General features: G+C 39.6%; 6 protein-coding genes and 2 long non-coding RNA genes across 8 annotated transcripts; 2 read left to right on the top strand and 6 right to left on the bottom strand.

Moving 5' to 3' along the window:
• Window positions 1-38,372: 38,372 nt before the first annotated feature.
• On the top strand, window positions 38,373-52,614 carry LOC134673252 (bromodomain-containing protein DDB_G0280777-like). Its single transcript, XM_063531215.1, has 6 exons — window positions 38,373-38,514; window positions 40,451-40,568; window positions 48,442-48,638; window positions 51,114-51,174; window positions 51,630-51,895; window positions 52,477-52,614. Exons 2-6 carry the CDS (start codon window positions 40,466-40,468, stop codon window positions 52,594-52,596), a joined length of 747 nt encoding a protein of 248 aa, XP_063387285.1. The 5' UTR covers window positions 38,373-38,514; window positions 40,451-40,465; the 3' UTR covers window positions 52,597-52,614.
• A 566-nt stretch (window positions 52,615-53,180) lies between these two features.
• Window positions 53,181-74,754, bottom strand: LOC134673544 (uncharacterized). Its single transcript, XM_063531541.1, has 5 exons — window positions 74,640-74,754; window positions 72,031-74,004; window positions 70,563-70,728; window positions 66,457-66,980; window positions 53,181-53,270 (listed from the first exon to the last, which is right to left on the bottom strand). The coding sequence occupies exons 2-5, from the start codon at window positions 73,837-73,839 to the stop codon at window positions 53,181-53,183; spliced, it is 2,589 nt and encodes an 862-aa protein (XP_063387611.1). The 5' UTR covers window positions 73,840-74,004; window positions 74,640-74,754.
• A 284-nt stretch (window positions 74,755-75,038) lies between these two features.
• On the bottom strand, window positions 75,039-76,009 carry LOC134673083 (uncharacterized). Its single transcript, XR_010099410.1, has 2 exons — window positions 75,621-76,009; window positions 75,039-75,499 (listed from the first exon to the last, which is right to left on the bottom strand). It is a non-coding gene; the product is annotated as an uncharacterized LOC134673083 (long non-coding RNA).
• Window positions 76,010-110,743: 34,734 nt separating this feature from the next.
• Window positions 110,744-121,463, bottom strand: LOC134673660 (probable cleavage and polyadenylation specificity factor subunit 2). Its single transcript, XM_063531669.1, has 14 exons — window positions 121,140-121,463; window positions 120,492-120,757; window positions 119,690-119,935; window positions 118,863-119,050; window positions 118,669-118,767; window positions 117,307-117,431; window positions 116,670-116,816; window positions 116,061-116,274; window positions 115,020-115,110; window positions 114,205-114,391; window positions 113,499-113,589; window positions 112,909-113,029; window positions 112,543-112,730; window positions 110,744-110,882 (listed from the first exon to the last, which is right to left on the bottom strand). The coding sequence occupies exons 1-14, from the start codon at window positions 121,286-121,288 to the stop codon at window positions 110,790-110,792; spliced, it is 2,205 nt and encodes a 734-aa protein (XP_063387739.1). The 5' UTR covers window positions 121,289-121,463; the 3' UTR covers window positions 110,744-110,789.
• A 288-nt stretch (window positions 121,464-121,751) lies between these two features.
• LOC134673264 (structural maintenance of chromosomes protein 2) lies at window positions 121,752-163,224 on the top strand. The gene is made up of 22 exons (XM_063531229.1): window positions 121,752-122,047; window positions 122,365-122,514; window positions 122,976-123,137; window positions 123,389-123,499; window positions 124,721-124,842; window positions 126,295-126,451; window positions 127,581-127,772; window positions 129,951-130,086; window positions 131,177-131,352; window positions 135,910-136,093; window positions 136,503-136,576; window positions 139,741-139,887; window positions 140,466-140,687; window positions 141,030-141,172; window positions 142,194-142,406; window positions 143,759-143,867; window positions 148,871-148,990; window positions 151,119-151,313; window positions 152,429-152,629; window positions 153,911-154,126; window positions 157,089-157,298; window positions 161,483-163,224. The coding sequence occupies exons 1-22, from the start codon at window positions 121,880-121,882 to the stop codon at window positions 161,591-161,593; spliced, it is 3,519 nt and encodes a 1,172-aa protein (XP_063387299.1). The 5' UTR covers window positions 121,752-121,879; the 3' UTR covers window positions 161,594-163,224.
• Window positions 163,225-164,015: 791 nt separating this feature from the next.
• Window positions 164,016-165,670, bottom strand: LOC134673273 (uncharacterized). The gene is made up of 2 exons (XR_010099445.1): window positions 164,642-165,670; window positions 164,016-164,511 (listed from the first exon to the last, which is right to left on the bottom strand). It is a non-coding gene; the product is annotated as an uncharacterized LOC134673273 (long non-coding RNA).
• Window positions 165,671-168,112: 2,442 nt separating this feature from the next.
• On the bottom strand, window positions 168,113-257,371 carry LOC134673271 (uncharacterized). The gene is made up of 5 exons (XM_063531237.1): window positions 257,207-257,371; window positions 190,872-190,976; window positions 190,031-190,211; window positions 171,815-172,048; window positions 168,113-168,439 (listed from the first exon to the last, which is right to left on the bottom strand). Exons 2-5 carry the CDS (start codon window positions 190,956-190,958, stop codon window positions 168,348-168,350), a joined length of 594 nt encoding a protein of 197 aa, XP_063387307.1. The 5' UTR covers window positions 190,959-190,976; window positions 257,207-257,371; the 3' UTR covers window positions 168,113-168,347.
• Window positions 257,372-261,288: 3,917 nt separating this feature from the next.
• LOC134673575 (nuclear pore complex protein Nup133) lies at window positions 261,289-286,357 on the bottom strand. Its single transcript, XM_063531573.1, has 24 exons — window positions 286,162-286,357; window positions 285,976-286,094; window positions 285,028-285,203; window positions 283,922-284,111; window positions 283,088-283,203; window positions 281,988-282,162; window positions 281,486-281,602; window positions 280,436-280,745; window positions 280,116-280,255; window positions 279,501-279,654; window positions 278,466-278,553; window positions 277,839-278,035; window positions 276,758-276,921; window positions 276,202-276,332; window positions 275,769-275,975; window positions 269,731-269,849; window positions 269,174-269,337; window positions 268,914-269,042; window positions 268,481-268,614; window positions 265,111-265,347; window positions 264,314-264,505; window positions 262,899-263,009; window positions 262,369-262,483; window positions 261,289-261,556 (listed from the first exon to the last, which is right to left on the bottom strand). The coding sequence occupies exons 1-24, from the start codon at window positions 286,266-286,268 to the stop codon at window positions 261,402-261,404; spliced, it is 3,747 nt and encodes a 1,248-aa protein (XP_063387643.1). The 5' UTR covers window positions 286,269-286,357; the 3' UTR covers window positions 261,289-261,401.
• Window positions 286,358-288,358: the final 2,001 nt, after the last annotated feature.

Below are 288,358 nucleotides of genomic sequence, written 5' to 3'. Positions count from 1 at the left end.
TGTCAAGTTCTTAAATTAGTCCTATTCTGTTTTCGTCACTCATTCTACATTGAAAGCCACCGAAGATTGTGACGAATGTAGAATGAGTGACGAAAACAGAATAGGACTAATTTAAGAACTTGACGAAAAACGAATGGGACGACCCAAGACGATACCCATTTTTGGCATCATCGGTTGCATGAAATAGTTGCTCTAAACTCGGTCTAGAGGATTTTTAGTCGTATGGTGTATCCCCTCTCACAGAGAACTGAAAATGTAGGCAGTGTACACTCCACATAACATTTAATGAAAGGTTTTACGTGCACAACTCTCGGCTCGCAAATACGGATTGTTTTCGTCTTTCCCCCAATAAGACCTACGACGCTTAACGCTAACGTGTTAAGTACAAAAGCACCATCAAACAATGCCTATAATAACACCTTAAGCATTACACAATAAGGTTAAAAGTTACTTGATTAACATACTTTTGTAGCTTGGTAAGTTTGTACCACGCTAGCAATTTAGGCGAAAGAAATCATTTTATTTTTGCCTCGTGTAGAAAGTTGCTATTTTGCGCTGGTCAGAACCACGTAAGATTTATTAGTGCTTAGGAAATATTTCAAGAATAATTCGAGACTGAGATTCTAACTAGAAATCCTTGGGTGGAAGCTGAGATTAAGTAATATTTCATACAGAACGAACTTACATTATCATTATCAACACGCTCGTCTAATTCGTTTTGTTATCGTCTTGGGTCGTCTCATCATCGTGTTTTGCCAAATTTTTTAATTAGGTAGTCCCATTCTGCTTTGATCCCCCCATTCTATATTAGTCACGTTCGTCGGTGGTCTTTGTTTTCTCTCGTCATGTAATTATTTGGTACAGATTTACATTAAAAACTAAATTTTGACAAAATAACAGATATGTTGTTCCTTTTTCTCGGGCTCATTCCGGTATTCGTGATCATCTTCTTTCGGCATGTTCGATATAAATCTCTTTTTAATCTCATTCGTTATTTGTATGTTTTTTTCTTTACCATCATATATTTAATTACCACCAAACTAAAAAAATTATTAGGCGGGCCGTATGCTTCCTTACCACCAACGTAGTATAAAAAGGCAACGGAATCAGGAGCACATAACCATAACCTTGGCTCACCACCACGGTATAAAATAACCGTCACCCAGCAATAACCCAATCTGTTAAACGCTCAATAGACTTTATATCTTGTTTATGAGCTCCGATCCGTGCGATAACTTTAACTGCGACTCGGAACTTTTCAAGTGTGATTTATCCTTTAGATAAAGATTCTTAAGCGTCTGGTGTAGGGATGTGCAAAGGAATATTGGTATCAGCGAGGGAATATGGGCCCGATTTGGATTATGAAATAGACATCTATTAGACATCTTTTAGACATCACCAAGATACGATTACGATATGTTTAAGATCTAACCTGTCAAATTTGACATTTGCGCGATTCTGGAGATACTCTTGAACGATTTCCAAGGATATGACTTAGAGATCTAATTCACATCTAATAATCTTACTCTATCTAACGTACCTAAAAGTGACATTGGTTGCCCGAATTGCGCTGCAAAAGAGAACTAGTTGATATCTAAACTATAAAGTATCCAGAATGGATCTAGATCTGTACGTGTCGTCTCTTGTGAATATCTTGAAGTTCGAATACAGCAGTATAGATGCCGAGAAGCAAACACGTAGCAACCCACTAACCAAATTGTTCACCAGAGGCGAAAACATTACTTTGAAAAAAAAAAAAAACTTCTCAATACAATTTGACAAAACGGTACATGTGACTGACACTTATCTAAGACATATCACTGTACAGTCACCATCAGAAATATCGGAGCCGCCAAGTTTCTCAAAAATATCTGATAACACACTTTAACACCTTGACAATAGCGGCGTGAAGCGACTGATCTGATGGTGATATCTTGCTTGTGGTTTAATTACCCTGGGGTCATTTTTGACCTCCAGTCTTGAATATTACAAGCTTTGAATATTAGGGCGATTCTCAGAGATGACATTCGGTGCCTGACTTCGGTGCCAAAATTTTTTTTTAACTTATATAATATGCGAGTTTATTTCCTAAAATCTACCCTTAATATAAAAAATATTGGTAGTGGAGGCCTCCATTAGAACCTTATACTTTTCAAGATATTTGAGATTTAAAAAACACCGAAATCATGTGCAGGCACTGAAATCAATTTGCTTCACCGAATTCAATAATGCTTACACCAAAATCACATTTAGGTTTTATATCTCAATTATATAATTATTTTAATCATATTTTTCAATCCTATTTGTTAATAAGCGATGTAACAAGACTAATGATCTCGAAAGCTTACATAAATTTAATAGATAAACTTAAATTTAAATTTAATTTAATAGACTCATGTTTTTAAAATAACCAAATTACGGCTTGTAAATCAACATCTCTAGAAGATATCCCACACTATATGACTGGCCTCATATAATAGGTTGATGTGTGTTCCTGAAACGAGTTTCAGACATGTCGACATTGTCGACCACAAATTCGCACATTATAATCATTTATTCATTGCAATATTATATCCATGAAGGAGAAGATGTTTGTTACACGCAATCCGACCGCACACGCGTCTAAAAAAACTTATGTTACCTGCACCCGATAAACAATACACTCTTGAGTGGTGTTCAATGCTCATTAAATATTTAATATACTTATAAAGCAATGTGATGCAATACGGAAAACAAGTATTTTTTTAATAAAAGAGTTTAAAAGCGTGAACTCCGTCAATTTAAAACTATAATATTTGAAGTAGTCGAGTAATGCTTGAAGATCCAATTACCAATTAATTATGATCTCCAGCACCCTCAAACACCTTAGCTAAATTGTAACAAAGTTGTTGACAAAGACATAAGACATCGAGGATTGTTAAAACATTTGCTGTGTTCAATTTGTGTCTATGGCTATCCTTTAGAAATATCGATCAGTAGGTATGCTCAGTGCCTTTGAAGCGATCTCGACATTAGAATGCTATTTTATTTTTAATCCCTTGTTCTGTACATCCTGTCCCTTGGGTTCACCTTGCATAGTACTTACATACACAAGTTATTTTAAATGAAGTGGGAACTAATTGACTACATTTATTTAACATGGCTGACATGTTTAAAGGTATCGAGGTGTAGGGCCTCCGGTGATACAGAGGACAACGAACATAATTTACTTAATTGGTTGGAAAAGAATATCAAGACAGAGAAAGAAACATTGGGTCTATACGTCTGGTTTAAAAAACTACTCATAGTGAACTAGTGATTTTGTGTACCCACTATGACATAATTTACTTACAAACATAATTTTACGTTTGTACAACGTATCTTTCACTTTTTAGACATGATAAATTAGTACAACAAACTAGTTTACAAAGCAGGATTTGAATTCAGTGATCACTTTTTTGATATCGGTGGTCAAAAAATCCACCGAAACCAGGGAAATCAACACCAGCGATATCAAAATTAATCGCTTTTTAGCAATTACAGAAATAGCATGAACGATACAGAGGAGATGTAATAATGGTGGATTTACGTACTTTCGATGACTTCTTAATCACTTACATAACGATAATTGCACTAAAACTTTCGGAGTAAATTGCACCACCGATCTCAAAAAAAAATAGGACCAAACCCAGCGAAGGACGGAGAAACGTTTAAAAAATCACTTTATTGTACTGTGACTGTACCTCTACTTTATTCAACGGTTAAGGCACAACTAAAGCATACTATGTTTGAGACACTGAGTTCCTGGTCTACAACTTTGAAGGAGTACTGACATGTTTTGCAAATTACACCGATATCAGTCACTAGCCCGGGACACATCGTAAATTTGGTTTTATTCAATGTGTTGAGCAAACACATTATTGTGATATAAAGAATATGATAAGCTAACTAATACCCTATGCGTGAATACCCATAATAACTCCGATCTAATGCCCCATCTTGAGTAACAATTTTTTGTTTCATAAAATCTGGGTGCGGGACACGCCCACCGAACATCATTTTTGGCATTTGAATTTCTTTTTCTTGTATTATATAAATAATAAATAAATAATTTGATAGTGTCCCAGACAGAATATAAGCTGGAGATCATGCCTAAATTAATTCAGATTTATTGAACAGTAAATTCAATCAATTACTGCCCCGGACACGTAAAAACGGCCCTCCTGAGAAATGCCCATTAGATACCTACCCAATGTACAATTTCCCACTATTAAAAATTTGTTGAAATTATTCAATAAAAGTATTATTTGGCCAATATAAAATTCAATATGTCAAAGCATATTCTTAGTGCAAGAGCACATTATAACACTATTGGAAAAAGGAACAATTGGAAATAGTCCCTTTTTTAACAAATTTTATTTAATTTTGGCTCTAACATAACATTCAGCTTTGGCTTTGTTATTTTAGGTTTTTTTTGTAAATACTGTGGCAACACCAAAATCACGGTTTGAATTTAAATATTGCTACGTCATAAGCTGTCAGGATATTCCCGGCAATTTAAAACAATCTGGAGCAAGCACATCACTAAAGATTCTCAAACGCCGCGATTCTATTAGAGTTCACGTTTGAAGCGATTTGGTGATGTTAATTTTATGCATAGGCGATTTGTTGATGGCAGAGATTGGGATACAAAGTTTCCAAGAGTAGAGATTCCTACTCAAAGTCAAAGTTTATTTCAATGTTACGATATGAAGGCTCGGTTTATGTTATGAGTTTCGCCGCTAAAGTAAACTCTTTGGCTGCCGTCAACTCATAGAAGTCGTGAGATAGTCCACAGCGATTAGAGCGTTGTAATTGTAAATGTATTATAAAATTTACAAGCGTATATCGTCGGGTGACAAGCAAAAGTCACTAAGTACTATCAAAAAACTACAGTAACAATGCACTTTATTACACTTGTAACACGGTTTATAGTCCAATAATTTCAATGGTGTTAGTTAGTGACTTTTGCGTGTCACCCGACGATATGTATATACGCTTGTAAATTACAACCCATTCGACATTCCTTTTTAGTCATTCGATTTCTAGCCGTAATATTTATCTAATACCTTTAAATGGGCTAGTCTTGTTTATTGTATATATATATGTCGGGGATCTCGATGAAATTTGCTATATGTGGGTTTTCTTGGGCGATTAGATAAATCGATCTATCTAGGTTTTATCTCTGGGAAAACGCGCATGTTTGAGTTTATAAATGTTTTCCGAGAAAAACTCGGTCTCCCAGATATTACGTTTGAGCCGTTACTTGTTATTGTTAAAAATAGCATTTTGTTCACTCCACTCGGAACCCAACCGTTTCGTAATTAGCTAAAACAAATTGGCGAGCGGGCCACGGTTAATTTCCCACTCCCAGTTAGCGTAATCGTCAAAGTAATTTACCTTACGGACGTTTCTTCGACTTAGTTTGGAAATTAAAAAGAATTTTCACGGGTGCCCGGGCCCGAGTTGAAATTACGTCGTAACGTCGGGTGGGAGTAGAAGAAAATATAAATAAAATTGTGAAAGAAATGATTTGTTACCACAATTAAGGTAATGCTAGGTTTCCACGAATTTAATATTATTTATTAATACCAATCATGGATGAAAAATGCAGAGACCGACGAAAAATTCACCACTGGAGGTGAGATTTGATTGAACTCGTAGCAATGCGACAGGCCCAAGGCTGTCATTTCCCTTTATTTTGAAAATTATCACATCATAGGTATGCAACTAACAAATAATTGGGTCAAACACCTTTCAGAAAAAAATCTTTTCTGTGGACAGTACAACCAAAGTTAACGATTCTGGTAGATATCCCGTTTTTCTTATCTGAGTCTCAAGTACTGAAAAAATGAAACCCGCCTGTATAAATGCCGCGTAAAAATTAGTTTTAGGTTCCCTTAAATTTGCGATATCTACAGGAAAAACGAAAACGAGCTTGCTAAAAAAATGTGTATGACCCAATTACGCCCATGAGAAATTTCGAATTCTCCGAAAAAGTCCGTTAAAATTGTTAAAAAATGACTACAAGCCACTTGAACGCAAAAAAGCGCAAGCCCTCATTAAGCTGAAGACAATAGAAGTGGTTACTAATCGGGCGCCGATCGAGCACCCTTCTCAGTAGGGGGCTCCGCTGGAGAACCCCTTGGCACCTTTTAATGACACGACTATTTACAAATCCTTTACCGTGGCTAAATCCACAGTACCCGTACCACGAGTTTGACACTGTTCGGTAGCGACTGCGTAAACTAAGTCGCAATGTCCCTTATACTGACATTGGTGCTGGTGAGAAACTCATGGTAACAGTACAAAGTTCAAAAATAGAAATATATGATTAAGCGCCACTTGCACCATCCCACTAACCCGGTGTTAAATGGTTAAACCTGGAGTTACCATGCTTACTTGTACACAGGAATAATTTAATTTGTTCTAATACTTGTAATAGTACCCCCAACCCCAAGTGAATGGGACAAGGGCAGGAGAATGATGATGACTTGTAATAGTAATAAATGACACTGGGTTAACGGTTTAACCGGTTAACTCCGGGTTAGTGGGATGGTGCAAGTGGCGAATAATGCCTAATGTTGCTGCTGATGCTCTCTCCTGGGCCACAGCGACAGTGTGCTCTGGAGTAGGCAATTTTTAATTCGTGTTATTTGAGTGTAGCTGATCCACACTACCTCACCTCAAAAACCACCTATGCAATTAAAACTGTACGAGAGGCCATGCGCGGCGTGGCGGGGTCCCTATGGAAGAACCTGGTCTTCAACAGAAGAATATGATGTCACGATCCTCAGTATTGAGGGACCGACTGAAGAAGAGATCCACTCTCTGGTGCGCCCTTAGAATACCTAATAAAAAAAAATATAGCCGTTGCAAAAAAATACTCAAAAATATGCTGCAAAAATAAATGTCTAAGAAGTCTTATTAATAGGGTCCCGTTTTACCTTTTGGGTACGGAACCCTAAAAATAACATTAAATTAGACGCTAAAACTGCCAAAAGGCGGTCTTATCGCAATCCAATCTCTATCACGTAAACAAGATCGAGTAAGATATTGGGACCGTGTACGAATATTCGCTACTACAGGGTGCTCCGGATTCTGCTGACGCTGGCTTCCCTGAGGCTATTCGAGTAGCCGAATAGGCGTTCGTCTCAGAAACAAATTTTAACTGATCTACTTAACCAAGAATTGATATTATTTACTGAAATCAACCGAGAATTGATATTATTTACTGAAAGCTTTAGAACCAAAACATAATTAGAGTCTACGGAAAGAGAAGACATTCCACGTAGGTAGTGGGCCCAATACATTCCACGACTCTTTTGTTTCTGAACAGACATGTCATGGTGCGATACGACTGTAATGGTGTTTTGGCCTTTTATGTTGCCCTAGACCAGCCATTCTCAAAGTGTGCTCCGCGGAGCCGAGCGAGATTTTGAGTTTCCAAAAAGTCCCGTTTGGCGTTCTGTTTAAAATCCCATACAAAATAAGACTTAATGTATGTACCTACGTCCGTGACGCTATCGAATGAAGTTTCTACTAGAGGTTCTGGTCGACCGAAGCGAACCATGGCGTACATCCTGTGACGAGTAGGAATAGGAATACATGATCTGATTAGCCCAAATCGCTCCCGACTTTATTTTTAATAAGATCATGAACGTTACCCGGTTGGAAAAGGACTTGCGTTGTCTATGCGTTTTGTTCATTTTTGTCCGTCTAAGCTAAGAACTCTTTTCCCCTACCCCTCACTCACCAGTTTTATGAATTTATATTTTTCTATTTTAACCTTAAAACTATTTTAACAAGCTCTATTTATTGAGAATTAAGGCCGAGCCACACCGGCTTGCGTGTGCGTGACGTACGCGTGTGCGTGCGCTAAAATGTTGGAGCCGCACACGCACACGTCACGCAAGCGGTGTGCCGTCTCTCATAAGGATCTGTATACTACAACGCCGCACGCGCACGTACACGTCACGCACACGCAGCCGGTGTGCACAGGCCATTAATGGATATATATTTTTATGTAAGAATAATATTTTATTTGGGCGAAGTTCGGCACCACAACGGTGCAGTTAAAGTTCCCTTTGATAGATAGTTTTGCCAAACTTTTCAATGAATAGCAACATTTATAACTGTGTTTGCTGATTTCCGTGGCAATCACTGGATACCAACACGTCGTGAGTATGGTAGCAATCTACATACTCACGACGTGTTGGTATTAGTATGCGTTAAAGTGCAAATGCAACATGCAGTGCCTCGTCGCAGTGAGACGTTAATTTTGCTGACGTTAGAGGCTAACCGCACGGCCTGCGCTTAAGGCCCGCTGTAGCGCTGGAGCGCAACATTGATGCAATTCTAAATTCATTTATTTCGTCATCATGGGTTACGTAATGTATCAGTTTAGGTAATATAGGTCCGTGGTGTGCCCTTCGGCCTCCCTTCGGCGTACGACATAAAATTTAATATACTAAAATAAAAAATACCCAAGTAAAAATAACCAAGAGTACATGTTAAAACAATGTTAAAATGACAATACTACCTACACTTAGATTACAAATCAAAATACAAGGTCAACCTCACATGCATAAAATTAAACTAGGAGTCAGCCCATGAAAAGTCTGCAGCGGATTTGTTAGCCAACGCAGTGCACGTGTTATTTTAAACGTCAAACTTCTATGAAATTATGACGTATAAATGACACTTGCACTACGTGGGTTATCAAATCCGCTGCAGTCTTTTCTTGGTCCAACTCTTTGCTATAAGGTCATATTTTGTAAAAATGAATCTCATTAAAAACATAAATATGAAATGTGAGCCAAGTTCAGAATAATAATATGTGTTGTTGACTTCGTCAAAAAAAATAATTGAGTTCTAAGTATATAAATACGAGTAAGATACCCTCAAAAGTTCTAGTTCGCTTGGGATGTGGTTAATTAAAGTTCAGGATTTGACTTTTACGATAATAAATTATATGCCATTCATTGTGGTGATGTCTGATATCACAAATACGAAATTAAATATTAACATCCACTTTTAAATCTAACAAATTCAAGTCTTTTCGCCTCCACACCGCACCTTAAACCGCATAGTCCAGGAACGGACATCACGTCTGCTAATACGTCTACGTACCCGGACACGTCGCTCTTATTCCAACGATATAAGGCCGATTTTCCCTTGACCGTGGCATTTAGGTATAATCAAGTTTGTGGTCGAAGTGTCGCGAATTTATTTGTTGACCGCTGCACTCGACAGGGAAATTTGTTTGAAGACGTTCCTTTCGTTCATTTATTTACAGTCCATATGGTGTTACTTTACCGCACTAGTGCGATAATCAGCACATTACGTGACAAAGTCGAAAATTTCAAGGACCATTAGTACTGTAAAACGTTGTACGATACACGTGCGAATAGGTAATTCGCAACTCGTATCGATTTAGAAACTATCCGAAATAAACAGTAATATGGCCTCCTAGCAGGGCAAAGTTTCAAATAGAGACAAATTAATATTAAAGACTACATTTGCACCAAATTGTCTTTAATCGTAGAAAATACATTCTGTGGTTTGAAAATAAATAAATAACGGATAATGTATTAGAGACTGAATGCTCATATTATTTCAGTTAGTCAGTCAATTTGTGGTTTTTGTAACACAAACTAGAAACCTTACAGTAAATACTTACCTTATTGTACATAGAGTCGGACCAAGAAAAGTCTGCAGCGGATTTGATAGCCCACGCAGTGCAAGTGTTATTTTAAACGTCCGACTTCTATGAAATTATGACGTATAAATAACACTTACACTGCGTGGGCTATCAAATCCGCTGCAGACTTTTCTTGGTCCAACTTTAGTCTTCGGCGCGCTGAGCACGCTCCAGTGCCGGGCGCCTTCGGCTCTCTCATACGGATGCGCGCTGTATTCCTATATGAAGGTTAACACTTTCGGTGCCAAGCACTCCGTTTCCAGTACAAAATGAACACATGTTTTGGCAGTGAATGTGTTCATATTAAACACGAACCGTGTGCGTCTGTGGTCTTCTTTGTCGGTCAAAGTTTTAAAAGTTTACTCACTTTTACAAAATTTTGCATGTAAAATACCTACTTCAGTCTACAGAGTAGTGAAATAAGTCCTTTTTTGAGATATTAATCATTTATTTTTGTAAAGCGAGACTGTAAAAGACTCGATGGTAATAAAACTCTGTAAACAATGGAATTCAAGTTTTGTGGGAGGCCTGACTCTAGAATTTATCCAAACTCACACATCCCCCATGAATTCCGGTCTATAGTTTCTTTAATTATTTTCCTTCTCTCCTGTCTTCAATTTTCACTTGTCTTTGGTCCCAACTTTGCCCATCGACCCGACTTACGTCAACTTTGCCGGAACATGACACTTTAGTAACTTACTTTCGCGTCAGAATTAGTTCAAATAAGATTATTAGTTGTTGTCAGTTGAGTAAAAATGACGGGTTTATTCTAGTAAGTAACTGATAGAATAAGAATAACTGACAAACTTATGCACGAACTTGTCTGTATCTTTATATAATATGCATATTAACATAAATGTACAAAAACATTTTATACATTTGCCGCTAAGTAGTTATAACATTTATTGGTTAACCAACCAAATACAAAACCGCCTGGGTCAGTCACGGAACGACCAGGCCCCAATTTCACATCGGTGACAGGTGCGACGAATTGTAAAATCACTATTGCTGACGTTGTGACGTCAGCAATAGTGATTTTGCCTGTGGGCATCCATGGGCTACGATTACCACTTACCATCGAGCGGGCCGTATTCCTGTTTGCCACCATCATTGTATTATTTAAAAAAACTTTATAATATCGGAAAAAAACAGATATTTCTCCTGCGAAGTTTCTGACAATTGTCAAAGATTTAGAAGAATTGTGGGTAATTCTTGACAGGTAATGAGTTATATGTCGGAATTTCGTGACAATTGTAGTGTTTCTTGTGACAATTGTCATAAACTTAGCAAGAGAAATATCTGTTTTTTTCCGATATCATAAAGTTTTTTTTAATAATACAATGATGGTGGCAAACAGGAATACGGCCCGCCCGATAGTAAGCGGTAACCGTAGTTCATGGATGCCTGTGACGTCAGCAACAGTGATTTTACAATTCGTCGCACCTGTCACGTTGGTGAAACAGGGGCCTGGCCCCAATTTCACCACGGCTACAATTGTCAGTGACATATGTCGAGCGAAAATTGTCAAGCGACAGGTGACATATTACAATTTTATAAAATATTTTCTATAGAAATACTTACAAACATGACAGGCATTTTGCTACAATTGTATGTATTACAATTATGTTGTGAAACAAGAAGTATTTCTAGTCGACATATTTGTAGAATTGTCGGATTTGTCGGTGATTCTTGACAGGAAATGAGTTATATGTCGGAATTTCGTTACAAATTGTCGTGTTTCTTGTGACAATTGTCATAAACTTAGCAAGAGAAATATCTGTTTTTTCCGATATAATAAAGTTTTTTTTAATAATACAATGATGGTGGCACACAGGAATACGGCTCGCCCGATGATAAGCGGTAACCGTAGCCCATGGATGCCTGTGACGTCAGCAACAGTGATGTTTTACATTTGTCGCACCTGTCACTCTGTGGCGAAATTGGGGCCTGACTTTAACCTACATTATTTGATCATGTAATGTGTTCATCTACCCTCAAATGGCTGGTAGATTTTGTTTACTTTTATTCAAATAGGTACCTAAAGATACAGAGTATAGAGGCAGTCCACGCTAAGTTTACACCGACTTGGAGGTTGATTCCTGATATAAAACGACTTGGCAACTTAGCTAAATTAGCAATGTTTTAATTGCCAATTTTTCCTTTTAGCAACTCATAAATCCTGAGTTGTCAACACTCATGCTGAATTAACTCAAGACAAAGCGCTCGGCATTACTTCACAACCTCTTGCTTGAGGTATTTCACCCGAAAACTATTTTGTGCATATGAAATTCCTTTTAAATGATATTTAATGGCGTAGCTAGCTGCCTTTGATGCGGTTAGTTCTACCAAATTAACTTTGCAGCTGCTTTTATGTTGACGCCTCTTATTGCCTTTAGTGTAAAGGTCACATTAGCGTGATTTTTTAATTCCGCTGATTATATGTCATTTTTAGCAGTGGCTTAATTGTATAGGTTTTGTGAAGGTTAGAGACTGTTATGCAGGTATTCGCGCCTTTATTAACTTTGATATTCGTTCGACTTTAACGTTCATTCTAGCAGGAATAAATGGGTGTAAAGGAAAATTAAAAGCTAATAAAAGACAGCTTCATATTATGTTTTTGTGATGGTTACAGCCGTACAGCGACGGAATATACTCGTATAGACGAATCTCTTTAGAGTAATTACATTTCTGACTTTGAAAAACGAACCACATTGACAAGGTTGACATTATCAAGGTCTAGCGTGAGTCAATCTTGTCATTGTGGTTCATTTTTCAAAGTCAGAAATGTAATTACTCTAAACTCGGTGAGTCGTCATCCTTTACATATCACTGAGAGTTATCCTTTCTAAAATTACTCCACCCGCAGCATTAAATATTCCCACTTTCCCGCTATCAAAACAAGTTGTGATTGGTCAGTAAAAGGCTAAAATAAAATGTCAAATATCTTCGCTGCATCACAATATTTGATGTTGCGCAGTAGGTACCTATGTACAGTCGAGTTGCTCACGCGCTGTGGAAAGAAATACAGTCAGCGATAAAAGCTTATGAACCAACCACCCACCAAACCACCACAATCAAAAATAAAATTTTTGACTAAAACTATTTTTCCTATTATTTTTTTAATCCGTTCCAAACACTAACTTTGCACAAACTGTGCAGTAAGAATGCATAAATATAGCATTTTGTATGAAAACTTAGTGGTCCAACTCTAGAAGAAAAATCTTTGAAATAATCCACAGAATTTCTCAAAAAATTGGCAAGCTCTCGTTTACAAACAGTTGGAGAGACCGCCGGCAGGCTTTACACAGTTTCTGCACATCACCGGCCCACTATTACTCTCGGCACCTGCGGGCACCAAGTCCTGACATTAATCTTCTTTTCTTGTCGTAGAAAAAATAACATGGCCGCTCCGAGTTTCGCGGTTGGTACAAGTTAGAAAATAGTGCCGCATCTTGATAGAGTCAGACTAAGCAGCCATAGCCCACGCAGTGAAAGTGTTATTTTAAACGTCAAACTTCTATGAAATTTTGACGTATAAATGATACTTGCACTGCGTGGGCTATCAAATCCGCTGCAGACTTTTTTTGGTCAGACTCTATCTACATAATTTGAGCTACTAGGCCATTTTTAGGGTTCCGTACCCAAAGAGTAATTACAATTAAAAACTAAAAACGTTTAAAAAAAGAAAAAAATTACTTCAAAAAGGATAAAATAAAATAAATATTAAAGAAAAAGTCAAACCGACTTCAAAACGGATAATAATAATATCCCGTTTTATAAGCAACGTTTGAAATCTAACTACTAAGCAATTATATTTAGCACCATGTATTCTGATGCATCACTGTACTACTGTAGGTACATCTTAGGTACAATAAATACAAATACATCATCAATCATAATATAACTATAAGAAGTAATTAGGTAGGTAAGTTTCCTAATGTTACCGCAAAGTGATGCTCCACAAAAAGTTAACTGCGGTATGGATGCATCATACAAACTTCTGCCACTTGGACCACAATCCCAGTCCGAATCGTTTTCAAAAGGGAATTAATGGGGACTGATTGTGTGGGAGGCGCCACAGGTGTCTAAAATGGACTGGGAACTGACCTTTTAAACTGAAAAGTCTTTAAGCTTCCTTTAATTCGATTGAACTTGCGTTTTGCGAAAAACTTTCAGCAACAAAAAATGAGGTAACTAGCAAAATAAGTGTGTTATAAGTAGGTACAAATTTTTGATATAAGAATTAGCCCAGAGCCCATCCTATTTGGTACCTAGTGATATTGGCTATGAAGCTGGAGGTCTTGGGTTCGAGTTTTTGAAATGCCGCTTAGGGCATTTATTTGTGTGTTTAACACCAATGATTGTTCCTGAATGGATTTTTCTTTGTATCAAATTAAGTGTAAAGTGTTTATGGATGTTACTTGTACTATGAGTAGCTTTATTTAGTTTGAAACTAGGTCGATCTACGTAAGATTTTTTTTTTATTACTGAGGAACGAAATTGAGAATAAATTAATACTTAAGTATTTGGGGGACAATACACAGATCGCCTAGCTAGCCCCAAAAAGCAAAAAGCTTGTATCTACATACATAAGTAGTTAAATATATACATACTTAGATAACACATAACTCAGGAACAAATATTTGTGATGAACACACAAATAAATGCACTTACCAGTCTTCGAACCAGGGACTCCTGCTTGAAAATCTTGAAATGATGCGCCTATAATCTACACATACGATTAGAGTGGTATTTTCTGGATACCGGCACCACTGTCGTGCACATAGCCTATAATTTACCTACACTCAATCATTGTATGCGGACTGTACACTACGAACAAGACGTGGCTCCGATATTCTGAATATTGTAGTAAGTTAACAGTAAACTTTATCAAAACAGTAAGTAAGAAGACTCTGTGGCCGCTCCCTCATGACTGAGGATCGTGGTCATCGGTGGATGTGGATGGCACACCTGATTTTTATGATCTGCCTCCAACGGTGCTTGTTCATCGCGTCTGAGACAACCGAGCAAAAGACAGATGAATTTATTTATTATTATATACGTTGGGTTGGCATAAAATAGTACATTTCGATGCTAGTGCGGAAGGTATGTCATTACCTCACGAGTACCGAGATATCTTGCCACGAGCCGCAGGCGAGTGGCAAGACTCGGGACGAGTGAAGAATGACATTTCCGCACGTGTATCGAACGACGTTTTTTAATACAGTTGCGAAAAAATAAGAAAAACATTGTTAATCGTACACTAAACAAAAGTGGTAACAGTGACAGCTCGGTTAGACGTCGTCTTTAAGTATATTATATCTATGGGCGTTTGGCAGCTATTCCGTTCCATTCAGTCAACTTATTAAGAACGGAATTTTCAATATTGAATATTAAAAAATAAACGTGTTATATTGATGAAGAGGTAAGTAATTAAATATGAAATATGTAATATTTTTCGTATTCTTACATTAACGGTAGGTTTTTATGCTGATTACGACGTTTAAAGGAAACTAATATTAACACTCATCAATAAGTAGTCGTGAATTGGAACAAGTATAAATTAAAAAAAATTGGAAAAGTAAAAAGCATTAGTTCGAGATAACCAACTTTCCGCACGCTAAACAGCTACGTAAAGTAGCACTTTTTGAGCAACTGTATTAAAAAAAAATTAATTCATTCATTGTAACTATCTATGGGTGATTCCTGTTTTGAACGAACATTATGTACCGAAATGCACTGCTGGAAAACGGCCTTCCCCAAAGGACTTTCACAACGAACAATCACGCGCAGCTAGATGTTATCTAATGGCACGGCCACACACTTGAGTCGTATGCGAAATAGTGAGGGAAGTATTGGAATTCCATTCCGATTTTGGTTGCGTTTGTAATTTTTGAGAGGCATTCTTGTACATTCTGGACTTGTGCTGAGTCCCAATGGCAGTTTATTGGGTTTTATGTCTTACGTCTTCCTGTTTGCGATCAAAGCTGTAACTTACCTACTGTTTTCATAATTGACGCTATGAGTTGAAGCAAATTGCCAGTCCATACATTAGTGCGTCCATGAATCAAAGTTAAACACCCTGTATATAGCCCGTAGCGCTCAGCGCAGGTGATAACGCTTTAATTGCCGTTTTAAGAGGTAATTAGTTAATGTGTATAATTGCTTAATATACAGTTAGCATCTATTCCCCCTTTTCCCCTCTAAATTGAGATTACTAGATAGGTACTAGATTAAGATATATGTTAAGTTTTGGTGTTAGGTTGCCGGGCGGACCACAGGCTCCCCAAGTGTGTCCCCGATGTTTGACTCGCCAAAAGTTTTGGCTTGGCTTGTGCTTGCTCGAAATGTACGCATGTCATGCCGAATATTCGGTATTCGGTATTAGGCCAAATTCACTATTCGGGGCATCTCTAACCAAAACACTTCTCTTAAGATAAAGATAGTTTATTATTCAAGTAGGCATATTACAATGAGCTTATGAACGTCAAATAAAGCTACACCTGCTCCAGCCCTACACCTCTGCCTCGAGAAAAATTAAGCCCCCCTCAATTGGAGGAGGGTATCCCAATATGAGACCGGCAACAAACTCGGCGGGCATTTAAAGTCGGGAGTTAAACATTTTTAACACCCGACTTTAAATGCCTTTTAATCCCCAAGCTATTAACTGCAAATAAATGAATGTATTTATAACAGTAAACACATAAATTGAGTGCGGGCCCGTTATGATAATTTTATGTTTAGAACGTGTTTGATTTGTTAAGCGGCAACAGTTTAGTGGAACTCATTTACAGCTTTTGCGATTTGCGACCAGATTTTGGACATTAATTTTAAATATTTAACAAATAGGAAAGAAAGAACATACACAATATTATTTAGAATTAAACCAAGAAAAATTTGCAGTGATTTTGATAGCCCACACCGTGCAAGTGTAATTTACACGTCATAATTTCATAGAAGTTTGACGTTTAAAATAACATTTGCACTGTGTAGGCTATCAAAATCTCTGCCGATTTTTCGTGATCTAACTCTACCTATTTAATCACACCACACAATATTTATATTTGGATTTTGGAATTTGAGTATTTTTTACTATTAGTTGCGCACATAATTATGTAGTTAAAATTGTGACATTTGAGTTCGACCGAACTACAAAATTGTATTTTTCTTGAGAAACGCACAGTTGAGGAATATCGTCCAAGTCTTGAATACCTATGGAAATGTGGTCGCGTAGAGCGATGGCGGAAAGAAGTGGCTGGGATCAATTCAAAATATTACTCGGATTGACATTATCTTTGCATTTCAATCCAATTTCATTTTATTCAAAGACCAACTGAGATCATTATTGTACAAAAATTTATTACATTAAAACAATCATAAGATCATTATTGTTAGTACAAATAAACTATTGATAGTATTTCGTCCGTATTTTCCTCGTAAACCTTACGAAGATCGCATTCGCGTAATCTGAACACACCTTTTGTTAGTAAAATGTTATAATGAATATTATAAGGTCCCCGTCACCCGGCATTATAAGGGTGAGGTGGCCCAATAAATATCACAACAAGACAGTTTTACAACCCACTTTAAACAAACAGCTTAGCCGGCGAAATTAAAAGTTCCCTTATATTCCATAAATCAGGGAAATCTGATTAATGCTACGTGGCCGAATTAACGGTACGCCGGCTGTATGAAAACTGTATTTATTGAAACCCCTTTTTTAACCTGGTTAAATACAAACTGCCGTATTCGAACTTCAAGATATTCACAAGAGATGACACGTACTAGATCCATTCTAGATACGTTATAGTTTAGATATCAACTAGTTCTCTTTTGCAGCGCAATTCGGGCAACCAATCTAACTTTTACGTTAGATAGAGTAAGATTTAAGATATCTATTAGATGTGACTTGGATCTCATACCCTGATGAAATCGTTTAAGATACTCATACTCATCTCCCGAATCGCGCAAATGTCAAATTTGGCAGGTTAGATCTTAAACATATCGTTATTGTATCTTGGTGATGTCTAAAAGATATCTAATAGATGTCTATTTCAAAATCCGAATCGTGCCCAAAGCTACCAGTAACCGGGCAGCAAAATATTATCAGCGCGTGACTTTAACTACAAAAGACTTCCGTTTCGAGTGCCATCGTGATTAATTCCTTTGTTTTTTGCTCATTCATATTGTTTAAAGTATAATATCGATAGCTTATACAGTAAACTAATGTGGTAGTGTGCAGTGAATGGAGAATTAATCTGCGTTTAATCACCATTTTGAAATCAAAGCCTGTGGGCCCGATTCGGATTTTGGAATAGACATCTATTAGATATCTTTTAGACATCACCAAGATACGATAACGATATGTTTAAGATCTAACCTGCCAAATTTGACATTTGCGCAATTCTGGAGATACTCTTGAACGATTTCCACAGGATATGACTTAGAGATCCAATTCATATCTAATAGATATCTTATTTTATCTAACGTAAAAGTGACATTGGTTGCCCGAATTGCGCTGCATAAGAGAACTAGTTGATATCTAAACTATAACGTATCTAGAATGAATCTAGTACGTGTCGTCTCTTGTGAATATCTTGAAGTTCGAGTACGGCAGAATCGCTTTACAAGAGCTAATAAAATCTCCGTACATTGTATATATACCTTGTACTAACCGTACATATTTAGTCGTCGTATTTAGCTCCTAATACCTTGATACTGGCGAAATAGTCCCACTGGACTGAAGCCATAATTTTAAAAGAATGAATGAATGAACTCAAAAAGTTAGCGAATGTGCCGATCCAGTTTAGATAATGTTGTATCGCCGTAGATTAAGGCCCCCCCACATCTAGCGTCTTTCGAGCGTCGGCGTCTGTCGGCGTCTGGTCAGCGCTATGGAAAATGACGTCACTGCGCAGTTGCGTCGACGCTGCGTCGACGTTGCGTCGACGTGTCGGCCATAGAATTGTAGACGCCGACGCTCGAAAGACGCCAGATGTGGGGGGGGTCTAAGGATGACTCCCGCTAGACCGGGCCGGGGCCGGGGCGGAGGTTCCGGCACTTCGTTTTCTATGGAGCACCACGTGATCACCGATCAGCCGTCATAAAATTACATGTCGGGCGCCTCGGGTCGGGCACGGCCCTGTCCAGCGCGAGTCATCCTTTAAGTATACAGTGTGGAAAGATAAGTCGGGCCCTGGAGGGAAACTACCTTAAATCCTTAAGCAGGCTCATTTTACTTAAAGGAGACATTCCTTTATTTTTAAAAGAAACAAAACTGCATTCAAAGTATTTTTCTTCTTTTCTTAAATTTGGCTTGCCTAAAAAATATTGAGTACTAAATATTAGATTTTATGGATATTTTGTAGGACAGGCTGGACAGACGAGTGTAAGACCTAATGTTTCTTGGAGAAATGTTATCATTAACATTAACTGTATCGACTAGTAGAATAAAATTGCGAGTTTTTATTTTTTTGATCTTTTAGTCGGGTCGAGTCCCGGGCAAGGCAAGCGAGTTTCAGAAAATCTTCGAATGCAGTTTGGTTTTTTTTTTTAAATAAAGGAATGTCTCCTTTAAGTAAAATGAGCCAGCTTAAGGATTTAAGGTATACCTTAAACTAGACACTATAGTGTCCCTCCAGGGCCCGACTTATCTTTCCACACTGTATAATTATAGTGATGGCTTCCCTTTCGCACACTCCAATTAGATATCTAAGCGTAAGTGTCATTTATATCTGTATGTCGATAATTTTATAAATGAATTAAGGCTTGTATTCTTGCAAACATGCCTTATCTTTTATGCAAACCATACTTTGCCGTACTGCAACTCGCACTAGTAAAAGCAAGAATTAAATATTAAAATAGTATCATTACGTAGAACTTAGCCCAAGCTTAGTACTAAATACTTAACTACTCTCTCGGACAGTACTTACCTGCGCTTAGCCTTTGTTATGTAGAGCTAAAATTGGGCTGCTTTTCCATGTTGTATGCAAAATTCAAGTGTTTAGCGAAAGCTTAATTTTGCAAGATAGGAAGCTTCAATGGTGTACGAAACCTACCTACTTAACTTAAACATGTATGAAAAGGCGTTCTCACGCCGTCTTCCACTTTCGTCTTAAGACCAAACAGGAGCTGAGTTTTTAATATTTTAGGTAAATATACCCGTCTTGCTAACGGAAGCGGCTCCTAAAACTAGTGCGACAAGGACAAGGCGAAAATCCTGCGTAAAAATCTTAAAAAATCGAGGTTTCGTACTGGACTGTTTCCTCCTCCAAAATTTTTGGAGGAGGAAACAGTCCGGACAAAAAAAATTTTTGAATACTACGCCTCTCATTGTGGCATAGTCAATGAGGTCATTATGGCCATTTTTGAACGGCTCTAGCGCCTTAAGAAAAAAAAAAACGGTCCTACACAGGTATTGACAATATTAATCTGTGTTGAAAAAATCATTGCTCTAGCATCAAAACCCACGGAGGAAACAGTCGAGTACGTTTGTATGGAGAAATGACCACTCCTGTTGGCTCTTAATGTTTTAGTAACATGTAGCAAACTCTAATATAATTCCCAATCAGACTCTCACGTATATACGAACGTGCTGTACTGAAACAGCAATTTCTTTAAGTAGGGTATCCAAGGTTAGGCAATAAAGACCGTGTTTAGCGCTGCTCGGAACAATGTAAGCTAGAGGAGGGTGGGATGAGCGGAGGTGACAATTATTTATCCCCCAGTTGATCTACTCTACAGTATGTAGCATTAAAACTATATCTATATTTTGATTTTAGAACTTCACGTTAATTCCACGAAAACTTTTTTTTCCTAGCCTATTTGAGTGTCCCACTGCTGGGCAAAGGCCTCTCCCGTTAATTTCCACGACTCCCGATTTGGTGCTTCCTCCGGCCAGTTGTTCAGGAATCTGTCCAGGTCATCTCGCCATCTCCGTTTCGGCCTACCGCGGCCACGTCCCTCTACCGGCATCCACTTGGTGGCTAAGCTAGCCCACCTCTCCGGATGCATGCGGTAGATGTGACCGGCCCAGTCCCATTTGAGCCTAGAGGTTTTCTCGCCTACGTCAGCAATGAGGGTTTTTGTTGGGAGGGGAGGGGGAAGGCACGAAAACTTATCCAATGTTTTTGCTGTATCACTTCACAGAAAAGATTTATAAATTCTGTACGGAAGTGATGGTCCTTCTTGTCTACGTGCCAGCGTGATAAAACGGTGTCTGTGACTGTCTATCCCGCGGCGTTAAAAAGTAACAGTTATTTTATCAGGTGGATAAAACCATCCATAATACTCTTGCTGATTCTGTGATCTTCTAGAGCCTAATGTTATGCTATCTGGTATGAAGTCATCATCATCATCATCATATCAGCCAGAGGACGTCCACTGCTGGACATAGGCCTCCCCCAAAGTGCCACAATGACCGGTCTTGCGCCACCCGCATCCAGCGAATCTGGTATGAAGTATACAAAAACAACGGGTTGCACTCCGGGAGTGTCGATAGAAGTGAAAACTCAATGACTAGTCCAAAATGTCTGCAGCACAATTTGACCCATCCTCCTTTCTATTAAAAAACTTTAGTTCCAAAAGTCCAGCTTTAAAGAATTGACCTGATTATGATACGTTATGACCAGGGGTCGGACAAAAAGTGCGGATGACGTAAAAATGACGTAATCTTGCACACAGGATGATGTTTGAGTTTGTATTTAAACTTCCGTGTGACATATAGTAACAAAGTAGTATTAATGAAGTAACAAAATAATCGTTAATAAATCCATGGAATTAATAATACAGGTGGTAGGGTGATGTAGTGAATAAAATAAATTTCACGAATAAATGTCTTTTAATATTGCTTACCTTCGTTGGTATATCTTGATTACAGCAAGAGCAGTATACGTGTTTGTCACGTACCTCCAAAAACGGAAAATTGCCACAATATTCGAGAGACATTAGTAAATATAAATTTTAGCTAAATATAATCGTGAAGATACAATAGCTAAACAATAACGAAGTCAATTTATTGTTCATCTGATTGACAATGTGTCAGTCAAAAACGTACTTACTCATTTCAAGTGGCGATATCGTTTAATAAAGAGGTTGATAAATGATAAGTGATAATTGTTTATGAAAATCAAAAATACTATTTGAAATCATCCTATAAGTGGTTTGACGTCATCCGCACTTTTTGTACGACCCCTGGTTATGACTAAAGTTCTTTCGTGAATAACATTGTCCGTCACACATGACGTCAGTGCGTTACGCTGTCTCGAGTTTATCATTTTTTCCCCACCTCAAAAAGTGCTCAGCACCGCTAAAGAAGTTTTCACTTCAAAAATAATTCGTCCCAGGTCTCTCCACCACCTTACATAGTCTGTGTGTCATGTTACCTAGAGTTACGAGCTGAGGTATTTAGCAACTCCCAGGATTCCTTTGGAGTGGTCTGTGTTAGGAATTGTTCTAGTGGTATGTCGGAAAATTAATTTGATACTGATTTTCTGGAGCTTTTAGGGAAATTAAACAGTATTTATACCTATACATGCAGGTTATACAGGCTGTAACAGACCATCGGGCTTTAAATCCAGGGCTCGATTCTACTCGCTAAACTGAGCTACTTTTATAATGGCACCAGCCCCGAAATCCCGAATTTTTTTTTTACGTTTTCATACATTTTGTCTGATCAGATATCGACGTTTTCTATGGAAAAGCCAAAAAAATTTCCCCGATTTTAGGGTTGGTCCCATAGTAAAAGTAGCTCAGTTCAGCGAGTAAAATCAAGCCCTGGAATTAAAGCCCCATGGTCAGACACATGCTGTATGGCACTGAAGAATGCAATCCCATTTAATACAGAGAAAATAGGGCAAGTAAAGGCGGGATTCCACTAGCGTGCGGCAGTGTAAGGCACAAGCATATACAGTACAAAAATGCTTGTGCCGCACAGTGCCCGACACTGGTTGAATACCGCCTTAAAGGTAGACTACCGAGCACAGCGGCTCCGGCGACACTAACGCAGCGACACTGACGCGGCGACGGAGCGACAGTATTATGCAGTATGGAAATGTATGAACTCACTTCCGAGCGCAGCGTCACTATCGCAGCGACAGTAGCGCCGCGTCAGTATCGCTCGGCGATAGCGGCCGTGATACGTCTGCGCAAGCACTGTCGCGCAGTCGCTGCGATCGTACGTGGTTTTGAGGGTATGTCAATATTTAAAATATCTAAAAAATGAATATTAAACCGACAAAAGCTCCTGAATTTGTCGTTTCTCGTTTAACTGCTTTTTTTTTCAAGATGGTGTAAGTTCCTTCGTCTATTCTACTTTTGAAATTGAATTGGGTAGACTTCGCTCCATACTGTAAAAGTAACGAAGCAAAAGATCGTGATCCTCCTATTCTTCCAAAAATATTTTCATAATTGATCGGTTTATCATAAGTATGTCACGCCTGCACCGTATGGAATAACAGCTGCGACTGTCGCCAGAGTCGCGCCGCTCGGAAGTGAATCTGCGTCAGTTAACGCTGCGACACTGACGCAGCGGCTCTAACGCTGCGGCCGTTGCGTCAGAGCCGCTTTGCTCGGAAGTCCAGCTTAAAAGGTTTTGTAGGCATGTAAAAATTCCACTCGCTCTTATTTGTATGTTTTACAATTTCTAGGGACGAAACCACCAGACCATACACACATATGTATATGTAATAGGTATACATAAATGTTACTTAAATGTGACGTCCCACGGGTAAAGATACCTTTTGTCGTGGAACGTCACAAATGTTCTTGTCAAATTTCATATTAAGTATTTCAAAACCAATATCGTTTTAAAATGCTTGTGCGAAGCAGTGGTGGCCGAGTGGATATGACGCCCGACTTTCAATCCGGAGGTCGCGGGTTCAAATCCCGGCTCGTACCAATGAGTTTTTCGGAACTTATGTACGAAATATCATTTGATATTTACCACTAGCTTTTCGGTGAAGGAAAACATCGTGAGGAAACCTGCATACATCTGTGAAGAAATTCAAAGGTGTATGTGAAGTTCCCAATCCGCATTGGGCTAGCGTGGGGACTATAGCCCAAGCCCTCTCGCGCATGAGAGGAGGCCTGTGCTCAGCAGTGGGACGTATATAGGCTGAAATGATGATGATGATGATCGTTTTAAAATGAGACCGTCAAGCGTATCTTCGACTGTATGGCGGAGGCTAGATTCGTATAAAGGATGACTCACGCTAGACCGGGCCGGGCCCGGGCCAAGGCGTCCGACATGTCATTTTCTATGACGGCTGATCGGTGATCACGTGTTACTTTCCATAGAAAACGAAAGCTCCGGCCCTGTCTATAATCTACTTTTGAAGATGCGATCGCAAGGCCCGCAGTGGAGCTGGCCGGCTGAGTTGTAGGTGTAAGGCTCCTCTTCACGTTGGGCCAACGCCAACGCCAACGAGGGACGCAGCCATGCGGTAGAATGAGATAGCAATATCACTTGCTCCCTCTAACGCATAAATGCGTCCCTTTATGGCGTTGGCGTTGGCCCAACGTGAAGAGGAGCCTGTAGGTATACGAGGGCTTCGGTCGCGTCTGGGTCCTCTACACGTTGTTGGGCAAACGCTCCGCCAACGCTTGGCCCATGAGTTGGCCGTGCCTTGGTCGGAACGCTACTACACGTGGCCACGTATTCGTCATTTTTAATTTAAAAAAACACAAAAAGCATGAACGTCCACCCTCGACCTCGTCCGAGCACGCACTGCCGATTGGGCCACGTGTAGATGCGTACCGCAATCGCTTGGCCAATCCCTTTGATGTGCGGCCGAAAAACCGACACCGCGGCCAACTCATCGCCAACCCGCGCGCCAAAAGCCAACAGACACCAATACCCCCTCTACACGTTGTCCCAATAGGTTGGGCCAACGTGTAGAGGAGCTATTACGGAGATGGCGCTTAGCATCTAGGTCTTCTAAACGCCGCAGCATCGCATCTCCAAAACCAAGTTTGGCTTCGCAAGTCACATTAGAGCGTTCCATCTTCCTAATTAAAACATTTGGAGGAGTCGCCATCGTCGGACACGGCGAGGAGGACTTAATAATCTACTAGCGTGACTCATCCTTAACTGTTCAATTTACAAATACAAAAAAAATAAGAGGATCATATAAAAGACATAACTTCTTGTAACTCTGTAATCCGCTACAGCCCCGGCCTAATTGGCTTTGTAATTACTTAAAAAAAGTTAACGGCCTTTAACTTAAGTTATAAATAACGGGAAAAAATATCCTAGGGACTCCCGCTATTGTTTGTGGAACAAATACAATGGCTAAAACCAAATAATTTGAATTTTTTGGTCGAAATAACTTAATTATTTATTCGTACACAGGGTGTTTGGTACATCGTTTGCCAAATTAAAACGGTAGATAGGTTGAGTCATTTGCTGTTTTCTCATGCCTAGAAAAACAAAATTGGCCATGTTTTTGTTACTACTAAAAAATAAAAAAATCTAGGCCTGAGAAGATAGCAAAAATGACTCAACCTATATGCCGTTTTAATTTGGCAAACGATGTACCAAACACCCTGTATGTATAAGGAATTCAATGAAATCATTTATTTACATACAAGAATATACAGTGGTATTCAACGAAATTATTAACTAGCTTAAATCTAAAATAGGCCCTTGAGGCATTGTCCCAATGATGCTGGCGGCATTTTCTCGCTGTCTCGCAATGCTGATACGTTGTGCCAGGAAGCCTCCAGCTCTTCGGTCGGTTCTGCGAAGAACTTGTGCGTGCTAGGACCCCATGGACCTAATGTTTCAACTAATTAATAAAACTTATTAATATTCCCAAATAAGTAAGTACTAGGTAGGTATTCGCAGTGTCTATCATATTACCGATATTCAAAAACCCTCCCTAAGTGCGTCACCGTCAGAGCCTCTTAGAAAAAGAATCCCTATTCTCCGCATAAACCAAAGATACATTTCACCGAGAGCATAAATCGCCCAAGGGTGATATTAAATATTCGTTAAGAAGACCCCGAATTTCAATGTGCCATTAATAATAATATTGGATACATTCGCGGTTAGGCATACGTTTTACCTCTGGTTTTGATCGCTTACATATGCGAACGATTTAACTCAATTTCTGTAGAAAAGCTTCTTACATTAATGTCTAAACTTTACGTAACACTACTGATATTTGACTGATATATAATATCTAAAGTCCTTTACTGTTTCTACAGATTCAACAGTCAATCGAAATATCAACTTCTTATAATTATGGAGTAAATTTAATTGGGAATAAATTCAACGCTATATTTCATATGAGCAATTTCAATTCATATGAACAACGCTAACATCGCTAACTGGGCTATAAACGCGAAAATCGAAGTTCGCAAATTGCGGGCATTTTTCTCTGTCACTCTAATTACGCCTTCATTGGAGTAAAACAGAAAGATCCCCGCAATTTGCGAATTTCGGTTTTCGCGGTAGCCCCTCTGGCGCACGTTCGTGCGCCCGCTCCGTGCACTCGCGCCACCTAGCGGACGCCCTAACGGCTCGGCCACGACATTAAGCGACTTGCGACGGTGGCAGCGATAACCATAGGTTAGCGAGACACAGCGATCGGACTTTTTGATCCCACCTATGGTTATCGCCGCCGCCGTCGAAACTCGCTGAATGTCGTGGCCGAGCAGTAAACGAAGGGCCCGATTCGGATTTTGAAATAGACATCTATTAGACATCACCAAGATACGATAACGATATGTTTAAGAACTAACTTGTCAAATTTGACATTTGCGCGATTCTGGAGATATTCTTGAACGATTTCCACAGGATACGACATAGAGATCCAATTCACATCTAATAGACATCTTACTCTATCTGACGTAAAAGTGACATTGCTCGCCCGAATTGCGCTGCAAAAGAGAACTAAGGTTGCCTCCAGAATCTCGCGAACTTAATTGACAGGTCAATGTGCACAAATGATACCACAGTTTGGCCAGTGCTGTTCATATCGATATTTTCAAAAAAGTTTGAATTAGAGAATATCGCGAGAATTCACCGCTAGGGGCGCTACTGTTGCGCTGTCAGTTAAATGTGTCTTCGATACCTGACGATGAGATAGCGAACTTGAAGGAGGCCAGGGAGGCCTGGTGTGAGTCATGCCCGAGTGCGGACATCCCAGTTGCCCGTCACTGTCAACGGGACTGGGACTCCCCACGTCTAAAGTTAGCCCACGCCTCACTCATCGAACAAAGCCCGGACGATTCTGAGCGTGCGCGCATCCTGGCCGTTTCGGTCCCCGAGTCAGGCCACTGGTTAAAAGCTCTACCATCTCGACAGGTCGGCACTGTTCTGGATCCAAGTAGCTTAAGGATAGCAATATGCTTGAGGCTTGGATCCAGAATATGTGTTCCCCATACGTGCGTCTGCGGCAAGGATGTGGACCAGTTGGGCCGCCATGGCCTCTCATGTTCAAGAAGCGCCGGCCGAATATTCCGCCACAGCACGATTAATGATCTGGTCCGTCGCGCGCTTGCCACCGTGTCTGTGCCTGCGGTTTTAGAACCCGTGGGCATGGCGAGGGACGACGGCAAGCGTCCCGACGGAGCCACGTTGGTGCCGTGGAAGTTAGGAAGGGCCCTGGTGTGGGACGCAACATGTGTCGACACCTTTGCGCAATCCCACATTCAGGGGACCCGCATTCGGGCCGGCGCTGCGGCTGACCAGGCCCAAGTTCTCAAGCGCCGCAAATACTCGACGTTGCTCAACGACTATGAGTTTGCGGCGCTCGCGGTTGAGACTTTGGGTCCCTGGTCAGCCGACATGAAAACATTTATAGGAGCACTATCGGCGCGGCTGGTTGACACCACAGGGGACCCCAGGGCTGGTGCGTACCTCTCTCAACGTATTTCCCTTGCGATACAGAGAGGTAATGCCGCCAGTGTCATGGGGTCCATGCCGCAGTCCGACCTGTTGGACGGGGTGTTCTTTTTATAGTTTGGTTTTTTGTAGGTAAGTATATTTTGTAGTTTGTATTTTTATTTTATTTCTAGTTTAACTTTAGTTTTAATATTGTATCCAATGTAAGTATTATGTTTATGGTTATAAATAAACAAGATCTTTAAGTAATTTAAGTTATTTTACAAATGTTACTTGGTATTTCGAAAATTGTGCAATTTTATATTAAGTAATAGAGACAAGGATATTGGATAAAAATATTGTAAATATTTTATGTAGAAATATGTCAGTCTCGCATCCGCACCTCCTGATTTGATCGGTAACGTCACATCACGACCTTACAATCGAATCAACCACTTTTCTCGTCACATTCATATAAATCGAAATCGGTTGTGACCCCTTTATAATTATGACTTGGGTAGTAACTGCAATAACTTACCTTCTTATCGATATCATTTTATCGACATATACCCCTGACTATTTTTTCTTTGCTATTCCTGGTATCATTTTATTTGTCAAACTCATGTCAATTTAGTTCGCGAGTTTCTGGAGGCAACTGTAGTTGATATCTAAACTATAACGTATCTAAAATGGATCTAGTACGTGTCGTCTCTTGTGAATATCTTGAAGTTCGCATATGGCAGGAATTCTTTACACCCGCGAACATTCGCCGCTCGCCGCGGCGCGAGCCAGATATTAAGTGGTCATAAATCGTCAAGATGATTCCCGCTTCACTTTACCGTTTTACGTCTACGCAGTGCGTTCGTAATTACGTCTGTTATTTATTGTAACTGACTCTGATGTAATGCTCGGGCTTTTCTTAACTTCTTTTATTTGATTTATTCGGTTGTCAAACAGTTTAAAATACACTACATAATCTATACATAAAATTAATTAAAAACTAAGCCTAAATATAAATATACGCAAACTAATAAGGACAAAAAAAATCGGCCATGTGCGAGTCGGACTCGCGCACGAAGGGTTCCGTACCATAACACAAAAAACGGCTATAAAATCATGTTTGTTGTATGGGAGCCCCACTTGAATATTAATTATATTCTGTTTTTAGTATTTGTTGTTATAGCGGCAACAGAAATACATCATCTGTGAAAATTTCAACTGTCTAGCTATCACGGTTCATGAGATATACCCTGGAGACAGACAGACGGACGGACGGACGGGCAGACGGATGGACAGCGGGGTCTTAGTAATATAGGGGTCCGTTTTCACCCTTTGGGTACGGAACTCTAAAAACAGTCGTAGAGTGGAACCCGAAAAATGTTAAGTGTTTTTAATAGACGGATTTTTCGTTTTTCTTTCATTTCTAAGCATTATAATATCATTTGCAGCAGTTTGTGTTTAATACAACATTAAGCGCCACTCGCACCATCCTACCCGGGGTTAACTGGTTAAACTGTTAACCCAGTGTTAAATCGTACTGGTAACCATGATAACTCCATGTAACCGGTTAACCCCGGGTTAGTGTGACGGTGCTAGTGGCCCTAACCCAGTGACAAATAGTACTTGTAACCACGGTAACTCCATTTAACCGGTTAACCCCAGGTTAGTGGAATGGTGCAGGTGGCCCTAACTTAGTAGGAAGTTGTCACATTGTTAAGAATATTCATTGTATTGCATTAATATGATGTCCCTGCATCAGAACAACTAAAGTTATTATACTAATAATAAGGAAACATAACATCGTCTCGTAGTTTGTCCCCCAACTCACCACAGACATATAATATTAATAGACGCCACATAAGAAACGAATGCGCTAACGTGTTAACTGGGTAATAGCGATGGAGACGTCCTTGAACAACAAAAAGTTCCTTTTGGACGTTTTCTATCAAAATTTCAAAAAAAAAATTGAGTTGAAAAGTACCGAAGGTTGATTTACATTAAAATTTTAGGTACTGAATCAAATCAAAGTCATCGATTTTGAATAAAGTCTATAAACGTAATAACTAACTGCAGTATTCGAACTTCAGGATATTCACAAGATACGACACGTATACTAGATCTATTATACTTTAGATATCAACTAGTTCTCTTTTGCAGCGCAATTCGGGCAACCAATGTCACTTTTACGTTAGATACTCGTAGAGTAAGATATCTATTAGATGTGAATTGGATCTCTAAGTCATATATATCCTGTGGAAATCGTTCAAGAGTATCTCCAGAATCGCGCAAATGTCAAATTTGACAGGTTAAATCTTAAACATATCGTTATCGTATCTTGGTGATGTCTAAAAGATAACTAATAAATGTCTATTTCAAAATCCGAATCGGGCCCTAATTCTTTTATCATACAGATGTCGGAGGTCGGAGGACGCTGCTTGGTCTTTAATACCCATTTATGTAATGATACTAATGATCTCCACAAGCAAAGGAGCAAAACCTTCTTATCCTAAAAAGATTTTGACTCACTTACGTGGTCTAGTCAGTTATGTGTCTGGCAAACACGGCGTAATACAAGACGTCTGCATCAAACTTGCTAAGAGCAACTAAGCACTTACCGAGTTGCCACAGAGTAGAACAGAGAACCCATTCACAAAACTAATATACATGCCGTCTAAATTTAGGCTTTAAAACCCATTTCATAATTTCTATAGGAAAGGCGCAAAACCTTCTCATACTAATAAGTTTTTTGAATGAAATGAAATGAATGAAAAATATTTATTTCGAGCAACTATGGACTCATACAGATTTGTGATTTTTGTGTCATTTGCGTGATCTTTACGGCTACCACCAGTTTTGACACTGACAGATACGCTCGCGTCTACGTAAATTACTTTATATACATCTCGCTTGCACTAATATGCGAGTACGAGCGAGATGCATAGAAAGTAAGTTACTAAGACGCGAGCGTATCTGTCAATCTGCCGTATTCGAACTTCAAGATATTCACAAGAGACGACACGTACTAGATCCATTCTAGATACGTTATAGTTTAGATATCAACTAGTTCTCTTTTGCAGCGCAATTCGGCCAACCAATGTCACTTTTACGTTAGATGTGAATTAGATCCCTAAGTTATATCCAGTGGAAATCGTTCAAGAGTATCTCCAGAATCGCGCAAATGTCAAATTTGGCAGGTTAGATCTTAAACATATCGTTATCGTATCTTGGTGATGTCTAAAAGATGTCTAATAGATGTCTATCACGCGTATTCGGGAAACGATATAGAGATCAACTAGATTTACATTAGATATCGACTAGATGTGACTTGGATATCTAAGTCATAACTTGTCGAAATCGTTCAAGAGGACCTGCAGAATCACGTAAACGTCAAATTTGACATATCTATCTTACAAATATCTTTAAATTATCCATATCGTAACTTGCTGAGGTCTAGTAGAGATCTAATACATTTCAAAATCCGAATCGGGCCCAAAGCCTTATAAAATTAAACTCGTAGCAGACTACGATATCTACGCCGTAGCCGTAGCCATAACCGTAGCTACGCCGTAGATGCTACGTCATTCGGATTAAACAGGAATCGACCACTTTAAAAAGGTCTTACCGCAATGAAACTTTAACTGCACTTACGCCCTTCTTGATACTAGACACAAATAGCAACAATAACGCGACACGTTATTCTTAGAATTTAATCTCGGTGTGTTACCTGGAGGCACATTCGACTTGATCCAACAACAGTTAGTGATATGACGACAATTTCATGATATCCACTAACCTAAAGGGCCACGGAACGTCCACTCTGTAGCTCTACTATGAGTTCCGTGAATGACAGTCGATAGTGAGAAAGTTAAGGAAAATGTATGGAGTAATTGTACAGTGCCTCTACCGGTCACGTAAAGAACTAAAAATTTCAATTTGTACCATGAGTTACAAAATAAGACCTTAAAGAAACGTAAAACGTGACACACGCCACGTTTATTCACTGAAAGTAAGTTAAAAATACTCTGCCAACTGATGGTAGAGGTAATCGTGCTTGCTAGATGCTGACACCGACAGTCATACTTATATACTTATATTTGTTTTATACAATAAGGCCTATTCTAACATACTTGACATCATTAATTACACACCTCAGCATGTCGAGCACTAGTACCACCACCTTACGAGACAAGCTGCCGTATTCGAACTTCAAGATATTCACAAGAGACGACACGTACTAGATCCATTCTAGATACGTTATAGTTTAGATATCAACTAGTTCTCTTTTGCAGCGCTATTCGGGCAACCAATGTCACTTTTACGTTAGATAGATTAAGATATCTATTAGATGTGAATTAGATCTCTAAGTTATTATCCTGTGGAAATCGTTCAAAAGTATCCCCAGAATCACGCAAATGTCAAATTTGACAGGTTAGATCTTAAACATCGTTATCGTATCTTGGTGATCTCTAAAAGATGTCTAATAGTTAGGGAGGCGAGGTAGCTAAATGGCGTAATTCAACGGCGCCGTCGAGACCTATCAAAATCGAAAGATAAAATAATTTCGAAAAGAAAAGCTCGTATGGCAAAAACCATTTTAGCGGTGGGTTTGGCGTGTACGGTTTTTCAAAAATGTTAAAAAAAAAACAGTTACTTGGGCATTCTCGAGCGCGTCAGATATTCATACTACGTATGCCCCGAGTGCCTCTGATAACAACGGTATACTAATCTGCCGGTTTGCGTGGTGGGGGTAGGCATATAAAGTAGTCAAAAATGCAAAAAAAAAAAATTTACTCGAGCGCGTCAGATTTTCGGAAGGGGTGTTAAGTAGGCCCCAAGGAAGCTTCCTTTAAAAAAACTGACGATTTCGGCGTGACGATAAGTTACGATGAATTTTTGAAAATGCAAAAAAAAAAAGTTTTTTTGAAACACTCGAGCGCGTCAGATGTTCATAGGGGAGGTTTATCTGGGTATCCTGAAAGCATATTTTTTTAATCTGACAAAAATGTTGGTGGGTTCTCTTAATCTGACCGAAAAAGGTTTTTTGGTTTCTTTTTTTTTCCTTTCTTTCTCCTTGATAAAACGGGGAATTTAAGAATGACAATAAAGCGATAGATACAATGTTGCGAAATAAAGGAAAAATACTGGTAGGACGGCATATTTCCGCGAAGCGCTCAGTCTGTATTACATGTTTATGGCAAATTCCTCTTTTTTGCTTCAATTCTTCACTTCGTTTTGCTTACGGTACGTCCAAAAAACAATTTGAGGATCAACAGGCTATTGAATAATATACATACATGAAACTGTACATGTTAATAATACTTTTGTATACAGATACTTACGCGTAACTTTTTCCGAGTCCACGAAAATTGTCGAGAAGCTTTAGAAAAAAAAATTGAGATATAATAAAAGTCACATAATTTAATCATCGTTATTTCAAATCAATTTTTTTAACACCCTCAGTTTTCGAGATATACTCAAAAAACCGGGAGTTTGAGTTTTTATGATGCTTCAAGTCAAAAAGTTTTAACTTTGGACAAAAATGTAAAGAGACCTTTTTAGTGTAAAATAAAATTACCTTTTTTGTTTATTTAAACTTTTTTTTTGTAAAATGTATCGTTCGCGACTTATATGCCGCAACGCGTTCTTAGGAAGACGAAATGGCTCCTCCACACTTCCGGTCATGCGGAAACCGGCAGATATTGTATTTTTGGTAAGTTTTAGATTATATTCTTCAAAATAAAAAAATAAAAAATCGCGCTCGAGAATGCCGGATTAACGTTTTTTTTTTACAAGTTCGCGACCCTATAACTCGGCGGCGTCAAGGACTTATCGTCAGATTAGTTAAATTTAGTCTTTAAACACTAAAATCAACCCCCAATATCTTAATCTGACGCGCTCGAGTATTTCAGACTATCCATTTTTTTTTTTACTAATCTGATCGTCTATCCTAGGCGCGCGTCACTACATATAGAGCTAAATACTTTACAAGGTTGTTCTATTAGGTCTAAGGTATCGCTCATATCTTAAACTGCCACGCTCGAGTATTGCCGAAAATTCCCCTATTCGCCTCCCTAACTATAATAGATGTCTAAGTATTTCAAAATCCGAATCGGGCCCAAGTTATCGCAGAAAACTAGTGGAACCGCGCCCCTGTCGTGACTGACTCTTGGAATAACCGTAATAAAACATTGAGAACGTGCATACAAAATAATATATCGTGCAAGCTTTGCATTATTGCACATTTGTATTGCCAGTTAAATCCACTTCTTTATTTTAAATAAGACTGTCACGCTTTTGGATTTACTAGATTCAGACCAAAAAAAGTCTGCTGCGGATTTGATAGCCCACGCAGTGCACGTGTCATTTACATGTCATAATATGATGATGTTGATGATGATGATGATAATTTCATAGAAGTTTGACGTGGGCTATCAAATGATTTGATTCAAATCCGCTGCAGACTATTCTTGGTCTGACTATCGAATTTCACAAAATAAACCTACCCATAAAATGCCTTTTCGATTCCCATACAAAAATATGAAAAGTTTCCGAAACTTTTGCCATGTGAAATTTCGCAATCTAGGAAACTCTCCGAAGCCACATCAGCATTTAGGATAGAAACAGACGCATGTATTATCCCGTCTTTATCAAACACACTTCTCACAGAAGATAATTACAATTTATGATTCTTAGTCTTACTATAGTCTCGGTCGAAAAAGGACGTAGTTAAAGGAAATCTATACGAGTATATGTCATTGTGGTTGAGCGTTGTTAGTACAGAATTGCAAGCCAGTCGAGCATCGTTTGTTATAATTATTAGAAATCTTATATGTATGCATAGCTATATTTGCTATAGCAACGAAAACGAATACTAGACCTATTTATTACGTATATGTTCATGCCAAGTATCATTAAATTTAAGCATATCGTAAAATGAGACGGTCAGGCATATTCTGATTTTAATAACAGGTTATGAATTAGATCTGCCAGCGTATCATAGATAGATTTATATCTTTATCCACGTGATAAAATAACTGTTACTTTTTAACACCGTGGGATAGAAAGTGACGGATACCGCTTTTTATCACGCTGTCACGTAGATAAGAACGACCGTCATATCTGTACAGGATAGTTATGAATCTGATCTGTCAGTGCCAAAAGTGATATTTCTTCAACCAAAAACGTCACTTTTGACACTGACATATCAGATCCATAACTAATTCATCTCTAATTTATAACCTGTTTTAGATTTCGTCTGCGTAACTTAGATTGTATGGGAGCGGCTTTTTGCCGGTTGGTTTGTGTGACTATTAAAAGCCTCCATCTTGTCTTATGGCACATAAAACACAGAGTAATTATATAGAAAAGGTAAACAAATTTCAGTGCAACAGCTGACAATCGCAGTAATTTTCCTGTCTTGTCCCGCCGCGGAACAATGGCCTCTCATTTTGGGCACAATGGGGCCTCGTTCCGAAACACGCCATTAAAAACCTTGCGGCAATCATTTTATAAATAACTATAGTTATATTTAGTTTGTGGGAATAAGATGGCCGGCTCTTTATCATTTGTCACCATGTGACGCATGACATGATAGGTGATAAAAACCCGACTATGATACCACTTATAGTTGGTCAAGCAGATCTTGTCAGTAGAAAAACACGGCAAATTTGAAAAATGTAGGCGCGAAGGGATATCAGCTCATAGAAAATTTGAATTTCGCGCCTTTTTCTACTGACAAGATTTGCTTGACCATCTATATATTATACTTATATTATCTAAACAGCGGTATTCGAACAATGAGATACGTCAAATATTAGATATTGAAATGATATGGATTGGATATGTCAGTGGCAAACAAGCGTCAGAAGTGACGTTTTTGTTTGAAGAAACGTCAATTTTGACACTTGTTTGACACTGACATATCTAATCCATATCGTTTCAATATCTAGTATTTGACGTATCACATTGTTCGAATACGGCTGAAAGTGTCATTCTATAGAACTTGCTAATTATTTAAACAAACCGCCATATTGGAACTATCACTGAATGATGATTTCAGTATGGTGGTTTGTTTACATAGTTAGCATGTTCCATACATATGTAACTACAATTTGGAATAGCCCTCTTAATACGTAGGTACCTAGGTAGATAAGTGTTACACTTTAAATTGTACCTAATAGCTAGGTAGGTAGCTTCATAATTAGATGTCTATCACAACGAAAAACCGGCGTGAGTGAAAAAAGAGTGTGAGCCGGACTCGCCCACCGAGGGTTCCGTACTTCTTAGTATTTGTTATTATAGCGGCAACAGAAATACATTAACTGTGAAAGTTTCAACTCTCTAGCTATCACGGTTCATGATGTGATACAGCCTGGTGACAGACAGACAGACGGACAGACGGACTGACAGACAGACAGACAGACAGACAGACAGACGGACAGTGCGATATATCTGATGGCGACTGTCCAAGAAGAACGTTGATGGAAAAAAGTGTTGCCAGTGACATTTTGGCCACCGACAAAATTAAAATACAATTTAACTTTTTGTTCTTGAACACATCCTATATTGGAGCTCTCAGTTCAAGTTGATAAAGACGGAATACTTGGAAGTATCTGAACTCGAGACTCGGCAACTCGACAAGTTTCGAGATCTTGTCGCGCATGAAATTCATCCTGCAATCAACTATGTCATTAGTTCATGTTCCAAGTTGGTTATTGGACTTAGTTTGAGATTTACGGGCCAATTCGAGTTTTAACTGTGCGATCTGATTCCGATAAGATACTGTTCTGTCAGTGTAAAAACTGACATTTCTTTAAGCAGAAACGACTCTTTTGACACTGACAGTGTCCTATGGGAAACTGATCGAATAACTAATACTCGAATTGGCTTATTAGAATAGGTATGTGGTATGTGCCAGGTTTGTGGTATTAGTTATTACTGTTATTAGATATCAAAGGAGGAGTACCTACTCTAGAGATGGGCAAAATATTCGGTAAATATGACTCTCACGGCCCGATTCGAACTTGAAAATACGTCAATTAATAGATCTGGAAACGATATGGATTAGATATGTCTGTGACAAATGTGACGTTTCTTCAAACAAAAACGACACTTATGACACTGACATATCTAATTCCATATCGTTTCTAGATCTATTAATTGGCGTATCTTAAAATTCGAATCGGGCAGTCAAACAAACAAACACGTGGCTAGATTTGTTGCGTGGAGATTGTTTTTGTCCGCCACGTACGAGTGCCGACTCTCAATACAATCGATACTATGCTTAATTGACAATGAGCCTTATCTCGAAGCAATAAAGCTTACAAATGGTAAGTCAATTGTGAAAACTGTACCAATTACTGTTGAATTAATAGACGATTGATAGATCTTATCTCAAAGCAGTAAGGTTTAAAATGGTCAATTGTGATACAGAGATACGCTTGATCTTTCGCTAGTTTCTAAAGGGTAAATACAGGAAGTAAACGGACCATTAGTTTCCGGTTCACACCGGCTTTATTAACACAGGATTTACTTGTGTTTCATTAGCTGCACTTTTACTCTTTTTCATCGTAATGGTTAGGTTGAAAGACAATTAATTTATATCATTTAATATGTATTGATAATACGGGATTATTCCGTGATTTCCGTGAAATGTATTGGTTTCCATACATTCCACGACTTAGCTCTTTCCGCGCAGACTCTGTCACATACGTCCGTCTATGCTAGGGTTACCAGATCCAAATTTGGAATTTCCTGACAAAATTCCTAATTTGCGATTTTTTTTTCCTGACGCTCATATCGGCGACGGGGAGCCGTAAGCAATATCTATGTATGCTTCATACATTGTTTCAATTAGTTTTGGGTTTATGTACTTAAGTAAATTTGAATAATGTAGGTACATACAAAATAAAAAAAGTCTGTTAATTCACTAAAATTCCTGACATTTTCGTATTCCGGCCGCATTCCTGACAAATGGCCAAAATTCCTGACATACCTATCAGTAAAATTTCTGACGTCTGGTAACCCTAGTCTATGCAGATTGATGTATATACAGGGCGTCCCACGGCGATGCCACATGGAGGGAAAGTACCTTAAATATCATTGATAGCATATTTTGCTGAAAGAAGACTTCATTTTATTTTTAAAACTTAGTAAAGTTGCATTCATACTTTTTTAATAAAAAAAAAAATGTATGGAAAAAAATTATCGCGTCATTGGAGGAAAAGTACCTTAATTATTGTAAATGAACATCTTACTGAAAGAAGACATTATTTCGATTTAAAAAAACAAGTTGAATTGCATTTTAAATAATTTCATGGTTAAACCGGGAATCGAACCCGCTACACGAGAAAAAAAAATACCTTGTACCAAAAAAATAATTCTCACATTGAAGCCTTTCGATCGGTATGACAAAGCTACAAGGTATTTTCTTTTCTCGTGTAGCGGGTTCGATTCCCGGTTTAACCATGAAATTATTTAAAATGCAATTAAACTTGTTTTTTTAAATCGAAATAATGTCTTCTTTCAGTAAGATGTTCATTTACAATAATTAAGGTACTTTTCCTCCAATGACGCGATAATTTTTTTCCATACATTTTTTTTCAAAAAAAATTAAAAAAGTATGAATGCAATTTAACTAAGTTTTAAAAATAAAATGAAGTCTTCTTTCAGCAAAATATGCTATCTATGATATTTAAGGTACTTTCCCTCCATGTGGCATCGCCGTGGGACGCCCTGTATATAATTAACCTTCAGCAACATTAAATAAGTGCTCAACCTTTTTCAAGCTTGAAAAATGACAAATGACACATTTGTCAAAAACTGATGTCAAACCGGGAGGCTGACGTCGGCCGGACCGACGTTATCTTAATGGCCAAAATTTGTCAAAATGTAACGTTTTCTGGATAATAATAGCCGTAAAAACATCTATGGTTTCTAAATTTCAGTGAAACATATTCTTTACACGGTTAGTATACATATAATATTCATTCATTCATTCATTCATTCATTCATTTATTCCTTTATAAAACATAGTTTTACATGTCAATTACAGTATTTCATATTTACAACTATTTACATCGATATTACATAACATAACACATCATATTCATTTCACCTTAGTTCAAACGAGTATGGTTTAAGCAACATTGGAAGACAGAAGGAAGCGAGGCGATCTTTTGCTTAGTCTTATTGTTACATACAATATCTTGTCTACCTAGTTATATGACATTAATTGAAATTGAATTTACAATATATATATACAGTAAGTACTACTAAACGAAATTAATAACTAGCTTAAATCTAAAATAGGCCCCTGAGGCATTGTACCAAGGATGCTGGCGGCATTTCCTCGCTGTATCGCAATGCTGATACGTTGTGCGAGGTAGCTGCCAGCTCTTCGGTCACCAGTTACGTCAACCAGACGCTTCGCGATTTCTGCGAACAACTTATGCGCGCTGGGACCCCATGAACCTAGAGTTTCAACTCCAAATGGTACAAAAATATATCTTGTCTTAACACTACAACGTTCCAAATATTAAAGACCTATATATAAAGTCAGAATGTAAGGTTGAGGACACTCTAAAAAACTTGTCAAACCTCCGTGTGCCCTAGTGTAGTAACCCTGAAGAAAACGGCATAAAAAGACAGAAGTGTAGTACCCTTGGAAACACTTCTTGCCGAATCGTGTGGTAAATGCTTAGAGCATTTAATAACTGGACTAGCCATTGAGAGCTAACCCCTGTGCTGAAAAACTTGCACAATTGTGCAAACTTTTGTATGGACTGACATGGCTATTTGTAGGTTACATACAAATCATGTAGAAATAGCAATACATGTGACGTCCCCTCCCCCGCAAAAATCGGCAGACTTTTTCGTAAAGAAAATGACTGCGTTGACATCTCCAGTTACTAGATAAATGTGTGGAACTCTCTACCAGAAACTGTTGTTAGTGCACCGTCGGTCAACACTTTCAAAAATAGACTAGATACACATTTAAGAACTTAAAAAAGTACAAAAGCCGCAGTGGGAGCATGCAAAGACAGACAGGGGAGCCCTTTGCCCAGCAGTGGGACACATATAGGTGTTCGTAAACTTATTATTTTAATTTAAACATTAACCCCATGTTCAGGCAAGCACATGTTATCAACTACATAAACAAATAACACAGTAGTTACCTGTTGCTAACCGCCTCGTGATGTGATGGAAGCCGGCTCCAATCGTGGTCAGGGGCAGAGCCCCTGCTCTTGTAGATGCTTCAATTTAATGTTCCTAGGTTCCTGACACTTTATACACAAACACAGAACCGTTACAGCAAGTATTTTCACAATAAAACAATTTTATTCACCGCCATAGCAAACGCGTGCCGTCCGTTGTTTGTTTTTCTGATGCGACTAGTTTCCCTTTTCTGCCACGGAGGGAAGGAACCGGCGAGTGGCGTGGCTGTCGCGCGGTTGGCGCAAGCACGGCGATTTCCCGCGCTATTTGAATTACGTAGCCGATAGACATGTTTTTATTATGCCTGAACAATAGGCTACTAAGAAATGTGCAAATTTAAATACAAGTGCTTCGATATATACGCATCAGCTCTAAGAGCTGCTAGTGTATGAAGTGTATCATAATAAATAACAAAGTAATGGTCCGTTAGCCTACCTTTCCACTGAAGCGGAGATGAGCGGAGATAAAAGGAGACATCCGGGAATCCACCTTTTTTGTCCTATAAGGATGAAAAGGGCTCGCGATCCTAACTAGAAATAACGCAAAAGTGGCCAAAAAGGCCACAATATATAAAAATGGCAAAAAATAAACAGGGATTTGAACTCGGGACCTCCAGCTTCGTAGGCAGGGTCACGAACTAGGCTAGGAGGCTACCCGAAATAATTTGCATTGAAAAACGGTTCCAGGTCCCCGTCTGCCCTATGGAATGGTGGCACATCGGGCCCCTGGTCCTCGCGCTGCTGGTCTTCTTATTGGCGGGTACCGTCATCGAACAACATGTGGAGTCTGCCGTGCTGCGCTTCGGTGAGGACCCTAAACCATCGACTTCATCGGCGGGACAGCAATAGGCCCCGTGCATGAACTATAGGAGCCATCAGATTTTTGGCGCGAGGCGTAAATGCGTTATGCTTCCGATTTAGGCCACAAGATGGCAGAACCTACTATGCACAAGGAAACGTATAGAAGAGAACGATAGATGGTAGCACTTGCTTTGGCAATGTACAGTCAGCAGCAGATATACCTGAGCGGGCAAGGTGTCCAAGAAAACATATACACTTCAATCGTCACAAAAATAAGGACATCTAAGATGTCATTTTCACGTAGGCTTTCAGTTCGTCACAAATACCTTAACTTCTGAGTTTTTCTTTAACACATACACCCTTATTTAATCACAATGACAATAACGGTTAAAAAATCAGTGGTAACTAAGCAATCAAATTCAAGCTGCTGTCATTAATACCTACACGCACTGCCAATCACGTACGTCAGCAGCCAGGGTGCCACCAGTTGCTAAGCAGTTGTTATTTCAATGGTAACTAAGCATCAACATTTTATCTGTTTAACTTTAAAATAAATACTGTAGCACTACGAACTGACACCTCCTTTCTTAAAGAAGTATTTTATCGTTAAGTGTCAAACTTATACAATAAATAAGTAGGTTCTACTAGAATGATCGGTTTTTTTTATTTTAACTGTCATATGCAGCTGTTCTTCCAAACCGTTGATCATATTATATACCTATGTTAATATATTTATTTAGCCCACTTATTGTAGTAAAATATACTATACAGGGTGGCCCATTTAGATCGGCCAGTATGGGAAAATCTGATACTATACGATATACACGGTTTACTAACGAATGGGCCAAAATCGTTTCCCAAAGTATCACATCCCAAACTATGTTTCCCAAATTATCATTTCCCAAAAAAATTTTTGGCAAAACAACTTATCGCAAATTTTCAGTTAGCAATAGTCTTTTTTGGCAAGTTATTGTTTAGCAAATAATTACTTGGACAAGTTTCATTTTACCAAATATTATTTAGTCAAATGTATCATTAAGCATAACTTACATGTCCCAAAATATTGCATGGCATACAATTTACATACCAATAAAGTGGAGGCTGCAGAATTTTATTTGTCTAGTATTTAACTGATCATTACATATACATAGTAAAATGTAACGTCAAAAAAAACATTCTTACTGCCAAAAATATGTAGTAAATGATCACTAAAATTAAAACTCCATTTTAATGTAAAATGACAACCAAATTTGTTACATCTTGCTATACTATTAAGAGTGCTATTACATTTCGGGGTTGAGCGAGTTTAGGTATTTTACGCGCTGCGGCAGGCCGTGCGAGCTCAGTATTCCGATCCCTTCTACCACACTCGCACTACAATGATGGATTAAACATTCTTGATCCTTCGCGAAGCATATTGAAATCAACCATAACAACACTAACTGTACTTAACTTATAAAGTCCTAAAACTGTTATTTGGTAAGTACGAAAATACTAAATGCAGTGCAAATGTACATAGGGGCTGTTCATAAATTACGTCATCTATTTTTGACCCCCCCATCCCCCAAATCATCCAAAAATCATGCTTCGGATGACTCTGTTTCCTCCTACGTCATGCTACCATCATCCGATGTCCAGACCCCCCCTCCCCTCCTCCCATTTGAAACGACGTAATTTATGAATAGCCCCATACTCGTACTTAAGAACTTATATTACTCGAAAGAAATTATAGGTACTCGCTTATTTACAAGAAACAAGTTACAAGAAACTGAAGATACACAGGGTCTGATGATGGAGCTGGAAGGTGGCCACGGGTACCAGTCTATCATGTAACTAAACCACTTCGTGTTTGGGCTCGTTTGATTCGTCTCAACAAGATCTTTGACACTGAAGATACACAGGGTCTGATGATGGAGCTGGAAGGAGGCCACGGGTACCAGTCTCTCATGTAACTAAACAATTTCGTGTTTGGGCTCGTTTGATTCGTCTCAATAAGATCTTTGACACAAGACAGTACTCAGGGTCTGATGATGGAGCTGGAAGGTGGTCACCATTACCAATCAACCATACAACTAAACCACATAATAATAATAATAATAAGCCCGCAGGGCAGCTTGTGGCGAGCTGTTGGGGAGTAACGACCCCACGGACCCGAGTGCTCCCGAGAGTCGGTCAGGGTCTCCGTCTCCGGCGTGTCTTCGTCGGTCGGAGTGGACCCCAAGGGGACCCGCAGGACTCTCAGCTCTGGCTTGCCTTCATTGGCCGTCCAGAGAGGAGTCGCTAGAGCTATATGCTCCAGGGGTGCAAGTGAAAGATGCATAAGACGCGAGTTGGCACAGTGGCTGTTAACAGTCACTGGGTAGAAAGCGGCGCACACCTCTCGACACCCCTGAGCCGCTCACACCGATGTTGCTCCTGGTCGTCTTCGCGACGGCAGTTTCAGGGGCCCATCTAGTCAGCGGCGAGTCACCGCCTGCCTCGATGACGGTGTTAACATTGTTATGGCAGGTGTCCGGACCTCTTTTACAATAGCCCAGTCTCATTGTCCACCCAAACATCAATCCATAGCCCGGAATACTGTTCACTTTTTCTACAATAGTCCCAATGCCTGCTGCGACCGGTTCATGGGTGTCTATTGTTGCGCCTGTGAACGGGTTCCAGCAGGCGTTCTACATGACATTCAAGCTCTCCAAAGGGCCTCTACGTGTTGGATCTATATCCCCACGCAAGCCTATCAAAAGACCGGGATTTATAGGCCCGTGAAATCCAAAAGGAGACACAAAATAATAATAAAAGACGTTTATTCAAAAAGTTTGAACATAGGTACATAATAAAAGTACACGATAATGCTTACAAACTAATTGAAAAGGTAAGTGGCTCAGCTTATGTCTGTGCCAGAAGGCTTCGGGGCACAGCGGCCCTAAAGACTTGCAGCAACGGACGCTGTTATTCTGCCACCGCCGTATTTGTATCTAGCTAAGGACAGTAAAAACATTTACACTATTTATTACATGTAGGACAAGATAGCAAAACCGAACAATGTGCAGTGGATAAAACATCGTGTTTAGGCTCGTTTTATTCATCTCAACAAGATCTTTGACACTAGGTGATACTCAGAGTCTGATGATGGAGCTGGAAGTTGGTTACCGGTACCAATCAACCATGCAACTAAACCACTTCATGTTTAGGCTCGTTTGACTAGTCTCAACAAGATCTTTGACACTAGGTGATACTCAGAGTCTGATGATGGAGCCGGAAGGTGGTCACCGGTACCAATCAACCATGCAACTAAACCACTTCGTGTTTAGGCTCGTTTGATTCGTCTCAACAAGATCTTTGACACAAGGTGATAAACCAAACACGAAGCCCAAACACGAAGTGGTTCAGTTATGTGATAGACTGGTACCCGTCGCCACCTTCGAGCTCCATCATCAGACCCTGAGTAGTATCTTGAGTCAAAGATCTTGTTGCGACGAATCAAACGAGCCCAAACACGAAGTGGTTCAGTTACATGGTAGACTGGTACCCGTGGCCACAGTCCAACTCCATCATCAGACCCTGAGTACTATCTTGTGTCAAAGATCTTGTTGAGACGAATAAAACGAGCCTAAACACGAAGTGGTTTAGTTGCATGGTTGATTGGTACCGGTGACCACCTTCCAGCTCCATCATCAGACCCTGAGTACTATCTTGTGTCAAAGATCTTGTTGAGACGAATCAAACGAGCCCAAACACGAAATGGTTTAGTTGCATGGTTGATTAGTACCGGTGACCACATTCTGGCTCTATCATCAGACCCTGAGTACTATCTTGTGTCAAAGATCTTGTCGAGACGAATAAAACGAGCCTAAACACGAAGTGGTTTAGTTGCATGGTTGATTGGTACTGGTGACCACCTTCCGGCTCCATCATCACACCCTGAGTACTATCTTAAGTCAAAGATCTTGTTGAGCCGAATCAAACGAGCCCAAACACGAAGTGTTTTAGTTGCATGGTTGATTGGTACCGGTGACCACCTTCCGGCTCCATCATCAAACCCTGAGTACTATCCTGTGTCAAAGATCTTGTTAAGACGAATCAAACGAGCCTAAACACGAAGTGGTTTAGTTGCATGGTTGACTGGTACTGGTGACCACCTTCCGGCTCCATCATCAGACCCTGAGTACTATCTTAAGTCAAAGATCTTGTTGAGCCGAATCAAACGAGCCCAAACACGAAGTGTTTTAGTTGCATGGTTGATTGGTACCGGTGACCACCTTCCGGCTCCATCATCAGACCCTGAGTACTATCCTGTGTCAAAGATCTTGTTAAGACGAATCAAACGAGCCCAAACACGAAGTAGTTTAGTTGCATGGTTGATTGGTACCGGTGACCACCTTCCGGCTCCATCATCAGACCCTGAGTACTATCTTGTGTCAAAGATCTTGTTGAGACGAATAAAACGAGCCTAAACACGAAGTGGTTTAGTTGCATGGTTGACTGGTACTGGTGACCACCTTCCGGCTCCATCATCAGACCCTGAGTACTATCTTAAGTCAAAGATCTTGTTGAGCCGAATCAAACGTGCCCAAACACGAAGTGGTTTAGTTGCATGGTTGATTGGTACCGGTGACCACCTTCCGGCTCCATCATCAGACCCTGAGTACTATCTTGTGTCAAAGATCTTGTTGAGATGAATAAAACGAGCCTAAACACAAAGTGGTTTAGTTGCATGGTTGATTGGTACCGGTGACCACCTTCCGGCTCCATCATCAGACCCTGAGTACTATCTTGAGTCAAATAAATACATATAGAATGTCAGGTCGTTTCAAATATTTTTAATCCTGTCCGGTAGTTTATTAAACTGTACCATTATAAATTATAATACTATAAAAACAGTGCTAGGATCAAAGTCTCTCGTTGCGGTTTCCACGCACACAGTTATAGCGTTTTACACGGCGTCCGCCGCACACAATGATAAAAAACCTCGTCGTCGCCGTTGAAAATGTGCAGAGCCGACCGACACACGTCCTACCTGTACAAGCTCTGCCGCGGCACTGAGCTGGCGAGCGCGCGTCATCGGTAATATAGAGTAGTTTTCAAAAAATTGCCAAAAAATTATAGTAGAATTTCATAAACACTAATGTATACCAACAGTATAAGCAAACGTTGCAGATTGCTTGAGTATGAAAATGACTTCGATATTAAGTAGATTTTCGTAGAAATTGACACTTGTTTCGGAGAGAAAATTGAGTTCGTTTTACTTTGATTTTCTCTTTTTCAAAGGTATGTAGGAAAAATATCGTTTGATATGCCGAAAGTACAGGGTATTAGTAATACAAAATAGCCAGGTTTAGCAGAGTAAACTTCTCAACATTTCCAAATAAGAGCTTGCCGTTCAGTGCTTCACGGGGTTTTTCGGAAACGACCATCAGAAAAAAATTCATTACTAATTTAATAAGTCCTTTTTCTAATATTTACAACGATATTTAAAAAGATAAGAAGACGCTTTTACTGGAACAAGTACTCATTGTTTCTAATAATGAGCACAAAGTCCTGAATTTCGTCGACTAGTATCATCAATTTTGCATTATTTCGACTTTTCTTGTAAGAGCGCTCTTAAAGCAAATAACACCAAAGTAATCATTGTAACCCAAAAATAGTAAATAACCACCAATATTCAAACCACATTTTAGCTTAAAATGTCATGCAATTTTTTTACATCTCGTTATTCTATTAAATTAATTAATCCTCTTCGATGACCTTTTTTTAGTACATAGAATTTCGTTTCTGTTAGGACCGCAGTTCTAACCTAACCTAACCCACTTTTCTAATAGCATTTCGATTCTGTGAGGGTGACAGTTCTAACCTAACCTAACTCACTTTTCTGATAGCGGTTCCGTTTTGTGAGGATCGCAGTTCAAACCTAACCCAACCCACCCAAATTACGTAGAATTTAACATACCTATTATAACATAACAAAAAGTACTTTAAATAGAGATGCCTAATATTTGTCAAATTTGCGAAGTGACAATTTTGACCAAACATCTTTTTGGAATATAATATTAGACAATAAAAAACGTTTGCTAAATAAGTTTTTGTCCTAATAACATTTGACAAAGTAAAATCATGCCAAATGATAATTTGACCAAATAAATTATATGCGAAGTGTAACTTTGCTAAAGGTTCCTTTGGGAAATGAAACTATTGCGATAAGTTTGTTGGGAAGTGAAATTTGGCGAAATGTATTTGGCCGAAACGAAAGTACACCGATATACACCAATCTCTTCTTAGGAATCATGTCATCGATTTTAGTAACACGAAAAACTGCATTCATACATTAAAAAAAATGTGTACTCAGCTCGGGAATCGAACCCCGAACGTTTTGAAAAATAAAACTAAGACTATTTCTATTTAGATATCGATTGTGTAGGTCTTAAGCAATAAATGTTACTATGAAACATGATGTCTGAAATGAATAAAATGCATTGTTTTCATATCCTTTAATTTAATTTAGTCAGTTTTCGAAGATACCAGCATTTTTAGGGTTCCGTACCCAAAGGGTAAAACGGGACCCTATTACTAAGACTCTGCTGTCCGTCCGTCTGTCCATCGACATCCGTCCGTCCGTCCGTCTGTCACCAGGCTGTATCTCAGGAACCGTGATAGCTAGACAGTTCAAATTTTCACAAATGATGTATTTCTGTTGACGCTATTATAAGTAACAAGAAATACTAAAAACAGAATAAAATAAAGATTTAAGTGGGGCTCCCATACAACAAACGTGATTTTTGAGTAGTAAATATCAAATGGCATTCCGCACAGGAGTAATCTAAGTAACGCCCACTGTGGGTTCAAACCTACAACGTCCTGATAGAAAGTCGTACATACGCTACATGTGACATTATCTTCAAAATTTAATGCGAAATTAACATAAAACCAGAAGACACAAATTAATAATAGAAATGAAATCCAAAAAAAAACAAAAAGCTGCAATCTCTAGGTGCGTACGACTGAGATTTGAACCCGCGGTCTCTGCTTTGAAAAGCAAACGCCTGTTACTGAGACCACGACGTGCCTTGACAATTGGCTCTAAATTCGGCTTCAGTTAGCTTTTGCTATGTGTCATTCGTCTTGACGATTCTGTTAAAAGAAATAGTTTGCAGTAAGTTGACCGAGAGGCTCCTGTCAAATGGTTGAAGGGCAAAACGTGAGATAGATGTATGTGATGACAAGACTGTACTGCTTTCGATGATTGTCAAAACGCTTTACCTGAAATTAGCATGGCTATCTTTTATTCAATATTCGACCATACTTGTATGCTTTAAAGTCTATTTTTCCATATTGTTCAGATATATTTGACACGTTGACCGCTTAGATACCATTGGTTTTTTGACAGCTAAGGTATCAATGACTTGTTGTAAGTGTAGAAATTAATGAATAGCGACTGTTAACATATTTGTGACACGTTGAGCGCTCACAAGTAAATACTACCATGACAGTCAACAACTTTTTGACAGTTTAAACGTTTACCTCTCTTTGAGCACCTGGAGTGTATAGCGACTTCTGCTGCTCACTGTACATGTGCACAACTGCACATATTTTCCGATTTAGGCCACAAGAGTGCAGACCATCTAACCCCCATCGCCATTTTAGTTGTAGAATTTGTTCAATGACGTGTCTAGCTTTCGTTTGTTGCCTTATTTTGCCCCGTGTTACCCGCGTAGCTTCTTTCAATGCTTCTTTGGCATGTCCTGATTTTTTGCATGGTTTTCTTGGTTAAGGATTTTAGTATAAGGTGGCTAGTAATTGAAGGCTGGCCAGTTATAGAAACCTTATACTAAAATGAATTCTGTTTATAGTTGAATAGTAGTTTAGTGTGGCAACTTATTTTCCAGTTAACCACCGCCAGCCCCAGTGCCAGAGCCTGGCCACAGTGGGGGTGGAAGCCTGCGACGGCCAGGAGCTGCGTCAGCAACAAGATGCTTGGCTGCAGCAGCAGCTGCTGAAGCATAAGAAAGAGTTGGAGGAACAGGAACTGTTGCTGCGAAAACAACAACAGGAAGAGTTGAAAAGAGAAGAGCAGATGCAGCAGGTAAATGTATAATACTTTTCCACATATTTTTAGGGCTCCGTACCTCAAAAGGAAAACACGGAACCCTTATAGGATCACTCGTGCATCTGTCTGTCTGTCCGTCTGTCACAGCTCATTTTCTGCAAAAGTACTGGACCAATTAAATTAAAATTTGGTGCACATACGTAAATTTAGAAAAATTATAAAGCAAATGTAATTTATATTTTTACTTTGGGATTATATGTAGTATCAAGTATTTATATATCACATAATATATATCGTTGTCTGAGTACCCACAACACAAGCCTTCTTGAGCTTACTGTGGGGATTAGTACGAATTGCAGCAGAGGTTGTTGCAGAAGACAGAAGAGTTAAAACAGCAGGAACTGCACCAGGAACGGCCGAAGCAGGAGTTACAGAAAAAACCGGGCAAGTGCGAGTCGGACTCGCGCACGAAGGGTTCCGTACCATAATGCAAAAAAAAAAAAAAAAAACGGTCACCCATCCAAGTACTGACCCCTCCCGACGTTGCATAACTTTGGTCAAAAATCACGTTTGTTGTATGGGAGCCCCATTTAAATCTTTATTTTATTCTGTTTTCAGTATTTGTTGTTATAGCGGCAACAGAAATACATCATCTGTGAAAATTTCAACTGTCTAGCTATCACGGTTCGTGAGATACAGGCTGGTGACAGACGGACGGACGGAGGGACAGCGAAGTCTTAGTAATAGGGTCCCGTTTTACCCTTTGGGTACGGAACCCTAAAAATGAGGTAAATGTAGGATAGGTAATGTATGCGTATTAAAATTACTGAGCCCGAATTAAAAGCCCATCAACGTGGTCTAGCGCCACTGCTAAATAATCGTGATTATTTAAATTTAACGGAAGATATTTAAAAAAGGAGACCGCTACCTACTATATTTTGTATTTAAGTACCTTTTCAATACACCAAACTAGTTTTTATGTTGCTGGATTATTCGATCTATGAACTCAAAACCAAAACGGCCGTTTTAACTTTGGACGCAAAGATTGACGATTCCAGCAACATAAAAACTAGTTTGATTTATTAAAATGGTACGTAAATACAAAATACAGTACGTAGCGGCCCCCTTTATTAAATACCTGTCGTAAAATTTAAGTGATCACGATTATTTAGCAGTGGCGCTAGTGTGCACGTTGATGGACTCTTAAATTCCTTGTCCGTGCAATGAGGGTTTCCGCGATCGAGATTTTCACTAGATGGCAGCACCGTGACGACAGGTCTTTTGACAGCTGCTGTCAAAATCCAACAATAAAAACATATGGTTAAACATGATTGGTGGCTTTTGACAGGTAGACTTCTCGCCACAGTGCTGTCATCTATATTTGGTCAAGCAAATCTTGTCAGTAGAAAAGGCGGCAAATTATTAGAAAATTATAGTAGAAAAGGTTATCGTCCCATAGAAAATTTGAATTTCGCGCCTTTTTCTACTGACAAGATTTGCTTGACCATGACCAAGTATAGTGAAAAACTCGATCGCGGAAATCCTCGTTAATGAATCTCTGATAATTCGTGAAGAATAAAATGATAATACGTGAAGAAGTTATTAGCAGGAGGCGCAAGGGCAACAGGAAGTGCTGGACCAACAGCTGCTGCAGAAACAGATGGAGGTCCAGAAACTGGTAGAAGAGCAGGTAATAACATTGCTAAATCTGAATACATATTAGAGTTAGACGTTAGACCAAGAGAAGTCGAGACGACTTTGATGGCACACGCAGTGTCAGTGTTATTTTATTTATACGTCATAATTTCATAGAATATCGTGTACTAGTGCTAATTTAATGCGTGTGCTATCAAAATTGTTGCAGACATTTCTAGGTCTAACTCTAATAATATACTCATGGACAAATTTAGAGGAACGCAAAAAAGGATAAGTTATTGGATTACAGAACCTAAAGTCCTTTCAAAATTAGTAATAAGGACTAATTAGCATGTATGTATTATCCTCCTAAGGCCCAGCCATACATATGCAAAACCAAAAATTTGCCAATGAAATTTGAACCTATAGAACAGGTAATAGGGTTGATTTTTGTTTGATTTAATATTTACCGAAACAAAAGGAATGCAACCCTGTCCCAATTGAATACGGTTTAAATTTCATCAAACTGAAGAAGTCCTATAGGTAGTACCTTGGGCCTTAGGAGGTTATAATTGCGGAAGTAAAAGCCAATAGTTCGAGTCAGAAATGGGTCTTTTCATCCGAGTTAAACAGTCTTCTTTTCATTTCGAATACAAAGTAGAATACCTACTTACATACGTTTATTTTACAAAGTATACACTTGTAGTATTCCTTGAGATAACTTTCACTGAACAATGTAAAATGTTACATTTACACACTTAATCTATGGTTGCCTTAATCAAGGGAAAATTTAACTGTTATAATAATTTATATTGCACCATATAAACAAGTTAATTACTTGTTTTTACGAGTATTAAAACAATTGTTATTTTATAGCACACTGAAACTGTGCAGGAAGTAAAGCCGAGTGAAAAGAAGAGTTTATCTAACACGAGCGGTAAGAAAGTCGTAATAAATGTAAATTATTAACTGAATCAAGAGGAAAGTCATTTCCTTCTCTTCATAGATATTGACATTTTGAAAAATATTTTTACACCCTTTGACTGTATTAACAATATGATTATATGCCCCTTTCCTTGGTTTTTTCGGGTTCAAAGATTCTGAAAATTGTTATTCTAACATTTTGAGTAAGGAGCGAAAACTCCTAGCACAAAGAATTATAATCCAAATATAAAAGTGGGACCAACTAGAAAGCATACCCTTTCCAAAAAACAAGATGGAAACCGGTCTATTAGTCTCCGAGAAATCGATTAATATAAATAAAAAAAATAATTAAATAAAATTCCTAACGAATATAGCCTCTTTCTTTTCTTGAAGCTGGTTAGAAATACATCAACCTTTTTGGCTTATTTTCTACACCTCTCCTTACAATAAATAATTATTTGCTTCCAGTTAACCGTCAGTTATCCGCATCTCAAGCCGCACGGAAGCTCGTAGTAGACCCGTCACAGGTCCTGCAAGAGCCGCTGTTGGTGCAATCTTTACACCAACAAGCAGCGCAGCCTATAAAGCAGCAATCACTGCAGCAGCTGCAATCGCAGCAACTGAAAGAACAAGAACCAGTGCAGCAATCGCTGCAACAGCAGCAATCGGTGCAGCAACAGCAACAGATACAAGTACAGGGGCTGCTGGTGAAACAGCAGTCGCAGCAGCACAGTGTAAGGTCTCCTTAACTTGTTAGATGTTTTACATTTTTGTCCTTTTTTTTCCTAGCCTATTTGAGTGTCCCACTGCTGGGCACAGGCCCTTCCCCTTTCCGCGACTCCCGATTTGGTGTTTCCTCCGGCCAGTTGTTCAGGAAGCTGTCCAGGTCATCCCGCCATCTCCGTCATTTTTGTCATTATCCAATTTATATTCCTAAGACTTTTTATTTGATGGTAAGGAGAAGACCTTAAGTTTTCCGTTTCTAATGGGCAAAAATCTTTCGTATCATTCGAAAGGTAAGGTATCTCTTATTGACAAATCAAAATTTAATTTCTGGTGGCGAGTTGATGGCGATTAATGGCCAAAGGGGCCCACTGATTACCAGTTCGCCGGACGATATAAACCTGTCAGTTAAATGCAAAATTTGATAGCTCCGAACAACTGACAGGCTGATATCGTCCGGCGAGCTGGTAATATGTGGGCCTCTCTAAGCTTCGAGTCTTTCAGTAAAAGTCAAAGACATCCGTTGGAAATACGATATGTCATAGTTAATTTTGAGTTGACGAGCCTCATTAATCCGCTGTTCTTGTTACAGGATATACAGCCAGCATTGCCCTTCGTCGCCGTATCCGAAAAAAGCATCCTGCAACCTACAAGCAAGACGACTGTCGGCAGCAAAATTATGGATATCATGCAGTTCAATCCAAAGACCTAATCTTCCGTATTGCCTTCCTTATATTAAACGTCCTTTGTTGAACATGGTCCCCCCAAAATACCAAGAAAGTACATACCTACATACATTTAGAAATTTAACATATATGTAATAAAAATACAGTAAAAACATATTTCTTCCATTTTTTATTAGGCCCAACCAAAAACGACCAAAATAGGCGCGTTTGCATCACGCAGTCTTGAAGTTTCAAACTTGATGCCATCACTAATATGGGAAAGGTATCGATAGTTGACACTCCTTACCTGTCATTTTAGATTTTGCCCCCTAAAATCCAACTGCCGTATTCGAACTTCAAGATAATCACAAGAGACGACACGTACTAGATCCATTCCAGATACGTTATAGTTTAGATATCAACTAGTTCTCTTTTGCAGCGCAATTCGGGCAACCAATGTCACTTTTACGTTAGATAGAGTAAGATTTCACACAATTCACATCTATTAGATGTGAATTGGATCTCTAAGTCATATCCTGTGGAAATCGTTCAAGAGTATCTCCAGAATCGCGCAAATGTCAAATTTTACAGGTTAGATCTTAAACATATCGTTATCGTATCTTGGCGATGTCTACAAGATATCTATATCAAAATCCGAATCGGGGAATAGATAGTATTCCTCGTCTCTGCCATGACGGAATATTCCGTATTTGCAGACGGTCTGAAATGTCAAAGTCCATTAGCCCCAACATGTAAACGCAAAAAAATAGCATTTGAAATGGTAATATCTGTCTGTGGCATAATTGGATGCAGATTTCTCCGTTCATAGTGGGTTCATAGAAAGAAAGTATTTATGGACGGAAAAAAACAAGAATACTGACAGTATCTTACAAACTGCCGTATTCGAACTTCAAGATATTCTCAACAGACGACACGTACTAGATACGTTATAGTTTAGATATCAACTAGACTCAACTAGTTCTCTTTTGCAGCGCAATTCGGGCATCCAATGTCACTTTTACGTTAGATAGAGTAAGATATCTATTAGATGTGAATTGGATCTCTAAGTCATATCCTGTGGAAATCGTTCCAGCTAGAGTATCTCCAGAATCGCGCAAATGTCAAATTTGACAGGTTAGATCTTAAACATATCGGTATCGTATCTTGGTGATGTCTAAAAGATATCTAATAGATGTCTATTTCGTAATCCGAATCGGGCCTATAGTCTCATTCCTTCGATATTTATTCATCATCAGACATGGCTATTTTGGGATTCAAATGCTTGTCAGTTATAATATACACTTATAACTTTTTTTTTCAGTTCTAAGGCAGTTTTTCGGAAATTTCAAATTTTTACTTGAGAGTAGTAAAAAAAAACCATGGCCATTTTTTTTTTTCTAGACAGATAGCAAATGACTCAACCTGCCTGCCGTTTTAATTTGGCAAACGATGTACCAAACACCCTGTATACAGGATAATATGACTTAATAGACTCAATACCGTGGGAGCACTGTGTACTGTGTACATACAACTAATACATTAATCCATCGATTATATTTGTATTCAATTATCTACTACCTTGATTAAGTAATTATACGATTAATCTGCCGTTGATTGAGATTTAATATTTACGATTAAGGCATTATGACAGCTTCGAAGTGCAAGTCGGGCGCGCGCCCCTAGGATTCCGTACTTAACAAACTTTTTTAAGAGCCAACAGGAGTGGTCATTTCTCCATACAAACGTACTCGACTGTTTTCTCCGTGGGTTTTGATGCTAGATTAATATTGTCAATATCTGTGTCGGACCGTATTGCTTTTTTTTATATTTTTGTTTTTTAAGGCGCCAGGGCCCTTCAAAAATGGCCAAAATTGCCTAATTCACTATGCCGCAATGAGAGGCGTAGTATTCAAAACTGATATCAATTAACCAAAAAAGCAAAACGGTCCGACACAGATCATTTCATAATCATTTAGATTTCCAAGTTTGATTAGAATTGGTTAAGTTTTGGAAGAGGAAACAGTCGAGTACGAAACCTCGATTTTTGAGATTTTTACGCGGCATTTTTCGCTTTGTCCTTATCGCACTAGTTTTAAGAGCCGCTTCCGTTAGCGAGACGGGTATATTTACCTAAAATATTTAAAACTCAGCTCCTGTTTTGTCTTAATATTTTTATTAAGATGGGACTCACGCTTGACTTCTTATTCAGATTTGTCCACAATTATCCGCTCGGCTTAACAAACAAAATGGTTGGTCAAACAACAGGCCCAAGGGCCCGAGAAGCCTCACAAAGGAACCAATTCCATTACTTATTCCAAACAACTTTTTATTTGCAACACGTTAAATGTGTTCGGGCGCGTTTGTTTAGGACTATGGGCCCGATTCGGATTTTGAAATAGACATCTAATTAGATGTCTTTTAGACATCACCAAGATACGTTAACGATATGTTTAAGATCTAACCTATCAAATTTGACATTTGGGCGATTCTGGAGATACTCTTGAACGATTTCCACAGGATATGTCAAATCAAATATATCAAATATATCAACATTTATTCAGCAAATAGGCCACAAGGGCACTTTTACACGTCAACATTGAATTTACATAAAAGCAAAAATAATAACATCAACAATTTTATAAATTAAAACTAACAATTCAATCTAACGTATTACAATTACTAAGAGATGTATATGGTCTCTTAATGTCGAATTACATACAAAATACAGATAAAAAAACACACACAAAAAATCTATAATATTTAGAGGTGTAAATGTCTCTAGGTGTCAGAACTATAAGATTATATAGTTTATCAAGTTATCCTTAGAGATGTATAGGGTCTCCAAGAGTCAATATCCTGTATAATTAATACATTCATTAAAAGAAAAGAAACATACGAGAACAGAATGAGGCGTCTCACTGTAATTAATTAATAAAAGTTACTAAGTATAATAGCTCGTGTTAGCTTAACAGACCAGTCTCCACAAACAGCACCCGTTCACGAGTATGACGCGTATCTCAGCCATCGCCTCCCTCAACCTTCATTCGGGAAAGTGGCGACCCGATCAACAACGCCACCGTAAGCAAAGACTTTTAAGCGAGCATGACATGTTCAAGCTACCGGCCTATATTAATATTAAAATAGTAATAACATGTAGCTGTAAGACACGGCATTTTGTGCTCATATGTTACATAAAAAGACAGTAATATAGCTTCACATAATTACTAGCCTAAGTTGACTTAGAGATGTAAAGGTCTCTAAGTGTCAGAAACTGACTTAGAGATCCAATTCACATCTAATAGATATCTTACACTATCTAACGTAAAAGTGACATTGGTTGCCCGAATTGCGCTGCAAAAGAGAACTAATTGATATCTAAACTATAACGTATCTAGAATGGATCTAGTACGTGTCGTCCATTGTGAATATCTTGAAGTTCGAATACGGCAGTATGATGTTCATATTCATATCGCCTGCCGAGTTTAGGGAGTCGAGCACATGAACACACCAGTGTACAATAGTAACATTACCATACAAGTGCGAAAAGTAGGAAAAACGAGTGGCGATAAATTGAAATACTACCGAAGGGAGTGTTTTAAATCTACACGAGTTGCGAATTACCTTTTCGCACGTGTATTTTACAACGTTTTACAGTATATATGGCCCTTTAAATTTTTGACATAAGCACGTATATTGTCCTTAATCCCGCCCTTTCTCAGTTCGCAGATCTGCGATATCGACTCCACACTCCGGACTCTACATCCGTAATTTTTGTCTTATTTACTAGCTCTCTCTCTCTCATCTTATGCTAATTCAAATAGAGATTCTTCTTCTTCTTCCTCGCGTTATCCCGGCATTTTTGCCACGGCTCATGGGAGCCTGGGGTCCGCTTGACAACTAATCCCATGATTTGACGTAGGCACTAGTTTTTACGAAAGCGACTGCCATCTGACCTTCCAACCCAGAGGAGAAACTAGGCCTTATTGGGATTAGTCTGGTTTCCTCACGATGTTTTCCTTCACCGAAAAGCGACTAGTAAATATCAAATGATATTTCGTACATAAGTTCCGAAAAACTCATTGGTACGAGCCGGGGTTTGAACCCGCGCCCTCCGGATTGCAAGTCGCACGCTCTTACCGCTAGGCCACCAGCGCTTCAGCAATTCAAATAGAGATTATATTTCTTCAAATTTTCTTTTACCGAAAACAAAAAGGAATCTTAACTCTAAGGAACTAGAACAAGGAACAAATAGCATAGTGTTACTTATGTATTTTCTTTATTTGACATTCAGCGTTACATAGTGGAATGCTTCGGATATCCCTTAGGTTATCATGTATTCAGGACTACGAACTGTACTGTCTAGTGTAAAAGTGTAGTGTGTGTCAAAAATGTCATAAAAAGCTACACTACAGGAGAGAGATTCGAACTTCATCTTCATTAAAAAAAATGGATTCTATCAAATTTCGTCAATGTCAAAAGTACGCACGCAGAGCATGATATTGTTCGGTACTTTCGGTAGTCAGACCAAGAAAAATCTACAGCGATTTTGACAGCCCACACGCGGTGCACTGCGTGGGCTAACAAATCCGCTGCAGACTTTTCTTGGTCCGACTCTATCTGTAAAACTACCCCAAACTGACTTAAAAAAACTCCCTAGCCGACCTTAAAGTCACACTAGAACAGATTCCGTTCACTGCACTATAGGCGCACTAAACAAAGTCTGCAGCGGATTTGATAGCCCACGCAGTGTAAGTGTTATGTATACGTCATAATTCTATAGAAGTTTGACGTTTAAAATGACACTTGCACTGCGTGGGCTATCAAAATCGCTACAGACTTTTTATGGATTTGATAGCCCACGCAGTGTAAGTGTTATGTATACTTCACAATTTTATACAAGTTTGACGTTTAAAATGACACTTGCACTGCGTGGGCTATCAAAATCGCTGCAGACTTTTTACGGTCTGACTGTAGAAGCACTTTTAAAAAAAACACTAATCCACAAACAATAAAAAATCATAAATAGAACAACCGCTAACCACGTTATACCCGCGATCCAAAAGTCGATAAAATCAAATCACGGAGCTAATCCGCCGGCGAATCGGGTAATTCTCTCGAATTTTCCAGTCTTCTCGAACTTTCGTCGGCTGTTCGGCAATTAGGGACTTTAGCCATTTCCAAGATCCGATTTGGCGGGAAAATAATGTTCTGATTTTAAATCTTATGGAAATACGGTGGGGCGTCTGTGGAATAGATTTAATCAGTAATAACGACTTAATAATATATCTACTGATATATTATAATGAGTGTAAAAGATTTTTGTGGATATTTTTATTTAATTTAAGACTGTTGGACTGGATAGGATTAGTATGTAACTGAACGAAAAGCAGTTACTCAAACCCGTTAATGCTTAGGTCATACTACTTTTACTATGGGACCAACCCAGATATCACGAAAAAAAACCGGGCAAGTGCGAGTCGGACTCGCGCACGAAGGGTTCCGTACCATAATGTAAATAAAAGGGCAAAAAAACGGTCACCCATCCAAGTACTGACCCCGCCCGACGTTGCTTAACTTCGGTCAAAAGTCACGTTTGTTGTATGGGAGCCCCATTTAAATCTTTATTTTATTCTGTTTTTAGTATTTGTTGTTATAGCGGCAACAGTAATACATCATCTGTGAAAATTTCAACTGTCTAGCTATCACGGTTCGTGAGATACAGCCTGGTGACAGACGGACGGACGGACGGACGGACGGACGGACGGACAGCGAAGTCTTAGTAATAGGGTCCCGTTTTACCCTTTGGGTACGGAACCCTAAAAATTGACTCTCCCATAGGAAATTTCAACATCAGACGAGCAAAATGTATGAAAGGGTCAAACAGATCACTGTGTTATGTCTTTCCTGTAGACATACACAAGAGTTAAGGGCTATAAAGGTTAATTTTCTTATTTAACCCTTATCCACGTTAAAAGGTCCTCCTTTTATTTAGAGATCTATGATAAAATCATTACTTACATGCCCACAAGCTGTTAACTATTGCCCACAGGAGAGAAAAATGTATAGTTCGCGCGAACACACTAGTTTAGTAGTTTTCACATAACACAGTGATCTGTTTGACCCGAAGCAACCAATTTTTTTCCGCGTTTTCGGGGTCGGTCCAATAGTAAAAGTTGTTCAGTATGACCTAAACATTAACGGGTTTGAGTAATTGCTTTTCGTTCAGTTACACTGTATAGGAAAAAAGTCGATTTAAGAAAAATATTGAATAATTTTTAGATTCGAAGGATTTTTGTGCATCTTCGTCAATAACTGACGTCAGTAACTGGCCACCCATAATAGAATTGAAATCGAGTGGTCAATACCAATAGATTCCAAATTTCGAAAATCCGTATTTCAAAAATTAGCATTTCACCGTTTTCCACCGATTTTCGAGTGACAAAATCGAGCGATCGAAATTCAAAAATCGGCCCCCAGTAATCAAAACCAGTTCTAAAGCTAACATGTTGTTAAATCTCAATCAGGCTCATGGTCTCCAGACAAACGTGATTTCCACGTGAATTTGCCGAATACCTAAGACGAGCCTTGACAACTTCAATAAGCTTCACTTTCTCGAGCTGAAATGGGCCCCAGAAAAATATTCACATCAAAATAACTATTACGCGTGTGGCAGACATTTCTATTCCCCAAAAATATACTACAGCAAAAGTACTCAGCAAAAGAAATGGCCCATTAAAGCTAGCTATACATCTTCCCGCGCCCGAACACCGCTTGTAAAGACCGTTATGAAAATAAAATTATACGCAGGCAGGATCGAGTCAATTACATCGCTCGCAACACAGGCCTCATTACACAGAATATATTCCGGGGAATTCAAGTACCCCATTTCGCACTGTACGCCACTTCACGTTTATGTCTCTTTTTATATTTTTAATCTACGGAATTTAATATGACGCACGTAAAAAGTGCGGTAGGTGGGAATAACCGCTATTTATTTTGTTGAAGAGAGAATGTAACACTCATTTGACTATTTATTTCGTTAGCCTAGAAAATTGAGCGAACATAATCCAAATACAACCTTAAGACTTATTCATTAGAGCTCAGTTTTGTAACTGAGAAATTTCGCGATAAGATGTCTTAAAAGTACACGCGTGTTTTAAATTTTGAATGTCGAACGTGAATATCAATGCTTAGTATGAAGCGACATGCAATATTACGCCTTACATTGTTGCATTAAGGTACATTTTCGAAGTTAACAGCGGTAGAAGTTTAACGTTTTATTCACGGTGGTGAGTCGACCGTCAAGCGACTGTCATCGCGGCGTACCTAGCCAGTTTAAAGCGATCTTCATCCAGCAGTTTTGGAGGTTATAACCGAGTTCTTGTTACACTGGTGTACGTGGATTATAATTTTTGATCCTGGGAGTGTACTGCACCATATACGGGGCTCATTAGGTCTTGATCTCTGGCTTAACGAGGCGAGTCTAATTGCGGGCAGGCTCCAGCAAAAATGGAGGCGGCAGAATGTATTACCGTAATTCGAAATTTATGTTTCACACTCTTTTAAACTTTTTTAGGTTCGGAAATTGAGTTGGGTCTCTAGGGGTGGAGTGAAAAATTGGGAATTGTGAAGTTGCATAAATACGTACAGTGTTGAAAACACTTGCATTGAAATGCCCTAATTAAATTGGGTTGGTTTTTGAAATGGAAATCATTTGTTTATTCGTTGTGGTGTCGAGTGTTTTGTTTTAGCGTATAATGAGCACTCGTATTTAATGGCGGGGTTAATTAGAGGACAAAACGTATGTTTTGGGTTAACGGGACTCGGTGATAGAGGATACGACTGTAATCAAAATGAATCATTTATGTCAAATAGGAAAATAAATGCGCAAGTGACTAAAAATACGTTAGTTAAACCGTAAAATTAGCAACCTCCTGAGTCCCTGTGGCCCTTATAAAGGAATTAATCCAAATCGAATTTTGAATTAAAATGGAATACAAGAAGGTTCCAAATTTAGAACTGCAATAATGACAAGGGGGACTCAGGAGGTTAAGGAAAATGTTCGAAAATTTCTAAATAAAATAAAAGGTCTCACGAAGAAACTAATTCGATAGAGAGACCAAGACAAGTCTGCAACGATTTTTATAGCAATAGCACACGCAGTAGTACCAGTGCTATTTAGGTATACGTCATAATTCATAATTTTCCATCGACATCTTAAGTTTTGGCAAATTATTTGACAATAAACGTGCTGAAAAAAATACCGAGAACATTTCATGGAAACTTTGCAATTTATGAAAATTCTCTTTGGCACATTTCTACTATCGCTTGGAGCGTCTCGACGAAACGAACATGTGACGTTCCACGGCTAAAGATACCTTATGGCGGTTGGCACTTATGCTATATATCAACGACGCCCCATAATGCGATGCTACGAGATGTAAGCGCCGACCGCCATAAGGTACCTTTTCCCGTGGAACGTCATATATGAGATTCTCCTGAATTCTCCATTCTTTCCGCTCTTAAAACGAATGTAAATTCCTAATTATGTTGTAAAAACTAAGTACTTTGTTCTGGAGCGCCCGAGGCCGGTAGTTTTATCTAATTTGGAACGAGCACCTGGAATTCACTACTGCATAAAGGACTTAACTTAAACCTAGTTTCACTGTCTTAAGGCGTATCCAGATTAGTCATTTTTTCGCCAATCTGATTAAATTGCCCGATCGAATCAGGAAGTGCGATGCAAACTCCAATTTAGCTCGCCGAATTCAACCGCCGATAATGACTGATATTACCGATAAAATGAGGTGCGAATACAAGAATACTAATTTGTGAGGCCAGTATTTTCGTTCTAGGGCATTTTTTCAATTTATAGGGCTCTAATATCACCATAATTCTAAAATTGGTGATTGAGGCCAATTTCATTTCTGATCAAATCGGTCGGTCCTAGTTTAACAGTCTTACTTGCAGTAAGAGAGGGATGCAGATATGAGATAATACTGACGATAAGCACATAGAAGTGTTTATTTTTTAGGATTCCATACTCAGAGTTTTAAAAACGGGACCCTATTACTAAGACGCCACTGTCTGTCTGTCTGTCTCTCTGTCACCAAGCTGTATCTCATGAACCGTTATAGCTAGTTTCAGTTGAAATTTTCACAGATGATGTAGGTACCTATTTATGTTGGCCGGTATAACAACAAATACTAAAAAGTACGGAACCCTCGGTGGGCGAGTCCGACACGCACTTGTCCGGTATAATATTTTGTTTTGTCGCCATTTTTGACAAACTATTACTAGTTACAAGAATTTGAGTAACCGGTCTACTTATGATCCATATTTTGCTTGTAGGTACTAGGTAAATTTACAAATCATCATTACCTACATCGTGTTAGAAGTTGAGTAAGTTTAGATAATGTTAGAAAATACTGTATACGAGGAGGATATAGATATCCATAAAGTTGGTTTCCTCAATCACAGTGAATATGTATCACTGTCGCAGCGACAGGGCAGCGCTTACGATAGTTCCGTACGCGGTACGAGTTCAGAGTTTAGGCGGTAGACGGGCTTATTCTGAAACATATTTAATTACACAAGCGGGTCTACCGCGATATAATTTCAAGGTGCAGCTGCAGCTGAGCTGTGGTCTTTCCGTGACCACAGCTGGTGCAACCCAGCTGAAACGTCGGAATTGAAGGTATAAAACAATGAAATTATATCGCGGTAGACGCGAGAGTTTAAAGTGTTTTATTCTGAAACACTCGCATTTGTCATCATCATCATCATCAGCCCCTTACAGTCCACTGCTGGACATAGGCATCTCCCAAGGTACGCCACGTAGCCCGGTCTGCCGCTTTACGGCGCTATTCGGGAAATTAATTAGAGATTAACTAGATACGATATAGTAAAGATATGTGACGTACCACGGATAAAGGTACCTTATGGCGGTTGGCGCTTACGCTATTATTAACGTCGCTCCAATATTATTGCGGCGCTATGCGACGTAAGCGCCGGCCGCCATAAGGTACCTTTTTCCATGGAACGTCACATATCTTCACTATTTCATATCTAATGAACCTGTAATTCATTTCCCGAATCGCGGCGCCAGCCGCCATAAGGTACCTTTTTCAGTGGAACATCACATGTCTTTACTATTTCATATCTAGTGAGTCTCTAATTCATTTCCCGAATCGTGCCGTTATGCATCCAGTCGCTGCCGGCCCTCCTGTGCAAGCCATCCCGCCATCTGGCCAGAGCGCGTCCCACTCTACGTTTGCCCAGACGCGGTCTCCACTCCAGAACACGCTTACTCCAGCGATTATCGGACTCGCATTTGTGATTAAAGTTGTATAGACGAGACAATTTTTCGCCAATCCGATGAAATTCTCCGATCGAACAGGGCCGTGCGGACGCAAATACTAATTTGATTCCCCGATCACATCAGCAGGTGCGGACACAAAAATGCCAATTTTCATAACAGAATGCAAATTGGTGATTTAATTTGTGTACGTGTGGACGCTAGATGAGATTGACCAATTATTTTCCTGAACAAATCGACTGATTTCGTCAGTCCAGTCTGGATACCCCTTAGGGCCCCCCCACATCTAGCGTCTTTCGAGCGTCGGCGTCTACAACTCTATGGCCGCTGCTCGACGCAACGTCGACGCAACTGCGCAGCGACGTCATTTTCCATAGCGCTGACCAGACGCCGACAGACGCCGACGCTCGAAAGACGCTAGATGTGGGGGGGCCCTTAAGGTGAATACGGATAAAGTATGGCTGCGGGTTGAGTATAAAAAGATGACTCACCTTAAACTGGTCCGTGTCCGGGCCGGAGTTTCCGGCGCTTAGTTTTGTATGAGGCGATCACGTGATGTTTTCCATAGAAATAGAAAACGATGCGCCGGAGGCTCCGGCCCGGTCTAACATAAGTCATCCTTAACTGGCCTCCGTACCGGGGCCTGTACGGATATGATGGTCTTTCTTGTCTACGTGACAGCGTGATAAAACGGTGTCCGTCACTTTCTATCCCACGGTGTTAAACAGTGACAGTTATTTTATCACGTGGATAAAGATGGATAAAGCTATCCATAATACGCTGGCTGTGCAGTACTGTGAAGGCCAGCCACTTGACGTAATTTTTTTGAATGTTCCGTTTAAATAAATTAAATAAGGTAAACGTGCTGGTGCTCGACGCGGTCCCAGTACATGTCATCTTGAAACTTCAGTTATTATCAATAGAGGTGACAGCAAGGTGTCATCTATTGGACATGAGCATGTCGAGCACTAGTACGTGTACCTTATATGCTCTCCAGAATACCGGCGTTTGCAGTCATTGGCAAGATAGATGGAGAGAAGCGTCCATGAATACACTTCGAGTATAGAACATTCCTACCGACCGTTTCCTTGACGCCCTAACAGTTTCCTGTAGGTACCCCTAAATTTCATTCCATAGCGTGACGTTACGTACGCGCTTGCGTTAAATCTCATTTTGGATTTTGAGTTTCCTAAACGTCCCGCTTCGCCAAGCTTCCCTGATACACGTACGAATAGGTATTTCGCAACTCGTGTCGATTTAAAACACTTCCTTCGATCGTGTCGTTGGTAATTTCCTATTTTTCGCACTTGTATCGTAAATAACTACTTGACTTATTAACTATTATAATACAAAATGAGCTGCCAACCCTCCCACCAGTCCGTAGCTGACTACAAACTACAATAACTTACGAACTACCTCAGTTAAGCGGTAGACCTATACTCCCTCCTCTTTAAGGATGACTCACGTTCCGCGGTCATCTCCGGACCGGAGCTTCCGGCACTTTTCTATGACGTGACAGGCGATCACGTGATGCTTTCCATAGAAAACGATCCGGCGGAAGCTCCGGCCCGGACACGGACCGGGCTAACGTGAGTCATCCTTTATTCTCCCCCTCCCCCCACCCATGTAAATCCCAAACAGGCGATAATCGCTCGCTAAGCACTCCGCAAGTAAAACAAAGTTGCCTCGCCTGCACCTAAGTCAAACGTTTTTCTCGTACAATTCTTTGCACTTTGCCGTATTTGCGTTGGGGGCGACAGACTGTTTACTGGTAAATGTAGATTCCGATATTGATGGTAATATTAATATACTTACTTATAGATTGCATTTTATTAGAGACATACAGTAGAAGTATTTATTAGAATAAATTAAATTATTTTCAGAAAATATTTTAATTTGTTTTTATTTCCAGCCTGCTGCCTGGGGCACTGGAGACCTTGGTCACTTTTTCTTAGTATAAGTATGACATTTATTTTGAGACATACATTATTTATAAGCAGGTATACTACCTTTTGCTCGTGACTTCGTCTGCGTGGAATTCAATCTACTTGTTATTAATTCCCTGTACAAACTCCCTTATTTGAGAGAACTATAATGCCTAGATAAATAGTTATTTGTACAACAAGAGATCAAAGTTTGATATTTCTTCGAGTGCTTATTTTGAGTCCTGTGCAAGCGAAAGATTCTATAATAAATCTAATTTAGAATCTTGAGCGTAGTAAGGGATTCAAAAGCGCACGAGATGTAAATAAATTTGATCTCGTGTAGTACACAAAAAAAAAATGCGATTTTGCTCACTCATTTTGTCTCACTCAGTGAGCGAAATGCGATTTTGCTCACTGAGTGAGACAAAATGACTCAGTGAGCAAAATCGCATTTTGCTCACTGTTTTTAAGAAGCAAAGTACCCTTGTTCGAGCTGCTGAGGTGAAAAAAGAATGGCAATTGAGTATATGCTTACATCAATTATCAGGCGATGCATCGCAATTATTTTTTATTTAGCTAAGCGGCTTGTACATTAGGTACAGTGGCGTTCATGCCTTAATGCCTAAACCGTAATGCCTTACCTAATATTACGGTTGAAACATCTCCATGCACTTTTGAACGCCAGTGTACAGGCAAGTGTAAAAATATGGGTGCATAAAACTTACTCAAAAATATGTCCCTTAATTTTCGTAGTAAATCCTTTATTTTCATAGTCAATCCTGAATTAGTAATGACCGCCCTTTTTAAAAAGTTAGAAGTACATACAGTACGCGTCTAGCGTGTAAATGCCTGTGTGTAGGTTAGGTTTTAATATTTTCCTTACTTTACTATTTTTAACATTTTTCCCTGCAGTGAAAGCGTTCTCCCAGTATTTATGTTAAGCGCTAGTTAAATTTCCTACTAATTACTTTCTCAATTAATCGCGGAGCCTCGAGCTTCTTTCCAATTCGGTCATACTGCCGTATTCGAACTTCAAGATATTCACAAGAGACGACACGTACTACATCCATTCTAGATACGTTATAGTTTAGATATCAACTAGTTTTCTTTTGCAGCGCAATTCGGGCAACCAATGTCACTTTTACGTTAGATAGAGTAAGATATCTATGTGAACGAATTTATTCATATATATGGTACAAAAACAAGTCAAAAAACAATAAATAAAAATAACTTAAAATTAAACTAAATACAAACTATTCTAAAATAAAATAAAACTAATCTAAACTAAATCTAAAAAAGGCCCCTGTGGCAAGGTCCCCAAGATGCTGGCTGCGTTACCCCGCTGAACTGCCAGACTAAGGGCCAGTTGCACCAGCCACATTTGACAGACTGATCAACGTCAGCCCACGCGCCCCGGCGCTTTACTATGAAACTTTCCATACATAAAAATTTAGCGAACTCTTTAACGATACGAACAGTTTGGTGCAACCGACCCTAAAGCGTTGAGCGAGGTAACTGCCAGCTCTCGCGTCCCCAGTTGCGTCCCTGAGTCTCTTTGAAAGGTTTCCAAAGAGACTCAGGGCGCCAGGACCCCACGGACCCAGGGTCTCGACGCCGAAAGGAACGAAAATGTATTCGGCGCCGAGACCGCGATACTTCCCAACCTTTGCGTTTTCGGCCGCCTCCGCAGCAGCTGCCGCCCTCGCAGAGGTTCCGTGGAGATGTGACGGGGCCAGCGTGTCTACGCAGGTTGCGTCCCACACTAGCACCCGCCCCATACTCCACGGAATCAAGGACATCCCGTCAGGTCTCTTGCCGTCACTTCTCAATATGCCGGTCGGCTCCAATAGAGCAGGCACATTGACCGACGCAAGAGACCGACGGATGATGTCGTTAAGGGCGGCATGCCTGGAGAAGCGGCCCGCGCTCCGCTGGCAGGAGAGACCGTGGTGGCCTAACTGGTCTACGTCCGCACCGCAGGGGCAACGATGAGGGGCACACACCGGGATACCCAAACGGAGGCAAATCGAGAGCCGGAGTGTGTTGGGCTCTAAAAAAGTTCCAATTTTAGGAGAAGGATGCGCGCGGAGCCAGTGCCCAGCCTCTCTAGTACCTACTGCCAAGACTCTAGCTCTTTCCGCAGCGCCGCCGCACTGGTCAAGAAGGGTAGCTGAAGCCAATTTGCACACTGGGTCGTCCAGATATCTATTAGATGTGAATTGGATCTCTAAGTCATATCCTGTGGAAATCGTTGAAGAAGTAACAATTTGTGGTACTATAGTGGTCAATAGAACGTTTCCTAAATACCACCTAAGGTCCTATAAAAGACCTAAGAAGGTTGTATAAAGCCGAAATGGCGCATCTTTAGTGCCATTCAGTGGTATAGTAGACCTGTAGCAGTGTCAGTCGTGACGTTTTAGGTCTATAAAAGTGATATAATGATGACTCTTGTGCTAATTTGTTGTCAGTAACGCCATTATAGTGTTAATTTATACTATATAGTAGTATTAGAGATTCCATTATAGTGCTTGTTTTATACTATAGTAGTATTTGAAATTCTATTATAGTGCTTTTTTTTATACTATTGCAGAATTCATAGTTCCTTTACAACGCAATTTGCTACCAAGTTTTCCATCAACTATTGTGAGTGGTTTTGTTGTGTGTTTACTTCACAAAAACGATACTAAGTAAAATGGTGATAAGTAAAGACTTTATATTAATATGCGTTATTTAGATGTCGAATAATTCGGTCCTTAGTGCAAAAAGTATATGGGACGGAAGTTTTACCGTTAGAATAGTATAAGGTTAATAAGGAATTTTAAATGCCCCCTCGATTTATTTATGTTTTTAATAAAATAATTTAATAAAATATTATGATATTCACCATAGTTACTACTATGCAGCCAAGAAGTAAATCCGACGCTTTTATAGGCTAACTATAGAACTTACGACGAAATATTCACCGCCATCATGATTAAAATTAGGGTTCCAAAAGAATTTTGCTGTGACCCAGTTACACTTACAAACTCTTTAGAAAGACATTATGATTTGTTTTAAATTTAGATGTAGTTAATTACTGTTGTTTTCTTTTTCAGTGTGATTGGTAAAAAAATGTGCTAATAATGGATGTCGATAAATATCTAAACCGCCACGATTTTATGCTTGTATTAAATCATTGATGATAAATCTGAACTACAATCACTAATATCACTGGGGTATTTTTTATCAATTCATTAATATTAAAATATTTTGTACGGAACCACATTATGTGGCTTAGGCCTGAACTTATATAAGCAAGATATAAGTAGCCATTACAGATCAAATTTATCATTTACAAGTAGTCGTTTTCTACCTTTGTGTATCTAACTCGGTTTATAAAAGACATAAAAACTCAGCTATAACGCTGTTGTCTTTTAAAAGAAAAAAACAAAACCACTATACAACAGTTTTGTGATATAAAATAGTCATTGTGACGTTTACAGCGATGATATATAATAGGGATTTGAAAACTACTAAAGCGCTTTTTAACGCTATAAATGTCCCAAAAACGCTACTATAGAGCAAAACAGTTCTATAATAGTGTTCATATGACTACTAAAGTATTATGTATTATAGCAGTGATCTCTAAAGCTACTATATCCTGAAATCGTTGTATATTTGGGGTTTTGTCACTGTTAAAAGACAAAACTATAGCGGCTAGCAGGGAACCTTAATAGCACAAACTACTAAAGTATTGTGTACTATAGCAGTGATCTCTAAAGCCACTATATCCTAAAATCGTTGTATAGTTGGGTTTTTGTCACTGTTAAAACACAAAACTATAGCGGCTTCCAGGGAACCTTAATAGCGCAAACTACTAAAGAATGATGTACTATAGCAGTGATCTCTAAAGCCACTTTATCCTAAAATCGTTGTATAGTTGGGTTTTTGTCACTGTTAAAACACAAAACTATAGCGGCTTCCAGGGAACCTTAATAGCGCAAACTACTAAAGAATGATGTACTATAGCAGTGATCTCTAAAGCCACTTTATCCTAAAATCGTTGTATAGTTGGGTTTTTGTCACTGTTAAAACACAAAACCATAGCGGCTTGCAGGGAACCTTAATAGCGCAAACTACTAAAGTATTATGTACTATAGCAGTGATCTCTAAAGCCACTATATCGTAAAATCGTTGTATAGTTGGGTTTTTGTCACTGTTAAAACACAAAACTATAGCGGCTTGCAGGGAACCTTAATAGCGCAAACTGCTAAAGTATTATGTACTATAGCAGTGATCTCTAAAGCCTCTATATCGTAAAATCGTTGTATAGTTGGGTTTTTGTCACTGTTAAAACACTAAAACTATAGTTGCTCGCAGAAAACCTTAATAACGCAAATTAGTTGCATAAAAGTGATTCCATATACTATTATACAGTAATATTGCTCTATAGTGGTTATATTTAACGCTATTATAGTACACGCCTATAAAGGCTCTATAAAATGGTGAAGTAAACCTTTACATCAATTGCTTATAGATTACATTAGCTGTATAAGCCTATAGAGCAAAAAGGTGTTGCCAAACGCTTTTATACAACAGCTGGTCACCTCTGAAACCTTAATACGACGTCTATACAAGCTTTTAGCGATAAAAACTAAAATTATAGGACTAAAATGTTACTTGGGAGGGTATCTCCAGAATCGCACAAATGTCAAATTTGACAGGTTAGATCTTAAACATATCGTTATCGTAGGTATCTTGATGATGTCTAATAGATGTCTATTTCATAATCCGAATCGGGCCCTCGGTCTTAAACAGTTTTTTTTTAGTTATTTCGGCGCACTTAGCTTTAAGACGTTTATCTTAATAATGTCGGGGCTATTAAAGTAGACTTAAAGGTTTTAAAATGATTCTTAAAGTTTTTAACTAGAATTTTTTTAGCTGAAGCCTACTGAAGCTGAACAAGATGAAAGTAAATAAGTTGTTACTTGTATTGCAGCAATAGTAATCATGTACAGTGCCTCTGCTTTGAAAAATGAAATTGGAAATTCTTTATTTCGTTTTAAGGGTGAAGATCGGGCAGCCAAAAGGGCCTATCATTGAATGATTTTACGGTTTAGACTCACTTGTCTAAACCGTAAAATTATTCAACGATAGTATGTCTCACTGTTAAAGGCAAAACCTGGGCCTTGGGGTCCAAATAAGTAAATTAAAAGAATTAAAATACAAAATGTACGTAGGAAACGAAAGATATATTTTCCAAGAAGACAGTTGACAATATTGACACAAACTTTTTAATGTTGGGATAAAAACTCCATTCTGCAACATATTCCGCCAACATAAAATAACATAACTAGGTACAAATTAATACCTTATTAAATATTAAACTACATTTCACATTAGCTCCCTTGTATACTTCAATATCTAGAGCGGACTGTAATCTTTTAAGGTTTGTGAAATTGAAATTAATATAACTCTTACTAATAACTTAATAAGTTTACAAGATTGCTATGAAAGTAGTTATGAAACAGTATGTAACAAACATAAGATAAGACACATTTTATACATATAACTAAATAAACATCTTATACATTAGATGCACCCAGCATCAACACATAGTACATGACTACCTACTTACAGTTATAAATTAAGTATCAATACAATTCAGTAGGATATTAGCCATAATAGTTAACTAAAATATTAAAATACCATATAATAACATTTTGAAACACTACCTATTCATCTAAAGGTAGTATACACACTTTAGTAATAGAAGTTGTATGAACTTTACCATTAGCCTTTTTTACTTCTAAGGCTCTTATCTTTCCATCCTGACCTGGAAAAACCTTAGTAACTCTAGCCATAGGCCAAGTCATAGGCGGAGTATCTATTTCACGCAAGATAACTAGAGCACCTACTTTAATATTAGGCAAGGCGGCCTTCCATTTAGGACGGTTCTGTAAGACATTAAGGTATTGTTTAGACCAATATCGCCAAAAATGCTGCTGCAGAGCAGTACATTTCCTCCAAAACTTCAATCTATTATCAGGTAAGTTTGTGATATCCTGCTCAGGATAGCAAGTTAAGGGCGCACCAGTTAAGAAGTGCCCTGGCGTTAAATAGGAGAGGTCCTCAATGTCTGATGACATTGGCGTTATAGGCCTCGAGTTCAAAATGCTTTCAATTTGAACAAGTGCCGTGTACAACAATTCATATGTTAAAACATGTGAGCCCAACATTCTTTTCAAATGATATTTAACACTTTTTACTGCGGCCTCCCATAGACCACCAAACACCGGAGAGTAACTCGGTATGAAATGGAATGTTGTTCCCAATTTTGCAGTCACATTTTGAACTTGAATTTGATGACATTTATTATTATTCAATTTATATAACTCAGACAACTGAGTACTAGCCGACTTAAAAGTAGCGGCATTATCACAATAGACCTCTGTTGGAACATTACGTCTAGCAATAAATCGTTTGAAGCTAGCCAAGAATGTATCAGTGGTGAGATCTGACACTAACTCTAAATGTATGGCTTTGGTGACAAAGCACACATACACAGCAATATAACCTTTAGTAGTGACAACACTTCTCACTCTTGACTGCTTTATCAGGATTGGTCCCGCAAAGTCTATACCAACCTTAGCAAACACTCGATCTATGCTGACTCTACCAGCGGGCAATGAACCCATCAGCTGTTTTGCTGTTTCACCTTTCAGTCTAAAACATGTGAGACATTTATTCACAAACTTTTTTACCAATCTCAAACCGTTAACTATATAATAGCGTTGACTTAAATTGCTAAGTACTTCTTTCTGACCGGCGTGTAAAAGCTTTAAATGTTCATTTTCAATAATAAGGTAAGTGACCTTAGATTCTTTTGGTAAGATTATCTGATGCTTAAGGCTATAAGGTAAGGAGGAGTGTTGCAAACGTCCACCTACTCTGAGAATACCGTTAGCATCAATGAAGGGGTTGACAGATAGCAAATACGACGAAACTTGCCTACCTGCCCGCAAAGAGGCCAGCTCTTTATCAAAGAACCTTTCCTGCTCATTCTTTATAAACATATACAATGCCTGGGTTGCCTCGCTAAAAGTAATAAAATTAAGCTTTATTTTTTGTGAACCCGGCCTTACATTTTTACAGAATCTTTGTATGTAGGCAAGCACGTTAACTGCCTTATTAATGTTAGAAAACTTATCTAACAAATCATTTGCAAGAGAAACCGATTGATATGATGCCATACACACCGGCTTGGAACCATCAGCATGCTTGATCTCCGGTAAGTTGTCAGGTACATTATTACTATCATCTGTGAATTTATACTCTGGATCAGACATGCTAGTCGGTCCGCACCACCACAGTTGGTTACTAAGTAGTTCACTAGGTTTTACACCTCGACTCAAACAATCAGAAGGATTGAGGTCTGTTTTTATATACAACCATTGAAAACCCTTTGTATATTCGTTGATTAATTTGACTCTATTAGCAACATAAGCATTTAGTTTTGTTGGATCCGTTTTTTGCCATGCCAAAACAACCTGAGAATCACTGAAAAGATGCACACTTTCAATAGATATCTTTTTACTTAAAGTATTGTATGCTCTAAAGCATAATTTTGCCATTAAAAGAGATGCATTTAATTCTAATCGTGGCACAGTCAACTTCTTGTCTTTAGATGCAATGCGACTCTTAGAACAAAGAAGCGACATCGATACTTTGCCATGCTTGTCAGTGACTCTTAAATAAATGGCTGCTCCATATGCAGAAATTGAGGCATCACCAAATGCTACTAATTGAGCAGACTGAATGTTATCAACAGTAACATTTCGTTTTATTTTAATTTCTTTCATTGTCTGCAAATCATTGTAAAATTCAAGCCATTCTTTTAGTAAAATAGGCGAGGGCACTGAGTCCCAGTCGGTACAAGCCTGAGCCAATTTTTGCATAATGATTTTAGCTTGGACAAAAACGGGTCCCGCTAGACCTAAAGGGTCATAGAATTGGCTTATATAACTTAAAATCTGTCTTTTTGTCTTAGGGACATTTTTTGACACTGGACATGAAAGTTTAAAAGAATCAGAGTCAATATCTAACTTTAAACCTAAAGTTTTGATGTCCTTATTCAGTTCCAGTTCTCCAACAACCTGCTTCTCTGCTGGAATATTTGCCAAAATTGAAGAGTCATTAGCTGCCCATTTATGTAGTTTAAAACTACCTTTAGCAAGTAATTCTATCAATTGAGTTTGAGTGTCAACAATCTTTGCCAAACTATCCTCTGTATGAATGATGTCATCTACATAGGTAGAGTTTAGTATTGCAGAACTAGCTAGAGGATATTGCCTCTCGAATTTCGTAGCCAGCTCGTTCAAGCATCTTGTTGAAAGATAACTTGATGACTTCATTCCATAGCAAACTGTGTTTAGTTGAATACATTTTAGTGACTCATTAGGAGTGTCTCGCCAGAGAATATTTTGCAAAGATCGCTGATCTTTCTGTACTAAAATATTTCGGAACATACGCCTGATATCACAAGCAATGAAATATTTGTGCACTCTAAATGACAACAGTATGTCGAACAGTTCCTGTTGAACAGTTGGTCCATTCATTAAAATATTATTCAATGAAATCTTATTACTCGTTAACATAGATCCATCAAAGACTACCCGGAGCTTGGTACTTACTGCATCCGGCCTTAAAACAGCTGAATGTCCCATAAAGTACACAGGATCTTTAGTAACATCATATGAGGAAATGTCAACATATGATCCATGACCTAAATCGAGATATTCATGTATGAAATCCTTATAACCTTCATACAAATTCTGATCCTTCTGAAATCTCTTCTCGAGATTATAAAATCTCTTGAGAGCTAACCCAAATGAATCCCCCAATGTATTGTTCACATCATAGATAGGTATTTTTAATGGCAATGAAACTGTAAATTGATTGTCTTCAAGTTTGACAGTTTCAGTGAACAATTTTTCGCACTGTTGTTGTTCAGATGTATGTTCCGCATATATTTCAGGTACTTTTTCTGTTTGCCAAAAATTAGACATAGTATCGCGTACATCAGTTTGACATTCTTGACAGAAAAGAGAAACAGCAGGTCGTTTAAGAATAGAAGATGGAACATCACCTCCTACTATGTAACCAAACTGTGTGTGAACCAAGCTGGGTGCGGCATCAGGATCGCGCAGCTCCTCAGGCTGCGACAACAGGCACTGAAAAAAGATATTTGCAGCCAATAAAATATCTATCTCACTTGGGATATGGAAGGAGTCATCGGCTAATGTTATATTTTCAGGGATCTCAATTTTTGAAATATCTATTTCTGTTTGTGGCAACATTTCGTTACTAAATTTATCTACCACTAACAGATTTACTTGTGTTTTATATGGATAAACACATGAGCAAATATCCAGTCGCAAACTATGTTTGACCGATTTATCTTCTAGAGTTACACCAGTTACTGTAGTAGAACATGGCAAGAGTGGGTAACCTAGTTGCTTTGCAAGCTTCGTTGTAATAAAGGAATTCTGAGATGCACAGTCAAGCATTGCTTTAACTATGATCTCCTTGCCACATTTAGAAACTACCTTAACTTTAACCGTTGGCAACAACACCAGTGTCTGATTATTAATGTTAGTCAATGACACCGATGAGGATTTCTCTTCATTCACATGTAGTAGCGAGTTGTGGGATTCTTTGCACTCTTTACATTTAAAATGAAACCTGCACTTTCCTGGGTGAATGTTAAGACAAATCTTGCAAAGCTTTGTTTCCTTAACAAAATCTAATCGTTCCGATATGGAAGCTAGAGCAAATTTAGGGCATGCATATAACTTGTGTTCCTTACCACAGTACAGGCAGCCTTGGGATGCTTTGGTAGTGACAAATGATGATGATGCCATCTTCACTGGAGCTACCTTGCCAGCAGCACAGCTTGCTGTATCATCCCGTCCCTCACTGTTCTCTAGGGCAAGGGCCCGACCTTCTACAAATTTCAAAAAATCATTAAAGGTTGGCTGTTTTGAGGAATCCCTTGTAATAGGGGAGGGTGAGCTCTGGGTAAGTGGTCCAGAACCCCCAAGATCTACCTACTTTAAAATTCAAAAATGCTTACGGCTAACTACGAGCATAGATAGGGTCGTGGTTTCTGCCACTATGGAGTGAGAATAGATATCCAAATATTTAAAGTAGGACGCCAGGATACTATACTCATCAAACGTATGACATATCCAAATGAAAATACAAATTTATTTACTAAATACTTTTATTCACTTTACATCACAATAAGACCTGCTGCGGCCTCGAGACTTAACATTTAAATTACGTACCGTAACTATTACTAATTAAATTTAACTTAAGTACATCTCAGGCATATTTGGGCCTGTAATACACACAAAATCCTACATAGGAATTGCAGGTTTCATATTAATAATAGAATTTACCATGTAGAAAGTTCACGTTAAAAAGAAATTCAGACTTAAATATTGTTTATCCTTTCCAGCAAAGGAACACAGTCACTAATGTAAATATAAGTTTTTAACTCACAGTTTTATCGTATAAACACTTCACCTCGAGTCCAAAAATTAAGTGGAGAAGACGGCTTCTCAACTAGCATGGTGCGACACCACCCTAGATCTTCCACAAGCCAAGGGCCAAGCCAAGGCAAGAAGTAGGCCTAGCCAAAGGACTGGCCTAGCCAAAAGGACCCTAGAAACAAAGAGAATGTTCTAGGTTTTAGAGAGGTTATGTTATAAAAAGTTATATTTATATTTAATTGGGACAACGCGCGATTTAGCTTGCGGAAATAATGAGATTAAAAAATCCTTACCGGTTTCTAAGCCGAGTCCCTTATATTAGACACCAGACGTGGCGACGTAGGCCCACGCGGTGAAACAAGATGATGTCTCATCTTTGTCAAGGAATTGCTGGAAAATCACACCAAAACACGACATTAGCTAATTGCAATTGACAATAAACAACTTCGCCTTTCCTTCCGTATATTTAGAAAGTGTGGACAACTCACCAAGTTGGTTTGAAAGAGGTGAAAAGGTTATGCCGCCATTACCGGCGCATAGGAAGCTAGGTTAATCATATTTTGGGCCAAGCTGGAACAAAATATATCAACGATTAAAACATTGAACACCGAATTTAACCGAGTTTTAGGAAATACAATCTTTAAATAAAATACATACCCCATGAATTAATTGCCGACCTGATGTCGAATTACGTCTTACATCTTGTCTCGAAAGATAGTAATGATGAAGCGAAATTGGAAATGGCAAAAGCCACAGACAAAGTGGTGAATGGAAAACCTCCCATTCAATGACATCGCAACTGACCGGATCCAATTTACAGAAAACCGAAGTCACCAAAAATAAAAAGAATTACTAATTTCGAAAGCTAAAAATAAGGACATTATTTATAACTCCGAATTGCAAAATATAAAAGAACACATACCAAATGTTTATTCATAAATACTCTTTATGTATGACTGATTGTTTGTGCCAAACCACAGACAACAAACCGACCGACATTGACAGACGTCAATGTTTACTGCGACAGTAATAAACAACACTGATTCAACCCGTTTTACCAAGTTAAAGCTATTTCCACGTAGTATTTCCATGTTACAATATATTTCAATTGTGAAATGTGTAAACTCCAAAGAAAACAAGGTATTTGTGTCCCAGCACAATGCAGGAACGAACAATGGATGCGCTAAATGCGACGATTTATAGATGATTGATGACCCACCATTCCGGTAAGTTTTATCCTCTAAATATAGCCAAAAGCGTATATGTGAAGATTAAAAACAACATTTCTGGTCTCCGACCTTGACCTATCTACTCTAATACCCGTGTAGAACGTATATTTACCACCAAATTCTTATCAAACAAACATCTACTTTTCTAACCTATAAAGTATCTATCTACAATAACATTCAGACGTTTATAACACTGGGTGGCTACCCTAAAGTGTTACAGTTCATCTTTAGTTGGGTTAAAAAAAAATTTTTTTTTTTTTTGAAAAAAAATTTTTTTTTTTTTTAATTTATACGTCTAATATGAAGTTACACCTTAACTTACCAAACTTAACCACGAGAACACAGATAATCCGTAAAGAAAACACCTTATGACAAAAATTATACCTATGACTTGGTGAATGGCCAATTCAACCAAGGAAAACTAACAACTAATTTTGATCCGGGTCTACTTATTCCTAGTGAACACTTACCTAAATCTAGAAGAGGATGTCAAAGACGGCAACCCGAGAAACAAAAAAACTTTCCCTTTATTAAAGAAATTGCCTATCACCGACAAAGGTGGAACTAAGTAAAGAGCTGCATCATCTAGCCAATACACAATTCCTAAATCGACAAACAAAAGTTTGGACATAGTACAGAGTTTATTGAGAACGTAGTCTCGTTTCACGATTTAATAACGTTTTATGGAGTAGTCCCACTTAAGGGTTTATAAGTAAAGTAAGTTTCTGTAGTTTATTCAGATTATTTACTGTTTTATGTCTTTATAAGGACATATCAAAGATTAAGATTGGTCCGTATGCATCCGGTACCAATATATATAGAATCAAATACATGGAACAATTACCCGGTCTGATGAAAACAAGCTTGCGCCAGGCTGCATTCAGTTCAGTAGGTAAGTTCAGTATTTTGTATCATATAGGATATTTCAAATTTAAATATTGAGCCAACAAGTGAAAAGACGAGTACCGCTACGAAGACGGCTCGGCTTCACCAGGACGTACAATATCTTTTATATGAAAGTTACCTAGAAGTTTTCCTTCTAAGGATTTTAAAGAGTATACAAGAGGACTTAATTTTTTATGAATGACACACTTGTCATAACGGGGCGCTAATTTAGCTGAGAAATGTTTTGCTGCATTTGACAATGGGAAACATCTTTTATAAACGATTTGCCCTTCTTCTAGTTCTACGTGACGCTTCCTCATGTTGTAATACCTAGCATTACGTTCATGGGAGGCGATCAACGAGTTACGCACTTTTTGAAATATAGTTTTGAGCTCTTTAAGTTTTTCAGAAAACTCACCGCTGGTATCTAATTCGAGCGCGTTTTGATCTATAGGACCTTCACTATTATAAAGAGAACCATCTAGAATCATCTGACGACCATGTGTTAGAAAATACGGTGTATCTTTAGTTACTTCGTGACGAGCTGTATTTAATGCACATTGTATTTCCGATATGTTCTTATCCCAGTTACGGTGATCAGAACGCACGTATGAAGCAATAGTTCTTACAAGTTCACGGTTCACTCGTTCCGTTTGATTCGTCTGAGGATGATATCTAGGGTTATAGAAAATATGAGGGACATTATATTTGGACATTAAGTCTCGAAAGTCTTTTGAAGTAAATTGAACACCATTGTCGCAGAATATATATTTAGGAACCCCATGTATAAGAAATATCCCTTTTTCCATACACTTAACTATAGCTTTCGCAGTTATGTTGCGTAGTGGAAACAAAGTCACATACTTACTGAAATAATCAGCACATACAAAAAGATACTGATTTCTCAAATAAGACGGAGGAAAGGGACCAAGAATATCACAAGATATGGCTTCGCCTGGTGACGATATACGTCGGGGATTACCCATCAAGCCAGGACGAGCTAAATTAACAGGTTTATAAGTTTTACAAATTTCACAAGAATCGACGTATTCTTTCACGTCTTGAAACAACGTAGGCCAATAATATAAGTCCGCTATTTTGGAATGGGTTTTAGCCACGCCAAAATGACCGGCAGTAGGATCATCATGATACTTATTTAAGATTTCATTTCGGTGCTCATAAGGGAGTACCAGCTTCCAGTCAAATTGAGCTGTCAGACGATACTTATTCTTAGAGTAACGGAAAAGTTTATCATTTTCAATTTTAAAGTTGGGAAAGAGAGAAGGTTTTTCAGATACCTTTTTATATATATCAAGATACCAAGGGTCTTGAATAGTGACAGAATTTATAGGACTGACCTGAATGCAAGAAAGACAGTCAGGTATGACATGTTCTTTGCCCTTCCGATGAATAATTTCAAAGTTAAATTGACTTTATATTAAAAGTCCTATCCGTTTTGTAAATAATCTCCCTAACAATACGAGATTCGTTAGGAGATTGAAAGTCATCATTCGAACCAGACGACGCAGAAGAGCCTTGCTCATTCAACCGATCCAATAAAGAAGTAATTAACGTTTTCAACAGAAGTACCGCTTCGGTCTCCTGAGGCAACCGTGAAATACGACACAATAGATATTTGCAACGCGAGGATAGCCTGTCGATCGCCGCTGCTGATAATTCTCCTTTTGCTTCTAACTCTATCTCCTCTACCTTATGCTGACAGAGTTCTAATTCGGAAGCTTCATTACTTATTACCAAGTCCTGGAACTTCAGACTACCCTTTTTGGCTAAATCTGCAGTTTGTTTCAAAGCTTGACACAGACTGGATCTACGTGAGATGGGATTAACCGGAAGTCTGCGAATCGCTAATTCATGTGACATTTCGTCTTTATGTAAATGGGTGATTTTACAACCAGCTTTTATGAAATCCATTTTTCGAGATTGATATGTAATATCAGAAGTAAGTCAGTATAGAGTTATAATATTTTAAAGATAAGTTAAAATTTTATTAGATTTTAACCCTTTTAAAGTATTTTAAAATATTGAGAAAATCTCTTTAAGTATAGCTAATTATTTAGCGTATAAAGTATAGCTTTATTTATAAGTTGGTTAAATTAATAAGTTTAACCTCCAACACAAACAACACTTTCAAACAATAACTTGCAATTCCCTTTACATATAAAAACCTTAATACTAAAATATTTCTAAAATGTTTCACTTGGAAATGTCATACTCCATAGGCCATACGTTGGGCACGCCACTGTAATAGGGGAGGGTGAGCTCTGGGTAAGTGGTCCAGAACCCCCAAGATCTACCTACTTTAAAATTCAAAAATGCTTACGGCTAACTACGAGCATAGATAGGGTCGTGGTTTCTGCCACTATGGAGTGAGAATAGATATCCAAATATTTAAAGTAGGACGCCAGGATACTATACTCATCAAACGTATGACATATCCAAATGAAAATACAAATTTATTTACTAAATACTTTTATTCACTTTACATCACAATAAGACCTGCTGCGGCCTCGAGACTTAACATTTAAATTACGTACCGTAACTATTACTAATTAAATTTAACTTAAGTACATCTCAGGCATATTTGGGCCTGTAATACACACAAAATCCTACATAGGAATTGCAGGTTTCATATTAATAATAGAATTTACCATGTAGAAAGTTCACGTTAAAAAGAAATTCAGACTTAAATATTGTTTATCCTTTCCAGCAAAGGAACACAGTCACTAATGTAAATATAAGTTTTTAACTCACAGTTTTATCGTATAAACACTTCACCTCGAGTCCAAAAATTAAGTGGAGAAGACGGCTTCTCAACTAGCATGGTGCGACACCACCCTAGATCTTCCACAAGCCAAGGGCCAAGCCAAGGCAAGAAGTAGGCCTAGCCAAAGGACTGGCCTAGCCAAAAGGACCCTAGAAACAAAGAGAATGTTCTAGGTTTTAGAGAGGTTATGTTATAAAAAGTTATATTTATATTTAATTGGGACAACGCGCGATTTAGCTTGCGGAAATAATGAGATTAAAAAATCCTTACCGGTTTCTAAGCCGAGTCCCTTATATTAGACACCAGACGTGGCGACGTAGGCCCACGCGGTGAAACAAGATGATGTCTCATCTTTGTCAAGGAATTGCTGGAAAATCACACCAAAACACGACATTAGCTAATTGCAATTGACAATAAACAACTTCGCCTTTCCTTCCGTATATTTAGAAAGTGTGGACAACTCACCAAGTTGGTTTGAAAGAGGTGAAAAGGTTATGCCGCCATTACCGGCGCATAGGAAGCTAGGTTAATCATATTTTGGGCCAAGCTGGAACAAAATATATCAACGATTAAAACATTGAACACCGAATTTAACCGAGTTTTAGGAAATACAATCTTTAAATAAAATACATACCCCATGAATTAATTGCCGACCTGATGTCGAATTACGTCTTACATCTTGTCTCGAAAGATAGTAATGATGAAGCGAAATTGGAAATGGCAAAAGCCACAGACAAAGTGGTGAATGGAAAACCTCCCATTCAATGACATCGCAACTGACCGGATCCAATTTACAGAAAACCGAAGTCACCAAAAATAAAAAGAATTACTAATTTCGAAAGCTAAAAATAAGGACATTATTTATAACTCCGAATTGCAAAATATAAAAGAACACATACCAAATGTTTATTCATAAATACTCTTTATGTATGACTGATTGTTTGTGCCAAACCACAGACAACAAACCGACCGACATTGACAGACGTCAATGTTTACTGCGACAGTAATAAACAACACTGATTCAACCCGTTTTACCAAGTTAAAGCTATTTCCACGTAGTATTTCCATGTTACAATATATTTCAATTGTGAAATGTGTAAACTCCAAAGAAAACAAGGTATTTGTGTCCCAGCACAATGCAGGAACGAACAATGGATGCGCTAAATGCGACGATTTATAGATGATTGATGACCCACCATTCCGGTAAGTTTTATCCTCTAAATATAGCCAAAAGCGTATATGTGAAGATTAAAAACAACATTTCTGGTCTCCGACCTTGACCTATCTACTCTAATACCCGTGTAGAACGTATATTTACCACCAAATTCTTATCAAACAAACATCTACTTTTCTAACCTATAAAGTATCTATCTACAATAACATTCAGACGTTTATAACACTGGGTGGCTACCCTAAAGTGTTACACCCTATGCAAATGATACTCTCGGTTAGTAACTGGGTCTAGTTTCTTATTTAATAGGCAAATGAGAACGCTGTCCCATTTTTCAATGGCCTCATCAAGGTTTTTTAATGCAGCTAAATGCTGTTTTGTTATTGAAATCAATGAGCGTAAAGCACTAGGACTTGACTTAGTTAGCATTGGCAACTCAAACAAAGCATTTATGTGCTCATTGATGATTTTATATTTATTATCGTACCTATCAGCTAAAATTTTGAGAGCTTCGGAATAACTTTGACCAATGACAGGTAAGTTTTTGATTAAATCAAATGCCTCAGCTTTTAGGAAGCTTCTCAGGTAAAAAAACTTTTGTATATTGTCGAACCCTTCATTGTTATGCACAAGGGCAGTAAACATTTCTATGAAAGGTCTGTATTCTGTATACTTGCCATTGAATGATGGTATTTGTATGTTCGGTAACTTTATTTTCGACGACACTTTAGGCGTCACTGCCGGCAAAACGGCAGGGGTGGGTACAGGTGCCGATAAATCCGCAATTCGCTGCCGCATTGCTGCGACGCATTCATAAAAAGTCGTTTCGACAGCAATGGGATCCTCCTCATCACCTATTTTCTCGCACAGATCTTCATAATCGTGGAATGCCGTCTGGGCCCTCTCTACCATCAGTTTTAGCATTTCTATATCGTTTATATACGATTCTTCCATTTTGTTTTTCAATCTTGTTAGAGTACCTTTTTTCGTGCCTCTGCGCGCAACTAATTGACGTCGTTCTTCTTCTGTCTTTTCCATGTTAAATTGTGCACAATGCTTTGCATGTGGAAAACACAAAAACGACTTCGTAGACGCACATAAAAACCGGCAAAAACCAATTAACTTTACAAGCTTTTAAACTTATATTACAAGATAGAAACACTTTTCCACCACAAACACTAAAATATCTGGAAAAGAACAAATGTCAAACAGATTTGAAACAAAACGTTACTTGTTTATTCCGTTCCACGCGCGCAGATCGCTGCGCAGTGAGTGGTGCTGGTGCGTTTATAGAACGCTTGCTCGCGGCTCGTTGAACGCTGCGATGGCTCCGCACAATGGCGGCACCTTCAAATCGGCAACTCCAGACGAGTCGAATGAAAATTTTTTCGTGCTTCTTAGAATCCGCTTCTACGCATTTAATTTTATTTACTTACGGTTCCCGACTCAATAGGACCATGTTAAAGGCAAAACCTGGGCCTTGGGGTCCAAATAAGTAAATTAAAAGAATTAAAATACAAAATGTACGTAGGAAACGAAAGATATATTTTCCAAGAAGACAGTTGACAATATTGACACAAACTTTTTAATGTTGGGATAAAAACTCCATTCTGCAACACTCACAACAGCTTAAATTCGACAAAAGGGTCTACTTGGGTCGACTAACTGGGCGCCGTCCTGTTGGTCATCCTAAATACCGTTGGGCAGATAGAGTGGAGGCAGATCTCCGTGAGCTCGGCGTCGGCGAAAGCTGGCGGGATAGCGTTCTGGACCGATCAAAGTGGCGTGCTCTTGTGTTGGAGGCCAAGACTCATTTTGGGTCACCGGGCCAACCAAGTAAGTCGTTTTAAGCGGTTGGGCCTCACATCACAGATGTAGGTAAGATTCTAGCGTTCGAACATAACAAATTCTTAAACCAGCCGGCGTATTATGGATAGCTTTATCCATCTTTATCCACGTGATAAAATAACTGTCGCTTTTTAACACCGTGGGATAGAAAGTGACGGACACAGCACGTAGACAAGAACGACCATCATATCCGTACTGAATTAGGCACCTATACCCCTAGTGTCATTTGTTAGCGTGACATGACGTACGCGTTTGCGTTCAGTGTCATTTTGTATAGGATTTTGAGTTTCCAAAACATCCCGCTTGTGGCACGCTGTGCAAAATCTCATTCAAAAATAGACAACGCAAAAGCGAACGCTCGTCGCGCTAACGCATAAAATTAACACTACCCCTAGTGGCTTCTGACCTTCAAATTCGATTTTCCAATTTCATAGTAGGCCCCTCTCGCATTTCGCCTGAGGTCACAGTGTGTCGTAGCGCGTGGCTAAGTGTGCTACGAGCTACGGATAGCTCGTAGCACTCGGAGCCGTAGCTACGAGCTAGCTAACAATGCTTGGCACGGAGGCATATTCAGATTCTAATAAATACGAGTATACCAAAACTGGACATCATGCATAAAAGCTGTAGTAGTAGTAGTAGTAAACTCTTTATTGTACAAAAAGACATTAAAAATAACATACAATTAGTAAGAAGTACAAAGGCGAACTTATCCCTTTGAGGGATCTCTTCCAGAAAGCCGTTGGGAATTAGAATTTATTTACTACGTGATGCTGATGAATAATAAGTAATAAGTCATTCAGCGCCAAGGACCCGACTGTCGGGTACACTTTTCCTAGCGACTACGCGCTCCATACCGTGAAGACATGGCTATGCGATACGAGCGTAACCCGTAGCACTTAGTGGCAATGAATGTGCTAAAACTCTTAAAATGAGAAATATAAACCGTAATGGAATAATCCCATAATCCACTAAATCGCGTCAAAACAATTGAGGCGTGACGGGCGTGACATAAATATTTTTTGTAAAATCCACTTTCATCGTTAAGCCTTTTTGTTAACCCTTAAACAACCCTAAAACCTCATTCAGTTTTCGACTGCAGCATGACTCTCGCTAGAACGGTCCGAGCCCGGGCCGATGCGAATAATTCCACAGAATAAATAATAGTAACTACTAGGTACAGAAGACTCACTCTCTAACAAAATGCGTCTGTTACGACCAGCACAGATATGGCCGCTAGGTGGCGACAGCGCCACGCGCGGCTTATGGCAAACCCCAAAATTGAGGTCGAACGGATGTACTTTTAGCTACCTGTAGCAAAGAGCAATCGCGGAGTGAGACACGCCTTGTAATTCGAACGTGCACCTAACATCAAACCGATATTCGAATCGAATATTTAATTTGTCTTTGGTTTTTATTTGTTTTTATTTGTAGTTTCTTTGTATTGTATTTTTTTTTTGTAGTTTCACAGTGCCTTGGTTTTACTGTAATGCTGTGTTACTTATTTGACTAATAAATAAATATTTGATTTAATATTGGAATCATACCAGTTAGCTGTCATTGAGTGCGAGCGAGACGCCCGCGCGAATAACAGCTAACTGATATGATTCCAATGCTCGTATAGGGACCGTACGCGCGCTTTGGAGGGTCTGCCATCTCGTGGCCTAAATCGGAAACGTATGTACATTGCCAAAGCAAGTGCTACCATCTACCGTTCTCGTCGGTACGTTTCCTTATGCATATAGTCGCACCAATAAAAGTCTGCAGCGGATTTGATAGCCCACCCAGTGTAAGTGTTATTTATACGCCATAATTTCATAGATTCTTGACGTTTAAAATGACACTTGCACTGTGTGGGCTATCAAAATCGCTGCAGACTTTTTACGGTCTAACTATAGTTGGTTCTGCCATCTTGTGGGCTATATCGGAAGCATAAACGACACATTTACGCCTCGCGCCAAATATCTGACGTCTCCTATGCTGCCCCCTGTAGTTCATACACGGGGCCTATACAATGTCACGCTCGCACACCGAAGCCGCGCCGACTTCCGGATCCGTATCCAAAAGTAAACTCTTACACCGCCGTTACATTTCGCCTCTCAAAGAATTTAAATATTAATTAAATCAAAAACTGTCCAAGTCAAACAATCCCCGAGAAAACTTAAGACGTCGATGGAAAATTGAAAAATGATTTCCGAAGTTAAAGTTACGAACTTCTAGTCTTTTAAAGTAGTAGACTACCGCCAACAGATTCCACATTACGAAAAGTTAACGTTACGGAGACGGGCGTTTTCATTTAACTTGGACTTTAAAGCGCGACTTAAGTCGTGTTTCAGTAAAGTCTAACCGTTACATTCCTGACAAAAGGTGGGATTTGACATTGACCGTCAGTTTGGTAACGATTGCTAACCGGCCGTTAAAGGAGCACAGTTAAGTGAAAATGCCCAGCTACTCGCGGTCTCCAGACATTCACACGCGTATTCGGGAAACGAGATAATCACAAGATCTAGAAACGATATAGAGATCAACTAGATTTACATTAGATATCGACTAGATGTGACTTGGATATCTAAGTCATAACTTGTCGAAATCATTCAAGAGGCCTCCAGAATCGCGGAAACGTCAAATTTGACATATCTAGCTTACAAATATCTTTAAATTATCCATATCGTAACTTGTTGAGGTCTAGTAGAGATTTAATACATTTTCAGAATCGAGCCGTCAGGCCAATTGGAACGTACAGTCCGCAGCAGAAGTTGCTAAGCGGGCGAGGTGTTCAAAATTGCCTTGACACGCTCATTCTCTTAACAATAAATTCGCGTCAAGATCATTTTGAACACCCGCTTAGCAACTTCTGCTGCTGACTGTACACTGATATCAGAATGACATATAATTGATGTCGCTCAGCTAGTAATAATGCATTTCGCTCGTATTTATTTATATTCATTAATCATCATGAATTTTATCTTGCCTATTTATTTTTATTTTAGCGTAATGTGCGGTAACAGTCCCATATCAAATTAGTATGAAAGCCCCATTGTAACTATAATATTTATATGCTCCATCTAGAAGGAAGCGATCTATGTTAAAAGTTAAACTCAGAGTCTTTATTAAATGGTTGTTAAACGTAATTATTTAATGGACTCTGGATTTTAGGTAATAGGCAGTTACCTATTTATACACTGAGAGAAAAGTACAACCAAAATACACTTAGAATTACAAAAAGGCTTCTGGTGACCAGAGGGCTGGCCACTATTTCGCCCAGCGTATTAGCATCGCTATACAGCGGGGAAATACGGCCAGCCTTCTGGGCACCTTGCCCGTTGACGGCGATCTGGGGCAAATTTTTTACCTATAGTTTTTGTAAGTTTTATTATGTTTGTTAATTTATTTCTTTGTTTCTATCAATAAAGAATACTATTACAAAAAAAAACTTAATCCGGGGACAAGGAGAGTTAACTAATAGGAACAAATTGACTTTTGCAATTTCTATTAGTTCTTGCAATTTCTATTATTTGTTTGTTGAAATTACATTTGGGATGACTGAGCTGTTTGTAAAAATAAATAAACTTTACAGAAATAGTGAAACGTCCATAATTATTACTAAAACTTCATTTTTTCCCCCAGTACAGAACTGTTTTTTAATTCCTGGTGATGATTTTTCTCTCAGTGTACCTTTACTTATTGATTTCTTTCTATTTATATTCTTAAACAAAATTAACAGGGCTTTTTCTAAAAAAAACAAGGTTTTTTATTTAAAAAAAGATACGAATTTGAAAGCGAGCAATCGATTTGGCACTCCGTAAAGCTGCGTTTCTACCAGAAATGCGCGAGGATGCGTAGCGAGAATCGTGTTTGTTAATAACCAATAAAATCACTTCAGTTACATATCCTCGCCCAGCGTGAAGTGATTTTATTGGTTCTTAACAAACACGCTAGAAAACAAAAAATAACCATCGGATATATCGAACCGGATAGTTTGTTTTCAAATATCTGAACTAATCGACTTTATTAGTTCTGTTGTTAGAGTACCTACCTTACCTTCATTACATTACATTACATAACACTGATTTAAACTTTCACGATTATTTAACATTATGAAACTACACAAACGGGACTTAATCGCGTATTTAAGATTTACCTCCGACGTTTCGAGGACGGCGTTGTCCTCGTGGTCTCGGAGAAGACAGTCTTAAGTAAATCTTAGGTAAATCTTAAATCTTAAATACGCGATTAAGTCCCGTTGTGTAGTTTCATAATATTACATTACATGTTACATTATTACATTAGCAACCTCTATTGTACCATCGCCCACACTGTTAACTGTCCATCGGTAGACCTTATGCCTTTTGTAATAAGGTCCACCGATGTACAGTTAAGAGTGTTATTGTTTGTATAAATATATTTGAGAGCGACTAGCAAAACGTGGCCTTTGAAGCAATTCGGAACATTGTTCATATAAAAGGTCGCTGCCAACCTGACGGCATCTAAAAACTTCGCTAAATTAAAAGACTACGCAAAGCTACCAACCTGTAACCAGAGAGCAAGACATAATAAAGACTATCTGTAATGGCTCCTCTACACGATGGGCCAACGCCGGCCACTCCAAGGGAGGCATTTATCGCTAGAGGGAGCAAGTGGTATTGCTATCTCATTCTACTCGTACCGCATGGTTGCGTCCCATGGAGTGGCCGGCGTTGGCCCTTCGTGTAGAGGAGCCATAAAGGAATACGCGAGGGCAGCAGGAGATAAAGTAGAAATCACGGCGGAAACCGTGCATGTTTATTCTACAAATCTACAATATTTTATAATAAACTGACCACAATAACAAATCATTTAAGTTACACAGTAATATCACGTCATCAGAGAAATTAAATTTTGATCGGCTGTAACGGTTTGTTATAAAACCTCGTCAAAGTGCATAAAATACACCGTGAAATTTTAGTGGTTGTTTTCCCGCGGCAGGGCGATTTGCTATCGGTAGTACTTTCGAATTATGATAGACAAACTTTTAAATAAACTGTTTTCCAATAAAAAAAATTACAATAAAAAAACCTAAACTCGAACAAGCGAAAAACAATAGTAACGCACTAAAACTGCAAGTCGACGACAGTTCCCGATTATGTCAAACAGATAAACAAATAAACAAGCACATGTTACTTTTTTAAACTGTGTAACAGGCTAGAGTGCTTTACTGTTTGACAACTGAAATATCTGTACTGAAACTGAAATTCAAATTTACTTAGACTGTTCCTTCACGATTAACAGTTGAAATAAAACCTTTTTATTAGTTTGATGATTGCCATTACCTACGTTGTGTCAACTTTGGTAAATCGAATAATTACATCCTCTTTGCTTATTAAACTAATGTCATGAGTAATGTGATAACAGATCCTGTCAATGTCATCACTGCTATTTCTAGTAAAATGGATCGATATTACGAATATTCTAATTTAGAGTACGTCGCGATGGTGCAGCTGTACGCTAGGGCTAACTACGACTCCCACGCCGCCCGGCGACTTTACGCGGAACCGGACCATTTACAGTCGCTGCGTCTTCGGGGGATTTTAAACCCCCAAGTTCCACACGGACGAACAATTGTCGCCGCAACACAGCGGCTGCTTAACCACGGGCAGTTCAAACGCCAGCACATGCACAGGGCAGAGGTGATTGTGTATTGAACGTGGCGGATTGCAGTTCAAACAATTATTGCGGTATCGGGAAGTTTAAGTGTTTGTTTAAGTTTTTGATCATTAAAAGCTTGATCTTAACTTGTTATGTTTACTTTTAAGGATCTGCAAACTAACTGCACGTAAAATGTGTGAAGGAAAAATAAATGGAACTACTTTTTAGGTTATTTTGTTTCGTTCACTCAAAAGAATTAGGTAGGTACTACTGCAGTGCTACTACTGGTGTTAGGTCACTTTCGAGTTTCGTTCGACACATTTATAAATCTGGCATTTCTTAACATTATTAAAAAAAAAGATTACACATCGACTGTATATCGATAGCAGAATCATTTCGTTGCGGGAAAACAACCACTAAAATTTCACGGTGTATAGAGGCAATTCATCTATTGCAATTAGCAAAATCTCAACATCAACTCAAATCAACAATGATTCGCTCCTTTGTACGAAGTCGTCTTAGACTAGGAGTTTTTATTCAAAAACTTGTCTCTGTTGCAATCTAGCGAACATTAACGTTAGTAACTTTCAGGACCTCGCAATAGATTTCAACCGTTTCTCGTAATTTAAACTTTATGTGAAGAGTGCAAGCTTCAAAATTCCACAGAAAATTTTGATGTGGTAGGATTTTCTTGTTATTGCGTGATGTTTAAGGTTTTTAATTAAAAAGAGTCCCATTATTTTCGCATTTACCAGCAGGATTAAGGTGGCATTACGAAAGTACAATAAAATTGTATAAAAATAACCAATGTTTTGCAAATATTTTATGACACTTTTAAATTCCAAATTTTTATTAGGGTTCCTTAGCCAAAGGGTAAAAACGGGACCCTGAGTATTTGTTCCGGCGGTGTAAGTCATGGGTGTTTTCTATATATATTTATCTAAGTATATATTTATCTATATAAGTATGTATATCGTCGCCTAGCACCCATAGTACAAGCTTTGCTTAGTTTGGGGCTAGGCTAGGTAGATCTAGTATGTAAAAAAAAATGTTTCTTGTAATAAGTGTTTTTAGGGTTCCGTACCCAAAGGGTAAAACGGGACCCTATTACTAAGACTTCGCTGTCCGTCCGTCCGTCCGTCCGTCCGTCTGTCTGTCACCAGGCTGTAACTCACGAACCGTGATAGCAAGACAGTTGAAATTTTCACAGATGATGTATTTCTGTTGCCGCTATAACAACAAATACTAAAAACAGAATAAAATTAAGATTTAAGTGGGGCTCCCATACAGCAAACGTGATTTTTGACCAAAGTTAAGCAACGTCGGGCGTGGTCAGTACTTGGATGGGTGTACTTTTTTTTTTTGCTTTATGGTACGGAACCCTTCTTGCGCGAGTCCGACTCGCACTTGCCCTGTTTTTTTCATATAAGTTATATTTAACTTTATTACTCAAAAGCTGTTTTTATCGTTATATCCGAGACCGCGATGCACACACGTTAACCTTCAAAAATGTTTCTTAAAATAAGTGTCTTATGCCTATAATTTATATAACTTTTTTACTCAAAAGCTGTTTTTAGGGTTCCGTACCCAAAGGGTAATACAGGACCCTATTACTAAGACTTTGCTGTCCGTCCGTCCGTCCGTCCGTCTGTCACCAGGCTGTATCTCAAGAACCGTGATAGCTAGACAGTTGAAATTTTCACAGATGATGTATTTCTGTTGCCGCTATAACAACAAATACTAAAAACAGAATAAAATAAAGATTTAAATGGGGCTCCCATACAACAAACGTGATTTTTGACCAAAGTTAAGCAATGTCGGGAGTGGTCAGTACTTGGATGGGTGACCGTTTTTTTTTTGCTTTTTTTTGTTTTTGTTTTTTAGGGTTCCGTACCTCAAAAGGAAAAAACGGAACCCTTATAGGATCACTCGTGCGTCTGTCTGTCCGTCTGTCCGTCTGTCACAGCCAATTTGCTCCGAAACTACCGGACCAATCAAGTTGAAATTTGGTACACATATGGAAGTCTGTGACCCAAAGACGGATATGTAACGTCAACAAATGAATTTTAAACATAGGGGTTACTTTTGGGGGGTAAACGATAAAATTAAAAAACAAAGTTTTGAAAACAGTATCGTGTTACATATCAAACGAAAGAGCTCATTGTGAGAATCTCAAATATATTTTTTTTATAAATTTACAACAATACGTTTAGAAGTTATTCAAGAAAATAGACAAAAAATGACCATTCCCCCCCCTCTATCTCCGAAACTACAGGGTCTAAAATTCTGAAAAAAATACAAAAAATAGTCCTTTATCTAAAGATGACAGGAAAACCTATTAGAAATCTAGAGTCAAGCGTGAGTCGGATTTAAGAACAAAAATGCAGTTACGTTTTTTTAGGGACACAGCCGCAATGGTTTAAGTGAAACGTGATGTAGACAGCTATTGCGTAGGCCCTAGGCCGATATCCGCAGAAGGCCGAAGGCCCGAAGCGATCCGAAGAGGTGTGCCTTTAGCTTCATGCGTGTCGGACTGAAGACAAAAATGCGACTAGGCTGTATCTGGCACACAGCCCCAATGGTACTTGTAGTACTGATTGATTAGGTTACTATTGTTACGTGTTTTAAAAAGCACTATACTGGGTGGCCAAAAGAAAAGTGTATGCCCGTTGCCAACGTGCAACCCCGAAATCGCGAAGAAAAATTTGGCTGTTTCATACATTTTGGCTGGACCGTTTTCTATGGGAGCATACATTTTTTTCGCGATTTCGGGGTTGGTCCCATACTAAAAGTTGCTTAGTTTAATCTAAAACCTCCTTGGCTAAGGGAATGCACTTATTTTTTGGCCAACCTGTAGGCATTATATCTCTCTTCGCCCTTCGTTTTTAAGTAGGAAGCGCGACCCGTCGGACGCTCCGAGTATTCAGCTCTATGCGGAGCTCGGTCTTCAGTCTTCGCATTTGGACACTTGTTATTGTTCGGCATTTAATCTTCAGAGTTGTAGAGATATAAGCCACCACGCCAGAAAACTTCATGTAACATCTGGTTTTTGATTGACCCATTCGGGTTTTTTAAGACTTTTTACTCACGTCACGTTTCACCTTCACGTACAAAAAAAAATTTTGAAAATTGTGTGATGTACGGAACCCTTGAAACGCGAGTCCGACTCGCACTTGACCAGTTTTTATTTGCATTATGGTACGGAACCCTTCGTGCGCGAGTCCGACTCGCACTTGCCCGGTTTTTTATCGTTATATCCGAGCCCGCGATGCACACACGTAACCTAAACAATAAATGCAAATTTCCAGCTCGTATCGTATTGAATCACTATTGAATGTTGTTCGGAACTGTTCTCATTCGGCGGAGATACTCGTAATTCAAGAGATGAGTATCGTGTTATATTTATTGTACAATTTGCACAAGCATGCTGTTTCTGTTGCTAAGCGAGTGCTGGCGAGCATGGTATAATAATATACTCCGCCTGAGAGAGTACTCTTCCCGTCTTTTCGTGGTCATGTGACTGACACTATATGATAATATGCGATAGCGCTATATATAGCGGCCATGTTATTGTGACGTAGGCTTGTGTTACTCTGGGAAGAGAAGACCATGTTTTATTAGACTATGGCTGGCGAACATACACCGTTCTTATTATCAATGTTGCAGTTAGGGTTGCCAGATGTCAGGAATATTCCTGTTATGTCAGGAATTTTGGTCTTTTGTCAGGAATTCGGTCGGAATACGAAAATGTCTGGAATTTTATTGAATCAACAGACTTTTCTACTACTTAACTAAATTAAAAAAAAAATTTAAACAATGTATCAAGAATACATAGTATCGCTTACGACTAAACCCCCATTCGCCGATATGAGCGTCAGGAAAAATATTCGCAATCAGGAATTTTGTCAGGAAATTTTAAATTTGGATCTGGTAACCCTAGTGCAATTAAAGGATGACTAACGGTAGACCGGACCATGTCCGGGCCGGAGCTCCCGGAGCTTACTTTCCTATGGCATGACAGGCGATCACGTGATGCTTTCCATAGAAAACAATGGAAGAAACCACTGGAAGCTCCGGCCCGGACACGGCCCGGTCTAACGTGAGTCATCTTTAATAGGGGTTGGCAAAAATGTTTACCCTTAATTCGTAGGTATTTAGTACATAACTTCGCCTTAACTAACGGCCGTATTCGAGAACAATGATTCTAAGAGATCACTGCGTTACGACAACTATCTGTCAGAGTCAAAAGTGTAATTTTTTAGGGTTCCGTACCCAAAAGGTAAAACGGGACCCTATTACTAAGACTTCGCTGTCCGTCCGTCCGTCCGTCCGTCTGTCTGTTACCAGGCTGTATCTCACGAACCGTGATAGCTAGACAGTTGAAATTTTCACAGATGATTTATTTCTGTTGCCGCTATAACAACAAATACTAAAAACAGAATAAAATGAAGATTTAAATGGGGCTCCCATACAACAAACGTGATTTTTAGGGTTCCGTACCCAAAAGGTAAAACGGGACCCTATTACTAAGACTTCGCTGTCCGTCCGTCCGTCCGTCCGTCCGTCTGTCTGTCCGTCTGTCTGTTACCAGGCTGTATCTCACGAACCGTGATAGCTAGACAGTTGAAATTTTCACAGATGATTTATTTCTGTTGCCGCTATAACAACAAATACTAAAAACGGAATAAAATAAAGATTTAAATGGGGCTCCCATACAACAAACGTGATTTTTGACCAAAGTTAAGCAATGTCGGGAGGGGTCAGTACTTGGATGGGTGACCGTTTTCTTTTTGCATTTTTTCCGTTTTTTTTTTTGCTTTATGGTACGGAACCCTTCGTGCGCGAGTCCGACTCGCACTTGCCCGGTTTTTTTTACCAAAAACGCGACGCAATACAATTCGCCCGCACTCTGTAGGAAAGGGGAATACGGTTACCGACTCGGCTGTGTTCAGAGTTGTGTGTATTTGTTATCTGACGTCTATTGCAGTGCGAAATAGGTGATTATGGTGCTTATAGCTAGTGACTAGAGTTAGACCAAGTTAAGTCTGCAACGATTTTGATAGCCCACGCAATGCAAGTGTTATTTTATACGTCATAATTTCACAGCGTGGGCTATCAAAATTGCTGCAGACTTTTCTTGGTCTAACTCTAGCTGTATATCGATATGCCGCCCGATTCAAACCTTAAGATACGTCAATTAATAAATCTAGAAACGATCTGGATTAAATATGTCAGTGTCAAATGTGACGTTTTTGTTTGAAGAAACGTCACGTTTGAGACTGACACGTCTAATCCGTATCGTTTCTAGATTTATTAATTAACGTATCTTACAGTTCGAATCGGCCGGTAGTCAGATAACGTGTGGCTAGCCTATATTTTCATGGCCCATTCTAGAATGGGTAATGAAAGGAGCTAATAGAACTTTCTCTTGAAAGTTTCCAGAATGCGGAAATTTCTAGAATTTTCTACAATTTTGCTAACCGAAGTTATGAGCTACTCACACTTACGGCCCAATTCGAACATTAAGATACGTCAGTTAATAGATCTAGAAAAGATATGGATTAGATATGTCCGTGTCAAAAGTGACGTTTTTGTTTGAAGAAATTTCACATTTGACACTGACATATCTAATCCATATTTTTCTACATCTAATATTAACTGACGTATCTTAAAGTTCGAATTGGGCCGTTAGGTTAGTTTAAGTAGTAGTACAGTCGCCATCAGATATATCGGAGCGGCCAAGGTGCTCGTAAATATCTGAACACGCCTCTATTGTCAAGGCGTTAGAGTGCCTGTTCAGATATTGTGAACACCTTGGCCGCTCCGATATATCTGATGGCAACTGTACCTATACTTACTACTTTGCTACTATAATCTGTTCGGAAAGAGAAGAGTCGTGAAATGTATTGGGCCCCATACATTCCACGACTCTTCTCTTTCCGCACTCTACTGCGCATACATACAGTCAGCAGCACACTTAACAACTATTGCTGCTGACTGTACATAGGTGGGTCTACATACAGCGCATTCTAGAACTTTCCAGCTTAGTCGGGCCTCGGGCCGTGGCCCAAATTAACCGATATCGATGGAGCTCGAGCTACTAAAGTTGGAGTCACCGTTTTATGATGAACGCAGCTTTGCTTACTACTTATAAACCATTACTACCATTGCACCGAGTAGTAGTTTTTAAAATTAGGTAGGTACTAGTTTATACCGGGTGTGGCCTGTAATATTACAGGAGCTCATATGAGCAAAACATTAAACTGTAGGCTGTACTCCTCATAGGAACCAACATTTGTTCAGCGACTGTTAAACTTTAAAAATAACTTGTGATTTGATTTTTATCACACTTTAAAGTTTATTCTAAGACGCAATGTATTGCGAATTTTGTTATGTTTAAGGCGTGACAAGCAACGTTAATCACAATGATATGGCGTGGCGATGGCGTCCATTGAAGATAATATTTATTTTGTATGAAAAATAGGGACACTAAATATTTTATAATTTTCAAAAGTTTCTGAAGAAAAGTGTCAACCGTTTGAGGAGTACAATCTATGTTTTAATTATTTGCTCGTGTTACAGGCCACACCCGGTACATTACCCTTAAAAGTTTGATAAGTAGGTAGGTAGGTAATAACCCTTCATTACCTAACTAATCTAACCATGTACCTATTACCCTAAATCCTCCAAGGGAGTGGGATATGATATGATACAAGCTGCGAACAAAAATGGGACATCCATAATTCGTAGCTGCTGAACCGCCAGGTGGAGACGCCTCAGAACTTTAGTGCATCGAGTTCGCTTCGTGCTACGTTCGTGTTATTGCGAACGGGCTAGGTCGCATATTGTCGAATAGCCTAACTCGCTAATGAAAATTCAATATTAAGGTGACGTTCGGATGCGCTGCCACTATCAGTGATTCAGCTGCAAATCACCTTTTCATCACACTCGCTTAGTAAATGTGGAATTGCACGCAGGTTTAGCGGAAGTTATAGAAGAAGCGTTTTCCCTAGGGAGTTATGAAGTTTCTAGTGCCATAATTAACAGTTTTTTGTCTTTATACTTAATTTTTGTACCGCAAATGTGATGAAAAACATTGTGTGTAACTCGGGGCGTAATAATATTGCAAACTCGAGTCTATAAATCGCTCCGGCAAGCCGTCGTCGCGATTTAACTTACTCTCCTTTGCAATATTTAACTTACGCCCCATGTTGCACAATGTATACTATTATATATGACTTTATTGTTGTTAAAAGAAAGTACCTATTAAAAATGTTGATCGCCTATATCTTTTCCAATATGTATAAAAACTTTCAATGTTGCCTTCATATAAGTAACTATTAAAACTAACATAGAAACAGAACATATGCCACGCGATGAGCTTGAACATCAAAACACGCCAAACTAGGGTAATAATAATTGAGCTCCAAGGTTCACCAAACCGCCGCCCAACTTTTAACGAGAACTAACGCGCAAACTATATAAAAGGTTCACTAAGACTCCACCATTACTTCCACAAACAACCCCCTATATATTCATACATTCATATCATAACTTTCGTATTAGAACTCCGAGTGTCTCGACACCGAAAAGCGTTCCCTACGAGTCTAATTTCAAGAAAGTTCCGAGTCATTACTGCACGAACTGTGAAACAAAGAGCTAGGCATAAAGAACCTAAAGCAAGAAACTTCGGTGAAGTATGACTGGCGAATGCATCCAGAAATACTTGAGCTTTCCATTTCCCCTAGCGCGCTCTTTTCGCAACCTTAATAATTGGCCGCGCGCGGGGAGTGAGAGCTCTGCTTAAGCTGGTATTGTTTTGCGAGAGGTACGTTCAAAAACGTGGACCGAAGGCAAATGCAGCGCACCGCTCGCAATCAAGGTAATGTTGCCAGCGGCAGGTGCGTTTCGCGGCGGCGAGCCGCGAATTTATAACGGCTACACTGACAACCTGATTTATGCGCGGGAAGCATTTTCGCGGCAACAATTGCGAGATATTCCGTTCCACGCACGTGCAAATGTTGTTGGCGAACTATTTTTCAAGTTTTATTGATGCGCTGATGGGGTTTTGAATGGATATCGGTTATCGGTTGTACTACGCGGGCTAGGACTATGACGGGCATTGAATTTTATTGGTGTAATATAGTGGTTATTGATGCTTATGATTGCGGAACTACCAGTCGCATTGCCATGTAATAGGTAATTAGTTAGGTCCATTTTGAATACATTTGCCTATTTATTTTGGCTTCCTATATATCGGACAATGAGATCCATAACGTGCCCTCTACGAATGAACTTATTTGTGTCAGTTATAGAATAGAATAATTAAAAATCCTATTAAACATTATAAACGCGAAAGTAACTCTAATAGTATTTTATACAATAATTATTTTGTACTTATATGTATAAATTATAAACCTAAATAAATGAAAGAAAGAAAAAGTGACCAAGACCTGCAGTGCACAAGCAAGGCTTAAGCCAGAGGACGCCATACGCCCTTAAGAAATTGCATATACGAGGGAACACTCGACCCATGCCGATATGACTCGGGTCGAGTGGTTTTAGGCATCTGCTTCAATTGCAGAGCACGCAGGTTCGATTCCATCCTTACTGGAGGCCTTGGTCACTTCTCCTTTCGTATAGAGTATGTAACTGAACGAAAACCAATTGCTCAAACCCGTTAATGTTTAGGTCATACTGAGTTGAGCAAGTTTTACTATGGGACGAACCCCGAAAACGCGGAAAAAATTGGATGTTTCATATATTTTGCTGGTCTGATGTTGAAATTTCCTATGGGTCAATTTTTTTGCAATTTCGGGGTTGGTCCCATAGTAAAAGTTGCTTAGTTTTACCTAAACATTAACGAGTTTGAGTAATTGCTTTTCGTTCAGTTACATACCTACTGTATATACCGGGTGTGGCCTGTAGTATGAGCAAAAAATTTAACTGTAGGTAGTACTCCTGGTACTGACCAATGTTTGTTCAACGACTTTTAAAAATAACTTGTGTTTTGATTTTTAATACACTTTAAAGTTTATTCCAAGACGCAATGTATTGCGTATTTTGTTATATTTAAAGCTTGACAAGCAACGTCAATCACAGTGATATGGCGTGGCGATGGCGTCCATTGAAGATAATATTTATTTTGTATGAAAAATAGCGAGTCTAAATACTTCATAATTTTTAAAAGTTGTTGAACAAAAGTGTCACCGTTTGAGGAGTACCTATACAATCTATGTTTTAATTATTTGCTCGTGTTACAGGCCATACCCGGTATAACATGAATTACGGTTTATAATTTATTACATTTACATTTATCTTTATTGAACTGTAATTATAAAGCGATACATTGTCGATCCATCAGCATGGTATCGATCCTCGGAGCTCTCTATTCATCACGCCGAGTTTCCTCTCACAATTCATCAACTGCCCGGTCGGTTATGAAATACAAATTAATTAACACCGACTCGCTTGTGGGCGATTTACTCCATACGAGGCGGGTACGACACGACCGCAGATAGCTTAAAACATTCAGGGCCCAGAACTTGACAGTCGGGTACACTGTTCGTAGCGACTACGCGCTACACCGACTCGCTTTTACTCCTTTCGAGGCGGGTACGACACGACCGCAGATAGCTTAAAACATTCAGGGCCCAGAACTTGACAGTCGGGTACACTGTTCGTAGCGACTACGCGCTACACCGACTCGCTTTTACTCCTTTCGAGGCGGGTACGACACGACCGCAGATAGCTTAACACCACTATTATAAACTTAACACATTGTCTGCCCGATTCGAACTTCTAGCGCCACTTGCACCATCCCACTAACCCGGGGTTAACCGGTTAAACCGTTAACTCAGTATCAAATTGTACTGGTAACCATGGTAACTCTAGGTCATAGACTTGGAATCCTCTAGACCGAGTTTAGAGCAATTATTTCATGCAACCGATGATGCCTAAAATGCGGGGGTGCGCGGGACGAGGTGAGCGAAGTCCCGTGCCGTGATTGGTCCGTCCAAAGACACGGACGTCACACAAAGACACTTTCGACTCGAACATGGAGTAAAATTACCGTATGCGTGGCAGAGGGGGTAGCGCGACTATGCTCAGTCTGGAGAATGTTTTGTCTGTGCTCTAGGTTTAATAGGTTAAGCCCGGGCTACTGGGATGGTGCGAGTGGCCCTAAGATACATACTTCAATTATTAGATCTAGAAACGATATGGATTAGATGTGTCAGTGTCAAAAGTAACGTTAGTTCGAATCCATATCGTTTCTAGATCTATTAACTGACGTATCTTAAAGTTCGAATTGGGCCGTGACGCCGTGAGTGCCCGGAAGTGAGTGGGCGGGTTCTCTGTTCGTGGTGTTCCTTTACAAAGCGGGAAAAAGCTGGGATCGGCTACGAGCGTAGCGCTACGAAAACGTTGGTGTTGGCAATGACTGCGTTCAAAAATTAAAATTAAAGGTTATTACAGACATAACAGCGGCAAGCAGTTCCTATTACGGTAAAACCCGCTTAAGAAGATTCTGAAGCACTGCACTGCACTGAAGCACATTCTAATGGACGGAAGAAAGAATGAGCGCGCCGCGAATATGTCACCACTACAAGGGCCGGATTAAGCATGTCGGGGCCCCTAGGCAGTCCGAGGCTCGGGGCCCCCTACAGTCAATTCTACACACAGCATATTCAGTACAGGGAAATAATTTTGCGTTTTTAATTTCAATCTTCAGGCGTCGGTCGAGCTGATCCAAATCGAACGATGTCTTTTTCGCTCTTATTGCGTGGACAGAAAGCTTTATTCTATCGGTTTTTGCCGATTCCGCGTCGTGTCAAGTGTGGGGAGAGCCCTTTAGGCTTAAGGCCAATTCCCAGTGGAATACCAAAGATGTGAGCTTCAGCGTCACTTTCCTATCTACCTCTAATATCAAATTTTAAGCGAGGCTAAAGGCTAAGCTCAACTAGTGTCGCAAAGTTGATTTTCTCAATAGTTAATATTTTGCGAGGCTGAACAGCGATTGTCAGACCATAAGACCAAACGCCGAGTCACATGATTAGAATAAACCTAATAATGAAGAATTTCCATATGTTAAAATTACTTAAATTACTAGAGTTAGACCAAGATAAGCCTGCAACAATTTTGATAGCACTCGCAGTGCAAGTGTTATTTTAAACGTGTAAACTTAACACGTATAAACAACACTTGGACTGCGTAAGCTATCGTAAAGAAGCAAAAATAAACGCGAGCGCAGCGAGCGCGAAATTTTTTGTTAAAAATATTGTGAAAGCTTGTTAAAAGGCCGGGTATCGATCTTCATCTGGGCCTAAAAGTCCGAAATGCCCCAGCGAGGCGAGCTTTCATGCGAAGTCAAAGCCGTGCTTCATCAGGCTTCAGGATAAATAGTTGAGCACAGACACGAACCAATGTCCATTGTATTAAAAAGCGAGACCGCAGGACGAGCTTGGCACAGCGAGGCCAAAGGCTAAGCTGAAGTAGAGAAGATGTGGATCACAAACCAATGGTAAATTAAGGTAAAAAGTGAAGGTGAAGGACTGAATGTCAAGCATTCCTATGAAAAACTGGGCACACGTTCTTCTTTTTCTTTGTTTTTATCAATAGTCATCGTGATTCTGAGTCGAAATAACCCAAAAGTTGTTGGTTTTTCGAAAAAAAGTAAACCATTTTTCCTGAAAACCCCTATTATTACAACTTTACAACAGGTACGCAGAATACGCCCTGTAAAATGTAACGTATTGCTTAAATTTTATTACAATATTTCATTAATTTAAAGAATGGATGGAAAATAAACAATAATAAAGCATACTCATTAATCATTATTATAAGAATAAAAATTTACTCATGAATTTTGACCCTATGGAACAAAATTTTATTTGGTGCGCGCTGAGCCGCCGGGGCCCCCTAGCCGAGGCGGGGCCCCTAGGCAGTTGCCTACTTTGACTTAGGGTTAATCCGGCCCTGACCACTACGCCAGCCCGGAATGATCTTTCCAATATTCATAAAATAGAAATTTCATTATATATACCTCTATCGCTAGAATATATATATACAAGGGTGATAGAGAGGCAGATAACGAAATTTCTCTCTCTGGCCCTCAGTTTGACTGTGCGGTTACGATTAGCATTCCATTGCAAAGTCGCACTATGTAAAAGAGGTCACAAGTCGGAACAGAGCAATCAATCTTACCACAGAACCGTCTAAAAACAAAGGCTTACGTATCGAAGTTTTGTCAGGCGCGACAAAACGATTAGATACGACAAAATTATAATGTTAATCGCGATTTGGTCGAGCAATTAGCTCGTGGCTTACACGATTCGAGTAATGACGAGATAAAAATTGTGCCAATTTCAAAGGGTAGGTTATCATTGTTATCAATTGTCGGTTGTCAATAAGGCGCTATTTCCATATAGATCCAATTTAAAATCCACCTTATCGACAACTGAAAATGTGGTACCTTGTAGTTAAAAACGTCACAATTGTCAGCTAAATTAAAGACTTTGTTGTACTGCCGTTGAAAACTTTAATTTCCTTTAGTGTCCGACCGAAACTGAATTCTTACCGAAACTGAAACAAACCGAACGTTCGGCCACATTGCATGCAGCATGATTACTATGCCAAAATTCGGTTATCTTTACAAAATGATAAAAAAACAACAGGTTGCACTCCGGGAGTGCTGACAGAAGTGAAAACTCAATGACTAGTCCAAAATGTCTGCAGCACTATGTATAATTGACCCATCGTCCTTTCTATTGAAAAACTTTAATTCCGAAATTGCTGGTCAGTGAGGTGAGCTTGTTTAAAACTCGAAATTTATGTAGGGTTAATTGTTTAAAATTCAAATAAAAATTGTAAAGTTACCTTGCAGACCTCGCATCTAAATATTTGGTCATGATATTTTGAGTTTTATTCACCAGTACTAGAGTTCACTTTTATTAGCGATTTCATCAAGATGTAGCTTTATTGAATTATATTTGAGTGATAAAAAGAATGTAACTGTGAGATCCTCGTATTTCAACCCGTACAAAATTAGAAATTTAGAACCATTTTCATGTAATGTCAGTGAATATAGCCAACTTTGCCACCAGGGGAAACTTTGCCCAAAACGAAAATTTTAAGCAAATTCGTTAATGTAGAAAAAATTAAAATACTTATGGCTTACCCTGCTATTTTTAGCAGTAAATAGGTTAAATTTGTGACAAAACTATACACCAAACATGTGCACAACTTGACTTGGGAATTTTCAGCGAGTTGTCAAATACTTATAGCGTATATTTCGGCGGGCAAAAAATTGTTATAAAATGAATGCATGTAGAAAAAAATTGAGAACTCTTTGACAAATATTTCTGGGTTTCAGTTATAAAACATGACGCATAGATTACGTCCATTGAGGTTTAATCTAAAAAGTCCTAAAGACACAAAAGTTTTGGCGGCGGGCAATGTTCCGGTGATTTACAGATCTATGGATGCCAACATTGCCCGCCACCAAAAACGGCTTAGGATTGTCACTTTTGACAATGACAAAAAGGGCGTATGACAAGGAGATCCACTCTCACAGAAACTATTCACCGCAGTGCTTGAGGATGTCTTCAGACGTTTCAAATGGGAAGGCTGTGGCCTAAGAATAAATGGCGAGTACCTTACAAACTTGAGATTCGCTGACGACATTATCTTATTTGCAAAATCCTCTCATGAGCTCCAAAAAATGCTAACAGACCTTGATACACAAAGCAAAGAGGTGGGCTTAAACATGAACGCATCCAAAACCAAGGCAATGACTAACAGAGAGAAAGAACCAATTACAGTGAACAACATTCCCATTGACTATGTGGACGACTATACATATTTAGGCCAAATAATTAAAATAGACAATATGTCAAGTACAGAAATTGAGACACGTATAGGTCATGCTTGGAAGAGATACTGGTCGTTCAGAGAAATAATGAAAAACAAAACAATGAACATCTTAGTTAAAGGAAAACTATTTAATACCTGCATACTTCCTATTCTACGAGCCCCGATGCAAATTATTTCGTCTAGTTCCACGCAATATTTTTGTTTATTTTAATAAATTTTACATGAACATAAAATGACCCAGTAATGGGAACCATAATAGCAATGTTTAATGTAGTTTATTTTGATCGTATAATAAAATTGCATAAGACTTTTATTGCTGAAAAAAAGGACTTTTCAAAAACGTTGTCCAAATGATATTGTCCTCTCCTACAGCACTGCTGCATGCATGGGCTCGAAACAAAATTGTCAGTACATTGGCAGAGCCCTGTTGCTTTCCCTAGTAATAGCCCTTTTCACATATAACACACATAATCCTACACTTTTCACACACATAATCCTACCCGTCAATAAAAAAATAAAAAATCATTATTTTTTTCTTTCAGTACGAACGGCATTTCTTGTATTTGGATTTAGTTATTGCAGAGTATTACCATATAAAATTAAATTACATTAGTATAAGCATTAAATATTAGTAATTTTTAAACAAAAACATTATTTTTGAACAAACGCGAGAACCTCAAAAAATGGTCTCACTAGACGAAAACATGTGCATCGGGGCTCGTAACATACGGATGCCAGACTTGGGCGCTCACCAAATCACAACAAACCAAACTTCGTACTTGCCAACGAAGCATGGAACGTAGCATGATGGGAAAGAGGAAAATAGATAAAATCAACCACAACATAATCAGGAAAGACAACACAAGACTACAAGACAAGACTACAAAGACCCAAGATGTGGTGCAAAAACTAAGAACACTTAAGTGGAAATGGGCGGGCCATGTAATTAGAGGAGAAGACAAATGGAATAAATCAGCAACACAATGGTACCCAAGAGAGGGCAAGAGAAAGAGAAGAAAACCTTTCAGAGGATGGGAGGATGATCTGGTAAAAACAGCTGGCAAAACCTGGAACAGACTGGCACAGAAGAGAGAAGATTGGAAAGTGTTGGGGGAGGCCTTTGCCAAAGGGCACACGGAATAATTATAATTAACAATGGAAAATAATTAAACAAACGATAAGTCACATATTCTGATACAAGGCTATAAATAAATAAATAAATAAATAAATAAATAAAAGTGACAACCCTAGCATTTGTAAAATGCTTCGGTAAGTCTTGTATGGAAAAGGGCAAAAACGGGTAAGCAACATTGCCCACCCGATTTATTCAAAAGTTTATATACTTATCGATAAGTTATTAACAGGGAATGGTAGGATTTCTCAAAAACTTTTTGTGATTCTTAGACATCATCATCATAAGAGCTGTATTTCAGCCCCAAATTGACGTGGGCAATGTTGGCCACAACCCCGGATAACTTTGCCCGCCCTCTAAAACGCCAAAAAAGTAAATAAAAATAGGATTTAAAATGTTTTTCTTCGATTAAACTGACGCGGTTGACGATAGACGTGCTGAGCAAAAAAAAGTCATGCGATGTCATATATTTTTTTGACAAAATCGTGTTTTTTCGAAAAAAGCGGGCAAAGTTGGCTATATTCACGGTACTCATACAGTCAGCAAATACTTTATCTGATCGTCTTACGGCGTACTTATATTAGAGACTGTTCGGAAAGAGAAGAGTCGTGGAATGTATTGGGCCCCATACATTTCACGACTCTTCTCATTTCACACAGACTCTAGCAGTAAATAATATACGTTAAAAATAAAAATCCCCCTGTATGTTTTGTGACCTTGCACGAAAATCTCATCTAATTTCAGTTGTCTGTGGTTCTGTGAGTGAAAATCAGAATATTATTGAGCACTAGAAAAAAATGTCACTGTGACGTAATGATTGATGTTTATCTAAAATGTCTCCGTGAGAATATTCGTATTCGCCTTGTATCTCGAATTCAGATCTATCTATTAGCAAGGTCTCACGATTTTCAAAGGATCTCCTCTATCGGAAAGTAGGTACCTACGTACTTCGCCCAGACACTCTTCTAGATACGTGGAGCATGTGCTTAAACACAAGAGTTAGAACTAGGGGGTGCTCCCGGTACCTACTGGTTTCCTATACCAACACAGTACCGGAACCGGGAATTCCCGGTTCTCGCCATACAAACTCAGTACCGGGAGACTAGGGATAGTTAGAATTAGAACCGATGGAAAAGCTACAGTCCGTTTTTTTTAGCATTAGAAAGAACTTCGCAGAAGTAAGCTTGTGGTTCCAAATCCAGCACTTCTAGCGGTAATTATTTGAAGTAAATTATATGTATTGACCATGCTACATTAGATAATTCAATAATTATTAACAATTAAAGAGCCTGATAAAAACTGCACGCTTGCTTCTGTGGAGTTCTTTCTAATGCTAAAAAAAACGAACTATAGGTCTTACCTAATTAACAGTCTTCAGCACATTGACCTCAGGTACATTGTTCTCAACAAATAAACACCAGTATCTAGTTAGCATGGAGAAAGAAACTAGACTAGAAATACGATCAATTAAGTACCTAGTTATTTCCTCAAGTAAGGAACGTACAGTAAGCAGATTTAGATCTCGCGTGAATAAAATAACTATATATGATTATATTCAGATAGCTAGATGGTCGCTGATTTATTTACTTTTTCAACACTTTCTTTCTGCGAAAATATAACTAACTTACCCGTTTTCCCTAATCCCTTGCTTAGGAAGCTCGTATGGTTTTAGTCGAGGTTTTATTTTCAGATGGAACAACCTCCATGGTGGGCGTACAGCATTTTGAGCCTCTTGATCTTTGTCGGCCTCCTTATTTTGAACTTGATCGTGAACAAAATAAATGGTAACAATTTCAAATACCTACAGATTTAGTGCATAATTGTTCTCCATCGTATTTTATCGGAAACGTTCGTATTTGTCATGCTACTTCAGTCAACCTCAATACTTTTTGTAGCGAGACTGACTGATGAAATAGCAAGACACGTTCGTACGTTTCCGTGAAAAAACGACGGAAAATAATTATGCTATACATCAGTAGCTGATATGAGAGCTTATATATATTGCTGCTGGCCGTTGCTCGAAGTAAAAAAAAAATACTTTCCACCCTAGGGTGGGAAATGCAATTTTCCACCCGGTTATCAGCTTATGAAAGGTTAACTTTCCGAACAGGAGAAATGAAAAAGATTTTAGTATTGTTGGTTTCGTAATGGTGGCAATATCTGACGTTTATTTGAAAGAAAGAAAATACATTAATTTTCGTCAGCCAACCAGTTAAACAACCAGTTATTTTGCCACCATTTATAATGAACTCTTGATGATTGGTCGGTGCGTAGTTGGTTGAATTTTAAGAAACAGTATTCCGATAACCACACGATAACGATTCAATTTTTTCAGCGGCACGAATCGAGGAGAAATTTGCTCTTATGATGGCGAAGGCAGGTAATACATAAGAAAGAAATACCTAGTAGTTAAGGGTTCCAGGGATCCGTCCAGCCCTTCCCCGAAAAAAGCCTATAAATGGCTTGGTCGTTTATCGAATACCTAGCCCCAACGATTGGCTTTTCCTTTGAACTGCTTACCCGTTCTTTAACTTAGCTCTAGGAAGGTTTCCCTTTCAGAGATACCGCTAAAACGGAAGGGCAACGCGTTAGACACCAAGTCCTTCACTTTAAACATAAACTAGCAATATAAGGTAGGTTAGCACTTAGGAACGGGTATTCAGCTTACTCGTATTATGAAGCGTTTAAAACGCGTTTACGAGTGGTTAGCAACGGTTTTACGAATACCCCCCCCCCCCCCAAAACCCTCAAAGGGGATACTGGACCGGTCCCTACTCTGTCTGCTTAGTGTCAATGTTACCTATTTGTGTATTTGTGCGCGGTTCAACGTGGCAACGCGGCGAGCGTGATGAGCTCTTTTGCATCTGGAGGGGCGCGGGGCGAATTTTGTGAATAGTTTTTGTGTTAGTTAATAGTTGTTAACTTGTTAGTTTAGGTTAAGATTTTTGTGATTTTGTAATTTTAAGTTATTTGTGTATTCTACACAAACATCGCCCGCATTTCAAAGTACTAACTATTAATATCTAATACTTCTGTTTATAGGGAACAACTATCCCGAACAAGCTACCCTAAATGAAGTTGACAATCCAGCCAACAATCACCCCGAACAAGCTACCCTAAAAGAAGTTGACAATCCAGCCAACAATCACCCCGAACAAGCTACCCTAAAAGAAGTTGACAATCCAGCCAACAATCACCCCGAACAAGCTACCCTATCATCACATCCAGCCAACACAAAATGCGATACACGGTTCAAAACCATAGACGCCACACCAGTGAGTGGCATAGTCGTGAACGTTACTGAACGTTGTGAAGTCAATCAGTACCGCACCATAGACGGAACTACAGTCAATATCACTGCGCTGAATGAGCCTAGAGAGATATCCATCATTGGTAGAAACATTACCATGGAGGGTGGAACCATAGAAGGTAGAACCGAGGAGGGTAGTACCGTAGAGGGTAGAACCTTGGAGGGTAGAACCATGGAGGGTTCCGCGGAGCCGCGGACAGATGGAGAAAATACGGAGCCAGCGCCAAACAAGTGAAAAGGTTAATAATATACCTCAGGAGGAAAAAAGCAGATTATCAACTTATTTGCTTTTGATAAACTGCCAGCGAATTCGAGCAACACCGGCTTCCGACACGTCGGAAGGGAGGAGCCCAAGCGGTATCTTACCGTACAAATCGTTCTGCCATTTTTTGCGGGGGGAAACGTGCACACGGTCGCACTTTTAGTCGCATACATAGAAAATGACACACGTCAAAGACAAATCTTGCAGACCTCGATCTCTTTTTGTGTACGGATGAGTCACAGCCGCGCTTGTGTGCATGCCCAGTTGGACATGTGCTTCAGCAGAGGGGAAATAGTGCGAATGCAGACTCCGCTCTCGGCGTTGCTCGAAGTACTAACTACTAATCTAATACTTCTGTTTATAGTGAACAACTATCCAGAACAAGCCAGCCTAAAAGAAGTTCCAGCCAACACAAAATGTGACACTTGGTTCAAAAGTCAAAACCATAGACGCCACACCAATGAATGAGATAGACGTGACCATTACCAAACCTAGTGATGTCAATCAGTAACAGACCATAGACGAGGCTGTATCTCTTTAATACAGATGTAGTGCATAGAGTCAAACCAAGAAAAGTCTGCAGCGGATTTGATAGCCCACGCAGTGCGAGGGTTATTTTAAATGTCAAACTTCTGTGAAATTAAGACGTTTAAATATAATTTGCACTGCGTGGGCTGTCAAATCCGCTGCAGACTTTTCTTGGTCCGACTTCGTATTTTCACGGAAACATACGAACGTGTATTGCTATTCCAGTCAGTCTTGATACAAAAAGTACTGAGGTTGACTGAAGTAACATGACAGATACGAACGTTTCCGAGAAAAATGCGGCCTACTCGACACGATCTACTCGAGCCCAATTTTTATTTATTTTCGTTTGAATGGCGTTTACAATGTACGATTGTAATTTTTGCTAGGGCCTTAGTTTTCTAGCGGTAGCTTTAGGTTTCTTTTATAGTTCGTAGTTTTGTAACTGAGCCCGAGCTAATCCTATTGTCTATTGTTAAGTAAAACCACTCGTGCCACGTGCCACCACCACCTGCATAAAAACCTGCGTAATTCGGTTACTGAGTGCCGGCGAGTCAAACACTACAGAACCAGTCTAAAACTACTATACTGTCATGCAATCATAATTATTTCCTTTCGGTATTTTAAGGAAGTAGATACCTTCTAATTATAAACTGAATAAACACCCTGGTCGATTAGTTTGCAGTTATTATTATGTTAAAAAAAGAATTACGTCAGACCACGGGTCTGGGAGTAATCGGTAGTAATATAATTCATAATTCATTTATTGCATTTATAATCATGTGTTACATAAGGTCTTACAAAGAGCATTTTACAGCTAGTGTTCACATGAACCCTGTTAGGGTACATAGCAATGTAAGTACTTAACTAAAACTTAATACTAAAGTAAATTTAACCTAATTTTTATATGGCATGCAACATGACACGATTTTGTAGTGGAAAATTATTAAGAAATTTAAAATGTATTAAAAATAGTTTTCGGTTTGACTAGTTTACAAGGTAATTGGTTAAATTTAACATCGACAATAAAATAAATTAATTATATTTATGTATAAGTATATAATTAAAAAAAAAACATTTATGTTGTATAATTAATAATAAATTAAAAATATTTATTCATTGCTTATCAATTGAGTGTAAAAGAAAATGATACATTTTATTTGAGGATGATACATTTTATTATAACATTTACATTAATATGTACCTATATTTTTAGTTCGATAAGGTTGTATCATTTAAGAATTCCTCAACAGAGTAATAGCACCTTTTAATTAACAGATCTTTAAGTTTTCGTTTGAACAATTCATCTTTGGTTTCGTTTTTTATTACGTCTGGTATTTTATTCGCTATTAGTATACATCGGTAATACGGACCATTTCTGAACATTGCTAATGTTGAAATTGGTAATTCTAGCTGGTTTAATTTATTTCGTCTCTGTGATTTTATTACTTTTTGTTTAAATAAATTCATGTTCTTCCAAACAAATAGAGCTGCTTCTAGAATATAAATAGAGGGTAACGTAAGGATTTCAAGTTTAATGAAATGTGGAACACAGCTATCTGGTACCCGAGTATTTGATAGAATGCGGATGCATTTCTTTTGTAATATGAGTAACTGGTGTACATCAGTGCTGGCTCCCCATAATATTACACCATATTGGAGCCATGCATGGGCGAAGGCAAAATAGGCTGATAACGCGGTTTTCTGATTTGTATTGGCCTTGAGAACACTTAGTGCATATATAAAGCTACTCAATTTACTCTTGATGGATTGAATATGATATTTCCAATTTATACTTGAATCAATTGTTATTCGTAATAATTTAAATTCAGCTACTTCTTCAATAATTGTATTATTTATCTGTAATGTCATTTCTAATGCAGCTTTTTGTGTGGGTTTAAATTGTATTATTTTAGTTTTGCTTATATTTATTTCTAAATTATGGTTTACTAGCCATTCGCAAACTGTTTTTGATACTTCTGACAAGCGCTCGTTACATTCTGTGCTACTATCACTACTTATGAGTATGGACACGTCGTCAGCAAACATCACGCATTTAGTGTTTATGTTTAGTATTTTGGGCAAGTCGTTTATATAAGCGAGGAATAGGAGACAACCAGTTACACTTCCCTGGGGGATTGAACATGTTATATGTCGCATTTTTGAGGTTACGGTTTTTGTCTCTCCCGAGTTTTTATAGTACCAGTTGATTTGTACACACTGCTGCCGGTTTTGTAGATATGTTTGAAACCATCTATATGCGTTACCTCTGATCCCCATGCCATATAATTTTCGCAACAGAATATCATGTGATACGCGGTCATAGGCTTTTGACATATCCAGAAGTAATCCAATGGCGTAGTTTTTGTTATTTATGTGACTAAGAATTTCTTGAATATAGTGGTAAACGGCTAATACGGTGGAGTGTTTTTTTCTGAATCCAAACTGATTTTTATCTAATATCCCATATTTTTCAAAGAAATTATACACGCGGTTTACCATAGCTTTTTCAAATAACTTTGAAATGGTGGGCAGAAGTGCAATTGGGCGGTATTGACTTGGCTCAGTTTAATAGTTATAATGTGTTAGCCAAAATCAAAACTAACTTACAGGCTCCAGTGCCCGACACAGCTCTAATAATCGACATTTTCAATCATAATGTCGAAGCAATAGATATACAGCTAGTTGTCGAACATTGCTGGTCTTAACAGGTCGATTATTGGCGTGTTTACGTTATATTGTATAGGGAAAATGATTAGCAAAACTATATTTTATTTTAAACGATTTATTCTTAACCAATATTCCATACATCTCACAGCCGCTACACGATGGCGAACTGCTCATACAACAGTTCACGTACTTTATAATACTCTTCAGATAACACGCCTTCTAGTGCCACTCGACCATTCTCCAACTGAAACCAAATAGGTCACTGTTATGTCAGCATGGCTAGAATTGACAATATCAAGGACAATCAAGGTACAGTTTACGATTTAGGCTATAAAGGAGCATCCCATGAAATTGTCTACCGTTTGTCCCGTACAAACGCGAATTTTCTGAAGATTTGCAGGCATAAGAGTTTCCTTTTCTATGACAAATGGTCAAAAATATGCACAGAAAAATAATCGCCTGCTTTAAATGCCGAAAAAAATGTCGCAACACAGGAAATAAAATGCGTTTGTACGGGACAGGCCGTGGAATGCTCCTATAGTTCGTTTTTTTTAGCATTAGAAATAAGGTAAACAATCTTGATGTGTCTATTAATTGAAAAACACATTTTAAAAATAAGTTACGGCAAATATGTAAAAATTATGAATCTAATACGATCATTTATATTCTTCTGCATTCATAAGTAATAGTTTTTAATTTTTAAAAAGCGTTTTTCAATTAAAAGGCAATACAAGATCGCTTACCTTCTTGCAAGTTCTTTCTAATGCTAAAAAAACGAACTATAAAGTAGAACTCTTCAACAATAATTTGTGTCGAAAGATGGCAGTAAATGTACTGACTACATAATCTACTTTGACAATATTCCTCTAGTCTAAATTCTCTTTGCCGTTACTAAACGATACTTGATCGTGACGTCACACTTAAGTTGAAACTTGAAGTTGTCTTGAACAGTGGAAGAAAAGAAAATTGCTGCTTTGACGATGAAGTATTGCGTTTATGTATATAGTTGCTATACTTACAATATATTTTCAATAAAATGTAAGAAATCGTATAGAACTGGTCGATCTCCAAAAAAAATCGGTCCTTTACCACAGAATAAATAATAGTACTAAGTACAGAAGACTCACTCTCTAACAAAAGGCGTCTGTTACGATCAGCACAGATATGGCTGCTGGGTGGCGACAGCGCCACGCGCGGCTTATGGCAAACCCCAAAATTGGGGCCGAACGGATGTACTTTTAGCTACCTGTAGCAAAGCAACGAAATCGCGTAGTGAGCCACGCCTGCCTTTACGTTCTTCTCTGTATCTAGCTCACCCGCCTTATAGCGAGCGTGTCATTACAGCATTCTAGCGCGCCGTGTGAAAACTCGGCCGCCAGCCCTCTTCTAGCTAAGGCTGCTCTAAGTTCAGACAGTCGTATAGCGTTGATGTAGGCCGCGCAGTGCGCCGCGCTTCAACACCGGGTTCTAATGACGTCACTACGTCTGAAGACTTTTATATATCAAACTCACCCGTCTTATAGCGAGTGTGCCATTACAGCACTCTAGAGCGCCGTGTGAAAACTCGGCCGCCAGCCCTCGTCTAGCTAAGGCTGCTCTAAGTTCAGACAGTCGTATAGCGTTGATGTAGGCCGCGCAGTGCGCCGCGCTTCAACACCGGGTTCTAATGACGTCACTACGTCTGAAGACTTTTATATATCAAACTCACCCGTCTTATAGCGAGTGTGCCATTACAGCACTCTAGAGCGCCGTGTGAAAACTCGGCCGCCAGCCCTCGTCTAGCTAAGGCTGCTCTAAGTTCAGACAGTCGTATAGCGTTGATGTAGGCCGCGCAGTGCGCCGCGCTTCAACACCGGGTTCTAATGACGTCACTACGTCTGAAGACTTTTATATATCAAACTCACCCGTCTTATAGCGAGTGTGCCATTACAGCACTCTAGAGCGCCGTGTGAAAACTCGGCCGCCAGCCCTCGTCTAGCTAAGGCTGCTCTAAGTTCAGACAGTCGTATGGCGTTGATGTAGGCCGCGCAGTGCGCCGCGCCTTCACCACCGGGCTCTAAGGACATCACTACGTCTTCTGAAGGCTCCTCCTCTGTAGGGACAATGTCAATAGTTAGATAATATTAGACGCTCGGATTCGACACCGCCAAGGGCGTAGCCAGCCAGTGAACTAGGAGGTGGCGAGGTGATAGGCCTGGGGGGGCAGAGGCCACAGAAGGTCATGGCTCCAGAGGGGGGGTGGGGCAGCTAACAATAACAACGCAGCTCACCGGGTGCCCCGGGCTCCCTGGGCCGGGCTCGCGGCTGCAGCACGCCGGAGAGCCACGCCAACTCGGCGCCGCCGGCCTGCTTCCACGACAGCGAGCTCATCACGGCGTCCGTCAGCTTCACCTGCAATAAACAACAAACGTGTCACAGGATTCACAGGAATAACTTAAACTTTTTAAGATAATTCGTTCCTTAACTGACCCTGGGTCGTCCGTTCAAAGCTAAGACGAAAGTGGAGGGTGTGTGAAATCGCCTTTTCATACAAACGCGAAACGTAGTCTTCATTTTCGTCTCTGAATATATTAACATAATTGAAAATACTTTGATACAATTTTTTGTATATAGCTTGAACAGGCTCCCTGGGGTCCGCTTTGACAACTAATCCCGTGATTTAACGTAGGTTTTTACGAAAGCGACTGCCATCTGACCTTTCAACCCAGAGGGGAAACTAGGCCTAAATGGGTTAGTCCGGTTTCCTCGCGATGTTTTCCTTCACCGAAAAGCAACTGCCCTCTTTCCTCTCAAGACTACGGAACGTCAACCCTGCAATTATAAATATGGTCTACTTCTACAATATTTGTCGGAGTGGTACCTGGTAGATGTGCGACTCGGTGGTGGCGTCAACAGTTTCGCCGCGCTCCGGCGTGAATATTTTCTCTATGCCCTCGGTTTCACAGTATTTCCTGCAAAATTATCAAATTTTATTGACGACTGACACGGGAAAATTAGATAAGAAAAAGTGCAGATAGTTCGAAAAATCGCGCAGTCTCTGCTGATGTTGATATCATCTTTGGCCAGCCTTTCTCAGGGATAGCGAAGGGGAAGGGTAAATTTCCGTTTTAGTTAATAATAATGTGTAAAAATCGTGAAGTTTCTAATGTTATATTTTTATTTCCAAGTCTCCTTACACTCCATTATAAATAGCTTTATATTCAAAATCCTTAATACTTATTCTTCGACAAATAGGATGTATTTAGTGCTCACAAAAAAACTAGTCACCTACGGCCTACGGGTCTGCAGAGCAGTCTGGTTAGCCCGTAGACCTACTATTAGCCCGCGCCTTCGCTCGCGCGACTGCTTAATATATCTGTGTACTAGATGGACGCTTTTATAGGTGTCTGACGTATATAGTGGTCACCTGAGAGTCTGTAGAGCGGCCTGGTTGGCCCGCAGGCCTACTATAGCCCGCGGCTTCGCCTGGGCGACTACTCGGAGCAGAGACTCGCCGTCGCAACGGCCCTCTAGCTCCATGTACTGGACGAATGCCTTTATAGGTACTTGACGTATATAGTGGTCACCTGAGAGTCTGTAGAGCGGCCTGGTTGGCCCGCAGGCCTACTATAGCCCGCGGCTTCGCCTGGGCGACTACTCGGAGCAGAGACTCGCCGTCACAACGGCCCTCTAGCTCTATATATTGGACGGACGCCTTTATAGGTACTTGGCGAACTGTCGTTAGGCATTTACTTGGTATTTCCATTTCTTCCTCTGTAAAAAAAATATTATTATAAACTAATACATCTAAAACAAATATAATTTCATCAGTTTTATTTATTTTTAGACGGGGCTTACACAAATTTCAAAGTTTCGTTCATTCCATTCGTGCCGGCTTTCGTGAATCAACCTGTAACTAGTGATATAGCCGAGGGATTTGAATAGCAGAATTTTAAACAGAAGTATTACTTCCAGAGTTATTGAAGTAAAACGTTAAAACCCGTACGATCGCCAAATCTTTCGTTAAGTAATGTTTTTTTCACCGCACCAGCTCGGAAAAGCTTATTTTGCACTTCAAAAACTGATAGCATTTTATTCACATGCGAGGCAAAGTAATGCAAATGCAAATTTTGAGTTGCTTTCTTATGTTTGCTGGTAGAATTGACTTTTAAAAGATGATTTTGGATAATAAATATTTACCTAATACATTCATTTGGATTTCATTTGGTTTTATTTTGTTTGAAATTTTACATTTAATATTTGCTTTGGGTTGGTATGGTGAAAAATTTTGTGTTTCACTCGAGGACAAATTTTGTTTAACCCTGGTGCTTTGAAACCCTCGCAACGCTTAAGATTCCATTTTTACATTCAATGCTCGGTATGTCGGTTGGCAAGAGCGCACCTTCGGGCTCCTGCGCGGGCGGCGGCTGCGGCGCCACGTCGCGCACCTCGCCCTCCGCGTCCACCACCTCGGCCAGCCGGTAGTCCTCGGGCTGCGGAATAAACATTACTACTACTACACATTCATTACTATACATAAAGAAACAACAGCACTTTACCCAGCAGTGGAACACTAAATTAAAAAAAACCGGCCAAGTGCGAGTCTGACTCGACCTCAATAGGATTCCGAACTTTTTAGTGTTTGTTGTTATGTCAACAACTAAAATACATCATCTGTCTATCACGGTGCATTTTAATTTTTTTTTCGGGTTTCGTGTCGGACCGATATCGTATCGTACTCGGACTCACCCGTATAACCTCCCCGTAGTCATCAGTCCTCGCCCTGTCCTCATGACACGGGTACATAGCGTGATGTCGCTTGTTGCTCTTGAAGCAGCCCGTCGGACGGGTGTCGTGTCGGACCGGTATCGTATCGTACTCGGACTCGCCCGTATAACCTCCCCGTAGTCATCAGTCCTCGCCCTGTCCTCATGACACGGGTACATAGCGTGATGTCGCTTGTTGCTCTTGAAGCAGCCCGTCGGACGGGTGTCGTGTCGGACCGGTCTCGTATCGTACTGACTCACCCGTATAACCTCCCCGTAGTCATCAGTCCTCGCCCTGTCCTCATGACACGGGTACATAGCGTGATGTCGCTTGTTGCTCTTGAAGCAGCCCGTCGGACGGGTGTCGTGTCGGACCGGTATCGTATCGTACTGACTCACCCGTATAACCTCCCCGTAGTCATCAGTCCTCGCCCTGTCCTCATGACACGGGTACATAGCGTGATGTCGCTTGTTGCTCTTGAAGCAGCCCGTCGGACGGGTGTCGTGTCGGACCGATATCGTATCGTACTGACTCACCCGTATAACCTCCCCGTAGTCATCAGTCCTCGCCCTGTCCTCATGACACGGGTACATAGCGTGATGTCGCTTGTTGCTCTTGAAGCAGCCCGTCGGACGGGTGTCGTGTCGGACCGGTATCGTATCGTACTCGGACTCACCCGTATAACCTCCCCGTAGTCATCAGTCCTCGCCCTGTCCTCATGACAGGGGTACATAGCGTGATGTCGCTTGTTGCTCTTGAAGCACCCCGTCGGACGGGTGTCGTGTCGGACCGGGATGTCGTGACGGCCCGTTACCACCCACATTTCGAGGTCACCGTCCGAGTCTGAGTCGGATGATAGGCCTGCTACTTCTTCCCTGTCAACATAAATAAGGTCGTATAGGCCTAAACATGTTAAATAACATAACAACAACAATACGCAACAACAACATAACAACTACAATAACACGCAACAACAACAACAACGCAACAACGCGAGGAAGATGATGATTAGACCTAAATATGTTAAATAAAGGCTTGTTTATGAGATCTATGAGCAATATGGAAGTTTATTAGTAGCCGATATGAACTCACTTGACGGAGTTGTTGACCTTGGCGCGCTGTTGCATGAACTCCTCCAGCTCGGCGCCCTCCAGCCTCACTCGTCGCCGCACCACTAACTCTAACGTTCTGTCTCCGCCGTTCTCTATGAGGTCGCGAGAGTGATGACTTTATTATGAGATCTATGAGCAATATGGAAGTTTGTTATTAGCCGATATGGACTCACTTGACGGAGTTGTTGACCTTGGCGCGCTGTTGCATGAACTCCTCCAGCTCGGCGCCCTCCAGCCTCACTCGTCGCCGCACCACTAACTCCAACGTTCTGTCTCCGCCGTTCTCGATGAGGTCACGAGCTAAAGTACCGGGTGAGGATCTGCAAAAATTGTAATTTCTTTATGTCACCACAATAATACGCTTATACAGAGCGCAGAGATCGGAATCGTTGTTTTGCAAAAACTTCGAAATAACTATATACAGTGAAACCTGGTCAATTAGCAGCTGGATAAATGGGAAACCTCAATAATTGCTACCACAGGTCCAGTCCCGGTCCCTTGAGACCAAAAGGCCTCTAGAATTGACATTTCGGAACCTCTCTATTTTTTTTTCCGTCTCGATTTTCACGTCAATAAGTCATACCTGTGCGTGAGGGTTGGGAGCCCACTGCAGGAACAGGTCCCTGGCGAAGCCGCACTCCAGGTCCGGGAAGGAGGCCAGCACCACCTTCAGCCCCGGAGTCCCCTTTCCCTGCAGTGACCCTTAACAACGGGCTGCCATCATACAACACTGCCCAGCGATCTTGGTCAGATATCATCTTCCTGTCCTAGTGGCCATCGGTTCTAACAATGTGAGTGAGTATAAAGTACCTGTGTGTGAGTATGATGGAGTTCTGAGGGTTGGGAGCCCACTGCAGGAACAGGTCCCTGGCGAACCCGCACTCCAGGTCCGGGAAGGAGGCCAGCACCACCTTCGGCCCTGGGGTCCGCGTCACCTGAGTAACGGTAAACATATTATATCAAAACAGTGGTTAGCATAGAAAAATAGCAATATAATGCACAAGCATATTATAAGCAATAAATTACGTATAACCAAAAATAATAGATAGTATAGAGGGGACCTGTCATTGTTAATTTTGTAGTCACAGTAAATTTACTGCCATCTATCGACACACGACTAAAACTCAAAATAAAAACGTATAAAATTATCAAAAATATGGATAAATGATTTTATTATTTTTATATAATTATGATCCATGTTCATTCACTGATACCTATGTGTTAAAATTGTTAAATATGAAACGGTGTCGTCACGCCATCTAGCCGAGAGTAGGCTAAAGGTGTGTGCGGCATCTATCCGAGAATGACTTTTTCTTCGATTTCCGAGGCACGTTTTTTCCTTAGACTTTATTCATCTTATACGAAGTTACATAATATGTCTTTGGTATAACTGACAAAGTGAACGCAGAGCGCAATCGAAGCGTCTCCGTTTCTGTATTGGGTAAAAATCCTTTTATATCCAGTTGTTATTTCGACAGGTAAGGACGCATTTCTCAACCGATTTGCATTTTTGTCGATTAGTATGCTACGTTTTAGCGACTTAGGGCCAGTTGCACGAACCACATTTAACGGACCGATTAACGTCAATCAGCAGTGTGGTATGAAACTTCCCATACAATAAAATTTAGCGAACGCTTTAAAGGTGACAGACGGTTTGGTGCAATCAACCCTTAAAGCGTGAAGTGGTAGCATATAGACTAGAGATGCACCGGATATTCGGTTATTCGGTGATTTGAATATCTGGCCGGATACCGGATAGTGACCTACTATCTGGCCAGATACCGGATAGTAAAATTGCTTGATTTCGGAGTAAACTAATTGGATTTAAGAAACAGTCTTGATCATAATCGTACTTGATTATTATTTTAAAACAATTTAAACATTCCATTGACTTGCACGCGCACTCATTTCGAACCTAGAAATGTGTCCGCGCGAACGTTCACTAGGAAACAGGTCAAACCTGCAGAATGCGCACCTGTAAAACCGAAATGTAGGTATAGTTCCGCTGGCCGAATATTAGGCCGCCGGATACCGGATATTCGGCTGATGGTCAGGCCGAATATCCGGTATCCGGCCAAACAACTATCCGTTGCATCTCTAATATAGACAGACAGAGTTACTTTCGCATTTGTATTTTATGTAGGGATTTATTTATTAAACAGTTTTAATTACCTCAACCACGGAATGGCAGAGTTGCAGGTGACGGAGAAGAAACGGGTTGCTCCGGGCCCCTTCAAAGGCTCGGGTCAGTTTATCGCTCATCCATTCTATCTGTAAGCAAAATAAATTTTCACAAAAAAAATTCGTACATCTCGTTTTGTACTTCTACTCTCGAATTTAGTACTCTTGTTATACTATTATCTAACCTGGGACTTGGCGAACTCGACCACATTGTAGCTGACGTTAGACAGCAACAGCAAAGTGTATGCAACCAGGCCGGAGTCCTTATTTCGCCAGAGTTGGTCTAACATGTGGGCTAACTCTAGTACTCGACCGGCCGTGTCTGTGCAGACTAGCACGCTGCCGCCGCCACGGAGGGTGCTTAATATTGTTGCTGTAATGAAAAAATAAACAGATCAATTTATTTGTTGTACAGTCAGCGCCAAATAGAAAGTGACGGCTGCGTATATTTGGCCACTTTGGGCGTCACTATCTGTTTGATACTGACTGTACCATGGTACCATAAACTTTGCCAAGGTTTTCTAGAAAACTACTGTATAGGTTTTCTAAAAACGGAGTTTACAGGGTATCGTCTTGGGTCGTCCCATTCGTTTTTCGTCAAGTTCTTAAATTAGTCCTATTCTGCTTTCGTCACTCATTCTACATTGAAAGCCACCGATGATTGTAACCAATGTAGAATGGGTGATGAAAGCAGAATAGGACTAATATAAGAACTTGACGAAAAACGAATGGGACGACCCAAGACAAGACGATACCTCTTAAAATGACGGCAACGCGTAGGTATTTACTCTGGAGTTGCACGCGTTCATAGGCTGAGGTAACGGCTTATTATTAAGCGGGCGACATTCCAATTTACTAGCAATGAGGTATTAAAAAGGAGTAATGTGTATGGAAGACTGGAAATAAAGGAGTTCCTTATATAATATATATAGCCGTATTTTTTTTCTTAATGTTTCAACAAAAATATTTACAAAGAAGCCAAAGCCTCATGTGAAAGTCCGACTCAACTTACTCATAAGTTTCTCGTCCCGGAGTCTCCGCCTCGGCTGCACATAGTCAGCATTCATCGCTCCCAGCAAGAGCAGTGACGGTCTCATGATCCGCTCAATCTCACAGCCGTTAAGATGCCTTTCTTTCTTGTGGTTGAAGTCTGGTGCGTATACTATATCTTCTTCGCCAGGGGCGGCGATGCGCCAGATTGTGCCGCCCAAGGAATGGCCGGCGGGTAGGGGCGTGATGCGCAGGCCTAAGCCCTTGCCTGAAAGTAGTTAATAACTATCTGACTCAAATTAGATAGAAATAAGAATGAGAGTTGCAGGTATTCGCAGAGCATTTCAAACATATGTTAAAGGATACTTGTCACATTTTTTTTTATTATGTACGTTTTGTTCCACAATGTTTTTTATTTACCAGAATGCATTTAAATTGTCCTAATTATTTTTAAATTACTAAAATACCTATGTCCTTATTTTCAGATTAACATAGATCTGTTCATTTGTCAAAAGTAGAGAGCTGCAGTGTAGCTTGACTATGAACATTGTTCACAAACACTTTGACATTTGTGTTTGCTAGAACGAGACAAATGATAACAAACGCATTTAAGGCCTGTGCACACCAGGTGCGTGTGCGTAGACGTGCACATATGCGCGTTGTAATATACGGTACCTTATGATAGACGACACACCGCTTGCGTGACTTGTGCGTTCTCGGCTCCTACATTTTAACGCAAGCGCACATGCACGTCTACGCACACGCATCCTGGCCTGGCCTTTAAAGTTTTATGATTAAACAGGCAGAGAAACAACAGCACTCACCTTTCATATCAACACTTTGATTATACTTCAACTGCACAATACTATCAAACGCAGCGTCCACATCGTCCAGCGTAAACAGATCAAAGTCCGACACATTCTTATGTGCCTGGTAAAGGTCATACATGAACATCTGACCCATCTTGTACACCGGCAGGGTGGCATAGATGGGGCAGTTCAGACCCAGTTTACCCACTGCATATGGCAGGGCCCCGAGGTGCATTGGGTCGGAGTGGGAAAGGAGGACTGCGTCTATGCTGTTTACATGTCTGAAATTAGAAAAAATAATTGGCATACTTTATACTCGAAGTAGGAAAGTCAAATCAAATCTCTTGTTGAATTCAAGTTTACTTAATAAGCAGGTTAGCATTTTTTATTCGTGTGTCTATTTATATTTATTTTATACTGGCAATAATAAATTCTGTACTATAGTTAATATTTTTATAGGCAGTACATTTTTGAAAATAGGTCATATCCCTTGTCACTTCTTGGTATTGAAACACATATATGAGATGTAACTAGTGGTTCGCTCTCGTAAATGAGATAAGGCCTGGACGACTCTCAAATGCGCGAGGCATATGAAGGCTGAGAAACGATGAAAATAAGTTTCTCAGGGCACATAAAGCTACCAAAACATAACCTCAAACTGACCTCTTGAGCTCTTTTATGAACTCCATATCGAACTTCTCGTCCCATCCACAGTCGAGGAGGAACTTAAACTCATCCACTTGGAGTACGTAGCACGGCGGAGTCTCATCTCCAGCCCCAGAGAGGCAATGTAGCTTGATAATTGAAGTCATGACGCCGGCAGAATGAACGCCGTATATAACTAGCTTTTACGCTTAAATCATAATTTATCCACACTAATAGAAGAATCACTGAGCGTAAATTGGTAATAATTCAGCACATTACTATATTATTTTTTCTTTATATTTATTTTGCAGAACAAGATTCCAGACAGCGGCAAACAGACGTTTTGTTTTTTTTTTCGGCGGACAGACCAGAACATAGTTCAACAGTCTGCCATTCTGAATAATTCCATCAAATCCCTATTGCATTCAGCTCAAATTCAGCTACTGTATTAGCTTTAAGAAATCAGTAATTTTACAAGTAATTCACTCTCTTAGACCCATTTAACATTTTAAGATAATTCTAATAATTATGCTAGATATCCTATGCATTTTCACCGAAATGTAATTTTTAATTAGCAAACTGGATTTGGTAACGGAACGTACCATACGCAAGAAAAAAAACTAAACTTGTGTCATATTGTCAAAATTGTCAAACACCAACGGTTCCCGATTTGGAGGGATTTTGTGTTTTCTCATAATTATAAAACATTAAGCTGAATTTAATGTAATTTATACTTCGATGTATATGTTGACAGCAAAATGTATATCAAATCTATCGTGTTGGACGGATTCAAGTCCTACGGGAACCGTGTTGAGATCACCGGGTTTGACCCTGAATTTAACGCTATCACGGGTCTAAACGGCACCGGAAAATCAAATATCCTGGATTCTATTTGTTTCGTGCTCGGAATTACCAATTTATCCAACGTACGTATGATTTTTATAATTTACTGTGTTTGTATTGTGAACTCCCGCCATCTGCGTTCTGAGACATAGCCATTACAAAAGACGTTTGTTTATTTATTTATTTATTTTATTTTATTTTAGTACATGGAAAACCAATAGCGCTATTATATCCAGAAATTACAATAGATATAGATTTAGTAAATATTCAATTAGATTAAGATTAAAGTTTCAAGAACTGGATAAAACAAGTTTCTTTACATCTGGCCATTCATTAGGCATCAACAAAATGATTTTTTATACAGAATTCTACAATTACTTATGAATCTTATGATATATAGGTGCGAGCCGGAAGTCTTCAAGAGTTAATCTACAAGCATGGACAGGCGGGCATCACTAAGGCCACTGTTAGCATCACATTTGATAACCGAGACAGGAATCAATGCCCTATAGGCTATGAGAACCACGATGAAATTACTGTTACTCGGCAGGTTAGTACTTTTTTATAATTACTAAAGGCTTCTATGGAGATTGACAACACTAAGTAAATGTTAAGCTCTGGCAATAAACTGCATGCATTATTATAAAAATATATATTGTATTGAATTTGATCATTGATGATTAAATATCCATAGTTTGCTCCATGGCCTTTTAAGAAATAACAAATTTAGCAGCTATCTAATTAAGCTGAAATTTGGCATACTTATGAAAAACCAATGACAATGATGATTATACTCTAGTCTAGAGAGTCATAGAACTAATACTAAGTAGGTGGGTGATGAAGACAAAACAAAGATATGATATTAATAATAAATAATTAAGCAAACTCATTCAGTGCGGGCTTGTAAGAATCATCTTGATGAGTAATAGAATCTTGTATGGGGCCCAATACATTCCACGACTCTTCTCTTTCCGCACGGACTCTATTGGTGTATAAATTGATGTTTTCTAGGTGGTCATGGGCGGCAAGAACAAGTATCTCATCAACGGCATCAACGTCCAGAACAAGCGAGTCAGTGACCTGTTCTGCTCCGTTCAACTCAACGTTAACAACCCTCACTTCCTCATTATGCAGGGCCGCATCACTAAAGTGCTCAATATGAAGCCACCTGAGGTATTGCAGCAGTATTATTCAAAAACATGAGTTGCTTACTCTTAAGAACAAATTAAATTTACTGTCTATGAAAATATTTCAATAAAAAAAAATAGTGCTTCTTTTCTGCAAGGAAAATGTTATTTTTACGGATTTAGGAACCCTTGCTCTAGTTAAATCAAATCTTCAAGCGCAGATAATTCTCATTCTTTATTCAATAAGGAAATAAGAAGAAATTAATCGGTTTAATTAAATTAATGGTGTATTAACAGATACTCTCAATGGTAGAAGAGGCGGCCGGGACCCGCATGTACGAAGCCAAGAAGCAGGCCGCCCAGAAGACCATTGAGAAGAAAGATGCTAAGCTAAGGGAACTCAATGATGTAGGTATTAGGGCCCCCCCACATCTGGCGTCTTTCGAGCGTCGGTGTCTACAATTCTATGGCCGACGTCGACGCAACGTCGACGCAACTGCGCAGCGACGTCATTTTCCATAGTGGTGGACCGACGCCGACAGACGCCGACGCTCGAAAGACGCCAGATGTGGGGGGGGCCTTACCTCGGCCAGATGCTTCCGCTATGTTGCCAGCTCCGGCCACACACTGCCATAATCGCGCGATCATTCGCGACGCTCCTTGTCGGTTCTTTGACTCGCGCCAAAAAACCGACAAAATAGGGAGCGGTGGGCATGACGAGTGCGCCGCGGCCACACTACGTCTCTGCCTACTTCCCTCGCTACTTCCCATGTCACTCGTCTCTGAGTATGTGGCCGCGGTATATAATATATTAACCTTTTGATTCCCATGGACGATGTCGCGTCCACAATGATAATCAAAAAATTCTGAAATTTTAAGGTTGTTTTAGACTGGTAAATTTAGATTCTGGGACTCGAGGGTAACCTCGTAAGGCATATCACTATGTACACTCCTATATCATAAAAAACCGGGCAAGTGCGAATCGGACTCGCGCACGAAGGGTTCCGTACCATAAAGCAAAAAAAAACTGAAAAAAATGCAAAAAGAAAACGGTCACCCATCCAAGTACTGACCACGCCCGACGTTGCTTAACTTTGGTCTAAAATCACGTTTGCTGTATGGGAGCCCCACTTAAATCTTTATTTTATTCTGTTTTTAGTATTTGTTGTTATAGCGGCAACAGAAATACATCATCTGTGAAAATTTCAACTGTGACTGGTGACAGACAGACGGACAGACGGACGGACGGACAGCGAAGTCTTAGTAATAGGGTCCCGTTTTACCCTTTGAGTACGGAACCCTAAAAAACTAATCAGAACCTTTCAGAAACTAAGCAAATTATCATTTGTTTTGTTTCATTATTCTCTCAAACGAATAAGTTCATCCCAATTTAAAGTGGTTCTTAAAATGTAAAACAAACCTACAGTTTCGCGGACAGGGCCAAATATACGATTTCGTAGGCCAAATTGTAAGGAATTTTATCCGGCCTAGGTTTGGAAACCTCTACATTACACTGAAAAGCCTACATTACAATACAATACTCTTTATTGCACACCTTACATCGTTTTAGATCATAGTCTAGATAGGTATATAAAATAAACTATAAATACTTTGTTTCATCTCGCACAGATCATCCGAGAGGACATCGCGCCGAAGCTGCAAAAGCTGCAGGACGAGAGATCGCAGTTCCAGGAGTACCAGAAGGTGGTCAGAGAGCTGGAGAACGTCAGCCGGCTATATGTAGCCTACAGGTCGGTCAGCACAAAAGGCTTACAAGAACTACACTTAAAATAAAATCAATCAGTCTAGTTTTAAAAGCTGCAGGACGAGAGATCGCAGTTCCAAGAGTACCAGAAGGTGGTCAGAGAACTGGAGAACATCAGTCGGCTATATGTAGCCTACAGGTCGGTCAACACAAAAGGCTTACAAGAACTACATTTAAAATAAAATCAATCAGTCTAGTTTTAAAAGCTGCAGGACGAGAGATCGCAGTTCCAAGAGTACCAGAAGGTGGTCAGAGAGCTGGAGAACGTCAGTCGGCTATATGTAGCCTACAGGTCGGTCAGCACAAAAGCCTTAAAAGAACTACACTTAAAATAAAATCAATCAGTCTAGTTTTAAAAGCTGCAGGACGAGAGATCGCAGTTCCAAGAGTGCCAGTGGTCAGAGAACTGGAGAACGTCAGCCGGCTATATGTAGCCTACAGGTCGGTCAGCACAAAAAGCTTACAAGAACTACACTTAAAATAAAATACATTAAGTTATAAAAAACCCTCTGTAGTGTTGGGTTTCTTTTCAAATCAAGTCTCTCTAAACTTGGGAAAATTGACCATCTATCAACACATCATTTAAAACCAACACCACTTTTGCTAATAGGCAATATAATAAACGTTCTTCGCACCTATACAATATATTAAACAAAGCACTAGATATATACCCAAAGCTACAATACGATGTAAAAAATAAGGTAGTAAATTGGTTAGTAGATAAAAATTACGATCAGGTGGAAGACTTGTTAGGATATGTAGCCTAGCCAAGCCGCACAAATACACACACTCACACACACACACACACACACACACACACACACACACACACGCACACACACATATAATAGTTAGGTATATGATAGTATAATTACTAAATAAATTGTAAATTAGATATGGAAGAGCGGTGCCTCCCAGCACAGGTTATTTTGTAAATAACTTACAGGGAGACACCAGCCATTGGTAAAAATATGTAATGGTTTTTAATGAAATAAAGAATTTTGTATTTTGTATTTGTATCAGACATGCTCTATGACTACTATGCTATGCTTAAGTCACAGCTTTCATTACGCTGCCACAAAGTGCTGGAATAACCTTCCACCACCAATCCGACAATGCAATGCTATTGGTTGCTTTAAATCATGACTAAAAGCCTACCTAATGGACCAACAAAATTCTGCTGTAGTGTACAGAAGCTCGCAAACCAAAAAAAACATTCACCTTTCAGTGGCGAGAGTATATTTGCCTTTCGTTAACATACAATTTTAGTTATATCATAAAACGAATAATAAAAATAAATAATATTTTTTCAACTGACTCCACGAGACAGGCCTAGCCTAGTGGCGGTCATAGGTTACCTAAGAAAATCTTGTACACTTTTTGATAAATAAACTATTTTATTTTAATAAACCAATGACCATATAATTTGTATTCCCAGATATGTAACAGCCGAGAAGAATCTCAAAGAAGCTCAAGACAAAGTGACGGAAGTGCAAGACGACATACAAGCCAAGAAAGATGAGATCACAAGCAACAAGGAAACATCTAAAGAATTGGAGAAACAGATGAACGAGTTACACAAGAAACTTGAAGATGTAAGTAAGCTATTAGCTTATTTCAGATTCAGATTATCTCGACATCAGACGGGATGAGCTGAAGGCCCGCCCACCAACGGCTATTAGGTATAATTACGTCAATGGTGTGCTTTCCTGCCCGTCATGCGCACGGGTCTTCGCAAATAAAATCGGCTGCGCGAGCCACATGCGAGCACACGAACGTATACAACAACGGAGCTGAAACAGTCGCCGTGGTCGAAACCGGCCGGGAGAGTATACATATTTCACTTTAGCCTTCATTCATCAGCATTTATTGATTTAGGCTGCTTTCCACAGTCTAAATCAGCGGTCGGCAACAGACGGCCGGCAATGCGGCCCGCCAACCTCTCATATTGACAAACGACTGTCTGATAAAGTCATAAATATTAACAAAGGGCGGCCCGCGTCAACTTCGTTAACTACCTACTATGTGGCCCTTGACTCTTCAAAGGTTGCCGACCGCTGGTCTAAATTAATAAATCCAAACAAATATTCTAATACATCTAATATTTGTTGAAAATTACTATATTCATGACTAAGAGATATCCAAAATCTTATAACACATTCACTGCCCCCAACGCATATGTGCGTTCACCGTCATACAATATAACTCCATTTACTCCAATACTAATACAATCCAATACTAATTAACTCCATTTCGGAGATAATCAATATTTTAATTTTTGCCTATAAGGCCTCTACAAGCGTGTACACTTGCCTTAGGGCCGGTTTACATATTGATTAATGTTTAGAATGAGTTCATATTGTTTGGTTGAGTTAAATGTAATGCCCGTCTTACAACAACGCTACATGCTACATTTAATTACTTTTTAAATTTAATTTTTCTTTTTTAAAAAAGGAAAATTAATTGTTTTTTGTAAATTGACTATGCCATTTAGTTCTCTTAAACGTACTTAACCATACCCCGAAGTTAACGGAATTCAATAAAAACACGGTGTATATTTGATTTGAAATTTAATTCATGATTTTTAATATGTCGATGTTGATTTCATGCTGCTGGGATTCTAGTATTACGATGTAGGTAAAGTGTATATGAACCTTGATTATGAATAATGTGCCTTATTTGTATTCATGTATATTTTTTGTAATATTTTTTTTAATTCCCTAGCAAACCGGCAACAACCTAAAAGCCTTAGAAAAAGAGTTGGCCGGCGTAGAGAAGACTGAAGCTAGTGCGTCAGCAGCGCACAAGGCTGCTAAAGAAGCTGTCAGCACACAGGCCAAACAAGCTAGGATCATGGAAAGGTCGTTGAAGGATGACGAGAAGGCGCTTAATGACAAAAGGAAAATATTGAGTGAGGTAAGTCCTAGTTTCTAAAGAAGCTGTCAGCACACAGGTCAAACAGGCTAGGATCATGGAACAATCATTGAAGGATGATGAGAAGGCGCTTAATGATAAAAGGAAGATATTGAGTGAAGTAAGTCCTAGTTTCTAAAGAAGCTGACAGTACACAAACCAAACAGGCTAGGATCATGGAAAGGTCGTTGAAGGATGACGAGAAGGCGCTTAATGTCAAAAGGAAGATATTGAGTGAGGTAAGTCTTAGGTTAGTCTAGTTTCTAAAGAAGCGGTCAGCACACATGTCAAACAGGCTAGGAGCATGGAAAGGTCTTTGAAAGATGATGAGAAGGCTCTCTTAATGACAAAAGGAAGATATTGAGTGAGGTAAGTCTTAGGTTAGTCTAGTTTCTAAAGAAGCTGTCAGCACACAGGCCAAACAGGCTAGGATCATGGAATGGTCATTGAAGGATGATGAGAAGGCGCTTAGTGACAAAAGGAAGATATTGAGTGAGGTAAGTCTTAGGTTAGTCTAGTTTCTAAAGAAGCTGTCAGCACACAGGCCAAACAGGCTAGGATCATGGAAAGGTCTTTGAAAGATGATGAGAAGGCGTTTAATGACAAAAGTAAGATATTGAGTGAGGTAAGTCTTAGGTTAGTCTAATTTCTAAAGAAGCGGTCAGCACACAGACCAAACAGGCTAGGATCATGGAGAGGTCATTGAAGGATGATGAGAAAGCTCTTAGGACTGATTTTGCCGGCGCGCGAACTCGCATGCGATTTTAGTTACATTGCTGACTGTTGGTTACATCCAATGCAACAGACCGATCAAAACCCGCAATAAAAAACTCGCATGCGAGTTCTCGCATCGTCTAAATGGGCCCTTAATGATAGAAAGAAGATGTTGAGCGAGGTAAGTCTATGACAAAAGGAAGATATTGAGTGAGGTAAGTCTTAGGTTAGTCTAGTTTCTAAAGAAGCTGTCAGCACACAGGCCAAACAGGCTAGGATCATGGAATGGTCATTGAAGGATGATGAGAAGGCGCTTAGTGACAAAAGGAAGATATTGAGTGAGGTAAGTCTTAGGTTAGTCTAGTTTCTAAAGAAGCTGTCAGCACACAGGCCAAACAGGCTAGGATCATGGAAAGGTCTTTGAAAGATGATGAGAAGGCGTTTAATGACAAAAGTAAGATATTGAGTGAGGTAAGTCTTAGGTTAGTCTAATTTCTAAAGAAGCGGTCAGCACACAGACCAAACAGGCTAGGATCATGGAGAGGTCATTGAAGGATGATGAGAAAGCTCTTAGGACTGATTTTGCCGGCGCGCGAACTCGCATGCGATTTTAGTTACATTGCTGACTGTTGGTTACATCCAATGCAACAGACCGATCAAAACCCGCAATAAAAAACTCGCATGCGAGTTCTCGCATCGTCTAAATGGGCCCTTAATGATAGAAAGAAGATGTTGAGCGAGGTAAGTCTTGTGTCTTAGTATATAAAGAAGCTGTCAGTGGTAGGATGCTGCAAATGCTGTTAAAAATGTAAATGAAGTTAAAATTGGGGAAGTGAGCCAGTAAAAATAAGGACAATAGTACATTATTGTCGAGGCTCGGAAGTAGCTACTTGCAGGCTGAGGATTCGTTTTAAACGGACGACCTTGGGAGTCCGTTTAATTGAATCCGAAGCCAGCAAGTAGCCTTCCAGCCGAGTCATATATAGTGCTTTTCTCAAAAATGGTGCAAGAAATATAAATATCATAGAAATATTTTACAAAAGCAACGTTCTTACATATATATTTTGACAGAAAACAGCCCTTGCCGCCTTTTTATTTTTTTTAATAAAAAAATAGAAGTGTATTTTTCTGCCAAAAATACGCCAACCTATTTGAGACATCTAAATAGTCGCGGTACTAATCATCTGTTTGGCTGTTTAATGGGCCTGTGCCTTCATTTGATATGGTCATTTCAACTTTTAAAAAGTTTGGAACTCGACAAATAATGGAATTTGTATGCAACATTGCAGTACCGAAATCGAGACTGCAATGTTTTTAACTTTTTAATTTTTGACTGACCATAAACTACGCGCTTCGCGACCTATTTTTTAAACGGCAAAGTCGACTTTGCCGTCCATTTTTGAGAAAATTGAGTTCCGGGACAGTCGGGAGTAGAAGTTTCACTAACTGTACTTACATTTTGGACAGGCGTCGTCAACCTTCGAGGGCCTACGAGCAGCGAGCGAAGCCGCAGAGGCAGCACTAGCGGCCGCACAGGCAACGTTCATATCCGTCAGCACGGGCAACGAGGGCGCGTCCGAATCTCTGCAGGACCAGCTTATGGGTATTCAAATGGCTATTATAGCGGCTGCCTTATTAACACATTCAACACCAAGAACCCGACTGTCGGGTACACTGTTCGTAGCGACTACGCGCTACATACGGCGAAACCGTGGCTACGCGCTACGAGCGTAACCCGTAGCACTTAGTGGTAATGAATGTGTTAAGACATCCGGGCTATCACATGATTGGCGCGACAATATGCGTAAGGCCTGAGTGGACGCTCGAGTTGAGCGTGCAGCGGGGCGGGGCGTGCGGCGTGTATGTTAAACAAATGCAAACGTATAGGAGCGGCCTTAGTGCACGCTGTTCAAATCACTTGTGAGCCCAACGCCACGCTGCACGCCCCGCCGATCGCTCCGCTTCGAGCGTCCACTCAGGCCTTACACTATCTCGTGGCGAGATAGACTATTACCCGTTCCTCTTTTGTTAACATAGTTAGAAAAAGACGGGTAGTCGTATCATTCAGCAAGATACTGTCTCACCGATCATGTGCTTGGCCTACAGGGAAAAAATATTTCCCACAATGAGCTTTATTGCAAAGTGATAGGGTTTATAGTCTTCTGGTTTTTTTACACCCTTATAAAGATAGATTTGAATGGGCAGTGAAAGATGTAGTGCCAGCATACCTAAGTGGGCGCATATGCGCTTTTACATTCAGGTCGATCGCGTCAGCACTTGAAACGAAGGCATATCAAGTATACAAGCTGTAACTGTGTCTGCGCCCGCTTGGTATTCTTTTGGTGTCATATTCAACCTTCAACCTTATTTTCATTTCATTCTAAGTCTTCGCTCACAAACATATTCAAATTAAAGCCTTATTTCGTATTCCCTACAGTACAATTTTCAAAATGTATGTGTACGACGGGTGGTCTACACTATTCTGAACCACAAGTGAGTTAAGTTGGTGTTGGATGGAATGATGTGGAGTGTGTGAAGACCTTTATTGGTACAACTTGAAGAATTTAAATATTTTTATCTCTCTTCAATCGGTCCCTCGTTGCTGAGGATCGTGAACCGTCCTGTAGCTTGGTAAGAGTAAATAAATATGTAATAGTAAATATTTTCATACAAACTAATTTTTCATTTTACAGCGGCCAAGGCAGAAGCGTCCGAAGCATCAACATCCATATCCCAAGCTCAAATGGAGAGGAAACACGCAGAAGACCGGCTGAAGACTTTGGAGAAGGAATTCAAAGCGAGCAGCACACAGTTTACCAAGGACCAGGATAACATAGGCAGGCAGCAGGCACAATTGGATAAACTACAGGTAATATTAGACTAAGGGTCGGTTGCACCAAACATTTCGTATCGTTAAAGAGTTCGCTAAATTTTTATGTATGGAAAGTTTCATAGTAAAGCGCCGGGGCGCGCCGGCTGACGTTGATCAGTCTGTCAAATGTGGTTGGTGCAACTGGCCCTAAATGTATAGGTGTGTAGGTTATAGTTTGTTTTTTTTAGCATTAGAAAGAACTTGCAAGAAGGTAAGCGATCATGAAATGTCTTTTAATTGAAAAACGCTTTTTAAAAATCAAAAACTATTACTTATGAAAGCAGAAGAATATAAATGATCGTATTAGATTCATATCGCTATATATGCATCATCGCCAACAAACTGTGCCCCGCAGTTTGACGAAACTTTGTATTGTGGTACGCAGTAGCGTGCCTAGGGTTTTGGAGTAGGGCAAGCCGAAAGATATGTTTTCGTAATAACTGTCCAATCTTCACTCTTCGGGGTCAAATGCATCTGCTAGCGTGACGAGGCGAGCTAATCATAGCGCACGTTTGCTACGGAATGAATAATGTCATTTTGTATTTTGTTAGACAAATAGCTCGAGCTTGGTTTGTCGCTTTGAACATGTTTTTGTAGAACGCCGTCATATTTTGATAGCAACGATACAAGTTCCAAAAAATTGCCCCTATTTAATGAAGTGTTTGACTCATCGTGTCCTCTAAAAGGAAGTTCTTGCTGTGCTAAATGGCACACAATATCGACTAACCTCTGAAAAACACTACGATTGTTGTCAACACGCATGTTATGTTTTGATATTTCTTCTGATAATTGTCGCGACAAAGAGGCCTCGATCCTTTGTTTCCCAAAATTGCTAAAAGAAATCACTACACACATATGTTTACCGGAATTCATGTGCCTCTTTATTGCTCCAGATAAATGATTTAAATCGTTATAGCCAGAAGTATTCCAAACGTTAATATCGTTCGAAAAAAATATGCAACACCAGCAATACATCTTATTTGTATGGGAACAACCAACAATCCAATGAGTTTTGTAGACGGCCCTACAGAAATTTCTCTTACGCGACTGACTTGACTGAGAAATACACAAGTCGGGTGTTGGTTTTGCCGCGCAAATTAGGTCCCGTTTTTCGACAAAGGTCAAAGACTTTACCTTGTTTTGGTTGACTAAAACGTGGACGCATTTCAAACCGTCACAAGGAACCACTTCTTGATCCATTGTTAACACTTATTAAACTAAGCGCCACAACAATGAACAAATTCACATTCACTATTTAATCAAATTCACTTAAACAAACTTTCGTTACTTTCGACTCGACCACTGACTCGGCTCAACTAAATAATAATACACTTGAAGTAAACGCGAACGCGCGCTGTGCGAACTTATGCAGCTAACTTCACACAAAATCCAAGCATAAATCGTCTTATAAAATTGCTATACATACCAACAAATAGTTACATCGTTCTTTGACGGTTTGTAGGCTGATAGTGCCCAGAGCGGGACGAAAAAGCAAGCACGGTTGCAAGCCAACGAGTGCGAGTTCGAGCAGGATAGCTAGAACATCCTCCGCCTGATTTAGTTCGCGGGGACGAGGCGCCACGCCGCGGCATAATTTTGCAACACGCTCGTGCCGCGGTTCGAGGCCGCTGTGGCTTGAATTTAATAATACGGGTTCGTTTGGCGCGCGATTTTCAAAATAATCTTTATTGATCTTATCACTACGTAATTTCGGTAAGGCAATTAGTTGCCTTAGGGCAAGCCCGGCTTTTGGGCTTGTATGGAAGTCCCGCCACTGGTGGTACGCATATTTTATATTTCCATGTTATTTTCAATAAAAAAAAAAATGTTACATATTTGCCGTAACCTATTTTTAAAATGAGTTTTTCAATTCACACACATCAAGATTGTTTACCCAATTTTTAATGCTAAAAAAACGAACTATAGTGTGCAGAAAACTGTCAATAAGGGAAGTAAGTCTACAAGCACTTTGGAGAAGGAGTTCAAAGCGAGCACCACACACTCTATTAAGGACCAGGATAACATGACGATGACGCGCTGCGCTCGATAGGCGTGGCGTTCAAATCGGTTTTTCTAGGAGTCGGAGAAGTGAAGATGACTCCTTTTCGGGAGGCAGTTGAACAATGTAGACTTCACTCAGCCCATAAAGACTTCATTTAACGAATTCAGGTGTATTTTTGATGCTTCGTGGTTGCAATGCTAAAATAAATACCTTTACTTTTTGCTGTGCCTGGAAAACAAATGTTTACATTTAAGGTGGTTCGCTTTTCATACAAAATTCAATCAAAGCTCATTAAGTAACTACACACTATTAGTACACAAATATTTCCGCATTTATCTTCTTTCGAATATTCGTTTGCGCGAAATTAACAGGAAAACAATGTTTCATACAGAAATCATGCAAAATTCATAGTTAACTTTTCATCAATTTTACGTATGTGTGTGTCACAAAAGTCGTGTACAGATACATTTGCGACGTTGCCATACCATTTCCGACGTTGCCGGGCTGACCACGGCTCGAATTTGGAGTGCCGTCATGTTTAGTGCAATTTTGTTGACACTGATATTTGACAGGTAGTTAATTGACCTAAGCGAGAATTTCGTCAGCTTAGCTAAGAACTATCATGGCGTGTTATGCAAACAGTCGCTTTTTTGCTTGCAAACGGAAGATTCCCGGTTCGATCCCCAGTCATTGTATGCTGGAACATAACTTTTTGTATTTTTGTTACACCTAAATTTCGTATTGTTTTTTTATTTTTATTTAATTTTTCTTATTATCATAAATCGATTATTAAGTATGGGCTACACGTATTCTTTTATTTTTACAAAGATAATTAGAAATTATACTCTACCTAATCTCTCTGATTTTTACAATCAGGACATCCTCACTGCAATAAAAACCGGGCAAGTGCGAGTCGGACTCGCGCACGAAGGGTTCCGTGCCATAATGCAAAAAAAAACAAAAAAAAGCAAAAAAAAACGGTCACCCATCCAAGTACTGACCACTCCCGATGTTGCTTAACTTTGGTCAAAAATCACGTTTGTTGTATGGGAGCCCCATTCAAATCTTTATTTTATTCTGTTTTTAGTATTTGTTGTTATAGCGGCAACAGAAATACATCATCTGTGAAAATTTCAACTGGTGACAGACGGACGGACGGACGGACGGACGGATAGCGAAGTCTTAGTAATAGGGTCCCGTTTTACCCTTTGGGTACGGAACCCTAAAAAGAAGTGTATAAAATTTCCTGTGGTTAAAAATAATGGATTTTGTCTATGAATGAAAAACACAATTATTACTATAGTTTGTTTTTTTTAGCATTAGAAATAAGGTAAACAATCTTGACGTGTCTTTTAATTGAAAAACACATTTTAAAAATAAGTTACGGCAAATATGTAACAATTATAAATCTAATACGATCATTTATATTCTTCTGCTTTCATAAGTAATCGTTTTTGATTTTTAAAAAACCTGATAACACTGAGTATGTGGGGGAAGCGCTGCTGGCCTAGCGGAAAGCAATTCGGAGGTCGCGGGTTCTAACCCCGGCTCGTACCAATGATTTTTCGAACTTTTGTACGAAATAGCATTTGATACCTATTTATACACCGATACCTATTTTTCGGTGAAAGAAAACAATGTGAGGGAACCGGACTAATCCAAATGAGTTTACTCTCTGGGTTGGAAGGTCAGGCCAGTTGCTTTCGTAAAAACTAGTGCGCATGCCAATTCTGGGATTAGTTGCCAAGCGGAGATTGAATATCTGGGAGACCGACCAAAGCTTACAAAACATAAAAACTCAAAAATGCGCGTTTTCTCATAGACCTACCTAAGAGATCAAACCCCTTATAGCAAATTTCATCGAAATCGTTAGAGCCGTTTCTGATACCATCCAAATATATAAATAAATAATTATATATCTAATAATTGCTCGTTTAAAGGTAAGATAACACAAAGGAGAAACAAAAAGAAATTACCTACTCGCACCAGTCTTGAACCCCAAACCTCTTGCACGTATTTCCACGAACATACCGTTACGCTATTGCAACATACTTACGTTGTGTGAAATTGTCTACTACAAGGATCACGGAAACACTGTTTGCATGTGTGAGTAATAGTAGGAAAAAGCGTGACAGCAACACTCCGTCGAATTAAAAAGGTGGTTTTTGCACAATGAAGTATTCAATGTTTATTTTAATAGTTCAATATTTACTTAAAGAGTGCGCGAAACATACTTTTAAGTATACAAATACCAAGACCATTTCACAAAAAAATAAAATCTGAAATTTTGCAAAAGTGGTGCCATCTAGCGAGAGTTAAGTTTTGAGTAACCTAGGCGAACCACCTTAAAGAATCTTGGATTTGCCCTAGTACTTAAAGTAAAATAAAATAACTTGTTATTTACTTACGGGCTTATTCATAAAACTTAAAAAACAATTTTTGTCTCTGTCTAACAAACGCACATGTCAAAATGACAGACAAGGACAAACGACTATCAAGGGCTTATTAGACTTAAGCTCTTACGAATAACACAATTACCCATTTGTTCACAGGCCGAGCTCTCAAGCATGAACTTCAGCGAAGCCCGCAACACGGAGCTAAAGGGTCTCATCCGGCAGATACAATCAGAGACCGTCGGAAAAAGGGATTCACTAGACCGACTCAGTTCACGACTGCAACGGTGCCAGTTCCAATACCAGGCGCCGACCAGAGATTTCGACCATTCTAAAGTACACGGTAAGTTAGGTTTGGTTAAGATTTAATTTAATACAGTCAGTAAAAGAAACGCGTTAAACCAAAGACGCTAAACCGACTCAGCTGGCGACCCCAACTCCCAACGGTGGTAGTTCTGATTTTGGAGGCGGCTCGTGATGCAACTCGCTCTTTCTTATTGTTTGAACCTTTATATTAAACTATATAATCGTATCATATGAAACTTGTGGCAAGATTAAGATATTTAAGATTAGTTAAACGTAATTTGACCACAGACAATTGTCAAGAAGTTCGCTCAAGCGTCTAAGTAACTCATTTAAAATTACAAAAATATCACCCAGGGATTCATGTTTTAATTTTGCGTGTTGACGACGACCGTTTTCATACTAAATCCAGGCTTATTTTGTGTTAATACTCTTGTGTTTACTTGTAGGTATTGTCGCAAGATTGATAAACGTCAATGATCCAGTGTACTGCACTGCGTTAGAAACTGCCGCGGGCGGCAAAGTGAGTATTCAAACCTATTAATATGCATTTTTAATCAGTTTTAATATGAGCTGTGTTTTTAATTAGTATCTACATGGTGTCTGGACTTGGGGCTTTCATTCCAGGGCTTGATTTTACTCACTAAACTGAGCTACTTTTACTATGGGACCAACCCTAAAATTGGGGAAATTTTTTTGGCGTTTCCATAGAAAACGTCGACATCTGATCAGCCAAAATGTATGAAAAAGTAAAAATTTTTTTCGTGATTTCGGAGTTGGTGCCATAATGAAAGAAGCTTAGTTTAGCGAGTAGAATCGAGCCCTGGATTTAAAGCCCCATGGTGTATATTTATTTTTATTTATTTTTATTTTTATTTATTATAATGTCACTTACAGTATACACTAAACATGACACATAGGAATATAAGCATGAAATTGAATTATACATAACTATAATAAATTATTAACTAAAACAAACAGTAAGTCAAAAACTTAAATAATATTATTATCTAGTCAGTACTAATGGTGCTCGGGGCGACTATAGCCTCGAGGTAGCGCCCGGCTGTGGCTAAGAATCTCGGTTCAGGAGTCGAAAATAAGTCCAATGAATCGTCTTGGGTCAATATGGCGTTAATAAGCTTTAGAGCTCGGTAGAGAGGGGAGTGCGAATTCGACTTACTGGTGTTTGGGAGGTTGAGTAAGGGTAGTTTACGAGGACGGAGATTGTGCCTTGAAACAGGTGGAACGTTGAAAGATACCTGCGCTAAGAGGTAGCTGTTCTTTGTCTGGCCTCGTAGTAAACGAAGCAAGAACCGTACCAAGGCTACATTTCTTCGAGCTTCGAGTGTCTGGTATCCCACCATACCCAATACGTACGGGGTTGGATACAGATACGGATAGTAAAAATACATTTTCTTAAACAAGTATCTCGCGAAGGATTTTTGCACTTTTTCGACTGTTAGGACATATTTGTCTTCATGAGGATTCCATACAATGGCGTTACAATCTAGTTTGCTTCTAACATATGAATAGTACAACAGATTCAGAGTTCGTCTATTTGAAAAGTGCTTGGTCTGCCGCTTAACAAAACCCATACGTTTTTGGGCCTCTTTGCAGGTTTGAAGAACCTGGTGATGAAATGTCATCTGTGGATCAAACCAAGTGCCTAAGTCTTTCACTAAGGCAGCTCGCCTTATCTTTTCACCCGCTATGTGATAGTCATTATGGTATGGAGATTTTGATCGTGTATATGAGATTATAGAACACTTTGGAATGTTAAGCGAGAGACTATTTTTTATGCCCCATTGGTGTACTTGATTTATATCAACCTGAAGTACGGCCGTATCCCGCAAGTCGTCAACAGGATAAGCCAGTTTTACATCATCGGCAAAGATTAGACAAAAGGAATGAGATATTTGTGCCGGAAGATCATTTATTAATATTAAAAATAATAAAGGTCCAAGATTGCTTCCTTGACCTATGCCAGATGTTACTTGATAATGTTTAGACTTGCATCCTTGATATTGCACAAATTGCATCCGTTTTGACATGTAGTCAGCCATGAAATCAAGGAGCTTCAACGACAGACCACATTGAGCCAGCTTGTGCAATAGTATTCCGTTATCAACCCGATCAAACGCCTTTTGAAAATCAAAGTACGCTACGTCGACCTGCCTGTGAACTTCCAGATTATTTGCTATAAATGTAGTGATATTCATTAGGTTGGACGTGGTTGACCTTTGTGGCAAAAAACCGTGTTGTTCATCACAAAATTCCCCCTTTAGCTGATTGAATAGCCTTTCATATATTATCGCTTCGAAAACCTTTCCAAATACACACAAGACTGCCACTGGTCTATAGTTTTTTATTTCGGATTTAGAACCGCTCTTATGAATGGGTATCACTTTTGAGGTTTTCCAAAGGGAAGGGTATTGCCCTTGTTTGATTGAGAGATTGAAGATATAATGAAGGGGTGCTGCAAAGATCTCGTGGCAATCCTTGACAACAACCTGCGGGACACCGTCTGGTCCCTGAGTGAATTTAGACGCGAGTTTCTTCAAAACCGTGCGGACTTCACTTAAATGGATATGCTCAATATGCACATGGGTTGAGCCCACGGTAGCTTTGTTAGAGGACTCCATCGCTTCTTTAGCGTCTAGGGGAGGCGGCTTATCGAGGAAGACGCTCTGAAAAAACTTAGCAAATGAGTCCGCCACTTGTCGCGGGGACAAGTCGCCGAATACAGCTGGCTCGTGACCCTCGCGATTCATTTTTACGTACGACCAAAAGGAACTCGGGTCGCGTGTGATGTTTGATTGTATAATATCTCGATAATTACTCATAGCTTCCTCAGACATTGTTTTAACAAGTTTTCTATAATAATAGAAAAATGCATAATATTGTTGATTTCTAGTCATTTTGTATAACTTATGGTAACTATTTTTCAAGTTGATGTAATAAATTAAATCAGCCGAAAACCATTTGGGGTACTTTGTGGCACTTGTATATTTTCTCTTAAGCGGAACTGCTATCTCAATTATATCATTTATCTTATTGTATAGAAAATCTATTGCCTCATCTAACTTATCTATAAGATATAGCCTTGACCAGTCTACCTGTGATAGTAGTGAATATAGAAGTGGATAGTTGGCTTTACGAAAATTTCTCACTGCTTCGGTATTATTGGTTTCCGAAGTATGCTTTATTTGAGTAGCGAAGAGTGACCTTATTTGTATAGATATATCAAGGGGCCTGTGATGCAGCTCTTCGGACACTAGGCCACTCATGCTCTCTGATACCGAGATTGAAGCGACTGCCGGGGTTGCAAGTACCAGATCAAGTATACGCTGATTGCCATTAACAATATAATTCTCTTGGGATAAATTACATGCAGATACAAACATTTCATAATCTTTGCGTATAGAAGCATTTGTCGAATATAAATTAAAGTCACCTAGTATAATTATTGGTGAAGAGTATGAATTAACAATTTTTTCGATGCATTGAAATATAGAGTGATACCTGGAGTCCGAAATACGTGGGGGTAGATACACCACACAGCAGATGAAGCGCGATCGGTTCATTCACGAAGACGCGTGCTTATCGTGCGTATCGTAATGGCTCTATCTATATTAAACTTTTGCGTTAAAATTCGACTTGTTGCAATTACTTTATACTATTCCACAGCTATACAACGTAGTAGTAGACACGGACGCCACAGTGGACCTACTGCTCAAGAAAGGCAACATCCAGACGCGAACCACCATGATACCTCTGAACAAGATCACCGCCTACACCATTGATGATCAGACGCTCAGGCTGGCGCAGCAAATCGTGAGTTAACTCCACCATACCTTATGGCAACTGCAACTTTTATTCTTATACAGAGTGCCTAAAAAATAAATGCATTACCGTTGCCAGAGAGGTTTTGGGATTATACTGAGCAACTTTTAGTATGGAACCAACCCTGAAATCGCGAAAAAAAATTCGCTGTTTCATAGATTTTAGCTGGTCTATGAGAGGGTACATTTTTTTTATCACGATTTCTGGGTTGGTCCTGTAGTAAAAGTTGCTCAGTATAATCCCAAAACCTCCCTGGCAACGGTAATGCAATTATTTTTTAGCCACCCTGCATACCGAAATCCGATCATCATATTGATGTAGTACTTAGAACATTTAATAACTGGAGTGGCCATCAAGAGCTTACCCCTCTGCCGAAAAACTTGCACAATGGTGCAAACCTTTGTATGTACCGACATGGCTATTTGTACGTTACGCGTAGAAATACGATTGACGTCCTCTCCCCCGCAAGAATCGGCAGACTGTTTCGTAAAGAAAATAACAGCGATGACATATCCAGTTACTAAATGCTCTAAGATGTAGTCCATCATAGAATTTCCATATGTCCCCAGGGCGGAGGCCCCGAGAACGTCCAGCGCGCCGTGGACCTGATCTCGTTCCCGGCCGCGCTCCGACCGGCAATGGGCTTCGTGTTCGGCGGCACCTTCGTCTGCAAGGACGCTGACACGGCCAACAAAGTCACATTCCACCCGCAGATCAGGAAACGATGCGTTACTGTAGAGGGGGATGTGTATGACCCGGCCGGGACATTGTCAGGAGGTGCTAGGGTTAAGGTTCGATCAATTTTGAATGTTTTAATAGGTAATTTGTTACTAAAAGCCAGAAAATAAGGGATTGCCGGCCGAGTGCTGAGAGAGAAACTGTATTATTAGGAACATAAGGCCGGCAATTGTTATTAATGATTGGAAATACAACCTACACGTTCTAGGTCAATTTGCTAGCAATGTTGTACAATTTTTTTTCCCGGCTTTTCTTACAAAACAAAAGTGCCTGCAATATGGTATCTTGCATCCTGTAATTGAACGAACATAACAGATAAAGCTCACATATTTAGGAAATTATCGTTCTCTTCGTAAATTGTACATACTTTTCCTAAGTGTCGTATTTTCTCGCAGGGAGGTTCCGTGCTAATGCAAATCCAGCAGCTCCAGCAGTTAGAGCAGGAGCTGGGCCGAGCTGACTCCCAGCTGCAGCAGTACCAGGCCGAGCTCAACGCCATGCAGGCGGCTGCCGAGGCTTACAGCAGTAAACAACAAAGGTAGGACAAACCCAGCAGTTCCAGGAGCTGGGCTGACTCCCAGCTGCAGCAGTACCAGGCCGAGCTCAACGCCATGCAGGCGGCGGCTGAGGCTTACAGCAGTAAAGAACAAAGGTAGGACAAACCCAGCAGTTCCAGGAGCTGGGCTGACTCCCAGCTGCAGCAGTACCAGGCCGAGCTCAACGCCATGCAGGCGGCGGCTGAGGCTTACAGCAGTAAACAACAAAGGTAGGACAAACCCAGCAGTTCCAGGAGCTGGGCTGACTCCCAGCTGCAGCAGTATCAGGCCGAGCTCAACGCCATGCAGGCTGCGGCCGAGGCTTACAGCGATTGGAACGTTGGCTACGCGCCCTGCAGTAAACAACAAAGGTAGGCGTAACGTGGTATGTATGTCGGCGGCCGATCGTAAGATCAGGCAGATCGTAATGTTCCTCTGTAATGTTTTGACGATAGTCACATTAAACCAATATATAGGTAGGATAGGTTCGTTAGGTTGCTTCAGATGCCCGAAGGGCAAACTGCCCAGAAATAGGAGCCCCGTTGACTCAGGGAAAGAGTCAAAGATTTTCACGTTTCACGATATGCCTAGGAACTTCACGATATGCCTGATCTTACGATCGGCCACCGACATGTAGTCATGTATATACCAGAACGAATCTGTGCTAGTTCTAACCTAATTCTAGCAGCTGTTTTATAATTATAGTTCAGCAGCTATATATAGTTCTAAAGCCCAGGGCCTATAAACAGTACTAATTAATTCAGTGTAATTTAAGCCATTTTTAATTGAATAGTGTTGCATTTCTTCCTTTTCGTTCAAAACAAATAAAATAAATATTCCTACTGCCGATGTTTTTAGGATATAATTAAGGTCATGCTAGAAAATTGGTGTCTGAACAAACACTTATTTTGTTATTAACAGTCATTGGATATTCGACCTTACGCAAACATGATAAAGCCGAAATTGAAACAGGCATTTCGCACTTACACAAACATAAAAATAATATCAATACATTTTTTCCAGATTCGACATGATGTCCCACGAGCTAGAAGTGGTGAAAGCCCGCCTCGCCACCACATCCCACGCCCAAACTCACGCTGAGATAGAATCGCTACGTGCGAGGGTGACGGAGCTAGCAAAACAGCTGGAGGAAAACAAGGCGAAACAGCAGGCGGCTTCGGCGAGGGCTAAAGAGCTGGAGGCCAAGGTCAAGGACATTAAAGGTCATAGAGAAAGGTAAGATTAAGTGTAATATAGATGTAAAATGACAGAATCGCTACGTGCGAGGGTGACAGAGCTAGAGAAACAGTTGGAGGGGAATAAGGCAAAACAGCAGGCAGCTTCGGCGAGGGCTAAAGAGCAGGAGGCCAAGGTCAAGAACATTAAAGGTCATAGAGAAAGGTAAAGTTGTGTAACATAACCCACCTATTGTATATAGAATCGCTACGTGCGACGGTGACGAAGCTAGAAAAATAGTTGGAGGAGAACAAGGCGAAATAACAGGCGGCTTCGGCGATGGCTAAAGAGCTGGAGGCCAAGGTCAAGGACATCAAAGGTCATAGAGAAAGGTACGATTTTAGTAACATCAGATATAAAGTCACAGATATAATCGCTAAGTGCGAGGGTTACAGAGCTATAGTAAAACAATTGGAGGAAAATAAAGCGAAACAGCTGGCGGCTTCGGGCTAAAGAGGTGGAGGCCAAGGTCAAGGACATTAGAGGTCATAGAGAAAGGTAAAGTTGTGTAACATAACCCACCTATAGATAGAATCGCTACGTGCGAGGGTGTCAGATATTAACAGTTGGAGGAGAACAAGGCGAAACAGCAGGCGGCTTCGGCAAGGGCTAAAGAGGTGGAGGCCAAGGTCAAGGACATTAGAGGTCATAGTGAAAGGTAAGATTAAGTTTAATATAGATGAAAACTCACATAGAATCGCTACGTGCGAGGGTGACAGAGCTAGTAAAACAGTTGGAGGAAAACAAGGCGAAACAGCTGGCAGCTTCGGCGAGGGGTAAAGAGCTGGAGGCCAAGGTCAAGGACATTAAAGGTCTTAGAGAAAGGTAAGATTTTAGTAACATCAGATATAATCGCTAAGTGCGAGGGTGACAGAGCTAGTAAAACAGTTGGAGGAAAACAAAGCGAAACAGCAGGCGGCTTCGGCGAGGGCTAAAGAGCTGGAGGCCAAGGTCAAGGACATTTAAAGGTCATAGAGAAAGGTAAGATTTTAGTAACATCAGATATGAACACACATAGAATCGCTAAGTGCCAGAGTGACAGAACTGGTGATACAGTTACACCCCTTTTTTCAGATAACTTTTTCTCTCCAAATTAGAAATGTAACATCGGTAACAAACTTGTAGAGATTCTATTTTCCTTATAATAATTAGCTATAATTTTATTAACACATTCAGGGCCAAGAACCCGACAGTCGAGTACACTGTTCGTTACGACTACGCGCAAAATATGGCGAAAACGTGGCTATGCGCTATGAGCGTAACCCGTAGCACTCAGTGGCAATGAATGTGTTAAGAACTCTATACCCTAAATATAAGTTCATAATAATAAATTATAAATAAATTCTCAACAGGGAGTTCAAAAAAGCGGAAGAGGCTCTCAAAAAGGCTAAGAAAGAAGCGGAACTTCACAGCAGCAACTGGAAACAACGAGAACAGGAGTTCTCCACTCTACAGCTAGAGGTAATGCCGGCCACAGTTTAGGTTTCGATTTCGATTCACATTTAAATGCTGGAGTCAAAGAAAACTGAACCTTATTTACAGTAGATACGTTACATATTTCAATGGCAGCGCCTAAAATAAAAAAGACTAGCCGTTCTGACCTTTACACGGGGACAGTTTATCTATCTATATATATAAATGCAAGTGTCCTGACTGACTGACTGACTGATTCATCAACGCAGAGCCGAAACTTCAAAAGCCAGAAAGTTGAAATTTGCACACCAGATTGCATTTATAAAGTGTACAAGAGATAAGAAGCGATTTTGAGAAATTCAACCCCTAAGGGGGTTAAAAAGGGGATGAAAGTTTGTATGGGGTTAAAGTTTTCTTTTAAGCTAGGAATTTGAAACTTCGTAAAAAGATATACTATTAATATACAAGAAAACTAATTTCAGCGTTTTTGAAAATTCATTCCCTAAGGTGGTGAAAAAGGGGTTGAAAGTTTGTATGGATTAGACGTGCGCGCCGCCGCGGCGCGCCGCCGCGGCGCGCCGCCGCCATAAGGAGTCAGCGCGCCGCCGCCGCCGCCGCCGATAGTTTAAAATTCGCGCCGAGACAAAGTCCGCAAGAGTACAAATTTAAAATCAATGGTCATAAAGCGCGTGCGACGTGCCTATTAGCTTTAGCATTCCGACTGTTTCGTTTTATTTACATTCATTGCTTGATTTATTTTAACCCTTAAATCGATAAAGTCCACTATAATGGACATCCCAAGAAAAAAAATTCTGCACCAAATATTAAAGCATAGCGTTACTTTCCTCGAATGATTGAATGAATATGTTTGTCCCTTTGAATTATATGTTATTTTTAAGTATGAGTATATAAGAAAATATTGGGAACCAGTGTGAACATAAACATAATCTTTTTGACAAAGTCCTACAGAACGCAGGACTTGCAAGGAAGCATCCGACAGACTGACATTTTACCCATATTTCATTGTTTTTTTTATATGACAGTATTAAGCAGCGTTAAAATAAAACGTGTAATAGGTTACTAACTGGTCTGTTTATTACGTGGCAATATGATTTACATAAAAATGTTTTTTGTTTATGGGTAAAACAAGTGTAAAAAGTGTAATGTCCAGTATTTTGCCCGTTGTAATTGACAACACGGCACTTTTGCTAAGTCCAATATGTTTGACGTTGCCAAGTATGCGAAGAGTAAAATTATTAAATTTTCTGGTATGTTAGGTGTTTCAAAACATTTTAAAAAGTCATTACTTGCCGTATTACGTAATGAACCAAATAGATAAAAAAATATTTTTATGGATTTTTTCCCTGTGGATGTGGTGTGTGTGTGTGTGTGTGTGCTTGTTTGTTTCCTGTTTGTGTGTGGACTTGTTTTCATCAAGAGACATACCCGATTTCATTTGAGAAATTTGTTAGGAAAAATTTGATAAGTGCATGCATTATTGTAAAAACCATTGCTTAGATGTTATTGCTTCCTAGGATAACCCGCTGTTTGATTTAATGTTAAATAAATGACGTCAATGACTGGTAAAATGTTACCACATACGAACTATAAAGTTATTCCAAAAATATAAAAATAATAGGTTTACTTCAATTCATTACATATGTTGGCATTATCAGTAAGTGTATTTCTAATTAAAAAATGCAATTATTCTATATTTATTAAAAAAAAACATGAATTGGACTAAAAAAACCTTATGCACGTAAAGTAGGTAGTCTATACTCGGCAACGTCCAAAATACTGGACGTCTTTTCATTACGCGGCGTATCTTTTTATTTACACCGATCCTGGCAACGTCCAACATACTGAAATATGTTTTTTTCATGATATTTCTACAATAAACCAAAAAAAACGACGTAACACAGTCTTTTTGAGATTTTTCCCGTGTTGATTTAAGAGTAAATCTTGGTTTCTCATTATACGTATATTGAAAAGTTGAAAATCCCACGCCGCCGGCGTTACGCCGCCGCCGTGGATTCTTTCGTGGCGCGCCGCCGCCCGATTTTTTTCGACCGGCGCGCACGTCTAAGTATGGATATCAAAAAAAATTTCAAGTGGTGGACTTGAATGTTTGTATTTAGGGATATTATTAGAAGACAGGAAAAGTAATTTCAGCGTTTTGTAAAATTCATCCCCTAACAGGGTTAAAAAGGGGTTGAAAATTTTAATCCATTACAAATGCTTTGAAACTTCGTAGAAAGGCATAATAGCCGATTACAAAAAAAAAGTGATTGCAACGTTTTTGGAAATTTAACCTCTAGGGGGGTTAAAAAGGGGATGAAAGATCGTCTTCGGGTGCAAATTTTATTTTAAGCTAGGAACTTGAAACTTTGTAAAAAAGTATCAAATTGAAATACAAGAAAACTAATTTCAGCGTTTTAGAAAATTCATCCCCCAAGGTGGTGAAAAAGGGGTTGAAAGTTTGTATGGATATCAAATTTTTTTTCGAGCGCGAGACTTGAATCTTTGTATTTGGGGATATTATTAGAAGTAGTGATGTGCCGAGAGTAAAATTCCATTACCGGTATTTTACCATTTGGGAATATTACCAGTAAATTACCATTCTTCCCGGTAATATTCCCAAAGCGGGTAATATACTCGTACTTGAACGCTTACGTTATAATTGAATTTAAAACATGTAGAAATGGCTTAATTATCTTTACGTCTCTTCCACTCGTAGCTTCAGCTATCTCTTTCACTCAATCTTAACGGAGTTGCGAAGCAATGTAGTATTACGCTGTATCCCGTACTGGGCTATAACCGCAAAAATCAAAGTTCGTCAATTACGGAGGTTTTTCTGTCACTAAAATAAAGAAAATGAATAAAAAAAAAATCAAATAAATATACACGCTCAAAATAAGAATATTATTATATCAATGTTATTAAGCTATAATATAATATAATTACCACTTTACATATAAAAACGACGTCATTGTACTACACCTTACCTACTCATAATAAAAATGTGATGATTATTATTAAATCAATGTGATTTTTACATTTTCGTTTTAGTTTTACTAAAATTCTGGTATTATTAATTGAATGGTTTTGACTGGAACTGGTTTTGACTATGCCCACTTGCCCAGACAAGGGGAATACTTCCTAGTAATATGGGTAAAATACCGAGTAACATTGGGAAAATTACCAGTAGTATTGGGAATTTACTAGAAAATTAAACCTATGTTGATTTTTTGCATTTCGTATGATGCATTTGTTGACAAGTAATAATTTAATGTAAAACAACTTATGTTGACATTTACTTAATTTGAATTTTACCGTAAATTACTGATTCTAGGGAATCTTACCGGTAACATTACTGGGAATTTTCCCACCTTGGGTATTTTACCGGTAACGGCACATCGCTAATTAGAAGACAATAAAAGTAATTTCAGCGTTTTGTAAAATTCATCCCCTAACAGGGTTAAAAAGGGGATGAAAGTTTGTATGGGGTTAAAGTTTTCTTTTGAGCTACGAATTTGAAACTTCGTTAAAAGATATATTATTAAAATACAACAAAACTGATTTCAGCGTTTTTGAAAATTCATTCCTTAAGGTTGTGAAAAATGGGTTGAAAGTTTGTATGCATATCAAACATTTTTTCGAGTGTGGGACTTGAATCTTTGTATTTAGGGATATTATTAGAAGACAGGAAAAGTAATATCAGCGTTTTGTAAAATTCATCCCCTAACAGGGTTAAAAAGGGGTTGAAAGTTTGAATCCAATACAAATGGTTTTGAAACTTCTTAGAAAGACATAATAGCCGATTACAAAAAAAAGTGATTGCAACGTTTTTGGAATTTCAACCCCTAAGGGGGTTAAAAAGGGGATGGAAGTTCGTCTGCGGGTGCAAATTTTATTTGAAGCTTGAAACTTTGTAAAATGGTATTATATTAAAATACAAGAAAACTAATTTCAGCGTTTTAGAAAATTCATCCCTATGGTGGTGAAAACGGGGTTGAAAGTTTGTATGGATATCATGCATTTTTTCGAGCGCGGGATTTTAATCTTTGTATTTGGGGATATTATTAGAAGACAATTAAAGTAATTTCGGCGATTTGTAAAATTCATCCCCTAACAGGGTTAAAATGGGGTTCAAAGTTTGAATCCATTACAAATGCTTTGAAACTTCTTAGAAAGACATAATAGCCGATTACAAAAAAAAAGTAATTGCAACGTTCTTGGAAATTCAATCCCTAAGTGGGCTAAAAAGGGGATGAAAGTTCGTCTTGGGGTGTAAATTTAATTTTAAGCTAGGAACTTTAACTTTTTGGAAAAAAGGTAATAAATTAAAAAACATGAAAACTAATTCAAACATTTTTGAAAATCATCCCCCAAGGTGGTGAGAAAGGGGTTGAAAGTTTGTATGGAGATCAGATATTTTGTGAGTGCGGAATGCGGAACTTGAATCTTTGTATAAGGGCATAGGTACCTATTATGAGAATACAAGAAAAGTAATTTCAGCAACCAACATCAAAATCCACTTGACTTAAAACTTCATACAACTTGCTAAAAAAGAAAAGTACTTAATTTCAACATTGCTTGGATATGAAAATTATAGGTACTAAAGATGTAAAATGTTGAAGATAAGATTCCACGCGGACGAAGTCGCGGGCAACAGCTAGTTTAAAAATAATCTCCGAATGTCACGTATCTAATCTAATACCTGTGAACGAGCAATTCTTGTTTATTTATTTATTTATATACCTATCTATTTCGGGGATTTCGAAAACGGCTCTAACGATTTCGATGAATGCTATTATTGCTATTATTATTATAAATCGATCTAGCTAGGTCTTATCTCTGGGAAAACGCGTATTTTTGAGTTTTTATATATTTTCCGAGCAAAGCTCTCAAGTAAGCAAGTCTCTCAGATATTTCAACGTATTAGAGACCAATTCAAAAAGATACCTAAATGATGTAGATGTAGAAATTATTAATTTTTTACTGTTATAAAAGGGACGTTTCGGCTAATAAATTATATTTCTCGTTATTAGGTGGCCGAGTTGGAAAAAGGTGTGAGCACAAGCTCGACTCAGCTAGCGGAGACTAAGGCGGCCGCGGAGAGGCTAGCGGAGGCGCTACAAACAGCCAAGGATGAGCATACTGCTGCTGAGGTAAGGACACAGACAACACAGACACCGCATTAGCAAGCTCTACTCAGCTAGCGGAGACTAAGGCGGCCGCGGAGAGGCTAGCGGAGGCGCTACAAACAGCCAAGGATGAGCATACTGCTGCTGAGGTAAGGACACAGACAACACAGACACCGCATTAGCAAGCTCTACTCAGCTAGCGGAGACTAAGGCGGCCGCGGAGAGGCTAGCGGAGGCGCTACAAACAGCCAAGGATGAGCATACTGCTGCTGAGGTAAGGACACAGACAACACAGACACCGCATTAGCAAGCTCTACTCAGCTAGCGGAGACTAAGGCGGCCGCGGAGAGGCTAGCGGAGGCGCTACAAACAGCCAAGGATGAGCATACTGCTGCTGAGGTAAGGACACAGACAACACAGACACCGCATTAGCAAGCTCTACTCAGCTAGCGGAGACTAAGGCGGCCGCGGAGAGGCTAGCGGAGGCGCTACAAACAGCCAAGGACAAGCATACTGCTGCCGAGGTAAGGACACAGACAACACAGACACCGCATTAGCAAGCTTTCATCCTATCCTGGCCGGTTTCGGCCACGGCGACTGGGATTTGTACTAGTTAGTGAGAGGGACGATCGTGAGCTCTCAGGTGGCTGATGTAGCCTATTTTTTACAAGCTTTTATTTAGTTTCACCTGACCGTTGTCTGTCTGTGTGTAATCAAATCTTGCAAGTTAAATTTGATCCACTTCCCGGTTTCCGATTGAGCTGAAATTTTGCATGCATGTCTAAATCGGATGACAATGCAATATTATGGTACCATCGAGCTGATCTGATGATGGAGACAGGAGGTGGCCATAGGAAATCGGTGATGAAACAACGTAACCTAATTGTGTTAGGGGTTTTTAGAATTGTCTCGATGAGTATTAGTTGTTTGTCGTAATAAAAGTACAGTCAGCGATAAAAGCTTGTACCAAAAATGAAATTTTTACCAAAAACTTATTGCAATTAATGAGGCTACTAATTAATTGCTACAGATCAACACCCCTCCGACAAAATTATAGGTGATGGCCGCAGGTGGTAGGGTCTTTAACTCGTCACGCTTCGCGTCGAGTTCCACTCGCCTCTACTCTGCGAAGGCTTGCACTTTTTTACTCACTGTATGCTTCAACTTCGGTCGATCTTGTGCCTTTTAACCAACAACACAATATGTCGATTTGTTTAGGATTATCCTTTTTTATATCGAGTTTCACAACGGGTGGGCTTGAAAATGAACATGGACAAGACGAAACTTATGTCAAATGCCAATGTTGTGCCCATCCCAGTCTCTGTTGGGAACTCGGTACTCGAAGTTGTTGACTCGTACATCTACCTAGGACAAGTAGTCCAATTAGGTAGGTCCAACTTCGAGAAAGAGGTCAACCGCCGAATCCAACTCGGTTGGGCAGCGTTCGGGAAACTACGTAATGTCTTTTCGTCCGACATACCTCAGTGCCTCAAGACGAAAGTCTTTAATCAATGTGTGTTACCAGTGATGACTTACGGCTCCGAAACGTGGTCTTTCACTATCGGCCTCATCTCAAAACTCAAAGTCGCTCAACGAGCTATGGAGAGGGCTATGCTCGGAGTTTCTCTACGTGATCGAATCAGAAATGAGGAGATCCGTAGACGAACTAAAGTCACCGACATAGCCCACCGGATTAGCAAGCTGAAGTGGCAATGGGCAGGCCACATTGCACGCAGAGAAGATGGCCGATGGGGTCGAAAAGTGCTCGAGTGGAGACCACGGACTAGCAAGCGCAGCGTAGGACGTCCACCCACAAGATGGACAGACGATCTTGTTAAGGTCGCCGGAAGACGCTGGATGCGGGTCGCTTCCAACCGGCACGTATGGAGGTCCAAGGGGGAGGCCTATGTTCAGCAGTGGACGTCTTATGGCTGAGATGATGATGATGATGATATCGAATTAGTCACTTTTCTAGTTTAATTATAAAAAGTCCGTGATACATATGTTAGCTTTAAACATTTCTATTTATTATTAACTCCTCGTTATTGAGCGTAACATGTACACGCAAACATGTCTAGCAATCTATGTCTTAAAAATAGTGAGTGACCCGATTTCATGTATTTAATATAATTTTTCTATTATTTTAATCCAGAACGCAGTAAAAGAGATCCAAGGCCGCATCAAAGCGATGAAAACAGAAATCGCTTCGCGCAACACGGAGATAGCTCGTCTGTCTCAGCAACGGGAAAAGCTGGACGCGAAAAACAATGATATCAACCTTAAGATAAAGGAGTTAGAGTTCAAGATTAAAGAGCTGGAGACTGAGGCCACCGAGTGTGGTAAGAAGGTAAAGACTGATGAATTTCATATTGTGAGATTCTATGAATTATCGCGCCCCTTATGCTCTATACTGCAAAACGTAATTCATGACCAAAAAAAGTGAGACAATGTTGCCATTGCAATAATTTGTTTGTAAAATTGTAAATTGCTTTTGATAAATAATCACGCTAAGATAATTTATTCATTAGTAATTTTACTCCTACTATTTAAAAAGGTACTTTTATTTATTTATTTGTACATAAATACAAGACGCGCTAGTAAAAGGGTGGCAACATTTCTTACTTTTTTTTGGTCTTGAATTACGTTTAGCAGTATAGTTTCCTAGGATAGCGGTGCCGTCATATAGCGGCCGTCTCCATACTACATAATACGGCTAAATATGGATGTCGTAGTAGTATTATTTTGTATGGAGACGGCCGCTATATGACGGCACCGGTATCCTAGGAAAACCAAGCTTTAGTGCCAAGAACGTTTATACAGGGTCATTTTTGGACCGTTAGCCATATTGTGCGAGGTGATTAGGTACAACTTTTTCTATGGGACCGACCCCGAAATTTGAAAAAAAGTTTGTCTTTCCCATAGAAAACGTCGACATCCATTCGAACAAAATGTATGAAACGGCCAAAAAAAATTGTGATTTCGGAGTTGGTCCCATACAAAAAGTTGTTCAGTATGGCCTACCTAATCACCTCGCATAATATGGCTAACGGTCCAAAAATGACCCTGTATATTTTATGGAATATGTATTTTGCTAGCTTATGCACTGGATACTGATACAGTACTGATATCAAGCCAAAATTTTGATAGCCGGGTCCACACAGAGCGAGTCTACTACGATCCTGACTATGGGGTCGTCCGCCTGGGAACGAAACCATAAAACACCCGGTAGTCGGGTTTCCGGCACTGAATGTGTTAAAACCATGGGGTTGGCCGGTCGAAGTTTTTAGCAGATGGCGCTATCAACATCATGGCTTGCCCTGTCAATTCCTAGAATTGTGTCAAATTTTTGTTTTTTTAATGCCCTGGATGTCAGCCCTTTAAGCCAAATCTCATAGAAAAAGGGGCAAGCTATGATGGCGCCATCTATGCAAACCTTTGACAGTTGCCAACCCCATTCCCCAGATTACAGCCCTCGAGAAGGAGCACACATGGATCCCCGGCGAGAAGCAATACTTCGGCGCGGCCGGCGGCCTCTACGACTTCCAGGCGCGGCAGGCGCACGCCGCCGGCGCGCGGCTCAACCAGCTCAAGGAGCGGAAGGACAAGCTGGCGAGGGGACTTAATGCTAGGGCTCATACGTTGCTTGGGAAGGAAGAGGAACAGGTTGGTCAAACTTAATGTTGTTGGTTAGAGCGCCGGTGGCCTAGCGGTAAGAGCGTGCGACTTGCAATCCGGAGGTCGCGGGTTCAAACCCCGGCGGGTTCAAACCAATGAGTTTTTCGGAATGAGTATGAAATATCATTAATGATATACCAGTCGCTTTTCGTTGAAGGAAACCATCGTGAGGAAACCGGACTAATCCCAATATGGCCTAGTTTCCCTTCTGGGTTGGAAGGTCAGATGACTGAGAGACAGTCGCTTTGGTAGAAACTAGTGCCTACGTCAATTCTTGGGACTAGTTGTCAAGCGGACCCCAGGCTCCATGAGCCGTGGCAAAATGCCGGGATAGAAGAGGAAGAAGTTGGTAATGGTGGTTCATCTAAATCAGTGGTTCTTAACCTAGGGGTAATTACCCCCGTGGGGGTAAAACTGGTATTTTACGGGGGTAATAAGCTAGCCTAATATAACAATACAACAAACGTACACGTTTTATTTTTTATTACCATTGGGAGGAGGGGTAAAATCAGGTTCCCTAGTTAGTCATAGGGGTGACCGGACTGAAAAGGTTAAGAACCACTGATCTAAATGCAAAAGATATAGCCACTTATTTATTACGTCTCAATTAAATATACGCTGAGATATTCGGAATAGATCGCTTTTTAACTGTGTTATGTTCTTTGTGATTCCTTTGCTATTTGTATTTAGTTTGGTCAAAGAGAATTGATTGTCTAGAGAGGCAAAGTCTAAGGAAAATACGTGCCCCTTAGTTTGACATCCAAACCAGAGGGCGCTATAATACGCCATATGTTTTGCGGTCACTGAATTGTCAAACGTCAACTTTTGACAGTCAGAGTTAACGCAAAATGTATGGAGCTGTACAACGCCATCTCGTTTACGCATCTTACTCAATCAATGTATCTTTGGTTTGGTGCAATTCGTATTTAGGTTGCCTACTTGAGTTAAAACTTGTTGAAGTAAAAAATATCCCATCAAAAACATAAATGTAAAAAAGGAGAGCCAAGTTCAATACAAAAATTAGGCTTGGCTGTGGGGTTCGCCGCAAAAAGAATTGGAGATCTAAATGAGTGCCAAGTTCTATGCAAAATCCAAATATGTATTTATAGGAACAAAATAACATTATAAACAAGTATTAAACTCTATTTCTTTGCTTTATTGGATACCTATAACAATTGCTGTTATTTAAAAAAAATGCGAGATCTTAAAGCAGGTTAGATTTGACTTGGCCAGACCGGTCATCTAATAACATCTTCCTTTTCTTTTCAGTATCAAGATGTCCTCCGCAAGAAAGCGATAGTCGAGGCCGACCGCGCCAAACTCGTCCAAGTAATGGCCGAATTAGACGAGAAAAAGAAACGCACACTCGTCACAGCTTGTGAACAAGTCAACAGGGACTTCGGATCAATATTCAGTACACTGCTGCCGGGGGCTCAGGCCAAGCTGCGGCCGCCAGAGGGACTCACTGTGCTAGATGGATTGGAGGTGAGAAACTGGTCACATATTATGAACATTGGTCACAGCCTGGGCTTAGAGCATTTAGTAACTGCAGACGTCATGGCTGACATTTTCTGTACGAAACAGTCTGCCGATTATTACGGGGGAGGGGACGTCAAATGCATTGCTATTTCTACATCATTTGTACGTAAGGTACAAATAGCCATGTCAGTCCATACAAAAGTTTGCACAATTGTGCAAGTTTTTCGGCAGAGGGGTAAGCTCTTAAAGGCGACTCCAGTTATTAAATGCTCTAAGCAGCCTGTGTATACTCATAAGTTACGCTCTGTGTGAGAAGGATTGGAAATTTGAAGTAAGAATCTAGTTACAATCTTTGAAAAAATCAGTAACTTCGGGTAGATATTCAGTACCGTGTACTAGAGATGTGCGCCGATGGCAAAATCATCGGCGGCGGCGTCCGATGATTTTTTGACCGGCGGCGGCGGCGTGATCGGCGTGAAATCGGCGTGGCATATTATTTGATACTGCATGAGAACGTGGATGTAGAAACTCTACATTAAAGCCTTCTGAGTATTTACTAGGCTATCCAAAACATATTATGTGTGTTTTCTAAATTATTGCCTAAAATTATATCCCATCATGTCACTTGGCAACCATTTATTACCAATACCAACCTAACGGTTACCAAAGGTATGTTTAAATAATAAATTAAAAAAGATACTTTAAAACGCTACATTTTAGGCACTATTTTTACTTACAATGTATAGTTCGTAGATTCGTAACTGAGCCCGGCGGCTAATCCTATTGTCTATTGTTAAGTAAAACCGCACGTGCTACTTACCTGCAAAAAAGGGTCATCCTTATTCTATTTGGCACCTGAGCGCAGGCTAGTACAACGCTCAAAAAACCAGTGTAGTTGCGCTCTCCGATAACGCGCCTTTGTTACGCATCTCGATGACACATTTTAGACTGGTTCTGTAGCGTTCGACACGCCGGCACTCAGTAACCGAAGTACGCAGGTTTTTATGCAGGTCGTGGTGGCACGTGGCACGAGCGGTTTTACTTAACAATAGACAATAGGATTAGCTCGGACTCAGTTACGAACCTACGAACTATAAGCGGAATACAAATAAAACAAAAAAAAATCTTTATAAGTCTAAAATCTATATTGACTTTTCCCAGCCGCTGTCGCCTCACCTAGGATTTGTTACGAAATAATGATGAACTACATACTTTACATTTGTCTGAACTGAAGTTAGAAATGTATATTAGAATAAAGATGTCATCGTTTTCGAAAGTAAACGTCTCTAGCAGGTTGATTCGCTCAACAGAATGTCTTTGGAATGTCCCGTTTTATGGAATATTAAGGTCTACTCTGTTTTCTTTACTGCTAGCTTAGTGATGGTACTTGGTGATTTAAGTTCCTATAAGTAGGTTTAATTGTTTAGATATAGCTTATTACGCTTGAAAATGAACATGGACAAGACGAAACTTATGTCAAATGCCAATGTTGTGCCCATCCCAGTCTCTGTTGGGAACTCGGTACTCGAAGTTGTTGACTCGTACATCTACCTAGGACAAGTAGTCCAATTGGGTAGGTCCAACTTCGAGAAAGAGGTCAACCGCCGAATCCAACTCGGTTGGGCAGCGTTCGGGAAACTACGTAATGTCTTTTCGTCCGACATACCTCAGTGCCTCAAGACGAAAGTCTTTAATCAATGTGTGTTACCAGTGATGACTTACGGCTCCGAAACGTGGTCTTTCACTATCGGCCTCATCTCAAAACTCAAAGTCGCTTAACGAGCTATGGAGAGGGCTATGCTCGGAGTTTCTCTACGTGATCGAATCAGAAATGAGGAGATCCGTAGACGAACTAAAGTCACCGACATAGCTCACCGGATTAGCAAGCTGAAGTGGCAATGGGCAGGCCACATTGCACGCAGAGAAGATGGCCGATGGGGTCGAAAAGTGCTCGAGTGGAGACCACGGACTAGCAAGCGCAGCGTAGGACGTCCACCCACAAGATGGACAGACGATCTTGTTAAGGTCGCCGGAAGACGCTGGATGCGGGTCGCTTCCAACCGGCTCGTATGGAGGTCCAAGGGGGAGGCCTATGTTCAGCAGTGGACGTCTTATGGCTGAGATGATGATGATGAGCTTATTACGAAGCTTTAACCTGACTGTTATAATTTTGATTGAAATAAATATCGTTAAGTAAAAGAAGCTGATAATCACCATAAAATGACTAAGAATTTATCGTGTGTAATTTTAAATGAATTTGTATTTTATGTGATAAATAAATCAAATCATATCTATCATATGATGACCCTTATGCTTGTCACCAGCATCACACGAGAAATCATAAAATACGCAATTATAATTGTGGTGACAGCTTGCTGGAGATTCTAAGAAGAAAATAGCATGTTTATGTCCTAGGATATGCTATTTTCTTGACTTGATTAAATTGACAGTCAAGAAACGATAAAATACCGAATAATAACCTGAGGTCCAGTAACAAGATCTTGTTTAAATTAACGCTAAATCATTATCACAGCTAACACCGCAACGACAAAAATGATGCTAATTTGGTTCACCGGCATATAATAAGCGAAAAAGCATAAGGATCTTTAAATTATACCTCTGACACTATCTATTCACTACGCAACATGGAATAAGACACGATAGGTATCATAATTTCCCACGCCGATTATACGCCGGTCAAATTTATCGGCGGCGGCGGCGTGGAAAAATAGTCGGCGGCGGCGGCGCGGCGCACATGTCTACCCTGTACCCGTCGAAATTTCGATCGCCTGAGGGACTCACTGTGCTGGATGGATCGGAAGTAAGAAACCTATACCCCGATCCCTCAATAAATCTCACAGTTACTCTATGATTTATGTGATGTGATGGGGCTGCTCTCTGGCGGCAGAACATTTCAATAATACTCCCGATTGAGTCTTCTTTCGAATTTCAACATGACTGTTTCCAGGTCAAAGTCGGCTTCAACAACACGTGGAAGGAGTCCCTCGGCGAACTGTCCGGCGGACAGCGGTCGCTCGTGGCGTTATCGCTCGTGCTCGCCATGTTGCTGTTCAAGCCGGCGCCGCTCTACATCCTGGACGAGGTGGACGCCGCGCTGGACTTGTCGCACACGCAGAACATCGGACACATGCTCAAAGAGCACTTCAGACACTCGCAGGTGAGAGTCCAACTGTACTATAGCGCATATAGCACGAACTGTCCGGCGGACAGCGGTCGCTCGTGGCGTTGTCGCTCGTGCTCGCCATGTTGCTGTTCAAGCCGGCGCCGCTCTACATCCTGAACGAGGTGGACGCCGCGCTGGACTTGTCGCACACGCAGAACATCGGGCACATGCTCAAAGAGCACTTCAGACACTCGCAGGTAAGAGTCCAACTGTACTATAGCGCATATAGCACGAACTATCAGGCGGTATAAAGGGTATTTCCGAATCTAATAGGAATCCCTTCGTATCTATAAACAAACTAACATTGTTTAACTATTTATTACTACGTATGTAGAATCGGCATAGTACATATGTCTCTATATACTATATACTACACCTTTTAAAACAAAGTAAGCGTCTGTCTGTTTGCGTGTTTGAATGTGTGTTCGCGATAAACTCAAAAACTACTGAACGGATTTTCATGCGGTTTTAACCTATCAATATTCTTGCGGAAGGTTTAGGTGTATAATTTGTTAAGAGCGCTCTTACAAGAAAACTCGAAATAATGCAAAATTGATGATACTAGTCGACGAAATTCAGGACTTTGTGCTCATTATTAGAAACAATGAGTACTTGTTCCAGTAAAAGCGTCTTCTTATCTTTTTAAATATCGTTGTAAATATTAGAAAAAGGACTTATTAAATTAGTAATGAATTTTTTTCTGATGGTCGTTTCCGAAAAACCCCGTGAAGCACTGAACGGCAAGCTCTTATTTGGAAATGTTGAGAAGTTTACTCTGCTAAACCTGGCTATTTTGTATTACTAATACCCTGTACTTTAGGCATATCAAACGATATTTTTCCTACATACCTTTGAGAAAGAGAAAATCAAAGTAAAACGAACTCAATTTTCTCTCCGAAACAAGTGTCAATTTCTACGAAAATCTACTTAATATCGAAGTCATTTTCATACTCAAGCAATCTGCAACGTTTGCTTATACTGTTGGTATACATATATATAGTGTTTATGAAATTCTACTATAATTTTATGGCAATTTTTTGAAAACTACTCTATATTACCGATGACGCGCGCTCGCCAGCTCAGTGCCGCGGCAGAGCTTGTACAGGTAGGACGTGTGTCGGTCGGCTCCGCACATTTTCAACGGCGACGACGAGGTTTTTTATCATTGTGTGCGGCGGGCGCCGTGTAAAACTCTATACTGTGTGCGTGTAAACCGCAACGAGAGACTTTGATCCTAGCACTGTTTTTATAGTATTATAATTTATAATGGTACAGTTTAATAAACTACCGGACAGGATTAAAAATATTTGAAACGACCTGACATTCTATATGTATTTATTTGACTCAAGATAGTACTCAGGGTCTGATGATGGAGCCGGAAGGTGGTCACCGGTACCAATCAACCATGCAACTAAACCACTTTGTGTTTAGGCTCGTTTTATTCATCTCAACAAGATCTTTGACACAAGATAGTACTCAGGGTCTGATGATGGAGCCGGAAGGTGGTCACCGGTACCAATCAACCATGCAACTAAACCACTTTGTGTTTGGGCACGTTTGATTCGGCTCAACAAGATCTTTGACTTAAGATAGTACTCAGGGTCTGATGATGGAGCCGGAAGGTGGTCACCAGTACCAGTCAACCATGCAACTAAACCACTTCGTGTTTAGGCTCGTTTTATTCGTCTCAACAAGATCTTTGACACAAGATAGTACTCAGGGTCTGATGATGGAGCCGGAAGGTGGTCACCGGTACCAATCAACCATGCAACTAAACTACTTCGTGTTTGGGCTCGTTTGATTCGTCTCAACAAGATCTTTGACGCAAGATAGTACTCAGGGTCTGATGATGGAGCCGGAAGGTGGTCACCGGTACCAATCAACCGTGCAACTAAACCACTTCGTGTTTAGGCTCGTTTTATTCGTCTTAACAAGATCTTTGACACAAAATAGTACTCAGGGTCTGATGATGGAGCCGGAAGGTGGTCACCGGTACCAATCAACCATGCAACTAAAACACTTCGTGTTTGGGCTCGTTTGATTCGGCTCAACAAGATCTTTGACTTAAGATAGTACTCAGAGTCTGATGATGGAGCCGGAAGGTGGTCACCAGTACCAATCAACCATGCAACTAAACCACTTCGTGTTTAGGCTCGTTTTATTCGTCTCAACAAGATCTTTGACACAAGATAGTACTCAGGGTCTGATGATGGAGCTGGAAGGTGGTCACCGGTACCAATCAACCATGCAACTAAACCACTTCGTGTTTAGGCTCGTTTTATTCGTCTCAACAAGATCTTTGACACAAGATAGTACTCAGGGTCTGATGATGGAGCTGGACTGTGGCCACGGGTACCAGTCTACCATGTAACTGAACCACTTCGTGTTTGGGCTCGTTTGATTCGTCGCAACAAGATCTTTGACACAAGATACTACTCAGGGTCTGATGATGGAGCTCGAAGGTGGCGACGGGTACCAGTCTATCACATAACTGAACCACTTCGTGTTTGGGCTTCGTGTTTGGTTTATCACCTAGTGTCAAAGATCTTGTTGAGACGAATCAAACGAGCCTAAACACGAAGTGGTTTAGTTGCATGGTTGATTGGTACCGGTTACCACCTTCCAGCTCCATCATCAGACTCTGAGTATCACCTAGTGTCAAAGATCTTGTTGAGACTAATCAAACGAGCCTAAACATGAAGTGGTTTAGTTGCATGGTTGATTGGTACCGGTGACCACCTTCCGGCTCCATCATCAGACTCTGAGTATCACCTAGTGTCAAAGATCTTGTTGAGACTAGTCAAAAGAGCCTAAACATGAAGTGGTTTAGTTGCATGGTTGATTGGTACCGGTAACCAGCTCCCAGCTCCATCATCAGACTCTGAGTATCACCTAGTGTCAAAGATCTTGTTGAGATGAATAAAACGAGCCTAAACACGATGTGGTTTAGTTGTATGGTTGATTGGTAATGGTGACCACCTTCCAGCTCCATCATCAGACCCTGAGTATCACCTAGTGTCAAAGATCTTGTTGAGACTAGTCAAACGAGCCTAAACATGAAGTGGTTTAGTTGCATGGTTGATTGGTACCGGTGACCACCTTCCGGCTCCATCATCAGACTCTGAGTATCACCTAGTGTCAAAGATCTTGTTGAGACTAGTCAAACGAGCCTAAACATGAAGTGGTTTAGTAGCATGGTTGATTGGTACCGGTAACCAACTTCCAGCTCCATCATCAGACTCTGAGTATCACCTAGTGTCAAAGATCTTGTTGAGATGAATAAAACGAGCCTAAACACGATGTGGTTTAGTTGTATGGTTGATTGGTAATGGTGACCACCTTCCAGCTCCATCATCAGACCCTGAGTACTGTCTTGTGTCAAAGATCTTGTTGAGACGAATCAAACGAGCCCAAACACGAAATTATTTAGTTACATGAGAGACTGGTACTCGTGGCCTCCTTCCAGCTCCATCATCAGACCTTGTGTATCTTCAGTGTCAAAGATCTTGTTGAGACGAATCAAACGAGCCCAAACACGAAGTGGTTTAGTTACATGATAGACTGGTACCCGTGGCCACCTTCCAGCTCCATCATCAGACCCTGTGTATCTTCAGTTTCTTGTAACTTGTTTCTTGTAAATAAGCGAGTACCTATAATTTCTTTCGAGTAATATACGTTCATAAGTACGAGTATGGGGCTATTCATAAATTACGTCGTTTCAAATGGGAGGAGGGGGGGGGGGGGGGTCTGGACATCGGATGATGGTAGCATGACGTAGGAGGAAACAGAGTCATCCGAAGCATGATTTTTGGATGATTTGAGGGATGGGGGGGTCAAAAATAGATGACGTAATTTATGAACAGCCCCTATGTACATTTGCACTGCATTTAGTATTTTCGTACTTACCAAATAACAGTTTTAGGACTTTATAAGTTAAGTACAGTTAGTGTTGTTATGGTTGATTTCAATATGCTTCGCGAAGGATCAAGAATGTTTAATCCATCATTGTAGTGCGAGTGTGGTAGAAGGGATCGGAATACTGAGCTCGCACGGCCTGCCGCAGCGCTTAAAATACCTAAACTCGCTCAACCCCGAAATGTAATAGCACTCTTAACCAGTGCGAAGCCGAGGCGGGTCACTATCTCACTATATAGCTAACACCGAATATTTTGTTCCAGTTCATCATCGTATCCCTGAAAGACGGCATGTTCAACAACGCGAACGTACTCTTCCGGACTCGCTTCGTCGACGGCATGTCCGCCGTACAACGGACCGTCAACCGCCGGTAAACACACAATTATAGACTTTATCTCCTTGTGATACGGTTCAACAACGCGAACGTACTGTTCCGGACTCGCTTCGTCGACGGCATGTCCGCCGTACCACGGACCGTCAATCGCCGGTGAACACATAACTTTAAACTTTATCTCCTTGTGATACGGTTTAACGACGGCAACGCATTGTCAGCCGCTGGAGAAGAGACAAACATACGCGACTATGAACAGTTACACACAACTATAGACTTTATTTACTCGTGATAAGGTTCGAGAACGCGGTTCGACGGCATGTCTGCCGTACAACGGACCGTCAACCGCCGGTGAACAGTTCATTATAGACCTTATACCTGTCACTACAAGGTTCAAAAACGTCTAAGCACTGTCAACAGCTTTTCCATTTTTCATTTAAACAGATATTGCATTTAGAACGGGCGTAGTGATTAGGCAATTATACGACTGTTCGGCTAGGCTCACGCGGCATTAATATATCCCGTATACCGTATACGGGATTTTATCGAGTGACAGAAAAATTTGTATGGCAACATTCTATGCGGGAGAGCTGTCTATAAAGCAGTGTACATAAATGATTTTAGAAGTTGCCATACAAAGTTTGCTGTCAGTGCTGTCACTACGGTTTTCGATAAAATCCCGTATAAGGGAAAAATTTACACCTTGCACTAGCATTTGGTGTCAATGTAAACTGATTAATATTTAACTATTATGATTATGAATGTCATGATTAAAAAATATGAGCTTGTAAATATTAAGATGTTTCAATCCTACGACATAGGGATAGCGGCAGTAAGTCGTAGTTTATTCTAAAAGGGCTGACAGTTCCCTTTACATTCTTAGATTCGTGACTTCGAAGTCGTCATGAATGAAATATGTGTACAATCAGTACGTTTACTACGAGTATCTATGTGTGTTACATTAGCAGAAGTAGCTAACCGGATCAAATGTTTAAAATTATCACGCTCTTAGGGCCAGTTGCACCAACCGCATTTGACAGACTGATCAAAGTCAGCCGGCGCGCCCCGGCGCTTTACTATGAAACTTCATATAAATTGTTTATACGTCAACGGTTTCACTCACTTGAATTTTTAGTCGCTATTGGCGACATGTTGAAACTTCATATACTTAAAAAATTTGCGAACTTTTTAACCGCCAGCAATTTTTGATCGAGCGCGCTCGTGTCGCCACCGACAGTAATTGTACCACGCAGAGGTAAGGTTGGCATAGTTACAGGAGTTATAAATGTACTGTAAAAACCAAATCAGATCTTTGTCTTATTTATCAGACTGTGGCGAAATGAGCTGGATATGTAATGTCTTATATATCAGACTATGGCGGTTAAAGGGTTAACAATCGTTAAAGAGTCGCGAACAGTTTGGTGCAACCGACCCTTATTCACTTAACCCTTCGGACGCCACGCCTATCGTGCGAGATGAGACGTCTGGCGGTCAAATGCTTGAAAACAAAGGTATGTTCAGATCATTTTGAACACCTTGACCGCTTAGTTCCTGCTGTTCGATGAGTACACCTACAGTCGCATTCAGATATATCGAAGCGGCCGTGGTGCTCAAAAATATTTGAACACGCACTCTAGCGCCGATGTATCTGATGGCGACTGTACCTGAGATGTAATCGGGAACCGTTTTCAACGGAAGTACGGTTCTCTATAATCTTTAATGTTTTATGTTAAGTATTTGTAAACTATGAAATAAAATAATTTCTTTTTATATAATATCTTTTTAATTACCCATAATGTAGGTTATCTTAGTGCAAGTTGGTAGCCTGGTACAGTCAGCATAAAATGAATAAAGTCAGACCAAGAAAAGTCTGCAGCGAGTTTGATAGCCCACACGCAGTCCAAGTGTCATTTAAAAACTTCAAAATTTTATGAAATTATGACGTATAAATAACACTTGGACTGCGTGAGCTATCAAAATCGCTGCAGACTTTTCGGGGTCATCCATTAATTACATCACACGTTTAGGGGGAGGGAGGGGGTCAAGAAAATGTGACATGGGGAAGGGGGGAGACACAAACTTTGTGACGTCACTTTAACTTCAACAGTATCCGAAAATTTATTTATATTATTTTATTCGCTGTACAAGTTTTTAAAACCATAATCGTTTTTTTATTCGTTTAATTTTCTTTCCTTAGCAGTTTTGGGTTATAAAATACTAATATTTATATCGTCAAAAATATTTTGATAAAATATTAATAATACTTAGGTACTTACTTAATTCGATTTGGCGATTTCGTAGAAAAAATGTGACGTCACACTAGGGGGGAGGGGTTTGCCAAATGTGACCATATGTGACAAGGAGGGGGGGAGGGGTTAAAAAACCTAGAAATTCGTGTGACGTAATTAATGGATGACCCCTTCTTGGTCGTAACTCTAGTGAGGACCAATCGAATAAATACAAGGTTGAAATTTGGTAACTCTTTATTTATGTTTCGAACATTGATAACAATTTAATTTCAGAATAAATATATACAATTTTTTTAGGTCTCAAATTATTTCACTAAATTTCTTCTTACATAAATAGTTATTTATTTAGGACATGTCAGAACTCGGAGCAAAATATCGGTAAGGTCAAGGAGATTATCGTGATGCATTTTGCATTTAATATTAATAAAATCTGCAGAAGTACAATGTACATACAACATTTATAATCTTATGCTAAGCACCTTTGGCGTGGGACTAACAATTAATAATAAACTAATTTGAACAACATTTACAACAGAAAACTTAAATTAATTACACAACTAAAGCATTCTTAAACTTATATAAGCTCACGATTTTGCCCCTTCGCGGGGCTACTTCGACAAAACACCGCAAAGCAGATTAGATAGGTACATCTCCCATGTGATATCAATAAAAAATTAGGCATGTATTTATGTACGAATAGTAATAAGGTTTACTCGGGTAATTCCGAATGTCGAAAACTGTCGGATAATTCCGAAAAGAGACTTATTATGATGGAATTAAGGGCGATTTTCATCTGAATTTTGGAATTATCCGACATTCGGTATTACCCGAATACACCTTACCAACATAATTTTCTCATTTGTGTAATCAAATCAAGCATGGCAAGTAATAAGTAATTTCGTTGATACTAGATTTGTAAAGATTTTGTAGTTACTAAAGTTATTTTTTTATGTAATTGTGCATTAATGAGGCGAAAATGCCACTAAGTTCGATACAGTCACGCTCCGTGATTGTTGCTCCATTTAGGGTTCTAGCTAAAATGGACATCCATTGCGTAAGTATGGAATGACCAATTTAGTTAGGACCATAAATGGCGTAACAATCGCGGGGCGTGATGGTACCTATCTATATGATTTTATTATTTACATATATATTTATTATACACGGGGCAAGTGAAGCTTTTGTCCAGGTTAGCCCCCTAATAGTGCTTTTATACACTTTATCTCACTCCAGAAACATTTGGACGCAGTTACCCCTTTTTTTCGTCGGGGGTTAAAAACGACAGTCATTTTATCAATAATTACTTTACCTAGTTTTTCTACGTGACTCAGTAATATTAGGGACAGACATACAGTTATTAATACTTACCTATACCTATATATGTGCCGTCAGAAAATTTCTAAAATTGCGAAATTTCCACATGGAAAAAATTCGGAACTTCTCATATTTTTGTGTGGGAATCGAAACTCCATTTCCAAAATAAATGTTTCCTTCGTCTCCAGTGAAATTTCCGAGATCATTTTCATATTTTTGGAAACTTCGTAACTTATCTGTAGTTATATTAACACTTGCAATACGAGAGTAACGTCTAGGTACATAAAATACAGGGTTTACAAAACAGTTACAGATATTCATTAAATCATTCATATATTTTATTTTGTGCCTATATAATTATAATTATGGTCGGTATCGTCTTGGGTCGTCCCATTCGTTTTTCGTTCTACATTCGTCACAATCGTCGGTGGCTTTCAATGTAGAATGAGTGACGAAAGCAGAATAGGACTAATTTAAGAACTTGACGAAAAACGAATAGGACGACCCAAGACGATACTTTATGATCGCCAGTAACGCATCGATCTCACACGGTATCTGAAAATGTCGACGGCGTACGCCTCAATCATCTCCGCTATGCCGATGACATCGTCATCATGTCCGAAAATGCACACGACCTACAACATATGCTGGAGGAACTGTATGCCGCGTCGCTAAGTGTTGGGTTGAAAATGAATATGGACAAAACAAAAGTTATGGCAACAGTAGACTTATCCCAAAGCCCCATATCATTGGATACCCAACCTTTAGAACAAGTGACAGAATACAATTATCTCGGACAGCAAATAAGGCTTGGGGCGGACTCCATGATGGCGGAGATCAGTCGGAGGATACAGATGGGCTGGGCTGCCTTTGGTAAACTAAAGAATGTGTTCCAAGCCAAAATACCACAATCACTGAAGACCAAGGTGTTTGACCAGTGCGTACTGCCCGCTATGACCTACGCTTGCGAGACGTGGACACTAACGATGTGCGGAATGAAGAGGCTCAAAGTTGCACAAAGAGCGATGGAACGCAGTATGCTCGGTATATCTCTCTGCGACAGAATTAGAAACGAGGAGATCCGGCGACGGACCAAAGTAGTAGACATCGGCCGACGGATTGCTACTCTTAAATGGGCCTGGGCCGGGCACATATGTCGCAGAGATGATATGAGATGGAGCAAGCGTGTCCTAGCGTGGAGGCCTCGTTCAAAAAGACCAGATCACAGACCTCCAACAAGATGGGAGGACGACATTAAAAAGATTGCAGGCCCGCTCTGGAGGAGAGAAGCAGCAAATAGGGCTGCTTGGAGGAGATTTGGAGAGGCGTATGCCCAACAGTGGGCGCATACTCGCTGAGGAAGAAGATCTGAAAATAACGTATCTACATATGGTATACCTAGTCGTTATCGACGCGATAATTGCAACCACAATGCGCTTGTTACTGGTACAATCGACCCTGAAAGACTACACACAGAAATAGACGAATTAGGCCAATTACAAATATGTACAAATATTTGTCACGTTCCACGAAACAAGGTACCTTATGGCGGCTGGCGCTTACGTCGCATAGCGCCGCAATAATATTGGAGCGGCGTTAATAATAGCGTAAGCGCCAACCGCCATAAGGTACCTTTACCCGTGGGACGTCACATTTATTAATAACACCAAAGTTACAGGTCAAAATGTCTCGCTCTCGATAATAGCTATTTATTTTAATTTTAATTCATTTTTCAAACAATTACAGCTTTGGTATAATTGTAAATATAAATTTCAGAATGATTTATACGATTATTAGCTATGAAGAAATATTGATTAAAATACTATTAAACCCTGTTTCAATAAATATGACATTTTAATTTCATAGACAAGAATACATATGTATAAAAATATGAGTTCAACTGTACGGTTCAAGGCCTTTACGCCCTAACATTGTAGGATTTATAGGTCTATAGCTAGTGCTTAAATAACGTGTAGGTACATCCTGTAGGTAATGTAGGTACTGAAACACTACCTAGTTAATTTAATATGGAATCTATCGCAAAGATTGTATTCCTCCTTACTGCAGAATGTCAAAGAAATGGAGTAAAGTACGATATTCTCATTGCTAAGTATTTACAAATGTACCACAATAGATAAAGTAAGAACGCTAAGCAAGAAGAATTTCGTACATTGACTTGCCTGTTCCTATTTCTATCGCATGCGCGTAATAACATTGCTGTTCCGCCTCCGCCCATATACCGGCGGTCAATGCCACTGTGCGAGCGGGAAACCTATAATTTTACGCGTGCGACAGCGATAGGAAATGGCGGGTCAATGTACGAAATTCAGCGTGCTTAGTCGAGGAAAAAGTTAAGCCTAGTAGCGTCTAACGTCATATAGTCTAACATCGAGAATCAACGAGATTGTCAACTTATATATCGTCATGATAAAAAGCAGTCTAAGAAGGGAAAATGGGGCAAGCATACTAAAATGTGTTATTTTTACCCCAGTCGCCCTTACCCAAATTTTATTCAGTCAGAGAAACTTCAAAGCCTTCTAAAAGGTCGGTCTTATCGGCGCTTACGCGGATAACAACTGATTCCAATTCGCTCGTTGTTACGATGTATGAGCGACACAGCGATGTCCCGCTCGCACACCGGAGCAACGTGTGAACCCGCAGCCAAGACCGCCTTAGTTATTTCAAGTGTCTATTAACAGATTACAGTCGCAGGGGCTTGCTCCAAAAGACCGTATAACCTCATGCAGCGGTCGGATATTGTGAGCCTTATCTCCCGGAGTTAGAGTCTACACTGGCACGGGCAGGCGGGCTGGAGGGGGCGCCTGCTATCACAGGTACGCCACAAAGAGCAGCATGGACAGTAGAAGGAACACGCTGACGCCCGTGGTGTTGTATTGTGAGCCTTATCTCCCGGAGTTAGAGTCTACACTGGCACGGGCAGGCGGGCTGGAGGGGGCGCCTGCTGCCACAGGTACGCCACAAAGAGCAGCATGGACAGTAGGAGAAGGGACGCGCTGACGCCCGTCGTGTTGTATTGTGAGCCTTATCTCCCGGAGTTAGAGTATACACAGGCACGGGCTGGAGGAGGCGCCTGCTGTCACAGGTACGCCACAAAGAGCAGCATCGTTAGTAGAAGGATCCCGCTGACGTCTGTGGTGTTGTATTGTGCATCTTATCACCCGGAGTTAGAGTCTACACTGGCACGGGCAGGCGGGCTGGAGGGGGCGCCTGCTGTCACAGGTACGCCACAAAGAGCAGCATCGACAGTAGGAGGAGAGACGCGCCGCTGACCCCCGTCCGGCCCGAGCTGGAGAGGATTTGCTTCCCTGGAATGAGAAATCAACAATTTACAAATCATTTCATGTGTATTTAGTATCTAAGCAGAGTCTGATATGAATAATGAACATCAGATCGTGATTATAATATACAGACCGACACTAAAAACAGTATTTCTGGATGTAACCAAACTCATAGTGATGTCAAAGTAATTTTCCGATTTAACCTCTGCCCGCTACTGATGTCCCATTGGAAAGTGTCCAAAATTGCGAAATATCTACATGGAAAAATTTCAGAAACCTCTCATTACTCTCATACCTATTTTTTTGTATGGGAATCAAAGTTTCTCTTGTTACCTGTGAAAATTTCCTATAACTTTGCCAACTTTCCGCAATTGCACAATCTGTAGGTACTGCCCACTACCTCGTCCACATAGATGTCGTTAAACTGCCTCACACTCTCTACTGATTTACACCATTCGGTTGATGAATTTGGTGATAAATCTGTGCTTTGCTAGGTGATTTTAAGCTATGCGTGTGCCGAATATTGTAGAAATCCATTACTTACTAACGCCATCTGTTAGATCTTAGGCACATCACAACGTTAACAGTGACAGAGGAGTGTGGCATCACACATCGATACATCGTTAACTTACATCGCTCCGCCAACAATCTCAGGCAGCAACAATCTCGTATTCTCCTGTGTTCCTCGCAGAATTGTGGTGTGCATGTGCAACACGGATTGCCTGTGTGGCACGTGTACTTCAGATCTAGGAACGGCTCCCGTCGGACAGATCCGGTGGGTTGCATAAGACCTAGGCAAAAAAGCAGAGATCTAGCACCAGGCGCATTCAGCGCCCTCACTAGATCTGGGCGCAATTTGTCAGCAGCTATCAGGAAACCTACATTTTCTCCCTGACCCTGAATTGTTGTTGGTAACGCGGTAAACGGGGGCAAAACAAAGAGATTTGAGAACATATTGTCGCCAAGTTACATGCGGATTGGGCGCAACGCCAATTTACATGAAACGCCTTTTGTAGCAGCCAAAAGTCTTGAGACATTTTCGGTTCCTGGATTTGTCTAACGGGTACTGAATCCATACTCACATCTTTCAGCCAGTTTCCTATAGAAGCTACAATCCCGTATTCTCTTATACTTGGCGCAGTCATGCATCAGGGGTTTGCAGCGGCCCGGGCCCATGTAGTAAGTGTGAGGAAGCCATGGGAAGGGCTCTGGGAACGCCTGCCGACACAGCAGAAGCGCTTTTTGGAGCAGCCAAAAGGCTTAAGACACTTTCGGTTCCTGGATTTGTCTAACGGGTACTGAATCCATACTCACATCTTTCAGCCAGTTTCCTATAGCAGCAACAGTCCCGTATTCTCTTATACTTGGCGCAGTCATGCATCAGGGGTTTGCAGCGGCCCGGACCCATGTAGCAAGTGTGAGGGAGCCAGGGGAAGGGCTCCGGGAACGCCTGCCGACCCAGCAGAAGCGCTTTTTGTAGCAGCCAAAAGGCTTAAGACACTTTCGGTTCCCGGATTTGTCTAACGGGTACTGAATCCATACTCACATCTTTCAGCCAGCTTCCTATAGCAGCAACAGTCCCGTATTCTCTTATACTTCGCACAGCCATGCATCAGGGGTTTGCAGCGGCCCGGACCCATGTAGCAAGTGTGGTGAAGCCAGGGGAAGGGCTCCGGAAACGCCTGCCGACCCAGCAGAAACGCTTTTTGTAGCAGCCAAAAGGCTTAAGACACTTTCGGTTCCCGGATTTGTCTAACGGATACTGAATCCATACTCACATCTTTCAACCAGTTTCCTATAGCAGCAACAGTCCCGTATCGTCTTATACTTCGCGCAGTCATGCATCAGGGGTTTGCAGCGGCCCGGGCCCGTGTAGCAAGTGTGAGGAAGCCAGGGGAAGGGCTCCAGGAACGCCTGCCGACCCAGCAGAAGCGCTTTTTGTAGCAGCCAAAAGGCTTAAGACACTTTCGGTTCCCGGATTTGTCTAACGGATACTGAATCCATACTCACATCTTTCAACCAGTTTCCTATAGCAGCAACAGTCCCGTATCGTCTTATACTTCGCGCAGTCATGCATCAGGGGTTTGCAGCGGCCCGGGCCCATGTAGCAAGTGTGAGGAAGCCAGGGGATGGGCTCCAGGAACGCCTGCCGACCCAGCAGAAGCGCTTTTTGTAGCAGCCAAAAGGCTTAAGACACTTTCGGTTCCCGGATTTGTCTAACGGATACTGAATCCATACTCACATCTTTCAACCAGTTTCCTATAGCAGCAACAGTCCCGTATCGTCTTATACTTCGCGCAGTCATGCATCAGGGGTTTGCAGCGGCCCGGGCCCATGTAGCAAGTATGAGGAAGCCAGGGGAAGGGCTCCAGGAACGCCTGCCGACCCAGCAGAAGCGCTTTTTGTAGCAGCCAAAAGGCTTAAGACACTTTCGGTTCCTGGATTTGTCTAACGGGTACTGAATCCATACTCACATCTTTCATCCAGTTTCCCATAGCAGCAACAGTCCCGTATTCTTTTATACTTCGCGCAGTCATGCATCAGGGGTTTGCACCGGCCCGGTCCCATGTAGCAAGTGTGAGGAAGTCAGGGGAAGGGCTCCAGGAACGCCTGCCGACCCAGCAGAAGCGCTTTTTGTAGCAGCCAAAAGGCTTAAGACACTTTCGGTTCCTGGATTTGTCTAACGGGTACTGAATCCATACTGACATCTTTCAGCCAGCTTCCTATAGCAGCAATAGTCCCGTATTCTCTTATACTTGGCGCAGTCATGCATCTGGGGTTTGCAGCGGCCCGGGCCCATGTAGTAAGTGTGAGGGAGCCAGGGGAAGGGCTCCGGAAACGCCTGCCGACCCAGCAGAAGCGCTTTTTGTAGCAGCCAAAAGGCTTAAGACACTTTCGGTTCCTGGATTTGTCTAACGGGTACTGAATCCATACTCACATCTTTCAGCCAGCTTCCTATAGCAGCAATAGTCCCGTATTCTCTTATACTTGGCGCAGTCATGCATCTGGGGTTTGCAGCGGCCCGGGCCCATGTAGTAAGTGTGAGGGAGCCAGGGGAAGGGCTCCGGAAACGCCTGCCGACCCAGCAGAAGCGCTTTTTGTAGCAGCCAAAAGGCTTAAGACACTTTCGGTTCCCGGATTTGTCTAACGGATACTGAATCCATACTCACATCTTTCAGCCAGTTTTCTATAGCAGCAACAGTCCCGTATCCTCTTATACTTGGCGCAGTCATGCATCAGGGGTTTGCAGCGGCCCGGGTCCATGTAGCAAGTGTGAGGAAGCCAGGGAAAGGGCTCCAGGAACGCCTGCTGACCCAGCAGAAGCGCTTTTTGTAGCAGCCAAAAGGTTTAAGACACTTTCGGTTCCTGGATTTGTCTAACGGGTACTGAATCCATACTCACATCTTTCAGCCAGTTTTCTATAGCAGCAACAGTCCCGTATCCTCTTATACTTGGCGCAGTCATGCATCAGGGGTTTGCAGCGGCCCGGGCCCATGTAGCAAGTGTGAGGAAGCCAGGGGAAGGGCTCCGGGAACGCCTGCCGCTCGCAGCAGCAGTGATCCGCCAGGACCCGGGTCTCGCAGTACTGGAGCTCGCGCTTGGAGCAGGTTCCACAGCCAGGCAGCGTTTCCGGTACTGAAATGCAAAATCATGATGTCCATTTATATCACTTAAGTTATCATCTTTACTTCTCGCGTCGAATGATGGTCCCTATTATTCAAAAGGTAGACAATATGCCAAATTATCCAACCATCTTAGAGCTCATTTAGACGATGCGAGAACTCCCATACCAGTTTCATTACATTGCGGGTTTTGATCGGTCGGTTGAATTGGACGTAACCAACAGTCCGCAGTGTAACTAAAATCGCATGCGAGTTCGCGCGCCGTCTAAATCCTCTTATGCAGTTATCGTTTATCAACTATTTATAAGTACCTACTGTCATTTTTATACTGTTTGAACGATAAGGATTTTGTTTCTAATATTAGCTGTACTCATTATAGAAATAACATTAGGTACAAAAGGTAGGGTTTCTAAGAGCGTCAAGTGCATTAGTATTCCCGGCCACACTTAGAAATGGCCATCTTGAAGTGCTTAACCGTTGACTCATGTCGAAAGTATGCAATCCATAGGGCGAGTCCAGGTTACGAATAGGTGCCTTAAAATGCAGTCTGTTAGCAATGCACTAAGGGCGTCCGTTAGGTGGTGCGGTTGCACGGAGCAGGTGAACGAGTTATCGAATAGTATGAGCAACCATCCCATTAACCCGGAGTTAACCGGTTAAACCGCTGACCCAGTGTCAAATTGTACTGGTAACCATGGTAACGCCAGGTTTAACCGGATAACACCGGGTTAGTGGGATGGTGGAAATGGCGCTAACTGGCGCCGACCGGACGCGCGCGACAGACTCTTATTCGATACGAGTAGTACGGCCAGCCAAGAAAGTGGTCTACCACTTTTCGACTCTATCAATAAGATAGTCGAAAAGTGGTAAACCACTTTCTTGGATGGCTATACATCCGCGTATAAAAAACATCGCAAAAAAAATCGGTCGCGGGGGTAAAATTCAATAAAAAGGACGCCAGGGGTCGGAGCTAAAAGTAAGTAGGGCTGTTGCAAGCCCTACAATCTAGATCAATAGCACCCCGCTACACATGCGTCATCTCTCTCATTTCACCAGCGATATCGGTCTATGCAACTGGTGTTTTCGTGTTTTGCGTAGTTATTGCATAGATTTATATATTCTGGCCTATTTAAGTATAAATTTACGCAAGAAGTCAATTTACTGCAAAAGATTTTATTTGAATTAATAAATAATAAGTGTTCCGTGAACAATGTTTTGTACGGAACACTAAAAATTAAAACTAAGAAACTTAAATATAACACACACAATATAAAAGTGAAAGAGACCTCCCCGCGCAACCCTCAATGCAAAAGCTATCCCTCATATAGTCATAATTAATCGAATTGACTAACTCAATAATTAAGGAACACACAGGCAAATTCGAATGTACACTGACATCATAATGATTATAAATCATGTCATTCAGTTATCGGTCAATATTTATAACAAATCAAGATCAATTTCGTCACGTCACAAAGCAAATGTCACTGATTACTAAAAAAAATTAAACAAAAATCTACCTTGTTTTAGTGCTTATATGGTTCACTATGGCTATGAACTTGTGGTGGTACTTAGTGACTTTTGCTTGTCACCCGACGATTTGTTAGAGCAGGGGTGCGAAACTCCTGACTTCGGTCAAACTCGGCTCCGCTCGGCTCAGCATTGCTCCGAGCAATTATTAGGGTTGGCACCACTTGACTTCCTTTTGCGTGCACGACCACAGATAAGATAATCACTTTATTTTTGACAACCCTAAATAGCCGAATGGGATAGTACCATATATTAGAAAGGGACAGCATGAATTCGTTTTTGTAGGAAGTTTCCTTTCTGTACGGTAGTAGTACTATTAATTATTCTGTGGTTAGAGTTAGAATAAGCCTCGTATTGGAGTCGTGTTTGTCCTCCCGCCGAGTATAGGTCGTTTCTCAAAAAGTTGGCACCGCCAGGTTAACGTTAACGTTTTTCAAAAATTTTGCATTTTCGCATTTTTTTTTATTGGGATCGTTAAAAGGCAACTAACTATTAGAAAATGTGGAAGGGAAGCAATTCCTTCAATTAGTTTAGGAGATATAGGCGTTTGAAATTCAGGTTAATGATATCAAGGACAGGTGAAAGATATTTTGTCTCCAGGTTATCGATAGTAGAAGCAGGTTATCGAGAAATAAGTACAAATTCCAATGAAAATATTGACAGGTTATCGAGAGGCGTCATTAACCTGTGTCCGTTGCCGTTAACCTGGTTTCTTGTCATCGTTCACCTGTAATGAGTGTCATCCACCTGTCCACCACATCATTTTCAATGCCTTCTAAAAATAATCGAAAAATGTGTCATCTTCTGTAAAAAGGGACCTTATTGTCCACCACGATGATTAAAATTTTGGATTCTGACCCACCTCACCTTCGATTCGATTCCCAATTTAACAACAAGTTTCTGTGAATAAGTAAATATTCAATCTTACTGTCTATTCACCCTGGCAGTACCTAGTGGAACTCAGGTTTGGTGCAACATAGGCACATGCAGTTTTGGTCATCCAACTCGTCTTGGTGAGCACTTGGGAGAGCAGAACTCAAGATAGAGCTGATGCTGGACCATCGCAGTACCTAGTGGAACTCAGGTTTGATGCAACATAGACACACGCTGTTTTGGTCATTCGACACGTCTTCATGAGGACTTGGGAGGGCAGTACCCAAGATAGAGCTGATGCTGAACCCTCGCAGTACCTAGTGGAACTCAGGTTTGGTGCAACATAGACACACGCTGTTTTGGTCATTCGACACGTCTTGATGAGGACTTGGGAGGGCAGTACCCAAGATACAGCTGATGCTGAACCCTCGCAGCACCTAGTGGAACTCAGGTTTGGTGCAACATAGACACACGCTGTTTTGGTCATTCGACACGTTTTGATGAGGACTTGGGAGGGCAGTACCCAAGATCGAGCTGATGCTGAACCCTCGCAGCACCTAGTGGAACTCAGGTTTGGTGCAACATAGACACACGCTGTTTTGGTCATCCAACACGTCTTGATGAGCACTTGAGAGAGCAGTACCCCAGATAGAGCTGATGCTGAACCCTCGCAGCACCTAGTGGAACTCAGGTTTGGTGCAACATAGACACACGCTGTTTTGGTCATCCAACACGTCTTGATGAACACTTGGAAAAGTGGTTACTAAGATAGAGCTGATGCTGAACCCTCGCAGTACCTAGTGGAACTCAGGTTTGGTGCAACATAGACACACGCTGTTTTGGTCATTCGACACGTCTTGATGAGCACTTGGGAAAGCAGTACCCAAGATAGAGCTGATGCTGAACCCTCGCAGTACCTACTGGAACTCAGGTTTGATGCAACATAGACACATGCTGTTTTGGTCATTCGACACGTCTTGATGAGCACTTGGGAGCGCAGTACCCAAGATAGAGCTGATGTTGAACCCTCGCAGTACCTAGTGGAACTCAGGTTTGGTGCAAGGTCAGGTCAGGTTAGGTCCGGGTTCAGGTTCAGATAAGAGCCGGGATCCAGGTCCAGGTCCGACTCCGGGTTTGAGTCTAGGTCCGGGTCCGAGTCACAGTCCGGGTCCGAGTCCGGGCCCAGCCCCAGTCCCAATCCAAGTCAAAATCTAAATCGCCAAACGTGTACTATGCATCGTTGAAGAGTTCTGTTCTAATCATCATCAGCAGTTCCACTTCATCAAATGCGACAGTTTTTAATGAAAATGCTTGATTTTCTGATGTAAATCCAAAAGTCACTATACGCATGCCTTTAAGGTTTGAGGAGTTCCCTCGATTTCTCATGGATCCCATCATCAGAACTCGAGATTGACAAAAATGCAGCTTATAAACTTATCTTGCTTAACAAACATAACGAAGAGGACAAATCGCCAAACGTGAACTATGCATCGTTGAAGAGTTCCGTTCTGATCTTCATCAGCAGTTCCACTTCATCCAATGTCACTTTTGTGAATGTATATGCTTGATTTGTAAATAAAAACACAAAAATCACTGTATGTATGCCTTTAAGATTTGAGGAGTTCCCTCGATTCCTCATGGATCCCATCATCAGAACTCGAGATTGACAAAAATGCAGCTTATAAGCTTATCTTGCTTAACAAACATAACGAAGAGGACAAATCGCCAAACGTGAACTATGCGTCGTTGAAGAGTTTCGTTCTGATCTTCATCAGCAGTTCCACTTCATCCAATGTCACTTTTGTGAATGTATATGCTTGATTTGTAAATAAAAACACAAAAATCACTATATGTATGCCTTTAAGATTTGAGGAGTTCCCTCGATTCTTCATAGATCCCATCATCAGAACTGGGTTTTGACAAGAACGGGACTAATCTGCATATACTTATACTTTTTACAAAACATTTTAATATATGTCTAAAACTAAAAACCCTCATAAGGTACCTTTTCCCGTGGGACGTCACAAATCTAGTTTGAGTATATGTAACGTGGATTTTAAATAATTATCGATCACCTGTCATATGGCAGGTGAAGGACGCTTCGTTCACCTGCCATTGCATCATTCACCTGACTTTTTTGGACAGGTTAACGAGACTTAAGACAAAAGTACAAAAATTTCAATAATATGCAGTTTTAACAGACAGGATAGTTTTTATTCCTAAATTAACACACAAAAGCGATATAACCGCTATATAATTATATAGTTACGAGTATTAGTTGTGGTATCAGTGACATTAACCTGCCGCAAAATCTCATACACCTGGCAGTTTTAGCCAGGTGGACGATATGCAGGTGATGGGGAAAATGGCAGTTATATCGCGAATACAAAAAATGTACTAGCTTGATGAACTCCATACTTAGGCATATAAAACTAAACTATTGTTTACGTTACATATCTTGATAGTAATGCGATAGGTTACATAATTAGCAAGATATCGACTCCAGGATAAAGAGTACTTACCCATTACAAACTCCAATTTCCGATACTTTGTCGTTTGTGTTTTATTTGCGAAGCACAATAACCACGTCTTCGTCCTACCAGGTGATAGCTGATGAGTGACGGCTTCAGCTCGTGCGGAGTGAGACGGGAAAGGTGCGGTGGGGGTTATACAATCGTCGTGAATGTGACGCGCCAGGTGACTGTTAAGAATTGCCTTGGACAAACTTTGAAGCCGAATAACTTAAAATATAAGTATAATATTGTTATGCGATAGTAATACTTTAAAACTTAAGGATATATGTTAATAAAATACGGTAATGCCGTTAAATTAAGTTAATATTTTGTGTGGTTTTCATAGCTCGGAACATCAGTACCTCGCGTTGGGACACGGCAGGTTAACGGATAAACGTAGTTACAATATTTTTTTTTGTAATCAATATTTATTAAATTTTTTTCAAAGTATTAGGCCTCTGTGTAAAAAGTCTCTCTAAATATGTATTAATTTTTTATATATAAAAATAGTACATAACGAAAAAAAAGTTCTAACATAAACCTATTTACAGGTGGCGGTGCCAACTTTTTGAGAAACGACCTATAGTGTTTCGTCTTGCACGACCGGTCAAGTGCACTTTTTGTGTCATTTTGTAATGTACACCGTCCCCGTAACCTTCTGTTCCGTCTGATTTTTTTATTAGTTCTGATTTACTTGACACGCGGATTATTATTTATTATATTGTTGGGCCAAACAAATGTAGGTCTTATACCAACCTCCAATACAGCCACACGAGGTTAAGAAGCGCTGCAAAGAATGTTCAACAAGAAAGCCGTTGACCAAGGCCAAGTTGACTCTCTGGTATATATTAGGTATAGTCACCTGCAATAATATGTTACTCTTCGAAGGCCGCAAAAATATCTGACAGGATCTTATTTGTAGAACCATAAGAGCGTGTCACATATTTTTGCGCCCTTCGAAAAGTAACATATTATTGCTGGTGACTGTATTAAGTAAGTAACTACTGATTCTGTCCCTTAAGTGTCCCTAAGTGTCATAAAATATGCCTACTTTGCTCCAAAATTCGAAATATGTAAGTATAATTTAAATTTAAAAATATTTTTACCTATAATATACCGCGTTTTAAATTGTTATAATACTAAAAACATTGATCCTACTAGATTTTATGTCTGAATTTTGATAATTTGTATTTCGTGTCCGACTTGTCCGAGCGTATTAGTTAAAAAAAAATCTATTACCGGGCGATAAGGAAACATGAAAAAATAAACACAACGTCCACAAACCCTGACTATTTCCGTGCCCATTCTAACCACATAGGTACCTCCAAATATAGTTTATCATTATCTTGCCATTACCAGAGGCTATAGTAACTAGAAAGACTGACAACATCCATACAAACTTATCATGTCATTTTCTTTTGTTGTGAGCTTCAAAAAAATTAAAAATAGATGGCGTTATTAAATAAGAATATGCTTATGTTTTTAGTTTTCAGTGTAGTTGACTTAATAGCGGCGAGTCAAATTTGCGGCCGGCAAAGAAGGCTCATCGTTATTATTATTTTTTATTGTTCTTATGATAGGTATTGCAGTTTTGTCTACAGTAGGTACTAGCGACCGCGCAAAATTTGAGCGCATTCACACTTAAGAGTCGGCCAGCTACGAATCGAAGCCTACATGAATGACGATTCTCGCGGCGTTGTATGAAGATTATCAGTCTTTTCTATTTACTAGTCTGCATTTACGAATGATACACCGAAGTCAGAACAGTGACAATGCCGTGACAAATCCGTGACACGCCCTCGGCCTTCGGTGGACTGTAATTTGGTGACCTTGGGCGGTTTGGCCATTTCTCAATGTACGTGTTAAACGAAAATTATACTACACAATGCCAAAAATCGTTGTGCTGTATTAGCGTAAATATTTTGATTCTGCATTTCCGTTTATCTATAACATGGACTAACCTATAGGTTATGGTCCTTGTTAGAGATGGGCGGCGGGTAAATACCCGGGGTAGATATCGGGTATTTATCGGGTATTTACCCAATCTACCCGGTATTTACCTTTTCTACCCAAATGAGTGGGTATAAATAAAAGTTGGAAACGGAGTAGTAAATTGAATGGAGATATTGCAAATAACAGTTTTTTTGATAGTCATGTAGTTATATAAAACGTATAATATTTGTATTGACTAAGAAAATTGACAAATGTTTAATATCTTAAACATACGTTCTACAATACGTGTGTTTGTCACTCTACTCCTCCTAAACGGCTGGAACGATAACGATGAAATTTTGTGTGTATATTTCAATGGGTTCCTGAAGGGTTGGGAAAAACAATTAAACCCGGTAGGTGGCGCTGCTATCGGTATATAGCCAAACTCGATTTACTGACACCGATTTGGGTGAAATTTTGTGTATATGACTATTATATATGTATATTTCAACGGGTATCTGGATGGTTTGAAAAACTATTGGACCCGGTAGGTGGCGTTGCTGTCGGTATATCACCTAATATTAAATTACTGACTGAAACCGATTTGGATGAAATTTTGTGTATATATTTCAACCGGTACCTGGATTGTTTGAAAACACTATTGGACCCGGTAGGTGGCGCTGCTGTCGGTTTATCACCTAATATTATTTACTGAAACCGATTTGGATGAAATTTTGTGTAAGTATATTTCAACCGGTACCTAGATTGTTTAAAAACACTATTGGCTATATATATACCGATAGCAGTGCCACCTACTGGGTCATATTGTGTTTTCATCATCATCATCATCAGCCTACTCTCGTCGACTGCTGGACATAGGCCTCTCCTATTGCACGCCATTGAGCACGATTTGCGGCAACTTTGATCCAGCTCTTGCTGGCTCCTGGCGAAGATCATCGCTCCATCTAGTCTGAGGGCGTCCTACTCTACGTCTGCCGATGCGCGGTCTCCACTCGAGAACTCGTCTACCCCAACGGTTGTCGGTTCTACGGCTAATATGACCGGCCCACTGCCACTTCAGCTTGCTAACTAATCCGGTGGGCTATGTCGACGACTTTAGTTCTCTGACGGATGACTTCATTTCGAATACGATCCCTCAGAGAGACTCCGAGCATAGCCCTTTCCATTGCTCGCTGAGCGACTTTGAATTTATGGACTGACCCTACCGTGAGTGTCCACGTTTCGACTCCGTATGTCATCACGGGTAGGACCCACTGATTGAAGACTTTTGTCTTCAGACTCTGTGGGATTGACGACGTGAAGACTCGACGCAGCTTCCCATATGCTGCCCAGCCCAGCTGTATCCTTCTATTCGACTCTTTCTCGAAGTTGTTCCTTCCTAACTGCAGTATTTGCCCGAGGTAGACGTATTCCTGAACAACCTCGAGAACAGCCCCTTGTACTGAAATAGGTCCCGGAGCAACACGTTTGTTGAATATAAGTTTCGTTTTGTCCAAATTCATCCGGAGACCTATGCGTTGAGAAGAATCAGCTAGACCGGTCAGCATATGCTCTAAATCCTGCAACGTCTCAGCCATGGTGACGATGTCGTCCGTAAATCGCAAGTGTGAGATGTATTCGCCATTAATGTTAATACCATGTTCCTTCCAGTCGAGCGTTTTAAACATATCCTCCAATGCATTTGTGAACAATTTGGGGGAAATCACATCCCCTTGTCTCACACCACGATGCATGGGGATAGGCTTAGTCTGCTGGTTTTGGACTTGGACGGCCATGGTAGCTGCGTTGTACAAACATCTCAACACTTGGATATATCACCAGTCGACTTTGGCATCGCTGCAGGGAATCCAGAACAGCCCAGACTTCAATGGAGTCAAAGGCTTTCTCATAGTCCACAAATGCTAACCACAGGGGCCGATTATACTCTTCAGTCTTCTGTATAATCTGCCGCACTATGAAGATGTGGTCTATGGTGCCGTATCCTCCTCGAAATCCGGCCTGCTCCGGTGGCTGAAATTCACCGAGTCTTCGTGCCAGGCGGTTCGTGATGACTCTCGAAAACAGCTTGTAGATGTGGCTTAGGAGCGAAATGGGTCGGTAGTTCTTCAATAGGGCCTTATTTCCCTTTTTGAAGAACAGCACGACTAAACTCCTACTCCACACCTCTGGAGTTCTCCCATCGAAAAGAACGGCGTTAAAGATGTTCTGGAGCTCCTTCAGTGCAGGTTTACCTCCCGCTTTCAGAAGCTCGTAACGCCGCCCTCGCCTGGGGCTCTTCCATTTTTAAGCTGCCTGAGGGGCATCTCGATTTCGTCAGTGCTGATTTCTGGCAAGTTTTCGGTAAAGTGGCGGATTAATGTGGCTCTCGCATCCTCATTTTCGGGATCTGGTTGAGATCAAACAATTTAGATACAAACAAAATTTCATCCAAACTGGTTATAGTAAATCAAATTTGGCCATATACCTAGCAATGTACAAATTGCAGAACATTCCCAAAAAGCGGAAACGTTCTCGAGAATGTTCTCAGAACATTCCTGCAACATGGAAATTATTGTTTAAACAAGAGAATATACTTGAAATAAAGTTTAAATAGGCATAACTTAGAACTAAATGTTATTATGCATATATTATTGTCTATTAAGTACAGTTAGCTATTTTGTTGATGTGAAAAGTTTACCAATAAGTTGCTTAAATTCTCACTGTATTTCAGAGAACATTTCGACTTTCGACAATTTTTTCAAAAAATTTTTTTAGATTCATTAGAATCTAGAGGCTTCTATCTCCCGCCATGCCAAATCTCAGCGCGCTCGGACCAACTTGAAAAAATTAAAAAAAAAGTCGGCCATTTTGATTTTTTTTAATGCAGTTTGTTTTGTCTCGGGGCCCTCTATGACATTTGGTCGAGCACCCCCCACCTATCACGCACCGTTTAAAAGTTGCCATACAAAATAAAAGTGGCCAGTTTTCCCGCAATTGTAGCATTTTTCCAAAAAAAAAATTTTCTTAGGTATCTAGGGGACCTCGAGATTCCGTGACCAAAATTTCAGCACGCTAGGACAAAATTAAAAAAAATTTAAAAAAAAGTCGGCCATATTGAAAAAAAAATGGCGGCGTCAAAAACTGCCAGGGTCCCTCTATGACATTTGGTCGAGCACCCCCCACCTAAGTCTGGCCGTTTGGCCGGGCCGTCATACATTTTTCTGACCGGAAGCGGACGACCAAAAGTCGGAATTTTTGGGGGGTAAGGACTACACCTAAACTATCGTGAATATTCATGGTATTAACTACGATAAATAAATAAATTCTCGTTCTCGAGAACATTCTCAGAAGTTACCGAGAATTTCTCATGTGGAAAGTTTCGCAACTTTGGAAAGTTCTCGTGCGTGCATTGCTACATATACCTAACGAAAAAATGACTGTATTAAACGATAAATAAAATAAAATGTAGAAATATCAAAACCAAAATATGACAACAATTAAAAAATAGTAGGTATATGTATAGGTATAAAAAAAATTCACGAAAAAAATTAACTGTGTACAAAAAAGTTGTGAGATTGTGATTTGTATACTTTATTTTAACTTATTTTCATATTTATACGATAATAATATTGATATATCTTAGTTATATAATGAATTTCTTCACTAATACGAACCAATTTTAAATACCCAACAATTTGGGTAGATACGGGTAAATATCGGGTAGATTGGGTAGTTTTGGGTATTTTCCCGGTATTTACCCGCTGGCGCCCATCTCTAGTCCTTGTCTATAATATCTAATATTATTAAAATTGCTAGGTATCAGGGCTACTTATAACCACGAAAATCTAAGTTCGTCAATTGCAGGCATTTTTCTTTATCACTCTAATTATTTTTTGTCTTAATGAGAGTAAAAGAGAAAGATCTAAGCAATTTGCGAATTTCAATTTCCGCGGCAGGCCCCCAGTTTTCTTTATTTAAATCTCGCATCGACTGATTGATGGTCCCTATGATGACGACACGATAAATTATAGTTCTAGACATTTTTGGAAGTAATATACATAACATATTAATTTATTTAGGAATGTAAACATTTAGGTCACATAACAACTATATTTCTACAATTATTTTTTAACTAAGCACAACCAAGGAGAGACTTGAAAGAACTGTCATGTCATAGGAACCATTATTAGATGCGATTCTATTATATAGTTTATTAGTTTGCACGTCTTTACTTCCAATATTTTTCAATTCAATTTATTTGCTAAAACACTAAATTGTCAAACGATTGCCATTATCAACTTAGACCCAATTGACTCGATACATTTATATCAACCTATTTCATTCTTAGCAATTAATACCAATCACAACGAATAGATGCATCCATGTCACAGCTAAAAATAGTTCTAACTACTCAGGACTGGTAATCAGCAGTTCGTAAAGAATTTGCTCAATGAGTCGCCCACACTATCCTGCTTTACTGGAGACATGCAAAATAGCAATTTACGCCTTTATAATGAGGATACGTTTACTCGTAAATGACCTGTTTGTTTGTACACTCATTGGTGCCCTATTGATATTCCGAAAAAAAATACGCCGATTTTTGTTTCGCTGACAACGATTCGCCGACGGGTTTTTTGGCAGAGTAACGATTGGCCGAATCTCATTATCTACGCATAGTAGTCGTTTGCGAGAGTAGTCAATAAGCAGAACATTGATACGCATATTTACTATTCGTAGAATAATCTAGTAACTGTCATAATTACCCGAAAAACCATTTGTCGAAACACAATAGGTCGAATGTTCATTTGGCATTAATATTGACTAGAAAAACTTCTCTCTAATTTATTATTTTACTAAATTAACTTTCACATAGGTACTCGTAATATTCATTGAAATTGCTAAAAAATTTAAGCAGTTTAGGTTAGTTTAGAGCTGCACCCTTAAGAAAACGAACCGTTGCTGGAAAAGTGTGGGTTAGGTTAGGTTAGAACTGCGACCCCTAAAAAATGAATTCTTTCCAGAAAAGCAGATTGCGTTAAATTAACGACTCAATAAATAAAATTGGACTAAATGACTATTCTGAATCTTAAATTTTGGTAAAAACCGTATTTATAAGAAGTAACTTTTATATAGGTCCATGATTCTGTGAAATGAAATCACATGAACAAATTGTCATTGAAACTTGTTCATGTAATTTCATAAAATGTTAAAATTTTTTGGTGAGCCATAACCACTTGAAATACTTGGTATTTTTTCTGTGAAACAAAAATCTATAGAAACATTGCCGGCAAAACAAAGCTAAACCATATAAATATAATAATTTTTATGAACCATAATTTACTTAAAAAAGGATAATATTTAATTTTATCCTTTTCGATGTGGGTTTCCTTTATTTTTGCAAAAAGTCTTTTTTTTCAAAATAACGACTTATATGTAAAATGTGAAACGTTATTCGACTAAACATTGCTTAAACGTAACGATTACTCTGCTAAATGGAAATCGTCCAATAATAGTAACTGCTAATTTACACAGAAGTGAACTGAACGGTATGTGAACCAAGAGTCTACGTAACGTTAGTCGACCAAAAGTTACGTTGACAAATAAATGACTCTGCGAAACGATGTTCGGCGAATCGTTGTCGGCGAATCGATGATCTGCTAAAAGTTTCTCAGAGAATCATTAGGTACCCACACTCATTATTTAATTTAAACTATTGAAAACGATCTGTAGTGGTGTCTGAAGAAAACACAGTTAGGTTTAGATACTTTTTTTTTACCCGACTGCGTCAGAAGGAGGGTAATGTTTTTGCGAGTATGTTTCAATTGATGTTTCATCTGACCGTGTTAATAAAATTTGAGAAAGGCCGATAAAAATCATAGCGCTCTTTTATTTTCTACAAGTCAACTACATACTTAGGTAAGATAAGATAAGATAACAATATAATGATTTATTTGCTTAAACAGGGTACCTAAGTTGATATAATTGGTATAAGTAAGAAGAATCAGAAGTATAAAATACATCTAAATTAATGCTTGTTTTTAAACCTAACAAAAATAGGTACCTACATCGATATTTTTGTTAGGTTTCCATACATTTTTCTTCTTTACGCGGTCTTTCAAAAAATCTTTATAATATATTAGAGGCGTAAAGATGTAAGTATCCGGGTAATTTCCGAAAATATAATCCCGAAAATCATTTAATTTAAATATACCTAACTCATATTCCGTTGTAACAAGAGTCACGTTTCGGGCACACCCGAACACATCACCTTTACTTAATACCTGTATTTATTTTGTACAGTCGCCATCAGATATATCGGAGCGGCCAAGGTGTTCACAATATCTGAACACGCACTCTGACGCCTTTACAATAGAGACGTGTTCAGATAATTGTGAGCACCTTGACCGCTCCGATATATCTGATGGCGACTGTAGTAAAACAAAGCAAAACAAACTTATTTGTCAACTTGAAGGTGACCGCCGGACGCAATGATTATCCACACATATCATAGCCACTTATTAACTGCAAGTGCATTTTATTTCCCCTAATAACACACTGAGCAACAAAGCAGAGCCAGAAGGTCGTATGGTCATTACAAGTCTTATAGAATACCCACCTTTTTGGCCTAAAGCGATAGACACAGACTACTTAGAGACTAGACGAAGCATACTTTTATAACTAACACGGGCGTAAAACTTACGTCTATTTTATTATATGGCCTGACGTTTCGAACGTGACGTTACGTTCGTGGTCACAGGCTGACTGAGTAAGTATAAGGGTAAATCGTTTTAGTTTAGAACTTTAGATAAATAGACGAAGCATATAAATAAATTTAGTAAAATTTTAATTTTAAATCGTGTTTTTATATGTTGTTAGTAGTAGGACCTAAAGTCTGAAATAAATTATTTTTTTTTTTTTTTTTTATTTATTAGTACATAGCTCACTGTCTGCAATGAAGAGTAGGTAAATTAAGAAATAAATAATAAAACCACTCGCGCACAGAAGCAAATCCCTTTTACAAATAAATTGAGAGCGTAGCGTAGTTATTATAATTTTCGACCCTTACGCGCGAAACGCGTAAATGTAATTATAAAATAAGACCCAGGGATTAATTTGGGCTATTGCAGCATGCTCGAAATTCGAAATAACTCACTATCTATTATACTTAATATTGTTTGTGGTGAAATATTATGATTATTGTGTATTATTATTGAATTTGCATGCCAATAGGCACTAGATGCATACTAAAGTATTTATTTAACATCCTGTAATTTTATATAACAAATAAGCTCTTTGAATTTTTGAACGCTCAATGCGGAGTCTAATGTAGGAGTCACTAATAATGACATAGCTCAATCATGGCGCGAATTAGTCGCTAACGAAGCTAATTGCAGCCTGTCATGTCACGTGACAGTGACACGGTGACACAGTCAGACAGATGACATGTTAGAATAGTTGGGTTTGAACTTTGAACCTGTCCCTATATTAAAGCGAATATTCATCTGGTTGCTGCTGTTAGGACTGAACACTTGGAGCCTAGCTCCCGCGGGCCGGATTGGAACGCTTCGCGGGCCGGATTTAGCCCGCGGGCCGGGGTTTGGAGAGCCCTCAGTAGTGCCCACAACACAAGCCTTAACTGTGGGACTGGGTCGATCTGTGTATCTAATACAAATCTGTGCTATCTACTTAAAATATTTATTATATTAATACTGCCTATCCACTTGCACCATCCCACTAACCTGGGGTTAAGCGGTTAAACCGTTAACCAGTCTCAAGTTGTACCGGTATCTCCCAGGTTTAACCGGTGAACCCTGGGTTAGTGAATGGTGTAAGTAGCCCTTAGAGTGTGACACTTTTTAACCGACTTCCATTTCATAGAAGGAGGAGGTTCTGTATTCGGTTGTGGCTATTTTTTTTTTTTTTTTTCTATGTACGTTCACCGATTACTCCGACATCCGTAGTCCGATTTGAGTAATTCTTTTTTTGATCGAAAGGAGCTACCTCCGAGTTGGTCCCATTTTAATTTGGTTCTGTTCTGATGATGGGATCTATGAGGAATTGAGGGAACTCCTCAATTTTTAAAGGCACATGCATGGTGATTTGAGTGTTTTCTTAAGCAACTCGAGCATTTTCTCCCGAAACCCACCACTTTGATGAAGTAGACCTGATGATGATGATTGTTTTGATGATAATGATGATGATTTTTTAAATGTAGTACGTTCACCGATTACTCCGACATCCGTAGTCCGATTTGAGTAATTCTTTTTTTTTTTGAAAGGAACTACCTCCGAGTTGGTTCCATTTTAATTTGGTTCTGTTCTGATGATGGGATCCATGAGGAATTGAGGGAACTCCTCAATTTTTAAAGGCACATGCATGGTGATTTGGGTGTTTTCTTAAGCAACTCGAGCATTTTCTCCCGAAAACCACCACTTTGATGAAGTAGACCTGATGATGATGATTGTTTTGATGATAATGATGATGATTTTTTAAATGTAGTATGTTCAGCGATTACTCCGGCACCTGTGATCCGAATTGAGTAATTCTTTTTTTGTTTGGAAGGAGTTGCCTCCTAGGTGTTTTCGTATTATTTTTGGTTCTGGTCTGATGATGGAATCCATGAGGAACTGAGGGAACTCCTCAGTTTTTAAAGGCACGTGTAAAGTGATTTCAGTGTTTTCTAAAGTAACTCAAGCATTTGCTTCCGAACACCGCCAATTTGATGTAGTGCAAGTGTAGCCGTACCACGAGTTTGACATTGACATATTCGCTAAGTTAGCGACGCTAACGTCTTCGTCACTAACTTTTTATGCATCTCGCTCGCACTAATATGCCAATACGAGCGAGATGCAAAGAAAGTAAGTTACACACACGCTAGCGAATAAATCAATGTCAAACTCTTGGAAAGCTGGTAAGGCTACTGATCGGGGGTTAGGGTTAGGAGTTAAGGGGTCGGGGATAAAGGGGTCGGGTAATGGTGGTTGTAGGGCTGCTGGTTCAGGGCCGAGGGGTACATGGATCAGGAGTTGATACGCTGTGAGGTAGAGTGATCGGGGGGGTTGAGAGATTGGGTCAGTGGCGGGGCGGAGGATGGATTTAGTGTAGTGACAGGAATTGTAATTTCCCAGACGGACTCGAGAAAATTCCTGATTACATATTTATTAAAGTAGATACACGAATTTAGTGTTAATCATGATGTTGTTTTTCATTCATGCGTCGCGCTCTTAACAATGCGTTAAAACTAAAAATGGAAAAATAAAAACTTTTTACAAAAAAAAGAAAACCGACTTCAAAAAGGATGAAATAAAATATTATCCATTTTAAGTCTATGCGTTACCAACTGATATGTTTGAAGTCGGTGCCAAGCCAAGTAGTAACAATACCCGTCAAATATAATCAGCCTTATGACTATAAATCCCATTAGAACTGTATTAATAACTATTATAAATGTGTAAGTAATTCTGTCTGCCTCTTTGTCACCTTTTCATGGCTATACAACTGAACCGCTTCAGGTGACTTCAGGTGCGTAGTTCTCTGAATAAGGGACGGGAAATAACTTCAGTCCCAATCTCACGCTTGCGTGCCGACTAACATGGTACGGACTGTGCTAAGAAGGTTTGATCGTGTGTTCTGAGGTGTGTTCTTAGGTACATTCGACGTCAAAGATATGGTTACACTTTTGCACCTTACTCCTTTGTAATAAGACGAAAAGTGTAAACATATTTTTAACGTCAACTGTACCTACAGAAAGTGCGTTAATTGTCGTCGTGTAAGGCAAACCAACGTACATCCTTATCGATTCGCACCAAAATCATGGTATGCTTCCAAAGTTGGCTTGGCACCGACTTCAAACATATCAGTTGGTAACGCATAGACTTAAAATGGATAATATTTTATTTCATCCTTTTTGAAGTCGGTTTTCTTTTTTTTGTAAAAAGTTTTTATCACATTATTCTGTGCGCGTCTATTGATGCTGGCCTTACCATACCATTACATTACAACATTATTATCACACATACACAATTACGCACACATCATGAGCACTATTAGTGCATTATCCGCGCGTAAATCTGCATGTAATCGTGTGTAACTACGCACTTTAATTAAATCCTCAACGACCAGGAAGGCAGAAAGGAGTAAGTCACGGCGTTTTTCAATGAAAAAAGTCCTTTGTGTTAGTAAAATATGAAATAGATCTAAGCCCAAGGCCATGTTATAGACTTTAATTGTATAGGGAGCGAGCTGTAGAGGGTAGCATAGGGGCGCAAGATTATCAAGTACCTATAATACGTAACGGTACCAATCATGAGGAATCATTTAAGAGAAAATATGGAGAATTTTCGAAATTTCACTGAAATCCGCGAAATTTCTATCGCTTCGTACATTAAAAGTTCGCCGTTTGCCGTTCAAATGATGAAGCAAAATAAAACTACATGATAAAGACCAAAGGTTCAGGAATGTAGGACTACAACTACAATATTCTGGATTATACAGAATAGATTATTTTATTATAAAATTTATAAAACACCGCGCCCTCATTAGGGGGATTCCCCTAATGAGGGCGCCACTGGACGGTCGGCAGGGCCACTTGCGCGTTCCAGTTCCAGGGTTAGCCAGCTAACTCGGAGTTAACCGTTAAAACTCGGAATTAACAGTACAATTAACACTGTTACTCCGAGTTAGTAGGCTAACTGGCTAACCCTGAAACGTGTAAGAGGCCCTTAGGGCACAGATGGCGCATCAGTGTGACAATTACTGTTAGTAATAGAACAACCGCCTTTGCAAAACCTTCAATGAACAGCCCAGTTGACGCGTCCCGATATAATGAGTATGCGCCCACTGTCCTTGGGTCCGGTTTAATCCGGCTCATTAGTCTGATTCGGCGCCGACATCTTCAATTAGTGACCAAGTAATTGCGTCATGCCTTAACTGGAGCGGTATTCGTCAAAGTTTGTCTTGGCTGGGCGTTTTCGTTGGGCCTTGGTCTCCAATTGGCGATTCGTGTACCTACATAACACCTAGAAATGTTGCTATTTATTCATTAAATTTTACAAGCCTCCGGGAGGCAAATTCAAACTTACATTGTGACATCATTGATTATGATGTCAGTAGGCCTCGCAGTCGATGTTGTATATATAAAGACTCACTTTTATCCAAGTCCATCGCTACGGCGGCCTTCCTAGCGTCAGCTGTTGATATCTCGTGTTCCACGAAGTACTCCTCATAGCGGACCTCCAGTAGGCCCTCGTAGGCCTCGGCGTCGGAGTCGTTGCGGCTCGCGTTCGTTCGCCCCGTACCTACTGCCTTTGTGTTAGCTGCGTGTCGGACCTGGAAGTATTCCCTTTAGGTTAAACGTGATGAAATATGACCAGTAAGTACCCTTACCATAAGTTTTACGCGGCCTGAAACTAAACAAAAGTGTATCTCGCTTGCACTAATTTCAGTATAAGTAAGTTGCATTGTGAGATAGTTATACGCAGTCGCCAAACGACGTAATTTTACTGTTTTACTAACTAAAAGTTCGAGCCCTGCTAATATGACTTTGTGGCTCTTGTGAAATAATAGTTCTCAGGCATTACCGGGTGCGTAGCCCAGATACCAATCGCTTAAGCGCCGTATTAGCGAAAGAAACGCCAATGTCTCATGTCTCAAAGAGCGATTACTATGCTACTGAGGGCCTACTGCGAACCACGTTCGACGTGTTACCTCCCGGTCACACTTACGTACGAATTTACAAGTGCGACAGAGAGGCAACACGTCGAACGTGGTTCGCGGTAGGCCCTATGAGCGTACCTACAGCAGAAGAGATACGTAACATGTATTCAAGGCGGCCTAGCCAAGGTGACAATCGCTATCGCTTTGCCATCGAATCGCTTTGTGTCTCTCTGTCACTCTTCCGTATTAGTGTGACAGCGACAGTTGCGTTTCGTACGCTACGCAGCGTTAGCGATTGGCATGTTGTCTATGGGGCTGACCTAAGCTACTTACCATAACTTCAGGTACCCGGAAGATGACGTCGGCGAGCGCCAGCGGCAGCAGCAGCGCGACCGCGGCGCGCGCGCAGCCCGCCGCCATCCCATCGCAGGCCCACACCTGCACATACAAACATTGGTCATTTAAACTACCACGATTTCCACATATATAATTTAAAAAAACGGGTCGCACTCCGGGAGTGCCGGCAGAAGTGAAAACTTAATCACATTGTAACAGTTTTTCGATCAGGTCACGTGTCCGTATTACGAAGCGTCTTACGCTCTCGCGAGCTTAACATTTTTTCCCCATCACAAAAAGTGCACAGCGCCACAGAATAAATAATAGTACTAGGTACAGAAGACTCACTCTCTAACAAAGAATATAATACTCACTAGGAGAAGAACGGTAACTCCATACAAAAAAATGTCCCCAACCGTTTATACGTTTATACTAGTGGCGCCGTCTTTGTGTACCAATGGAACTAAAGTTGACAACCGGTTTAGCCTGGCGGGTATTGGTAGGTAGTAATTCTGTTGATAAACATATTTGTTATCTTCATATCACGAAATATATGCAAGATGCAAATATTACCCCTTGTTTGTGGTATTATCAATTGATTTAAATAAAAGGCATGTTTATGTTTATAACATTATATATATTATTTATTAAAAAATGTTTTACATATAAAAATATACACTGAAAACTGGCAACTGGCAACTTAATAAAAAAATAGACATTAATAAAGCGCATTCACAAAGTTTTCAGTAAGTACCTACCTTTTATACAAATAACATTAGGCATGCCTACCTATTACACTTTACACACAGATACACTACACTTTACACACGGCATTTTACACAGATTTCCAACTTGTATTCATACATTTCTTCACGGTTAATTAATACGCTTTCCAGATGCGTTATGACTCGGTTCCTTCTGAACCCACTAAAGTTGTAAATTTCACTCTGGCTGCTTCAACAGCCGTTGCTCCGCATTTAGCACATTTTCTATGTGCATTGCTGTAATCCATGTAGGTACAGACTTACAGTCTTAAGTGGTACGTAGCGGTACACGTTGTATGTATTATTTAAAGAGTTAATAAATAAAATTTTCGTTATGAACTTTAACCACAGCAGTTGGACAGAATCATTGACAAATATATTTTTTATTATGGTGGGTAGACGTACCTACCCTCCATATATTTTATGAACATTGATAAAGACAGTTGGAAGCAAATATTCATTATAAAACTTAATCGCATGTAATTAAGTTTTAAGCGTTTTAAGTCCCGTTTTATGATTAATATTGTATAAAATTCGTGATAATTTAAATCAGAGTTGGGAGCAATGTTGCTGTAGAAAAATGTTTTTATTTTTATTACTCGCAACTTTTCCCCGGAGGCCAACGCACACATAGAACCTTAAGGCGCACACATGCGCAATTATTTGGGGACATAACTTTCTTAGGAAGTGAACAGGCCTTGCTCTCTAACAAAACGCGTCTGTCACTCGAACGTGGAGTAAAATTACCATATGCGTGGCAGAGGGGGTAGCGCGACTATGCTCAGGATGTTTTGTCTGTGATCACCTATAAATTATCATAGATCATATTGCGCTTTACCTTTAAAAGGAAAAGCTTATCTGCATCCCTTAATCCTGGAATCTAAGCGTCTAGTCGATAAGATAAATAACTCAAATATAATACGATAACGCCGGTAACCAATTAAGATAACCAATTCGGCAAACCAAACGAAATTAATTATTTAACAATCCTTCGTATAACTATATGCGTTTTTAGTCACTTGCATATTTTAATCGTATCTGACATTTACTTCAGTTTTAAATTTTAAAGTTGATTTGGAAAATAAAATGTTATGTCTATGCTGTATTATATTATATAAAATTATATAATATATTATATTTCCGTCGTTAAATAGCTAATGATGGCCAACATAGCCAAATATATCGTAACACGCCTTTGTTACCATAGAATTAAGGATATATTTACCGATATATTAATTAGGTCACTGTGCCCGTTACTATTTATTTAATGCTGACTGTACAGGGTTCGTAGCCAATGTGGAACCGCAAAAATCGAAGTTTGCAAATTGCGGGCATTTTTCTCTGTCACTCTAATTGGGTCAATTTCTGAACACGATTTTTTTTCTGTCCGTGATGAAAATCGCGGGTTAGCATCAGATAATACTTACCATTTTTTTTTTACATAAAGAAGCCACACTTTCACACCGGGTTCCATATGAATTCACTGATTAATTGATTTTTATAGTACACTTAAAAATACCTAAAGGCTCAAATTACTACTCCCGTGCCCTGTCCGGAATCTACTTTTGAGCATAATGAAAAATCCTACGAAAAATTCTACATTAGTATCACAAATTTAGTGTCAAATACTTAAACTAGATGATATTTACTATCACTGAGCACACACACTATTAACTTCATTGTGGTAAATAACTCGTGATCGAAGTTTAAATTTTGTCCGAGCGCGCGAGTAAAATTTCGTCGGCAAAACTCAAAGGGCTCTGACAGCCGACGTCTGTATCTGAACCGCCTCGTATCCCGCCTCACCTGTACTGGCAGTATTCGGCTGTTTCTAAAAGCAAGCGGATGTACGTCAAGCCGCGGCGTGTTCGAGCAAATCGCACAAGTATTTCGGAATCTGGGTGGGCGACAATTTTTTTCTAATTTCGATGCCCCTTATAAATTTTATTTCCCACATAGCTTTTCAATAACAATTGTCATATTTAGGAGCCCTTTATGTATCTTTATGTAAGGGATAACATAACAGTTTGGTTAAACACGATTTAAATTTTTGGCGAATTTTTTTATTACGAATTCTAATTTCCGTGCCCTAATTCCCATAGAATATTTACCTAAAACAGCTGATTAAGTGGCACGGGAATTAGAAAGTATTACATTTATCGTCAACAAATTTTTAATTGGGGGCACTGTAAGTTAATTGGCAATGTTTACGTCATATTATTATTACATATATATATATATTGGCATTGAATATGTATTATATGTAATAATAATATGACGTATATCTTTCTATTTTACATTTAAGGAAATCTCAAAGAATGCACAAAAATCTATGAACGGTTTTTTAGTATAAGTACTATAGTACATACTTACAGGGTGGACCCGAATAACCCGGGCAATTTTAATACGTAAGGTAAGGTGGGGTAAGACGACACTGGGGTAAGACTATCACTTGTATGGAATCCTCGTACTGTTAGTCTTGCGCCAGCTTACCTTATTCATTGATCATATTATAACATTAAAATATTATATAAACATAAAACTATTTTTGGAATTATTACATATTATAATACCCGTACCTAAGGTTACATAAAACAAAATGAATCAAATTTACAATGTTTTTTTTTGTAAATTTGACAGCTGACGGCGTAAGCCGTATAAAGTTTAAATATCTGGGAGACCGAGCTTTGCTCGGAAAACATATACCTACCTAAAAACTCAAAAATGCGCGTTTTCCCAGAGACACCTAGCTAGATCGATTTTTCATCCCAGAAAATGCCCATATATGATCAAATTTCATCGAAATCGTTAGAGCTGTTTCCGAGATCCCCGAAATATGTACAAGAATTGCTCGTTTAATAGATTAGTTGTTATAAACTAGCTTTTCTAATAGGTACAAGAAAAATTAAATATATCCTATTCTTACTATATTAAAAATGCGAAAGTATGTCTGTCTGTCTGTCTGTTATCTCGTCACGCTTAAGTCGCTGAAACAATATCATCTTGATAATACATATTTGGCATAGAGATAGTTTGAGGCCTGAAGAAGGACAAAGGATCTGGGGGCACGGCAGTGCCGCCGCCAAGTCGAGCAAAACAAAGTGACACGGCCGTACCATCAAATCTCAATAACATTCTATTTAATTTGAGCATGTAGTCTAAGAATTAATAGACTTTAAAATCCCTTAGTTTTGTCACTGGCACAATTACTCTCAATCAATATTATTTAAGGTACTTCTAGCATACCCACAAGTTCCAAATTTAAAACGTAATTAGGTTTTAGCTTTTTAAGCCAATAAAAATCTAATAATACTGCAATATTAGTCACGTTCTAAAGATAACTGCATAATTAAGTTTGTAATCCTATAGAAATATATGCGATAACAACGTTACCTTTTAGTTCTTACAATTAGTAGGGAAAGTAAAGGTACACTACGATGGACGATGTGAGTATGAATAAAGATGTATTATGATATGTATATACATAATATCAGTATGGTATGGGTATGATTACCCGAAAAGAAGCCTACAAAAAGAGATGGGATCCTATCAAAACGAAATCATGTAAAAAGATGCAAATCTCGCAACGCAGTTCTTCTACTAGACTACAAAAAAGTTTTGGGATGTAATGTGAAACCAAGTCGGTTATTTTAGTCAGTGCCAGGGGGTATTTTTTTAGCAAGTTTTTTTTGCAGGGCAGGGCAGGGACACCCCGTATACCTATGTGTAAAGTAAGGCGGGGTAAGACTAACTTAGTTTATTTTGATCGGGGCAAGACTAACAGTATGAGGATTCCATACAAGTGATAGTCTTACCCCGGTGATAGTCTTACCCCACCTTACCTCATATGTGTTCAAACAATTTTTTGGGTTATTAATTTATGAAGGCAGCATATTCGATTTCTTCAGATTAACTTACACAATAACTTCTTCTCACTGTGCCCCTATTTATTTCTTAGTATCATTTCCTATAAGACCATATACCAGATCATACACCTTGTACCTATCTACATGCAGATACATGACACTTTTTAATGAATAGTTTTGTATGTAAAGGCGGACAAGTTTACGAAACTACTCAAAGTATTGTTTTGAAATATGTACATTTTACTAAGAAAGAGATATTAGTTGCCATTAAAATAAAGGAAAGGATTAGTCAAATACGTAGTTTTTAGTGTAACATACTTTCGTAGATTTGTCGTTCGAAACTAAAACTAAAGAAGGTAAATATGTCCGATGCCACTTCAGTATGGTTGCAGTATATTATTGTAGATTAAAATATACATAAATAATAGTTTTAAGTACCAAAATAAGTTAAGAAAACAATTCCCGTGCCGTGTTCTAATTTCCGTCCTAGTAAAATCTAATTTCCATGGACACACTAATTCCCGTGCCCTGACCAAAATTTTAAATTTAAATAACTTTTATAGTTTTATGAATATTTTTATCCCATAAGAAAATTAATATTTATTATATTTTTTATCAAATTCTCAGCATATTTTTTTTTGTGTAATGTTGGTATTTCAAAATTCCATGGGAATTAGACAAAAATGCTCGTTTGGTGAAATTGACCCAATTACGCCTTCAGTGGAGTAAAAATGAAAGATCCCCGCAATTTGCGAAAAACGGTTTTCGCGGTAGCCGCTCTGTATTGTACTGCAATTTAATTGTCGATGCCGCGCACCATCAATATACCTACGCTTTCCACCTTGCTCTGATCATATCATTCATATTGATTGTACTATGGTAGCTTTATGAAATAAATTAGCCTTTAAATTGCAGTTTGAAAGGACATCAGTATAATAAGATTTTATTAGTATTGCACATGCATTCAAATAGCCTGGAATGAACACCACGCAAAGTCGCAAACTAAGTAGGTAGTTAGCAATACTTGAGGACTTGAAAACTCCAATGGAGAACTCCTTAGCGTCTGTAAACTTAATTTTTAGGGGCCACAACGATTTAGGTACATACTACTTGTGTACATATACTTACCTTCCTCGAACGCGTTAAATATTAGGTAATATAATGATTCCTAATCGTTACAAAGCCGTCACTTATTTTTTAAAAGTGTTTTTCAATAAAAAGACACGTCAAGATCTTTTTTCTAATGCTAAAAAAAACGAACTATATAGTTCAATATACCGGGTGTGGCCTGTAAGGCACTGGTCCCACGATATTTATAGCTCACCGCTGGGCGAGTAACTATAAATATCGCCGTGTCTCTTTTATTTACACGGGAGTGCTTATCTTTTGTTCGTGTTTATAGCCGATAGCTCATAGCTTACTAGCTTGCGGTGGGACCAGTGCCTAACACTAGCAAAAAATTAAAAGCTAGACTGTACTTCTCAAACGGTGACACTTTTGTCACAAATGAGATAGGTACAGAAATCAATCTACATACAAAGCGCGCTCGAGCAACGCACACATAGACACTGCTCACGGACACGATATCTCGGACCAGTTGGGACCAGTGCGAGCGCGAGTGCCATCCGCTTGAGACACGCGTCTGTGAACTTTTTTGTGCAATAATGGAGAAACAAAACAAAAAGTTATTATAACTGTACAGTGGACGGTTGTTTAAATTCAACATTAACCGGTGAATTGTCGTTTTTTAAGCTACCAGTGGTTTCAGAGAGAATGCGTATGCGAATTTATTGCATTGTACATGAGAATGCGAATTTATTACACTTTAAAATATAATAATCGTGCATTTCGCCAATCTCGAAATCATCGCAAGATATTTTCTGTGGCAAATTTGTAATATAACAAAGACATTAAAATTAAAATAGCTACCTATTTGAGTTATTAATGTTATTATTAATTTATATTTCCATTCTTCCCGTTTCATCCTCAACAATAAATCAAACAACTAGATACCAGATACGATACGATAGATACGAGTGCCACTACCACGATAGTTTTTTGTGCATAAGTCATAGTTCGCAACAATCGCAACCCTAGAGCGACCGCCGAGCGTAGGTATGAAAAGTAAAGTACATACATGTGATTGACTTCTGTACTTATCTGTTTTGTGCTTTTGTTCAACAAGTTTTAAAAATTAGGAAGTATTTAGACACCCTATTTTTCATACAAATATTATTTTCAATGGACGCCATCGCCACGCCATATCATTGTGATTGACGTTGCTTGTCACACGTTAAACATAACAAAATTCGCAATACATTGCGTCTTAGAATAAACTTTAAAGTGTATTAATAATCAAACCACAAGTTATTTTTAAAAGTTGTTGAACAAATGTTGGTATGAGGAGTACATCCTACAGTTAAATTATTTGCTCATGTTACAGGCCACACCCGATATAATGATTCCTAATCGTTACAAAGCCGTCACTTATTTTTTTAAATTGTTTTTCAATAAAAAGACATGTCAAGATCTTTTTTCTAATGCTAGAAAATACGAACTATATAGTTCAATATATGTGAAAATGTGAGTCATATCACGCGAGCCATATGTCGGCGGCAGATCGTAAAATCGGGCATATCGAGATATTCCTAGGCATATCATGAAACGCCGCCATTTCATGATCTGACTAAGATTTGCCCAGGCATATCACGATCTGCCTTATAAAAGAGGCGGCAGATCGATCAGAGCATTGGCATTCGTTGATATTCCTAGCTTCATACCGGGCGCATCGTAAAATAACCTCGTGAGGATTGCACGATATGGCTGGTGTTCGCTAGGCATATCATGAAATGACGGCGTTTCATGATCTGCCTAGGAATATCATTCTGTGAGGTTTGCACGATATGGCTGGTGTTCCCTAGGCATATCATGAAATGCCGGCATTTCATGATCTGCCTAGGAATATCATCCTGAGAGGTTTGCACGATATGGCTGGTGTTCGCTAGGCATATCATGAAATGCCGGCGTTTCATGATCTGCCTAGGAATATCACCCTGTGAGGTTTGCACGATATGGCTGGTGTTCGCTAGGCATATCATGAAATGCCGGCGTTTCATGATCTGCCTAGGAATATCACTCCTTGTTGCAAAACGACGCGGTTTTGGATGCAATGCTGAGATGCAATGCTAATTCAAAACATTCAGGATCGAGCATAAATATCTATACTCGCCGGTAATAAACGGTACAACACGATAAAATAACCAAAGGATATCACGCACTGGGCTGACCTGATACTGCAGCAATGGCGGAATCCTCTCGATGCCACTAGTTCTTTTTTTACGTTCAGCACCTTCTCCTCTTTTACACGCCGGCCGGCGGCACGTTAAACAGTCTTAGGCCTTTTGTCACGCACGATATATCACTAAAACACTTAGTTTTGAAGGCTTAATACATATAATGTGATTTAAATCGATAGCGGTCGATCCGCATGCCGCGGCGTCTCGCTAGTTCTCTTTCTCGCCAACAGAGGCACTGCTGAGACTCGTCCTGAGCGTGCCGCCCGAGAGTTTTGGACGATCCTATTGGCTAAAATGTCAATATTGTATCGTTGTGAAGTGCGTTTTGGCTTTGCATCGATAAACGGTAGAAGCGCGCAGAAATTTGATTAATTACTTAAAAACTAAACGTTAAGAATGGAACACCCCTTGAGGTTGGCACGATATGGCTGGTGTTCGCTAGGCAGATCATGAAATGCCGGCGTTTCATGATTTGCCTAGGAAAATCACCCCGTGAGGTTTGCACGATATGGCTGGTGTTCGCTCGGCATATCATGAAATGCCGGCGTTTCATGATCTGCCTAGGAATATCACCACTTGAGGCTTGCACGATATGGCTGGTGTTCGCTAGGCAGATCATGAAATGCCGGCGTTTCATGATCTGCCTAGGAAAATCTACCCCGTGAGGTTTGCACGATATGGCTGGTGTTCGCTAGGCATATCATGAAATGCCGGCGTTTCATGATCTGCCTAGGAATATCACCCCTTGAGGTTTACACGATATGGCTGGTGTTCCCTAGGCATATCATGAAATGCCGGCGCTTCATGATCTGCCTAGGAATATCACCCCTTGAGGTTTGCACGATATGGCTGGTGTTCGCTCGGAAGATCATGAAATGCCGGCGTTTCATGATCTGCCTAGGAATATCACACCCTACTTATTTGATATGCCTAAACGTAGCCAGGCAAATCGTCAAACGTTGAGGTTTGAACGATATGGCTGGTAGTCGTTAGTCAGATCATGAAATGGCGGCGTTTCATGATATGCCTAGGAATATCTCGATATGCCCGATTTTACGATCTGCCGCCGACACATACATTAGTAGGCAGCCCGCGTGCGACCGCGACGCCGCGAGGAACATTGCACTTCTGAAGTTAACACTTCTTTAAGGTGACGTTTGGATTAGCAATGTGCAAGTTACAGAGAACTCTCAAAAATGCAGGAACCATTCGCACAAATTTCTGGAAACTTACACGAATTCAATCATCATCATCATCATCTCAGCCATAAGACGTCCACTGTTGAACATAGGCCTCCCCCTTATGCCCTTATGGGGGGTGAATGCCATAATCGCCACGCTTGGCAGGCGGGTTGGCGATCGCAGTCGAGTACACCGAATTTGAGGGACGCTGCTGCCCGTCCACCGGTGGTCTTGGACGTAGTTTAAGGACATACCCGGGTCCCGAACGACTCGAGCTTCTACTACGAATTCAATGCGAGTTTCTATTCTATTCTATTCCAATCACAAAGATTCTTGTGGGATTTTATTTAAAAAAATATATTATTAGTACCTACCCTACCTTTAAACGAGCAACTCCTGTGTATTTATTTATAGGTATATATATTTCGGAGATTTTCGGAAACGGCTCTAACGATTTGAATGAAATTTGCTACATGGGGGTTTTCTGGAGCGAAAAATCGATCTAGCTCTAGCTAGTCTAATCTCTGGGAAAACGCGCATTTTTGCGTTTTTATGTGTTTTCCAAGCAAAGCACGGTTACCAAGATACACATATATTTATAATATCATAATAATGCCTGTATCTATTAAAGGATTTATTTGACTTCTTGTAGCTAATACGTCAAGTATGCGCCTATATTTTTTCACTTGACTGCAATGCTTCTATGGCAACTGGCTAATGTTGCAATATATACCTACTGCAATATTGCAATCTTTATTTTGTCAAGGAAATTGACAGATAAGTCTCAATATATGAGTATTGTTATTTTTGTCAAAAAAACTTATTCCCAATTGTCGAGTCATAAAACCAAACCGTATTTTAAATATTGCCATTAAATATTCAAGTCATGAGTTCACGGCCCGTCCTAATTCCCTTTCATTGGGTCAGTGGCACAAAGGGCCTGATGAACGTGCGACAACCAATGGCTCTATTACGGCTCGACCACGACATTGCGCGACTGGCGACGGCGGCCACCGGCGGTTAGAGCGAGACACAGCGATCGGACCTATGTCGTTTCGTGGTTTCTATGGTTGCCGCCGCCACCGTGCACCGTCGCCAGTCGCGCAATACCATGGCCTAGCCGTTAGCTTGATTGGCCTTCATCTCCGTGAAAAAGGAAGATTGGCGTATCGTAATAGGTAATGAGGAATGAATATCTTAAGGAAAGTGTTAGTAATAGATTTATTAAATAAACAAGGCTTAATTATTACTATGCGTACCTACTAGGCCTCCCCCTTTTTTGTGGGGTGAATGCCATAATCGCCACGCTTGGCAGGCGGGTTGGCGATCGCAGTCGAGTACACCGAATTTGAAGGACGCTGCTGCCCGTCCACCGGTGGTCTTGGACGTGGTTTAAGGACATACCCGGGTCCTTTAAGGACATACCCGGGTCCTAAAAAGGGGGAGGCCTATGTTCAGCAGTGGACATCTTATGGCTGAGATGATGATGATGTACCTACTAGACTATATTCGACTTTGTTCCTTTCGTTATACTAGCCCTCAACCAAACTGACGACCGAGGTCATATCACTATTTCTCTCACTCTTGGCATGACCACGTAAGATTGAATGAGAAGTTTTACGACGCCGGTCGTCAGTTTCATTGAATGCTAGTATAGTGATATTGGTCGTGTAGATGTCCTAAGCCCCCTAAGGGGACCCGTTCACACCAAACTCACCTATATACCGTTGAATGTACCTAAGTAGGTAAATACATATAATAAAAGTAGGTAAGGTGATGGTTCTGGTGCTCGACATGCTAATGCCCAATAGATGACACCCTGCTGTCACCTCTATTGACAATGACTTAAGTTTCAAGATGACATGTACTGGGACCGCGTCGAGCACCAGGTACCACCACCGTAGCTATATAAACACTACATTTTCGTCTAATTCGTCTTGTTCCATTGCGATTCAAAAAGCTCATCATCATCATATCAGCCCTTTATCGCCCACTGCTGAGCATAGGCCTCTCTTCTAGTACGCCACTTGTCCCGGTCCTGAGATAACCTTATCCAGAAGTGACCCGGAATTTTCCGGATGTCGATGTCGTCCACCCAACGCTGCCCTCCTAAGCTAAAAAGCGAAATACCGCTTTTATGCAAATACATAAAATTTTCATTGAAAATACGTCCTTTTAGCTTAGGAGGAAAGGACGTATTTTCAATAAAAATTTTATGCAAATACCGCTTTTTAGCTTAGGAGGGCAGAACGAGCCAACGGACGCCAGGCGCTTCTTCCATTTGAAAAATTCATTCCGAAAAGCTAGTTACTCGTAACTGTTTATCTGCAAAGTTGCTAGAGTTAACGTTTCAGATAGCGTTGAATTCGCCAAAGTTGCAGTTGCAATGTTCGAGTTTGTTTGACACAGTTACGTTACGATGCAAATGTTTAGCAACTACAATGCATTAAAGTTTAGTTACGGACAATGTGATGCCACATTTATCTGACTGAGTAAAGTTTGTAGAGCAAATAATGTTATAACGATATAAGTGTGGTACTTATTAATACCTATTTAAAGCATATAATACCTCAAAAACACTAAGTTACATCTACAGGGTGTTACTGACCATGGGGCTTTAAATCCAGGGCTCGATTCTACTCGCTAAACTGAGCTACTTTTATTATGGCACCAACACCGACATCCCGAAAAAAAATTACTTTTTCATACATTTTGGCTGATCAGATGTCGACGTTTTCTATGGAAAAGCCAAAATTATTTCCCCGATTTTAGGGTTGGTCCCATAGTAAAAGTAGCTCAGTTTAGCGAGTAAAATCACGCCCTGGAATTAAAGCCCCATGGTCAGACACATACTGTATACCTGTCGCGTCTAATTACGGTCCCTATGACAGTTCGTTCACGTCTCTTCTGACCTTAGATTTATGTGAATGCTTCTGACACTTTAGTCACATATATGACAGTCCGCCTAACGTGGCTTAATTATAAAAGGCTTATTATTAACCGGGCAACTAAAATATTAAACAGGAACTTTCACTGGGCATATAATAATATAATTTGGCTGTGCATTAATATTTTAGCACCAATAAAATTATATTAGCCTCAAATTTAAGCATCATATTATTAAAAAACTGGCAGCAAAATCAAGCCACCCAAAAAAAATATAATTATGGAACTTAAATTGATAGGTTGGCGTCTAAAATAATAAGTTGGCAACTAATATTGTACAGCGATCATAAAATTTGGTTGTTTATATATGTACATTGTACATATACAGAATACCAAAGATACATACATACATAAGCTTTAAATAGGTACTCCATAAAAAAATTAACATATGCAAGGCACCTAGTACTTTAAATTGACAGATTTTCTAATCCACAAAACACCATAATTTTATTTACCTACCAATAATACCCTTTAAATTTTTAATTACTAATTTCAATAATTATCACGGTGTTCTTCAAGAGTCAAAAGATACGACGAGCGAAGCGAGGAGGAGCGTGTTAGGTTGACCATGTAGTGACCAAACAAATATTTTAAAAGAACTTAGTTTTTAATTAATCGATGGCCGTTTTCTTTTTAAAATGTGCTTCATAAATGGTCTCCAATATAATAATTCAGTTGCGCAATAAGTAAATATTTGATACCTGCCTAAAAATAAACAAAAGCCGTAATGGCATTAAATATAAAATGTTGTCTCACATTCATATACAGGGTGATTCATGAGACGTGAGCAGGACTGATCCTGCACACTCAGTAACTGATAATTGATCGATCACCGTGGTATTCAGGTGAAACAACCACACTTTTTCCAATTTTTTAACTTTTTGGCGAGGGCAAATTTAATTCTCTACAATCATGGTCACCCCACAAGACCTAATTAATAAACATAAAACCTCTTTAACCGTAATGACAGCATTATGATTACAAAGAAATAAACTGTCAAATTTGAGTGAGATACGAGTTTTCAAAAGTAACCAGACCGTGATGACATTCAATTTGACACAGAATATCGGTAGTTTAGTATTCTAATTGTAGGGTGACCATGCATGTCGTAAATAAATTAATAACTTTTTTTTTCAACACGACTAGAAAATTAACGTTAACCTCACTAATACTAATACGAAACAGTTGCTTATAATTTACGAAATGCGCAGTGTTAGTCCTGCTCACGTCTCCTGAATCACCCTGTATTTTAAGGCTCTGTTTTTGTTGCCAATCTATCAATTTTAGTACCCATTTCTATTTTTTCAAAATACTCAAATTCGATTAATTAGTTCACAGGTTAAATACGCGCCATTAAATAATAATTGACGAAATATATTTTACCTTATTTTCATTTACTTATATATTAGGTACATTTTCAAATAAATTGTAAAAATGTAAAACCTTCTTACTTTGCTTGTTGTTTGTTTTTTGTTTAGTTTGTTGGTCTTCTTTACTTGTTTGTTTGTCTAGGGCTTCGTCAGACTCTATAGAACTCGATCAATAGCGTCTTGCCCTTGCCTAATTTCTGGACTATTAGGCACATTGCTACAACTTTTCTTTTTTCTAACGTGAATCATCCTTAATTAGGTATACTAACAAAATTGTTAAATCTGGGTTAAAAATGTCACAATAAAAAATATTGTGTGCCTACTAGCATGTGCGACTTTGTCTGCGTGGGATGAGTTGTATGTAAATATTGTAAATACGATAAAAATAATTAATACCTACTTTAAATCTACATTCTCATTATTTTTATAGGTATAATACTCATTAACTTGATATTACTTAATAATTAATTCGTTGTCTATTTGTATTTAATAGGTACACTTACTGATAATTAACTGATTCAATTCGACTTTCATCTAAAAACTTGACTTACTTTCATATTATAAGTACACATAGATTTAAGATTAGATCCTAAACATGTAACATTGCTGTGCCCTCACAGGGTCCATGTGGAACTACCCTACCCTACTAACTAGACATTGTAACATCTATAAAAATACCATGGTTGCAATAAATAAATATGAATATGAATAACAACCGAATGTCCTTGATATTGCATTACACTTTATCTTCAACAGCTCGTAACGCCACTCGTAAAAATCTGACGAGTCATAATACAGATCGTAAATCCGAGTGTTAGGTTTACACCCTACTAGAAATATACCTAACGTAAATAGAAAGCAATAGAATATAGGTTGTAAATCAATGGTTGGGGCCTTGAATTGGTATCTTCTATCAATGTTAAGGAATAACTTTAAATTCTTTTACCTGTCGTATAAAAAAAATATGGTTATCTGTAAAGTCGTTTTACGGACGATAATTTTGCGTGATAACGTCATAAGAAAACGTGGCCGTAAAGTTACCATGGAGATTTGTCCACTACGTTACCATGGAGAACTGTCCACAACGTGACACTTTTTCGTGCATGCTACCGATGTTGAAAAGCGCTGGTGGCCTAGCGGTAAGAGCGTGCGACTTGCAATCCGAAGGTCGCGGGTTCAAACCCCGGCTCGTACCAATGAGTTTTTCGGAACTTATGTACGAAATATCATTTGATATTTACTAGTCGCTTTTCGGTGAAGGAAAACATCGTGAGGAAACCGGACTAATCCCAATAAGGCCTAGTTTCCCCGCTGGGTTGGAAGGTCAGATGGCAGTCGCTTTCGTAAAAACTAGTGCCTACGTCAAATCATGGGATTAGTTGTCAAGCGGACCCCAGGCTCCTATGTGAGCCGTGGCAAAATGCCGGGATAACGCGAGGAAGAAGAAGAAGAGCTACCGATGTTGACGGTGTTGATAAGACTTTATCACATCAAAACAGTAAGAATTATAAATATGTACGTTTCTTCCTGAAAATACCTTTTTTAAGACAAAAAAATGTGCAACTAATATTTATCAATAACTTTTGATTCAGTTTGAGCAGCAAGGATGTGATAAGCTTACAAGTATGTTTGCCGTGTGTGCAAACCTTATCGCAAGTTCTGATAAGATAAGTTTTGTATAAGCACAGCTCCAAGTGTAGCAAAGTGCTCAGAAATGCTTTAAACGTAATAAATTAGGATTGAATAACGGCGACACTTGAGGGTCTTGACTTGAGGTGAGAACCGCTCAGAACATTTTTTTTTTGTTTTAAGTGGGCCGCACCGCGACCGTACCGAGCATTTTATCCGACGAGTTCAAATATCGAGAAGTAAATAATTATCATAATTAGCTATGTAGGATTGTAGGTACATAATGTTGTTTAAATTACCAACTCGGGAAATTAACTTTAAGTTCCACAAAATAAGCAATCTCATTTTGCGTAGTTTTCTTTTTTGTTCGCTGACTCGTTGAGACTAACTTGCAGCTTTTAAAATCCATAAGATATGATCCGAGTTTGATTAAAATTGTCATGTAGAAAACTCCTTTTTTTGGAAATTCGGGCCCGAGGATGATGGATAAGAAATTTCTCATAACGAATGACAGGCGAAGCTGGGGCATTCCACGAGACTGTCGCTTACATCGTATAACGCTTTTGCCTTGTATGACAGCTACCTCAATAAAATTCGTGAATCTCGAGAATATAGTGCCAATTTGTTAGCCAAGTCATGAAATATTACCAGGAGCCCTATTCGACAAGCGACGTTTGACGTATCGTGTTGATCTTCCGTTGATGTGGGAAAAATCATAAGTTCTCGAATACGTACAATGTCAAAATTTGACATTAACAATCCACAGTTAGGGTGACAAGCAAACCAAACCGAACCACCCTTAGATTAGAGTTGAGTTTTGGTTGTACCAAATGATATTATCCACCGTTGATGGAATCATCACTCAGTATGCAATAAAATCAACTGTTGATTTGACGTGGATGCGCAATCTGACAGTTGTACGTGTCGAATTTGGCCCCTGACCCAATATCGCTTACTCAGCATTTCCAGAAGTACCTATTAGAAGAATTGCGTTATGTAAGCGACAGTCTCGTGGAATGCCCCAGCTACCGGTAACCTTCTAGTACGTCACAGTATTAGTAACTTTAGCTGAACCTAGTGCTCCCGCCAACGCCATCGCCACTCCGCACCGTGCATAACAAATACAAAAAGAATTTGCATCTGAATGATCGCCCGGCTTCCGGATTTCGATCACGTTGTTTTATCATTCGCCAAAACCGTTGCAAAAATGTGTTTGACATTGAATAGATAATAAATAAATAATAGATGTCATATACGTACGAAGCGCTGGTGGCCTAGCGGCACACCCCGGACACTGGCGATCGAATGTATGAAACAAACGCGTTCCTACGCACACAGAGAAGCTCACCGGTGTGAAGTTAGCAGCCCAAAGTTAGCTGACCATGATAACCCGACCAAATTAAATCGTCTTATTAAAAATTAAAAATAAACAACGAAAACAATGTCGTTTAAGGAAAATAAGGACATAACAAGTGACACAAATGACAAATCTATCAAAACTGACCCATCAGAGACCAAAAACACTTGAAATTTCAAAAAATGAAAAATTTAATTTTAGGCTGCTAACTTCACAAATGCATTATTAGTGTGAATTCATAAAGATCACACTTTTTAACTAATAACATTCAAAGCAGCATTACACGAGATATTACCATGCCAACACAGGTTGAAATTGAAAGAACCAGGCTAGGAAAAATTTTGGACTCAAAGAAATCAGCCTAAGCCCATACTAAGGTTTTGCTCAGATTTATACCAGAAGTTGTAGAGATCACACATTGTTACTAGTATTTTTAGAAGCGGCATAAGACGTGCTATCACGTTGCCAACTAACGTTGAATTTCAAAGAACCAGGCTACCTCAAATCTAGGTCTCAAAGTTATCAGCCTAAGCCCATACTAGGTTTAGCCTAATTTTCTTTCAGAAGTTGTTGAGATCACACATTCTTACTAGTATTTTTAGAAGCGGCATAAGACGTGCTACCATATTGCCAACTAACGTTGAAATTCAAAGAACCAGGCTACCTCAAATCTAGGTCTAAATGTTATCAGCCTAAGCCCATACTAGGTTTTGCCCAATTTCCTTTCAGAAGTTGTAGAGATCACACATTCTTACTAGTATTTTTAGAAGCGGCATAGAACATGCTACCATATTGCCAAGTAACGTTGAAATTCAAAGAACCAGGCTACCTCAAATCTGATCTCAAATTTATCAGCCTAAGCCCTTACTAGGTTTAGCCCAATTTTCTTTTAGAACTTGTAGAGATCACACATTCTTACTAGTATTTTTAAAAGCGGCATAAGACAAGCTACAATCTTGCTAACTAACGTTTAAACCGAAAGAACCAGGCTATCTCAAATCTAGGTCTCAAAGTTATCAGCCTAAGGCCATTCAAGGTTTTGCCCAATTTTCTTTCAGAAGTTGTAGAGATCACACATTCTTACTAGTATTTTAAGAAGCGGCATAAGACGTGCTATCACCTTGCCAACTGACGTTGAAATTCAAACAACCAGGCTACCTCAAATGTAGGTCTCAATGTTATCAGCCTAAGCCCATACTAGGTTTTGCCTAATTTTCTTTTAGAAGTTGTAGAGATCACACATTTTTACTAGTATTTTTAGAAGCGGCATAAGACGTGCTACCACATTGCCAACTAACGTTTAAATCGAAAGAACCAGGCTACCTCAAATCTAGGTCTCAAAGTTATCAGCCTAAGCCCATACTAGGGTTTGCCTAATTTCCTTTCAGAAGTTGTAGAGATCACACATTCTTACTAGTACTTTTAAAAGCGGCATAAGACAAGCTACAATCTTGCTAACTAACGTTGAAATTCAAAGAACCAGGCTACCTCAAATCTGATCTCAAAGTTATCAGCCTAAGCCTATACTAGGTTTAGCCCAATTTTCTTTCAGAAGTTGTAGAGATCACACATTCTTACTAGTATTTTTAGAAGCGGCATAGAACATGCTACCATATTGCTAAGTAACGTTGAAATTCAAAGAACCAGGCTACCTCAAATCTGATCTCAAAGTTATCAGCCTAAGCCTATACTAGGTTTAGCCCAATTTTCTTTCAGAAGTTGTAGAGATCACACATTCTTACTAGTATTTTTAGAAGCGGCATAAGACATGCTACCACATTGCCAAGTAACGTTGAAATTCAAAGAACCAGGCTACCTCAAATCTGATCTCAAAGTTATCAGCCTAAGCCCATACTAGGTTTAGCCCAATTTTCTTTCAGAAGTTGTAGAGATCACACATTCTTACTAGTATTTTTAGAAGCGGCATAAGACATGCTACCACATTGCCAAATAACGTTGAAATTCAAAGAACCAGGCTACCTCAAATCTAGGTCCCAAAAATATGAGCCTAAGCCCGTACTAGGTTTTGCTCAATTTCCTTTCAGAAGTTGTAGAGATCACACATTCTTACTAGTACTTTTAGAAGCGGCATAAGACATGCTACCATATTGCCAAGTAACGTTGAAATTCAAAGAACCAGGCTACCTCAAATCTGATCTCAAAGTTATCAGCCTAAGCCTATACTAGGTTTAGCCCAATTTTCTTTCAGAAGTTGTAGAGATCACACATTCTTACTAGTATTTTTAGAAGCGGCATAGAACATGCTACCATATTGCTAAGTAACGTTGAAATTCAAAGAACCACGCTACCTCAAATCTGATCTCAAAGTTATCAGCCTAAGCCTATACTAGGTTTAGCCCAATTTTCTTTCAGAAGTTGTAGAGATCACACATTCTTACTAGTATTTTTAGAAGCGGCATAGAACATGCTACCATATTGCCAAGTAACGTTGAAATTCAAAGAACCAGGCTACCTCAAATCTGATCTCAAAGTTATCAGCCTAAGCCCATACTAGGTTTAGCCCAATTTTCTTTCAGAAGTTGTAGAGATCACACATTCTTACTAGTATTTTTAGAAGCAGCATAAGACATGCTACCACATTGCCAAATAACGTTGAAATTCAAAGAACCAGGCTACCTCAAATCTAGGTCTAAATGTTATCAGCCTAAGCCCATACTAGGGTTTGCCCAATTTCCTTTCAGAAGTTGTAGAGATCACACATTCTTACTAGTACTTTTAGAAGCGGCATAGAACATGCTACCATATTGCCAAGTAACGTTGAAATTCAAAGAACCAGGCTACCTCAAATCTGATCTCAAAGTTATCAGCCTAAGCCTATACTAGGTTTAGCCCAATTTTCTTTCAGAAGTTGTAGAGATCACACATTCTTACTAGTATTTTTAGAAGCGGCATAGAACATGCTACCATATTGCCAAGTAACGTTGAAATTCAAAGAACCAGGCTACCTCAAATGTGATCTCAAAGTTATCAGCCTAAGCCCATACTAGGTTTTGCCCAATTTTCTTTCAGAAGTTGTTGAGATCACACATTCTTACTAGTATTTTTAGAAGCGGCTTAAGACGTGCTACCATATTGCCAACTAACGTTGAAATTCAAAGAACCAGGCTACCTCAAATCTAGGTCTAAATGTTATCAGCCTAAGCCCATACTAGGTTTTGCCCAATTTCCTTTCAGAAGTTGTAGAGATCACACATTCTTACTAGTATTTTTAGAAGCGGCATAGAACATGCTACCATATTGCCAACTAACGTTGAAATTCAAAGAACCAGGCTACCTCAAATGTAGGTCTCAATGTTATCAGCCTAAGCCCATACTAGGTTTTGCCCAATTTTCTTTTAGAAGTTGTAGAGATCACACATTTTTACTAGTATTTTTTGAAGCGGCATAAAACGTGCTATCACCTTGCCAAATAACATTGAAATTCAAAGAACCGGGCTACCTCAAATCTGATCTCAAAGTTATCAGCCTAAGCCCATACTAGGTTTAGCCCAATTTTCTTTCAAAAGGTGTAGAGATCACACATTCTTATTAGTCATTTTAGAAGCGGCATAAGACATGCTACAACATTGCGAAATAACGTTGAAATTCAAAGAACCAGGCTACCTCAAATCTGATCTCAAAGTTATCAGCCTAAGCCCATACTAGGTTTAGGTCAATTTTCTTTTAGAAGTTGTTGAGATCACACATTCTTACTAGTGTTTTTAGAAGCGGCATAAGACATGCTACAATATTGCCAACTAACGTTTAAATCGAAAGAACCAGGCTACCTCAAATCTAGGTCTCAAAGTTATCAGCCTAAGCCCATACTAGGTTTAGCCCAATTTCCTTTCAGAAGTTGTAGAGATCACACATTCTTACTAGTATTTTTAAAAGCGGCATAAGATGTGCAACCATATTGCCAACTAACGTTGAAATTCAAAGAACCAGGCTACCTCAAATCTAGGTCCCAAAAATATGAGCCTAAGCCCGTACTAGGTTTTGCTCAATTTCCTTTCAGAAGTTGTAGAGATCACACATTCTTACTAGTACTTTTAGAAGCGGCATAGGACATGCTACCATATTGCCAAGTAACGTTGAAATTCAAAGAACCAGGCTACCTCAAATCTGATCTCAAAGTTATCAGCCTAAGCCTATACTAGGTTTAGCCCAATTTTCTTTCAGAAGTTGTAGAGATCACACATTCTTACTAGTATTTTTAGAAGCGGCATAGAACATGCTACCATATTGCTAAGTAACGTTGAAATTCAAAGAACCAGGCTACCTCAAATCTGATCTCAAAGTTATCAGCCTAAGCCTATACTAGGTTTAGCCCAATTTTCTTTCAGAAGTTGTAGAGATCACACATTCTTACTAGTATTTTTATAAGCGGCATAGAACATGCTACCATATTGCCAAGTAACGTTGAAATTCAAAGAACCAGGCTACCTCAAATCTGATCTCAAAGTTATCAGCCTAAGCCCATACTAGGTTTAGCCCAATTTTCTTTTAGAAGTTGTAGAGATCACACATTCTTACTACAATTTTTAGAAGTGGCTTAAGACGTGCTATCACCTTGCCAACTAACGTTGAAATTCAAAGAACCAGGCTACCTCAAATGTAGGTCTCAATGTTATCAGCCTAAGCCCATACTGGGTTTTGCCCAATTTTCTTTTAGAAGTTGTAGAGATCACACATTTTTACTAGTATTTTTAGAAGCGGCATAAGACGTGCTATCACCTTGCCAAATAACGTTGAAATTCAAAGAACCAAGCTACCTCAAATCTAGGTCTCAAAGTTATGAGCCTAAGCCCATACTAGGTTTAGCCCAATTTTCTTTCAGAAGTTGTAGAGATCACACATTCTTACTAATATTTTTAGAAGCGGCACAAGACAAGCTACAATCTTGCCAACTAACGTTTAAATCGAAAGAACCAGGCTACCTCAAATCTTGGTCTCAATGTTATCAGCCCAAACCCATACAAGGTTTTGCCCAATTTTCTTTCAGAAGTTGTTGAGATCACACATTCTTACTAGTATTTTTAGAAGCGGCTTAAGACGTGCTACCATATTGCCAACTAACGTTGAAATTCAAAGAACCAGGCTACCTCAAATCTAGGTCTAAATGTTATCAGCCTAAGCCCATACTAGGTTTTGCCCAATTTCCTTTCAGAAGTTGTAGAGATCACACATTCTTACTAGTATTTTTAGAAGCGGCATAGAACATGCTACCATATTGCCAACTAACGTTGAAATTCAAAGAACCAGGCTACCTCAAATGTAGGTCTCAATGTTATCAGCCTAAGCCCATACTAGGTTTTGCCCAATTTTCTTTTAGAAGTTGTAGAGATCACACATTTTTACTAGTATTTTTTGAAGCGGCATAAAACGTGCTATCACCTTGCCAAATAACATTGAAATTCAAAGAACCGGGCTACCTCAAATCTGATCTCAAAGTTATCAGCCTAAGCCCATACTAGGTTTAGCCCAATTTTCTTTCAAAAGGTGTAGAGATCACACACTCTTACTAGTCATTTTAGAAGCGGCATAAGACATGCTACAACATTGCGAAATAACGTTGAAATTCAAAGAACCAGGCTACCTCAAATCTGATCTCAAAATTATCAGCCTAAGCCCATACTAGGTTTAGCCCAATTTTCTTTCAGAAGTTGTAGAGATCACACATTCTTACTAGTACTTTTAGAAGCGGCATAGAACATGCTACCATATTGCCAACTAACGTTGAAATTCAAAGAACCAGGCTACCTCAAATGTAGGTCTCAATGTTATCAGCCTAAGCCCATACTAGGTTTTGCCCAATTTTCTTTTAGAAGTTGTAGAGATCACACATTTTTACTAGTATTTTTTGAAGCGGCATAAAACGTGCTATCACCTTGCCAAATAACATTGAAATTCAAAGAACCGGGCTACCTCAAATCTGATCTCAAAGTTATCAGCCTAAGCCCATACTAGGTTTAGCCCAATTTTCTTTCAAAAGGTGTAGAGATCACACATTCTTATTAGTCATTTTAGAAGCGGCATAAGACATGCTACAACATTGCGAAATAACGTTGAAATTCAAAGAACCAGGCTACCTCAAATCTGATCTCAAAGTTATCAGCCTAAGCCCATACTAGGTTTAGGTCAATTTTCTTTTAGAAGTTGTTGAGATCACACATTCTTACTAGTGTTTTTAGAAGCGGCATAAGACATGCTACAATATTGCCAACTAACGTTTAAATCGAAAGAACCAGGCTACCTCAAATCTAGGTCTCAAAGTTATCAGCCTAAGCCCATACTAGGTTTAGCCCAATTTCCTTTCAGAAGTTGTAGAGATCACACATTCTTACTAGTATTTTTAAAAGCGGCATAAGATGTGCAACCATATTGCCAACTAACGTTGAAATTCAAAGAACCAGGCTACCTCAAATCTAGGTCCCAAAAATATGAGCCTAAGCCCGTACTAGGTTTTGCTCAATTTCCTTTCAGAAGTTGTAGAGATCACACATTCTTACTAGTACTTTTAGAAGCGGCATAGGACATGCTACCATATTGCCAAGTAACGTTGAAATTCAAAGAACCAGGCTACCTCAAATCTGATCTCAAAGTTATCAGCCTAAGCCTATACTAGGTTTAGCCCAATTTTCTTTCAGAAGTTGTAGAGATCACACATTCTTACTAGTATTTTTAGAAGCGGCATAGAACATGCTACCATATTGCTAAGTAACGTTGAAATTCAAAGAACCAGGCTACCTCAAATCTGATCTCAAAGTTATCAGCCTAAGCCTATACTAGGTTTAGCCCAATTTTCTTTCAGAAGTTGTAGAGATCACACATTCTTACTAGTATTTTTATAAGCGGCATAGAACATGCTACCATATTGCCAAGTAACGTTGAAATTCAAAGAACCAGGCTACCTCAAATCTGATCTCAAAGTTATCAGCCTAAGCCCATACTAGGTTTAGCCCAATTTTCTTTTAGAAGTTGTAGAGATCACACATTCTTACTACAATTTTTAGAAGTGGCTTAAGACGTGCTATCACCTTGCCAACTAACGTTGAAATTCAAAGAACCAGGCTACCTCAAATGTAGGTCTCAATGTTATCAGCCTAAGCCCATACTGGGTTTTGCCCAATTTTCTTTTAGAAGTTGTAGAGATCACACATTTTTACTAGTATTTTTAGAAGCGGCATAAGACGTGCTATCACCTTGCCAAATAACGTTGAAATTCAAAGAACCAAGCTACCTCAAATCTAGGTCTCAAAGTTATGAGCCTAAGCCCATACTAGGTTTAGCCCAATTTTCTTTCAGAAGTTGTAGAGATCACACATTCTTACTAATATTTTTAGAAGCGGCACAAGACAAGCTACAATCTTGCCAACTAACGTTTAAATCGAAAGAACCAGGCTACCTCAAATCTTGGTCTCAATGTTATCAGCCCAAACCCATACAAGGTTTTGCCCAATTTTCTTTCAGAAGTTGTTGAGATCACACATTCTTACTAGTATTTTTAGAAGCGGCTTAAGACGTGCTACCATATTGCCAACTAACGTTGAAATTCAAAGAACCAGGCTACCTCAAATCTAGGTCTAAATGTTATCAGCCTAAGCCCATACTAGGTTTTGCCCAATTTCCTTTCAGAAGTTGTAGAGATCACACATTCTTACTAGTATTTTTAGAAGCGGCATAGAACATGCTACCATATTGCCAACTAACGTTGAAATTCAAAGAACCAGGCTACCTCAAATGTAGGTCTCAATGTTATCAGCCTAAGCCCATACTAGGTTTTGCCCAATTTTCTTTTAGAAGTTGTAGAGATCACACATTTTTACTAGTATTTTTTGAAGCGGCATAAAACGTGCTATCACCTTGCCAAATAACATTGAAATTCAAAGAACCGGGCTACCTCAAATCTGATCTCAAAGTTATCAGCCTAAGCCCATACTAGGTTTAGCCCAATTTTCTTTCAAAAGGTGTAGAGATCACACACTCTTACTAGTCATTTTAGAAGCGGCATAAGACATGCTACAACATTGCGAAATAACGTTGAAATTCAAAGAACCAGGCTACCTCAAATCTGATCTCAAAATTATCAGCCTAAGCCCATACTAGGTTTAGCCCAATTTTCTTTCAGAAGTTGTAGAGATCACACATTCTTACTAGTACTTTTAGAAGCGGCATAGAACATGCTACCATATTGCCAACTAACGTTGAAATTCAAAGAACCAGGCTACCTCAAATGTAGGTCTCAATGTTATCAGCCTAAGCCCATACTAGGTTTTGCCCAATTTTCTTTTAGAAGTTGTAGAGATCACACATTTTTACTAGTATTTTTTGAAGCGGCATAAAACGTGCTATCACCTTGCCAAATAACATTGAAATTCAAAGAACCGGGCTACCTCAAATCTGATCTCAAAGTTATCAGCCTAAGCCCATACTAGGTTTAGCCCAATTTTCTTTCAAAAGGTGTAGAGATCACACACTCTTACTAGTCATTTTAGAAGCGGCATAAGACATGCTACCACATTGCCAAATAACGTTGAAATTCAAAGAACCAGGCTACCTCAAATCTAGGTCTAAATGTTATCAGCCTAAGCCCATACTAGGGTTTGCCCAATTTCCTTTCAGAAGTTGTAGAGATCACACATTCTTACTAGTACTTTTAGAAGCGGCATAGAACATGCTACCATATTGCCAAGTAACGTTGAAATTCAAAGAACCAGGCTACATCAAATCTGATCTCAAACTTATCAGCCTAAGCCCATACTAGGTTTTGCCCAATTTTCTTTCAGAAGTTGTAGAGATCACACATTCTTACTAGTATTTTTAGAAGCGGCATAAGACATGCTACCATATTGCCAAGTAACGTTGAAATTCAAAGAACCAGGCTACCTCAAATCTAGGTTTAAATGTTATCAGCCTAAGCCCATACTAGGTTTTGCCCAATTTCCTTTCAGAAGTTGTAGAGATCACACATTCTTACTAGTATTTTTAGAAGCGGCATAGAACATGCTACCATATTGCCAAGTAACGTTGAAATTCAAAGAACCAGGCTACCTCAAATCTAGGTTTAAATGTTATCAGCCTAAGCCCATACTAGGTTTTGCCCAATTTCCTTTCAGAAGTTGTAGAGATCACACATTCTTACTAGTATTTTTAGAAGCGGCTTAAGACGTGCTACCATATTGCCAACTAACGTTGAAATTCAAAGAACCAGGCTACCTCAAATCTAGGTCTAAATGTTATCAGCCTAAGCCCATACCAGGTTTTGCCCAATTTTCTTTCAGAAGTTGTAGAGATCACACATTCTTACTAGTATTTTTAGAAGCGGCACAAGACAAGCTACAATCTTGTTAACTAACGTTTAAATCGAAAGAACCAGGCTACCTCAAATCTGGGTCTCAATGTTATCAGCCCAAACCCATACAAGGTTTTGCCCAATTTCCTTTCAGAAGTTGTAGAGATCACACATTCTTACTAGTATTTTTAGAAGCGGCATAAGACATGCTACCATATTGCCAACTAACGTTGAAATTCAAAGAACCAGGCTACCTCAAATCTGATCTCAAAGTTATCAGCCTAAGCCCATACTGGGTTTAGCCCAATTTTCTTTTAGAAGTTGTAGAGATCACACATTCTTACTAGTATTTTTAAAAGCGGCATAGGACATGCTACCATATTGCCAAGTAACGTTGAAATTCAAAGAACCAGGCTACCTCAAATCTGATCTCAAAGTTATCAGCCTAAGCCCATACTAGGTTTATCCCAATTTTCTTTCAGAAGTTGTAGAGATCACACATTCTTACTAGTATTTTTAGAAGCGGCATAGGACATGCTACCATATTGCCAACTAACGTTGAAATTCAAAGAACCAGACTACCTCAAATCTAGGTTTAAATGTTATCAGCCTAAGCCCATACTAGGTTTTGCCCAATTTCCTTTCAGAAGTTGTAGAGGTCACACATTCTTACTAGTATTTTTAGAAGCGGCATAGAACATGCTACCATATTGCCAAGTAACGTTGAAATTCAAAGAACCAGGCTACCTCAAATCTAGGTCTAAATGTTATCAGCCTAAGCCCATACTAGGTTTTGCCCAATTTCCTTTCAGAACTTGTAGAGATCACACATTCTTACTAGTATTTTTAGAAGCGGCATAGAACATGCTACCATATTGCCAAGTAACGTTGAAATTCAAAGAACCAGGCTACCTCAAATCTGATCTCAAATTTATCAGCCTAAGCCCATACTAGGTTTAGCCCAATTTTCTTTTATAAGTTACTGTTAGAATTAAATTTGCTATTTATGTATTTCGAAGCCCCGGGGTAGGATAGGACATAGTTTAGTATAGATTTTATAATGGAGATCGTCTATTACGTAGACGAAATCACTTATACATATATGCATTATATTAATTTACTAATTGATGCTTTTCTTGCCGTCTCTATTAAATCAACATAATAATTAATAATATGATTTATATTAAACCGGAAATATTTTAATTGATTAATGATTATGATTAATATTATATTTACATTATTTCAAAGCTCTAATATACAGCAATGTTGTCGTTTTTTTTCGTGATTTTTTTCTTTGCTATTTATATTATTTGTACAGTGTTTACACGAGCCAAAAATTACGTCATTACCGTTGAAATTTTTTTCGACTCTTAATTAACTATATTTATACAACTTACAACTTATTTTCTACACAGATCGCAATTTGTTTTATTTTTATAGGCTTAGTATAGCCATAGGCCATAGGCGGAATTGCAATGGTCGTCTCGACCGCTCTTGAGACGTCGTTAATAGTACATTATTGTCGAGGCTCGGAAGTAGCTACTTGCAGGCTGAGGATTCGTTTTAAACGGACGACCTTGGGAGTCCGTTTAATTGAATCCGAAGCCAGCAAGTAGCCTTCCAGCCGAGTCATATATAGTGCTTTTCTCAAAAATGGTGCAAGAAATATAAATATCATAGAAATATTTTACAAAAGCAACGTTGTTACGTATATATTTTCACAGAAGAAAGCCCTTGCCGCCTTTTTATTTTTTTAATAAAAATATAGAAGTGTATTTTTCTGCCGAAAATACGCCAACCTATTTGAGACAACTAAATAGTCGCGGTACTAATCATCTGTTTGGCTGTTTAAAGCGCCTGTGCCTTCAATTGATATGGCCATTTCAACTTTTAAAAAGTTTGGAACTCGACAAATAATGGAATTTGTATGCAACATTGCAGTCCCAAAATCGAGACTGCAATGTATTTAACTTTTTAATTCTTGACTGACCATAAACTAAACGCTTCGCGACCTATTTTTTAGACGGCAAGGTCGACTTTGCCGTCCATTTTTGAGAAAAATATCTAAAAGACCTCCGCGAGTTGTACCGGGTGCAAATATACATATTGTTAGAGGATTACGTAACTTTGGATCCGAAACAGTATGTTGTCAATAGTGTGGTGGACCAGCTTTTGCACTTTCTGTTCTCGATAGCATACCACTGGACGAAATTAAGGAAACTGTTTCCGATATGCCAACACAGCCTACCATAACCAGGGTAGAGCGATGTACATATATTTTTCGCGGAGGTCTTTTAGATTAAAATATTTACATATATTTAAGTTATGATTATATGATTTTATATTCCATAATATGCATTTATATTATATTTTGATGCTTTCAAAACTCTTATCTGCTTAAATATTTACAGCAACGTTGTTTTTTTTATACATTTTTTTACGTTTATTTATTCGTTATTTACATTATTTATACGGTATTTACACAAGCCAAGGATATTATTACATCATCATCGTTTGATTTTTTTTTTTCGTTTGTTATTTATTTATAATTTAACTTAGAACTTATTTGCTATACACAGATCACACTTTGTTTTATTTTTATTTAATTTTTGTTTGAATGTAATTTTTGACAGTTTTTCGTCTATAGATAGGTAGCAGTCTTTATGAATATTTCTTCTGCATATTTTACACTGGATTCCTTCTTTAGGTTTCACTTTTCGGCAGCAAAACAAGCATAGCTGGTGCATGTCATCACTATAGTGCAATAAAAGCTTTTTTAACTCTATCCTATTGTTGTCAAAAATTTTTCGTTTTGGCTGTGGTTTATTTTCTACTATGTTTTTAAATATGTTTATTAAAATAGGGCCACAGTTGTGTGAATCTTTTTGGATGTAGTGGCTTCGAGTTTTAAATTCATTAAATTGGAAATTTATAGATTTCAACTGCAATAACTTATTAAATCTTTTCATGTAATACTCGCCATAACTTTTTTCATTTCCCATGGGATCAATGATTTCCAATGTTTTTTGTTCTAATGATATTATCACCATGGTATAGTGGCCGTGTTGGCATATCGGAAACACTGTGTCTTTAGTTTCGTCCAGTGGTATGGCATCCAGAAAAGAACTATCCAATTCTTCTTTTTCTAAAATATATGTACATCGCTCTACCATGATCAGATAAAACATTTCTTTATTAGTAATATGCAGTAGTTGGTCCACCACACCATTGACAACATACTGTTTAGGATCCAAAGTTACGTAATCCTCTATTAGTAGACTTTTTTGGGTGGTATGGGTTACGCTGCTAATATTATTAACAACGTAACCACGGCCTATTTCTTTATAAAAACATGGGTCATCAACAAGACCGTTTGTCATTGTAAGTACCTTATTTTCAGCGTGTGGGGAAGGATGCGGCGCAGCGTTATTTTTAGAACTACAATGGTTGCAAAAATAACCGTCGGAAAAGTCATTGCAACCATCAAAATTTTTTGTGCAATTTTGATGGATCCATTGGTCGCAAGCATCACATTGAACCCAGTCAGTCACTGGTGAAGTCACACTGGCGCCGCGACCGCAGTATAAACAGTTCAAAATTTCTTCTTCCATGTTGATTTCTGGAATTGCAGGCCGCATTTTTTTTAAATGCCTGCCCTCGAAATGGCAGAAAGGTACTTTCCGCTTTCTGTTCCATGACTCTTCGTGATCTTCTATGTCACAATTATCTTGATGATTTTTATTTTTTCTGGAAGTACCGCAAAGTCCGGTTTTCTTTATTTTCATGGCAGTCTCTTTGTGGAGAGCCGTTGTCTCCACGTGGAGGGCTCGCAGAAATTGCGTGCATTTCAATTTTTTCCTGTCTTGCAGGGTCCCATGTTTTAAATGGCCAAAGTAATTTTCAACCGGTGCGTTACTCACACGCTCTGCTTTTAGTATGTTCGTCCACATTGGTAACAATGGTAAATACTTTTTTAACAGAGTTGTCAGAAGTACCGGGTCGTAATACGGATTTATGTTACTTCCGACGTCTGACACCACCACATCGTCGCAAGCATTTTTGAAATAAATATAAAAAAGATTTTTTTTATAATTGCTCTCGATATTCTGATCTGGATGTTCTGATGATGGCAGCGGTGGTGGTAAATCGACGGGAACAGTAATCGGGCTGTCATGGGATACGTCGGCTATGTAGCGCCGTGCGTCTAATACGGCGTCATTTTCATATTGTGATTTCAAAACAATCAATACTTGTTTGATGTAAATGGCGGCGTCCTGAAACGTTCGGAAGAGGTATATTTTGGTCAACATTTCTTTTACCTCTTGTTTGTTTTTAATTTCTGCCCCATCCACATCTACGCACATGCACTTCACCAAATGTGCGACACAAAGGTACAATGGGACCAGTTCAAACTTAGAGTTTTGATCATCGTCTTCTATGTGTACAAAGCAATAATTTAAATACTAGTATAGGCTTAGGCTGATAACTTTGAGATCAGATTTGAGGTAGCCTGGTTCTTTGAATTTCAACGTTACTTGGCAATATGGTAGCAGTTTCTATGCCGCTTCTAAAAGTACTAGTAAGAATGTGTGATCTCTACAACTTCTGAAAGGAAATTGGGCAAACCCTAGTATGGGCTTAGGCTGATAACATTTAGACCTAGATTTGAGGTAGCCTGGTTCTTTGAATTTCAACGTTATTTAGCAATGTGGTAGCATGTCTTATGCCGCTTCTAAAAATACTAGTAAGAATGTGTGATCTCTACAACTTCTGAAAGAAAATTGGGCTAAACCTAGTATGGGCTTAGGCTGATAACTTTGAGATCAGATTTGAGGTAGCCTGGTTCTTTGAATTTCAACGTTACTTGGCAATATGGTAGCATGTTCTATGCCGCTTCTAAAAATACTAGTAAGAATGTGTGATCTCTACAACTTCTGAAAGAAAATTGGGCTAAACCTAGTATAGGCTTAGGCTGATAACTTTGAGATCAGATTTGAGGTAGCCTGGTTCTTTGAATTTCAACGTTACTTAGCAATATGGTAGCATGTTCTATGCCGCTTCTAAAAATACTAGTAAGAATGTGTGATCTCTACAACTTCTGAAAGAAAATTGGGCTAAACCTAGTATAGGCTTAGGCTGATAACTTTGAGATCAGATTTGAGGTAGCCTGGTTCTTTGAATTTCAACGTTACTTGGCAATATGGTAGCATGTCCTATGCCGCTTCTAAAAGTACTAGTAAGAATGTGTGATCTCTACAACTTCTGAAAGGAAATTGAGCAAAACCTAGTACGGGCTTAGGCTCATATTTTTGGGACCTAGATTTGAGGTAGCCTGGTTCTTTGAATTTCAACGTTAGTTGGCAATATGGTTGCACGTCTTATGCCGCTTTTAAAAATACTAGTAAGAATGTGTGATCTCTACAACTTCTGAAAGGAAATTGGGCTAAACCTAGTATGGGCTTAGGCTGATAACTTTGAGACCTAGATTTGAGGTAGCCTGGTTCTTTCGATTTAAACGTTAGTTGGCAATATGGTAGCATGTCTTATGCCGCTTCTAAAAACACTAGTAAGAATGTGTGATCTCAACAACTTCTGAAAGGAAATTGGGCAAAACCTAGTATGGGCTTAGGCTGATAACATTTAGACCTAGATTTGAGGTAGCCTGGTTCTTTGAATTTCAACGTTAGTTGGCAATATGGTAGCACGTCTTAAGCCGCTTCTAAAAATACTAGTAAGAATGTGTGATCTCAACAACTTCTGAAAGAAAATTGGGCAAAACCTTGTATGGGTTTGGGCTGATAACACTGAGACCAAGATTTGAGGTAGCCTGGTTCTTTCGATTTAAACGTTAGTTGGCAAGATTGTAGCTTGTCTTGTGTCGCTTCTAAAAATACTAGTAAGAATGTGTGATCTCTACAACTTCTGAAAGAAAATTGGGCTAAACCTAGTATGGGCTTAGGCTCATAACTTTGAGACCTAGATTTGAGGTAGCTTGGTTCTTTGAATTTCAACGTTATTTGGCAAGGTGATAGCACGTCTTATGCCGCTTCTAAAAATACTAGTAAAAATGTGTGATCTCTACAACTTCTAAAAGAAAAATGGGCAAAACCCAGTATGGGCTTAGGCTGACAACATTGAGACCTACATTTGAGGTAGCCTGGTTCTTTGAATTTCAACGTTAGTTGGCAAGGTGATAGCACGTCTTAAGCCACTTCTAAAAATTGTAGTAAGAATGTGTGATCTCTACAACTTCTGAAAGAAAATTGGGCAAAACCTGGTATGGGCTTAGGCTCAAATTTTTGAGACCTAGATTTGAGGTAGCCTGGTTCTTTGAATTTCAACGTTACTTGGCAATATGGTAGCATGTCTTATGCCGCTTCTAAAAATACTAGTAAGAATGTGTGATCTCTACAACTTCTGAAAGAAAATTGGGCTAAACCTAGTATGGGCTTAGGCTGATAACTTTGAGATCAGATTTGAGGTAGCCTGGTTCTTTGAATTTCAACGTTACTTGGCAATATCGTAGCATGTTCTATGCCGCTTCTAAAAATACTAGTAAGAATGTGTGATCTCTACAACTTCTGAAAGAAAATTGGGCTAAACCTAGTATAGGCTTAGGCTGATAACTTTGAGATCAGATTTGAGGTAGCCTGGTTCTTTGAATTTCAACGTTACTTGGCAATATGGTAGCATGTTCTATGCCGCTTCTAAAAGTACTAGTAAGAATGTGTGATCTCTACAACTTCTGAAAGGAAATTGGGCAAACCCTAGTATGGGCTTAGGCTGATAACATTTAGACCTAGATTTGAGGTAGCCTGGTTCTTTGAATTTCAACGTTATTTGGCAATGTGGTAGCATGTCTTATGCCGCTTCTAAAAATACTAGTAAGAATGTGTGATCTCTACAACTTCTGAAAGAAAATTGGGCTAAACCTAGTATGGGCTTAGGCTGATAACTTTGAGATCAGATTTGAGGTAGCCTGGTTCTTTGAATTTCAACGTTACTTGGCAATGTGGTAGCATGTCTTATGCCGCTTCTAAAAATACTAGTAAGAATGTGTGATCTCTACAACTTCTGAAAGAAAATTGGGCTAAACCTAGTATAGGCTTAGGCTGATAACTTTGAGATCAGATTTGAGGTAGCCTGGTTCTTTGAATTTCAACGTTAGTTGGCAAGGTGATAGCACGTCTTAAGCCACTTCTAAAAATTGTAGTAAGAATGTGTGATCTCTACAACTTCTGAAAGAAAATTGGGCAAAACCTTGAATGGCCTTAGGCTGATAACTTTGAGACCTAGATTGAGGTAGCCTGGTTCTTTCGATTTAAACGTTAGTTAGCAAGATTGTAGCTTGTCTTATGCCGCTTTTAAAAATACTAGTAAGAATGTGTGATCTCTACAACTTCTGAAAGGAAATTGGGCTAAACCTAGTATGGGCTTAGGCTGATAACTTTGAGACCTAGATTTGAGGTAGCCTGGTTCTTTCGATTTAAACGTTAGTTGGCAATATGGTAGCATGTCTTATGCCGCTTCTAAAAACACTAGTAAGAATGTGTGATCTCTACAACTTCTGAAAGAAAATTGGGCTAAACCTAGTATGGGCTTAGGCTGATAAGTTTGAGATCAGATTTGAGGTAGCCTGGTTCTTTGAATTTCAACGTTACTTGGCAATATGGTAGCATGTTTTATGCCGCTTCTAAAAATACTAGTAAGAATGTGTGATCTCTACAAGTTCTGAAAGGAAATTGGGCAAAACCTAGTATGGGCTTAGGCTGATAACATTTAGACCTAGATTTGAGGTAGCCTGGTTCTTTGAATTTCAACGTTACTTGGCAATATGGTAGCATGTTCTATGCCGCTTCTAAAAATACTAGTAAGAATGTGTGATCTCTACAACTTCTGAAAGGAAATTGGGCAAAACCTAGTATGGGCTTAGGCTGATAACATTTAAACCTAGATTTGAGGTAGCCTGGTTCTTTGAATTTCAACGTTACATGGCAATATGGTAGCATGTTCTATGCCGCTTCTAAAAATACTAGTAAGAATGTGTGATCTCTACAACTTCTGAAAGGAAATTGGGCAAAACCTAGTATGGGCTTAGGCTGCTAACATTTAAACCTAGATTTGAGGTAGCCTGGTTCTTTGAATTTCAACGTTAGTTGGCAATATGGTAGCATGTCCTATGCCGCTTCTAAAAATACTAGTAAGAATGTGTGATCTCTACAACTTCTGAAAGAAAATTGGGATAAACCTAGTATGGGCTTAGGCTGATAACTTTGAGATCAGATTTGAGGTAGCCTGGTTCTTTGAATTTCAACGTTACTTGGCAATATGGTAGCATGTCCTATGCCGCTTTTAAAAATACTAGTAAGAATGTGTGATCTCTACAACTTCTAAAAGAAAATTGGGCTAAACCTAGTATGGGCTTAGGCTGATAACTTTGAGACCTACATTTGAGGGAGCCTGGTTCTTTGAATTTCAACGTTAGTTGGCAATATGGTAGCATGTTCTATGCCGCTTCTAAAAATACTGGTAAGAATGTGTGATCTCTACAACTTCTGAAAGAAAATTGGGCTAAACCTAGTATGGGCTTAGGCTCATAACTTTGAGACCTAGATTTGAGGTAGCTTGGTTCTTTGAATTTCAACGTTATTTGGCAAGGTGATAGCACGTCTTATGCCGCTTCTAAAAATACTAGTAAAAATGTGTGATCTCTACAACTTCTAAAAGAAAATTGGGCAAAACCCAGTATGGGCTTAGGCTGATAACATTGAGACCTACATTTGAGGTAGCCTGGTTCTTTGAATTTCAACGTTAGTTGGCAAGGTGATAGCACGTCTTAAGCCACTTCTAAACATTGTAGTAAGAATGTGTGATCTCTACAACTTCTGAAAGAAAATTGGGCAAAACCTGGTATGGGCTTAGGCTCATATTTTTGAGACCTAGATTTGAGGTAGCCTGGTTCTTTGAATTTCAACGTTACTTGGCAATATGGTAGCATGTCTTATGCCGCTTCTAAAAATACTAGTAATAATGTGTGATCTCTACAACTTCTGAAAGAAAATTGGGCAAAACCTAGTATGGGCTTAGGCTGATAACATTTAGACCTAGATTTGAGGTAGCCTGGTTCTTTGAATTTCAACGTTATTTGGCAATGTGGTAGCATGTCTTATGCCGCTTCTAAAAATACTAGTAAGAATGTGTGATCTCTACAACTTCTGAAAGAAAATTGGGCTAAACCTAGTATGGGCTTAGGCTGATAACTTTGAGATCAGATTTGAGGTAGCCTGGTTCTTTGAATTTCAACGTTATTTCGCAATGTTGTAGCATGTCTTATGCCGCTTCTAAAATGACTAGTAAGAATGTGTGATCTCTACACCTTTTGAAAGAAAATTGGGCTAAACCTAGTATGGGCTTAGGCTGATAACTTTGAGATCAGATTTGAGGTAGCCCGGTTCTTTGAATTTCAATGTTATTTGGCAAGGTGATAGCACGTTTTATGCCGCTTCAAAAAATACTAGTAAAAATGTGTGATCTCTACAACTTCTGAAAGAAAATTGGGCTAAACCTAGTATGGGCTTAGGCTGATAACTTTGAGATCAGATTTGAGGTAGCCTGGTTCTTTGAATTTCAACGTTACTTGGCAATGTGGTAGCATGTCTTATGCCGCTTCTAAAAATACTAGTAAGAATGTGTCATCTCTACAACTTCTGAAAAAAATTGGGCTAAACCTAGTATATGCTTAGGCTGATAATTTTGAGATCAGATTTGAGGTAGCCTGGTTCTTTGAATTTCAACGTTACTTAGCAATATGGTAGCATGTTCTATGCCGCTTCTAAAAATACTAGTACGAATGTGTGATCTTGAAGAATAATAAGTCGCAGTGGAATTTCGTGGAATATATTTGGTACATAAAATCAGATGACTGACGGTTGATTGTACAGACATTACAACAACAACGGTTTCATAGCAACCTACCAACACTTCCTCTCAAGCAACCATCCATCATCATGTTAACACTCACAGCATCATCAAGCACTCAAGTCTAAACCTAAACCAGTCACACACCTTTCAAACTTAACGCGGGGCAATGGCTTAGTTAAGACATCGGCCAAGTTATCTTCAGTCGGGATGTACTCCAACTGAATCAACCCCTCATTGACGCAATGACGAACGAAATTATACCTAATGTCGATATGCTTCGTCCGCTGGTGAGAAACAGGATTGTTCGCCAACGCCATGGCGCTCTGGTTGTCTACAAACAACTTGACATTCTTAGAGTTCCCCTTCTTGAATACGTGACTCACTAACCTCTGGAGGTATACAGCTTCCTTGGATGCTTCAGACAATGCGACGAATTCTGATTCACTTGAAGAAAGTGACACGCAGCTCTGCTTTCTGCACTCCCAGGATATCATATTTGGTCCAACTTTGAACATATACCCCGAATACGACTTTCTGTCTCTAATGTCAGGTTTCCATCGGCGTCATACTTGTACTTGTAGACCCACTTGTTTCCCACTACAAGGAGAAGAGAAAGAAATGGGACGCTAAGGCAAAGCAATATATTTTCGTCGGCTATTGCGAAGATACTAAAGGTTATCGCTTTGCGGATCTTAGCAATCCGAAGACAATGCTGTTGTATGGGAAATCGGTCATTCCTCGAAGACGGTTCCGAATACGTCAATGGCAGAAGAGTTCTATGAAGATGCGGTAGAGAGCTCGGACACAGCCGATGTACCCGTAGAAGCTTGCGCGAACACTACTCGTACAGCTGGGCCCATAACCTGAAGAATAATAAGTCGCAGTGGAATTTCGTGGAATATATTTGGTACATAAAATCAGATGACTGACGGTTGATTGTACAGACATTACAACAACAACGGTTTCATAGCAACCTACCAACAGATCTCTACAACTTCTGAAAGAAAATTGGGCTAAACCTAGTATAGGCTTAGGCTGATAACTTTGAGATCAGATTTGAGGTAGCCTGGTTCTTTGAATTTCAACGTTCGTTAGCAAGATTGTAGCTTGTCTTATGCCGCTTTTAAAAGTACTAGTAAGAATGTGTGATCTCTACAACTTCTGAAAGGAAATTGGGCAAACCCTAGTATGGGCTTAGGCTGATAACTTTGAGACCTAGATTTGAGGTAGCCTGGTTCTTTCGATTTAAACGTTAGTTGGCAATGTGGTAGCACGTCTTATGCCGCTTCTAAAAATACTAGTAAAAATGTGTGATCTCTACAACTTCTGAAAGGAAATTGGGCAAAACCTAGTATGGGCTTAGGCTGATAACATTTAGACCTAGATTTGAGGTAGCCTGGTTCTTTGAATTTCAACGTTATTTGGCAATGTGGTAGCATGTCTTATGCCGCTTCTAAAAATACTAGTAAGAATGTGTGATCTCTACAACTTCTGAAAGAAAATTGGGCTAAACCTAGTATGGGCTTAGGCTGATAACTTTGAGATCAGATTTGAGGTAGCCTGGTTCTTTGAATTTCAACGTTAGTTGGCAATATGGTAGCATGTTCTATGCCGCTTCTAAAAATACTAGTAAGAATGTGTGATCTCTACAACTTCTGAAAGAAAATTGGGCTAAACCTAGTATAGGCTTAGGCTGATAACTTTGAGATCAGATTTGAGGTAGCCTGGTTCTTTGAATTTCAACGTTACTTGGCAATGTGGTAGCATGTTCTATGCCGCTTCTAAAAGTACTAGTAAGAATGTGTGATCTCTACAACTTCTGAAAGGAAATTGGGCAAACCCTAGTATGGGCTTAGGCTGATAACATTTAGACCTAGATTTGAGGTAGCCTGGTTCTTTGAATTTCAACGTTATTTGGCAATGTGGTAGCATGTCCTATGCCGCTTCTAAAAGTACTAGTAAGAATGTGTGATCTCTACAACTTCTGAAAGAAAATTGGGCTAAACCTAGTATATGCTTAGGCTGATAACTTTGAGATCAGATTTGAGGTAGCCTGGTTCTTTGAATTTCAACGTTACTTGGCAATATGGTAGCATGTCCTATGCCGCTTCTAAAAGTACTAGTAAGAATGTGTGATCTCTACAACTTCTGAAAGGAAATTGAGCAAAACCTAGTACGGGCTTAGGCTCATATTTTTGGGACCTAGATTTGAGGTAGCCTGGTTCTTTGAATTTCAACGTTAGTTGGCAATATGGTTGCACGTCTTATGCCGCTTTTAAAAATACTAGTAAGAATGTGTGATCTCTACAACTTCTGAAAGGAAATTGGGCTAAACCTAGTATGGGCTTAGGCTGATAACTTTGAGACCTAGATTTGAGGTAGCCTGGTTCTTTCGATTTAAACGTTAGTTGGCAATATGGTAGCATGTCTTATGCCGCTTCTAAAAACACTAGTAAGAATGTGTGATCTCAACAACTTCTAAAAGAAAATTGGCCTAAACCTAGTATGGGCTTAGGCTGATAACTTTGAGATCAGATTTGGGGTAGCCTGGTTCTTTGAATTTCAACGTTACTTCGCAATGTTGTAGCATGTCTTATGCCGCTTCTAAAATGACTAGTAAGAATGTGTGATCTCTACAACTTCTCAAAGAAAATTGGACTAAACCTAAAATGGGCTTAGGCTGATAACTTTGAGATCAGATTTGAGGTAGCCTGGTTCTTTGAATTTCAATGTTAGTTGGCAAGGTGATAGCACGTCTTATGCCGCTTCTAAAAATACTAGTAAGAATGTGTGATCTCTACAACTTATAAAAGAAAATTGGGCTAAACCTAGTATGGGCTTAGGCTGATAACTTTGAGATCAGATTTGAGGTAGCCTGGTTCTTTGAATTTCAACGTTATTTCGCAATGTTGTAGCATGTCTTATGCCGCTTCTAAAATGACTAGTAAGAATGTGTGATCTCTACACCTTTTGAAAGAAAATTGGGCTAAACCTAGTATGGGCTTAGGCTGATAACTTTGAGATCAGATTTGAGGTAGCCCGGTTCTTTGAATTTCAATGTTATTTGGCAAGGTGATAGCACGTTTTATGCCGCTTCAAAAAATACTAGTAAAAATGTGTGATCTCTACAACTTCTAAAAGAAAATTGGGCAAAACCTAGTATGGGCTTAGGCTGATAACATTGAGACCTACATTTGAGGTAGCCTGGTTCTTTGAATTTCAACGTTAGTTGGCAATATGGTAGCATGTTCTATGCCGCTTCTAAAAATACTAGTAAGAATGTGTGATCTCTACAACTTCTGAAAGGAAATTGGGCAAAACCTAGTATGGGCTTAGGCTGATAACATTGAGACCTACATTTGAGGTAGCCTGGTTCTTTGAATTTCAACGTTAGTTGGCAATATGGTAGCATGTTCTATGCCGCTTTTAAAAGTACTAGTAAGAATGTGTGATCTCTACAACTTCTGAAAGGAAATTGGGCAAACCCTAGTATGGGCTTAGGCTGATAACTTTGAGACCTAGATTGAGGTAGCCTGGTTCTTTCGATTTAAACGTTAGTTAGCAAGATTGTAGCTTGTCTTATGCCGCTTTTAAAAATACTAGTAAGAATGTGTGATCTCTACAACTTCTGAAAGAAAATTGGGCTAAACCTAGTATATGCTTAGGCTGATAACTTTGAGATCAGATTTGAGGTAGCCTGGTTCTTTGAATTTCAACGTTAGTTAGCAAGATTGTAGCTTGTCTTATGCCGCTTTTAAAAGTACTAGTAAGAATGTGTGATCTCTACAACTTCTGAAAGGAAATTGGGCAAACCCTAGTATGGGCTTAGGCTGATAACTTTGAGACCTAGATTGAGGTAGCCTTGTTCTTTCGATTTAAACGTTAGTTAGCAAGATTGTAGCTTGTCTTATGCCGCTTTTAAAAATACTAGTAAGAATGTGTGATCTCTACAACTTCTGAAAGAAAATTGGGCTAAACCTAGTATGGGCTTAGGCTGATAACTTTGAGACCTAGATTTGAGGTAGCCTGGTTCTTTGAATTTCAACGTTATTTGGCAAGGTGATAGCACGTCTTATGCCGCTTCTTAAAATACTAGTAAGAATGTGTGATCTCTACAACTTCTTAAAGAAAATTGGGCAAAACCTAGTATGGGCTTAGGCTCATATTTTTGAGACCTAGATTTGAGGTAGCCTGGTTCTTTGAATTTCAACGTTAGTTGGCAATATGGTAGCACGTCTTATGCCGCTTCTAAAAATACTAGTAAGAATGTGTGATCTCTACAACTTCTGAAAGAAAATTGGGCTAAACCTAGTATGGGCTTAGGCTGATAACTTTGAGACCTAGATTTGAGGTAGCCTGGTTCTTTGAATTTCAACGTTATTTGGCAAGGTGATAGCACGTCTTATGCCGCTTCTTAAAATACTAGTAAGAATGTGTGATCTCTACAACTTCTGAAAGAAAATTGGGCAAAACCTAGTATGGGCTTAGGCTGATAACTTTGAGACCTAGATTTGAGGTAGCCTGGTTCTTTGAAATTCAACGTTAGTTGGCAACGTGATAGCACGTCTTATGCCGCTTCTAAAAATACTAGTAACAATGTGTGATCTCTACAACTTCTGGTATAAATCTGAGCAAAACCTTAGTATGGGCTTAGGCTGATTTCTTTGAGTCCAAAATTTTTCCTAGCCTGGTTCTTTCAATTTCAACCTGTGTTGGCATGGTAATATCTCGTGTAATGCTGCTTTGAATGTTATTAGTTAAAAAGTGTGATCTTTATGAATTCACACTAATAATGCATTTGTGAAGTTAGCAGCCTAAAATTAAATTTTTCATTTTTTTAAATTTCAAGTGTTTTTGGTCTCTGATGGGTCAGTTTTGATAGATTTGTCATTTGTGTCACTTGTTATGTCCTTATTTTCCTTAAACGACATTGTTTTCGTTGTTTATTTTTAATTTTTAATAAGACGATTTAATTTGGTCGGGTTATCATGGTCAGCTAACTTTGGGCTGCTAACTTCACACCGGTGAGAAGCTCGTGTAGGTGAACGCGTACCATGCTTGTGTGAGTGAAATAAGACGTGCGAGGGTTCTCGCCAGTTTGTTGTCAAGTTCAATGACCTCAATTACTCAAAACAAAACTCATTGTGCGAATTAGGAAGAAATTAGAATCGTATTATGTTGTAAGGTGGGTATCTAAGCTCAATTTATACAAGTTTCCTATTTTGAATCAGTATAAACAAAGTAACGAAAATTGTGTAAGGAAATTCAGGCCACCAACATATTACGCAAGTTGTAAACATGATTTTTTGTTCATATAGGTATTGTATTGGTTTCAGTGTGATCTGATAGGTTTTGTAAATATTTGTTTAATATTTGAATATTTTACGTGGCCTCCGCTCTGCGCACCGCGTCGTCGCGTCCTTGCCAGCCGGTAACTGTGAGGTAACCGAGAGCGGGTGGGCGGCACTTTCAACGGGAGGCAGGGAGTGTCCATACTGTACGTTAGTACTCTTTATTATACTGTGCTAGCGGTAAGAGCGTGCGACTTTCAATCCGGAGGTCGCAGGTTCAAACCCCGGCTCGTACTCGTACCAATGAGTTTTTCGGAACTTATGTACGAAATATCATTTGATATTTGCCAGCCGCTTTTCGGTGAAGGAAAACATCGTGAGGAAACCGGACTAATCCTAATAAGGCCTAGTTTCCCCCCTGGGTTGGAAGGTCAGATGGCAGTCGCTTTCGTAAAAACTAGTGCCTACGTCAAATCATGGGATTAGTTGTCAAGCGGACCCCAGGCTCCCATGAGCCGTGGCAAAATGCCGGGATAACGCCAGGAAGAAGGAGATGTCATATACGTAGAAGAAAAAAAAGTACTTACTGATTCACCGATTTTAATGTGATTTGCAACTTTAGATGCGATTCCTCAACCTACTTCACACAATAAAAACGCTAAAAATAAGGGTATTTATTTATTTGCTCTATATATTTTTTTCTACAACTTTCCACTTAATATGATCACTAAATAAAAATCGTCAGTGATTTGCGGTTTAAAATAATGCAGCTCTCGATCGACCAAGTAAAGCAAAAACTGCTTGGAACTAGCAAAAAATTGTGGGCCAGCGCCGGTCCCACTTACAAAATTGCAGTTTTTGCTCTCGACGGGATTTAGGTACTGCAACGGTTGTTATGACTGACAGAATGAATAAAACAAGTAAAAAATTAATACATCGGTTTCAAATCTCCAAGCCTAAAACCTAATTAGACCAGCGGTTGAACGGAATTTGGTTTTGATAAGGTAAACGTAGTACTTAGTGCTCAACATGCTAATGCGCAATAGAATAGATGACACCTTGCTGTCACCTCATATTCATATTCATATATTCATATATTTATTGCGATCATTACAGAGGATGGTATGAAACATGAAAAGTAGGTACATGATACCCCGTTAGGGCATTGCAATAATCTTATTTACAAATGACTTAAGATAATGACTTAAGTTTCAAGATTACATGTACTGGAACCGCGTCGAGCACCAGCACGTTTACCTTAAATGGTGTTAGATTCGCTGGCTAGTTTGAGACAAACATGCAGCTTTGAAAATCCGTAAGTAGTAGTAAGTTAAACGAACTGGGAGCCGATTTTTGAATTTCGATCGTTCGATTTCGGCATTCGAAAATCAGTAGAAAACGGCGAAATGCTAATTTTTGAAATACGAGCGATAGAAATTGGGAATCTAGTGGTATTGACCACTCGTTTTCAATTCTATAAGTAGAATTTAAATGCCTAGTAGTGGAGATATTATTGAACGAAATACACGAAATCGAGTAGTCGAATTTCAAAAATCGGCCCCCTGGTGCTCGACGCACTCCCAGTGAGGGTTACCAGATGACAGGAATTATCCTGACATGTCAAGAATTTTGACCTATTGTAAATGGTGTTAGATAATTTAGATATTCATAAACGCGCTACAAACCTACATTACTTAACTATTATATTAATCGTTTACTGTCTCTGTCGTTTTGACTTATGTATTATAATGCTCAAAGGTTAACTGGAAGAGATCCCTTAAAGGGATAAGTTCGCCTTTGTACTAATGACCAATGTTATTTTTCCTGTTTTGTTTTGATTTTTGTACAATAAAGTGTTTTACTACTACTACTACTACTATAATGGCCGTGCCGCCGTTGTACAGTCGCCATCAGATATATCGGAGCGGCCGAGGTGATCAAAAATAGCTGAACACGCACTCTAACGGCTTGACAACAGAGGCGTGTTCAGATATTTGTGAGCACCTTGGCCGCTCCGATATATCAGATGGCGACTGTACTATTCGTAAGTGAACGATGAAATTGAAATGTTACATGGAATTTCTTATTGCATTGGTATCCCCATTGACAACTGTCTAGACATAAGTCCGAAGCCTAGTTGACCTACATCCAGTTGACATCACCTGTCCTTGGCACCGGGCCCGCTTTGGGAAGGGTGCAGGTCAGCGACCCCGGGTGACGACCGATAGCGACTCAAGTTGGTTATTCTTTGATTAGTTATAATCTTATAATAATTATCAAGGTGCGCATGATTTTTTTCTATGCCTATTTTAATATATCCCTATCAAAATTTAAATACTGCAAATAGGTTTCGACGTTAGAGTCTGCGCGGAAAGAGAAGAGTCGTGAAATGTATGGAATCCAATCCAATATATTCTACGATTTTTCTCTTTCCGCACACTTTCTATCTATTATTAAATTTATTCTTGACTTTTCTCGGTCCTGCGCTACTTCTCACCAACTGTTGACTCCGATTTCCAACGAAGTCTGAGCTTTACTTACTGCCGTATTCGAACTTCAAGATATTCACAAGAGACGACATGTACTAGATCCATTCTAGAATCGTTATAGTTTAGATATTAACTAGTTCTCTTTTGCAGCGCAATTTGGGCAACCAATGTCGCTTTTACGTTAGATAGAGTAAGATATCTATTAGATGTGAATTGAATCTCTAAGTCATATCCTGTGGAAATCGTTCAAGAGTATCTCCAGAATCGCGCAAATGTCAAATTTGACAGGTGACATCTTAAACATATCGTTATCGTACCTTGGTGATGTCTAAAAGATATCTAATAGATGTCTATTTCAAAACCGAATCGGGCCCTTACTCTCCCCCATGATGTTAGGTTCAGCCCTAGGTTTTCAATTTCACGGTTCCTAAGGACTGTCCAGCTTCCATCTGGTCTTCGTCTGGAGCCGAGTATCTTACAACGGAACTAAAATATTATACTAAAAATTGAATTGTTAAATTTAAATAACAAAAAACGTAGAACAGCTATCTATAGAAAAAATATAGATTTAGGTGGTATCTACACCGTGAAAAATTCGTCCATTATAATTTCAGCTCACCGGTGTTATCTCTTTCACACTAATAAATAATTATATAATCATCTCTTTCATCTATCATCACGGTTCACTAGCGCCTCTCCCGCGCAATCAACCGAGACTATCATAACAAAAAGGTGTATCTGCATATGGATAAAAAGAGAAATGTTACTTTATGACATTGGTGTAAAGTTCAAATTCGCCTGGCTGTTGTTGTGGCCGCTAAGTTAGGAGTAATCATAGCCTTTGTTAGTAAGTTCATGGCTTTATTACTAGTATTCGGTAACTCTGTGTTAATCGTGCGTAAATTATTATTATCATAAGTTTTAATTAAAACAATTTATGGTCGGATCTGGATTAGAACCCATAGGTGCCATAGTAAAAGTAGCTCAGTTTAGCGAGTATTAGAATCGAGCCCTGGATTTAAAGCCCCATGGTCAGACACACACTGTATACCTATCTCTATTTTCGCATATATTTAATCTAAAAATGCGCATTTCGACATTTCGCTTTCACTGTTTGGGCCCTCCAACCAAAGATATCAAGTTATCAACATACATACAGACATACAGATTCTAAATGATTTGCACAAACGTCCGGCCAGCTGCCGAGCCCATACATACAATACAAAGGATCATTCATACACACAAAGTAGACAGATCACCTGTATTCACCGGTAATAAAATCTATTTTACAGTGGCAGATGTGAGCAAATAAAGATAGTGCTTGCAAATATTATTGTTGGAAAAATTCTCAAGCCTCAGGTTATTCTGAACCATAGATTACGATATAGGGTATTGGCTATGGGCAACGTTGATATGTGTATAGTCGCCATCAGATATATCGAAGCGGCCAAGTTGCTCACAAATATCTGAACACGCCTCTATCAGCCTCTATTTAGGTACTAACAGGCGTGTCTCACTCCGCGATTTCGTCGCTTTGCTACAGGTAGCTAAAGTGCATCCGTTCGGCCCCAATTTTGGGGTTTACCATAAGCCGCGCGTGGCGCTGTCGCCACCTAGCGACCATATCTGTGCTGATCGTAACAGACGCGTTTTGTTACAGAGTGAGTCTTCTGTACTTAGTACTATTATTTATTCTGTGGTACTAATATCAAAGTTAGAGTGCGTGTTCAGATATTGTTGAGCACCTCGGCCGCTCCGATATATCTGATAGCGACTATTAGCGGTGATATGTTAAATTCATGTTTTATCAGGGTGTATTAGGCAAGTGTTTCATTGGTAGTAGACGTAGTAGTAGAATCGTAGTTTTAGATTATGCGGGTTAACTTTCACTTTCAATGTTAACATTTGGTTAACATTAAATAGGTACCTATCTGTTCATAGACATAATGTTGCTGAAATTCTGAAATAATGCCGTCGACAAAATACTCCTTGGGTATCACTTTTTAATAGGTTGGCTTTATATAACTTAGGTTTCAAGGCTTTGATATTTTTAGTCTGTGTTGTTACTGCGCTGAGTTCATGGAAAATGTATACAGGATAGGGAAATTATGAATTTGGCTTCAGGTTTATTGGTCTTACTGCAAAAGAGTGCTTAACGTGAACATATAACTTTGTACGTGTGAAAGTATAGAAGTTCCATACTACTGTGATACTGGGGCGCTCCACGGGTTAATTCATTATAGGCTCCAAATAGCAATCACAAGTAAGATCTACGGCTCGATTTTGAAAATGAATTAGATCTCTACTAGACCTCAACAAGTTACGATATGGATAATTTAAAGATATTTGTAAGATAGATATGTCAAATTTGACGTTTCCGCGATTCTGGAGGTCCTCTTGAACGATTTCGACAAGTTATGACTTAGATATCTAAGTCACATCTAGTCGATATCTAATGTAAATCTAGTTGATCTCTATATCGTCTCTAGATCTTGTGATTATCTCGTTTCCCGAATACCCGTGCTAGTCATAACTACTATGCTGCAGAGTGCACCGTACACCGTGGAACCCTTGTTACACAGTCTGTGCGAGCGCCAGCGCACACTATTCAAACACTGTGTAATTAATTGTCAACTATGATTACTCTACTCATTATAACTAACACGGGACTTTAATCGCGGGTATTTAATCACGTAAAACTTGCGTTTATTTATGGCCTGACGTTTCGAACGTGACGTTACGTTCGTGGTCACAGGCAGACACGTCACGTTCGAAACGTCAGGCTTTAAATAAACGTAAGTTTTACCAGGCGTGGCTCACTTGTGGTTTTCCCCAAAATTGTTGTGGAACGGATGTACTTTTAGCTACCTGTAGCAAAGCGACGAAATCGCGGAGTGAGCCACGCCTGATGGCCAAAGGTTGCCTGAAGAGATTGCTCTCTAGCTATATAGATAAGTTTACCTGCTATTTAGTATATATGTATTTAGTATCATAATTTTTAAGTTTATAATGTTTTTCTATTAGAGTTTAGTTTTAACTGGTTAGTTAAGGCGCTACACAATAGGCGTACCTTAATGAATATCTTTTTAACTATTGTGTGTAAATGAGTCAATAGACACGGTATACTTATTAGATATTGATAGTTTTCTTATAGTCATGCGCGTTTCGTCAGTATTGAAATTATGTGGTGTGTGATTGTTGGGTCAGGAATTTTATAATTTGTAAATGGTAAGATTAGGGACCCGAAAACATTGAACTGTTTGTAGAACACGTCCTTGACTAATATCACAGAATAAATAATAGCACTAGGTACAGAAGACTCACTCTCTTACAAAACGCGTCTGTTACGATCAGGACAGATATGGCCGCTAGGTGACGACAGCGCCACGCGCGGCTTATGGCTAACCACGAAAATTGGTGTGGAACGGATGTACTTTTAGCATCGACGAAATCGCGGAGTGAGCCACGCCTGCTAATATCTAACCTACCATTAATAATTAAAAAAAAATTACACTTCCAATGCGTCCAGTTTAACCTTTACCATGGCTATTCCAAATTTAAAATCGGGAGCTTAAGTAGTTCACGAGTTATTTAGCAATGTGACAGACAGACGGACGGACGGACAGAGTCGCACCATAAGGGTACCTTTTTGGTACGGAACCCTAAAACTAGCCTAATAATAATTGCAATTTGAAGCTATGTAGGTGTAAGTATGGTGTCTTCCTCAATCTTCCCTTATAACAGTCATTCTTATCGTAACCATTTCCAAGTGTCCAGTAAAGAGGACGTCCTGCCAATCCGCTCATTTACTTGCTACGCATCTTTTTGGCGACATTACTCGAAATTAACTCGAAAATGTAGCCACTTCAGAGAATATGCCACTTCCTAAAGTAATTTCGTGAACAGTTGGAATAGATGTGCCCTCATTCTTCGTTTAATCCTACATTTAATCGTAGTTTATTTTGGTCATCCTTTAAATCGTAGCTTGCAATGAATATAACTTTTGCGTTCTGACTGAGAAATCAGACAGTTATATTTTAACAACAAAACTACTGTGAGACACGGACATTGAATATATATATTAAAACGGGTCACTAGCGTATTTCTCACCAAGTTTCATTCAGTCACTCGGCTCGATTCTGAAAATGAATTAGATCTCTACTAGACCTCAACAAGTTACGATATGGATAATTTAAAGATATTTGTAAGATAGATATGTCAAATTTGACGTTTCCGCGATTCTGGAGGTCCTCTTGAACGATTTCGACAAGTTATGACTTAGATATCCAAGTCAAATCTAGCCGATATCTAATGTAAATCTAGTTGATCTCTATATCGTCTCTAGATCACTGCATGTATCGGTCCGCCAACGCGAGCGCCTGTTGAAGCTTGTTTTTATCGAGCGAAACATGTTGAGCAATATTTGACATAAAATACGTGAGACCCATTCTAATATAATTAATGCAGACAGGTAGACAGGTAGTAACTTATCATTTATTAAGCTGCGTATGTATGTCTCACAATTTAAAAAGAGACAAATGAAATGACTGAGAATTAATCCATTAGTAGTTGGTAGATATTAATTGCAATTATTTATTAAAAAAAATAGGTAGGTAATAGTCGCATCGCATTGCATTTTTTTTTCAGGTTATGCAGCCAGGACAATGGCTAAGCGACCTAAGCATCAGCACACGATATACGTGATCTAATGCGTGTGCGCACACCGTAGACAACCTCCCGTAGACTAAGCATTATTAATCATTATGCGAAAACTGGCGGTCACCAAAGTCATAGCATGTGAGAACCCTAAAAATATACATATATTTGAATGTTGATGTAGGTATATGTCATAAATATTAAATTTATATTTCATATGAAAATTATGGTCAGTTTAATATGGCATCAATATTAAATTTAGGTATGCTATTTATGGCAGGCAATAAGGCTAAGTATAGCTACTTCAATTTGACAGATGATCACAGAAATTTAAAATTTAAACGTAATAAATAGTCCAGCAAATAGCCAAATAGGCCACAACATAACACTTTAAGGCGTGTCGTGCGTACCATCACCCGCACTGTTAACTGTACATCGGTGGACCTTATGTATTTTTTAATAAGGTCCAACGATGTATAGTTAAGAGTGTTGCTGTTTGTACACAAATCAAATAAATAATTATTTAAACAATTTATTTAACAATGTGGTTAAGTATTAAATATACATTCAAATAGGTATCTACCTTTACCTCTAGCATCGTTATAAATGTAGGTATGGGATAACCATTACGTTGTGAGCTAACGATTGTACCCGCAAGACATGGTCCGTCTATTGGCAAGTGATCTGTTGTGAACACGCATTATGCAACGCATGCGCCGATGTGCCGCTAAGATTGTTATTCGAGTTGCTAGCCTAGCCGCTAGTGTGCATGGAAACAGAGAAAACAAATTACTTTTTAAGCTAAAAGTTAATATATACTGTAGGTACGCATTTTCTTAATCTGACGGTTACAAGTTCAAAACAAATTATCTGTCAGAACACAGGCCCGTCATGATACAGTCTGACACAACGCAATATTTAGGCCCAATTGTATTGCATTGATAGGGCAAACTAGTGAAACTAGCCAATTAATACCGTTGTTGCTACAGTGCCTACCATATATTTTGGTAGGAAATAAAAGCTTTCTAAGCATATCGTGCTGGCAATCAGCTTGGCCCATCTAGCCTAAACATGCAATTCCATAAAATAAAAGGTTTAGAGGTCGACTGAGGCATATATCTAGAATATATAAATTACCCAAATGGTATATTTTTAACTGAATACGGTTTTTTCTTGCGATTTTGGCTTTGGACTTTCTTCTGCAGATTTATTAAGAAAAATAAAGTTATATAAAAAAATCTATGCATGCACATTACTTAATGTAAATTGAATGTTTATGATTTTATGAATGTAAATTGAAATTTTAGTGTACACTCACGGTCATAAATAACGAATACAAAATTTTATACACATATGTGGCCATAACTTTACCTGTGCATTTTATTTCGATTACAGTTACGGGGCCTTTTGAATGGGAAAATGCAATAGGCAGGTTACTAAAAGTCCCACGACTACTTAACATACCCATCTTAAAATATTTTATTTCTTTTCAGTTCGCTTTGAACTGCAGCAGTCGTTTTTTTTTCATCTCCTTGTGTGTATGACCTATTAATGTATTGCCGACACGACAGTCCTTGCACGACCGTAGTTTCTTGCCCCTCGCGTGTGTAAGGGACATTGTCCTAATTACTTTCTTAAAGTGTGAAGCCGCCTTAACTGAGTACAGCACGCAAGGTGACTCATGCGCCATAACCACCCATAACCTACGATTATACTTTCCATTGTGCCGTGGAATTGTTCGTCCTAAATCCTAAAGGAATCGAGTCACATTCTTCTTCCTCGCGTTATCCCGGCATTTTGCCACGGCTCATGGGAGCCTGGGGTCCGCTTGACAACTAATCCCATGATTTGACGTAGGCACTAGTTTTTACGAAAGCGACTGCCATCTGACCTTCCAACCCAGAGGGGAAACTAGGCATTATTGGGATTAGTCCGGTTTCCTCACGATGTTTTCCTTCACCGAAAAGCAACTGGTAAATATCAAATGATATTTCGTACATAAGTTCCGAAAACTCATTGGTATGAGCCGGGGTTTGAACCCGCGACCTCCGAATTGAAAGTCGCACACTCTTACCGCTAGGCCACCAGCGCTTTTTTCAAAGGAATAGAGTCACCGACGGAATATAATAACTTTGACATTAAAAAGTGTGGACATGGGCAGTTACGCAAAAGAACGTGCATACCATTCAAGTTGCCGAAATGAAGATGCTGAGGTGGATGTGCTGTTACCAGGCTTGATAAAACCCGCAACGAGTACATGCGAGGCAGGCTGGGCGTGCGTGACATCGCCGACAAAATGCAGGAGAGTAGGCTGCGATGGTATGGCCACGTTAGAAGGAGACCACCAGACTAAGTCGGAAATTTAGCACTACGACTTTTCATCCTCGGTAAAAGAGGCAGAGGTAAACCGAAAACAAGATGGAAGGACGTAGTGCACTTTTAGATGATTGAGTGCAAAGTGTCCGAAAACGACGTCGAGGATAGGGCGAAGTGGAAGCAAGTAACACGGAAAGCTGATATATAGCTCGGAAGAGAGAGAGATTAAATTACAAACTATGAGATTATGCTGATGGTCAAACTTCACCATATTTTTTCACGACTTGAACCCTGACAAGCTCTGAATTCCGTGCATTGCTCAAAAAAAACAGGACAAGTGCGAGTTGGACTCGCCAATCGAAGGTTCCGTACTTTTTAGCTAGCTGTTATAGCGGCAACAGAAATACATCATCTGTGAAAATTTCAGCTGTATCTCACAGCCTGCAACAGCAGCAGCGTGAGATACAGCCTGGTGACAGACAGGCAGATGGACAGTGGAGTCTTAGTATTGTCTTACCCCCTTATTCATAAACGTTTACTAAAGTTGACAAGCCGATAATAGGTAATCGTTTGTCCCTTTCCGACGTATTGGTATGATGGAAAGGGACAAACGATTATTATCGGCTTGTCAACTTTAGTAAACGTTTATGAATAAGGTATTAGTATTTATCATAAATGGGCGTTTTCAGAAATAAATATTGAAAACCTGATTCTTTCACATCTGGACGTTCTTGGGCTCATTCTACTCAGAATCGACAGCATTCTCCATCCCACCATGTCCCAAAATCTCCATTCCATTACGTCACGTTTTAGTATGAAACTTTTTTCACTTGTATGTGCGAAACGTAGTGGAATGTACAATTTTCATACAAGTTTTTGGGACTTTTTATTTTATCATCATAATTGAATATGCTACTGATTCTGAGTTGAAAGAACCCAAAAACACCGGGATCTGTGAGAATCGGGTTTTCGATATTTATTTCTGAAAACGCCCAAATAATGCAAGCCAAATACCCAGGTTTCCGAGTAGAAGGATACGTCATACCAAACTTATCAATCAGCGAGAGACAGAGCTAAAATACTGGCAATTAAATTCGGTTCCTTAATGGGTTTCTGCCAGTTGGTTCTAATAAAAGAAGCCAGGGTCTGAGGCAAGTTAATTGAGCTTTTATTAAATACAGAATGTGCCTTTATTTACTTTAGTTACCTATAGTAAAGAGAATATATTGTAATAGAGGGGTAAAGTCTAAGAAAAAAAACGTGCCCCTTAGTTTGACAACCAAAACAGATGGCGCTGTACTCCGCCATATATTTTGCGGTCACTTAATTGTCAAACGTCAACTTTTGACAATCAGAGTTACCACAAAATGTATGGAGCTGTACAGCGCCATCTCGTTTACCTGTCAAATTCGAAGCACGAAATTGTCCCTTTTACCCATCTTACTCAATCAATATATCTTTGCCTATAGGCATCTATAGATCTACTTTTAGCGTGCAAAATGTTCCCAATTTAGATTTCCTTTTGTCAAGTGAATGGGTTATATTCACAAATTGAAAACAAAACAAACTGAAAAGAAATTGAAAATATTATTCAAATTTTTTTTAATTTATATAAATTATTTATACTAATCAAGTGGACAGGTGATTTTTGTAACACCTTCTTTGTATTATTGTAATATTACCTACCTATTGTCAATTGAATGGGTTATATTCACAAATTGAAAACAAAACAAACTGAAAACAGATTGAAAATATTATTCCAATTTTTTTTTTAATTTATATAAATTATTTATATTAATCAATTGGACAGGTGATTTTTGTAACACCTTCTTTGTATTATTTATAAAAAAATAATTAATTAGAATGATATTTGGTATACTTATTGTTACGTAATTATTTCTTTTGCCGTAACGTTGTGCTAATTTAGTTCGTTTCTTACTTTAATAGAATAATTGCTGGTTTTTGTAACTAAGGGCATTTAAAAAGGATTTTAATGTTTTAATTGTACTCGCGGACGCCCTTGCGTGATTATCACCAATTGGCGTCGTGATCGGCGGCAATATTAAGTACTTCCCTAACAAGCCCTTTAGGTACTCAAACCACAGAACAAATAATAGTACTACCGTACAGATAGGAAACTTCCTACAAAACCGAAGTTTGACAGCAGTTCAGGGTCGAATCATGCTATACCTTTCTAACATATGGCACTATCCTTTTCGGTTATTTAGGGTTGTCAAAATTCAAGTGATTATCTTTTCTGTGGTTGTGCACGCAAAAGGAAGGAAGGAAGTCAAGTGGTGCCAACCCCAAAAATTGCTCGGAGCAATGCTGAGCCGAGCGGAGCCGAGTTTGGCCGGAGTTAGGAGTTTCGCACAGGGGTTTTAAGCAGGGGCTTAAACGCTCATAGTAAATGGGATGTACCAACTTATTAATTTTTAATAAAGAGACCTTTTACCGCTCCTCCCCTGTTTGTCAATCTGGCCAAATTTTGCAAAGCAGGTGACGTCACATATTTGGCAGTTTTGTTACCACTTGAAGCTTTTAGAGCGAAAATCAACTTCCATACAATTTTTAAAAGCTTCTAACTTCTAACTCTTAAAACGATTAACCTTTGGAACGCCACAGACGGCAATTGACGTCAACGCAAAATCGTGACAACGACGCCAAAGACGGCATTTGACGTCGATCGTGTTTTGATGAAAATCTACTGAAAATTATTCACAAAACTAAATTTTACCGTGGCGTCAGTGGCACGGCAAATGGATGCGCCGTTTGGCGTTTAAAAGGTTAAAAAACTCAAACGCCTTCCCTCCGTTTGATTTTTTTTAATAGCTATGGTAAATAGTCATCAAATTGTGAACATTAAATAATTTCGTAAATAAATAATGACATTTTGTAATGTATAAGTTTTAATGATTTCTTCTTCTTTCCTTGATCTGGTTGTGTGTTTAATTTAGTGTTAGTGTTTTGTTGTATATTTTGTAGTTCTATTGTGATTTTGTTTGACATGTGTTTTTTTGACATTAAAGAAATTGAATTTGAATTTGAATTTGAAATATTTTCTGTAATGTTAATTATCCAAAGAGGGAAAAGGGGACTACGTTCGTATTGGAGAAGCGGTCGTCACCGTTTCTCTTAGAGTCTGTGCGGAAAGAGAAGAGTCGTGGCAGAAACGGGAACTAACATTTTAAATTTTATATGGCAATCAAACCTTTGACACCTGTCTTGTAAAAAGTAAACAAACTTCTGTCAATGTATATTTTTATTAACAAAAACCGCAAGTTTTATGTATAAAAAATTTTCAAAACACGATAAAACCGTACATAAAACCACAAGGAAAATTATAATTAACATTGTTCGGTTTTGTCAGCGGGAAGAAAACGGCTAAAAGCCGACTATCGACTTACGAAAAGTCGCGGAACGTGTTTCCGCTATTCGCGGGTATTGATGTTGTATTTAATATTAAATAATTACCTATTTAATAAGCCCCCTCAGTAACTTGTCTCCGGTACATAATCGGTAAGTATATTCATTCAAAATATATTAATTTTCATAAATATGCAGGTTCATGATCTTTAAAATAACTTACAAATAGTCTTGATACTTGCCATTTTATGCATATTTAATTTCTTTTTCATGATTGTGTAAAAGTACCTACGGTATCTCGGATAAAAAACCGCTAAGTAGGTGATATGCAAGAATTCGTAATCTACGTGCCGGATTCAAGCACATCCAGTTCAGATGAAAATAGTTCTATGAGTGTCCCTGGTTGTTTTGAAGCTAGCTCAAACATAAGTGACATTGAATATTTTAATTCAGACTTCGATTACAAAGAATAAAACTTTTTCAAATAAAATATTTCTTTATTTGTAGGTTCTGTTAGTTACGAAATTATATTTCATATTTAGTAGTGACTTTTCGGCGAAGTAAAATATCGTGAGATGAGAGAACCGGACATATCCCAATAAGGCCTACCTACTTATGCACTATTTTTATTCATATTCATATTTATTATTAATAATGTACACATACATTACAAGTCAAGTTTACAATGGGTGAAATATATCCCAGATAAAATTACAGTTCTATTGCCCAATTTCTACCCGATCTACCCGGTTTTAATAACTGTTGGACTGCACAGATTAGGCAGTACATAAATGAGACTCGTATCTTGTTTGGTACTAAAATTACAGTTGTATTGGGCAGATTCTTAAATAGTTTTAGCAGTTTTGTCAATCGCAGTCACTTTTTAGTATCTGAGATATAAAAACAAGTGTGTTTTAAAAAGAAAACTAGTGCCTGCGCTAAATCAGAGGATTGAGTTGACGAGCCGACACCACCACCAGGCTCCGTTTAGTAAGCCGTGGTAAAAAACCGGAACAAAAGGGATTCAAGTATCATGACCTTTAGTGTCGTACTATAATCACGTGACCAGTGTTGTCAGCTTAGCAAAAACCATAAAATAGCACTGGCGCGCCCTCAAATCCCACGACTCTTCTCTTTCCGCACAGACTCTATGAATGAATGAATTTCCAAAGCCACTAAGGCTATTGAGTAAATTAAATCTTTCAAACAGAATTTTCCGCATTTACAGTTTACAGTAATAGAATGAGCCTTGTACTGTGTACACGGAACTGGTTACAATGAGCGCCATTACGGCAATCGGCGGGATTGCTCTGATAGTCGGAAAACTGCGCTACTTAATGCTGCATTACAGTAATACGTTTAGTGAGGTTGATTTACTGTGAAATTGTTCACACTATAACAGAGGCTGGTAATGAAAACAGGGGTTTATGACCAGCAAGGTTTCCACGCAAAAGCGCAAACGAGTGAATTGAAAAAAATTGTACAATAGTTAAGCACCTGTAATTAGTCTAAAGTTAATTAATTTCATTGTATTACCACAGCTAAGCCATTTCTATTTAAGTTAGACGCATGAATGTGTGTTAGCGTATGCTTTAGACTTATATGTGTACGAATTAAGTACAATACAATTTATAGTTAATTTTCGTAACACAAATGAATCAATTAAGTTAAGACTAGTCACTGCTTCTTAACTGCGCTTAAGCGCAGTAAAAATGTGTACGTAATTAATTACTTACTTACTCCTCTGGCGCAGCGACCCAAAGTGTGTCTTGGCCTCCAACACGACTGCTCGCCACTGATCCCGGTCCTGTGCCGTGTCTCGCCAGTTCTCAACCCGGAGCTCGCGCAGAACAGCGTCCACCACATCCGCCCATCGATACCTAGGTCGACCGACCGGGCGGCGTCCTATCGGTTTTCCCTCAAACGCTCTTTTCACCGCCCGATCACCTTCCATTGAGAATCCAAGATGGCCGAATTAATTAATTACGTACACATTTTTTGCAATTCACTCAAACGCAGCGTTGGCTGCTCGTAAAAAAAAGACGAAGTTACTTCACGATGAAACTAATCTAGGACGACCTATTTGATGGTTTTAAATGGGTAAGTACAATACTAGCGTCTCCCGAGCGTCGGCGTCTAGTTTCTATGGTCGCTGCTCGACACTACGTTGGAGAAACTACGCAGCGACGCCATTCTCCATGGCGCTGACTAGACGCCGACGCTCAAAGGACGCTAGTGTGGGGTCTCTCAAGGGTACGCCTGTCTCATCTATTCACGGCACGATCGTGTGGCAGCACGAGTATTATGTACTCGTATTGAAACGAGACTATTTCAATCCTCTGCGGTTTCAGCCGCTGCTACCGCTTTCTTGCGGTTTAATTAAAGAAGCCATGAGCTACTGGTTTAAATGGAGGAGTGTCATCTGCAAACTTGACCCATTTATTTACCTTGAGATACCTACGAGATTTTCAGGTAAAACTACTTTTGACCAACATGCTCAGTCAAAAGCAGTTTTGCCTGTTTTTGTCGATTAAAAGTTCTTTTGACCAGTTCACACTTTTGACTGCAACATATACATTTTGCGCGATTGTTAGAAATAAAATGTGAATTCGCCGGGAAATTCCACTCTGAATATTGGCTTTGACATGATAGAATTACCTAAATCGGACATAATCGACATTCATACCTAAGTGATCTGAAATTCTCTGAAAATATACGCAGCAGATATAGGTACCTTAAAACATTTTTTTAAACTGTGCCCCTCCCCCTCCACTATACGTTTAACGAATTAAATAAGTACTCTAATCTTTATAGACAAGATGCACACTAATAAAACAAAAGTCGGTAATTTCACCATGTTTATGTGCCTCTATGCCATTAGCCTATTAGGTACAGTCACCATCAGATACATCGGAGCTGCCGAGGTGCTCAAACATATGTGAACAAGCACTCTAAGGCCTTGACAATAGAGGCGTGTTCAGATATTTTGTGAGCACATTGGCCACTCCGATATATCTGATGGCGACAGTACTCTAGGTAAAGATATATGGTCCAAAATCTCTACTTAGTGCACAATATAGTATGTATACTTATTTACCTAAGTACATATTAGAAGGCCATTTCAACAATGAATTTATTTGAGTTGCCGCGTAACCTGCATTAGTCAAGTAGGCGCTAATTACCTATGCACGGCACATTAGCACACGTGAATACTCCTCATATGACCAGCTGATGCCCGCGGCTTCGTCTACATAGAAATACGTCTACCTCATTTCAGGAGACAGGCGGTTGGCAAAGTTGCGTGGCTATTTTCAAGTAGAAGGTTGTGTCAGCTTAAGATAGGTTAAGGTAGAGCGATAGAGAGACGCCGATAAAGAAGTTTCGATTCATTTTACGCGGTAGGACCTTTGAATACGTGGATTTATGATTTAAAGGCTTGCTACACTGCAGCCGACAAGCCCCCAGAGCGCGTGGCCTTGGCCGGTCCCGGACCGTGTAGACAGTTGTTGCCAACAAAATTTGACCAAAACTGACCAAGGACAGACCAAGGTCAGACGGTTAGTAGGCTTGTCAGCTGCCGTGTAGCAGGCATTTTAGACAGACTAGGTACTTTTTCGATTTTAACATAGAGGTACAATAATATAAAGAGGACATGGGGGAGGGGATAAATGACCGAACGAGATGCACTTATGGAACTTTCAGTAGGAGTAGCAGAGAAAGCGGTATTATTGCTTGTCCTTGTCACAATCTCACTTTTTGTTTGTTGCCCACCAAAAGTTTAGTATGGTTTATAATGGGCAACATATTAACCCGACCGAATTACGTAGATTGTTTGTGGTATATTGTCAGGAATGTTAAAACGTGTTTTTAATATTGTCGCTTTGCGTATGTTTTGTCCCTCACGGAGGCATGCGTATACCATTTCTATAGGATGCTACTTCTATGGATTTTAATAAATTAGGTGACAATCGACAAGTTTTTTTTTTCACCTACTTTCAAAAAAGAGGGCACAAAAACCTAGTCGGGTTATAGTTTTTCAAAAATTTTACCTATTATTTGTCTTAGGTACGTTTTAAATATCTACACGATCGTTACAAATCTGCGGGTTTTATTGTAAGGTAAGAAAGCAATATTATTGTCGCTAAAAACTCGTTTCAGCGTCGCTAAGTAGACTATTAGTACCTACACAAGCGTGACCGATTTCAAGGAAAAACTAATACACTTTTTACCGACTTCGGTGACGCTTTATATCAAGTTACAAACCTTACAAACTTTTTTTTAGGGTTCCGCAAAAGGTGTGCACCGGGTTTGGATTAACCCTCGATACAATTATTACAAGAGTTAAAAGAAATTGTAGAAATATATTGAGGTCGCCACATTCTAAGTAACTATCACATTTTTGACGTAAAATGCATGCTTATTGGCAACAATTTAGAATAGAAATTTTGTAGTTCCAATTTATTTAAATTCTACTATTTTATGTAGCACTGTAGCTTTTAAAAAATTATATGAATTTTACGCTCCTCTTATAATAATGAAAAAAAAATCGAAGCGAAAGGGCATAGAATAGCGACGGTTAGTATTACAATAAAATGTCCATACAATAAAATCCATACAGAGGAAAAGGGACGTTTGTAATACATACATACATACTTAGGGCATACTTACTGAAAATTCCTGGACTGGCCACTTAGAAAAAATAACGGCGAGATTCGTAATGCCTAGACATGTAATAGTAAAGATATGTGAAGTCCCACGGGTAAAGTGTACCTTATGGTGGTTGGCGCTTACGCTATTATTAACGCCGCTCCAATATTATTGCGGCCGCCATAAAGTACCTTTTGCCGTGGAACGACACATATCTTTACTATTTCATATCTAGTGAATCTCTAATTCATTTCCCGAATCCCGCTGTAAGTCGTCTCATATATCAGAATCCAGAAACTTTCAGTGTGCCCCACGTAGCAGTCGTCCACTATCATATTAAACGCTTCAGTAAGGGGTCATCCATTAATTACGTCACACCAATTTCTAGGTTTTTTGACCCCCCCCCCCCTTGTCACACTTGGTCACATTTGGCAAACCCCTCCCCCCCTAGTGTGACGTCACATTTTTTCTACGAAATCGCCAAATCGAATTAAGTAAGTAACTAAGTATTATTAATATTTTATCAAAATATTTTTAACGATATAAATATTAGTAATTTTATAACCCAAAACTGCTTAGGAAAGAAAATTAAACGATTAAAAACTATTTTCGTTTTAAAAACTTGTTATTTAAATGTACAGCGAACTAAATAATTTAAATAAATTTTCGGTTACTGATGAAGTTAAAGTGACGTCACAAAGTTTGTGTCTCCCCCCTCCCCCATGTCACAATGACACATTTTCTTGACCCCCTCCCTCCCCCTAAACGTGTGACGTAATTAATGGATGACCCCTAACAACAGCAAGCTAAGATCAGGTGTTGAAATCAATATCGTTGTCATTAATCAATGACTCATTGTTGTTATTGATCGTCTCGTATTTGATTGGCCATATCAACTGAGCTGAGGACAGGAAGTATCGCCATTTTATCGAGTATAGCTGTTTCAATCGCAAGTGACATTGGAATAGTTATTTGTTTTACAAGGGGGTAAAGTTGTTGTTTAACCGCTCGTGCTAATATTGATACCCGAGCAAGCGAAAGATTCCAAAATTTAACCACGAGTGTAGCGATTGGTTCGAAAAATGGAATAGCGCTGCGAGGGTTTCAAAGCACGAGGGTTAAACAAAATTTGCCGAGTGAGACACAAAATTTTTCACCACACCAACCCGAAGAAAATATTTAAGTTATTAAGAAAATATTTATTCAAACAAAAACAAATCAAACAAAATCCACATGATATTATTAAATATATTATGTATCATTCTAAATCATCATTTAAATGTCAATTCAACCAGCAAACATAAGAAAACAACTCAAAATTTGCTATTGATTACTTTGCCTCACATGTGAATAAAATGCAACTTTGCTTTGTTTTTGAACAATCAAGAGAGCCTTTTAGGCCAAGCAATAAGAAGTTATAGAGGGAAATGCTAGGAACACAATTTTTGACTCCGTAGCTTTGTTTGGACTAGTTAAGAGGTGAACATATCAAAAGTCCCCGTCCGTAGCCCCGGTGCTGGGGGGTAGAGGGGGGAAAGAAGGTCTCATTTTTCGGTTTTTCACTTATATCTTGGAAACTTTGCGCCTTAACGACATGACTACTAAGACAAACCAAAAGCTGATAAAATTTGTTACAAGTTTTATTCAGTCAAGTTTTTTGATATCTTTAATATTTTTGAGATTTCCGCTCTTGAAAGTTTATTTAAGGCTTTCCATTTTATCTTGATATCTACATTAGTGAAGCTCTTAGGCCGTGTTTGGTATCATTTTCGTAGAAGTCGGGGGTGCTGAATTCATTTTTGGTATCACATTGACACCATTCCTAAGAAAAAACATGTAAACTTTAAACAAATATCTTTTTTTTAAATTCCTCTTCACGCTTAAACCGCTCAACCGATTTAATTGAAATTTGGTGTACAGATATTTCGAGTCCCAAGACAGGACATAAGATACTTTTTATCTCAATAATCATCCTTTAACGTTGTGAAATGGAGTATGGGGGGAATTCAACTTCGTCGACGAAACTGAATTCCTGAGGTTAATACTGCTTAAGGTAAGGTTTGAAGTCATGTTTGGTATCATTTTCATCTAAATCACAGATGTATACCACCCCAAATTTCATCTAAACCGGTTCAGCGGTTATTGACTCTCCGTACAAACTTCCACCCCACTTTTCACACCCTCAAAAGATGTTTTTGGTTATAAAAACTATCTTATGTCCTTTGTCGAGACTAAAACTATTTCTATACCAAATTTCAACGAAATTGGTTCAGCTGTTTAAGCTTGAAGAGGGATTTAAAAAAATATGTTTTTTTTAATTTTGGTTTTACTTCGAAATAGTGTCAATGTGATACCATAAATGAATTCAGCACCCCCGATTTATACGAAAATGATACCAAACATTACCTAACAGCTTCACTGATGTAGATATCAAGATAAAATTAAAATCCCTAAATAAACTTTCAAGAGCGGGTATCTCAAAAACTATTCAAGATATCGAAAAACTTGACTGGATAAAACTTGTAACTAATTTTATCAGCTTTCGGTTTGTCTTAGTAGTCATGTCGCTAAGACGCAAAGTTTCCAAGATATCAATGAACAACCGAAAAATTCGACCTTCTTACCCCCCTCTACTCCCCAGCACCGGGGCTACAGCCGGGGACTTTTGATATGTTCACCTCCTAACTAGTCCAAACAAAGTTACGGAGTCAAAAATTGTGTTCCTAGCATTTCCCTCTACAACGTTTTTTGAGCATTCATTTCCTGACCTATTTACCATTTGGTGTGAAAAAGATTAAACGCGGTAGAGTCTGTGCGGAAACAGAAGAGTCATGGAATGTAAGCGAGCCCATAGGTACATTCTACGACTCTTCTTTTTCCGCACAGACTATTTATTGCGATGGAAGACCGTAATAAACCCGATGCCTTTAAGCAAAGGGGTTGGCAACTGTCAAAGGTGTCTATACAAGGTGATTCAGGAGACGTGAGCAGGACTAACACTGCGCATTTTGTAAATTATAAGCAACTGTTTCGTATCAGTATTAGTGAGATTAACGTTAAATTTCTACTCGTGTTTAAAAATAAAAAAATATTTACGACGTGCATGGTCACCCTAAAATTAGAATACTAAACTACCGATATTCTGTGTCAAATTGAATGTCATCAACTCGTATATCACTGTCATCACAGTCCGGTTACTTTTGAAAACTCGTATCTCACCCAAGTTTGACAGTTTATTTACTTCGTAATCAAATGCTGTCATTACGGTTAAAGAGGTTTTATGTTTATTAATTGGGTCTTGGGACCCGGGTATGTCCTGGACCCGGGTATGTCCTTAAACCACGTCCAAGACCACCGGTGGACGGGCAGCAGCGACCCTCAAATTCGGTGTACTCGACTGCGATCGCCAACCCGCCTGCCAAGCGTGGCGATTATGGCATTCACCCCCCCAAAAAAGGGGGAGGCCTATGTTCAGCAGTGGATGTCTTATGGCTGAGATGATGATGATGATTATGAATTGGATCTTGTAGGGTGACCAGCATGATTGTAGAGAATTAAATTTGCCCTCACCAAAAAGTTAAAAAATAGGAAAAAGTGTGGTTGTTTCACCTAAATACGACGGTGATCGATCAATTATCAGTTACTGAGTGTGCAGGATTAGTCCTGCTCACGTCTCATGAATCACCCTGTAGATGGAGCCAGCATAGGTTTATCCTGTCTCTAGTTTAGTTCTTTAGGATTTGGCTTAAATCCCATCTTGGCATCCATTCCGAAAAACAAACGCTGGAATTTGTCACTTTTCTTAGGAGTTAGGAATGACAGATAAAACATTTAGCGCCACTTGTGCCATTCCACTAACCCCGGGTTAACCGGTTAAACCTGGAGTTACTATGGTTACCAGTACAATTTGACACTAAGTGAACGGTTTAAGCGCTTAACCTCGGGTTAGTGGAATGGTAACGTGCAAGTGGCCCTTAGGTACCTACTTCAAAATACTTCGACCGGCCAACCCCATTGTTAAGGGGCCCACTGATTGACAGACCGCCGGATGGTATCTGCCTGTCAGTTGTCTGGACATCAGTGGGCCCTTTTAGTTTTCTAATATTTCGTTTAATTAAGCGTTTTGTTATAGGATAAGGTAGATTGTAATAATTGTTGTAGATGAACATGTCATGAATATTTGATGCAAAAGAAAATTTGAATTAGTCGGTCGGGACTAATCAGTACATACACCGTGAAATTTTAGTGGTTGTTTTCCCGCAACGAAATGATTCTGCTATCGATATACAGTCGATGTGTAATCTTTTTTTTAAATAATGTTAAGAAATGCCAGATTTATAAATGTGTCGAACGAAACTCGAAAGTGACCTAACACCAGTAGTAGCACTGCAGTAGTACCTACCTAATTCTTTTGAGTGAATGAAACAAAATAACCTAAAAAGTAGTTCCATTTATTTTTCCTTCACACATTTTACGTGCAGTTAGTTTGCAGATCCTTAAAAGTAAACATAACAAGTTAAGATCAAGCTTTTAATGATCAAAAACTTAAACAAACACTTAAACTTCCCGATACCGCAATAATTGTTCGAACTGCAATCCGCCACGTTCAATACACAATCACCTCTGTCCTGTGCATTTGCTGGCGTTTGAACTCGTAGTTAGCCCTAGCGTAAGCTGCACCATCGCGACGTACTCTAAATTAGAATATTCGTAATGTCGATCCATTTTACTAGAAATAGCAGTGATGACATTGACAGGATCGGTTATCACATTAGTTTAATAAGCGAAGAGGATGTAATTATTCGATTTACCAAAGTTGACACAACGTAATGGCAATCATCAAACTAATAAAAAAGGTTTTATTTCAACTGTTAATCGTGAAGGAACAGTCTAAGTAAATTTTAATTTCAGTTGTCAAACATTAAAGCACTCTAGCCTGTTACACAGTTTAAAAAAGTAACATGTGCTTGTTTATTTGTTTATCTGTTTAGAATATCGGGAACTGTCGTCGACTTGCAGTTTTAGTGTGTTACTATTGTTTTTCGCTTGTAAGAGTTTAGGTTATTTTTTTGTAATTTTTTTTTTTGGAAAACCGTTTATTTATAAGTTTGTCTATCATAATTCGAAAGTACTACCGATAGCAAATCGCCCTGCCGCGGGAAAACAACCACTAAAATTTCACGGTGTATAATATAAAGCTATCGTTAAAGAATTTGTTTTTGAAAAGATCATGACTTTGCCCCCATTCTTTACAGCTGACTTGAAATACTTGAATAGATCTATTATTCATAAGTAGGCCGCAATACCCACGGTAATTAAATCCCTATTGTGATTGGAATATACGTAACGTAACATTTGTGTAAATACATCGTTACTATGTCAACGTAGCACCGGCAACGCATAAACATAAACAGGTGAAAACTTAATAAAATGATGGATATTTAGTTATAAATAAATAAATTAAATATTATAGGACATTTTTACTCAAATTGACTAAGCCCCACGGTAAGCTCAAGAAGGCTTGTGTTGTGGGTACTCAGACAACGATATATATAATATAAAAATACTTAAATACATAGAAAACAACCATTACTCAGGAACAAATATCTGTATCATAATACAAATAAATACCCTTACCAGGATTCGAACCCGGGACCATCGGCTTCATAGGCAGGGTCACTACCCACTAGGCCAGACCGGTCGTCCAAGTTATTAACGTTTTCTTTATATAATTTAGCAAAAATCACTTTGTATCGATGAAGGAAAAGGGAGAAAATATAGCCCAAAAGAAAATATCCACGAAACGTTTAGCCATTTATTTTAGAGTGACATATTATGATGTAAAGAATCATAAAAAATACAAATTTAAATATTTGTCAAAAATCTAAAGAGTTCGCAACATCCTCCCACCTTTTGGGCAAGAGGCCCAAAACTCTTCTCTAGATCTCGGTAGAGTCCTGTGTTTCAAGCGGGTTCAGGCGTTGAACGGCTCGTGTGAATTATTGCCCATCTGCTGTGCGCACCTTAGCCACTCTTACACAATTATCTCTTAAAGACCACTTTATAATCTGTGTCTAATAAACTACATCACCTACCCTTAAATACGAATCCCTCTCCTTGCCCTTCTGGATGAGCATCCCCACGTAATCGTTTCTGAACCATTTTCATTTTCGCGGAAGTTAGTGCTGTTATCTGTGTACTTTGCGCGTTCGTTCTTCCGGGAAACGTTGTCGTACATGACTTTTATACGCTCCCAGTCGCTTTCATACTTATCGCTGGTCATGCAGTCTTCGTAAATTTCATCTTCAGTCATCTCGTCCGTTTTTAGCCATTGTTCTTTTATACGTTGGTCGACGTTGAACAAGGAATCGGCTCGAAGCTGGAGCTTGTTAAAGGCCGCGGTGATGTCGTCGATGTCGGTCGACTCTAACTTAGCCACAATATCGTTTTTTGCCGTTGTGAATAGCCTCCTAGCTATACTTCGTTCTTTACGTAACATTTCCATTATATTTAACGGTCGCCAGATGAAGGAAATAAGAGAAAATATAACCCAAAAGAAAATATCCACGAAACGTTTAGCCATTTATTTTAGAGTGACATATTATGATGTAAAGAATCATAAAAAATACAAATTTAAATATTTGTCAAAAATCTAAAGAGTTCGCAACAATCCTGAATTTGGTCCTTCGAACCGGATAGTTAATAAATTGTGACCTAAATAATCAAATATTATGGGACAATCTTGCACAAATCGAACCTAGCCCCACAGTAAGCTCAATAAGGCTGGCGTTGTAGGTACTAGACGACGATATAAGAACCAGAAAATTAATAGCAACTAGAAATTATTCAAGTATTTTTAGCTACGTAGCACCTACTAATTAACATGTCTAACGAGTATGGTAGGTTTTAATCGTAATTTCGTTAAAAATTAAAAGGTTTAATTAGAGCTTTATTGTACATTTTATGGGCAGTTTCGTGCCGCAGTTGAGTCACCCCTTGATAGGGATCGCACGACCTTGACTTGCACCCTTTTTTGACAAACAAGGTTGAGCCAGTTTACTAATTAAGTACCAAATAGGAACGTCAAACTGAAGAAAGTATATTTAATTTCAAGCTGATTCCAATACCAATTACTGTAATTAGAACTGATTTACCTATTAAAAATTCTGATTTTAAATTATTTTTACGTAATAAATTCGTGGGACTTCATATATGATGGCATGGCATTTTATACCAGACAACTTTAGGTTAAAGAAAAAGCTTTAATACATAATGCAGTTAGATTTTTTATTTAGGTTCTTAACCCATTCATTGCAAGGCGCGAATTCGCGACACGACACAAAACTATTTAATCGCAGGTAATGCGTCGGCAATGATAGAAAATCCAGTTAAGTACCACTTATTTCAAATGTCTTTACAGGATTTTTTTTATTCTATTACGTGTTCTCCCAACGTGACGATGATATTCAAATACTCGAGGAACTACTTAAAATTTCAAAATACAGTGCCTATGTGTAGGTATATGTACATCAAGTGGCATACAGTCAAGTGTAAAATATGCACACATAATGTTACTCATAAATATGTCCCATAGATCTTTATGTCGGCGAATTAAGAACTATGGGACATATTTTTAAGTAAATTTTATGCACCCATATTTTTCCATATATTTGTACCATATCAGTTAGTGGACTCCGGCAAATAAAAAAAGGCAAATTTTGCTTAAAATGTAACCGAAAATTACTAAATGCGACAACTTAAAATTACCTACCCTTACATTTATATTGAATAAAATAAAACTAGAAATTAAACCAAAATACCTAGAACCTATAACATTTTACATTCAAAATCCTGAAAATTCAATAGCAAACGCGCAAAAACAGACTTGAGCTGAAATAATTTTCGGTCTCTACTTAATTTTCCACCTTAACTTAAAACTTACCCGTAAAAGCGAACAATCCTATTACAACTTGATCCGATTGATTCGTAGATAAATGTTCACTACACTTCACAATATTTCGGCAGTTCGGGCGGAGCGCTCGACGCCGAATGGCGATGTGGGATGTAAACAAAATAACAAAGGCGTTCGCGCGTGCGCTCTAGCTCGCGATCGGCGGGCGACTGGGGCATGTATGGGGTATGTCGCATGGGAAGACGAAGGGTTAAGTGCAAGTGGATTGGCGTAAGGTTTGAGTGAATTGCAAAAAAATTGTACGTAATTAAGCGGAGTTAAGCTGTGATTAGCCTTGACTTAATTGATTCATTTGTGTTACGAAAATTAACTATTTAAATTGTATTGTATTTATTGTACTTAATTCGTACACATATGTATAAGTCTATCTATAGCATACGCTAACACACTTTCATGCATCTAAATAGAAATGGCTTAACTGTGGTTACACAATGAAATTAATTAACTTTAGACTAATTACAAGTGCTTAGTTCTATGTAAAAAAATTTTACAATTCACTCTTATATGCTATTTGTAATGGTCTTTAAAAGGCTTAAGAGGCTCCTGTGATGTTGCTTATGTCCATGGGCGACGGTGACCGCTTCCCATCAGGCGGCTCGTCTGCTCGTTTGCTGACTATAACATTAAAAAAAGGTATTTGGCCTGGCCGGCTCTTAATAAGTTCATTAACGTAAATATTGTAAAGAAACAAGAGTCGAAAACATGTCAAGCGTTTATTCTAACCAATAATACGTGAGCAACCCGTTTAAAAAAAATGTTCGAGTCTCACAGGGGCAGGGAAGGGGTTTTCCGGTCCCTTTGGGTGTTTAGAATTAAGTATTTCTTGTAGATTAATTTAGCATATCGCCATTTAATCGTTTGTTCGGGTTAATAAAACAAATAGCTTAAAAAAATAACTTTATTATTACAGCAAACAATACAAAGTTTATTTTATTTCCAAGCAGATCTACTAGGTATTCGGCCGGGAAATCATATCACAATATTATTCTGAATAAATTCATACAAACACATTAAAACTTAATTATGCCTACATACTCGCGAAATTTTCCTAGAAATTGTATTGAATTATTATAAGCCATTCTGGATGATTTCAGCGGTTTCGATTAACCACTCGGTTTCGATTAACGACCAAAACAGATAAAAAAAATCACAAATCGTAAATCAAATCATCAGCTAACCAGTACATCGCTATAATAGTTTGTTATAAGTAATAAATATGAATGTTTATTAAGTTGCCAGACAACATTATCATGCATTATAAAAAAGAAATTGAATTAAAAAAAACTGCTTTTATGATTTAGTCTGTTGGTCTGAGGCCATGAGTAAGCCCATTCAAAAAAAAAAAAGTTTACTGTTTTCTTAACACTAAAATAGTTATTTACGATACAAGTGCGGAAAATAGTAAATTAGCTATTCGCACGTGTATCGTACAACGTTTTACAGTATGGCCCTTTAAATTTTTGACATATGCGCCTGTTTTACGCACTAGTGCGGGAAAGTAGGTCCATATGTACTGTAAAAATATTTATGCTACAATCGCCATCAAACATATCGGAACGGCCGAGGTGCTCAAAAATATCTGAACACGCACTATAGCGGCTTGACAACAGGCGCATGTTCAAATATATGTGAGGATATTGGCCTCCGATATATCTGATAGCGACTGTACCTACCGATTTTACACGTTTCCATAAAACAAAATAAGCATTATATTTCCGGCATCTTTAAATTCTTAAAGGTCCAATGCATAATATTATGGCCATTATGAGTTACCAAAAACACAAACGATAAGTGTAACTGTTGTTGTCTCAAATAATAAAATATTTTCTTATTATATACTAAACTTACTCTTTAAATGTCCGCTTGCACAAACGATTCTAGATTAACGCATAGGATTGCTATATCACTACGCCTTATAAAACAAAGTCTCCCGCAGCGTCTGTCTGTGTGTGTGTTCGCGATAAACTCGTTTTGTCGTTTTAAAATGAAAGCGTAACTTCTATTATATGGGAGCGTCTTTTTATCGGCACTTCCGTGCGACTTATCGATAAGTTTGTACGATCGGTCGGTAACAAAAAATTGTGCAAGCGGACGTCCTATGTCTAATTCAGTCTGACTGTACATCATCGAATGGTGAGTTTGGCGAGCATAGCTCCGTAACTCACGAGGAGTTGATGGTAACTTTTACATGACAAAAAGATGGGGTTGGCAACTGTCAAAGGTTTGCATAGATGGCGCCATCATAGCTTAAATTACGTCATCTATTTTTGAGGATTGACATGGCAAGCTAATCAAGCTATGTTGGTGCCATATGGTAAATACTTTGATCAGCCAACCCCATTCGACATAACACGAACATTTTTGTCGTTTCATCACATATGTTTGCGCTTTTCGTCATGTAAGATCTTATACATATCAGCAGGCCTATTATGGTAGCGTTTAGAGCATAGTAACAAGATAATACGCCCGTCTCTTACCAGAGAGCGACAGAAAGTGGCGTTTTTTCAACTGTTATAGGCGATAATCGCGACCATCGCGGCCTGCACAGAGTAATAATTAAAACCTAAAGTAAAAACAAGTCTTTAGCTCGGTTACGAAAAAGTTCATTTAGCATTCGCAACCTGTGGGGCTTCAGCGCTTTGTGTGGGCGTATATTGTTTTTTACAAATATTTTGTTTTTCATTCGTAGATTCTGTGTAACTCTAGCATTACAACAGCTCAGATAGCTCAGACTTATTTTGGATTAGTTTTTTCAATAGCATAAAGCACGACACTACACTGGATCAATGATCTATAAGTTACATATTTAATTACACAAACGGGTCTACCGCGATATAATTTCATTGTTTTTACCTTTAATTCCGACGTTTCAGCTGAGTTGAGTTGAGTTGATCTTTAAGTTCAACTCAATGAGTGTAACTTATAAACGGTATGCGAAAATTAATCAACAAAACCGCATTAAAATAAATATGAAAGTATTTTTTGTGCTATGTATAACTTATCGATAGTTATATCATTGATGGTGGTTCGTTTTTTGAGTGGCATCGAAGACTACACTGTTTTGGCTCGCGCTGTAACCATGTCCCCCAACAGCATGGTGTGGGATTCTCAACCGTTATTATTATTATAACTTTTGTAGCTTCAGGAAAATACCTCAAATTACTAATCCTTGGGTGAATTATCAATGTAACTTTTATTTGTTTTTCTATTAAGCTATAACCACCAAGAATATAATCACTTCGTTTTAAGAGGCGGGAGGTACTAGCGCGATGAAATAACCGGTTGGGGTGGCGACGCGCTATCGTTGTAGACGGGGGTACGCGAGTGACTGGAAATACGCGCGTTAAACCGTAAAGCTAACTTAAGGGGCCCCCCGCGGTTTATGACAAGTTTCGAGCCGTTACTCCCACATTCGCACTACAGAGAGAATTATAAGACAAACGGCTATCAGTTCTTCAATCTTTTATCTCCATTCTTGTCTATCGGATTTTGAAAGAAATTAATATTTACTTTGTTTCATCATCATCATCATCATCATTTCAGCCTATATACGTCCCACTGCTGAGCACAGGCCTCCTCTCATGCGCGAGAGGGCTTATATTTACTTTGTTTATGATTTTATTAATATTGTCTAAAAAACCCTTTTTTCGTAACTCGATTGCTGTGAAGGATCTTACATCTACGAAATCTACATATTTGGGTTCGTCTTTAACGTCTCTAAAAACTGGCCAGAGATTTTAATTTTAAACTAATTATCACAAAAGTTATGGCCAGGAAACCAGTTTGTGGGCCTAAAATTGTTCAACTTTGATACCAAATATCTCGAAAACAATGATTTTTGAAGTACGTAAATTTGGGATAATTTATTGCTTAAAGTCGTTGTTAGAGTTAGACCAAGAAAAGTCTGCAGTGATTTTGACAGCCCTCGCAGTACCACCAGTGTTATTTTAAATTAAACGTCAAACTTTTATGAAATTATGACGTATAAATAACAGTTGCACTGCGTGGGCTATCAAAATCGCTGCAGACTTTTCTTGGTCTAACTCTAATATGATAAGCTACAAAAAACATTAGAAAACTAAGGGATTCAGATCGAAGGTTATTGGCGCCAGGGAGCCCCTCAACCTGTGGTGATGATAGTGGTTCCTTGCTAGACAGCGCCTGCTCACGCGGTGACCATGTCATCCTGGCGGCGGGTATGGAAGCACTCGTAGCCGTACTTGATGATGTACCGGAAGCGCGCGTCGGAGACCAGCTCCGCCAGCTCGCGCGCCGTCAGGATGTCTTCGGCCGGGGGAAGTAGCAGCTCCAGATCACCACCTGGTTCATTCAATTATGAAAAACATTTGGAATATTACAGCTCGGTGTGAGAAGCTGACGGTCTAGCCAAAGTGACGACCGCTTGCGCTTCGCTATCACTTCGCTTTGAGTCTCTCTATCACTCTTCCATATTAATGTGAAAGTGACAGTTCGATAGTGAACTCACAATGGCCTTAAGGGTGGTATTCCACCTGTCCAACTTCTTTGTCCATCGTATTTTCACGGAAACGTACGAACGTGTAAAGGCTCCTCTTTACGTTGGGCCAACGCCGACGCCAACGAGGGACGCATTTATGCGTTAGAGGGAGCAAGTGATATTGCTATCTCATTCTACCGCATGGCTGCGTCCCTCGTTGGCGTTGGCGTTGGCCCAACGTGAAGAGGAGCCTTTAAGCTATTACAGTCAATCTCGGTACAAAAAGTATTGCGGTTGACTGAAGTGAAGTAGCATGACAAATACGAACGTTTCCGAGAAAATAAGATGGAAAACTATTATGCACTACATCTGTAACAGGGCGTGTGATATAAAATTTATTTATTTATTTATTTTGTTTTAGTCTTATGCAATGTACGTACGTTTGTAAGCATGATCGATACTTGGTACTTTGTGAGTTGTGTATCCAATTGTTACTTCTGTGTATCTTCCTGTCTATAGGCAGAACCGAACTAGCCCTGTTTCTACTTATTACCATATCTATATGTTATATTTAATGGAACTTATTGTATATCTACAAGCTTAAACATATTTGTATGTGACTGTTTGTTTCCTAAATAAAAAAATAAAAAAATGTTGTAATGATGTGTGAACAGACCCATGAAGTGCACTAAATGCATGAGACGGAAGAACATCTTGTCCTGCAGCTCGGCGGCGGGCGCCTCCACGTTGACGGTGTCCCACGAGGAGCGGCGGATACATGCGCACCACACCTGACAAGTGAACAGTTCATTATTATAAAGCTTACATTTTTTATAGCAGGTATCGCAAAAAGCAAACCGGGACTGGAACCTCAGGTGGCATGAGCTTTTTCTGCCAAAAATGTGGGAAATCGTGCCGCTCACGCATCGGCCTCCACAGTCACCAAACCCATTGAATCTATTGTATTCTACTGCGGTTGGCTCTTCTCAAAAGTTTGTCGACCAGGTATGGGGTATTTACATAAACATTTCAAACAATAAGTAGAGAAATTAAATAATTATAAATTCACATTCAGGATCCCGTGCCACGAGTGAGAAAAGACTGCAGGGGGTATGCCCTTGGGGCGTGCCTATATTTCAAATCTCGAATAAATGTAAACGCTCAATTTAAAATGAAAATGCCATAAATGTAAATGTTGGTAGTTACCCTAAGCCTCAGGTCATCGCGGCGCTCCATGTCCTGCACGAAGTCGGTCAGGTCGAGGGCCTTCTTGTAGTCGTACTCGGTCAACGCGTCGCTCTCGCTCTCGATGTACATCTGCAAACACAACCACAATTATAATTATTAAATATTGTGAAGTCACGAAAATATTTTTTTTTTGTACTTGTATTATATATTTAAGTGATAGTAAAACTAATAAATTAGCTTACAAATAATAATACAAACTATCTCTAAACTAAATAAACTTAAAATAAAAAGCCTATAAATAAAATAAATTACATTTAGTCCTTCATGAAGTGAAAGCCGTTGTTTTTTTGGAAAATATCTGAAACTTTTCTGAATGCCGATAATGTGGATAGAAAAAAGTTTGAGAGGCCTTAAAACTAAGAAATGTGTTAAAATGTTTGAAGAAGAAAAGTGTAAAAAAATAAAATCTGACATCATTACTTAATACTATAAAATTGTTACGTACCTATTTGTTTTGATTTGACCAAGTAATTTATTTTTGTGTAATATTTAGACATTTGATTTTCTATAATTTTTTGACATTAGTGTATATATTGATTTGTTCGTTTGTTTTTGTACTTGTGAATAGCTTATTGTAAATATTATATTGCATGCCTTCTTTGGTAGAACATAAGACGCTTTTAAAAATGTTATCACCTTATATGTACATAATTCAACTATGTTCTCGCAATAAAAAATATTGATTGATTGATTGATTGATTGTAGTCTAAACAAACCAGTATGAAATCTTCTGTTTGTATAGTCCCCATCAGATAGAAGCGCCCCGCTCTGATATATCTGATGGCGACAGTGTTGCTCGGCCAGTGACAGGCAACCTTCGTCCTTGTTCCATAGGTCGAAGGGTTAAGTTTCCCCTGACACTGGTAGACCAAACCTCACGTACCTGCACCAGTTCCTCCGGCGGCATCACCTTGCAGTCCGCCATGTCTATTCCGTGAAGCAGTTTGACGTCGCGTGCTGCTCGGTCAGGTGCAGGCAACCTTCGACTTTATTCCACAGGACGGAAGGTTAAATTCTCGTCAAACACTGGTAGAACAAACCTGAACGTACCTGTACAAGTTCCTCCGGCGGCATCACCTTGCAGTCCGCCGTGTCCAGCAGTTTGACGTCGCGTGCTGCTCGGCCAGTGACAGGTAACCTTCTACCTTATTCCATAGGTCGAAGGGTTAAGTTTCCTCAGACACTGGTAGACTAAACCTCACGTACCTGCACCAGTTCCTCCGGCGGCATCACCTTGCAGTCCGCCGCGTCTAATCCGTGTAGCAGTTTGACGTCACGTGCTGCTCGGTCAGGTGCAGGCAACCTTCGACTTTATTCCACAGGACTGAAGGTTAAATTCTCGTCAAACACTGGTAGAACAAACCTGAACGTACCTGTACAAGTTCCTCCGGCGGCATCACCTTGCAGTCCGCCGCGTCTAGTCCGTGTAGCAGTTTGATGTCGCGTGGCAGCGCCGCGTGCTGCTCGGCTAGCGACAGGCAACCTTCGACCTTACTCCACAAGTCCGAAGGTTGAGGTTCCTCGTCGGATGCCAGCAGGCAAAGCTTGGCCAAGGATGCCGTTGTCTGTAATAAAGAAACGAGATTCACCTCAGAGTCACGTCGTGGTGGTTGCAAATTCGTCCGCACGTGATCGCGGTTACGTCGTATGATGTTTACAAATTTTCGTCTCACCAAGTGAGGAGAAAATGTGGTAGTTCGTCTAATATGGATTTATCAAGTTTTTAGACAGAAAGACTATAAGGAGATTGTATTTTTAAAGACGGGTTGTGTGTGTGTGTGTCCGGGAGGGACAGAACGGAATTAAAAATACGTTGTTTTATTTTCGACAGTTGCCGTCGTATAGCATACCGGAAACGGTGGTCAAGAAAAAACGTCTACGTCGCTCGGGTTTCTTAGGAGGCAGAAAGGAAAAGTGATACTACGATAAAGACAAATTATAATAGTGCTTTCTCTGCTATTCCTACTGAAAGTTTCATAAGATTATCTCGTTCTGTCTTTCTTTCCACCTATGTAATCTAGTTATAAGCCTCAATTAGCTAATAATTGTTTGTTTTTATCTGTCATAGTGATTTACGTAGTAGTAAGAGAGGGATAAAATATAATTTAAATAAATGAGGTCCGCAAACGTTTATAAATAAGGGGGTATATAGATAGATGAATAGACTGACCGTCATCCTGTTGACCTCGTCCCTCTCCCCCTGGGCCAGGCCGGCCAGCACTTGCGCGGCCTGGCCGTAGTCCTTGGCCTGCAGGAGGTGCAGCGCGCGCGCGGGGTCTCGGGCGGGCGCGCGCGCGAGCCAGGCGGCGGCGCGCGCGGGGTAGCGGGCGCCCAGCGCGCGCACCAGCCGCGCCGTGCCCGCCCCGCCCGCCTCCATCAGGTACGCGAACGCCGCCTCCGCGATACCCTGGACAAACGTTCCGTATCATGTTTACTTAGCAACATTTGATGCAAGCTTCGCCATCTTGCGGATTTACAGCAGTACTATAGTAATTTATGTTACAAGGGATCAAAATAATATATTTCCGACAAGGGCGTACATTGAATACTGAATGAAGCGATAGATTCTACAATGGAATCCCGAACGTAGTGAGGAATTCGAAAGTAGAATTCTGAGCGTAATGAGAGATTCAAATGTTAAAGCCCGAGACGAAATAATCTTGTTACCGCATGACACATACTGCTTTTCACATCAACTATGAGGAAAACAAAAAATCTTAATGTTGACACAATCTGATGCTTAAACAGATTATTTAAGCTAAAAAATAATGTACAAAAAAAATATAAAAATAGCGTGCTTGAACAGAAAAGTGTCACTTTGCTCCCTCCTAGCAGGGAGAAAAAGTGTCACTTTGCTCCCTCCTAGCAGGGAGGAAAAGTGTCACTTTGCTCCCTCCTAGCAGGGAGGAAAAGTGTCACTTTGCTCCCTCCTAGCAGGGAGGAAAAGTGTCACTTTGCTCCCTCCTAGCAGGGAGGAAAAGTGTCACTTTGCTCCCTCCTAGCAGGGAGGAAAAGTGTCACTTTGCTCCCTCCTAGCAGGGAGGAAAAGTGTCACTTTGCTCCCTCCTAGCAGGGAGGAAAAGTGTCACTTTGCTCCCTCCTAGCAGGGAGGAAAAGAGTCACTTTGCTCCCTCCTAGCAGGGAGGAAAAGTGTCACTTTGCTCCCTCCTAGCAGGGAGGAAAAGTGTCACTTTGCTCCCTCCTAGCAGGGAGGAAAAGTGTCACTTTGCTCCCTCCTAGCAGGGAGGAAAAGAGTCACTTTGCTCCCTCCTAGCAGGGAGGAAAAGTGTCACTTTGCTCCCTCCTAGCAGGGAGGAAAAGTGTCAATTTGCTCCCTCCTAGCAGGAAGAAAAGTGACACTTTGATCCCTCCTAGCAGAGAAAAAAAGTGCCACTTTGATCCCTCCTAGCAGGAAAGAAAAAGCCCTTTTCCGAATAGATAGTGTAAAAATTTATTTGTTACAAAAAAAAAATATTGACACTATTCGTACAGTCAGCAGCAGAAGTCGCTATACACTCCAGGTGCTCAAAGAGAGGTAAACGTTTAAACTGTCAAAAAGTTGTTGACTGTCATGGTAGTATTTACTTGTGAGCGCTCAACGTGTCACAAATATGTTAACAGTCGCTATTCATTAATTTCTACACTTACAACAAGTCATTGATACCTTAGCTGTCAAAAAACCAATGGTATCTAAGCGGTCAACGTGTCAAATATATCTGAACAATATGGAAAAATAGACTTTAAAGCATACAAGTATGGTCGAATATTGAATGAAAGATAGCCATGCTAATTTCAGGTAAAGCGTTTTGACAATCATCGAAAGCAGTACAGTCTTGTCATCACATACACCTATCTCACGTTTTGCCCTTCAACCATTTGACAGGAGCCTCTCGGTCAACTTACTGCAAACTATTTCTTTTAACAGAATCGTCAAGACGAATGACACATAGCAAAAGCTAACTGAAGCCGAATTTAGAGCCAATTGTCAAGGCACGTCGTGGTCTCAGTAACAGGCGTTTGCTTTTCAAAGCAGAGACCGCGGGTTCAAATCTCAGTCGTACGCACCTAGAGATTACAGCTTTTTGTTTTTTTTTGGGTTTCATTTCTATTATTAATTTGTGTCTTCTGGTTTTATGTTAATTTCGCATTAGTTTATATAATTTTTGAAGATAATGTCACATGTAGCGTATGTACGACTTTCTATCAGGACGTTGTAGGTTTGAACCCGCAGTGGGCGTTACTTAGATTACTCCTGTGCGGAATGCCATTTGATATTTACTACTCAAAAATCACGTTTGTTGTATGGGAGCCCCACTTAAATCTTTATTTTATTGTTTTTAGTATTTCTTGTTACTTATAATAGCGTCAACAGAAATACATCATTTGTGAAAATTTGAACTGTCTAGCTATCACGGTTCCTGAGATACAGCCTGGTGACAGACGGACGGATGGATGGACAGACGGACGGACAGCAGAGTCTTAGTAATAGGGTCCCGTTTTACCCTTTGGGTACGGAACCCTAAAAATGCTGGTCTCTTCGAAAACTGACTAAATTAAATTAAAGGATATGAAAACAATGCATTTTATTAATTTCAGACATTGTTTCATAGTAACATTTATTGCTTAAGACCTACACAATCGATATCTAAATAGAAATAGTCTTAGTTTTATTTTTCAAAACGTTCGGGGTTCGATTCCCGAGCTGAGTACACATTTTTTTAAATGTATGAATGCAGTTTTTCGTGTTACTAAAATCGATGACATGATTCCTAAGAAGGGATCGGTGTATATCGTATAGTATCAGATTTTCCCATACTGGCCTATCTAAATGGGCCACCCTGTATAGTATATTTTACTACAATAAGTGGTCTAAATAAATATATTAACATAGGTATATAATATGATCAACGGTTTGGTAGAACAGCTGCATATGACAGTTAAAATAAAAAACCGATCATTCTAGTAGAACCTACTTATTTATTGTATAAGTTTGACACTTAACGATAAAATACTTCTTTAAGAAAGGAGGTGTCAATTCGTAGTGCTACAGTATTTATTTTAAAGTTAAACAGATAAAATGTTCATGCTTAGTTACCATTGAAATAACAACTGCTTAGCAACTGGTGGCACCCTGGCTGCTGACGTACGTGATTGGCAGTGCGTGTAGGTATTAATGACAGCAGCTTGAATATGATTGCTTAGTTACCACTGACTTTTTAACCGTTATTGTCATTGTGATTAAATAAGGGTGTATGTGTTAAAGAAAAACTCAGAAGTTAAGGTATTTGTGACGAACTGAAAGCCTATGTGAAAATGACATCTTAGATGTCTTTATTTTTGTGACGATTGAAGTGTATATGTTTTCTTGGACACCTTGCCCGCTCAGGTATATCTGCTGCTGACTGTACACTGAAAAGTATAACCTATGCTAGCGCAACCTAAGTATTAAATACTTCAACCGATCGACCCAGTAATACTACATTCCATCAATCACTAAAAACATGAACCATATAACAATGTAACTATTACTAAAAACTCACCTCGCCCGAATACTTGTCAATATAAGAGTACAAACGCTCCATATCATCTTGTCGGTCACACATCTCAATGAGGAGCTCAAAATCTTTGAACTTTTCTGCCAGTACTGCAGCTCTCTCCGTCTGTCCGGCATCAACTGGAGAAAAGAATTTAAATTTAAATAAAAATTACATTTTAATTGAATAAAAAATAAATAAACAACATTGTATTGTAACGCAAGTAAATTTACAGAACTCGACGACTAGCGCCTATTTTACGTAACGGAAATGAGGGGTAAACTAATGCAGCCAACCTAACTCCTCGAGAAATCCTATGATATTACGCCACATCTTGTCGCCGACGTGTCGCGTGTCGCTGTGCTGTCGCACCGGCTCGGCCTCTGTCAGTATGAGGTCGGCCAGGAGACTGGTGGCCTCATACAATATACATACTAACTATAGGGCTGTATGATGTCGCGCCGCATCTTGTCGCCGACGTGTCGCGTGTCGCTGTGCTGTCGCAGGGGCTCGGCCTCCGTCAGTATAAGGTCGGCCAGGAGACTGGTGGCCTCGTACAATATACTAACTATGGGGCTGTATGATATCATGCCACATCTTGTCGCCGACGTGTCGCGTGTCGCTGTGCTGTCGCAGCGGCTCGGCCTCCGTCAGTATGAGGTCGACCAGGAGATTGGTGGCCTCTTACAATATACTAACTATAGGGCTGTATGATGTCGCGCCGCATCTTGTCGCCGACGTGTCGCGTGTCGCTGTGCTGTCGCAGGGGCTCGGCCTCCGTCAATATGAGGTCGGCCAGGAGACTGGTGGCCTCGTACAGCGATGAGCGAAGGACCACGTCCGGGCAACCGGGACCGTATTGACTGTAGGAAATAATAAATGATTAGTACATATAGCCAGAAATATATTTTTATTTAAATAGATAAATAAATAAATATTAAAGGAACATTCTCACACAAATTGACTATTTAAGTCCCACGGTAAAGATCGGTTTTCCTAGGATCTTAAACGAAAAAGGCCGTACAACGACCTCAATGGCCACGCCTGCTCTGACTAGAGTATCCGACTAAACGAAGAAGACGGTAAGCTCAAGAAGGCTAGTGTTGTGTAAAATAATAAGTTAATAACATCATTATAAATAATATTTTTTTATTGATACAACGTAATTAAATTTTTAATAGCCCGATCTAGTGATGATAAACTTATGGGCATATGTCTGAGCAGCAGCCAAGATTAGATAATGTCGTGAGACTCACGTGACGGCCCTGGTGTGTAGCTGCACTAGTCTAGGCAGCAGCGCGCCCGAGCCCAGCGGGGGCAGCAGCGGCCGCGGCTGCCACTGCGCTCGCGTGCCGTGCACCTCTGTGAGGATGCTCTGAAATTAATCATTGGCGCTTTGTTACAAAGAACGAGAAATAGGATATCGTTAATAAAATGTAAACAATACAGATGTCTATCATAATGAAAATGTAGTGTGTGACGTAAAATTTACGTCGTAAAGATAACTAATTAAAAGTTAAATTATTAAAATAAACAGATAACCAAATGTGGAGGTTGTATATGTAAGTATACAGATCATCCTAGAGAAACTATAAGTATAAACATCCTGTACTTCCAACATTGGATGTTCAGTATTGATTGATCACTTTTTCTTTAGTATATGACAGGGGTCAGCAAACCGCGGCTCGCGAGTCGCATGCGGCTCTTTACGTCATCAATAAATTTAAACCCTGAGAGTTTTTACACATATGAAAACAAAATTTTCGGCTCTTTAAGCTTCCTTAAACTGGTGATTTCTACTGCAGTTGGCCCTTTTTCTCAAAAGTTTGCCGACCCCTGGTATATGAGTGAATTGCAAAAAAAATTTATATAGTAAAGCACCTGTCTGTTAATTGATTCCATTCCATTCCATTCCATTGTGTTACCACAGTTAAGCCACTTCTATTTAAGTTAGATGCATGATGCACTCTCAAGCATATGCTAACACACTTTCATGCATCTAACTTAAATAGAAATTACTTACATGTGTACGAATTAAGTACAATAAATCAAATTTACATAGTTAATTTTCTTAAGAGGGGGTAGAGGAGGGTAAATTTTCAGATTCTGAAAATTACCCCATTACACACACAAATACAGCTCACGCACACTACCTCAATTTACTTGGACAGGTCAGTGACCCCTAATGTTTTTTTAAAGGTGCTGTTTCGAGTTTGGTGTTAACCACTAGCCTCTTTTGAGGAATTAGAACTGTCAAAGCGTTCCTTTGTGATAAGACAGAGAAAAAACACCTTTTATATATAGTTCGTTTTTTTTAGCATTAGAAATAAGGTAAACAATCTTGATGTGTCTTTTAATTGAAAAACACATTTTAAAAATAAGTTACGGCAAATATGTAACAATTATGAATCTAATACGATCATTTATATTCTTCTGCTTTCATAAGTAATAGTTTTTGATTTTTAAAAAGCGTTTTTCAATTAAAAGACATGTCAAGATCGCTTACCTTCTTGCAAGTTCTTTCTAATGCTAAAAAAAACGAACTATAGCTTTCCTTGTTTGTTCATGTCATGTCATAGGTATGTGACGTATTTAAATGTAAATAATCCCAGGTGAATTACCTAGGATTATTTACATTTAAATACGTTTCGTTAAATTTCGTTGTTGACTTTTGTATTAAGGTGGTTCGCCTAGGTTACTCAAAACTTAACTCTCGCTAGATGGCACCACTTTTGCAAAATTTCAGATTTTATTTTTTTGTGAAATGGTCTTGGTATTTGTATACTTAAAAGTATGTTTCGCGCACTCTTTAAGTAAATATTGAACTATTAAAATAAACATTGAATACTTCATTGTGCAAAAACCACCTTTTTAATTCGACGGAGTGTTGCTGTCACGCTTTTTCCTACTATTACTCACACATGCAAACAGTGTTTCCGTGATCCTTGTAGTAGACAATTTCACACAACGTAAGTATGTTGCAATAGCGTAACGGTATGTTCGTGGAAATACGTGCAAGAGGATTGGGGTTCAAGACTGGTGCGAGTAGGTAATTTCTTTTTGTTTCTCCTTTGTGTTATCTTACCTTTAAACGAGCAATTATTAGATATATAATTATTTATTTATATATTTGGATGGTATCAGAAACGGCTCTAACGATTTCGATGAAATTTGCTATAAGGGGTTTGATCTCTTAGCTAGGTCTATGAGAAAACGCGCATTTTTGAGTTTTTATGTTTTGTAAGCTTTGGTCGGTCTCCCAGATATTCAATCTCCGCTTGGCAACTAATCCCAGAATTGGCATGCGCACTAGTTTTTACGAAATCGACTGCCCTGACCTTCCAACCCAGAGAGTAAACTTATTTGGATTAGTCCGGTTTCCTCACATTGTTTTCTTTCACCGAAAAATAGGTATCGGTGTATAAATAGGTAGGTATCAAATGCTATTTCGTACAAAAGTTCGAAAAATCATTGGTACAAGCCGGGGTTAGAACCCGCGACCTCCGAATTGCTTTCCGCTAGGCCAGCAGCGCTTCCCCCACATACTCAGTGTTATCAGGTTTTTTAAAAATCAAAAACCGGGCAAGTGCGAGTCGGACTCGCGCACGAAGGGTTCCGTACCATAATGCAAAAAAAACAACAAAAAAAAGCAAAAAGAAAACGGTCACCCATCCAAGTACTGACCCCTCCCGACGTTGCTTAACTTTGGTCAAAAATCACGTTTGTTGTATGGGAGCCCCATTTAGATATTTATTTTATTCTGTTTTTAGTATTTGTTGTTATAGCGGCAACAGAAATACATCATCTGTGAAAATTTCAACTGTCTAAGCACGGTTCGTGAGATACAGCCTGGTGACAGACGGACGGACGGACGGACGGACGGACAGCGAAGTCTTAGTAATAGGGTCCCGTTTTACACTTTGGGTACGGAACCCTAAAAACGATTACTTATGAAAGCAGAAGAATATAAATGATCGTATTAGATTTATAATTGTTACATATTTGCCGTAACTTATTTTTAAAATGTGTTTTTCAATTAAAAGACACGTCAAGATTGTTTACCTTATTTCTAATGCTAAAAAAAACAAACTATAGTAATAATTGTGTTTTTCATTCATAGACAAAATCCATTATTTTTAACCACAGGAAATTTTATACACTTCTTTTTAGGGTTCCGTACCCAAAGGGTAAAACGGGACCCTATTACTAAGACTTCGCTGTCCGTCCGTCCGTCCGTCCGTCTGTCACCAGGCTGTATCTCACGAACCGTAATAGCTAGACAATTGAAATTTTCACAGATGATGTATTTCTGTTGCCGCTATAACAATTAACAAATACTAAAAACAGAATAAAATAAAGATTTGAATGGGGCTCCCATACAACAAACGTGATTTTTGACCAAAGTTAAGCAACGTCGGGAGTGGTCAGTACTTGGATGGGTGACCGTTTTTTTTTGCTTTTTTTTGTTTTTTTTTTTGCATTATGGCACGGAACCCTTCGTGCGCGAGTCCGACTCGCACTTGCCCGGTTTTTATTGCAGTGAGGAAGTCCTGATTGTAAAAATCAGAGAGATTAGGAAGAGTATAATTTCTAATTATCTTTGTAAAAATAAAAGAATACGTGTAGCCCATACTTAATAATCTATTTATGATAATAAGAAAAATTAAATAAAAATAAAAAAACAATACCAAATTTAGGTGTAACAAAAATACAAAAAGTTATGTTCCAGCATACAATGACTGGGGATCGAACCGGGAATCTTCCGTTTGCAAGCAAAAAAGCGACTGTTTGCATAACACGCCATGATAGTTCTTAGCTAAGCTGACGAACTTCTCGCTTAGGTCAATTAACTACCTGTCAAATATCAGTGTCAACAAAATTGCACTAAACATGACGGCACTCCAAATTCGAGCCGTGGTCAGCCCGGCAACGTCGGAAATGGTATGGCAACGTCGCAAATGTATCTGTACACGACATTTGTGACACATACATACGTAAAATTGATGAAAAGTTAACTATGATTTTTGCATGATTTCTGTATGAAACATTGTTTTCCTGTTAATTTCGCGCAAACGAATATTCGAAAGAAGATAAATGCGGAAATATTTGTGTACTAATAGTGTGTAGTTACTTAATGAGCTTTGATTGAATTTTGTATGAAAAGCGAACCACCTTAAGATAGAAGTACAAACAGCAATACTCTTAACTGTCCATCGGTGGACCTTATGCCTTTTGTAATAAGGTTTACGAACTGTCAGTTAACAGTGTGGTGGTGGGCGATGGTATGCGAATTGGTAGAGATAGACCGAATCAAACCTAGGAGTTATTTTATAAACGTTCAGTCAGACGACATTTCAGATAATCTATTTCGTTTCTAAGTTATTGTTTTGCACCGAATATTAATGAAATAAAAGCACGGTGTTATTTGATTGGTACATTTATGTAAGGATCGTCACATCAAACCAACATACTCGTAAACCAGACCACTGCGATGGGCTTTACATATCTTTCTTTCAACTGATAATATAGCCACTAAAACTCGCTGAGACTGCAGGTCAACTCTTGATTTCAATTTCTTCATAATATATCATTGAATAAACGTTCAAAGGACGTGATAGCCTGATAGCTCTTTAGAATAGCAGCAAAACTGGGTGAAACTAAGAATTTTATTGCTGAAATTATGTGAACTACATTTCTTCGTCTTCATAAATAAAATTTTAATAATTAAAATTGTTTACATTAAAATGTGAAATATTTTGTTGATAAATTGTCTATCTAGTATATTGTGACATTATGTCATATATGTTTTTAAAATGACGTAATATGAATGCCAGCACAATAAAAAATTATTCCAATAAGAAAAATCAAATCTTCTAACTTTTTTCATTTTAAGTGAACTAATTACACTGATTTTGGTTGTGTTCGTATATTTTGAAATAGTTTGTTATATTTTTTAAGTATTATGACTTGTTAATAAAAATAAATCAAAATTTTAGTGACTCTAGATCTCCGTGTGACCCCAGTTTACCGTTACCCTATTTATTTTGAACATAGTTTTTCACTGGTATCATCATTCGTATATGGACATGAATTTCTGTCAATATATATGCCAAAACGAAACGTCAAAATGGGACATCTAAGTGCATGACCGCTCCGCACGAGCCCCAGCGGGCATCTGAATCAAAGGAGAATTTTGACAGATATGGCGGATGTATGGAAATTTTACTAAAGTTTACATTTACGATTGAATTTCTCTGTTGCCTTTAAGAGGAAAAATAGGAAAAGCCTGATTCGTTGTAGTCCAGTTATCTGGCTTTCAAAATCACTCGATTTTATAGCTTGAGCATCAATTTTTTTATACAAATTTTACTATAGTGTATGCAATATTATTTGCGTTATTTGACACATTGTGACTGACGTATATAGAGATGTAACTAACCCAAATCGATTGTCACAGCAAGCGATTACGATTGGATGGCACGTAGACTGAGGTATCGAATTGTGACGTATAATGAATTTTTATTTGTGATTTAAATAAAGCTAGAATTATATGGTTTTCCCGCAAGGTAAATGCATTTAATACACCGACCGAGTAGGTCGCACCCATCGTCAAAATCTAAACTAACTGGGGATCTATTTTAAAGTTTATTTATGTTATTTCTGTGTCAAATTTGTTGTCTGTTAGGTGACGATAAATATATCCATATATACAGTTAATTATCCACCTTTTCCTTACTTTTATTAAAAGAAAAATGAAAAATTCATATCGATTTACTTAGACGACTACCGATTCATAACGATGGTGACCGGCCAACCCTAAAATTAAAAAAAAAAAAGACGTAGAACGTAAACGTTTGCAGTGCAGTTGTTTTCCTTTGTGATTTCGATGTGCAAGACATTTTACGTAGTATTGCTGTTGTGAGTGACAGACGTCAAATACCGCAAATAATGTTGTATACACTATAAACGCTGACACTCGTTCATTTCATTTTAGGTACAACTTTGCATAAGTGTATTTATTATATTGTAAAAGATTTCAGATTTTCAAGGGTGATTCGTTGTAAACACACTCTTTGGGATAATAATGACATTTATTATCATTTTTTTATCAAGAGATGTGAACGCTAGCGACTAAACGGTGACCGCCTTTTTCGCTGATTTTGCTCGACGCAGTCTTAACACAAATGAATCAATTAAGTTAAGACTAATCACAGCTTCCTGCGCTTAATTACGTACATTTTTTTTCAATTCACTCATATGACAACTAAATTCAGTTTATAGTGCTATTATTTACCGTCAGCAGCCTAGAAACGTGCTGCGCGTGCGTGGCGAGCGCGCGCGCGTCGTGCTGCGCGGGCGCGCACACGGAGCACAGCGCGACCAGCACGCGCTGGATGGAGGACACGCGGCGGAAGCACACGTCTGCCGGAGATAATGCGCCGGAAGACAGGGCTGCTTCTACTTCCGGTTCTTCTGGTTCCGCCTCGTCGCCGCACACCACCTGTATTCAAAAATTTTACGCATTATTTCACGCAAAAAAATCACAATAAAAAAACTAGGTTCTCAGCCAGCATGCCCATACCATGCTGATGCGGTACAGTCGCCTTCAAATATATCTGAGCGGCCGAGATGCTCAAAAATATTTCAACACGCACTCAATTGACGTAGGCACTAGTTTTAGTTTGCAACTGTTCCAAATAAACAAATTTTCAAAGTTACTTATATACCTGATAGACAGCGGCGTCAATGAGTTGTGAGTCTCCGCTCTGCTGTTTCTTTCTCAGCGCCAGAGCTATAGCTAGCTTCTCCGCTAACATGCCCAACGCTGATACTGTACTGACGCAGTCGCCTCCGGTTTCTGAAAAACAATAAAATTGTAAACAAATTACCGCAATGTCCTGCCGCCAGAGTGCACCCATCGTAAACCATTGAGTAAGTTACATACTGTGCTTTAAGCTGTTTTTGACAAGTTTTCACAGACAATGAAATATGACATCAATGATACATCAAGGCGGTACTGTCCCTTTCTAATGTATGACCCTACGCCTTTCGGCTATTAAGGGTTGTCAAAAGTGTTTATCTTTCCTGTGGTCGTGCACGCAAAGGGACGTCAAGTTGTGCCAACTCTTATCTATTAATTGCTCGGAGCAATGCTGAGCCGAACGGAGCCGAAATGCCCGAAAGGAGGAGTGCCACTGGCTTGGGCACACTTTTCTACACGTGGCATTTCTTAACCGGTCTCCGCGAAATTTTGTGAACACGTGCAATAACTATACATGTTACCTAGAGAGAGAGACCCGAGCCGCTGCCATAGGCCCGTAGCCCGTAAGAAATCTGCGAACAGCGAGAACGCGCGCTGCTTGTCTCTGAGTTGCGCGTTGATCTGCAGGGCCGAGGAACTGCCCAGGGGGATGTTGGTCGCGGGGCCGCCCGGACGCTGTTTCCATCTGTAACAACAAGTTGATAAATTCCCGGCCAAGTGCGTGTTGGACTCGCACACCGCGGGTTCCGTACTTTTTAGACTCCCGATCGAGACAAGCCAATTTAAAAAAACTTTGTATGGAGTTTTATTCCTTTTTAAAAATAAAGGAATGTCTCCTTTAAGTAAAATGAGCCAACTTAAGGATTTAAGGTAAATTCCCTCCAGGGCCCGACATATCTTTCCACACTGTATATGAAAATAAAACGAGATAACTGCTGGGAGCTGGGAGCGTTGCTTGGCAGGAACAGGTGGCCAGGAAGGTTGGGGCTCACCTGGGATCTCCCTGCGGTATGTCGTCGCACAGCTCGGTGGCTATGCGCACGACGGTGTTGTCCAGCGCCGGGTCCGAGCGCTGCTTGGCCGGGAACAGGTGGCCAGGAAGGTTGGGGCTCACCTGGGATCTCCCTGCGGTATGTCGTCGCACAGCTCGGTGGCTATGCGCACGACGGTGTTGTCCAGCGCCGGGTCCGAGCGCTGCTTGGCCGGGAACAGGTGGCCAGGAAGGTTGGGGCTCACCTGGGATCTCCCTGCGGTATGTCGTCGCACAGCTCGGTGGCTATGCGCACGACGGTGTTGTCTAGCGCCGGGTCCGAGCGCTGCTTGGCCGGGAACAGGTGGCCAGGAAGGTTGGGGCTCACCTGGGATCTCCCTGCGGTATGTCGTCGCACAGCTCGGTGGCTATGCGCACGACGGTGTTGTCTAGCGCCGGGTCCGAGCGCTGCTTGGCCGGGAACAGGTGGCCAGGAAGGTTGGGGCTCACCTGGGATCTCCCTGCGGTATGTCGTCGCACAGCTCGGTGGCTATGCGCACGACGGTGTTGTCCAGCGCCGGGTCCGAGCGCTGCTTGGCCGGGAACAGGTGGCCAGGAAGGTTGGGGCTCACCTGGGATCTCCCTGCGGTATGTCGTCGCACAGCTCGGTGGCTATGCGCACGACGGTGTTGTCTAGCGCCGGGTCCGAGCGCTGCTTGGCCGGGAACAGGTCTTGCACGATGGCGCGGCAGGCGGCCGTGTCGCGCCGCAGATGGAATAGGAAGGCTGTTTTGAGTTTGCCGCACGCGTCTGTAGTTACCATGCTCACCTGGAATAACAGAAATGAATGGGCTGAATCAGAATTTCCTCGTTGTAAGTCCCTCATTGTTTTTTGTCAAATAAGTATATAAAAAAATCATGATGTGAAAATTCACACACGACTACCTTGCTGAATGCCAAATTTCAACTTTTTAGGTAATCTAGAAGTAGCCAAACTTTTAGATTAGTGATTCAGTCAGCTGTAAAAAATAAAACCGGACAAGTGCGAGTCGGACTCGGCTACCGAGGGTTCCATACTTTTTAGTATTTGTTTTTATAGCGGCAACAGAAATACATCATCTGTGAAAATTTAAACTCTCTAGCTATCACGGTTCATGAGATACAGCCTGTTGACAGACAGACGGGCAGTGAAGTCTTAGTAATAGGGTCCCGTTTTTACCCTTTGGGTACGGAACCCTAAAAAGTGCTGTGTAACAAACCTCGTGAGGATCGATCTCGTAGAGGGACAGGTTGCCATCGTACACGTCCGACGGGCAAGGTGAGCCCATGGGGCTCTCGCACACAGATCTGAAAATATAACTTTCATGTAATACCGCTTATAATAACTTAACATAAGTGAGGTGGTTCTGGACTTCTTAACTATCCCACCACGCATAAAAATCAAAAATCGTCAAAAATAGATGACGTAATTTATGAACAGCCCCTATGTAGCGGAAAGCGCCTACGAACAGAGAACGCGCCTAGCGAGTCACTGGCAGTGAATGTCACCCCCTCCCCTCTCCCCCTCCCTCCCCCTCTCTTCCTCTGTTATTCGCTCGCCTCTGGCAATCATGATCATCAGCCGATATAAGTAACTATGTAAAGCTCGATTTGTGTATAGGTAAGATTGTGCCATGATATTTATGTAGGATTGAGTGAAATGGAACGTTGTGTGAATGAGTGAGACAGAATGAAGATCATGTCAAGAAGTATGAAAGGGATAGCATGAGTGAGTTATGTCGTTTTGGTTGTAGGGCGCAGGCCGTCCGCCATTGGGATATGTTGGAGAAAGCTAACAGACAAGACGTGCCGTTATGTTAATTATTTATATTTCTTTAAATACTTCGTTTAAATACATAAAGTTCAGTAAAAAGTGTGTTTTAGTTTCGCATCCACTTCCTACATTTATTTATTTATATCTAACCTCTGGGCTTCTTCACTATCCATTCGTAGATCTAATGCCTTTGCAATAAGAGCCACTCCTTAGCGTTATTTTAGCGTCGGCGTTGCGCAGTTGCGCCAACGTTGCGTCGAACAGCAGCCATAGAATTGACTAGACGCCGACGCTCGGGAGACGCTAGTGTGGGGTGGCCCTAGGGAATGTAAATCGGTTATTTTTTGTGTGGAAATAACCGCGGTTTCGGTTAATAACCGATTAAATCCATACAAAAAAATAACCGAAAATAACCGATTTGCATTCCCTAGGTGGCCCTTAAGTTTACGAATTGCAAGTTAACTGTGACGACGGTACTCACACGTTGGTAGACACGGTCTCAGCTGAAGTGAGCGCCAGGACGCCATGTTTCCTGCTGAAGAGTAACGGCTGCCCGTTGCACAGAGTAGCACCGAGGATTCTGTCTCCTTCTGACGCCACGTCTATGTATTCAACTTTGTCATTCGCCACTGTGCCTAGAAAAAAAAAGATAAGTCCAGTAAGTTTAAAAATTTACATACAATCAAAAATAATAACAATACATCAACAATTTTATAAAATACAACTAACAGCAACTACCAATTCAAACTAACGTAACTAACGTATTACAATTACTTAGAGATATGTATGGTGTCTCTTAATGTCGAATTACATTAAAACACTATAAAAAATACAGATACAAAAACACAAAAAAAAAAAAACAGTTTTATCTCAGAAACAAACGCACCCGAGCTGCATACATCGCCATTGTTAGCAGCTCGGTACGACTTACAGCGCTAGCCGTGTCTTATTTGAATTTGTGCAGTTTTTTGGACAGTTAAAGTCTGTGACAACCTGACAACCCTAATGTGTTTTTGTGCGGTGCCGGCATTTACGCAAACATCAAAGGCGTCGGTCCAGTGTTACTTTTTATACTGTGGATATATTATGTACTCACTGACTATAGCCACATATGTGCTGGTGTACAGGGCGGCGGCGGAGGGCAGCGGCAGGAGGCGCGGAGCGATGTCTGGTGACAGAGTGCAGCCTCGGAGGGGTATGAGGGAAGTTACTCGGGGGTAGGCTGGGTCTTGTACACTGATGTATTATGTACTCACTGACTATAGCCACATATGTGCTGGTGTACAGGGCGGCGGCGGAGGGCAGCGGCAGGAGGCGCGGAGCGATGTCTGGTGACAGGGTGCAGCCTCGGAGGGGTATGAGGGAAGTTACTCGGGGGTTGGCTGGGTCTTGTACACTGATGTACTATGTACTCACTGACTATAGCCACATATGTGCTGGTGTACAGGGCGGCGGCGGAGGGCAGCGGCAGGAGGCGCGGAGCGATGTCTGGTGACAGGGTGCAGCCTCGGAGGGGTATGAGGGAAGTTACTCGGGGGTTGGCTGGGTCTTGTACAGTGATGTACTATGTACTCACTGACTATAGCCACATATGTGCTGGTGTACAGGGCGGCGGCGGAGGGCAGCGGCAGGAGGCGCGGGGCAATGTCTGGTGACAGAGTGCAGCCTCGGAGGGGTATGAGGGAAGTTACTCGGGGGTTGGCTGGGTCTTCCACGGACATGTGTGCTGAAATAAAATAGTACATTTAAATGCAAGTGTGGTATTATTTAAGAGTCCCGAGATGTCTTTTATGAGCCGTAGGGGAATTAATATTCGGCGGCCGGATATCGAATATTCGGCTGATGGTCGTGCCGAATATCCAGTATCCGGCATCCGGCCAAACAACTATCCGTTGCATCTCTAGTTTTTATATTCGCGATAGGTACTAAACTACAGTTGGATTATACTGCAAAACGTAATTCAAGACCAAAAAAAGTTGCCACTTTTTTACTAGCGCGTCTTGTATTTATGTACAAATAAATAAATAAAAGTACTTTATTAAATAGTAGGAGTAAAATTACTAAGGAATAAATTATCTTAGCGTGATTATTTATCAAAAGGAATTTACTTTTTTACAAACAAATTATTGCAATGGCAACATTGTCGTACTTTTTTTGGTCTTGAATTACGTTTTGCAGTATAGTCAAATGTTCAATCGTTCCGTGTGTGTGTGTGTGGTGTGTGTGTGTGTGTGTGTGTGTATGTGTGTGTGGTGTGTGTGTGTGTGCTCGCTTATCTGAGTGTGTGTGTATGTGTGTGTGTGTGTGTGTGTGTGGTGTGTGTGTGTGCTCGCTTATGTGAGTGTGTGTGTATGCCCGCGCGTGCGTGCGTGTGTGTGTGTGTGTGTGTGTGTGTGTGTGTGTGTGTGTGTGTGTGTGGGTGTGTGTGTGTGTGGGTGTGTGTGTGTGTGTGTGTGTGTACGTTACCGATGGCGTGCCTGGTGTCGGAGCGCGCCACGTTGACGCACGCGATGAGCAGCGCGAGCGAGCGCGGCCCGCCGGCGCGCACGTCCAGGCACATCACTTGCAGGCTGTTCACGTCGCCTGTCAGACACATACATCTTAGTTTTCAATATCTGAGAGACCAAGCTTTGCTCGGACAACATGTAAAAACTCGAAAATATGCGTTTTCTCAGAGATAAGACTTAGCTTGATCGATTTTTCGCTATCGAACCCTTATAGCCAATTTCGAAGTCGTTAGAGCCGTTTCCGAGATCCCCGAAATATTATATACACAAGAAATGTTCATAATAAAGGTATAAGATTTGCAATAAGATTAACTGTCATTTTAGGGTTCTTAACTCATCGAGATCCTGCTCGGCGGGTTCTGTGTTCGTAGTCGATTTCCTCTACAAAGCGGGAAAACCCTGGGATCGGCTACAAGCGTAGCACTTTGAAAACGTGGGCAGTGAATGTGTTATATAGTGACCTTGAGCCCTGTGAGCGTCGGTGAGCGCCCTGCGCAGGTTGTGCTCGTGCAGGTCGGCGCCGCGCCACAGCTGCAGCACCGCCCCTCCCCCTCCCCCCACCAGCGCGATGTACCCCGCCGGCTCCGAGCCCGCCGACATGGGGCCGTCGTGCAGGATCACCACGCCGACCAATTTCTGAAAGGATAACACGATAAAATATTTTTTCAATAAGCAGAACGCAATAAAACTTAGAAAGGGCGACAAGAAGCTAACGGCTAAGCTTCAGTCTTTGGCCCATCGGTGGAAAGTCGCCAGCCTGTCGGTATTCTACAGGTTGCACTTCGGGGAGTGTGCCCAAGAGCTACACGAGCTTATTCCACCGTCCCCATTCTACCATCGGACTTTTAGACGCACGGCCGGTTTCCATCCTTACTTGGTAGACATTCCACCAATCCGCACGAAGCGCTTTGCTTCTTCTTTCCTTATGCGCACTGCCAGGGAATGGAATTCCTTGCCGGCGTCTATATTTCCGTGTTCTTATTACCCGGCAACCTTCAAATCAAGAGTGAACAGGCACCTTCTGGGCGGGCGAGCTCTATCGTAGGCCACGTCTACGCCTCGGCTAGTCTGTGGCCATGAGTAAGCCCATTCATAATAAAAAAATCTGTCACTGTCTCGGCTGACAAACAAGACAAACTGTCTCGGTCCAGGGTCGGACTCGGAGCTCAAAATTAATCGCCCATCGCTCTGCCAACTGGTAATCAGTGGGCCCCTTAAGAAGAATAAACCGTATCCAAAGTAAAGTAACAGTATTGTATTGTATCCAAACCCTTTAATTGAACTAATGGACTAGGGCACAAGACAAAACATCCTCCAGACTGAGCATAATCGCGCTACCCCCTCTGCCACGCATATGGTAATTTTACTCATTGTTCGAGTCGAAAGTGTCTTTGTGTGACGTCCGTGTCTTTGAACGGTCCAATCACGGCACGGGACTTCACTCACCTCCCACCCCCACCCATGCGCACCCCCGCATTTTTGGCATCATCGGTTGCATGAAGTAATTGCTCTAAACTCGGTCTAGAGGATTCCTAGTCTATGGACTAGGGTTAAAACTTACAGTATCAGCGTTGGCAGGCATGGAACCGAAGAACAGAAGAGACACACGTCTGCCGATGCCGCCCAGCCATCCGGACGGTGGACGGAGCTGCCTGCATGTGACACCCGGCCGCTCCGCTGTATACACAAAATACGATAGCATTATTTATAATATAGTATTTAAAACTTTCGCGTTTTGAACACATATTAATTCATATATTGTATTATGCGTAATGGGTGGTTTATGTGATGTGTACCACAAACTTCTTCCTACTTTTCGTCAAATCTCTGTTTTGACATTTAGCTGGGACACAGTTAGCCGAGACCACGACCAGTCAAACCTGTGTCGAAACGTCGGTAAATAAAGGTTATAAAATAAATTCGCGATAGCGAATATAGCGATCATCATCTCAGCCATAAGACGTCCACTGCTGAATATAGGCCTCCCCCTTTATAGCGATAGACCCGTCTATAAATGTGTTAACAGAACTTGAATCCACGACCACTGGATCACAAGTACAGTGCTCTGAGTTACCAAGACCATACTCAATTCAACAAATATTTGGGTGAATCGACTTTTTCTTGTCACTAGTTGCCATGGTTACAGTCTCCTGGGTCACTCTTAAAATACTAGTTATTTTGTATTTAAATGCACCAAACTTGAATGTTTTGGTAGTTATAAGGACTTTCCATAATGGGTCATCTTCCCAGCATGTTTGTAGAACATGGTACAGCAGCTCTTCTAAGAAACTATGCTACTATTGCCTCCTGGCTGATGGGACAGAATAACAACAAGAAATAGTTGATTGACCCATTTCTCGGTATTGGCATCAGCTTTATCGGTGTCAGTACTCACGCTCCGGCCGCAGCTGCAGCAGGCTGCAGGATGTGGTGGCCAGCAGCAGACCGGAAGCGGAGCCGGAAGCCACCAGCCGGCTGCACTCCTGGCCGGCCAACTCGCAGCTGGTGTCCACATACAGCTCCTGGCCTACGGAGGGCCAGTAGCGGACGACGCCTTCGGGCGACACGCCGATGCATGATGGCATCTGTCGAAATATTTTTTTTAAACTTACGGCATACTGAAAATTCCTGGACTGGCCACTTAGGAAAAATAAGTCGTCTCGTATATCAGAATCCAGAAGCTTTCAGTATGGCCCACATAGTGCAGTATAGTATTTAATAACTGGAATCACCTATAAGAGATTACCCCTCTGCCAGAAACCTTGCACAGTTGTGCAAACTTTTGTATGGACTGACGTTTATCTGACATGGCCATTTGTATGTTACGTACATTTGACGTGCCCCTCCCCCGCAATAATCGGTAGACTGTTTTGTACAGAAAATGACAGACAAAGGCATCTCCAGTTACTAAATGCTGTAAGTGTACTGTAGAAATTTATTTGTTTGTACTGCCTTTAGGTAAATTAAATATGGCGGTGGCAGAAGCGTCCGCTGCTAGAAGTCCTTAGGGCCCCTGTGCCTAAGGACCTAAGGGTCTTCTAACTTCTTGCATAGACATGGGCTGCGCAACTTTCCATTTCAATTCGTTTGTAACCATTATTGTGTACTTTTATCCTCTAGCCGCCCATACGTCAAACCTTGCCAAGCAAAATGAAACTTTATTTCGTCATCACAAAGTTCAAATTAGAATGGAACAGGAGACCTTTTCATAGGTCTCTGGGCTGCTAGAGGTTATTATGTGGCCAGAATGTACAATCGCCTGCGCTCGCGGTGTACCACCCTTGGGCGATGCTCGTTTGAACACATTTGAACGCCTTGCACGTAGTCAGGTAGTCGCTCGATTGCAAGGATTAAACCAATATTTTCTTAACAGGAACACCGCGAGCACAGGCGATTGCTAGATTTAAGGTATTTTTCTATAGGCCAATAGTTGCCTGAAATGAAGATTAAAATTTTCATTTAATCATTTATTTGTTAAGCCTTTTTTTTTGTCACATTTACCTGTGCACCATCCTCATAAAACACCTCAACCAGCTCGGCCTTGTGCTGAAGATCGGTCTGTGGCAGCGTCAGTTCGCGAGCTGCACCGCCGTCCCGCGCCCACACGAGCAGCCTCCGGCCGAATACGAGCCAGCAGTAGCCATTGGCTGACAAACCTACTGTCACTTCACCGCTTGCTGCAAGTAAATTCTATTTTAAAGCTTGGGCAATGGCAATGAGAGAATACCGTAGATGGTAGGATCCTATAGATGAGCTATACGCGTGCGTCCGTAAGGGACAGAACATACGCAATTGGTTTACAATCAATAATAATCAAATGACTTACCAAATGTAAGGGCTTCTGTCACTAACACAGGCAATGGATGTCCATAAGTCTCCAATGAGAAAAAAATATTGGTCGGGTAATTTGTTGCCCACCATAAACCATACTAAATTTACGAGTAGGAATAAAAAAAAATTTGGGACTAAGACGAGGACAAACAATAATAGCACTTTCTCTGCAACTCCTACTGGAAGATACCACACTTAGGCCCACTTGCACCATTCTACTAACCCGGGGTTAACCGGTTAAACCATTAAGCTAGTGTCAAATTGTACTGGTAACCATGGTGACACTCCAGGTTTAACCTGTTAACCTCGGGTTAGTGAATGGTGCAAGTGGCCCTTAGTAGAATGGTGCAAGTGGGCCTTGGTAATTAAAAAATATTATAGTAACCTACAGAATGTAATAAATACATAGCTTCCAGTTAAGCCTGGAGTTACCATGGTTACAATGCAATTTGACACTAGGTTAACGGTTTAACCCCGGGTTAGTGGGATAGAGCAATTGGCGCTTAGCATGTTATCTCTTGTGAATTGGATAAACCAATTTCTCACAGCTACCATGTAGATTACTACATGGTAGCTGTGCGAAATTGGTTTACAATCAATAATAATCAAATGACTTACCAAATGTAAGGGCTTCTGTCACTAACACAGGCAATGGATGTCCATAAGTCTCCACTGTAGTCAAAGCAGTCTTGTAGATCACTTCTCCTGTCGGGGCTTCAGTGGACTGCATAAACTTACTACAAAAAATCACAAATTATAACACAAATTTCAACTAAAAACTGAAAAGAATAGGTTAGGTCACACCTTTGGTTCTTTTTGGCAGAAGACAAGCCCGCTCGTCGGCCTGTAATTGATTGTCTGACTCTAGGTGAAAACGGGCTTTTAATTCCACTTGTATTTGGGAAATCCATGGTAAAATAGTCAAGCAAATTAAATTAAATTCGAAATAGTTTTCTTTTATTGATTGGCGCGAACACAAACAGAAAAGAAAAGCAAAAAAAAAAAAGTTGGCATCAATGTTGCCAGATGGCGAGATAGAAAAATTCGGGAGCAGCACTTGAAAAAACGAAAAATGTGAAATCTTTAAAAATATAGTTGGTCAAGCAGATCTTGTTAGTAGAAAAAGGCGGCAAATTTTAAAAATGTAGGTGCAAAGGGATATCATCTCATAGAAAATTTGAATTTCGCACAAGATTTTCTTGACAAGTCACATTTTTGTTACTTTTTAAAATATAATATTGAGGGACCCATGTCTTACTTAAGTTTTTTTAAGCATAAGACCAGCACAGCACCATAATATAATAAACTCTGGCAAACTCAACTTGTCAGTAGACAAAGGCGTGAAATTCGCAGTCTAGCATGAGTTGCTTTCTCGCGCGCGAGTCCATACTTGAAGTCGCGCTAGATGTACAAAGTCGCGCGCGAAAACGCAACTCATGCTAGCAGGTCTACTGAAGGATACATAAGACTATCACATTCGGCCATTTCATTTCCCCCCCACTCCTCATGCCAGTTAAATACTAGATTCATGGGGCATAGCGTCAATTATCCATACCAAATTTTGAACTTCGCGCCTTTTTTATGTACTGACAAAGTTGGCTTGCAAGTGTATATTAACTATTTGTTCCTAAAACTCGGCAAAATCATTAAAAAAGCTTCCTGCGGAATACCTTGCCACACTGGTTGGTGCTGCCATACTAAAATAATGTTGACATTAGTGACAGGAACATAGTGATTATATCAAGGGCCCAACGTTTTCTGTTCTCTTTCACGACGCAGCAACTAGTATCATTTCTCTCTCCTCGCTCTTTTAAAATGCCGTTTGTCAAAAAAGGACAACCATACTGTTGACAAGGTGGACTTCAAATAAAGTGTTGCCTTTCTTCATGCGCCCAGGCTGTTTATGTGTGCGTAAAAGCGTATATGTGTGCTCTTTTAGGGATGTGAATAGTCGATTTTAATCATGTTATTTATCGATAAACGCTACACAGCGGAACGAAATAGCGATTAATTGAAGCTTCAATATCTTCGTTAAACATAAACATAAGTAATTGAAATGCTAATGGATAATGAATATATTATAATATAATAATATAATTCAATTATTGCGGAACACCTATTTTAGGAGGTATTTATGTATTTTAATTAAATATCTGAAGTTTCCCTTGGTTCCCTGCTGGGGCGTGACTATAAAATTGTGATCTGATAACCACAATAAAGAATAAAAGCGTTTTTGGTCATTTTAGGTATCGTTAAGCCTTTGAAGTAAAATTAAAATTGCAAGAAATGTCGATAGTTTATCGATATGACTTTATCGACATGGCTACAGCAACGTGGGCCTCATTGTTAATCGTACACTAAGCAAAAGTGGCAACAGTGACAGCTAGCTGAGACCCCGTCTTTATATATTATAAGTCTATGGATTATATGCTCTTTGGTGACAGGCAGCCATAGCCATGGCAGCATTTTTAACCGATAGCATCCGATAGGTATTTTTAAAATGAGGCCTACTAGCCCACAGGATTCGAGAAAATATGCAAAACTGGAATGAGCATTCACTCTGTGTTCACATTGTTCTTTCGGAGTGCGAGTGAAAGATGTAGAAATATCCAACACTGTTCATTTCACTGAATTCATTTTTTACCTTTGATTCATTTTGTGTTTACACGTGTCACTTTGATTGAAAGATGAATAATGAAACACGAAAATGAACACAAAATGAATCGTCTGATTTCACTTTTACAAGTTTTACATATTCGACAAGGAAATGCATTTAGTTGCATCTGTGTTGTCGATACTGTCGATAGTCAAGCTGTCAAGAACAACACTAAAGTAAAGTAAAAGTGAATGTCAAATAACAGTTTCCTAACCCTAATTCTGCGATATTCCCAAATATTTTCGTTTTGAATCATTCAAATTCGATTCCGTGTTACTTAAATACTGTGTTTAAGGGCGACAAACTATTGTGTTGAAAAAAAGTTGAATTTCGTGCGTCGTAAAG

Source organism: Cydia fagiglandana, chromosome 18 (genome assembly GCF_963556715.1).
Source record: "Cydia fagiglandana chromosome 18, ilCydFagi1.1, whole genome shotgun sequence".
Classification (NCBI taxonomy): Eukaryota; Metazoa; Arthropoda; class Insecta; order Lepidoptera; family Tortricidae; genus Cydia; species Cydia fagiglandana.
This window is presented reverse-complemented; position numbering and strand designations above follow the sequence as displayed.

Bases quoted from the DNA above. Each gene is read 5' to 3' on its own strand.
- LOC134673252 (XM_063531215.1), top strand. From the start codon at position 40,466: ATGGAATGGTGGCACATCGGGCCCCTGGTCCTCGCGCTGCTGGTCTTC. The intron at 40,569-48,441 runs GTGAGGACCCTA...CTTATTTTCCAG, and splicing joins GTCTGCCGTGCTGCGCTTCG to TTAACCACCGCCAGCCCCAG. The intron at 51,896-52,476 runs GTAAGGTCTCCT...TTCTTGTTACAG, and splicing joins AGCAGTCGCAGCAGCACAGT to GATATACAGCCAGCATTGCC.
- LOC134673544 (XM_063531541.1), bottom strand. From the start codon at position 73,839: ATGTCTAATTTTTGGCAAACAGAAAAAGTACCTGAAATATATGCGGAA. The intron at 70,729-72,030 runs GTGTGTATGGCA...AATGTCTTACAG, and splicing joins ATGCTGATGGTTCCAAGCCG to AACCGTCCTAAATGGAAGGC. The intron at 53,271-66,456 runs GTTGGGAAGTAT...TTGACATTTCAG, and splicing joins AGGCGGCCGAAAACGCAAAG to ACCGTCTGCAAATACGGAAT.
- LOC134673660 (XM_063531669.1), bottom strand. From the start codon at position 121,288: ATGACTTCAATTATCAAGCTACATTGCCTCTCTGGGGCTGGAGATGAG. The intron at 119,051-119,689 runs GTAAGTTGAGTC...TTTTCATTACAG, and splicing joins CCGGGACGAGAAACTTATGA to CAACAATATTAAGCACCCTC. The intron at 116,817-117,306 runs GTACTTTATACT...CAATTTTTGCAG, and splicing joins TCCATCATACTCACACACAG to ATCCTCACCCGGTACTTTAG.
- LOC134673264 (XM_063531229.1), top strand. From the start codon at position 121,880: ATGTATATCAAATCTATCGTGTTGGACGGATTCAAGTCCTACGGGAAC. The intron at 142,407-143,758 runs GTAAGATTAAGT...AATTCTCAACAG, and splicing joins ATTAAAGGTCATAGAGAAAG to GGAGTTCAAAAAAGCGGAAG. The intron at 154,127-157,088 runs GTGAGAAACTGG...GACTGTTTCCAG, and splicing joins CTGTGCTAGATGGATTGGAG to GTCAAAGTCGGCTTCAACAA.
- LOC134673271 (XM_063531237.1), bottom strand. From the start codon at position 190,958: ATGGCGGCGGGCTGCGCGCGCGCCGCGGTCGCGCTGCTGCTGCCGCTG. The intron at 172,049-190,030 runs GTGAGTCTTTAT...TTTGCATTTCAG, and splicing joins AGCGATGGACTTGGATAAAA to TACCGGAAACGCTGCCTGGC. The intron at 168,440-171,814 runs GTGAGTATGGAT...TTCTCATTCCAG, and splicing joins TAGAAAACTGGCTGAAAGAT to GGAAGCAAATCCTCTCCAGC.
- LOC134673575 (XM_063531573.1), bottom strand. From the start codon at position 286,268: ATGGATTTCCCAAATACAAGTGGAATTAAAAGCCCGTTTTCACCTAGA. The intron at 281,603-281,987 runs GTCACTATATAA...TGTGTCTGACAG, and splicing joins CGACGCTCACAGGGCTCAAG to GCGACGTGAACAGCCTGCAA. The intron at 276,333-276,757 runs GTAACATGTATA...ATTGTTTTTCAG, and splicing joins GCTCGGGTCTCTCTCTCTAG to AAACCGGAGGCGACTGCGTC.